The sequence below is a fragment of the Vidua chalybeata genome, chromosome 3 (assembly GCF_026979565.1).
Source record: "Vidua chalybeata isolate OUT-0048 chromosome 3, bVidCha1 merged haplotype, whole genome shotgun sequence".
Taxonomy (NCBI): domain Eukaryota; kingdom Metazoa; phylum Chordata; class Aves; order Passeriformes; family Viduidae; genus Vidua; species Vidua chalybeata.
In genome coordinates, this window is record NC_071532.1 from 45,754,860 (window position 1) to 46,043,217 (window position 288,358).

Sequence of the window (288,358 nt, forward strand, 5' to 3'; positions counted from 1 at the left end):
TATCTTATAATTTATTTTTTTTTTAAATAGCAATTTGAATTTGCGGATGAAAAGTGGATGAATTTGAATTTGCGGATGAAAAGTGGATGAATTTGAATTTGCGGATGAAAAGTGGATGAAATGCCAAGCTGCTGCTTGGCATTCTACTTACATATTATCATAGTAGCAAATACATATTAAATAATTTTTGCCTAGCTTTGAACTGCATATTGGTAACTTATGCCATTTGTCTATTACTGTTTAAGTACTAATATTTTGTTAAAATTGTTTTACGTTTCTTCTGCATCATGTAGAATCCTGGGTCATGACAGTCTTGACAGTCACAGATTTTTCAGTATGTATTTAAAATATGTATATACTTCCTGGAGAAGTAGCCCATCACGGAAAGATTTTTTTCATTTATAAATAAACTATTTGATTACATTTGATACTTTTCAGTAGAACTAGTTTTACTCTTAAAATAAGACAGAACAATGCTCTTTCACATGTCCATGAAGGCAAGCTGGTAATATTTGTTTTATCATTTTAATGTATTCTTTTTATAGCATTTCACAGATTTTTAGGAACAAATCATAACAGATATTTTCCCCAGTATATTTCATTAACTCATAAATACACCAATTGATTGTTATCTTTTTCCTCCTTAACTAGTTGAAGTTAAGTCTAAATTTTGTGGAAGAATGGAAAAATCTATCTTTCGTGCAGCATGGATTCTTGCATGACAATTCTGATAAAAAGGGACTTGTTTTTATACATATAACCAGATAGTCACATACCTTTTTAAAAGTGTGTTCTGAGAAATAAGCCTGTTGTGCAATGTAACCTTTCATGTGCTATTTCTGTGAAGCACTTCCGAGTTTTCTTGAGCCTAAAATATTAAATTCCATGTTCTGGCCTTTATCTATCTTTCCAGGATTTTTGATGTTTGAGTATCAATGTATCTTTCCATGCATTTCTTCATTTTCCTTCTTCAGATTTGAACATAGTTTTTTTCTATATCTCTAATTCATGCCATTCCTTCATGCTATTCCATGCCCTCTCATTTCAGTATGGATTTCTGCCAGCTTCTTTTCAGTAGATTTGTTTCAAGGAACTGTGAATAATCAATAAATGAAATTAAATTGCTTTTATAAAACTCTTTTCCATTTCTGAGTGCCTGTCCTCAATTCACATGATGTTCTAAACCAGATACTCTTGCTACATATTAACTATACAGTTCTTATTTGTATTTGGAATTCTAATAACTTTGTCATTGTCCCTTTTGTTGCCTTTTGGAAGTTTTGCTGACAGGGTATGTTCAGGTACTGAATCTTTAAAACCTATGTTAAAGTCCATTGCAAGGTAGACTTAAAATAATTTTGGCAGATTTAGTCAGTTTTTTCCTTGAATTTCTGCCCCCTAATAAAGCATAATTTAGAATAAGTGCCCTTTTCTGCTTCAGTTGGTTTTTGTCAGAGATACTGCAGGTCAAGGCTGAAGTACGTAAAAGCTTGCTCAGCACATCACCACCATTTGTCTTATCACATTAAACTTGTCTTAATATATTTCTTGAGAACATTTAAAGTGAAAAAGAAACATTAGGCTAAACTCTTTGTGTAGAAAAGTACAGTCACAAATCATCATCATTTTTTGCTATCATATATATCCCCAGAACCATGAAAAACAGCATATTCATTGACCTTTTCTTGGTTCCTATGCTTTCCCATTTTTGGACTGGATCCTTAAACTATAATATTAAACTTGGTAGCTCATTTTGGTCCTTACATAGCCTGGTAATGACTGCACTGTTTCACATTGCTCATCTTATTCTGGACTTAAGTATAAAATAAAGATACCTTCTTAGAACATGACATAAAAAACTTAACATTAATTAAGAAATCTGCTTTGGAATGCAGTAGTCTTACTTGGATGCCACTGGCTTGGGTAAATGTGAAATGATTAGTCTGTATTGGCAATTAGTTTAGTTTTGCAGCTTTATTATTCATTACACTTCCATGTAATGAACCGGTTAAGCATGGCTTTTGTTATCTGAACTCACAAAGAAAGCAGATCAATCTTTTTATTTGTTGGTGACTAATCGTCATGCTTTCATACTGTTATACTGTAGTTACTATTTTCTAATGATGTAAAGTATGATTATAGGTACCAGAAAATGCTGAAGCCAGCTGCAGTTGTAAATGTTGAAGTCATCAAAGTCTTGGTAACATTCATATAACAGAGGCAAGTATTTAGTAATTTACAAAGAGAGAAAATAAAGAGCTGAGGGCTAGATGGCATTTTCCAGATCCACTCTGTAAGAGACGTTGATTCCCACTCCCACATATGAGCTGATTACTAAAGGAGGAAGTGTTATAAACAGTGTGACAGAGTAAATTGCATCACTTGTCTTCCCAGTTAAAATACACAGGAAGGAAGTGACACCTGTGCAGAGGACACGCTCCTCTGTTTTATCTCAGGTGGCAGCATCTAGTCAAGGGGTTTATTCTTGCATGTATTTAGCTTCTGAGCCCTGCTTTTTTTCAGCCCACCTCACTTACCCCTCTCACTCAGATGGGCTAGAGTCCTTGACTTTTCATGCCATTCTGTCTTCTGTTTGAAGTGTACATTTGGGATTTTTTTGGTGAAAGGGATTAGATTTTTTTCTCCCTTGTAAATTCCATAAGCTTTGCCCATGTGATTCAGAAATTCCAGCATGCCTAAAGTAAAATACTATTTGATTTTCTTCTGTGATATAAGCAACTAAAGACTTTTGTTACCTCTAGGTCCCAAATTATCCTTTTGTTACACCAAATAGGTGTATTTATACAACTAATAGAAATTAAATATGGATTTTCTCCACAATGAAATCTACTCGGTAACAGATATATTTGTCTGACAAAGGTCCTGCAACATCAGAAGAATGATCTAAATGTATAACTGTAGATGCTCATTATGAGAATATTACTCAAGAAAAGTAGTGTTAAATGGCTTTCTGGTAGTAAATTTTATGTTCTGGATATATTTTTCTCTTACCACTAAATGAGTTATTTGGAACTGTGGCTGGCAACCTTAACCGTTCATTAACAAAACTTTTAACTGTTTGTTTCCTTCCTGATTTTGCTTTTAATTTGAAGGAAAAATATTAATATTAGTAGATAAGTTGGCCACTGTCATTGTTATTTTAACTTGCCTTATCTTAGAACAGGTAACTTGTGCCTAAGTAACTCTTCTCATTTATTTGTAATAAAAGGGCTTTGTGGTCATTCATGTAAGTATAAGGAATATGTTATGACAAAGTAGGTCAGAACAAAACCCACAGATGTGGACTGTATTTTGAATGTGCATTGGTTATCCTAACATGATGCCATGAAGAAGCTGGACCCAGTGTGTGCCATGCGATTGACCCTTTTCCTTTCTCCCATCCACAATCAAGCCCTTGTCTCTTTAAGGAAGACACTGATACTTTAGAAGAGCTTTTATAAAGCTAATGTGAAGAACTTGTTATTTGGTTACAAAAAAAGCAACAGAAAAGGAAGGATATGTTAAGAAAACTACCACAGATTAAGTAATTGTCATCTTTTAATAAAATAATTCTGTAACTTGGGCTTGGTTCCTTCCTCTGCCTGAAAAGTATTTCCTCCCTGGGACAGTGCAGTGATTGCAAGGCTATAGGATATTTAGATGTTTTGAAAGGCTGATTACAGATGGCAGTCCTCTTAATTTCTCTAGGTCATACTGTTTCCTTTTTATACACTTTTTTCAAAGGTTGGAGGGGGAAAAAAAGAGGTTTTCTGGGTATACAATGGGAGGAGCAGTTCCAGGCACGTTTGGGCAGGTGTTTCTTGTCTCCTGTGATGGTGAACGGACACTAGATGTTCAAGCAAAGCCAATTTTTATCCCTCTTTCCTGGTGTCAGCACAGGTGTTACAGCAGAGGTGTTCAGGGGCTTGGCAGGCAGGCAGCCCCTCTCTGGTTCCTTCCACCATATGGCCACACTGCATTCACCCCCCTCCCACATTTTTTTGGAATTATATTTTCCCTTTCAGAGAGTTTCTTAGTTATAATTCTAGCTTGGGTTCATATTTTTGGTTCCTGACAAGCCCTAGTATTGACAGGACTGGCAGCATGCCTGTTCCCTACCCAGTGGGCACACCTGCAGGTGATCTCTGTGTTTGGGGATGAGCCCTGCCCCTGCCTGGAGAAAGCCAGTGCTTTTCAGGTCACAGGAGTCAAACATGGAGTCTACTTTAAAGGTGTTGAACAGCAGGACTTCATTCCAAAGTTTATGTTTTTTAAAGATATTAACTGGATGTCTCAATCTTAAATGCCACTCATTGCAGGGCTGTGATTTGGCAATAAACAACCCCATGAGTGAAACACTGCAGCTCCCTCGTGCTCTGGTGAGGTAGGGACACTGCAAGGTCACTAAATATTGTGAGGTTTGGAGCACCTAAGAGTCCAGTGTTACTTATGAAAGGGATTTGCTGAAAACCGCATAGATTAATTCATCTCGCCTTCAAAGTTGAGAAAATTAGTCCTTGATGGGCATGTACTCTGAATTGTTATTGTTATTATTAGTAGTAATAGTGGTATTGTTATTATATTTAAAGTAGATTATTACACAATCTCAGTTCAGATCTGCAGTTTCAGAAGTGTTGTGGCACTGTCACTGCAATAGATGATGCCTAGGAAAAAATGGCCCAAATTATTCAAGTCAAATGATTGTCAGAAACTTAGGGAGAAGGGATAGAGGAAAAAACGAAAAAAAAAAATGCTACTTAGACTACAATAATATGAATTTGGACTGCGGTGTGTGGATACATTCCTTTAGACAGCTAAGACAGACACAACTTTTAATTCTGAGATACCACAGCCAAAAATAGAATCAGTTACATTTTCTTCTCCCAGAAAATGGGAAATCCATATTTTTTCCATTCTGGTCAAATTGTTTCCTTTTACTTACTTCAAGCTGTATTTTTAATGTACAAATTACGCCAGAATTAATAGAGTATTTATGTATAATGCCAGAATTAATTATGTCATCATTAAGAATTATCAACTCTAAGAGATGTGTGTGATAATCCATGCTGGATTTAAATGCATGCATCTGGACCATTCTGTAAGGGTGAATATGAAATCAGTTGCAGATATGATAATGCATCTAAGCATTTTTGGCTGTTATGATGCTGTACAGACGTGTGAAAATGAAGTTAGGTCAGAAGTATTATTTTGTTAGTAGAAACTGTGAGTTTAAGTCTGAATGTAGACACATTTATCATTTGCGGTTTCTTACCCTGTGCTCGTTGCATGTGAAGAGGCTGGGCTTGATGTAGGGTTTCACCTACACTGTTTGTTAGCATTCTACTCATCAAGGGACTTAATTCAGAAAATGTTAGTTCTTAGATGCGTTTCCAAAGCGAGCATTCTTTGTTTTTCTTTGAGAGTACAAATTGATCAGGAGGCTGTACATAGTGCTTGTTTGCATTTTCCATTAAAAGACAGAAATTTAAACCACCCATAGAAAAAAATAAGTATTAAAAGACTCTGCAGCTCTTATTTAGAGTCTTAGCAGCTACTGTAGTCATCTTTTTGCCTCCCTTGTTAGTTTTTCCTTCTCAGATGTGTGATGTTTTGTTTTGCAGGAAGAGGGCTAATGGCTATTTCATTTCACCATAAGACCATGCAATACTATCTTATCCCTTTTGAACTGGTTTCCACATTATTGTGTCCAAACAACTTTTTCACTTTGAATAGTTGTGGGGTTTTTTTTGTGGTTTTTTTTTTTTTTTTTTTTTTTTTTTTTGTTTTGGTTTTGTTTTGTTTATTTGTTTTGGTCCCTCCTGCCCCTTCTCCTCTCTACTGTCCCCCCTCCTCCAAAAAAAGCCCAACCCACCATCAGATCAAGTGATGCCCAAGCTCATGCCTGGCTCTGCTTTTCTATTGCTTTAGCAGTGATGCTGAGGCTCATGCTTCAGGGGGAGGAGATGGGGAGCATGTATACCCACTGTTAAACTTATGGCAGGTATGACCGTCTTTCATGCTGGCCACCAAGGAGACTGGAGATTGTCAACATTGGAACATTTTTCCTACAAATCCATGCAAAAAATGCATAGTTCTGGTTAGAAAGACTTGAAGTCCCTTATAGTTCTGTCTTGGAGTGCTGTAGAAAGGTGTGGTGCAACACTAAAAGGGGTTGGTTTACCTTCTGTTTCCCTTCTGTGATTACACTCAGTGTCTTAGCACATCAATATAGCAGAATTTCATTTGCAGGATGGGGCATATGTATGAGTAAGAATTAGACTATTGTGTGATGCACTCTGTAAAACATATGATGTAATTTCAGTCTTACTATGCATCAACTTCATAATTTGCAAAAGTTCAAAAGTTTTTTTTTTTCCTAGATGCATTTCTGAAAGAGGCTTTTGATTCAGCTTTATGTATCTCCAAATTTCACTAAGTTATGTAATTTATTCAGATGATATTTAGTTCTGCCTAGTTTCTGTCATTTTCATACAAGTTACCTTTATCTTCATTTTTTAAATTAAATAATAAGGAAAATAAAATCTCTGAACAAGATGATTTCCAATTTTGATTTGGTACTTCTGCTTCAAATTCTTAGTTAAGACTCTGTTTTTTGTTTTAGTGTGTTGCCTTTTTTCTTTACCAAAAAAAATGGCTTACCTCACTGCAATTTGCTAGCACACCTCTACGGACGGTGTAACTGTGAGCTATTTGAAAGAAAATTTGTGAGAAGTGGTACCATGTGCTGAATTATGACCAGCGAGCTCTGTCCTGTCTCCATCTGGAGAGGCAGCAGTCTGCTACCCAGTCAGTGGCCGTCCCTCAGGGAGATGGCCTGAAATCTGTACCTAGTACTCTGCTGGGGAAGTGGGAAGGAGCTGGTAGCCTGGCAGCATTTCCTGCAAGAGTTCAAAACTTTCTGTTCCAGTATGCATAAAATGTAGTTGCCAGCCCTCTCCCATGGAGCACAAATGTGTAAACAGTTATCCTGTTTATATCCTGAAAATAGTACTTCTGCCTCTGCATAGTAGTGTTCTTTCAGTTTGCCTTCAGAAACTTTTTTCCACTACTTTTGTGCTTTTCTGTGTTTCTGTTCACAGTGACATGTCTGCTCCCATCTACTTATTTTATGTGTAGTGCTTCATTAATTCAATTTCCTAGTGAAATTTCTTTCCAAATATGACTTGAAAACACATTTCTTTTTTACCTTTCGTGTTAATACTTCTTCCTGGATTTAATCTACTATTTAATTCTGTGATTTTTTGTAGAACTTCAGATCATGCTGAAGTACAATTTCTGAAGCTCAGTTTATAGATATGCCCACTGTTTAAAGCTGGTCAGAAATTTTCTGAAAGGAAACAAGAAATATATCTTGAAATTGGAAGTTGACTGAGGCTAAATATTTTGTTTTAAATATCTGAGTTGAGAGATCTTGGCCAGTTTTGAAGGCAGGAGTCTGAAAAGAACCTGGCATTATCAGGAGCTGTGTCTTTCTTCAGAATGAAAAAAGTTATGGGAAAAAAAAGAATGGGCGAAAAGGATATAATTTTATTATTGAATACTTAATAATAAAAAAGAGAAAAAAGAAAAGATACTATTTCTAGCTGCTTGCCCCTGGTTTTCCAGAAATACCATAAAACTGATGAGAAATCTACTCACAGTTGTGATTTCCTGGACCTGGGTCCTTCTCAGCAGATAGCAAAAGTAACTCAAAAAGTCTGATTTTGTATATGCAAAGAAACTTCTGCATAAAACAGAAGAGAGACGTGAACAAAATAAAGATTAAATACTGGTAAATAAAGATTAGTACTTGGCTTTGAGCCCATACTCCTGAAAGCACCATTTGCCTGATCCCTCTGGGATTAATTGTTAATACTGTCCTAAAGCAATGGCAAAATATCAATTTAGTCCTAGAATTCTTCAAACCACAGCAAGGTCTCCTTGCAGAAGGAGTTACAGCTGGCTGAATTTCATTCTTACAGTTTCTGTGTATCAGAATAGATCGGTGTTCTTCACAAATGAGTCCTTTGTTTCAGGAAAGTGCCAGCAAATGGCATTTTCCCTATGTATGTATTCATTTGAATATCTGTACACTTGATTGTCTCTTAAACATCAGGACTGAGGAAAAGAGTAATTTACAATACCTGCTTAGAACATAATTATAAGAAGTGGTACCTGGGTTTCTCAAAGGCGGGGAATAAAAAAACACTGTTATGGTACTCCGTGAGAGATGATTTTTCAGCAGCACTCCTGGTACATCTGTGTGCACTGTGTTCTGCCAAGTGAAAATAATTGAGCTAACTTGGAATAAGCAGTGCCTTGTCAGATGTGAGTTCTGCTCAGGTTAAATGCTGCCTCTCAGCAGTGCTAATTGGAGAGTTGTGCTAATATTAACTAAACTGCCTTTCTTCACATCAGTGACCTTGCACTTTTCATTCAGCTCAGCTTCTGTGAGTTTTGACCTTTGGATGTCCATACAATTTAGGATATTTTCTAGTTACTATTCTGTGAGAAAAATTGAGTATTATATCCTCTGAATTTTTTATGTTGTTAAAAGCATGCACATATGCATGGCTTAATTTTTGAAAAATGCAGCAGTATTGCATGCCTGAAAGTAAAACAAACAAATACACCCCCCCCCCTCCCAGGGGATTTCTTATTTTGTATTTCTTTGTATCTTCTTTAAATCCTGATTTTTAACTGTATCTTTTTGACCAGAGTGAGGAACAGCTGAAGGGCTGTGAGTCTAATGAGATTCTTCATATAGTAGAAATAACAAGAGAGAATCAAAATTACGTAATATATCTTCTGGAAAATGTGTTGTTATATATTTGACTGTATAAAGCTACAATTTTTTGGTATTATACTGAATTTTTAATATTTTTTGTTAATTCTGGATTTAGGATCTAGAACCTGAGCCAAGACCAAAGACTAAAACTGTCCTCCTCAAGAAGATCCACAACACCGTGAAAACATAATTTATTTTTTATGTGGATTTGTGCCAACTTCCTTAGAAAAGTAGACTAAAAAGCTGAGGGCTTTTTTCCTTTTCTATTCTATATTTATTTTCATTGTTCAGTAACTTGCTATAGCTGTATTTCTGTACAGATGCGAAATCAATAATTTCAAGATTTTTATTTGTGGTTTAGGTTCGATCAGATTTGCCTTGTAGCCATAACTTCAGAGGAGCCAACCCATTTCTCCTTTCTCAAAATTTGCATTTAGTCTTAGCCCTTAGTGTTAAAAAAAGTCACTGGACATTTCCAACTAGCAGGATTTGATGCAGTGGTGCAGCTGAATATTTACCTATCTGATAATCTGATGTTAAAGTAGTGAAAGATCCCTCCTTAACTAAGCCATGTGTTAATGGCATCCTACACATGGTAATTAGCAGCATATCCCCCAGAAATGGTTTGTGGCTGAGACAATGTAGGTTGTCTAAAAATCCCTTGTCAGCATGGAGGAATTATGATTAGGTCCCATGACGATCTTCATGTGTTGTTAAATTGCAGCGTCAGAGAACTCTTTTCTTCTCAGAATTTACTTGTCTGTCATGGTCCAAAGTTGTTCAGGGACAGGCTTCTTGGAGGAGCAGAAGAAATCTGCTGATATTTTGTATTACAGCATTGTAGTGGGCAAAGCTTCAGAACCACAACTTCTGAATGTGGTGCAAAACCATAGGTTAGGTAAACTGGAGATATTAACAAAAAGATATCTCAGGTGTGTCTTTGATGTACTGAGGAGTGAGAGAGCCATATATTCAGGCTTGACAGCAGCAAGAAGTAAAAGACAGACCTAAAGCAAGATAATTATTTTCCTAAAAGTAGTAGAGAGGTGTGATCACACCTGTGCTCGTAGGAAAGAATCCTTCATCCTAGAGATTGTCTGGGAGAATCAATGATAACTCAGCTGTGCTATGTCGGTAGGGGTGGGAGGGGGGGCAATAACAATACTCAGTGTTCATCCTCTGGGAAGATACATGATGATGACCCTAATATCTTAAGTCAGACCATAAAAGGATGGTAGATCATAAGTTTGTCTTTCCAAAAGCTGTGTTATTGGCATGCTAATTTATGGCGTGTAGCATTATCTAATGGCTCTGCTCATAAATGCAAGTCTTTATTACAGTTTCAGTAGCTTCATCATTTTAGACACTTTGCCTCTCTTTGATGCAGCCAGATAATCTGAATTATATCATTAGCAGGAGAAAATGTTTTCATGCCAAAACCTTTTGCTGAGCAGCATCTCTTATATCACCCTTCTACTTTACTGCTGTTCTGGGTGACATTTCTGTATGTATTTCTGCTGAATCTCACTGGCTTTTTACCTTTGTAATGGCTTACCATTCAATTAAGCTAGTTGGCTGAGTATAAAAAGAATGAGCAATGATTTGGGTTCTATCTGTACATAAGTTAAAAATATTTTTATCTTTATTCACTAAAGCAGATATTTAGGTTAATATTAAGAGTGAGGGCAGTGTGGATGGGAAGGGCTGTGGAAACCAGTTTGGCTTACACTAGGGAATGAAATTATTATCCCTCTTCATAGGAGAACAGTTCCTGTAAAGACTACCATTTGGACAACTTATGGATTTTTTTTTGTAATTTATTTCTTTTGGAGGATGAGGGGAAAATTCTTGAAATACTTTATTTACTGAAGATGCAAGTATATAGTATTAAAAGGTCTAAAGCTGCTGAAATGCTCAACTTACGAGTAGAAAGTGATATTTAAAATCAGGCTTGGCATTGCTCAGTGGATGTACTTTTGCAGGCTTCACCTTCTTGAGTTCAGGCCTAGTGAAGTTTAGATTTAGTGCTGCCTTTGTCACATAATGTTTCCCTTAATCAGCATAGCAAGGACTGGGCCAGTGTGGAAATGCCTGTTCAAAATAAAATTTTCATAGAGATAGTAGATCTCTAAAGCTATTCCGTGTCAAAAAGTTCTGGCTGGCTTTTTTTTATTTTTTGTTTTGTTTCATTTTGGTTTAATAAATGTTAACTAATATTTATCAGAGGAATGACAACAAAGTTCTCTTGTGAAAGATTCTTCAGTTACTGTGCCATGGTAGATAGCAGGATCTGTGTTATATGCACACCTGGGAGACAATTGAAGAGTCATAAGATGGTGGTAAAATTATTTTAATGAAAGGAGAAGAAAAAACAGGAAAAAATATTGCTTGTAATGTTTATATCAATTTTTCCAATGAAGCAGTACTTTTTATTCCTACATAACTACTTTTAAGAGGCTCTTCTGTGTTTAAAATAACATTTATTTTTAAAAGAATGATAAGTATTAGCCTTTGTTAACATGTGCAATGTTTTCCATCTTTTTGAAATAGTAAAATATTGTAGTAATACTTTTTAATGCTTAGCATTTACTTTCTTGAATTAATATAGCTACTTTGAAAGGCTTGGTAATTACCCTTTCTTGCAAATGGGTTCAGACAAAGAGGGTTCATAAATCTTAATGTATGCTTAGAAGAACTGAAATTCTTCATGTGCCAGGAAAACTAAGAATAATTTATTTTCCAAGAATCTATCCTATGCATTCAGTTAAGCCCATTCTATATGAAATTTAAACTAGAAAGGTTCTAGAAGACCTGTATACCAAGATAAGACAATCTTTTAATTGTTGAAGGAATAAAGATCATTGAATCACAGAGGTTAAGTGTTGTGAAGATTTACAGGGGAGTGCTTTGCTGTGGTTAATAAAGTGAAAGTTGAGCACTAGGCATAATGTTATCAATTTCGTGAAAGAGCAATTGCAGTAGGTTGACAAAGCTAAAGGACTTATTAAAGTTAAAGGAAAACAACTTGGAAGGATGGGGGAAACTCATCAACTTTGATGTTGAATATTATTTCCCAGTGGGAGTGTTCAAAGCCAACAGCCTTGGGACTAAATTGCTTAAGCCTCATTCTGTGTCAACTCTGCTTTTATTTTTTTTTTTTTCCCTCAAGGAACAATATCTGGGCTTTGCATAATAAGTTGACTTAAAATAAATGGTTATGTTAGAAAGCATATTTAGAATCAAGACAGCTCTAAGGAGCCCAGGTATCTTAGAAATCTGGCTGCTTAGGTGGATTGACCAATAGCATTTTTAGATTCTGTGCTTTAGTTATAGCAGGAAGATTCCTTGTTCATATAATTCTACATTGATGAAATCTAGTAACAGGTAAAAAGTTAAAAACTGTCTTTTCCAGGTTTTATATATATATATATATATATATATATATGACATTATATCTTTTTATTTGAATAAAATAAAAATTGAATTGCTAATGATACCTGGATTTTTTTTGTGTGTCATTGAGAGATCTGCTTTTGGGTCCATACCTTTTCCTCTTCCACAAATATAGTCATGCAGCAGGATTTTTTTAATGGTATTTTCAGTTTTCTCCACTGCACAAAGAAGTGGTCCATGGTTTGAAAGCAGAGGACTCTAGCTCCTCTTCAAATGTAACTAAAACAAAAATAAAAATGAAGCTTATTTAAATCTGGGTAAACTAATTTCTTTAAGGAACAAAAGTATAACCATGGCTGCTTCCATGGCTTCAGCTTTTGTCTTTTAAAGAAAAAATATTTTTTTTTGTGCTCCAATATTTGATCCTTCACTGGTTGCATATACATTAGTGTTTTTCTCATCAGTGGTGTGCTTACAACACAAAACCCCTGTGGGTCCCTACTTACTGCATGTTGCTTTGTTACATGGTTTTGACAACCATGACCTGGCTTCTCAGAGGAAATTATACCAGAAATCCCATTTCAGATCCATACCAGTGGAGTTCATCCTGATCTCTTTTCTACACAGGGAGATTACATTATTTTGATTATAAAATTGTTTGAAATTTTAGCTCAAGCTTAATACTGTTTTTAAGGCAGATAAAACAGAAAACATAGAGCCTTGTGTTTCATTATTTTCTGTTCCCCCCTCTTGGTAGTTTACTTTTAAATGCATATTTAAATTAATTACCTTTTTCCTGCTTTGCAATTTTGGTTTTTTTTTTTATTTTTAACATTTTCCTACGGCTGAATTTTGAGGCAGTGCCTCTTTGTGGGAAGTACTTGAAAAGAGTTTCAAAGTTTCCTCTAAAATTCACAGTGGTAAAGGCAAATTTTGATTTTTAAACTTTTTGATCTTTAAAAAGTGTCCATAAATAGTTAGTGTGTTGTTTAAAACTATTCTAAAGGAAAAATAATGTTTTTTTCTGCCTGTGTATTTTGAGAATTGGAAGCTAAGGTTTCAATTTATCCTGTTTCAGAAACAACACTTTTTTAAAATTATTTTTTGATTAGTTAAAATGTGTACATGCACTTGAAAATTAATTGGTAGGGTAATTGTAGAAGTAAAATGATAATACAGGCATAAAATAAATACTTTAAGAAAATATTACAAGCATCTTTCATTTGATTTATTAAAGGAATTGAAATATGCTGCAGTATTATTCTCAACACTGATTATATCTAATGGCCAATTAATTTAAACTTATTTAAGAAAGTGCAGTGAAGAAACAAAAGGGTTGGGCTGTCATTAAGAGAGGATGTACATATCAACCATGGTGGATCAGAAATGACTCAGCAATGGAGTTGACACTTGATGTAATAGATTATTGCTAGTGCTTGTTGAAAACCAAAATACTGCTTTTTAGAAAGCACTTTAAAATTTGTGGGTTTGTTCCAATGAGGAAACAAAAATTGAGGAGTCTCCATTTCGTCTTAATAGAAGAGTAGATGGATGTACATACTTTCTCCTTTCTCCTTCTCCCTTACATCTGTGCAGGGGGATGCAGGGTGCTGGTGGGCACATCCAGCTTTAGCTAAATCGTTTTTCTGGGTTTTGTGTGGTGGCTTTCTCTCTTTCCTGCTTTACAAACCTATGTGCTTCATCTTTTGAGAAACATTTTTCGTGAAAATATGAGCATGAGGAGGCTTTCCAGTGAAGAATGTAAGAGTTCAAAAATTTCCTCTTAGCCGTAGTGTCATGTTATTAAGTCATGTGCTTCCTATTTTGGTCTGTGTTATATTGGTGTAGTTTGTGGCTTATGTGAATTACAAATTACAGAGCCTTCTTCAAGTTCCTAGCAGACAAATATCTATGTCAAGACAAGAAAATGTCATTATAAACAGGGTTCTGCTGGGAATTACTGGAGGTGGGTATGGTGTTTGTTTGTTGTTGCTTTTAGGTTTTTTTTTTTTTGGGGGGGGGGGGTTGTTTGTTTTTGTTTTGGGGTTTTCTTTTGGACTTACACCTGTCTTTGTCTTCTCTTCTATCCCTTGCTGCACTTTGGGCAGAAGAAGTAGTTAGAAGCCTTCCCCAGTTACCAAAGCAGGAGGGGGCATGACTTTCACACATTGGACAGACTGAGCTGGTCTGGTAGTATAAAACAAGCCAATTCAAGTGCATTTGGGGATATTATGCACATCTAAACAAAATCAATCAAAATAAAACTAGGTCTTCCAAATAGATTGCAACTGTGTGTTTGACAGGTGATGTTGTTTATAAACAAATAAATAAGTTTGTTTTGGGGAGGAGATGGAGAACATCCATAGTGTTTTTTCAGAAAGGACATCTAATGTAAGGACCACCTTGTCACCAGAGGACATGGGCAGCCTCTCTGCAGCAGTGCTCTGTGCATCTGTTACGCTTCAGCTGCTGTAAACTGATGGTGAAATGTCACTGTCAAGGGGACTGGTCATTCCAGTTCCAACCAGTCTGTTTTCTGTTGAGTGGTGGCATTTTCTGCACGTGAATAAGTCTTTGGGCAATGGCTGATTTAATAGCTTATGCTTTTAGGGCTCTTACCTGTTGTGGCTTATGCCAGAAGGGAAGCATCCTTTCTTTCAATAAGGATCACATGCTTATCTCTCTTTCCTTCACAAATGTCTTTGCTTATGTCTCTCAGACATCTCCTCAAGTGATTTCTGACTGGCTCCTTTTTGTCTACAGCTTGCTGGTTCTCTTTTTCCCATTATAGTCATGATGTATCAACGTGCTTTACTAAATGTATTTTGTGACAATATCCCCTCTGTATGGCCACCTGGCCTTTCCTGTGTCATAGAGGCACCACATGACTATTGTTAAAGCAGTCCCTTACTCAGGCTTCTTGTGTGGCTTCTTCTGCTCTTCTTGTCAGAGGCTTCTCCAGTTTTCTTTCAAAGTAGACCTAGTGTATTTGCTAATAGCACAGACATAGCCTTGCACTGTACAACCTGGGAGAGGTTGTTAGCTTTATGGTCCATGTGTTACCCTAGTTATGTCGTCTCTCTTCATGCACTTCTCCTTCTCTTCCCTCTAAGTGATCAGGCCTAAAGACAAAGTTTTCTGAGCAGTCCCTTGGCTGGGCAATGAGGTGCCATGGTGGCCAGGTATGAGGATGTTGATGCCCTGCAGATCTGGGATGACTAAGGCTGGCAGGCCTTCCTGTGTGGCTGTGGGCAGTTCATCATCCTGGGGAAGACACTACAAAACAAATGATCCCTCTTTGGAAGTTTTTTAGTGCTGAGTGACTTGCTGTTGCCTGCAGAAGAATCTCACCCCACAATCTGCTGCTGCCATGCCATGGTCTATGTTTCCAAAGGCCAAATTAAGCCTGGAATGAATTGCATTTTGGAAGTCCAAGGTAGGCTCTTACCCACAGAGAGAGCATGCACCTAGAGCCCTTGTCTGAAGACTTGGTTTGGCCAGGAGTGACTTAGAGGGCTTTTCCCTTCTATCAATTCCTCCACTAAAAACAGTCCTATTATACTCTTCCCACATGCCACTCTCCTTCTGAATTAAAAACTAAATGTACCAGTTCTGAGTGGTACAGTAACAGTTAATTGTAGTAATCCTGAGGGTTCTGTTTGATGTGTAAGCTGCACAGTGTGTTGTGACAATGTCCTTTATTTAGTCTTGTGGTTACTCCATGCCTCAGTAGCATCTGCTTTGACAAGAAAATACAAAGTGTGGAAGAATTTCAAAAACAGATTACTGTAGTCTACCTGATAAGCACCATTATGAGAGAAAAAATTCTTTGTGTACCTCTGCCACAAGCTGGTAAGGTGATTTCAAGGAAATTAATTGGAAGTTCCTCATTCTCTGCCTGAGATCACTTACTCACTCCTGAAGATTTTCAGGAAATACAATGTAATTTACAGATTTCTTCTAAAGGGAAATCCTGCTTTATGACTTCTGACTATAACTTCTAGGGAACAAGTAATTTGTCTTGTATATGATATTGATGCTGTCCCATTACTGAATGATTAGAGATTTAAAAACAAGTTTTGGTGATTGTGGTGTAATTTGATTTATGCCTGTCACTAATTATAAAAATTCTGACAAGTTTAGATTCTTTTCCTATTACTACCATTCTTTGCAGCATGGAGACAAGTCTGCTGTGCAGAAAGAGTCATACTATTTTGCATGTAATAAAAAAGGGAAGGGGGAAATTGACAGGAATAAAAGAAAAGTTTTCTACAAAGCAAGATGATTAAAAATGAAGTAAGTATGAAATGCAGCTTTAAACCGTAAAAATACAGAAAGCTTCAAAGCTTCATCTGTTATCCCATTATTGTAAGGCAGAACCCCCTGGGTTGTATACTGCCAATAACTGTATATCAAACGTTGTCGCTTCTGGATGTTTTCAAGAATGAGTGAAAATTTGTTCACAATGTCTGTTTGCTACTTTACAAATAACCAAGTACAAAGCAATAGTAAAAATGTTCATCTGATAATGTAACACTGACTATGGTATGTGGGATTTGTTGCAAATGTTTCTAATCTTTAGGTTTTTATTTTCCTTCAATAGTTGAAAACCATTCTTCTTTTTTATAAGCATTTAAAAAAAAAATCATCCACAAATCATTAGGAATATACAAACCTTGGAGCACCTCTCTGCCTTGGTAGACAGGCACACAGATTCACTGAAAAATCTTTTTTGCAAAAATTGCTTTTTATTGCAAAGTAAGTACTTTACTCTCAGTTTTACTCTCTGAATTCTTGACTGTGACTTCAGCTCTTCCCATAGAAATCACCATAGTTGTGAAAAGCCACCTGGAGGCACCATAAGTTAATGCACTGGAACAGAGTGGGGAAGTTTTATGTTTTCTTGACTTTCTGTTCCTGTAGTTGAGGCCTCCTCCCTGTGAATTTCTGACAAAAACATGCAAAGTTAATGATGATTCGATATGTAAAGCCTTCCTGTAACTCTAACAGACATATGCATTTCTGAGATAAAATTATTGGGTACCTTGACTCCCTTCATTTGGCCATCCTTTTTGGTTTATTTCCTTCATTTTTTTCTGCTATCCTAAACCAAATTTACTCCGGTTGGACATCAAAGTAATTAAGCAGAATTGAATCATCCATGCATCTGATGAGATAAAGAGATCTTAATTGAAGTTTTGTTTTAATTGCCTTTTATGGAGCACAAGAAGATTGTAAATAGCCAAATGAGCTTTCTGTGATTAGTAAAACTGGCCATTCCCGGAAGATGACAAACCCGAGAAAACTTGTATTTTGGCAATAGAAAAAGGAAAATTATGGAAATTAATTTTCATTTTTCATATTATTTGACTAGATGCCAAAGCATTTTAAGTGTTTCAGAATTGCTCAACACATTTAAAACAGGAAGCAATTAAAAATATGTATTTAAATTTTCAACTTTTTCAGAAACAAATATACACATTTAAGAAATGGGAATCCCTTTTAGGGAGATTTGATTAATTTGAATCCAGGTATATCCTGATTAACCTGGGTTCTTGATGTAATTTCTATAACCTGACTCATTTTTTAAGATAGCGTGTTTAACTGGTTAAGAGACTTTCTCAAGGCCTTGCAGGAATGGTATTTTGAAGCAAGGAATGGATCCTCTTACTGATGAAAGTCAGTCTGGCACCCTAATTACAATAGCATCTGCTGACACTGCTGTCTTTGAAAGCACATCTCTTCCTGACACTCTCCCAGTATAAACGGGTGACTCCAAGGACGTGATGTGTCCAAATTTAATTTAGGTATCTCTAGCCAAGCAATGAACTGAAAAATTAGTAAGTTACCGGTGAGATATTAACAGATTTCATAAAAATATATTACAGCTCTCTACTTGGCACAAGCTGTAAGGGAAATTTTGCTTTTTACTTCTTCATAGGGAAAAAAATAGTCCTTTAAAATACTTATTTTCTCACATGACATTGAAGGTCGCTTTGTATGTGGTAGGTCCTTTCCATGCCTTAAAATGAAAGTGTAAAGGATTTTACAGATTTTCTGATTCTTTGCCTTTAGGAAGCACAGATTACATTTTTTTTTTAATTCGTTGATATATGGGTATGTACAACTGTAGTTTTGTCCAGTCATAACTTAATAAAACTGTTTACTATATGCAGGGTTATTTAAATATCTTTATATGGAAACCCAGAATAGTTTTGGTAATTGAAGAAAGACATCCTAGACTTAAGAGAGTACATACTTAGAGTGGGTCCAGAGAAGGGCCATGAGGATGGTGATGAGGCTGAAGCACCTCTCCTATGTGGAAGAACTGAGAGAAATGGGGTTGTTCAGCCTGGATACAAGGAAGACCTTACTGTGGCCTTTTAGTACTCAAAGGGGGGCTAAAAGAAAATTGGGGAGGGACATTTTAGCTGGGCCTGCAGTAATACGAGAAGGGGTAGTGGTTTTAAACTGAAAGGGGTTCAATTTAGATTAGATATAAGACTTTTTTTACAATGAAGGTGTTGAAAGTTTGGAACAGGTTGCCCAGAGAGGTGGTGGATGCCCTGTCCTCAGAAACATTCAAGGTCAGGTTAGACAAGACTGAACAACCTGGGCTTGTTGAAGGTGTCCCTTCTAATTGTAGGGGGATTGGACTACATGACCTCTAAAGGTCCCTTCCAGCCCAAACTATTTTATGATTGTCTTTTAGGAAAGAAAGATTTTTAAATCTCTACAATGGAGAAGATATGACATTGTTCCTTCAGGCCCAAAACTGTTAAGCATTGTTTATGCTGATAATATGTCTGTGAATCAGACTCTCTTAAGAAGACATTAACTTTTTTGTCTGGAACCATGTCTTACATCTTCTTCTCTCGGTCTTTTCTTTACCATTTTTCATGTGTGATAGCCTTGAACAACTGCTGCTGCTTTCTCTTCACCTGTGTCCTCTTCAGAGCCAGCATTTCAGAGAAAAGAAATACACAAACCATTTATTCATTTGTTCATTCATCCCTTTACGGTCTCTTCCTCATTTGAAAAGTGAGCAGGAAGCTGTGACAGTGACTCACCACCAGATTTTTTTGAGAGGATTATGCTGAACCTCACCGATTCACACACTCAAGGCTTTGTTGGAGGTCAATGTCTTGGCAGCATTTCCCTGTAAATACTATACAAGTACCAAGCTATTGATACTGAGAGTGTTAAGTTGTTTCTGCCTTCATTCTGCTGTGCTTCTTGTTCTCAAAAGTTGCCAACAGGGGGGCAAGGTGACAAATTTTGTCCCTGTATCGAGTATAGAAATTGGACATTCAGTTGGTGTGCAGGTACCTGCTCAGCAGCAGCTGCTTCCCTGGAATGTGCACTGATATTTACTCTCCTTAATTTACAGAGCTGTTGTGATGAGCCCCTGAAATATGATTACTGTTCATGACTTTTCACTTTGTTAGCTTTCCTCCTCTCTTACCACAATAATGCTTCCTGGCCCTTTATTCTTGCTTTGTATCTCAGGATACATTCTTCTGGTTGCTTTAAGGTGTCTTTAAGATCCTTTAGCTTAGGGAGGTGTCAGGTCTTTGAGATCAGGGATGTTTCCTTGGATTTCAGAGTTATGCAACAGAATCCCAGGTGGGGATTTGGTATTTACCTCTTTGTATTTCTCTAACACTTCCTGCATATTTATGGGCACACATAGGGAGCATCTGTAGTAAGCAGTATCATTTGAGGAGGTCCAGCAAGCAGTCCCAGTAACACAACTGCCTCATTAACTCTGTTTTCCTGAACCCTGCCAATGGCATATTACTTAATTTCTGGCACAATTGGCCACTATACAGGTTGCACACAAGATTTTGAAAAGGTCATTTGAAGGCTTACCAACAGTGCAAGAAAACAACAAATGTCCCATAGAGTCAAGTTTAAGGTGTTCTTCTTTGTCTTGTCATAATTCTGATTTTTAAAAAGTTAGCTTGCTCTGAGAACCTTGGAATGTTAAGGTAGAAGAAAGGTGAAAGAAACCTACCAGGTATGAATACAGGCTTTTGCTATCTGACACTGCCAATGAGTCTTACTCATTCCACCGTGTTTCTCTGCTCCTGCAGGACATTTCCTTGGAGCCTTTCTGTCTTTGCTGGAAATAAAGACCTCCTCCAGATCTCACTTGGCAGGTGCAAAAGTTCACTGGGCTTGGAAAGTCTTTTGTATAGAAAAGCTCCTCTGTCACCAGGCATGCCACTGGATGCTTTAACTTGGTGATGGGGACTGACAAGATTCCTGTGATGGATAAGATGAAGGGCATTTTCCAAGTTATCCATCCAACCCCAGGCACACTTAATTTTGGGCAGACCTCAGTGTAGACTTGCATATTTGTCTCTCTCAGTATCTGACATCTAGTCAAAAGTCTCTGTCTATAGGAAAATAATAACTGACCATTTTTCACAGCAATGGAACTTTCCCTTTATGACATGTTTTCTTATAGAAGAAAAGAAAATGTGTTTTCTAAGCTCTATTGCTTTCTCTTTTCCTTTTCCATGCACAGGAAATCGAACCATTACCAGAATATGGCTCTTACTATTTTCTGCTAAAACAGCATCTATTTCCAGCCCCACCCCCTCCCCTGCCCCAATATAGGGATGTTAATTTGGATCTGGAATTTGCAAAAGTTGGTTCTGTAAGCAAAGAAAATAACTAAGCTTTATTAGTTGTTAATTTTTTCTGTCTTATCTACATTTTCCTATCATACTCTCTCTGGACAGACCTAATTTGGAAAGGACAGATCTGCAGATGCTTCTGGTGCCAGCAGATGGAATGGATGCAAGGCAAAGCAGATTAATACTTAGTGTTTCTTGCCCATTTTTAATAGCCTTATTTCATTACTGCTGTCTGTTTCCACTAACTATTCATCCTGAAACTTGTAGAAACCTCACAAGTTAGATACTAGACTCATATATACATTCCATTTTTTGTGAGTTTTTTTTCTGAGAACTCAGAAAAAAAATAACAGATGCCCTTGTAATGAGGATGTTTATTCATCTTGTACTGTCATGATTTTATTGTATCTGATATTACAAATATCAATTAACTTGACCTTAAAAATGCTCATGCAGGTGAACATATATTTAATTGGAGAGCAGCTGAATGGCAAGGTTTATTGATGGTGTAAACTTATTTGGGATAGTGAAGGAAACTGAAAGAATTGTAGAGGGATTTTAGGAGATGGAGATAATGCCATACACAGAAGACCCCACCATCTGTGGCTCAGTGATTCTGTCAAGTGTCTGGAAGCTGGGGAATAGATGGGTTTTCTTGTGGATAACTTGTATTACTGCCTGAGCATTTGCTTTTGGCCAGTGTTGGAAGTGACAGTCTGAGCTCATTGGACTCCTTTCAGAGGCAGTACAATTCATTTATGTTCCTACATGTTTCTGAAATAAACGTGTTTAAAAAGCCAGTAAAGCTGTTTCAAGCATGATAAAGAGCTAAGCAAAGAAAAAAGATGAAAGCAAATAAAAACAAGCCAGAGACTCAAGCATAAGTTTTATTTGGGAAGAAACAACTATAATATTGACAATTTATGGATCTCTTTCTTATTAGGAAGTCTTCAGCTGTCTTACTTTGGTAGCTTACACTCTGATTTATAAAGAAAAATGTTAGCATCTTTGTGAGAATCGAATGTTTTCAGTTCACAGGGCACGAAAATCTTTCATTTGGCTGGATGTACAAAGTGAACTTCAGCACAAATTCCTCAAGATGAGATTAAAATCATACATTTACAAATAATATCTGTTAGAAACCTTTGGAGAAATAAACTCCGTTACAAAAATGGTTTGTTTTGCCTGGAAAGAGAAGGTCATTAGTGTTTGGCTTATCATAGTCACTATCTAAAATATAAACACAGTTCCCTGTCACCAGAGTGTTTGAGGAATTGCTGGTTAATTCTACTTGGAGGGAAAAGACATTGTGTTTTAGATCTCACCCTGTCATAATTGTCATGTACTGTTGCAGATAAAGGTGTAGATAGTATTGATTTTTATTGATTTTATTTCAAAATGAATGGATACCAAGTTCAGCACATTTTCTGTGAAGAATGTCTAGAAATAGCATCGTTTTATTAAAAATAACAGCAGTAGGAATACTGATGTGAATGAAACACTTAAAACAAGTATAGTTATTCAGATTTTTTTTAACAAGACCTCAACTCTTTGTTAAAGACAAAACTAACCAAACACTAATCTAAATTTAAAAAATTCCCCCCCCATCCACCCCTATAACTTATTCTTTGGAAACAAACACAGCAATTTTTTTGAGTGTGTTCAAAACTTAGACTAGTTTTTCAGAATGCTTTATTATTTTAAAAATGTATTTGAATTGATAAAACAATATGGTTAATTATCTTCCACACATAAAGGATGTCTCTTAAGGGAAAAAAGAAAAAAAAAAAAAACCAACAAAATACAATTTTGAGGTTTTCTTAAAGTTGTAGTTCCAGAATACCACATGCTCTGGAACATGCCTGAATGAAATTCAAAAGAGATTCAAATCTCTTTTTACATGTAATCTGATTAAAAAAAAATAAAAGAAAGAGAGACAATAAACAGATTATAATTATTAACTGGAATTAATTATAGGTTTCTAGTATTCTATCAGTCATAGCTGGTGTTTGTTTCCTCCCCTTACCCTTTTGATAGCAGTGGCAAAAGTGTTTTTTGCTCTCGTAGGATCACAGTTTTGTACTCTTGTAGGGTTTGTTAAGTACACAATTATCCTGTTATTCTGTATAAAGCAGTTAAAAGGTTGTATGGTTCTGTGGGTAGTATGAATGATTATGGATAATAACGGATAAACTGTGACCAAAGAAGAACATTGTGCTTTAATGGAAGCATTTTTCTTTGATGATGTTTTGTTGAATTATTCTGGAGTTTGTTTGTTTGTTTGTTTTTGATTGTTTTGTTGTTTTTTTCATGAGTTTTGAAATAGAATGTAGAAAAAAACCAATAGGCTGTCTTTTAAGCCTCTTCCAGCCTTGAAATCATTCTCCTCTCTGACAAGTTAGCTTTAAAGTGATAGCAAGTGTTGCATTTTCATGCTCTCTCTCTTCAGCAGTTTCCTTTTTCAGACATCTGCCTAAAATTTATGAAGTGATTATCTTTCCAAATATAGCATGTTCTTCTTTGCCTTTTGGAAGTTTTTTAATATCTGAAGGTTAACCTTTAGGTCATAGCTTTTATAAGTTTAGCATAAGCCTTTAATCTCTCTTGAATGATTTTTGTGTGTAACTTAGTCTCATAATTATTACTAATAAAGCTACCCCATAGGAGGGAACAGTACATCCTTGTAGTATCTGAATTATTTATCTTATTTGTTTAGATCATATTAGCAGAAAAACTGTTCTTTGTCCCTTCTTATTTCCTGAAAAAAGGACCTTCCTAGACAATGTAACAGAGCAATAGTAATGCAGAAACAGAATATTAAGATTTGGCTAACAACATCTTGTTTAGGAAAGCACTAGAATTTTGAGGGAAAAGGTTGCTTATTCTCTCTCTCTCTCTCTCTCTCTTTCTCTGTGCTTGGGGTTAAGTTAAAATAAGAATTATGCTAAAACAGTAATAAAAATAGGTTTTTAAACATTGTGTTTTATCACCCATATAGAAATCAGTAATATAACTTAGTTATCTAGAATTGTACAATATGTACTTATGCCTTAGTAACAGAAGACATCTTCTGAATTAATTTGCTAATTTGTATTGTGAACTGATGAATATTCTCTGCTACCTCAAATTCTTTTGAATATTATATGTCTTATTAATTATAAAAAAATTACTTGGTCCTTAGTGATTTTGAAATATAGTATTTTCAAAAAAAAAAAAAAAGTCATGAAACTTTATAGCTCACTTTCTTTCCATCTTTTATGATTTTACTCCTACTTTCAGGATGCTGCTTCCAATACAGTGTTCTAGAAATGACAGAATTTGATGACCCTGTCTCAGGTATTCCATTATGTCTTTGGTCCCTGTAAGGAAAAAGTTCTGCCAAATGGGTGACTGCCTCCACTACCCAGGAGACAAAGAGTAATTTTCTTGGTTCCTGTATTCCATGGTTTGAGGTTCTTACCTTCTCTCTCCCCAAAACTTGCACTCTGAACAGGTAGCCTGTGAATTAGAACATCACAGGCATGCTTCAGGGTAAATCAACATGTCAAGTGTTCAGTAAGTCATCCACAAACAAAGTAGGTGAAGTGCTGTACCAATTTTTAACTGCCTCCCAAACAGTTTTTATTTTTTTTTCCTCTCCAGTGCTGCCTGCTGCATCCTTTGAGAAACACCCCTATGTTTCTAGTCTGAACCTCTATCTGTAAGATCCTTGGGGGTTTTTGACTACTTGCTTTTACCCCACATCTTTAATTTTACCTTTGCTTCAAAGAAACCAGGATTGTTTCCAGATTTTATAATCCCAAAACGTGTATATAGTGGGTATTTGCTGCACCAGTTTGGGTTTTTTTCATACTACTGTAGAGGAAGAATGAAAGACTTCTGAAGAGGTTAAAACCAATCTTATCCACTCACCTCTGAGTCCAAATCCATGGTGCTGGTGTTGATGTGCATTAAGGAGGAGCTGCCATGAAGCTGTTACAACCTGATTTCTCCTAGAGAAGTTTTATTACAATATAATTAATATATCATAGGGAGTATTTCAAGGTTGGTTTTTTTTTTTTTTGTTTGTTTGGTTTTTTTTCTTTTTTCTTTTTTTTTTTTTTTTTTAAACAAGTGATTATATGGCTGGTCTACGTAGAGGTTTATTGTTTATTGTTCACTACCACCAGTTCCCTAAAGGATTGGTTTTGGGGGCATGTGCTAAGCACAATCTCATTGCTGTTTTGTGGGAGCAAGATAATTCTGCTTTCAAACTCCATCCACAATCAGTCTTGGATAAGGATTATTTCCTGGTTAAGGAGTAATTTTTTTTTCTCTTTTTTCATTTTATTGAACTGTTATTGCTAGATGCTAGAATATATGTTCAAGCCATTGCTTCTGACTTTATACTTTGTTTTTCTACTTTATTCATATCTCACACAGGCAAAAGGAGCTAATTTTTGTACAGAAAAACTGGTCATTTAATTGTTACATAGCACAACAGGTTGCATGGGAATTTTTCCTGTTCCTGAAAATATTATTTAGTTAATATAATATGAGGATACAAATATTTGCTTTCCAAAACAATTTGTTACTAGAATTTTTTAATAAATTACAATATAATCATGAATAATTTTATATATCTCACAGTATTGAAGAGTTGAGGCAAATAGCCTTAACGTCATTACAAACATTGAATGAGAATGTAGAAAGGTGGGGGATCTCTACAAGAAAAAAGCAAAGAAAGATGCAAGAGAAATTAAATTATGTTTCATAGTTTCACTTGCTCTGCTACAAGCGGAATTCACTGTTCAGAAGTCACAGGTAAATAGTCCTTTCTTCCTTTGAGTGAAAATCCGTTGTTTGGAAAGTTGATACCGGCCAATTCTTTGTGAAAATTACTGATTTGTATTCCTTCTGGATACTTGTATAGCTGCATAGGACACTCAGGAAATTGCCAATTTTTAGAAAGGTCTTTGTGGCAATGACAGTAAGACACAGGTACAATCTAAAACTGTGTACACAGTGAAGTGCATCCAGGACAAAATTTTTACTTCATCCTCTGATGCCATCTGAGTCTTTTTGCATTCAGCTTAGAACCTCTGCCCTCGGAGCAGGCTGCCCTTTATTATGGAGGTGGATACTGGTGCTAATAACCAGAATTTTGATTTTTTTTAAAATGCATGCTGCCAGATGTGTTTTTAATTAACTATGCTTCAAATGCAGCTTTGTTCAACTTTTTCCTGCATTTTTTCTTTTTGGAAAATAGTATTTTAATGGAAGATCATATTCTTTTTCTTCTTAGTAGTAGATTTTTTTTCTTATAAGTGCAAGCTGAATTGGTTAAACTTTGAATATAGGTCAGTGGCTAATACAGTTTGCTTAAAGACCAAAGGATTCATTATTGTTATAATTTATCAGGACTCATTAGATGTTGTGGTTATGAGGTCTCACTCTAAAAACAAACTTGGGAGTTTCAAGCAATAATGTGCTATTCCACAGTTTAAAATGTTTCATATTCATAACATAAAACAAAATTTGATTAAAACAAGTTGTATTAGTTGTTAGGGACAGAATTCTTGGTCATTTGAATACAATCCAGTTTTGCTTATTTTAAGGGGACAAATGCATCCTTTTTTTTTTGTAAATAATTAATATGTAGTTATTTTTCAGTGTAATAGAATAATCAACTGTCATTTAGCATGTTGTTGATGCGAATTTTAGTAGAACTAAACCTGATGAGAAGTTTTCATTTAAATAAAGGAAACTGTATAAATAGCAATCAGTTTGAATATAGTCCATGATTGAAAACCACGTGTAGCTTATTTGTTTTTGTCATGAAAGTTCTTTAGCACCTGTGTGCATTTACACAGTGTATCCATCCTGCTTTGCACAGTGTGTAGCTGGCAGCACTGTTGGGTTTTTGTGTTTTCTTTTTGTCATGTTATACCAGGTAGTAACCACTGGTTTGACTGATTTAAAGAAAATAAGGAGTCAAGAATTATACTTACAATTGGAGGTGCAGGTACAAAAAAAATGTTCTCCTCAGTGTTACACTTTTAAGGACTGGAAATTCATGTATCCAGCATCCAAGCATGTCTCCAGCATGCATGGTGGCCTGGTGGGGTGCCTGCAGAGCAACAGAGGCAGGCTGTGGGAATGACCACATTCCGCCCTGCCCGTTCAGATGAGCAGCACTGGGACAGCCTTGTGTAAGCTGACAATAAAGGGTGTTCAAGTGACTTGTTAATTTTATCTGTACAAGCTGAGCCATTTGCAATTGGCTATTTGAGATTAACCTTTCACTGAGTGTGAATTACAGCTATGTACCTATGGCTTCTAATTAGTTTCCAGTGCAGGCTGCTTGTTAGCAAAAAAACCCTTTGCCTTTGTTGAAATGACAGTTTGGATTTCATTAGAGAACAATGATTGCAAACTGCTTCTGTCAGTAATGTTCAGTTCCTTCAAAGCAACTTTTCTAATTAATGAAATCAATTGGTAGTTTGCGTTCCATCTGGGTGCTTGTGTAGCTGCGTAAGACACTCAGGAAATTGCTGTTTTTTAGAAAGGCTTTTGTGGCAATGACAGCGAGACGTGCACAGCCTGAAACTCTTTCCACATTTCTGAGATGTCAGTCTAGGAGAGAAGTTTTACTTCATTCTCAGATTCATTCTTTTTGTATTTTACAGACTGTGGAGGCTCTGCTCTCGAAGCAGGCTGCCCTTGGTGCTGAGGTGGGTGGGTACTAGTGTTAGTGCCTGGAGCTGTGCTGGAGCACTGCTGATCTTGCAGGAACTGGCTGAGGGGATGAGTGGCCCCAATATAATGCTGGTGCACAGAGACTGCTGTTTTTTATGTAATTCTGAGACTGTAATTCCACTTACTGTCTTGTGTCCAGCAGAGAAGTCACAAATAAATTCTTACTGTCCACCTGAGACACTTGAATTCTGGGAACTGATTAAGACTCTGGCTGCAGTGAGCAGATTTTTAGTTGTTTGTATTTCAGGTGCTTTCTCGCTTTTGTTAATATTTAGTAGCTTTCTTAAAAAGCCTCTTTGTAGGGAATAATACCTTATTTGGTTTTGTGCATACTCAAAACATACAATGATGTTAGTCCTTGCAAAGTTTATTTTTTTCCTTCATGTTCTTGAAGTATTTGAAAACATCAAAGTCTTTTTATGGCTTTTTATTTTATGGGCAGTCAGAAAGGCCAAAACTTGTATTGTTTTGGCTCTGCAGACATCTTCTTGACAGATTAATGCTGTCAGCAGAATGTGTAAACACCATTTCCAGCTTTTTACATTGGTCATTAAAGCATCCTTAAGTGCAACTCAGAAATCTAGTCCTGCAAGACAAACCCTTCAGTCATATGACTGAATGATGCTCAGGGGTTTCTGTTAAAATGTTTTAATAACTTTGCATTTCACAGCAGTAAGTCGATTCCCTTGTATTTGAGTCACAGTGCTTGATCATCTCTAGGTAGCTAGTCCACTGACATGTGAGTGCACTCACTTTAAATAGCATCTACCTCCAAGTTAAGACAAGAGTTAAACGAAAGTGTTGTTCTTCAGAAATTATAATGCAACTGCAGCAGTTACCTTACCAGGCCCTGTTCATTGTACATATTTATGGCTTTCTACATTTTATAGCTTCTCACACTGCGAAGAAGAATCTGGCAGGTTCCTGAAAATTTTGTGGAATGTACTGCTTTATAGTAAAGGAAAGATATGCTAATATAAAACAAACAGACTGATTTCTCACATTAATTTTCTATTTTTTAATGGAAATAGCTAGGAAGAGTAGGAAATTGTCTCCTCACAGTTTTCTTAAATGCTGGACTTTACAGATTTTTGCCTAGTTTTAATGTTGTTTAGGGCTTTTTGTTTTGTTCTGTTTTTTTAGTTCTTTCATCACTTGAAAGGAAGTCCTTCAGTGAATTCTAAGTCTGTTCAAGGTAAAACTAATTGTCTGATTGCCCACCTTACTGTCTTGGCAGGGCTAGGCCGGTGCCTTATCATAGGTGCACAGCTGAAAATGATGAATGAAATAACAAATAGATCACTTTATCTAAATAAGTTATGGAAAGACCTTATGATAAAGATATGGCTCTTGCAGGCTTTGAGAAAGATAATATCCTTTAAAAGACCCCAAATAACTGATTCTGTTACATATTTTTTACATTTTATATGAATTTCATTTTGTCTTTAGAAAGCCTAAAATTTTAAAAGCTTGTACTGCATAATGCATTGACATAGCAAAACTGTGAACATTAAATACTGGTTTGAAATACTAATATATTCATATAAATACTGTCTTTACCAATAAAATACTTTTTCAAAACAAGGGTCTGTTTTGACCTGGGTTTCAGTAGTAACAGTGGCAGGTGAGGCACTTTATCTTCTCTCTGTGCCTACCCCTGTGCACTTCATCCATTACAATATTCATTTGGGTTCAGTAGTATTCTAAGGGGAGAAAACAGACCTGTCTTTAAAAAAAAGAACAAGTTTTTCACATATTTTTCTTGTATTGGACCAATTCCTCACTCCTGTTCATTTGTACTGAAAAGATAGCAGAGATGTGAGATGTAGCAGCAATAAGTAGCCTGTTGCAGGACCTGCTAAAAGTTGCTATGGTTTGAAAAAAGCCTTACTATACTTGAAAATATGTTATTTTGTCCTGTGAAAGAGAATTAGAAAGTGAGTACAGAAAAATATTTAGAACACATACAACAAAAACTATTGCATGTGAGTAAAATGCCTTTTCCCATGCATATTTGTTTTGACTTTTATGCTGGTCACCACCATGATAAAATACTCTCATGGTTAGGAAAATTAGGAATTTAATTCCCTTGTATAAAAAAAATCTGAATAGGAGTTGCTTATTCTATTTGGGTGATGGTGTTTTCTACTCATGTACACTCAATTGAGCCCATCATTCAGCATTTTTAGTGGGTTTTTAGAGGAGAAGAGCAGAGTACGAGGGTTAAATGTTTGGAAGGGTCATGTTACTGTCCTTAAATTATCAACAGAATTTAGACGTAAAATTGCAGAAGAGGGAGTCAAAAGAAAAGTGTGATTGATGCAGACAAAAATAGTCCGTGGAAAAATGTCAGAAAATTATATTCATTTTACCTAAGTTGTTCTCGTAAACGGTGAAAAGAGAATCAATTTCTTAGCTTTTAAGTTCTTTGCAGTTCTATGAAAAATGTAAAACCTCACTTCAGAGAGATCCCTGAAATCTCATGAAATCTCATTCTTTATCTGATGAGAAGTGTGTTTTGGAACATCTGACTTTGATAAAAGAGTTCCATAAGAGAGGAACTGCTGTGCTGGGGTCACATTTTCACTTTTATCCTAACTTTATTTTAACAGAAGATTTGACATTAATTATAATTAAAATTGAAAGCCTCTTTTGAGAGGAAATATTTAAATCTAATTGAACTCAATCTATTGAAATGGGATACTGTCGCTGTCGAGCAGGACGGGAACAGAGAACTCCAGATCAGAAGGCAAAGAAAATGAGCTCTCCCTTTATTTCAAATGTACCGCTCTACATATAGAGAATATCAAGAAGACTAATTTCATTGGTCTTAGAGCAAAAACATGTCACACCATTGGTGTGCAGTGAATGACGCACAGTAACAGGACATATCTATAAACAATATGAATAACAAGATTAGAGAATTATTTACATTCTTTCCCAACTGTTTCCCAGGCTCTTGTCTGGTTAGAAAACCTTTCTCTTTCTCTCTGACTGAGCTGAGAATACCCACAGGATACATCTTGAGTGGTGGAAGCCTCCCATCCCTTTTTGCTTTGAGGAAACAAAATCCAAAAAAAACACCAACCAGACAAGAACAATAACAGATAACCAACACACAAACCCCTCCTCCCCCCACTCCCCGCCAAACAAACAAACACTAACCACAAAACTCAAGGACCCCAAATTTGCCAGGTTTTCTGATTTGAGCCAGTGTTTCACTTTAAATTGTAGCACTTTCTGGGAACTTTGAGGAACCATGAAAAAATGGTTCTGTATAGAAATTCTTTCAGACATGCCTATTAAAGATTAATTGGGAGAAAACAAGATTCCTGAAAATTGCTGATATAATTTTTTTCTGTGAAGCTCCATTGGCTTTTGCTTCATTTGGAAGCTCCATTTGGCTTTATGCTATACAGCCACTTGGCCTAGAATCCATCTCTCTTATCATTCTGCCCATCACCAATGTTTAAAAATGCAACTCTGGGATCAGATCCTCAGGCAAGCTTTGTAGCACTCTGGCCTTTGTGTTTAGCAAAAGAGAAACAAGGAATTAATAGTTGCTGTTGATGGGGTGGTGGGTGTCCCTTGTTCTGCATGTGCTGTTAACACAAGTTGAATAGTGTATCTTGTATTAGAGGTGTTGGCTTTGTCAGCTGCCTGCTCTTGTGCAGTCATCCCCATCATCCACCTTTGTAGATAATTTTGGCATGTGGATTTTGTGTTTTGGTAGAAATTGTGTGGTAGAGCCTTGCCTAAATGAAACAAGAAGGAAACCAGCACTTGAAAAATACTGTTTTGAGAACATGCTAATGCATACAACTGTCCTTGTTAAACAACATTGAAAAAAAAAAAGTTGTGAATCCTAAAGTCAGCTGGAAGTCAAAAAATCTGTAAAATAATTGCAAATGAAGTATCTGACCAAATACCATTGCAGTGGTTGTACGAGAATGTGTGTCCACCTCTTGCTGGATGGTAATGATGTGGAACAGGCTCTTTTGTTACTGTTGTTTTAAAAGGATGCTTTAAACAGCAGTGAAACTGTATTTTAAATAAGGAGCATTCAGTTTTCACTTCTTCAGTGTGTGATTATCTCTTGACTTCTCTCTTTTTTTTTTTTTTAAGATCTTTATGGTTATGGAAAAATCTTTCATCAGCCGATGGTATAATGGACTGCCAGTTGGATGATATACAGTCATCTCAAACATGCTATATACTTCTCCTCTTCCATGTCTGTGGTGAGTTTTGATTCTGTACATTTATATTAAATGCTTCAGAGAAGGAACTTTAACCTAAGTTCAGAAATAACCGTATAGAACTGAAACCGAAGTTCAGAAACAACTGTATAGAACTTTTCTCTTTTTGGATTATTTTAGAGCTGTGCAAAAATTCTGATACACAACTTGAAATGTTATCTTTCCTGTCAACTTGAAAGCGTCTTCACCTTCATTTAGTGTGTTTAGTTCAAATTAGATTCCAATCAAATGTTCTTTTGGGTCAGATATGTACCACAATGTATTTAAGATAACTGTAACTGTGTTACAAATAGACATGGGTAAAAAAATTAATTGGAGAAAATATTTGGAAATAATTTTTCAGTTTTATTTTTTGTGCTGCTTCTCTGTTTTGTGCCTACAATTAATCTGATTATAGTATCTGTGAGCACTGTTAAGTATTGTATAATCAATAATATTGAAAGCAAGGCTCTTCATATTATAACTGAATTATTGCTTCTGTGTCTAGACATACAATAATGAGATCCAAAGCACTCATTTTTCATTTGGCTAAACACGTTGACAAACCAAATTTGGGTGTCAGAACATTCCACTGACTACTCCTTAACACAGCAGAAATTGCAGCCCAGCCTCCTCTCCAAAAATCAGGTTAAGAAATTGAGGTTTAAATTTTCACTCTCTCACTCTCCTCCTTTTTGAGGGTTTAGATATGGTTCTTATGCCAGTGTTTGGTTATAAATGGTACTGAAATATCTGGAACAGTTGCTTAGCCACTGTTAAAATTTGCGTGTTAATGTTTGTTACCTTAAGTTTGCATCTAGTGTTTGTGTTAGAAAAGATATATGAAAGGTATCTTTCCCTTTCTTCTTCAGATTCCAGAGTTCTTAGAAGGATGCAGAAGTAGTGAAAAAAGTAAAGAGAATAGAAGAGACAAATATGAATTTGCCTACTGCCATAAGGCATTTAGTCAAGGCTGTTCTTACTACATGCTTAAGTGCTGTAATGAACTAAGATAGAAGCAGTGCAATTTCTAGAAGTGCACTTGGTAATAGAAGGATGTGTTTAAATATCTCATAAAGTGGATAGAGATGTTCACCAGCAAAACTGGTTGCTATTATTATGGGTGTTTACATTGAGAAAGGGACAGCCCTGTAGCACATTTTCTTATCCTGTCATTGTCTGCCTGCTTCTCTGTTACCAGTTTCAGCTGGCTTTGCATTTCAAATTTTCCACCTCCCAGGTAGTAACCATACAACTCTGAAACCAGGGGGCCAGATAAATAGCAAAAAAAGCATCACCTTGCTTGTTTCCACCTGCAACTTTTGAGGGGACAAACCTGATATTGTTTGATGGGTTATCCAGCACCTGTTGGTTCTGCAAAGCATTGCCCTGGGTATTTATTGAGTTCTGCATTGCTCTCTAACCAAGCTTTCTATTTGCCAAATTAGCAGATTTGCTTCAAAGACTTGACCTTTTTATTTTTCCTTATTAGCAATGTGCCATACATTTCTTAGCCTGTTTATACATCCTGGGTGTGCACTGATTCATCATGAAATCAGGGCTTTGTGACAAGTCTCATGGAAGAACTAACTTGTTTAAAAAGAAAAAACTGTCTATCCCATATGTGTAAATACTGCAGGATTATGTTTCCTTTTGCAGCTGTCTTCTCCACTACATTTTCCTGCCATTTTACTGCATTTTTTTCCTGTGTCCACCAGCAAGAGAACAAAATCCATTCTAATCCACAGTGTTTCCCTTGAGGCCAGACTTTAAAAAAAAAAAAAAAAAGGTTTGATGACATCTTCAATTGTTTAAGAAGTGTCATTATACATTGTCTTGACAACTTAACACTGTTTTGGCATTCTTGCTAGAACTGTTCCTCTTTGCAATCCAAATCTTCAAGCAAAGAGAATGTACCTCGTGTAAGGGCATCCATCCTCATCCTCCTCTCACTACTGTATCCACTCAAGGCTCACACAGGCCCTCAAATGGCCAGCAAGTTACTCCACTAATTCTTTCTAACCAGAAGAAAGCTAAGGTGGGCATCAGGAAGTAAACTGAATGCCATCACACAGGATGTGAAACCTAGAGGATTTTCTACCCTTACCACAGTACCTTGCAGAATGATATCTAGAGGAGAAGTAAGCTTTTCTCACCAAATCCAAACCCTGCAAGAGAGAAAACAATATTCAAGCAGTAGCATATATTTAAAATCTGTAATATAATAATGATAACAATATTTCTAGTTTGTTCCCAAATCCTATACCCCATTAAATAGACCAGGGAAACCTATTACAGGTGTCCTATTACAATCAAGTCAGGCTTTTAGAGGGCACAGTGGGATTTGAGAACTTGTGTGAAAAGGAAATACAATCTCTTTCAAAGGAAGAAGTACTTTAAATATAAAATTGTGTATCAGCCTGTAGTTGAGTGCCTTCTGATCTTCATTCTGCTTTAGACCAACTGATCAACTTTGATAGGATTTTTTTGGTTGCTGGAAAACACTGAGATTTAAAAAAATCCTAATGAACCAAACCCCAGACAACAATATCCAAACCAAAGCCAAACAACAATAAAAGTGTAAATCTTAATTTTCTGCTATATATTGAGGAAATTCATATAGTATTTTAATTTTGAAAGGATTTTTTTTCAGATGTTCAATATGCAGAGTCAGCACAGGATGAAAAAGAAGCCATAGAGAACAGGAGCCAGGTGCTATTTGGGAGATGTTTATGGTAATTGAAAAGATAATGTATAAAACATTAAAGGTCAGGACATCTACAAAAAGTGTTTCAGGCCATATGTTAAGTTATAAGAATAACAAAGGAATTTTTAATATAGAATTACCTTCATTTACTTGGAAGACTGAATAATTCTAGAAAGCTCAATTAAAAAAAACATAGCAGGTATTCCTAATATTTACCACCTGTATTTTCAGAGTGTTATATTATATAGATAACCACTTAAAGAAGCAATGGCAGCTGCTGCTAAGTAAGATTACCATTCTATTATGTAACAAAACAAAACAAAACAAAACAAAAAAAGGCAATGAGAAGAAAACATGAAAAAAGTCTAGCCCTGTATCTCATTTCTCAACCCAAAACAATCTGTCAAAAATCATGTAGTGAAACCTCCTGTATCATTACTGAGCAATGGAAGCTTGCATTTTATCTGGTTCTGCTTCGGAACTCTTGTTTCAGCTTCTCTGTGCTGGAGGCTCCTCAGAGTTTACAAATTGTGTTGTAACTAAAGTACTCAATTTTAACTGTAAAGCATAATTAATACGTATTAAAACCAGTTTTTATTATTTCTATTGCTTTCTGCCTATTGTGGCAATATTCAGGGTTCTCTAGACTGCCATTGATTTTGCTTAGAACATTGCTTCATCAGAATTCACACAGTGAATTCAGTGAACCTGGGTCCATCAGTGCCACCTGCTAGTCTGGCTGTCCAAACCACATCACGGGCTTTGTTTGGGTGACAGACTAAATGGCATGTCAGGTACACATAAAATCAGTGTAAGCATTTATTAAAGTAATCCTGATCCTGCTGAGATATATCCTGAACTGAGGTAATAGAAACAAAGAAATATTGCTAACATTTATCTTGAAAACTTCTGGATTGGGTGAATTTAAACTCATGTTGCTTCAGTGCCTTCAAAGTAAGAACTCCCCTTTGTCCTTGTTTACCTACACCTTTATGTACTTAATTTTTAAGCTGATATTTTGATACTGAAGGACTGCACTATGTCAAGAGTCTTGAATAAATTATGTCATAGGAACTCTGAAAGCTACTGAGAAACTGGCCTCAAGGTTAGGTATTGGTTACAGAAAGGCCTGATAACTGAAGAGGCATTGCTGCTGATGTGCTTTGTTCTAATTATTTTCTATTAGTAGGGAGTCTTGATTGATGATTCTCTATCACGATGTCCTGCAAACGTGCTAGTCAATGAATCAGTCTGTCATTTTATTTTCTCTTAAAGAACATCCTTCTAATGTTAGTGTGACAGGAATTGGTTTTAAATGAACTGCTGCAAGCAATTTCTTTATCTGAATGGAGAAAATATTTTCACTTTTTAAAGTTTTGAATTCCTGCATAATTTTCTTTTGAATTCATGAATTATTTGTACTAATAATGTTACTACTTCTGTGACATTTTTGCATTTAAAAACATAGTAAGTTTTTAAAACTGCTTGGAATCAGAAGAGGTTCTGTGGTAATCTTACTGTTGTGTTTAAATTCTATACTCTTTAACTGCTGCAGGCTCTTAAAGAAAAAGTTGGGTCTAAAGCTTGAGCAAGCTTGCTTGAAAATATATTCAATGTATTAATATTTAATTTTTAGCTTTTCTACTGTGCTACTGTGAAAAAGCAACAGCAGCTATTTTCTGCAGAAAACTAAGAGCTTGCCAGTTTTGTTAGGGTAAAAAAAAAAAACAAGCAAACACTAGTAAGCTGATTATTTTTTTTTAATTAGAATATTAATCTAGTTTGTTATGGGTTTTTTTCTCATTAAAAATAATACAAGAATATAATGAGTGCTTAAGATCTATTTGGGTTTGTATTTTGTTTTTTTTTTAATAGTCTTGCTATGAAGGTAAAGTTTCCAACAGATAACCAGAACTATCCAACACATTGTAAGTTTGATAGGGGAGGGAGGAGCCTGGAAAGCTGGAAGTGTTTAAATGGTGTGTGAACAAGCAGAGCTGTATCAGGGATGAACTGCTTGTGGTGCCCAAGCTGCACTGCCTCCTCTCCTCAAAATTAAACCTTGTGGAACAGCATGAAATTGGTGCAGCTAACTCAGTCAGATACCATTTGGAAAGGAGAGGTGGCTTATTTTAGACAATCAGTAACTGAGTTCACTGGTTTGTGGTCTCACACTGGCATGCTCACAGCACTGAAATACATGTTCAGGTGATTTACCAACATCACTTTTGTCCATGTCTGGAGGACAGGAGATGCCAGCAGCTGCATCCTCACCACTTCTTTTGGGTTCTTCTTGGTGGCAACAGATGAGTTCTAGGGATTCACCAAAGAATTTTGCTTACTTCAGCCTCTGTAAGTGCTAGGCAAATCCGCTGCCAGATGTTCTTTCCTGTTTGTCAGGGTGGCTGGTCTGGCAGGAGGAGACACATGGCATGTTGTGTCACCTCTTCTTCCTGCTTGCGCTCCTGACTTGCACAGCAGCCAGGTTTGCAGTGTAATCAATTACACAGTTTTAATTCTGGATATCTGTCTGGAGAAGATATGGTAAATGCTTACTAGAAGAGTTAAGGACTTAACAATTTCCTAGGATTAATCACCCAAAAATATGCCTAGAAAGTGGAACTTTATTTCTTCTAAAGATAAACTAAATATACATATCTCCTATATGCTGTACACTGACTGCTGGAATTGGGTAGTTCTTCCAATATCCCTGAGAAACCTGAGTTTGATGACTCCGAGGTTTGTCACAGAAGTGATTCAATAGGGACTTCTAGGGGAAAAAAAGAAGTATGCTGCTTAAAGAAATCAGTATTTTTTTTCTTTGTTTTTTCATATATAGCAGCTAGAGTTCCTTTCTGAAGGTTTATTATTTTGAAGCTTTGTGTTATATACATATAGATGTTGGGAATAGTTTTTTATTATAGGCATAATTCTGAAATAAATAATATGATAATGAAGTATTTAAACACTATTTGTCCAGGACCATTGCCCACCTGGATGAGGGCAAATGTGGCTTCTGCCCTTGCCAGGGCTCCTGCCCATCCCTTCCACACCTGGTCCCTACTCTCGCTGGGAGTTATTCTGTGACATGAACCCACCTTGGCACCTGGGATAGGACATGAGGTTTTTGTTGGCTTAAACCTCAAGAATGCAAACATCTTCCCAGCTAGAGACACTGCCATCATTTATGCCAGCACTCCCCCTAATTTACTATCAGTTGTTGCCTCTTGTGCAATCAGCAGGTCAACAATGAAGTTATTGAAAAATATAGGCTGCTAAAATTTGCCTTTACAGTGAGGTAAGATTTGATTTTTTGTTTTATTTTAATTATTGTCAATATATCAATGTTGTTGTATAGTTTACCTAATATCAGAGAATAGTTATAAGTACGTGTACCCAAATTAAGCATAATGTCTTAAAACTTTTGTGAAAAGTGCCTTTGCAAAGCACATTGTGGAAAATAGGTAAGAATCATTGCATTTTTCTGATTTTCCAACTGAACAAAGGCATATGGTGTCTAAATCTCCTCTAACTGATTATTCCTATAGCCTGCATCAGCAACAGCAAAAAATGGTGGAATGAGGAAACTGGTAGAGAAGATAGAGCTTCTGATAAGCAATTTATATTTCTCATCTTAGGGAAACAAAATCTAGGCATTCAAAAACTAATTAAGTTCTTGAGAAGGGGACGAATAAGATTAATAAGTTTGATTCATGTTGTTACAACAGGCATCCACAGTTCAATTTTGCATTCATTGCTTTGAGATGAGGTTTGTATTAAATCTGAGCAAATTTATTCAGAAATTTATGTAAGGGTTGGTGTTTTTTTCTTTTTTCTTTTATTGTTGTCAAATAATTTTCACCATCTAGATACTGGCATTTTTTTAGCTTGGATAGAACTATCTAAATGAGATCAAAACTGTATCAGTGCAGATTTTCACAAATATATGCTTTCTGATGGAATTACTAATGGTTTTAGATAATCACCTTTTCAGACTCACTGGTCTCAGTTAAATACCCTTTGATATCCTTTTTTACCAGAAAAATTAAAGTTGGAGTAAACCAGCTCAAATCCTGATAACTTTAATGTGTATCTTTCGTAGTATTGCTTTTGGCAAAAGCATTTTAGTACCCTTCTCTGCTTTTATTAAAACTATGTAATACTTTCTCTTATTAGCTTTCCTCTCATTTTATTTCCCTTTGTATTATCCAGCCTTCTTGAGCTTTATAAAAACATGTCTTCTAACTGTATTTTATGTGAATTGAGTGCATTTTACAGCAGTTTTTAGCTACTAATTTGGGCTATACATTTCTGTGTATAAGCATTTCTCTTGGGAAAGTTTAATTTTTCTGCTACATCATTTGCTTAAATGAGGCAGTAAATAGATTTAGTATCAAAAGTCATTCTTTTCCATGCTAATATGGAAACAATTTAGATACTACAGTATACTGATTTTGAATACTTGGTACCAATGTCTTGGTGAGACATGATATTCCTTATTCTAAGAATTAACATATGCTGTTATATCTTAATTTCATTTCCTCTATATATTTTTTGGTATGCTGTATGTGTATATATATAAATGTGCACATACATAAGAAGAGGAAATAATAGTTTAAATTATACAGAGGCACTTTAAAAAAAAGTTGTTTTGGTGAGGGGGAAAAAAAGGAGAAGAGTAAACTTGGAAAATAACCTTTCTTTTAAAATTATGTTCACTTTTTTATAAATTGCTCACTTTATCTGAAATCTGAAGCCATTACTGTGTATCTCTTATTACTCAGTTCTTTATAATAAAGATAGGATTCACCTAGTATTTCTAAGTTGTCCATGGGGAGAGGCAGGAAACTTCAGAATGCAATTCTTGTCTTACATCTGTCTTAGATACTTATCATAGAAAGGGATATATTACCCTCTGGGTAATTGTCTGTGCATGCAATATTGTTATTTCCTATTTTAAAATGCAAGGCCAAGATAAGCCTCAAGAGCCCAGTGCTTCCTATAGTTCATTTTGTTTTGTTGGAATTGCAGTAATTGCATCTTTGGAGCAACCACACTTTTTCAAATGGATTGTACATTTTAGGTACACAAGCGGTGTCTCAAAATGATAGGAACTCAATGGTTTGACATTCACAGAAATTACACACTTTCCCTTTTGCATGCTACCTGATGCATTCTTTTTATATATAAACAGAATGTTAACTTTATTAAACCAAGGAGTTGTTTTTTTTTTTAATAAATAAAAAAAAAGACATGAGAAGCAAGACGTTTTGAACCATTTTCTACTTGTTACTACTTGTTCTTCATTTTCTACTTGTTCTACTTGTTACTGGAAAACGTTTACTCATTTGTAGTAGACAGTCTTTATTTCCTCTGCTCAGTGAAATTGATGTTTTGGTGCTCTGTTAAATAGTCTCTGTTTCAGCAGAGCAATGTGGGCATTTTAGTGGTGTGGAAATTATTTCCCATTGGAGAATATATATAGCTCTTTTCAAGACTTAAAACTTACAGCCCAAGTTTCACATTCAGCCAAGTGAAGTTAATGGCCTGACTCCATTATACAAGACTTTCTTGTGTAGTTCTAATTAATCAATGCCATGCTTTAAAGCTGAAACATTTTGAGTAAGTGATAACACTATGGTTTGGTTTAACTATTTGTATTAATAAAATAAACTGTGTCAATTTGGTTTATCAACTGGATTTCAGCTTACATCTGGTGTTATAACCTTTTTATAATAATTTCAGTTATATAGTCTCTCATTCTGTTAATTCTTCCTCTAAGCTGTTCTGTTGCTTGGTTCTGGTGAGCAGCTGCTGTGTCCCCTCCTCCTGGTGGCTTTGCTTCAAATGCTTGGAAAAAATTATTCCACTTAGAAATAGGTAATACCATAAGTATTTAAAATATCTCGTGGTTCACTTTTTCCTGACTGAAAGATTGTTGATACTTTGTCTTTGCAACATTAGAAAAAGAAGAAATTATTTTTTATGTTAGCAAAATAATTTTATTTCTTTGTGTGCTGCCCAGCTACATCACTATGAAAGAGTGGCTGAAGGCTTTTGAGAAGAGAGGATTTGTGGGTGTGTTATTGTACTCAGGAGAGAGGAAGCGAAGGCCCTGCCTCAAAGTGATAAATCCTGTGAGAATTGAGGCATCAAACTTTCCAACAGCCCAAAGCAGCACATTAGCATCTACAGCAGGTGATGGCAATGATTCTGAAAAGCTCAGATTAAATGAATTCAGGTGTTGGTGTTAAAACATCTGGTCTCTAAAGAATAGTTCTCCTTACTATGGAAAGTTGTTCTTGCCAAAGGAGATTTGAAAGTAATTTAAGTACAAGTCAGCTTTATGTTGACTCCAAGCAAGGCCATAAAATAATAGTGTGTAGGATTTAGTTCTGAATGTGAGTCAGCTGTGGAGCAGGAATACTCACAGGATTTCTTTTGTTTGGCAAATGCACATACTTGAGCAGATTCAAGCACAATTTCACCATATTTGTTAAAGTCCTAATACAAATTTTTAAAACCAGAAGAACTTGAGCCTGGGGAGACATGATTCAAAAGGGGTGACTTAATTTCTGTGCTTAGGTTGGACGGGGGACTGCACATGGGGTGACATCATCCAGTGCTCCCAGGCTTTTGTGGGTGACACAGGTGGAAGAAAGAAGGTGCATGTAACTGTAGGGCTGTGTGCATCCTCTGTTATTACATATATGTCTGTGATCCTGAGCTGTTTATAAGATAACAGCTAATTCAATTGTTCACAGAGAGTCATTGTTATTTCAGAGGATAAATAATGCTGTCATATTACCATCACCTCAGTGAGTATTATGAGACTGCTAACATTGACTTCCCCCTCTATTTGGTTAAAGAAAGCTATGAACCTTGCTTGTAAACTGTTTTATGCAGTTCCTTTTATATCACATTTCTGTGAGCCATATAATTGTTTACAGAGTTTACTTATGTTTCACTTTTCATTTTTGCTCCTAGTGTTCATTTTGGACTGAATTCATTATTATACAGTGTGTGATTACTTATAAGCGTCTAACTGTTTGAAGTACTGAAATAAACTACTTTTATTTTTCCTCTCCTTTTTCTTTCCCTTTACTTAAAGTTGTCCTTTAGGAGAAGAAAGTCAAAGCAAGACACCAATGTTCATGTGCAAGCTTGTCATTATCTGCTGCAAAGAATGCTTTAGTTTGAATGTGTTGATACAACACACTTTAAAAGCTGCTTGTACTTGGTCTGGACTAAATCTTTGGAAGAATTTATCATTTCTCAGACTTGATGAACTATAGAGCTATAGTATTTTTTTCAAATTCTCTAATTTACACTTAAGGTTTCATTTTCCTGATAGGTGAAAACTGAACTAAGAGAAAAAATGTTTTTGTGATTGACCATTCCAGCCAGGAGCAATATTGGATCCTCAGGCTTGAGAAGAGCTCATTCCACGCTGCAGCTGAATGTGCTCCCCGTTTCCCTCTTCCCCTGTGTCTGAGCCCCAGACAGCAGAGAGATCACTTATCTTCCAGCAACATTTTGCCTATCTCAACTCACTTTTAGGAGCTGTGAGTTTCCAGGAAGTTTTTGAAAACTGAGGTTCTTCTAAGTTTCCCATGTCCATGTTACTTTTTTGCAATATCCCAAAATAATGTTAAATTCTGTGAATGCTTTTTTCGCCACAGTAACTAATCCACTGTACTTTTCAATTAAATCAACTGTAAAACTATGTTGTTTTCCCCAGAGAGGGTTGTTGTGTTATGTCAGTTAAAAACCAATGAACCATCACTTTTACCCCCACCCATTTAGTATTGGTGGGGATTCCAGTGTAATGAACCCATTCTCCATGATTAACTGATACAGTGTGAATCTTTATGTGCCACCCAGATTGTGTGAGGAATTGTTCTAAGCGTAAGAAGTAAGAACTTCAAAGTGCCTCTATTTTGGTAAAGGAATGTTGCTTCCAAATATGTGAGCACCTCTCTGTTGGCTGTAACCCACTTCATTTCAGAGATCATACTCCCCTGACCACTGAGAGGATAGTAGTTCCTGTGCCCTGGCACATGCTTTATAGGAAAAGACTGTCGTTGTTCCAGAGAGTCTCAAGGTGCAGCAAAATTGAAGAAAGAGGCATCTGAGGAAACAAAAAGCAAAGATAAAACAAGGCTAGCCGTTGGAAAATGATAGCTGTCCAGCAGAAGCTGACAGTGAGGTTCCAAAGGCAAGCCCCATGGCATAGCATCATTTTATTACTTCAGAACTTGTAGCTGTCCATAGATGAAAAAAAATGAAGTCAAGAAAATTATTTAAAAGATAAAGAGGATGATTTTTTCAAGAGGTTATTTCACTTCTGTGATATTCTCAGAAAGTTTATCAGAGCTCTTTTGTAAGTGTCTTAAAAGTTTGGCAGATCCCTGAGATCTGGGGAAAACGAGTCTCACTGGGATGAGTGATAAACTAGCATTATGTCTACATGTCTGTGTATGTTTTCACTACAGCTGTGGGGCTTGCTTTCTACTTATGGAATATATGGATACTTTAAAATACATAATCCAGGAAAAGAATAGGTGAGATTAATTCCACTGTGATACAGTGGAAAAAACATGCAAATCAGTTTAGTAGCTAGTTTGTGTGCTCTTGTGCATACTAGAGATAGGAGGGGGGTGTGCTTCTTTGGAAATCTCTTTCTTAAAAAGTAGGTCAAGCAGCTTTTGTCACTGTGATGTTTTGTTTATGAAGGAAAGGACAAAGTGAAAATAATTTACTAGCAATGCTTGAGAACTGTCACCATCTACTCCTTGATGGAGTGCAGATAACAATAAGTGAGTGGTGTGTTAGGGTACAAGTTAAATTAGCAGTATTAATTAGCTGTCTGAGCTCTCTAGTTTTTTTTCTTGCTGTATTTTCTAGACACATCTTGTGGGTCATACAAAATATAAACAAAGGAGTTGACTACTGTCAGCTTTATCTTTGGTTTATAACTACTTGCTCAAATGTGCAAACTGCTCTAATTAACTCTGCTTGGTTAATCTGGTGTAGAGTGGTGATAGTTGTCTCAAATTCTTTGTCTTCACCATGGAGATTTTATAATTTATTTTAATTTGAAAAGGAAAAGTTAAAGTATGTGGACTAATAACAGCTAGTGAAGAGGATGTACAGAGGGGATGTTGTCCAGACTTAGCGCTGCTCCTGTGCCCCTGTTTGCCAGTAAGGCCTGATTCCTTGTGTCCCTTGCTCCTGAGTCATTCAGCGCTAAGAGCAGAGTAGTTACGTGAAGTACTTTTTGTAAGTCTGATTTGGCTTGGGTTTGTCTGGGCTTCTGTTTGTATTTAGTGATTTGACAAAATAAAGAGTAAATTGATGAACAAATGAGGTTTATAGTGGGCTTCAATATGAATAGAAAGTCACCCTTTTTTTGGTTATTTTAATGGATCTCTTCAGTATTTATTTAGTTCTGACTTGCTTTATCTCTGCCTCTGCTTTTATACAGAAAGAGATAGCAGGCTGTGTTTTTTCCCTTACTTATTTATGTATCTAAACTGCTTATTGCTTTGTTTCCACTAGTGGTTTTTCAAATTGTTTTGGCTTTTTTTGTGGTCTTGATTTAGAGTGGGTTTTTTGGTTTGGCTTTTTTTTTTTTTTTCCTTGATGAAGACCAACACTCATTAAATGAAAGAATAATTTTATAAATTATGTATAAATGTAGCTTAGGACTTAGAAGATAGTCTCTTCATCATTAGTGCAATTAAAGTATGTAGCCACCTCTGCATATAGGTTATGTTCAATATAAATAATGAATTTATTAAATGAGTCATATGACCCTTTGCTGCTGAGCACCTCAGTATCTGAAGCTTACCTTGCTAGATCCATATATGTGCCATCAGTGGTTCACAGGTGGCTTTTAGGAGTGTACCTGCTTCTGTAATTTGTCAGAGCCCAGTGAGACATGATGACACAGCAATGTAACAGGACAGATTCATTGTCAGCCAAGTCAAATCATGTCATAAGAACAGCATTGTTTATCCATATGGGATCTCCCTTAAAACAAGCAGATACAGAACTTCCCAGCTCTCCTACAGAAGGCATCAGGAAAAGCAGAATGGATAGTGTGCTGTCCCAAACTAAGTATTTTTCTACAGGCTGTCAGGACTTGGAAATCTAACCTGTTGTGTCGATGAGAACTGATAGAGTTAAGCACTACAGGGTAGGGCCAAGAAAAGAGTTAGAAACAGAGGTCTCACAGGACTGGGCAAGTCTATTGAAATCATTCTTCTGAACAGTGTTCATCACAGCTGCCACAGTGGCAGAAATGGCTGGCAATGTTTCAGCACCTGAAGGGTGTTTTAAATGTCTTAGCACCAGAAAAAATAGAACAGATATAGATGTTAAAAAGGAAGATGTTAAGATGTTAAAATATATATTAAAAATTTCTTACAGATTTTAAGTGGTTTTTATCTGACAACAACCTTTACTGAAACGTTGTTAAATATTGGAACAGGCTGCCCAGGGAAGTGATGGAGTCACCACCCTTGGAGGTATTGAAAAGACATGTAGATATGACACTTAGGGACCTGGTTTATTGATGGACTTGGCAGTGCTGGGTTAATGGCTGGGCTTAATGACCACAGAGGTCTTTTCCAAACTGAGCAACTCTTTAGAATCAGCGGTGGTGGGTCTCTGTCCCTGGGCCCAGGTAGGTAGCTGAGAGACATCCTGTGTCCTAAGGGCTGGCATGAACTGTTACCTGAAGCCTGCTTCTCAAAATCCTGTCCCAGCTTTTCCTTTCAGCTGCAAGATTTTGTACAGATACCAGAGGTCTGTACAACCTGTGGCTCAAATGCATGTTGTTTGATCCTTTCATCAGGAAGCCCAAAGTCTTGAACCAAGTTTCTCAATCACTGTTTCCCATCATACCTGGTAAAACAAGTGAGGATTTCACTGAGGGAAAAGGTGGGGATATTGTATATACCAGCAGTTACTCAAAATTTAAAGCTTTTGTAATTAGACTTTTCCTTTCTTTTTAATTTTTTTTTTTTTAATACAGTAGTATTGAAGAAACTAAGGCGCTCTCAGCTGCAGTGGTGGAAGCATTACACTTTTATGTGCTGCAAAATCAAGCACAGAATGTTTTTGATCTCTTAGCTTAAAATGCCTAGTCTCTAGTTTTAAAATGTCATTGATACAACAATTTGCTAAGATGTTCTAGCGCTGCTTTACAGAGCTCTGACATTTTGCATTATGAAATACTGCTTGAAGCAGGGGGTTATTATCTCATCCCTCTAAGATGATAACCAGTGCAGAGGTTGTCACTCAAAGTGCAGATTACAATATGTAACAAAAATTATTTAAATTGTTTCCAATGTATTTGAGCAAGAGTTATAAAATATGCTAACAAGATTAAAACCAGATTTGTTTTCAAATAAAATTTATGCATTATGTAACATTCACATTTCAGAAAATATGATCATAGTAGTGACAATAATACTTCTTTTCATCTGAAAGATATGTAAAGATTTAGGTACACAGATAAAAGTGATCTTGATGTCTTTTTTTTTTTTTTTTTTTATTCCTATCCTCAAAGCACTAAGTCTACAGAAATTTTCTGTAGTCTGTACATTCAACTTATTCAACTTTTTTCCTTTTGTCTGCAACTTGATATAGGGTAATTTTAACACTGGAATGTTAAAAGCATTTTCAGGGAATAATTAATGCAGTTTTATTGCTTATGTCAGTGGTGAAAAGGAAATAAATTTTCCAGACCTGGGTAGTTGTTAAAAGGTAGTGTAAACTTGAATAATTTTGTGAAGGGTGCGCATACCCTTCGTGGTTCAGAAGCCTGCAAGCTGGACAATAATTGAGGATATCCTTCAGGTTTCAGTTTCTGCCTTTCTTTCTGGTTTTGGTGGCAGTGAATGATAGTGCTGAACTTTGAATGCTCACAGTATTTTCTGCAAAACAATTTTATCATGCTTGTCAAATTTGGGAGTATACCTGAGCCATGAGTGGGGCTGAGAGGCCTCTCTGACCCTATTAATATGTTGTAGAACATCTTGTCTACCCGGATTTACATGATTCAGGGAAATAATTGTGTTAGTTTTTAATAGCTTTGCTCATTTTTAAAATAGCTTTACATTTGCAAGGCATAATCTGGCCATACTGTGACTTTCTCTCTGAATTTCACCAGAACTACTCATGTGTTTAAAGTAGAACATGTGCCTAAGTGCTCTCATGGCCAGGGGCCAGAGCACTCAACATGCTACAAGGCTCAGCCCTCAATGCATGCTGCTTTAATGTATAGTCTTCTCTAGCACAGGAAAAATCAGGATTAACTCTGTAGGAAGTATCACAGAAGTATGAGGAAAATATCTCGCTACGTGAAGGTCAGCTCAGGCTCCTGGCAAATACAGGCAACAGAAGCAATGCCAACACTTTTTTAAAGTTGTATTCAAATGAGGTGCATTTTGTGACTAATGAATTGGTCAGTTAATTTCTCATCACTGTGTTTGAGCTTGTTCCTGTCACTGAACAGTCTCTTATTTTTTCACACATTGTTGAAGATGGCATTCATTTAGCCTTCTTTCCTGTTATAAGGCTTTAAATGCCTTCACATTAATGTCTAATAAATGTTATATGTGGTTTAATCTGCGCATTATTGCTGCTGAAGAATCAGAGGGAGGAGGTGGGAGATCTCCATTCTCTGTGTTTTCTTCTCATTTACACCACAGAGACATTCCAGGATCCTTATTACTAAAGCAGTTTGTGTGGGTTTTTTTCCCATGGTAATAGTGACACAAAGTGGGAAATACTTCAAGCATGCATTTTGGCAAGTATTCTTTGGTAGCTAAGTCTTCAGTTTTTAATTTCATGCATATTCTGTTTTTCTGTCAATATCTGTGAGGGAACTTTTCTTGTTTGGGGGATAGTTGAAAGATAACATTTTAAATTATTGTTAATACCTTTCACTAAAATAAAATTTTGTTGTTTTGCTTTGGATGAGATACTGAGAGACAGAAGGGTGGTGTTTAGTAGACTGTAGTTAATTTTTTTTACTGATGACTGAACTCTTGGTGTCTGATTCTGTTTCTTAGTTGTCCAGTTCACTCTTGGTCAGCTTTTATTTTTCTTCTTTTCAGTCAGCTAGTTTTACATAAATTGTTACACAGCATACTGAAGAGGCTCTTTTGAACTGTTGCTTTCCAGAGGATATCTCTTTCATCATGCTTGTCAGTGCTGGCATGTTGAAACAGGGGTTTCAGCAATCCAACTGGGCTGAACAATTTAGCGCCAGAGCTCAGGAATCTCCAGGGGCACATTTAAAACGCTACACAAGCAAGATTCAGGAATTGTGTTTACTGTCAGTAAAGCATGGGAAAGGAGCAAGTGGCTTTCCAGTCTCTTCAGGGGAATCATTTGGCTTGTTGACAGAAGATGATATTATGGGCATAGGACAAAAATTAAATGGAGTGTATGGAACTAGTAAACCTTAAAAATATGAAAGCCAGAATGTATAAACAAAGGACTGGTAGTGTGGCACACTTGGGACTGGAAGTTGCAGAATGCAACATGGGAGGGGGCCACAGTTTAATGTCTATAGAGTTTGGGGTATTTTCTCAGAAAAACTCAGAAATACACCCCAACCAACCAGAAATACTGCAGTCTCAAATTGTGGCAATGAAGAGTTATAAATAATGCTAAAAAGACACTAGCAATCCAGGGTGATTTGCAGAGTTCCCGCTGTAGAGGATGTGCAGCTGGTTTCTGTTCTATGTAGAGGCCTATTTCACCCCCACTCAACAATTACTGTTCAGTCCTCAGTTGAACTTCCATACAATCAAATATTCTGGTTTCCTTAAGTTCTGTTGGCTACTGTGGCTGATAGATTGTCCTTGTGCTTTCCAGCTAGTGTCAAGTGGCCCAACATGTCTTTATTCCTCCACCTATTGGTTATTTCCAAGCGAGTTTAATTGTGTGTTTCTAGTGGAAACACATGCTGGCATCTGCTAAGTTCAGAGTGCTTATGGTGAATGAAAATAAACAGAGCATACAGTTTGCCTCTTCAGATATTGTAGCTAGGAAAATAACAACTCTTAAGGCAGGTTTTGTGTGGTGTTTAGTGCTCTCAGCAACCTTTTGTACTTTCCAAACATGCCTATTTCTCCACAGTAATTCTCAAGCCTACTGATTACTTTTTTCTTCACCTGCTCCCTTTTTAAGCAGACATCAAGTCCCTTCTTTCTACAGATTTTTACTTATTCATTTATTTTTCACTGAAAGAATGGGAAAAGAAGGTAATGTATGTGAGCTCCAGGGATCTTGTGAGAAATTTTTTTTTATCTTAGATTGCAAATAAAAATATTGGATGAAGAAAAGTTGTCAAAATGAAAAAGAGGAAAAAGGTTCAAAAAGTTATTTATTAAACATTAAGCTGCTTTATGGATATATGTGACTTGTGCTTGCTAAAATCTACAGGTTAGGAGGTAAGTAATAAACACTTTCTTGTCTCTAGGGAGATATTCCTGTATGTTGTTCAAGTAGTCCTTAGCAGATATTACTCTCAGCATGAATAGAAGTTGGCACATAGGTATGCAGAAAACAGTAAGAGCTAATATTGCTATGCTGAAGCCTTTGTACTTCTCAGGAGTAAAGAAAAAGGGAGCAAAGGCTGCTTTATGATGGGTGCAAAGGACCTCTGGAGGTACCTTCTTCAGTCCACTGGTCTAGGTAGGGTTAACTTCATAATTTGACTGGGCTGTATGCCAAGTCTTGGCCACCCATGTGGAAAACATCCAAGGGTGGGGCCTCTCGATCTCCCTGGTGTCTGGCATTGTCTCTGCTTATCCTTCTGGTCCCAGCCTGGTGTTGCATCTCCAGGAGGAAGACAGACAAATCAGCTTCTGCCTGTGGAGGACCATGTCAAACCTGTGAGATGGAGCTGACAGAACAAAAATGTTACTTTAAGATTTGAAAGCAAAATAGTAGGTGAAATAAGCAGGTTTATTCCAAACAGGTGCTGTTTGCTTTGATTTAAATCTGGAATGAGTACGCTGATACCTTACTAGAAAGAAATGCTTGCATCTTTCAAAGGGGAAAAAAGTTTCATCTTCTATAATTATGATGAAGATCAAGAGCTTTCTAACCAGTGAAATTTTAGGAGAATACCATAAATTGTGATAAGGGCTGTTATTCAAGATTGCAGTAAAACATGCCTATGTAGAGCATAGCTCAATCTTTACTAGTTGTATGTCTCTGTTAAGTGGGTTATCACTGCCATTAGTCAAAAACTGGTCTCTGTCACAAGCCTTGGTAACTTGCTGTGGTATGGTGGTTCTAAAATATATTTATTTCTCTCTAAAATACCCTCTGAAATATTTCTCTCTCAAACACCCTACCCTACAAGATATTTCCAGATAGATGATACTGCAGTAATGGTTTTATATAAGAAAGTAACAGGCTTTTTCGTGGTTTATTGATATTTATTATTTGAATGCTCAAGATTTCTTACCATTAAATATATGTTATTAGGAAAGAATAAGGTGATGCTTGTGGTGTAAGTAATCCTACATAAGAATGATTAGGTACATTGCCAATTGCCTTCTTTTTATGGAGCATAATGATGGAGTTCAAATGTGTTTTTACTGAGCTCCCTCTGAAGAAGCTCAGCATCCACAGAATAATGATATAAGAAAGCAGTTTGTGTTTCCACTTGATTAGCTCATGTCACTTTTTTCTCTTTTCTGAGTTTGCTGTTAAGTCCTGCTAAATCCTTGCATAGTTCCATATATGCTTCAACCTGTTCTGTCAAATCAGTTATGAAAGCATCTTGCTGAATTATCTGGAGCATTTCTGGGGTTTTCCTGGTTATAGCATGGAAGCATGCTGATCCGAGGGAAGGATGGGGTTGATGACAAGGAAAGGCCTGTCTCTTGGAGGGAAGGGGGCTGGCTAGTTGATATCCCTCCTTGGTGGTCACTGGGCAAAGCCTCTAGTTGTGTAGGAGGAGATTATGATGCTGTGTGGCCATCTAAGTGTGTGCTCATAGCTGTGGTCCCCTTTTGCCTGTCCTGGAAAGATTACTCCGAGGCTGCTCATGACTGGGTGCTCTGGGAAGGCCATTTGGTTTCCTCTTTTCAGCGAATTGCACAATGAACTTTCTACTTCACTTAGAACAATTGATTCTGAAATGGTACGAGCAAATGTTCTTCTGATAGCCACCCATCTATCAGTGCTGGCAGAAAACAGCTGTAGTAACCTAACTTGGCAATAAAAGTTACAGAAATTTATAAAAGGGCCTCGTCATGGTTGCTTTGTCTCAGAGCACTTCAGTCAGTTACAGTCATTGTACATCCAGCAACAGCTATAGGCCTGTTGCTTTTTCTTTAAGTGACAGAAAAGAAATATCTTGTTTGTTTTGGAGTGATACTAGAAATGCAATTGTGAGGTGATATTTCCATGAAGTTTGGGAGTCTGACTGAATGCTAACCTTTGAGCAAGAGACTTTTTAATTGGTCAAATCCTTGTGCTGCAGTTATTTAACAGAGATTTATTTTTTTCCTTTTGTTCAGTGAAACTAAAAATATAAATCAAAAATAATCTCTGTCCCAGCCACCCATAAATAAATAAATTTAGCATTTATAATATTGTTACAGCAGCACAAAAGGGACAGATAACATTAAGCAGTGGTATTCAAAATTTCCTGTGTTTTTTGCAGGTTTCTGTGTTTTTATATCTTTGATTGCTACTCCTCTCTGAAAATAACATGCATAAATGTTTTCTAACAATGTATCAACAGATTATTCTAATTTCTGAATTCTTGGGGTGTGTCCTCTAGCAAGTGTTTGTGGGGGGGGGAGAAGTAATTTTAATAATCTATGTAATATTTCTCATAATATATCACTTCTAAGAGAGGCAAAATCTCTATTACAGAGATAGCTCTAATACCAGTTAGAGTTTAATAACACCTAGAATGAAACTCTCTCACCCTTTGAAAAATTACCTGTAAATGTTCTGTATCCTAATTTGTCATTTTCTGCCACAGAAGTGTTGATGAAATGGTGAATCTTTTTAAAGCCTTTTCATGGCATGCTATCTTTAATGAGAACCTTACAGTCTGTAGCTGAGCTCGGGATGATGTATTGTCCATGACTAAGCATTATGGAAACTTCAGATTTGCTCAAGATCTTTGAATTCAGAGCTTTTACCTCTGTGTGTGATTTGTTACCTTAGTTGATTATAGACATGTGTGCAAATCCCCATTCCACAGAGTTGAGTTCATACGTCACGCTTAAAATAGGTAGAGCAGAACTTGGGCATCCAGCACAAAAAATGTCCCAAATCCTTGATGAATGATAGCTGAGAAATGGAGAGCTGAGGCAGTCCAAGTCTGCAAGGAGGCATGGCAGGACTCCAGCCTCCTGCCTGAACTTTCCATTTGTGACAAGCAATGAAGAAAATAGCTCAGGCCTTTTACAGCTCGGAGTGTAACAGCAGAGAGGCTGCATAAGAAGCACCGGGAATCTGGGAACTAATTACAGGACCACTTCTGTAGTCTGTTCTGGGAAAATAAGTGGAGGAGGAGAGGTGCCACTATGCTTAGGTACAAGTGAAAAGAAGAAGGGAGGATGGAATGTTCAGCTCGTTGAAACTGCTACAGATGAAAGTCCCTGTCCTTGCAAACTGATTTGGGTATTAAAAAAAAAAAACTCCATAATAATTCTCAAAAGAAAATTTGGAGAAATTTAATAGACCGCTTCTATATAAAGCAAGAAAAAAACTATCAGGGAGAAAATTGCAAAAATTGTCATCCCAGAACAGAGAGGAAATCTGGATACAAACTCTGGCTTAAAATCCACTGTACTCTGAGACACACTGGGCCTGCCATGGTTTGCTGCCCATACATGGGTCCCTTCACCTCCTGAGGCTCTGCAGCCATGTACATCAGGCAGCCCGGCACTGGCCTGGGCTGCCTGCTGCCTCTTCTGCCCAAAGCCCTGGGGGTGCCCTCACTCAGGATCAGCTCAGCACAGCTGCTTGGTGTGATGTGCTGAAGGTATCCAGGAGAGGTCAAGGGAGCTACAAACAATAAAGGGAACCCAAGAGCCTGCTCTTCATATGTTCACAGCAGAAAACAATAGCTTCTTGCCTTTCTTACCTCTGAAGAGTTGATCTGATGGGTACAAATGGTGCTCTCTCTCATCTTTTTCCCATTCCTCACCTCTGCTTCAGTCCTTTTCATCAGTCAAAATCTTGCAACCATGCACTTAAAATAAACAGCAAAAAAATTTGTCATTTAACTCCTGTTCAGTCTCCCTGCTCCATATTTTTTAGATTATATTAGAAACAAATAGTCTCTTCCACGCCATATTTTCCTTTCCTTTTTTTCTGTATGTATATGTGTGTAACTTTGCTTCCAAGCCTACCTGTGATCCTCAGCAGGCACTCTCTGGAATCCCAGAGATGAAAAGCCTATGCCAGGCATCCAAAGCCCATATCTGTCTTTCAGAACAACTGCCCTTGAAAAGGGGCAGTGTCTTTTTCCTGTACTTACACCCCTTCCTCCTTGGGGCCTTTGCTTTTTGTGTCATTGAGATCATTAATTGATTTCTGGTGTCTATTCAATTAATCCATGAACCTTGTTACTGTTGCTGTGCTGCCCAGGCACTTTTCTACAGACTGTGGCATCCAAGTTGACTTTCAGCTGGATGCTGCCCCTGACTTTCATTTTTCTCTCCATGTAGTTGTAGACCTGTGCCAGACAGCTCAAATATTTTTATTGTCATGTAAGTGTAGAAGGGAGTATACTGATAGAATAGATCTAGAACAATCTTTGTGACAATTTATTCAGACATCCAGACACATTGGTCCTAGATATTTCTTTAAATATTTTTTACATAGTTCTTAAAATAAAAAAAAATCATTTAGGACATCGACTATTTTATTATTGTGGATTTTTAAAACTGCTTTCTAGGCAGGTAAATATTAGACTTTGTGCTGACTTTGTCTTCCATCAAAGCAGTATTTTACTGGGTTTATTGTGGTGTCACTAATTACATATGCAATTAGGTTTGTTAGTGTAAAAAGCTTTGACAGTAGTATACAAAAGATAATTGGTAAGATTTCCCCTTACAATTACTATATTAACTTGACTGTGATTATAAATATTGTGTTCATGTAATAGCAAGGAACCCCACTCAGCAACTCAGGAGGTACTTTCTGACCCTGCAAAGTTAATGACTGAAACTCAGTAATATTTTCTGCCTTGTACTGATAATATGCACTAGGATTCTTTTTAATAAAAGAAAAATGTGTGGACTTGTTCTGTGCCAAAGGGAATCTCAGAAATATCTGAACATACTCATCTTTTTTCCTAAGGTTTCTCCCCATCATCCTAGGTGTGGATGTCATAAAAAATAATTCACCAAAATTTTCTCTTTAGGTAATGACAATGTATTACAGCACTGTACTGTTCAAAGTATTACATCTCCTGGCCTGAAATGAGTGTGCAGATGAGTCAGTAAAATGCTGGATCATATTAATAATTTATCATGGGGATAATTATACAGGAAATAAAAGGGACAGAGAGGGCCATAGTCTACTTGCATCGTTTCTGAACATTAAGAGATGTATTACATGTCTGATGTGGGTTCTTAATGCAGCTTAGAGACATTGGTTTGTAACTGTGCAGAACACCTTAGAGTATTATTAACACAGCCCATAAAACACCGAGACCAGTTACTTATTAAAGGTCTGAGCATCAGGGAGAAATAGTGCAGCTTTTAAAGTTTTACCCGGGCTGAACAGTGAAGTTTTAATTAAAAAAACCTAGTAATTGTTAAAGACATTTAATGTTAGCAATCAGCCTTGTCAATAGCTTGTGTACTTTTTCACCAATACATTTCTCATTCCCAAAAATCACTTTTGGAACATTAGAATGATGAGTACAGAATAATATTCTTTTATCTAGTGAGGTGGAACAGGCTTTCTGCTAACTTCCACAGATCCAGATTTCATTCTGGCATCTTCTTACAGACTAAAAAAACATGTATTAATCAATAAAAAGTTCGGTTGTGTATATAAAATATCCTTACTTGCATTTGAAGTGAGCATGAGGATCACTCATAAATTGAAGCCAACAGGGAAGGTTAAAGTGATACAAATCCTCTGGCTGTAGTGATATCATCAGCTGATTCCAGCTGAATGAGAGATCTTTTCCCTACCCCCACCAGAAAACATTTTAGACTCCCCTTACACCCCGTTGTAACTAATTGATTTTTGAACTTGGTGGTGGTGAATTTTAGTGTAAATTCTAGTGAAGCATCATATTGTCCAACATGTTTCAAAGCAAAGCACTTCGCACATCATATCTATGCTAAATGCTGTCTCTGAGATGACAGGACTGTTTTGGTGGTGGTGGTGGTTTTGTTTCTGTTTTTTTAGAAGGAGAAACTTAACAAACCAACCACTTAATCTTTTTTTTTTTTTTTAATTGAACGTAGAAGAGTAGGTTGACCGATGCAGTTGATGATATCTTGCTAGCTGTTTAATTTTAGATGCTTGTTCTTTTTTGAGTGCCTATATATTAAAAATACTTTATCTAGGGAGATTACTCACAATGATCTTAGTGGCAAGTCCCAGTGACTGAGTCTCACCTCTCTCATTTCAGGTCAAAAAGCAGGTGGGTTAGTATCACTCATTTTTTCATTTTCATTATAGCTCTTGTTTTCCAGTGTTCTGTGTCATGTTTTAAAATCAGTCACTGGAAGCAATGTGCCCTAATTTCTTCAAGCCTTGCTGAAGCCTTGAGACTGAACTTACGTTTTTCTTGGATGGAATTGAACTTGATACAACATTAAGAGACAACAGGCTCTCTAGGCACATTTTCCTTACAAGATCTCACTAGAGACCTGGTAAGGAATTACTGGGGCAACTCTCCATTCTGCATGCAAAGGAGAGCAAGGTTTCAGCTTGCTCTCTTTATTCAGCTCTTTCCCATACACACCCTTCCACCTTCCTTTTGTCTCAGCTGCCTTACCCTCTCCTGGATACTTCACACCAAGCAGTAGTGCTGAGCTGCTCCAGAGGCTGCTAGCTGCAGAGCATCAGGAAGGGAAGTACTGATGGCTGTGCTTTAAATCATGACCGGTCCTATGCATCTCAAGAATGAAGGATGAATTTTAAGCCCAGGTTTGTATCCAGACATTTTCTCTCTCCTGGACTGTGATTTTTAATATGCCTTGTAATTTTCCTAACACCATAATAGAAATTCTCTATTGGTTTTCTCAGAATCTGCTTGTGGGAATTGATGCTTATGGTATGTTGTTAAATTTGCAAAGTAGTACGAGAAAAAGCTTTCTGGTACTTCCATTGCATACCATCACTAGCCTTTTAATAGGTAATATAAACTGTTTTCATTTGAATGGTTTTTGTTTGTTTGAAAAGAAAGTTTACTGTAATTCCCTGAAACTCCCTGAAGAGGTTAGGAAATTAGGGTAATTGTCTCCAACTTTTTTTTTTTAATTTTCAGCTTAAAGGATAAAAGCTTTATCTGATAAGATATACTGTAAAGCAGATAAGGGGACTTTTGAAGTATAATTGACATTTAAACTGAGATTTAAAAATTGTTTATCATTACAAAGAGCTATGATGGAATCATGGAACTATGGGGTGGGGGAATCCCTTCTCTTTCTTATAATATCCCTAGATGGAGTTTTTGCAAGGAATAATTGATTTTGTCACTGTAGAGAATGTTCCCTTAGACATATAACAAAGCAGTCTCTTTGAAGAACAGGAATCAAAACAATTGGTTTGAAGCATAGGAATCTTTGTGCTCAGGGTCATAAATGCTGACTTATGCATTGTTAGGCATATGGTTAGGTTGCATGTCCTTTTCTTAGCCAGTCAGCATGATGTGTGGTGGCTAGGGAAGAGTCTGTTTTCCTTTTAAAATTCCTTAAACCCAAACTTTTCTCCTAAGTGGACATCCCTTACTGTCCATGTTCACGGCTGAGTTTTTATTTATAACTAACAGGGTTCATCCCCATTCAGAGGCCTAAAAAATTTTTCTTTTAGGCCTTGAAACATGTAATGTTTTCAAAGAACTGTTCCCTCTTAGGATCTATTTCAGAGTTCTTTGTCAGGACAGCCCGTAGCATGTGCTTTTCTGAATGGGAGTGTAGGCTTCTGGACAGTGTTGCAGAAAAGGAATAGAAGGCTGGTAATATTCTACCTGTTCTAAAAGGGAGAATATTAAAGCTGTGTAAAGAAAACCTTGAAACTGTAAGATTTAGGAAAGGTAAATGTTCATGCCTCAGGAGAGAGATTATAGGTTGCTGAAAAGAAGTGGAAAAATCATAGTTCTGTGGTTTGATGTTTTGATCTGCATATCATAGAATGTCTGTGGTTGGAAAGGATCTTAAAAGATCACCTGGTTCCACCCCCTGCTGTGAGCATGGTCACCACCTGCAGGTTGTTCAGAGCTCCACCCAGCCTGGCCTTGAACACTTCCAGGGATGGGGCATCCACCACTTTTCTGGGCAACCTGTTCCAGTGCCTCATCACTCCCACAGTGAAGAATACCTTCCTAATAGCTAATTTAACCTACTCTCTTTCTGTCGAAAGCCATTTCCCCTTGTTCTGTCACTCTATGCTCCTGTAAAATGTCCCTCTTCAGCTCTCTTGTAGGCTCCCTTTAGGTACTGGAAAGCTAAGGTCTTGATGGAGCCTTCACTTCTTCAAGCTGAACAATCCCAACTCTCTCAGCCTTTTCTCATAGGAGAAAAGCCCTCTGATCATCTTTGTGACCTTCCTTTGGACTTGCTCCAGCAGGTCAAAATCTCTCTTGTGTTAGGAATCCCAGAGCTGGACACGGTACTCAAGGTGAGGTCTCACGAGAGCAGAGGAGTAGGATCTGCTCTGTTGACCTACTGGTCACTTTCTTTTGATGCAGCCCAGAATGCAGTTGGCTTTCTGGGCTGCAAATGTGTATTACGTTGAAGGTCACATTGACCTTCTCATGTACCAATACCTCCAAGTCATTTTACCTTTTGTCCTAATTCATTCAAGGACATGTGGTCTTCAGGTTTCCAGGAAGGTTTCAATTAGAAATGTGTTCAACTGAGTAAGAGTAGCTGGAAATACTTGAAAACTAATTTTTTGTAACAATTTGTAAAGAAAACAGGATATTTACTGCTGTGATCCCTTTCCATCTTCCCTGCCCTTTGCAACTGGTGTTTTGAATGCTGAAAAGCTAATTTCTGACAGATAGTATTTCAAATCTAGTTGTGTGCACTTCATCGCAACATTTTGCAGTCCTTAGGAAACATTTTAATAGATAATTTCATAGTGGATAATTTAGGAAAAACTGAGTTGACCAGAGGTGATGATTTCATCTCAGGTCTGCTTGTTTCAAGCTGTGTTGCCAGGAAAAGAAATACTATGGTTCCTGCTTTGATACCAAAACGATACCATTTTCACTTTTTCCATTTATGTAAAGTATCATAGGTGATTTCTATCACTTTAGCTGCTAAGAGGAAGAACTCTTATTAAAGAATGATCTTTGGTAAATTGATTTTTTATTGCTTTCTCTTCTTTTAAGAAGCCCCCACTTTATGTATGTCAAGATCATTAATACTTTTGTCATTTCAGGAAAAGTGACCTGCTCTTCACTAGAAGGGCTGAGGAAATGGCTTCAAATATTTCAGGAGCAGCAGCTTTTCCAGACCTCTCAGTCTGACGGTCCTGATACATGTGCATTCCAAGTGAAATGCTCTTTTCAACAGTGATAGCATAAGGCATGCAAGCCACAGAAGTCCCATTAAACTATCAAAATGAGTCTTGCGACTCAGATGTTTCTGCTGCCTTAATGAGAAAGAAAGAATTTTCATCTTAGATCAACTACCAGTAGCTCTGTAAAAGAAATACATGGTGACAAGGCTAGCTGAGTGGTGAAGATAACCATCTTTGACCCTACTCTGTTTAACATGGTCTCATTTCACTGAGGTCCTACCAGTGCAGTTCTGGGGTGGTAGAGAATCTGTTCACAAGTACATTTGGTTGTCAAGCAGTTCTCTGCCTTCTCTTTTGTTACAGTTGTATTATAACATCTACTTGATGACAATGCTAATTAGAGAGTTTATTTGCTCTGTTCATGGGCTCTGTGAATTCTTCTGCCATATGAAAGGCCAGATCTTTGTAAGCACGGGCAACATATGGGTATAGGTAGGATTTACTTGCAACCTGCCTCAGAATTTCTCACAGATCATGGAACCAGAGAGTGCTTTGGATTGTAGTGAATCCTCAAAGACCAGCTAGGCCAACCCCCTGCATGTGCAGGGTCATCTTTCAAGAGATCAGATCGTTCAGGGCTCCATCAAACCTGACTGAACATTTCCAGTGACATCCGATTTAAGAGTCTTGCAGGACAGCAGGAGATGGAAGGATGCACTTGCCCTATGGACTTTTTTGGGGTGGGCAGAAAAGAGAAAGGTAAATGTGAAAGAAAGGATGTACTGAAATCAAAACACCTCACTGTCGTACTACTGTTATTCATCAGGCTACTGTCTATTCTGAGGTGCCTCCCTATTGTTCTGACTTGTAATTTGATTTGGGAGAATGTCTGATTAAGAACTTTGTACTGATCCAGGAGCTGCCTTCATTCATTGTAATAGTACCCACGAGATGCTGCTGAGTCACCAACCTGGGTTATTTTTTCTAACGTACATCTGTATTTTATTTAATTATAAAGTCCAGATCCTCCTGCTTTCTGTTACAAGCTTTTTATCCTACTCTGGTCATGTCAAAATCAATTTGTAATTCTGTGGTGTACACATGAAATTAGTTTTAATTTGCTATGTGTTTCCAGGGGTGGCTGACATTTAATATTTTTTTTTTTCTGAGGGTCTCATTAGCACTGTGTGCCCATAATCTATTCTATGGGTGTAATGACAGAGAGGGTAAGTGAGCTATTGAACAGCATCCATCTGTCCCCGTAGCAAATGGCCAGAGGGAAATACAGGAGAAAAATAAATGGATGATTGTCAGCATCTCTGTATTTTGCAGCTTAGAAAAGTCAAATACAGGACTTTGAGTTTGCTGTGAGCTTCAAGGATTTTGGCCCTCCATGACCAGAAGATGCTTCTTAGTAGTAATTTGTATGTACCAAGGGAAGGGCTGCCACCTTCATTATGTGTATTTATATTGCAGTGTACAGGGATAACACCACTAGCACATTGTGTTAAATTGAGAGAATATTCACTTGACTAAAATGTCATGAGATGTGACTATACACTTATTATTTTTCAGTGCTTCTTGTTAATTTGTTATTAATAAGATGTAGTGAGTAAACTGCTTTATATTTTTAGTGTCTGAAAATTACTTCATTTAGGTATTTTGAAAGTCTGCTTCTTACTGTTATTTTTCCCTGGAAGGAAATTATCCTATATTTTTATTAAAAATAGACTATTTTGATTGTTTTTATTTGGAAAATAAATGTTTGTTCACTAGAAGAACAGTGATTTCTATTAAATACAAATATACAATTGATGAGAAAAAGCCTTTCATTGTGTCACCATAAACATTTACTTTAAAATACATTGGGATTATTTTCAATAATGGATCTTTCCGCTGTGGAGTAATCAGTATAATCAGCATAAATACTGAAAAAGAAATAGGTACTGGAAAAGAAGCAAAGAAAAATGCAATTAAATTACTGTGAGATAACAGAAACCTGTCTGAAAGTAGGTAAAGAGAATGACTTATTTATACAGCAAAGTATTTCAAACTTCATTATCCTGGAGAATTCTTGAGGTTATTTTTTTCCAGATATTCACTTTTATCGTTATTGGGGCATAATTCACATGAATTGTCTTGGTGATTTTGGTTGTGTGTTTCTTTAGAGAAAAAGCAAACAAACAATGTGCGGGGTTTCTTTCCTCTAACAGTTCATTAAATTACTTCTAAAAATCTGTTTTGCTTTTTATATGGTTCTTCATGTCTGTCTGATAAAGTTTCCCTACCTCACTGATTATTGCTGAGGTGCCTATCATAGTGATGTAAGAGCAGGACAGATGGTAAGGGCAGGAAAAAGAGCAGATTGTACTGTTCAATTGCAAAGTTATTTATGCCAGGGCAAAGGACAAGCAGAATTGCTTTCCCAAAACAACTGCTTTTATCTAGACATTTCCCAGTGGTTTTGAAGTAGCATCTGCTGCTTGTCATGAGTGTTGTCACAGAGCCTTTAGCTTCCATCAGTCGGTGTGACCTGCAGTATTACATTTTCTCATTTGCAGAAATGCTGTTCTGCACTGCAGACAGGTTGCTTCAGTTATCCTTACATTTGATCCTGATATGAATTCTTGATTTTATAGTGAGCATTTCCACATCCTTTTTACAGAGAACTTTTTAGGTGTTTTTTAAAATTTTTTCCAATGAATTCATGTAGAGCTTGAACTTAAAGAAGTTGTAACATTATATTAGAATTTATATTTAGATATATGTATTCACTTACATATTCTATAGGAAATATATTTAGATATGTAGTAAATAACTAGTAATTGTTACATGCACTATTTACCCCCAAATCTTTTTATAACATTATATTAATTATGCAGTGGTAACCATTACTTGTATCCATATAAATCTTAAAACAAACAAACTCAAAACACCTCCCCATATTTTCATCTAAAATTTTTTAGCAAGCACTTGAAACTGCAAGAATTTACCATAAATACATGCATGTTACTATTAACTTACTCCAATATGCATTTAATTTTTACTTAATTTGTGCAGATATTGGTTTTACCAATACTATATATAAATAGAAGATTTATATTTTTAAAATATGGATATATATTATAGCTTTATAATTTTAATCAATATTATTTACATTGTTATACATATATACTTTGTAACCTTTATATTAAGAAATGACTTTGTGACAGAAGATTATTAAAAAGAGGGTGAAAGAAAAATTAAAGTAGATGTCTTGCCTTTGGGTTTGAGTTGCCTGTAAAAGAAAAGTAAGGACTTAGGTTTCTTATCTTAGGTCAAAAAGCCTAGCCTATTCTTTATCTCATTTGCTAATCAGTCACAGTGAGCTCCTCTCATTGCCCATAGAAGAAAATTGTATGGAGCTAGAAGGTTCTTTCTATATGAGAAATCACATCACTGTTTATCATGAAGGTGGTTTGAGTGCATATGGGAATTTTCCATCTTTATATGCAGCTACCCCTATTTATCTTAATGACATATGAGAATAGAAAAGAAAAACCATAGAAATATATTCTTGACATTCAGAAGTTAAAATTTTCCTTTCCTTATTGGTCTGTGGTAGTTTTATTAGAATGCATTGTCTCTCAAAGAGAGACAATGTTCATATCAGCTTATTATCCTTTTAGTGTCTGTAACAGCTCTTCTAAATTATTCTTCTAAATGTCATAATCATTTGGAAGAACATGTGAAGGGATGAGAGGATGGAATGGAGTGGTCTGACTTCAAGGTTTGCTTTTCTAACAGATGAGTGAAATGTGGTGAGCAGTATTACAGTAACTGGTCTTCCTGGCCTGAAGCAAGGCTGCTGACTGCATTTTGGCCTATCACAGCAATTACATCACTTCAGGGTTCTGTTAAGCTTGTCAAGCTTGTCTACACAATTTAAGTAGAAGACAAAAAAGACAGGAGAGAAAAATATGGGAATAGGGATACTGCATGAACAGTAAAAAATACCCCAGAGATTTAAGACTGTTTAAAAATATGTTTAACATGTTCAACCTGTTTTTCTATATGGAACATGTTAAGCATTGGCATCCTGACTGGGGTATTGGCCTGTTTTTACAGCCACTTTCTTTGGACTCCAGAGAAGACTTGTTTGTTCTTACAAATTCAGTGGGTCTGGCCTCTTGTAAACTTGGTGCTGCTGATGGACATAAGTCAGCAATGTGTGCTTGCATCCCAGAGAGCTAGCCATATCCTTGGCTGCCTCGAAAGAAGCATGGCCAGCATGGAAAGAGAGGTGATCATCTCCCTCTACTCCACTGTGGAGAGATCCCACCTGGAGTGCTCTGTCCACCTCTGGGGCCCCAGCATAGGAAGGACATCAGCCTGTTGGAGTGAGTCCACAGGAAGGCCACTAAACTGATGAGGTTTAGAGGTGAAGCACCTCTCCTATGAGGAAAGTCTGAGAGAACTGGAATTATTCAGCCTGGAAGAGAGACGGCTTTGGGGTGTCCTATTTATAATTTCCAGTACTGGGGGGGAGCCTACAAGAGAGTTGGAGAGAGACTTTTAACAAGGGGGTGTAATGACAATATGAAAGGGAATGGCTTCAAACTGAAAAAGGTAGGTTTAGACAAGATTTAAGACAGAAGCTCTTTACCATGAGCATGATGAGGTTTTGGAACAGGTTGCCCAGAGAAGCTGTGGACACATCATCCTTGGAAGTGCTCAAGGCTGGGTTAGATAGAACTTTTTAGCACCCTGGTCTTGTGGAAAATGTCCCTGCCTAGGTGCATGACCATTTTTTGATCCAAGAATGTACACCACTAAAAGAAAGACATGGAGATGCTGGCTTTTTAGCTTAAACTACTTTCTTCACATTTGATTCCAAGTTTTAGAAATAAGTGAAGAAGACTTAGAATGTTAATTGTTGTCATGTCAAAAAAGAAATCCTATTTCAGTTGAACTGTCTTCTGTTGAAGTGAGTATTGGTTCTTTTCTCATTGTTTCTAAGGTAGATTTCAGTGGTCATTTGTACAGATATAAACTGTATATTTATACAAATATAAACTGTATTATTGCCACATTAACAGTAAAAATTTTGACTCTGCAGTTCAGCAGAGTTGAAAGCAAATATTAAATGTCACAGTCTATTACAGTAACTGCCTAATGTGACTATACATACAAATATCTTGTTTACATTTTCATACAGAATAATTGTAGGAGTAAGGTGGTTGACAGAAACAATCTGCGACCTTTCACTGGCAGTTGAACTACTGAGAGTTTTAGTTTAGTTCAGTAGTGCACCTTTGGAGCAAATCTCCTCATCTGCAATTGTCTTGATGTTGCGAAGCCAATTTGTTGTATGCAGAGTAGAAATATGTTATGAAGCTAAATTGCAAGAAAAGTGCAGTTTAGAAGGCAAAATTATAAGTGCTTTGTAGATTCTGTATATTTCATGTGTTTTAATTCACTGTAACTTCTTTCTCAAAATGTTTCACTTGTGACTTTGAATTTTTCCACTTTGAAGGAGAAAACACTTGCATCTGCATTCTTTAATTTTGGCCTGTAATATGTGTAATGTCATATGCAGCACATATGCAGTGTTTCTGGGTGGTTATCAGCATATGAAATAAAGATTAAAAAAAACAAAACAGACAAAAGAAAAATCTGAACCCAACAAACATTAGTATTAATATAGGCTTCCTTTTCTTTCGTTTCTGAGGATTTTTTCTTTAATAATGGTCCACAATATTTTCTTTTATGCCCATGTACCAGAAAGGAGAATTACCTTTTTTTCTGTCTCCAACCCTTCTAGTCATCCATTAATGACTTCAGAATTGATTTTGATATGAAAAAAAAAAAAGGACTCTTAGTAATTTTTTTATTGATTAATTAATTTCATGTTAATATTAAGAATGTCCCAAAATGAAACCTTTCCCTTTGGAAGTATTCTGAAACTATAAAAAGTTGTAAGATTCTCAGTCTTTATTTCTGGGGCTTCATTGTAGTGTTTTCTAGAAACCAACCAAAAAAAAAAAAAACAAGAGACAATTTGAAATCTTAAATGATCTGTTTTTCTCTTTATTCATTATCATTGGCTTGAAGTTTTAGATTTAGTTAATCTGAAAACCAATCATGGGAGCAGTTGTTTCAGTCCTTTTTGTAAGAGAAATAAAAATTGTAATCAGTCTTGAAGCATCTATGTCTACTTGGAAACAAAAAACCCTTTTAGGTAAGTTTTGATATATTCAGGATTAAAAACTATAAAATCTCTTATTGGAGTTTTGATATATGTAGGATTAGAAATATTTGTTGCCATGTTTTGTGGCCTGTTTATCAGCATTTCCTAAGGATGTGTTATTGGGATACAACTCCACACTAGGCTTATTTTTGGGCTCTAGATTTAAAATGTAAAAAGGTAAATCTTGAAGTGTTTAAACATATTAAATGTAAATAAAATGACTTGACATGGCAGATGAAATTCAGCAAATCATTTGCTCCTATGATCAGGCTATGATTTGGCTTTATTTGAAAAAAAATGCCATGTATTTAGAAAAGAAAGAAAGTAAAATATTTAAAGGGAGGATCTATGTAAAAGCTGTGGCAACATTTTTATTTTATTTCTCTTTCCTAATGAGATGGTTACTGAGTAAGTAGGAGACATAATACTCGGACTTGCATTTAAACTCGGTACTTTTTACTTTTCAGAAATTTAGTTGGCATAATGTGTGTCTTGCCACTAAGGACTCTCTGGAACACACGTGTGTGTTAAACATTGTCTCAGGGTTGTCTTATTTACATTAGTTACCAAAGACAAAATTCTCTGTCAGGTATTTTTCAGAGTAACTCTAAACAGGGAATTAAGAGAGAATATTCTGAGAGAATGTATGTACTTCTGCTTATCAGTTCTGACCTTTCTGAAATTTTAAGACTAATGTAATTTCAGAAAAAGCATTTATATGAACTAATTAGGTGACATTTATATGAACTAAAGGTGACATTTAGATATGACATGATAAATGATGATATGTACAAAACCCCTTAATTTATGTTGCAAACGTGTTAGTATTTTCATTTGTGTCTCTATAGGCAGTGTGAGAAGATCCTGAAATAGCTTGTGTTAGGTTGATATATATATATATATGTATATATATATTTATTCAGTGGGCTTCCGCAGAATTTACATTTGTCTGACATTAGCCAGAGCAAATTTCAGTTTCAAAAAGATCCCAGGCAGGACTCCATACTCTTTGAACTCTTGAGGTGATGTAAACTTACTGACTTCCCTGAAGTTGATACAAATTTGTATTCTATTTTTTTTGCCTTCTGAGTGAAGATTTTTTAATATGTAAATGTTATATCTAGCTGTTAGGAGTTAAGTATACAATATATACTACAGGGCCTTTCATGTTAATTCAGTGTAACCAGCAGTAGGTGTGGTAATGAATTGTTACTCATGTAAAGAGATCAAAAAATGAACTGTACCAAGTCACCCTGTGATTTATTTGCTCTGGTGTGGCAGCAGTGGAAATGGGGACTGGTCTGGCTTCTTGGCGCTTCTAATTTGCTGTTTCTTACCCAGCTCCCTCTTTACCCCACTGGCTCACTGCAGGGGTTCCTACAGTGCTAAAAGTTTGACTGAACATGAAACACAGGTTGGCTAAGTTTTGTTAGAGTGCACTTTCTAGCCAACAGTAATAAAACTAGAGTGAAACTGGGGAAAAAAGAGGAGGGGACAAAGTATGTGCAACTCATACCATAACAGAAAACACCTGTCGTTCCCCAGAAGTTTATTCTGTTTTGGAAAAACAATGTCAATATTAAAGATGACAGATGATGACAACTGATTTATACTGCAACTTTTATGGTATCTTATATCCTATGTGTGTACTTTTAAGAAGAGATATGAAATATATGACTGCTTTGGTTTGTCTAAAGTTCAAAAAGATAGAAAAAACTGTCATTTCAAATAAATACTTCAGTCCAGAGATGTGCTGAGAGCACAGTGTATATCCTATCAAAAAGGTAATCTCACATGCTATTGTCTGTGTATCTCAAGTGTTTTCAAATATATCATTGACTTTTGCAGCCATTCCCAAAACTCAGCTCTTCTAATCTTCTCTGGTTTTCCTGTTGTGCAACCAAACCAGAGCACGGGGGGAACACAGAGGGACTTCTGACAGCTCAGGGGTAATTAATCAGGTATCTTCTTTAGGAATTTGGGGAAGGATGGCAAAACAACATCAAGGTGGAGAATGATGTTTTTGTCTTGTTTTTACAGCTTCAGGATTTTCCCAGCTGTAACAAAATGGAAAATTGATCCTTGAGACCCTTTTGAGTAGAAATGATTTTTCTTTTGCTGACTTTGTTGAGATGACTGATGAGAAATTCTTCATATTTTATAGTGGTCTCATCACAAATAGGAATTTGCACATTGTCAGAGATATGTACTCTTGAAGTACAATTACACATGGAGAAATATAGGAGCGGCAGTGACAGCTTGAAATATAACCATCACTACATGGAAAGTCAGACATAAGTGTGAAGAATAGTGTTGGTAAATTCTTTACCCATAGAGGGATGTCTAAATAATGAGGTGTTTTCAAACTAAGCCTTCAGGTTCCATTAAATATGAGAATTCCATTGTCTGTCTAGATTTAAGGAACTCTTTTCTGTCATCTCTTCCTCAGAGCCCTCTGTTCCCACACCCTCCTGCTAACAAACTGAAACTGGACTTGAGTTTGTTTTTTTCCTTATAGAGAATCCTATTAACCACTGTTGGTAGAGCAAGCAAATAAACAGTCAAGATTGCAAAGACAAGTAAAAAAAACAAAAAGAAGGTTTAGCTATTCTCCAAAACTTTATCTAGTTGAAATGATGCATGGCACAATTTAAAGTTCACTAATGTAGCTGCAGTCAAAAATTTTTTGCTAAGCGTGGCTGACACACATATGTTTAATGGAGTAGATTTTGTCTTGTTTGTCAGAATTGTCTGTCTTGCTCCAACAAAAGACTCAAAGGATTTTGCCAGGATGTAGCCATGTGACTGAATGTTGTTCTCTGTCTAATACCCAAGTGGTTCTCAGTGCCTTTTTTGTTTTGTTTTCAATCCACTTTCAGCTTATGTATTTTTGCCAACACAGAAGTTGCCAGCAACTCTGAATGCCCAAATTTTAATTTAGTTCAAGTGCAAAAGAGCTGTTAATAATGACTTTTGTATTTGAGGAATTTAGCAGATAGTTTTAATGATCTGTGCTAATTTACTGAGTGCAAATTAATATGTTTCATTTTGCAAAACCTTAAAGAAGGCAGTAAAGTTAGGCATGTTAGATTTTCATGTATAACCTTTTTTTTTAAATGCATTGGAAATTGGAAATGAGAATAGATTTCTTGTTACAAAATATTTCTATGATCTGACATTCTCCTTACCAGCACATGATTATTAAGTATACAATTATGTGTGAGTTATATCTGTTATAAATATTGCATTTCACAGCTTGAACAAGAAGGGGTTAGAATGATAACTGAATGCAACAATAATCAGTGAAATAATCAATTAGGTTTTCATATAAAAAAACTTCAGTAGAACAAGAGAAATCACTGAACTCCAATTTTCTTGTAACTGTTACAAGCTGTTAAAAATAGGTATTGAAAATGAATTCTCTTTATTAGATAATGTATGCTAATAAATTTGCTATTCTCAAGGTAATTAGTAAGTACTTGTATCTAGTACAATTCAATAAATTCAGTTTGCTATAACAATTATGTTGTATGCATAAGTATTGTCCAACCCAGGTAGTCGATGTTTTTAAAAGCCTGTTTCAGAGGCATATAGAAGATTTGTTGGAACGCTGAGGGGAGATATATAAGTACTTTCCATGCACATTGACTTTTCCATCAGTGCTCAGAAGCAGCCAAGAACCATCAGATCTTAAACCAAGTTTCTGACTTGCTCTGATTTATGCTGGCTTATGTAACAGTTATGCTATTTTCAAATATGGACTTGAGTCCCTTTATGGAGGGAGCTGGGGTTGTTTAGCCTGGAGAAAAGGAGTCTCAGGGTGACCTTACCACTCTCAACATCTATCTGTAAAGAGAGTGGAGCCAGGTGGGGGTTGGACTTTTCTCCCAGGCAATGAGTGACAAGCTGAGATGACACAGCCTCAAGCTGTGCCAGGGGAGGGTCAGGCTGGACAGCAGAAGGGATTTCATAATGGAAGAGGCTGTTAAACATTGAAACAGACTGCCCATAGAGTCACTATCCCAGAGGCAGTCTAGGAATGACTGTATGTTCCATAGTGTGGTTGACAAAGATGGTGGTGGGTGAAAGGTTGGACTCAATGTCCTTAGAGGTCTTTTCCAACCTAAATGATTCTGTGATTCTGTGACTAGAAGTTTCTCAACCAGCCATTAAAGCACATCTTGGGAGATTCCTGCTGGTGAGTGGGGAAGAAGTTTATAGTATGGTATTACAACTGTAGTAACTTTGTTACCTTCCCATCTTTTTAAGATGATGAGAATCAAAGACAATGGCAATGGAATTTAAAGTGATGTAAAGATTTTAATGTACCTTTTAATGTGATTCCTAGCATTTTTGCAATGTTTTTCCACATGCAAATGATGCATGCAATCCAATCTTTCGGCAATAACAAGACACAACAATTTATCTTTTAACACAGCAATCTAACATAATTATTGGTGTTTATAATATGTTATTTTCAAATAAGATTACTCTGTTAGATTAGTTTCAAACAGAGTAGGTATGCTTTTGTCCGCTTTTCACTATCAAGCCTATTTGTCATCCATATAAATGAAACTCAAAGATAAGCTTTCAAAACTTCTCAAAATGGCAGTTTCTTTTCTTTGTGCATGCATATGGCATTAATATTTTCATCAGCTGTTACAAGTCACTGGGCCCCAGACTGACACTTAGCAACAACTAAAACTTGAGTGTTCAGCTGAAGACATGAAAAAACAGATTCACTAGTTATGTGATAAGTATTCCATGTAAATTTTCAGAATAAATGTTCATGTTGACCTTCACACAAAGTCTTTCTAAATTTCAGAATGGCTCTGTATCAAATGCAGTGCTTCACAATTTGATTCAAAATTGTTTAGCCGCATGGCAAAGTCATAGAGTTGTTGTTATTTGTTGATGTAAAGAAGAAAATTGACTTTTTCCTTCTTGTTTGAAAGGAAAAGTTGATTTACATTAGACTGGTCTAAAAATCGTCATTCATAAATTATTTTTCCATTTATAAAATTTTACATTTTACTTCTTGTAGAATTTTTCCTGGTGAAGCCCACATAAGGTCAGGTGTTTAATAATCCTGGTGAAATATATCTAGAGTTTATGAACATAGAGTTCTCTTCTAACTGGTGTTGCTTCTAGCTCAACCTGTGACTCTTAAATGGATTCTCTTCTGTATTTAATCATGAACAATAATTAGGTAATTGTTATCTATTTCCTAGATCCATCTTATGAGGATATGATGATTCAGTAGTGTCAATATGAGTTATTAACAACAGTTAATAATATTAACAATAGTTAATAACTGTGTCAATATTAAAGTTGCTTCTGCAGTAAAAAAGGAGTAGATCTTCTGAATGAGCAGATCCTGCTTTATTTCCCTATTGTGCAGTCTCAGTTCCTTGAGAGGTGAATTTTAAGAACGCTAAATAATTAATTTTTCTCCAGTAACATCATGTAAAGGCAAAGATACTCTGTGGTCTCAGCAGCACCGACACCTTCAAAGCAGTATTGGTCTTGAGTTTCACAGTACAGGTATGCAGCCATGCTGAAGTCTGGTATTTTGTGCCTGTCACCTTTCCTGTGTTACCCCAAAGCTGTTTGGGCAGCTGAGTGCTGAAACAGATTGGAAAAGTGATTCATCTTCTTTTCTTGTGAGGTAGGAAAAGGAGGAAAGGAAATTACCAAGAGATGGTCTAATGTTTTATATCATAAACCATAGTTCAAATTTTTCTGTAGGCATCCAGAGAGATTGCTTGCTGGTTATAACTTCTACTTGACAAAAGTGATGTAAGTTACAATTTTTAAAGCATCATTCTGAAGCATTTTGCAATTAGGTCTAGAATTCAGGGTGTGAAGTTAAAAACTGGTTAAATGCTGTGAACCTATTTCTCCAGATACAAAACTGTAATTGTGAGTAACTGTTGCAGCCATTTATTACTAAAGCTGCTGTTAACCAAAACTGACAGAAAACTGTTTTCAAGCATGGAACAGTACTAGCAAAAGTAAAAGTCAATTAAACCTTTTGAAGCTTTGTAATGCTGATAAAAAATGTTAATACTTTATGTACTCCCAATTAGCACTTTTATAAGGTGAAAAAAAAATCCATTATTACATAAAGATCTTTTTAAGTTCAGTATTTTAACTGATCTGTACCCTACAGGATTACCCATAAATACAAATATATGCCAAGAAGAGGCAAAACCCTTTTGTTTAGTTCTGTTCAAATTTTTCAACATTTGTTACAAGGAGTTTCTACCACCTTTTATCACTGCATACATCACAACAGTACAGCCAACATGCAGGAGAATAGAGAAACCCATGGAAGTGAAAGCAGGAGGTTAAAAATACTAGCCTAAGGCATTTCTAGCCCAGAAATGAGCATCTCACAGTTTGCAGAGTCAAATGCTTACCAAAAGTCAACATCAAACAGGGAGCTGTGATAGTGCTGTATAAAATGTAAGAGAGAAAAGCAGTGCATAGCTGCTGCTGTGGAGTACAGGCTGGGTGTGAAGGCAAGCTCTGTCCGTGCTTGCCCATGTATTTCTCAGGCATTCCAATAGTTTGCCGTGACCTGTTGTATATATTTGCCTGTCGATCCCACTTAAGAAAGCAAGTTGCAGTCATGCCTTTTTCCTGCAAAAGTCCACTGATACTGATATTCTGTGAAAAATGGAGAAGCTGCTACCTGTAGTCATTTTCACCATCCTGGACAACCGAAATAAAAGACCAAATGGACCAATAAAAGACATAATGGACCAAATTCTGTAAGTGTCTGTAACAGAGAAGATATTTCAGGTCTACAGAATCTCTAGAAAATGAAGATAGTATTTTTCTAACCTGCTCTTTGATATGCACGGTGCTGTGGAACAAAAAACAGGTTTAATATGAGGCATTCAGGCACAGGGGGAATAATTTTTTTTTTTTCTGCAATACTCGAAATGGATTGAAAATATGATGCAATGAATTAAAAATCAATTAATTTATATAAAATCAATCACAGCAATAGTATCGACTGATGTGGATATTCTCAGCTCAGTCAGAGAGAAAGAGAAAGGTTTTCTAACCAGGCAAGAGCCTGGGAAACAGTTGGGAAAGAATGTAAATAATTCTCTAATCTATCTTGTTATTCACATTGTTTATAGATATGCTCTGCCACTGTGCGTCATTCACTGCACACCAATGGTGTGACATGTTTTTACTGCACACCAATGGTGTGACATGTCTTTACTCGAAGACCAATAAAATTAGTCTTCTCGATGTTCTCTATATATAGAGCGGTATATTTGAAATAAATCAGAGCTCATTTTCTTTGCCTTCTGATCTGGAGTTCTCTGTTCCCGTCCTGCTTGACAGCGACATCCTGACACTATCAAATTATCAATAACAGTATACCAGTTTTCAGTTTATACTAGTAACTTTTTACTTTGTTAGTATGTTTTTGTTAAGTGCTTTAATCTGCTTTAGATGTAAGACCTTCATTGATATCAGAAGTGAATTTGCTTAGATCAAAACTAAATTTCTTACAAAATTTCTTCCTGTATTCTTGAAGTGTAGTAATTTAAAATTACTTAGAAATATCAGTGTTTGGTTGTCGATTTTTCCCTGAAATTAGTATTGGAGATAAACATGAACAGCAAGCCTTTTTTCCACAGGATTTGCCTTGCTGCTTACACTAGATGTTGTTGGGAAGAGTTGTTTTTATTTCTTATAAGAGATTCAATTGCATGCAATGGATGAAATGGACTGAAAGAGGAAGAGAAATGTGAGAAGGCTCTCAAAAAGAAAAAAAAACGTTGGCTATGTGATTGGCTTTTTCACAGCTTTCTACTGTTTTCTGATTCTTCAGCAAGTTCTTTTGCCAGACTGACTCGTGATTTTTATAACTTATTTAGAAGTCTCCTCAACTATTTTAATGACACTTAGTAGTTCTTTCTAATCCACTATGGTGTTTTGCTTTTATTCAAGAGCCCTTCCTTGGCAAGGTATACTAACTCCTACATCTCAATTTTTCTGTGAATATATGAGAACTTGTGCAAACTTAAATATCTTGCCAAGATTTATCATATTATCATCTGAGGAAGCAGATGTATTCTCTATAACTCAAACTATATCTTCTTGCCTTTATTACTAATTTTCTGAGGAGGGTTGGTTTTGGTTTGTTTTTTTCTTTCTTAATTTTTTTAAACAGGTCTGTAAAAGCAAATAGCATATCTAGTTCTCTGTTCAACAGTTTTAAAATATTATTAATCTGTAAATATCCCTGAATAAATTTATTAATTCTTGGGCTTGCTTTTCTCTTTCCTATGCTCATATCAACACTGATTCCCAGGGTTTTTCTCTACAGGTTTCACACTCACATTTCACAGTGTGCCTCATCACCAGGTTTATGTTCTCCTTGTCGTATTTTATAAGGGACATTTGCAGAAGTACATAGCTGGCATATATACTGAAAAGGTAAATTATAGCAGAGGTAATGCATTAGCTCATTTCTCTCTCCATGGTAGTTAGGGCAACTTCATGAAATATGTCCAAATCCTGTGTCCTTTCTACTCCCTACTTGAAGGCAAAGGAAGGCTTAGCTCTGCTCTTGTTCTGTTAGGAGCAATGGGGGTGGATCTTCATGACATGGCTGAGTTACGAGGCACTTCTTGGCCTTCTAAGGGCACCTGACAGTGAAAACTGTCTGGGGATAAAAGCAATATGTTTAGTTTTTCCTTGTTTTGAGGTTGCTGTTTGCAAACCGTCTCCAGCAATTTTATGATGTTTACGTGCCTCGGCTTCCATCTTTGCTTTCTTTCAAAATCCCTGTAAAAAATCCCAGTCAAATACAAAAGTTAAAAGTATAAATAATAAAATGGTCTGTGACAGAAGAGTTTCTAACATCTCTTTTAAACATGTTTAGTTTCAAAACTGCTGTGGCACTGATGCAGTAGTTCAGGTGCTCCTTGTTGCTGAAAAAAAGATCATTGAAAGGGCTATCAAGAAATTGCTAAAGGAGAGAAATGGCTCAGAGAACTGAGATCTAGTGAAAGGAAGGAGGAGGAACAGAGGAAACAGTAACAGGGAAAGACAGAGGGGAAGGACATGAAATAAACAAAAATTATTTAGAGGCTTAAGGGGAAACATCCAGAAAAAAAATAATGCTGCAGATCAAGAAGAAGTAAGTTAAGAGAGTGAAATTTTGTTTACAGAGGTGGAAGGGAAAGTAAGTCAAAGACTGAAAGAAGGATGAAAGAACACGCAGACTTCATTATTGCGAGTATTTTTATAAATGATAATCTAGTTTGTCCTTTTCAAATGTGGCATGAAATTTATGTAGTCAGGTTCAGACCAAAAGCTGCTGGCTTTTCTCTTTAAAGTGTTCTTTGAAAATATATCCTACTTAATTTTGTGAGGGAAAAAGGAGTGTTGTTGCTACCTTGCCTTACAATGGTGGCCTAGGCAGCAACCAGGTTGGTCATGGGTTTACTTTGAGCATCCTCATGGGAGAAACACAGTTGATCAAGTGTGCTAAGAAACATAACCAGAGGGGAGAAAAAACTGAGACTTGAACAAAGAAAATGTTGATTCTGAAATTAAGTTACATCATTTACAATGTATGTAGAAATACCTATGTTTTGCATTGACTCTTGTACAAAAATTAGAGAGCTTTTTTTTCTTTTTCCTCCTCCCATGCATTTTATAATACTCCTTTATATGGCTACTGGACTACTTCAGCTATCTCTTTAGAAAATTCTGTTCTTTTCCATTTACTTATGTTGTTTTTTTAACTTCTTATCCTACTTCAGGGAAAAAAAACCAAAACAAAAACCCAAACAACTGACCAAAAAAACCCACTCAAAATTCTATTTCAGAAAAATCCTATCATCGTGCAAAGTGCTCTGCATTTTATACTGCCTTAACTCTTGACCCTGGCTAGTACAACTATTCTTTCATCTTATCTTGATAGAGCTGGAGTAAGATTTGTTAAATCCATTGAGGTAATCTTTAAACTGCCAGTGTTTAACGATGATCCCAGGGGCGCTTGGAACAAGAAAGATTCCAAAGAAATTGTCATCCTTTGTAGGAAAATACTTTATAAATAATCCTGTACAGTACTTTTTATTAGATTAAGTATGTAATCAGAAAACTTTTTCAGATCCAAAACTGTGAGTGCTTTGAAGTCACAATTCAAAGGGAAAGTTATCTGCTTGTTTTAGAAATGACTAGTAAAATATTGATGGAAATGCTGGTTCAAGGACAAAGCATGGGTTATGGACTGTCTTCATCTGAGCTCTATGTATATCTCTAGGAACTTGTAACAAGCTAAATTCCCCAAGACAACATTCTTACTCTGTTAGTGAATTTAAAGTAAGGTTACACAAACTGCATTTTTTGGATCTGTGAACGGTAGAATTCAGTTGCAGTTCCCTAGAAAGAATACATACTTTAATTAGGTTTCAACAAATCTTATGAAGTATGCAAAAGCTAAAGACAGTATAGTTTAAGAAGTCTCTTTTTAAATATATCTACACATTTATAGGTGCTATTTCTGATAGTTGAACAAACATTTATCTAGAACTTTCAAAATATGTTGTTAATCTGTCCATTTCACTGTTTGTTTATTACCCGCTTCTAAACCCAATACTGATCTGGTTCACAGTATAGGTTCCCAGGCTCAAGTGAAAGGAAAAAAAAACCTCGTTAATTTTGTACATTCAAACATCAAACTAATGCAAAGAATAAATAAAGCACTCCCATCATATTTACCATTCCAGGTATTCATAATGCCCCAGAATTTAGCTGTGTCAATAAGTTAGGTTTACGTTATTGTTAAAATATGTAACTAATTGTCAAGATTAAAAAAAATAATAAAACAAAACAAACATATTTTTCTTGCTAATAAATGTTTAGGTTTATGTGCAAATATGCACCTAAATAGGTCCATCATCAGTTATTCATTAATTTTAATCTCTTATTTCAGTCTTGTAAATCTTCTGATCAGGATACTACTCTGCAGGGATTGCCTGCCATCCGGTCCCATCAGATACTTTGTCCACCTTTTTTTCCTTCGTGGATGGCAATCACAGCATGCAAATGGCAAGTTCTTGAAAGATGTTTTCTAACATCTGGCTCTTGATGGGCTCCTTGGGCAGCTGGGCTTGTCATGCTGGAAGAACTTCTGAGCTATTCTCATAACAAAGTGACTTCCTGGCCTTTTAAATGTGTTCTCTCCAAGTGCCTTTTGGAAGTGAAATTATCTGCATGCTGTATATATTGCCAGAGAGCCCAAAGATGCAGATTGTTATACAGCTGGGAGCTGGAAATGTTTGGTGTAATTTGAATATGCTGCACATCCACAAGGCATGTGGACAGCTGGGTCACTGTTGTGATGGCTGCTGTGTTTCACATCAGCATGTGAAAACCTCAGATACGTGAGTTGTATCTGAGAGTGTAGCTACAGAGAGTGTAGCAAATAATTTCACAAATTATTGGAATAACATGGCTCAAAGTAGAAGCAAAGGAAGAGAAGGCTTAGACATATTTATTTTAAGTTGGATATGAATATTTGCTTTTTATGTGAGTTTTGTCTGTATGTTAATTTTTCTTTTTTTGCTGTGCATTCTTGGTCTGTAGTTCTGTATTACAAGTACATGACTAGGGGTGCTTTATAGCCTAGTAGGATTTCAGGCAGGCTGAATGGGAATGTTAATCTGTAAGTACAACTCAACTACTTTTTTTTTTCTTGGCATGCAGATTCAGCTTCAAGTAAATGTCATGCTTACTATTCAGGGCTGCAAAACATGTGCCAGCCTAGTATTAAATCACAGGTCACAGAATATTTTGTGTTCAAAGAGACCCACAAGAATCATTGAGTCCAATTTTGAAGTGAATGGTCCAAATGAGAATTGAACCCACAACCTTTTTGTTATTAGCATTGGACTCTAACCAAGTGAGCCAGTCTCAGGGGCTGTTGTGTTAACTTGGGTAACAGGAAACATAAACATAGAAAGCATCTCTTTTTGTCAATAAAATTAAATTGTTATTGCCTACCCATGAGTGGACTTGACAGTTACTTGTAAATAATTGCTTTCTGTTTTTTGTCACTGATCATTGTATTAGATAATCAAGATTGTTGTCTTGATAAGTATTTGACAAAAAAAAGAAAAGAAAAAATAAATATAAGACTTGAAGAAGTTTAGCAACCACATTTAAAGCAAAACATTGAAAAAATATAGGGATAAACCCCAAACCACATCTCAGCTGAACAACTATTTTCTAAGATTATTTTCATTTTTTTTCAAAATGAAACATTTTTGTGTGTAAATCAAACCTGATTACAGCTAAAAACTGTAAAGCTCAAAAAAAATCACTTTCAATAACCATATAAAATTGGAATATTTTTATATCTGCTTGACCTCTATTTGAAGAAATAACCTTAATTGAAAAGACTGCATATGGCTGGATTCGTTGAATTCCTTTAGCAATAAAAAGAACTTTAATCTTCCAAACAGTAACAGTACAATGATGTTAGAATGTTTTCTTGTAAAGAGGAACTTGTTTTTTATTGATGCAAGTGAAAAAAATGAAATCCCATAATGCATTAGGAGGAATGAGACAATTTTCTAATTGTCCTTTTTCCTTTTCTTGCTATAATGTTAGCATTTAAAGATATGTAAACCTGAGGTAGTAATTTGCTTTTTTTGTCACTTCTGAACAAGTAGAAGGACTTCTGTTTAATAACGAAAAAGGCTTTTCATCATTAAAACCCTTGAAAGATTTCAGTTGGATATTTCTCTAGTCAAATAGACAAAACACTCCTCAGAATCAGCTGAGATATTATGTAGAGATTAAATTTCTTCCCTTCTTTGTTTTGATTTATTACTTTATTTGTATCTATATGTTATATATGTGCTTAAAGGCATTTTTTTGGCTTTTGACTTGTATCTTTACAGATACAGAATTCCCAAGTAGCTGATCTTCTCATCCCATGTCTGGAAAATTCAAGTTAGTAGATACAATTAATCTGGACATAAGAAACTTTAGTGGTTCCTTGACAGAAGAAAAAAAATACAAGAACAATTAATTTCCTTGTAATGAATGAGTTACAGTTCAACATATTCTCAGATATGACTTGCAGGGCAATGTTCTGGAATATGCCACTGCAAAACATGTAGCAATCTTGCCATCTTCCCAATTCTTTTAGGAGAACTCAGCAAAATGCTTTCTTTAACCAAGAGATAGAGGTGAATTGAAGAGTGTGTAGATCATCCACTGTAAGCTAAGGGGAAACGGTTCTGTGTTGAAGAAAGGCAAAGAAACAAAAATAAAGAAAAGTGTAGCTGGACATTTCTCTGTGAGGCTTTGTTTTGGAGCACATGTGTGTGTTTACTCTTTACTCTGTTAACTCTGGAGCTAATCCTGGCTTGAGACTCGATTGTCTGTGAAGAGCCCACTGGAACTGCTGTGATGTACAAACAGGTTGGCATTAAGGCTTGCAGGGTGTGCAGTGCAGCAGAAATATTGTAGCAAAACCTAAAAATTCCTTTCAACATTACAATACAAATCACCTAAGCTTTCTGCTTCTGCAGTATTTGGTTGGGGTTCGGGTGAATTGTTTGGATTTTTTTTTTCTTTCACAAAAAGCTTTTGTCTAGGAGTGAATAAGCATAAATTTCATCAAAATAATCTTTTAAGAAATAGTGACCTTCATCTTGAGCACAGTGCATTTAGAAGTGGAAAAGAGAGACTCCTTTCACTGTGCCTCTTCCGTTTGAGGTGAGCTTTGTCTTGGGTAGAATATTTAGGCTGCAGCAGTGTAGTAACTGGGATTTTGGACAAAAACCAACCACTTCAGAGCAGCAGACTATGTGGATGGTGAGCTTTTTTCCTGTGAACTAATGTGGGTTATGAGATTTTTAATAATTTCAGACTTATGAGAAGAAAACTACAGTAAAGCCCAGCAAGTTTGCTCCATCATTTGTTAAGTACTGTTGCACTGTTAAAACAACCAGAAACAAGCTGTGGAAGATATGTGCTGAGTGGAGTTTTCCGCCTTCCCCCAAACAAGGTGCATGCTTCTTCACTGACGTATAAAATACTAGGGAATAGGTCATGTCTAAAGTAAATAGGTACAGATTGGTTGCACATCAATATTCTGGAGAGAATATCGTGAGTTTACCAAGTCATTTGAATGCTAGGCTGCTGTAAAAAAAGCTTCTTTTAACAAAAAGTAATTGTCAAAGTCAAGTCCACTATAAAATTCTGTTCTCTGCATAAGTGAAAATCTCTGTCTCAACTAACTTTGTTTTGAAATTCACCTCAGCTATATTTGCAACTAAACAACCAACAGCTACTCTCTCTCTTCCTGAAGTAAGATTATTCCACCTGGTTGAAAGTTTATAAGCCCCACCTGGGAACCTGGACTACTAGACCCTTACTATTATCCCTCACCTGTTTCCTTACACTTCTTTCTTTTCTTTCAAAGTGGTAAGCTTTTAAATAAATGTCATTTTAACATCTAATGCATATATGACCTTTTATGATTTCATACTGCATTTTGGATTTACAGTCTTACTAAAAATTTGCCAGTTGTTCCTTTCATTTGCTGGGCTGAGAAAGAGCTATTTTCTTACAAATAGCAGAACCTTGAAAAGTTGATTAGCTTGAAGTTATATGGTAGGGAAAGAAAGTTTTGTAGATGGAATTTGTTTATTTGCTGCAAGGTCTAAAGGTTGTCCTTGAAAATTACTAGCTATTAAAGAACCACCCTATGGTTTTAACTGATATTCCTATTATATTAGCTCCCCATAAGAAAACTGTGCTATTTAAAGGAGTAGATGACACCAGAAACAGTTTGCAGCAGTGCTTTGCCAAACAGTCTTCCATAATAATACCGATATTGAGCAATTAGGAATGCTTGCTTCTCTTTTTACATTGTTTTTTCTTCATGGGTGTTGACACTGGATTTCTTTCATTGACTTAATGTCGAAGAAGATTATGACCTTATTCCTGGACTGTAAAAAAGGGTATACAGAAAATTTATTTTCTTAAAAAAAAAGAAAGAATATAATAACATTCAGAGAAAAAGCAGCTGCTGAGCTGCTGTTCTTGTCTGTAACAAATATATTTGCTTGGCTGGCAGCACTGTTTAAAATTAAAAAATAGGAGGGCATGAAGTACTGCCTTAAAGCTGGTTGAAGCTACCTACATTTACCAGGGTTTACAGATGAAGATATCTGCCGGTCAGAAAACCTGTGCTGAAAGAAAGGTGGCATGAGTGGTGCCTAAAGGGTGATATTGTAGCCTCGAGTTCTCAGAATAATCCAGTCAATACAAGGACAGTCTCTTTCCTGTGGTTAAGGGTGGTTAAGGCATATATTATATTTGGAACAGATGTACAGAGTAATACCTGGCTCTCCTCCCTGCTTCAGGGCTCAGTCCAACAACATGCCATCTTTGGCAGAGTTCTTAACAAAAACCAAAGTTTAGCTATGCATCCTGAAGCCATCAGATTTCTCCATTGACATATGTTTACAAAGACTGATGGCATGATTTTCTCTCTATCTAACATTACCTGCTACATAGTTATATACCTCTGACTCATTCCTCATTACACATTCTAAATGCTTAGATTTCTGTTCATGAATGCTGCTAAGTAAACAACAGCAAAACAAATCAGGTAGAAATACAGGAATTAATGAGTGAGTTTGCTTACTTTGGTGACTTAGAAATTTAGTTTAGCAATCAGTGGATTTCAGACCATTTTCAGATGGTGAGGAAGAAGGTGATACTTTCTGGCTTGAAATATCTTCAGACCCTGAGTGTGTCACTGCTTTTTAAGAAAGAAAGGGGTAGATTTTTATTCAGACTCTTGGCTTAGTTTTGGGTAGAATCCAACTTGCCTGAAGTTACCTGTCTAGGTATTGGATGTTTAATCTAAATTAATCAGTGGTCTTTTTCCTATGATCCTGGAGAGAAACACCTGCAAAGAATGATTCACATCAGAATAAAATAAATAGTTAAGTTATCAACAGCCCTCTTCAGAGCATTACTTACATCTCTGGGAAGTTAAGCCATAGGGATATTTCTAATGGAAAAAAAAATAAGTGTTTTTTAGAATTGATGCAGTTATCCTTTTTGTATCATTGGAGTAGTATTATTCCTCCTGAATGCAGTTAATTCAAAAGTTACCCATGCTGACACATTTTTGGCAAGGAAAACACAAGGCACAATGAGTTCTGTTGGTTATTCTGCATTGGTATTTTCTTATACTAATGTAAGACTGAGCTCAGCCTTGAGAGTTTTCACTCTCTCTTTATAGCTGAGCTTTCTGTCTCATTTTCTGTAATGTCAGCAGGATGCCTAATTTCTGTAATTACATTGTTAGCTTGCAATAAATCAAGACCTTACTTGACTTATGAACTTCATGAAGATGATCACAGAAGTTTTGTCTGTTAAAGTCTTTATTAAGTAATTTAAAATCTTATCCCAGTGAGAGCCTTTGTTTGGGCTGATGGTGTACTAGTATTACGTTGCCTTCCAGAGGCAGAAAATATCATAATATAATGCTGCTAAAGATCTTAATTGTCTCAATACATCCTGGTGTTCTTTAATGCCTCTAAATTAATTATGCAATTTAATATTGTTATTAAGTCTTGAATTGCATTACTTCAGCAGAAACATAAAGCTAATGCGATTGTGTACCATAGGAATGGAAGTACCTGTGGTTTTAAGGATTGTTCCCCAACATTGCAATTATTCAGTAAATTTCTAGATCAGAAGGTTCATAAAACATTTTACTCGTATGTTCCTGGTGGCTGCTGAATATGTAACATAAAAGGTCAAAAGCCACAATTACAGGATACTTCAGAAAGAGAGTGTAAGAAATGAGGGCCATTGCCAATAGCTTACGTACCTGTAGAAATGGAAAAGAAGTTACATAAAATATTATTTGTGGGAAAAGCACTGCTTTTCATAGTCCAGGGAAAGGCAATAATAAAACCAAACACAGCAGTCTCTGCCAATCTAACCAGACTATTTTTCATCTTGCTTTCAGATTTGGCTATTGGCTTAACGGTAGTTTAGTTTAGTTTTTTACAGAATCTAGCTAGGTACCTGAAAATTTTAGGATTGCTGGTAGGTAGCATTGGTTCATATCACTTTGAAATTAGTTAGGTATGGTTAAGTTTTCCTTGAAGATGAAAATGGTTTTCCACTTCCATACTTCAGCCTGCAACAGAAAGAAAACAGATATGAGTCCTCTCCCCAGTTTTTAAGGCATCTAATTTTTCTGAAGTATTTAAAAGACTTAAGTCACCTCCAGTCATATAATCTATCAGAAAAAGGCCATCATTTGCTTTCCAAAGCAACTCTGTGAAAACAGAATAATTATGCTTTAGGGAACATCACTTCTACTGTGAATGTATAGAAACAACACTTTCTCTTTGATTAATTAATTAAAATATAGAAGGAAACATGTATAGGCAAGACCCATGTTAATTCCAGCTAGAAAATATGGCTGGGGTTGCCATCAGTTCTCAAGAGAAATGTGTACTTTCTCATTTTGTCTAGGTGACAGCACTTCCATTACTATAATGAGATGTGAAATCACAGGATAGCAAAGCAGTGCTGCATGGCAGGAGTGATTACAGTGAATCAGTCAGAAGTGCCTGCTCTTATGACACTGCTCGTGGAAGTCAAAGCCTGCATACAGCACACAGAGCACATGGTCTGCCCTGATCCTCAGTCCTGGTTAGGGTATAGGTCATTCCCCTGCTTTCATAGATACATCCCATTAGAGCCTCACCTCCTGTATCACTGAGTTCATATACTATGGAGTTGTTTACACTGTTTTACTCATATTAACTCATCTGAATAAATGTATATCAACAACAGATATTGTTTACTACTGCCCTTGGTAGTAATCGGTTCCAAGCTTTTCCTAATACTCAGAATTAAATAAATCCTGAGCAAAGCCAAACCTGTATTGTCTGAGCAGAAGAGCCCAGCATCCCTGGGCTGTCTAGTTTTAGTAAAGCATTGGGATGATACAGTATATTTTGTAATTTTGGGGATCTGATTTGTTGTTTAAGTTGTGAATTTAATGACAGAATGTGGCATTACACAAAAGCCTCGTGTCAGGGAATTTATCTTTCCACATATAATTCCTTTCTTTTTGTTTTCCTTTCTCATCCCTTCATCTCATCAGCAAAAAATGTTTAGCTTTTTATTTTGTATAAACAAAAAAAAAAAAAAAAAAACCCAAAAAAAATCAAGATATTGATAGGGAAAGAAATGATTGAGCTGCTTTTTCCAATATTGAAGTTCTGTATAATAATTCAATAAAAAATTAATAACAGATCTTTAGCTTCAGCTGCACAGAGGACCATTCTGCAAGTGATCTTAAGAGGTTAACAGGTTTTCAGACATGAGCAAAAGCATGTTACAGTCCCAAACCATGCTTACAATATTCTCTCATAGGGAGTCAGGACTGTTTTCCCATGGTGAAGCTTTCTCTTGGTTTTTGATCCTTCAGGTGACACAGGGGGACAGGGGTTGTGGTCAGTTGATGGAGGCTCCTCTCTGCCACTCCTTTCTCATGGTGCTTCGTGTTCCAGCCTGAGGCATCCACAGGCTGCTGTCCTTCAGGATGAGCCTGCTCCAGCCTGGGCTCTCCATGGGCCATACATCCCACAGGGCACTGCCAGTGCAGCTGCAGGGCTCATCCATACCCTGCGGTGGTTACCTTGGAGTCAGCTGGAACAGGTTGTGCCTGGCATGAGGCATCCCCTGCCTCTCTTGGCAGAGGGCCCTGCAGCATGGACAAGGATGCCCAGAGCAGAGTTGAATCCAAGGCTTCTTAGCTGATTTTATTTTATTGTTTCAAATGACATTCCCCCTGGAGGTTGTGTCAGTGCTGCCATGTCCCTGGGGCATGCAGGGCTGTCTTCTTTACCTTCCCAGGGATCCTGTGGATGCTTGGGAATAGCCCCAGGAGATGGTGTGGGCATCTCCATCACAGTGTCCCAGGGTCTCACCCCCAGGTAGGGGAAGGCACCTGCTCCACAAGAGCTCTAACTGAGGCTGTAGGAAGGCAGGTGACCCCATGCCAGGATATGGATGTAAAAGAGGGGATTTTGGTAGGTAAGTAGCCAAGATTATTGCACCTCTTGCCAACAGTCTGTCTTTTCCTTTTGCTTATAAACATCATTAATCCCATAATTTCTCATCAGATGTTTCATTGAGGGATTTTTGGGTAGTTTTGTGTATCCTTGATATAAAATATAGTTTTTAAAAGAAATTAATGATTTCTTGGATTTTCCTGTACTGCCTGGAAGGTGTAGTTAGGAAAGGCCAAATTATGGGACATTTCCTACCTGGGTATTCCAGTGAACAAGCTGCACATTTCCATTAACAGACTTACAATCCCTTTTCAGGAAAGTCCATCTGCTTCCAACTGATAAAGCAGCATATTACTCACTGCACATTCAGCTGCCTCATGATAATTCAAAATTTTACTTATGCTTTCCCACTTTCTCAGATTTAACACATCAGACATATCTTGTGTACATAAGTCACACCCAAATATTTCCTCAAATGTTGAAAAGTCTACTGTTTCATGAGACTTCTTTTTTCTGTGTTTAGAGTAATCAGTTACAGTAAAAACCACATTGGGGGGTTATTGCAGAGAAAAGGCTGGAGGTGGAGAAAAGGCTATCAATACAGGAGTCAGGAATATCTTGAAACTTTTAAGTAATTGTTAAAGTAACACTGTGTGAAAGAAATGGAGCCATATGTTTGCTTGGGATATCTTTTTCAGATAAGGCTGTCTTCCTCAAGAAGGGGTATGGTTTTTTTTCCACTCATATAGTGTAGTCTAATCTCACTCTAAGTAGCTGGATGGATCAGAATATTTATAGACTAAACAGTGGGTGGAAGGGATTGGTAAAAACAATTAAGGATAGGATACCAATATGTGATCATGAGAAATGAACACTCAGGATGGGATTAATCAAAACAAATTTAGATGTGCTACATAACGGATGATGAACATGAGATCCTCCTAAAGCTTACTTCATCTCATCCTAGGGGCAACAGCTAAAACAGTCAGCTCTGTTGAATGGTTCTTTGGTGTGGTAGCTTTTCTTGTGTTGACTGTACAGCCTGTACAGCTCAGGGGTAGATGCCTGTAACTGCAAAGATATCTAAAGTTAAGTGGAACCACTTACTAAATTATTAATGCTGATAATGGTATACTAAACAGTAAGCTTCCTGTTTTGGTCTGTTTAACCTTTACCATCTCTTAGTGTCATATAAAATAGTACATGACATTTAAAATATTTCAGTGTAAAATAATAATCTTTGTCAGAGACACTAGTAGTCAGGTATCACTAAGCACCTGAAGGAACAACAATCAAAGAAAGAAAGATTAGAAAATCACTCTGCAAATTTTAAAAAGCTTTTGGGGTTATATGCCAGCTTTGTAGAAAAGATAAGTAATAGAGCAATTAGATTAAAGTATTCTTCTAGTGGCTTTTTCCTGATGTTGTTCTTTTTCCTAGCTGCTTCCTCTACTGACTATTCAGACACTGTAGTGCACTTCTGAGATGTTTTGTATGTGAACTGAACTGAGTTGAGCATCTTTATGATGAGCAGTCCTAACTGAGTATTTCCATAATAGGCACTCAGCTTTATCAATAAAACAGTGAAGTCACTATTCTAGAGTGAAACAAATGTGATATGTCTAGATTGAACAATTTTTGAGCTATGAGACTATCGAACTAGAATCATATCTGAAATGTTTGGATTTTGTTTTACCGTGCTCCTCAGAACTTCAAACGAAAATAAAGGCTTCTAGTCCTTCAGCAACTGAAAGAGTTGGCTAAGACAGTACTGTGAATTGACATGTCTTAATCAAGAACATTGTCCTAAATCATGATGTTAATCATTAGTTTTTTCCTCTGTTAAACTGAATGAAAGGACGATAAAATGATTGGTTTTAGCCATCCTGAATAAATAAAAATATAACAAGTTGGATGAATTTGTGATATTGAATTTGTCCCTGCGAAGAAATTCTGTTTTGACCTACATGTTGCATGTTTTTCTGTCTTATCACTGGGGAGGCACTTTTCAAGTGTACAAGTATTGCAAGGATGTTGAGACGCTTTAGTGTGTCCAGAGAAGGGCTGGACAAGGTTGGTGAGGGTCTTGGAACACAAGCCCTATGAGGAACGGCTGAGGGAGCTGGGGTTGTTTAGCCTGGAGAAAAGGAGACTCAGAGGTGACCTTACTGCTCTCTACAACTTCCTGAAGGGTGGTTGTAGTCAGGTGGGGTTTGGTCTCTTTCACCAGGCAGCAACTGACAGAACAAGAGGTCACAATCTCAAGCTGAGTCAAGGGAAATATAGGTTGGATATTAGGAAAAGGTTTTTCACGCAAAGGGTGGTAAAGTACTGGAATTGTCTGCCCGGGGAGGTGGTGGATTCACCATCCCTGGATGTGTTTAAAAAAAGACTGGATGTGGCACTCGGTGCCATGGTTTAGTTGAGGTGTCAGGGAACAGGTTGGACTCAATGATCTTGAAAGTCTCTTCCAACCTTGTGATTCTATGATTCTGTTGCCATCTTTTACCATCCGTCTTTGATATTGTCTTGGTCCAGAAAGATCCTAACCTCTGTCTAATGAGATCCACTGAAAGAAGCACAAGGCAGAGATGCTTCTTCCATCTTGCAGACTTTTTTATGTTTGAAGATTAAGAACCAAAATATTTTCTGCTCTTTATAGTCTATTGGAAATAGAAACTGTCTTTTTTCTGACTTCTTTTTTTGACATCAGGATCATATTCATTATTATTCATATCCATATGAATAGTTTGGGTACCTCTGTAGGCATTTTTGAGGTTGAAAAAAATGTGATGTGTAAAAGTGTTGATTTTTAATAGGTTATTTCAGAAAGAAAATAAAAATATGTAACTAGATCAAGTTTTTGAGACCTTGTCCTCACAACAAGGCAAAAATTGAACATAATTCATGAGATCACCTTTATCTCTCTTGATACACACTCATATGAAATACTTACCGTATTATGTATAAAGTTTTACTTGTCTGTGAATTTTGTTTTTCATAGAGAGGAACCTACTTGGTGAAACATGGGAACTAATTTTCTCACTGAAGAGTCAATGCATGCAAATTTGTCTTCTCAAGTAAACAGGGTAGAAATTACTGTGTCCATGGTTTTGCTTTCAACAAAACTACTTATCTTATTTAGAGGCCTTTCTGACATTCTAGTCTCAAGTGCGATTTTATGAAAAATAAATTAAAAGGTAAAGGCAGCACACAGAGTCTCTTCTTGTTTTAAGGAGGGATACTCATGAATATAGGAAAGGGATTTTACAAGTCATAATATGTGATTTTCAGTTCTGTACCTGGAACACCAGGTGTCTGCCTGTCCTGACTGCAGTTTGGGGTTTTTTTTTGGTATTGAAATCACAGCTGTATTTGTGGTGCCACAAATTTCAGTCCTCTCCTCTTCACAGTGTGCCCATGTGTGTAGAGAATAACTCAAATTCCTTGGCTGTGCTGCCTCCCAGACCACAGTCAAGCTAAAATACTGCTAGGACCAGTCTCACAGTTTTATGGCAGAGTTTGGGTGCCAATACCTAGAAGCACCCCTCAAATTAAATTTTCTAACACAGACATAGTAAATGAGGTGAGAGGTGGCTGATGATGGCTTAAATAAATCCGGGGTTCATGCTGATAGCTGGCATGGGGCTTTGGGGGTTTGTTGACAGGATTGTTTAACTGGAGCTTGATGTTCTGCACAAGCTGGATTGTCAACGGGCCTTGGTCACTGTTCATAAACAGTAGAGCGTATTAGCTTTGTAGCTGAACATAAAAACAACACAAGCTTATTTGAGGAGACTTAGTTTATTGTAAGTTAAGGCAATGAATTCCAAAGCTCTGAGTCACAACCTGCTAGGAGGGTAAAAATGGAATCTTGGTAGTAATGGCATAAAACTAAAATATTGTAGAAAATTATTGGGAAGATTTTTTTTTTCATTAAAAATAGATTGAAAAGCTAATTTAATAATAAATTTGGTTTCTGCTAACTAAAAGCATAATAACTTGATAAGAGGGAAGTTATCAAAATTCAAATTTTAATTGCCAGAAACTTCATTTACTCAACTTAAAAGGATGCTCAGCTAACTAAAAATAGGCTTCTCTTTTCAATTGTTTTGCAGTCTTAAAAGTTTGCAAGTTATTTAAAACTGACTTTCATCACATAACAGTTTTTAAAATTATTTTTCTGCATTGATAGTGTAAATTAGAAGTCTTTTTCAACCTTTATACTTTCAGAATAAAAAAATGGATCAATTAGTTTTTAAACATTAAAGTTTTTTAAGAGCAATTCGCATTGTTCTTTCACATTGTCAACACTGTAAACACTCCACTAAGGACCTCTAGGGACCTCAATTAAACAAAATTTGGTACATGCTGTGCAAATTGTAGTTTTACTATGTGAGAGAATTATTACTTCTGCATTGCTGGAATGAAGTACTAAAATCAGAACTGCTGTCTTGAGAAATCTGGAACCATCCTTCCTGAGCCAAAAGATTGAGCTCTAGCACCAAAGACTCCATGAGATTCTTTCAGAGCTTTACAGAGTGAAAACCCATTTCAGATGGGAGGGGGTTGATGATGCACATGATCTCCCTGGCTGTTCTTTGCCTCTGTCTGAGAATTTTGCCTTCTTTGCCACGTGACCCTCAGTGCAGACAGGCTTCCTTATGCTGTGCTCCCTGTGGATGGTCAGCCTGGGAGCAGTGGTGGGAACAGAGCATTATAGTGGTGTAATGGCTAGGCCAAGAAATGCTTAGGAAAAGAAAAGTTTCAGGAAGTGAGTTTGGAGTGATAGTCTCATCTAAACACAGATCCCGAGCTGAGAGGGTCCTTCTCAAAGCCTGCTCTTATGAAAGGGTCACCACAATGACATGTCCAGCTAAGAACTGCTTTGCAGTCCTTGTAAGACAAATTATGCAAATTCTGGCCATATTTAATCTGATTTGTTTCCTTTCTGTTCATTCATTCAAATACAGCCCCTCTTGTGCTCATTTGGTTTAAGGGGGTGTTCAGATTGGCTTCTACTTCAACTCATTGTACTTCTTGACAGTACAGGGTCAGTGGAGGGAACAGCTCTCTTTCAGGAGAGTGTTTTTCCAGAGGAGGGGGAGACCTTCATGGTTAAAGGCATATCAGAGCTGTGTTACAAGTGCTGGGTTGGCATGCAGCAATGTACATGGGTAGTAAATGGTGTATTGTCTTCCCTGCAGAAAATTAACTGGAATATAGTCTCGACTTTGTTAGCAACCTCATCCTTGTTGTTGCTGTTGAATTTTGGTGGTGTTTTTGGTTCTTTTCCTGAGAAACTGAACATGCAGCATAGCATAGCATATTCCCTCTCTGGTCTTTGCCTCCTTTTTATAACACCTGGGAGTAAAAATTCCTTGGCGTTCTGGTAAAGGCTGAGACACTAAGAAAAACTGTGAAACATCTTGATTAGATTCACTCTTTTGTGTTCAAGTTATTCAAAGGTGTTTTAAGTTATTCAAATTCCCACAGAAGGGAAGCCTTAGGCTGCAATGGCATGCAATAAATGGGATAATAATGGCACATAGTTCTACTTGGCCCTAATTGTACGTAATGAAATGGAACATGGTGGTCGGTCATTAATCTTTCCCCTATGCTTCTGAATTCAGATATTTACAACCTCTGCAGAGGAAAGTGTTTTGTTTAGGTTTTAATTATTAATATTTTTGCTTCCTCTGTCATATTTTTTACATGAAAAATGATATTTCAGACCAACTCTCTAAAGTGATTAGCTTGAAAGACTGGATCATTTGGGGAAGGAGACCCCAGTTCTTAATTCTACCTTTGGGGCAACCTGCTCCTTGGTCTGAATCGGCTCATCATTTCTCTGTGCTGGAGATGCCCATTTTCAGACACAAGCAACACAAGTTTGCTTGCTGACACAGCTGCAACCTTAAAATAATAAGCTCCCCAGGAAAGTGGTGGATCCCCCAGCACTGACCACTTTTAAGATTCAGGTGGACAGTTTGCTGCGTTATCTTGTCACGATTGTGCTTTTGCCAGGAAAGGTCCAACTTTGTATTCTATGATTCTATGACTGTTTGTACTGTATTGGAGAAACTCTTATCTTCACTCCAGTTTAGTCACCAGGTTTGAAAAAAAAATCTGAAAGTACTGTGATCATACATAACCCTTTGGAGGTAGGTGTGAGGAGCCCAAAGGCTTGTCAGTACCATGTTATTACCACTGCTCCAGATCTCTGTGTGATAAATGCATGCTTGATTTGTTCTGTGTCCAGCTAGGTCTCTCAGATTGAAAAAGAAAACCCAGTATTATTTGGCAATAAAAAGTATTAAAAGCTTTTGTCTTGTCTTGCCCCAAATTAGGCCTTTTGGCTTATATGTTTGTGTTTTCCCCATGTTTCTATAATCTATTTTAATAATTGTTCTATCTTTTGCTTTGTTCACAGCCTACATGCTGACACAGTATCAGTTTTGTTTCCAAAAGAGTTTACAGAATTACAGTGTCTGATCCAACTAGCTGCTCTGATGATCCTCACTGGACCATGTAGGTAAAATTCAATAAACCTTATTTATATCCACACTATATCTGTAAAAGTATTTGAAACCTATTGGAAAACATCTGGGTTTTGGCAACAGTGCTCATTTTGTGGAGTCAAAATCTTTTGGAATTTATGGACTACAATATCATTAAGACCCTGCTTAATGTTAAAGAGTTTTATTGTCAACTGAAGCACAAAAGTAGACTGTCATATGTTATAATGTGCTTGGTCTTCTTGCTACATCTGTTTTAAGTACTTGCAGGTGCTGGCAACAGGTGATGCCCATCATTCCTGTAGGCTAACTTTAGTAGCAGCTGCAGTGGTGAAAATTTCAGCTTAGGCACAAAACCCAGCGCAGAAATTGAATCAGTTCTGGAGCAGCTCTAGCTTGGTTTGCATTTCTAATTTTATGGAAATTAGCTGTAAACCTGGGTGTGCAGCAGTGATTTAGATAGCCTGTATGTACACATGGTGGCACAGTCTCTGCACATAACAAACAGCTCTCCTCACATTCTCTTTAGGAGCTGTGACACTAAAAGTTTATTGTGATTGTTTCTGGAGCATCTTGAGATTTCAGTCACACAGTTCTGTCTGGAAAAGGTTTCTAAGTAAGTCATGTCAGTAAAGCATCTTCAGTAAAGCATCTTCACTGGCTGAATTTTTTATGACTTCAGTTTTAACAACAGGTGCCTCAGATGAATCCTGTAACAATGTTTATACCTGATTTTTTCTCCTGAAATTATGACAAGGTATATCATATGCTGTTACATACACAGCTGCCTTTCATGTTGTGTTGAGCACATTCCAGATTTAATTAGATGTTTTTCAGGTATTTTACAAAAAGTGAAAGGTTGTGGTTTGGGATTCTTACTTTATTTCCTTTTATTTTCCTAGGATGGCAGTATTTCTATTAATAAATACTGAAAACATATTTTTGCTGGTTTGGTGGTTAAAATTAAATTTATCATCATTCCTAAATGGCTTTCTGTCTCCAGAATGGAAAAGAGATTCAAATTTTTGAATATCCAAAGTCTTTCCCACTTGTAACTGATGGGTAGAGAGCAATCTCAAAAGACCTATATTATGTTGGAGAGGATATCGAGTATGAGGAGAATGGGAGAATGTCTTTTTTGTAGGTGTCAGTGGCACAACTGTTCTGTTGCAGAAAATTTGATAATTGATGCAAAATTTCAGGATACCTGAAATAAACTGGAACTGTGCTCGGTTTTAGTCTGAAAGTAATAAACAAAGTATCTAAATTCATATAGTGAACTTCTGTACATTTTGTTACTGTCCACATCTCTCTTCCTATATAGACATGAATTATTTGTCACTTAGACTCTGATGTGACCGTGTGGAAACAGTGAGCCAAAAAAGAAGGGTTAAAGCACCAAGCCATATAATCCATTTTCAGAAAAGCCAGGGATTGATATCTGTTGTTTGGGTTTTTCCTTGATAATAAATTAACGGCAACAAAGCCATTAATGCAAATAAATCTAATGGCTTGCTTTAGATTTACACTGTGCTGTCATGCTACCTCTTAAGGGATCATATCTAGAAAGAAATAATAAAATAATGGTCTTTATTACCCACAAGTGTGCAGAGCAGTAAACAGAATTTGGCAGTTGTGCTGAACATGTTACATTCAAGAGGAGCAACATTATCTTGCTTAGCACAGATACATTAGCTGGACTGGGCTGCCAGAATCTTAAAATCTCGCCTCAAATGTGAGGATAATGGTCACTATGATGTGCATTTGTCATGTAATGCAAGTAGTACTTGTGCTTGAGTAGTTTTTAGCAGAGCACAGATGTTTGCAAAGGTTGTGGTACATCTTGGATCTCTAAAACCAAGTGGAATTTCTAACACAATTGGTGCAGTTTTCAAGATTGAACTGGATTATGTCTGATCTAAGAAAAGCAGGGTCTGGGAAAGTGGGACCAACCACCAAACTGCACAATTCTCATCCAGGGGCATTTCCAAAGGCGTCTTTCCTCAGGTGATGCAGCCTGATCCAGCAGGATGTCCCACTGCCTGCGCAAGGCTGATCCAACTAAAAGGCCAGGTCTTCTTCAGACAAAGATGGAAATATTAATTCTGTTTGGTGTGGTTTTTATTTTAGATTGAGAAGCTACACAAAGAGAGAACAAATATATATTTCCATGAGAGAAGGGAAAGAGAGTGTTACCCTCCTAATACAACAAACCATCCTGACCTGAGCCACGGACTGGTTGCTCTCGTCTTTATGTTTTTCTTAAAAGGTTTGTACAGTAGTATATGAAGAAAGATTGTTTTGAAAAACCTAATTTGTAAAATGTTACCAATAGGTAAGGCTTTATAAAGGGAAGGCCTTGAACCATGGCTCTAAGCTGTTACTTAAGCTAAGTAGAGGGGAGCTATGAGAGAGTGTCTCAGCTGGAGTAGGAGGAGAGACTCAGCTGGAATAGGAGGAGTGAGAGATGTGCTGTGTGACTGCTGCATGTCCACATCGTGCTGTATGGTGGCTGGCTCACTTGGGCTTGTTGTGCCTTCAAATTATGTAAATTGATAACCTGCTAACTGCTTCAAAAGGCTGGATTTTTGGCAATAAAAAGCACTCCTTTGCACCTGCCTGGGGTCTCTGAGTCACTCATTACAACAGCAAAAATTAATTCATATTTGTTCATAAATGTGATCTTAAATATTTTAATGGTTTTAAATATCTGCCTGAAACTTTGTGATATTGATAAAATCTACCAACTCAATCAAAAATTAACACCAGAGCACTGATGTCTGTTTTATAGAGTAGTTACAAAGAAACATTTGCTCCCATATGTTGCCCCTTGAAAAATTATTCAAGCTCTTAATCCAAGATTAATGAAAACTTGTGTTTTAATTTATTTCTCTATTTATTTATCCACTTTGGTAGTAAGTTAGAGCAGAAGAGTAGGTTTGACAAAAGGAAGGGTCATTTCAAAGCACATGCAATCTGTGACTGTGGCTGTCTTGCGATCATGATGTAAGCAGTTGCAGTGTTTAATTGTCTATTCCCTTTGAAGTGACTTGGAGTGATGTTATTTCAGGAGAAGCATCACAGCTTAGACTGTTGTATGTCTGTGCTGGTGTGTTAAGCTAGCAGTTCATCCATGAGGGTAAGGTACTATTGTGCTTTATAAAGATGAATAATGGCCAAAATTAATTTTCTAGAAACAATTTCCTCTTTGCGTCTAGCTATTTCACCAACTCAATGCAGTAGCTATTGATGGTGAGGAGAGCACATAGACTGGGTTCCATTTATTCACTCATAGCTGCTTATTTATGTGTAAATAGATAACTTTAATTTCTTGGAGGATAAAAGGTGACACAAACTAGGCATTTGTAATTTTCCTCCTGAAAGAAAGTCTACTCTTTGTACTAGAATTAAATTTATAAGGATTTTTTATTTAAATGAAAGATGGAAATATTTATGTGTTTAAACTTAAGTATACAGAATATATTTTTTCCCAGCTGAATCTCTCTCTAGGGTATGGTATAAACAATTATTCTTCCATTACGTGCATTAAAAACTCAAGTGAAGTGACTATGGCTGAGTTCCATTCCCTCTGAAAAAAACATAACTTTTATCAACAAAGATCCTTCAATAACTTTTTTTGAAAGGAAGACCATTAGTTGGCAGAATTACAAATTTTTATTTCCGCTGGCATTTAAGAAAAATCTCAGGTTTTCTTGTAATGCACTTCACTAGACAGATCATATTTAACTTGTGAGGACTGACTAGCTTGCAGCTGTAGGTGGTATGTGTAATACAGACTTCAGGAAGAGCATGATTTCCATAACCACTTCAAAGGAAATACATTATAAATAAAGTACATTTCTCTGGGGCCTTACAAAACCATTCTGTTTATAATTTAAATTACATTAAGCTAAATAAAATACTACAGCAAAACCCCCAAGAGAAAAATACTTCATTTAAGTTTGAACATTACATTACTTCCATTAATTGGAAGTATTTTATTCTCTCCCTAATAGTTTATTTTTCATTGACTATATATAATTAAAAGTATTGTCATTGCAACAGGAGCAATTCTTTCCCATCTTCTGTTCCAAGCCCTTGCGTTCAGTAGATCACTATAGCTTTTTGCTTGCCTTCCTTCATTTCTCAGTGCTTTATTACGGGTGACTAACGCTCTGAGCATCAGGCTGTGATAGAAGATTACCGTTACTTTGTCACGCATGTTCAGCTTTATCAAACTCCTACTGGAACTGAGTCTCTCAGCTCAGCCTGGAGTTTTGTATCAAAACAAAGGAGGGGGTGAAGCTTTCTTCTGTAGGAATATTTTAGAGTCTGCTCATCCAAACTATGCTGCTTGCTCTTTCCAGGGTGCTTACGGGGGTAACTGTTGAGCAGGGACTGCAACACAAGCAACAGAATCCATTAGTCTCCCTACTCCATAAAGACAATTTTGAGGCAAGGGGTCCTGATAGTATATGAAGATAATATGTCTTCTAGGAGAGGAAACTATTGGAAAACCTTAATGAACTATCTAATTGTAAGAGTGATTTATTCTGCCTTCCTTTTCCATCCTTTGTGAAGACTTTACAGGCAGAACCAAATCAGGCTGTCATTCCTAAGAGCAAGGAGGGCAGTAAATCTGTACTGCCAAGCTCCTCTAATATTGACAGCTTTGCAGTATGGGTTTCTGTAGAGATAGTCTAAGCACATATAAGCTTACAGATGCTGAAACAGGTTGTATAATAAAAGCAGGCCAATCCCATATACAACACTTATTTCCACTTTAGAGTCAACTTTAAAAAAGCCATTAATTTCAAATTAATCCATATTTAAGTCTAAAATGTGTTTTTCGTTTCATATCACTTAATTTCAAGTGATATGAACATTTTTACACAAGAAAATAAATTTTTGCAGCTACATAATAACACTATTGAAATCTATAAAAAGATGCTAGGCACATATTTTTCCCTAAATTATATATTTTTTTTTAAGTGCTTTCAAGAAGCAATATTAATTGAAACTAATGCTGAATTGACTAAAAACTTTGTTGACCTGAGAGTTTCAAGTAGACTAGCTAAACCTCAAGGGAAAAAGGTAGTACAAAATATCAAAACTTAGACATGTTTTCTGTTGATGCAGAATTTAAAAGTTTTATGAAAAAAAGTAAAGAGACTTAGTCACAAAAATCTAAACAAAAAAATTCTTCAGTAAAATTTCGAAGGTTTTTCATTAACATTTAAATGAGGTTATAGTTTTGTTGAATATTCTAAAGAAATATTTCTTTTTCCTTTCTGCTTTATAGGATTTTTTTCCCTCCAATGCTATTTGTTTGCAATTCAAAACTAGGTTTTCTTCCTCCTGTAAATGATTGCCAGGTAGTTAAACAATACAGGTAATGAAGTCAAATGAAATACCAAAGTTACTGTACTAGGGCAAATAGGAGTTTTTCTGTATTATTTTTTAACTTTCTCCAAAATTGGGCATATTGGTGGATGAAAAGCTGGATATGGCCCAGCAATGTGCTCTTGCATCCCAGGGAGCCAACCATATCCTGGGGGTCATTCAAAGCAGCGTGGCCAGCAGGGCAGTGGAGGGGATTTTGCTGTTCTCCTCCACTCTGGTGAAACCCCTCCTGGAGTGTTATGTCCAGCTGTGCAGACCTCATATAGGGAAGACAGAAACTGAAAATAATCAGGGCTGGAGTTTCTTTTCCCTGTGGAAAAGCTGAGAGAGTTGGTTTTGCTCAGCCTGGAGAAAACTCCAGGGAGACTTTATTGCAGCCTTTCATTACTTATAAGGGACCTACAAGAAAGATGGGGATAGACTTTTTTTCAGGGCTTTGAGACAGGACAAGGGTAAATTGTTTTAAACGGAAAGTGGGTAGATTCAGACTAGATATAAGAAAGAATGTTTTTTTTTACAATGAGGGTAGTGAAGCACTAGAACACATTGCCCTGAGAAGCTGTGCATGGCACATCCCTAGAAGTCAGTCATCAAGACCAGACAGGATGAGACTCTCAGCAGCCTGATCAACTCAAAGATGTCTATGCTGATTTCAGAGGCTGTTGGATTAGATGACTTTCAGAGGTCCCTTCCAACACATTATTCTATGATTCTATGAAAGAGATCAAAAAATAATTTTCATTAGGCAATTAAACCTCATCATATTTTTTTTCCTTTTCTTGTCTCCTATCCTTTTTGACCAATTTTACAGTAAATAGATAATAATTTTATTTTTTAACAAATGTATATTTTTATTATTTTATTAAATTTAAGATGCACATATCGCCACATATTTAGTTTAGCTCTCTGGTTGGGATGGTTTGTGGTAGGCTGACTAAAAAGGTAGTTCTTCATTAAAAATTGGAAACTTTTTTGCAATGGGTTCCATATTTCTATAGGTATAGGTATGTTTGAATCTCCAATTAACTCAGCAGACTAAGATGGTTCAGGTCCTACTCTAAGGGCTGATTGCTTGATTATAACAAAGAAGCAAAAGTCTTTGGAGAAATTCAGGTTGATAGCAAACACTGGAGACATGGTGTGGGAGGGCAGCAGTCCCTTTGTCCCTTTTCCCAGCTCTCATTTCAGCTGTGTTCACCTTGCATTGCCTGCCCCTCTCCAGACCCATGGTGCACAAGGTGACAGTCAAGTTCTCCTTGTAAACTTTCATGTGCAAGGACTTAGGGAGGAATTTACAGTTGTTATCATAGTGATATAACCTTAGGATTTCACTGAAATATTTATATTGTTGTTATAGAGGTGCATAGCCAAAACAGTAAGGAGCTGTGGAATTCCTCAAATGAGGAACTTTGAAGTTTGCAATTTGTTCACTTGACTAGTTGTGCACTTAATCATGCACTCTGCGTCATATGCACTGCCACCCAACCACCAATCCATGCTCTGAATGATAGCAAGGCAGTAGATGGACTGTTACAAAATTTATTCAGAATACAAGTCATTGGCAAACAAAGTTGTAAGTACACTAAATCTGTTGTTTCACTGTAATTTAAAGTCATCTTTCAAATGGACAATTAATGTGGAAAGAAAATATTTTAATTCCAAAATGTTCAAAAGTTTCATAACAAAATATTTTCAATCTTCTGTATGTATGACAACACCTTGCCAGTCTGTTTTTCTAGTTATATTTTTCTGAATGACTGCTCTCATCTCATATTGGTGCTTTTCATATTGCCTTTCATGATTTTATAGCACTGTCTTGAAATATCCCCTCAAATCATACTCCTTTTCTTATCATTTTGAACCATATGGTGACTAATTGAAGATGAAATACTGCAGCATTAAAGTCAGAAATAGTTCAGGGTGTGCAAAGATGCAATGTAAAACATACTACATTTATATAGACACTAGCCATCTCTCTGTTGTTTTCTTTTTTATCCCATGAGTCTTGTGGGGAATAGATTGTGTGTGATGTGTTAGTGGCTACTATCAAAATATAAATATTAGCAGATATCACATTGGAGGTGTCAGTCCAGCTGCAGTCAATAATCAATGTTGCTTTGAAGGAAATGGTCCAGACAGAGGCTGCATTTGTACTGTTTCTCTGGGATTTTTCAAGCTTTTTTCCATTGTAGACACCATTTAAAAACTGAGATCTGTACTCCATTCTTGGGCACAGTACATCATTTCTGCATGAAAGCTAGCGAGGTTCACAGTTGACTCTAGCAAGATGGTCATTGGTGATTTGCCTGGCGCTGGGGGAATAACAAAGCTTATGCTTTCATACCAGTGCGCATCTCCTGAAAAAACACCTGAATGTCATTGGGACCCTCTTGCAGAAATGATCATACCCTAAGGTATAGTCACTCTCAACATCTGTCCCTATACTGATTTAAAGCTAACTGAATACAATTGCTTTCATAGGGAAAAAAACCAAACAAACCAAAAAGGTTTCTACATGCTCAAAATGTTATATCTTTTTAGTGAGGATTTTGAATAGGTGACTGTGACTGAAGCTCATTGTTTGAGAACAAATTAGGCAGGTACACTTAGACATGCTCTGGTATACTGTGCATGAGTGAAGATTTAGACTCACATTCACTGTAACTACTTCATTGGAGAGCTTTGCAAGACTTAGCATAGTGATTGATACAAAAAAAGAAATTAATAGCATGCCTCTACATTTTTTTTTCAGTTGTGGATATTCCATACCTTGTAGTAATTTATATTAACATGTTGCCTGTGTTGACAGACTGGCACTAAGGAGCAGAACTTAGGAATGATTATGTTCTAGGTTTAAAATAGTTGATGTGTGATGATTCGTGAATTTGAAACATTTCTCAAAATTATTCAAATGATTAATTTAATTAATTAAAAGAATTGTTGTTGTTACTTTGATGCTTATCTTATTTGATTTATCTAAAGTGAAGTGAAAAGTATTTTCAAGAACACAACAAATTTGTGTTGTCACACAGTGGCCCAGAATATGCCCAAGACAAGATTTTGCAGCACTTGGAAAAGATCAGTAGGAATTTGTTCAATGGAGAGCAGGGCATTCTGCGGCAAGGTGGCAAGAACTCAGACTTGGTAATCCAAATACCCTCTGCTTCTATTTGTAAATGGCAGCCTGCCAAAGCATTTTCAAGATTTGTTTCAGTTTTTCTCTGTGCTCATTTTTTAGTATTTGCCTCATAGTTCGAGCTCCTTTACACTGAGGGTGGCAGAGCACAGAACTTCCCAGGGAAGTTGTGGAGTGTCCCCTCTGGAGACATTCAAAACCAGCCTGGATGCATTCCTATGTAACCTCCTCTAGATGACCCTGCCATGGTAGTGGCATGGAACTAGATGATCTCCAGAGATGCCTTCCAACCCTAACACTTCTGTGGTTCTGTGATTTGTCCACTGCTCTGTGACTTCTACATCATTCTTCTTCTGTCCAGGGTCTCAAAGTCTTGTATGTAATTGTGGACCATTCCCTTTGCAATCTCTGGGTGACAGAGCTGCAGGCAGCACGGCTTGCAGGAGAGAACTTCTCAGCCTGCTGTCTGATTTTGAGGTGTACTTTAGGCACCACTGCTGTACCACTTAATCTAAGATTCTTGCAGCCCTAGTGGGATTGTGCAAAGGGATTTGAACAGCTGGAGGCTTGAGAGGGCTGACAAACATGTACTGGGATGCACATTGGCTGGCATTTACCAGCTTGAACAACTTGTTAAACAAAGCTTGAGAAGCAACTTTTTAGCACAAAATTTGTCAGCAACACTTGTAATAATGTGCATCTTCAAAAGCATTGAGCCAGATCTTCAGGCTGCGTTGCTCTGAATAATTTAAAAACTGTATATTCCTTCCTTCTGAAATATTAGCAGACATCGCATGGTTAATAAGAGCTAGGTGTACTGAAAGGACCCTGAGGAAAGAAACAAAAGGTATTTCATGTGGGAACAACCAAGACTGTGATATACTATATTGTTTTATTTCTCTTTCTGCACAAAATATGTTGCATTGTATACCAAAGTATTCCCTACGGTGTCTTGGGGAGAGGATACAGACTCTCAAGTTTCTGATTTTATTTGTGTAAACTCTTTGATGAACTGCAGTTTTATTTTCCTCCCATGCGTCCACTCCTAGGATTCCTTTTTTCCAAAGAGCAGCCAAAGTCGTCCACTCATTATTATCTCTTTTCTTTAGGCATCTTTTTTGGGGGGACTATTTGCATTATATGCCTAAACCCCAGTCAGGATTAAGAAAGATTTAAAGAACTGATAATTTAATTTTCGTGATACTCTTTTTATTTAATTGGGAAAAAATCAAAAACCTAAGGATTAAGAATCCACAAATCCCACTTTCTCTCTTTCCAAGATATTTTGCATATTCACAGGTTCTATTAGCAATTTTTCAGTTCTTTGTAATTGCTGAAGAAGCTTGTGGGACAAACTGTACCAAGTATCTACGAAAATTTATGAGGTTGTATAATGCACTAGTTGTTATTAAATGCTTAAATTAGGTCCCTCGTGCACATATGTACAATCACTGATTCTTGTAATATGTAAAACTTTAGCTATAAAAATTTCAGCTTCAGCTGTAGTAGCCACTGTCATTAATTTCCTCAGACTGTTTCTCAGTGCACATAGGGATTTGTAGGTGATGGTCAATAATTATTTTGATATTTGCTGAGATTTCTTCCTCTTTATAAAGATAGTTTTGAATTTTCTTTTAATGTTTTCAGTGTGTCTGATGAGTTTTTTTGCAATTTAAAGAAATTAAAAAAGCACATCTTAACCTGGGAAGAAATCCTTGCATTCCTTTGGGCCCTGATTCCACTAATGCTGTCCATGGAATAGAACAATTCTATGGAAGAGGGTCTGTTATACTAAAATAAAGAATCAAAGAAATAAACCTGCAGACCTTCAAAACAAGGAGGTATGGAGCCATCTATAAAAGAGAAATGTATTTAGAAAAATGATTTCAAGTTGCTAAGATTCATTTCTAAGGGGAAAAAAAAGAGAAAATACGTTAAATTTAACAAGACTTAGAGGCGATAGGACCTCATCTTTTTAAAGTCCTGTGGAGGACCCCTATATGCTAAGCTACATAGAATTTAATTTACCTTTGAAAGATGAAAGTTTGAGATGAGCCAGCCAGAATTTGAGCCTCAGCTTCCAGGGAGACCAGGTTTTGCTACATTAGTGATTAGATCTCAAAGCTACTTTCTGTGGCTAAAAATCCCTCTAAATCATTGCTTTGAAGACTTGTATGCAAACTGAATGTATCTCCATGAGGTAGTGAGGAGCTTCCATTGTTTCAGTGAAGGGAACTAGAAAATCAAGAGTCAGGTGTTTTAGAAAAACACAAACTAATCTTGGTTGGTTTCTTCTTTCTCAGTCATTTTTCATTTAGAAAAATTTTTACATGAACAAATAATACATTTATTTGGGTTTATTTTCTAGATCAGTTTGTGGTATCAAGATCCCAAAATGTCAGGAAATATATTTCTTTTATATCAGATGTAAAAAGTTCCCTGAAGATTAATCAAAATGGATTCCATTCTTTACCTATTTATGTAAACATGCACTGTGGCTTTGCGTTGTTTTTCCCCAGTCACGGGCAGCTCTGGAGAGCCCAGCTAAGGCGCTGCTTCTTGGCGGGACCAGGGCTGCCACTAGTCCCGGGTGCTCTGCTTTCCACGCACCAGGGTGGGGCTGACCGCTTCTGCTGCCATGCGTGAGGGGCGAGACAAAGAGGCAAAGGAATTGTCCACTTAGTCCGCGTGGTTAGCTGGAAAGCTTTAATGGCCGCGGGGAGCCGTGGTGGAGAACCGCGGCTCGCTCCCGGTGCCATGTGGACAAAAATGGCCTCGAACAAAGGAACACACGGGGTTTTATAGGGGGCGGGCCGAGGGAGGCGGAAGCCCCCTCACCCAGTGGGGGCAGGCTACAGGGGTGTGATGTGGACCGGGGTAACCAACAGGGATACGACAGGGGCGGACACGGGGCTCTGGGGTGAATGGGGTTGCAGGAGCAGGATAACAGACACCAAACTCTCCGGAGTGGACGGGGGGATGGTTACAGGACTGGCATGGTGAGCTCCAATGGTAAGAGACTGGGAGCAGACCACCGTGGGAGGGGGAACATGGGGGGTGCACAGGGGTACACAGAACCGGCTAACTAACACATATCAGAGCCCCTAATCTGAACCCAAACCCGGGATGCAACAATGCATTTGGTTTTTTTTACGTTTGCTCTCATAACTAAAAACTGTGGTATTCTGTTGTTCCATTTTTTATGAGGCTTGAATAAGCATATGACAATGGAAATACAGAAAAGCAAGTGACTGTTCTTGGTCTGTTATTAACTTAATGATTTAAAAAGGCTGGACTTTGTATTCAAATTTTTAGTAATAGTAGCATATAAACTTAACATGAATGAAAACATCTTTTTTCTTGAAATGTATGGTTCAATGCAATAGCACATATTTTAATATTCCGTTTTCATAATCAAAACTGATTTTTAAAATTGAAGCTAATCAGATATCAAATGTTTTCCATCAGTATTTTTTGTTTTAAAATTCTATATATTTTTTTATTCTGAAAGCATGTAAGGGAAGTTAAATTTTCAACAAGATTTTTTTTTTGAGAGAAACTATATGTTTTTGACAGTTTCCTGACCCAGGAATATCAAATCAATTGTGAGTGAGGATTGGGTCAGTGAGGAGAAGTACATGATTTCTTAGCTTTGTGCTAGTGGGAGGGACATGAACCCAGGATTTTTCTGCCCCATTTACAGGGAGCTGTAAAGCAGCAGCACTGGGAAAAGCTGTGCATTATTTCATTTCCCACCCCTGTGCAGACATACGAAAAGTGGGGTGGTGGGGATAGTCCACTGTATGTATTTTTCATCAGAAAGAAAACCCAAGCCCATTCAGTCTTTGTGTACATGCAAACACATCTCTTGGGAAAGCACACGCATCTTGGCCAGCAGTGGCTGAATGGGCTTATATGTTTCAAATGTACTAGATCAAGGAAGCAGAACATTTCTATGATACTGCCAATCTCAAAACAGCACAGGAGACTTTAATCTGCAACTTCTGATAGTGGCTGGATAGGAAGCATGGATAGACTGTTGGAGGCTGCCAGCTCAATGGGATCTTGGTAGCAAGGACTTGAGAACATCATTGTCTGTCAGCAAGCACAGCACTCTTGTATTTATTCACAGGTCTGTATCTGTTGCTATGCTTAGCCCTCCACAGAGGGCTGTAACAAGTGGGCTGGAGAGAGTATGATCTAAGCTTCAGTATGATTTTAGAGGAGGTTAAATAATTAACATAGATCAGCATTGCAAGGAAAAAAATTCTACAAAATCAACATGCTGTATGCGTATTCTGTTCAAAGCGTGACATAGAGCAAGCTGACACATAACACAAGGGATAAGGTTGCTGTAGCACAAAACTTGCACAAAAGTACAGCTGTTTAATGTCACTATGATTTCATTATTCTGTTTTAATAGTTGAAAAGTGAATTCTAGCGTAATGGTCTTCAAAGGCCACTAGAAAAAAATCTGCAGTAACAATACTGTATTCAGGGTCCTTCCCAATGTATACAGTCAGGATTGGTCATTCTAAAAGTATGATTTTTTTTTTTTATAAACTATTTTCTGTAATAAAGACTGAAACTGTAAAACAGTAGAACATAACTCAAGCCTCTTAATCTGGGGTTTTTTATAAACTTTTTAAAATTTGGACTAAAATACAAACTCTTATCTAATAAGCAACAGAGTTTGGAAACACAAACCACTTTTTGCTTTATACAAGACATAGTGACTGTTTTCTAGATGCTGTTCTCTATCTCTTTTAATGCTGTCCTCCCCACAGCAATATTGTAATATCTTTTGGATGCAGATTGATTAGTTATCACATATGCAAAGAAACACACATGGTATTGAGTTCCATTGTGGAGAGTGTTACCTGAAGCAGTCACACAGATAAGTACAATAAAAAGTGTTGAGGCAAGACTGTGCTTGTCCTTTGTTTCTGTGGGAATTCATTCCTCATGTTCTGGCTAATTTCTAGGAGAATTTACTCTAATTCCCATGTATTCAGTATCTCCATAGAAATTTCTATTTTGCCAACAAAGTAAAGTCACGTGTTTGTAAAAAGTCCAAGTACTTAGAGGACAACTTGAAATATTACTCCCAGATGGATCAGCCTGAACAATGCATTGCCAAAATGTAATCACATTTAGGGACCTGCCCATTAAGTGATACTGCCATTAGTGTTTGTGACATTTTTGTTGTGCAGGTGAAAATATAAATCAATATTCTTGTCGCAGTCACATGCCATGTAACAGTGAAGTCCTATTATTATTTTGCATGATGTTTCCCCAGTAAATTGTTTTCCTTCAAAAACAAAGCTTGTGACATGCTCTTTGTCACCTCCGAGTCAGTCTGAGCAGGGACAAGTAAATTTGTCACAGTGGAAGCTTTGGAAGAGCTTCAGGAAAATGGTAAACAAATAGATATCTCTCACTGAGGTCATTTGCTGTTCATAAACATTCAGGAGGGACAAACTTTGAATGAAGGAGAAAATTGGTTGATTTTCGTGCATGGAGAAGGATCAGAAAGCTCCACCATCCTCAAGATTTCTTATATGTCTAGGAAAAATCTCTGATATGCTATAAATGATATTGCCACTCACTCAGCCATTAGGAGCCCATCTTCCACTAGATTTTAACCTTTGATGAGATGAAGATACATAATATTTGTAGAAAACAAAGTATTAAACGAGGGATATTTTCCATGTATATCAGTTCTATTCTTGCTGTTTCTGTTGGAGCAAGGTCACCTTTTAAATAAGAAAAATACTAATTCTGGCTTCACATCCCTTAAGAATGAAACAGTATCTAAAAAGTGCCTATGTGAGCCATTTTCAGACTTTGCTCATAGACCAAAGTTATTGCACATATGTAATGTGGCAAATCCTCCTAATTGGCAAGGTTTTGAGACCACGACCTTCATTTTTCTCCAGAAAATTTCTGATAAGGGCAGAAGATAAAGTTTTAAGACTATATTGTTATTTCCATATAAAGCACAGCTCTTCCTGTTATGCTAGAGAAAAACACTGTCTGCATTTCAAGTTTTAGCATTTCTTAACTTTTCTATTCCTATTCCTACTTTTTTTCTTTTATCACATTAATGCAGACATGCTTAATGAATTATCATGTGCTCACTACAAATCAAAACCCTCTCAAATGAGACACTGTATCTGTGTACTGCTATAAGTAATCTTGATATCCTGGCATGGTCTATATTTTCAGCCTTATTTTTCATTTTTCAGTTCTGTCAGACACAGAGAAATACAGTTAATTAAATCATTGCTCTCTTATTCCCAAGCAAGGACCCAGCTTTATTTTTTTAAATCTTATATACAGTAATGTATCCTAATTTGTATTGTCTGTGTGAGATGGGGTCAAAAAAAGTAAAAATAGCAGATGGGTTTTAGAAAAATCTGAAAGACATTTTTTTTCATTAGGTTGGGATACCTGTAATACTCTAAACATTGTTTTTCTAATGTTCTAATCCATGTGACTGTGAAGATGTGTGCCTCTGACTCTTTTTCTTGCAGATTTTTTTTTCTTTATAACACACATAGAGCTATTTGAAAAGTCAGATTCTGTATCTTTCTATGCATGAAGAACTATTCCAGGAACAAGGGGACACTTTCCAAAAAAACATATCTCTATTTAACCACAGTTTAAACTAGTTACATCAGTGTATAGATTAACTTATCTCACATACTTTTCTTTCCAGATTAATGTTCTGCGTGATTTAAATCCAGTTTAGATAACAGTTAAACGATGTTTGTAGACCTTTTGATTCATGAGTAGGACTTTTTGGTTTTTTTTTTTTTCCCCTAAATAATATATTATGCCAGCATGGAATCAAAGTAGCTGAGCCAAGAGGTGGACTGACTTCGGATGAGTATGGAAGAAGGTGGGGAACTGTCTTGATTTCTCCTTATGTGGCATAAGCAGGTGCTGAAAGCATCTATGATCTCATAATATGGACAATGTAATCTCTTCCTGGTTTTGCAGAAATTAAGAAAACTGGATCATAAATTCTAGGTTTGATACATCTTTTATGCCAGGAAAAAAAAAAAAAAAAAACCAAAAAAAAACCAAGCCTCACAGGGAGCTGGTTTCCCTCCTCAAACTCAGCACCTGCTATCACATCCACTTTTTGTCTCTTAGCAATGAGCATTTACATTTCTTCTTGGCCCACATGAACATGATTGCCTTGGGTTCCCCTTTCTGTCACCAACCTCTTCAGGAATTTTCTGCTTTAATACCTTTGAGGGTCTATACTGAAATATATGCAGTGAGGAAAACTTTAGTGTGAACTAGGTCTCCATGTGGTGGGCAGCTGGGACAGTTAGAATAAACAGGCAAGTATAAATAAGTCCATAATTTATTAAAAAAAAAAAACACTTCTCTTCCATATCCTTTTGATTTCTTGGACTATCTCTTTGGTTTGCTGCCAGTCACTATTTAATTTTTCCTTATGCCCGTGTTCCACTGCTTCTATTGTAATTTGTTAGTCAATGGCATTTTCAAGTTTGAATGGCAATAGCCATCAGTGAGAAAGAATGGGAAGAAATAATATGGGACAGCATAGATATCTCTTGGTAGCAGGAATAGATTTATTTTATAGGCCAAATTCCAAGACAAAACTTGTTTTGTGATTCTTCTGTTTGGGATTTCAGATCAAAGTGTAATTACTCTGGTTAGATCTGTTGTGAGATTTTTGGAGTAATTGTATCTTATATGTGAAACTCAAAAGATGTCTTAAGATCTAAACTCTACAAAGCCATTGAGGAAAATAAATGACACCTTGCTGCAAACTGGAGTAGCATAGTTTGCAGATATCTAGGGGGTTTTTACTAGAGTGAAAAAGGCCCAGTTTGATGCCTACTAGTCTGAACCAGCACAGTGTATTTTGTTCTCTTTATTAATAGTTCTTTTCTGCAGGTGACTGTCCAGTTCTCTATAGTAAAGTTCTATTTCCTGTTGAATTATTAATTATTTAGAGAAAGAAAGAGTTATAAATTTTGTGGGTTTTTTCCCTTAAAATTAATAAAATAGATAAAAGTTGCACTAATCTGTAACATTTCATAATTTTTATCTGTAAAGAAATTGGCAAAACTGACTGCTATTATAATTTTGCTGCAGTTCTGCCTCTGAATACTTTTTTTGGCGTGTCTTTCATTGAGGTAAAAGTAATTCTCCCCTTTTGCCACATGCAAACACATCTCAAGAGGGACATTAAGTCTTTCAGCATTGTAAAGTTCGGAAGGAAAAGAGTAAGGGGCAGCATCTACTGGTACTGCAGAGCTACAAAGTGCCTAAAGCCAGCTTGCATTTTCAAGGGCTTCTTTGAGTCTCTGGTACTTCGTATTGGTTTTAGCCTTGTTTCCTGGCATAGTTCATTTAATCAGTAATTCCTTGTGGTGCTCTGTGTATGAAACTCCTTGGAGGAATGAAAGCAATTGTGAGATCCTTGGTGGCAGCACTGGAAACAAGTGGCTGCCCCTCTCAGAAAATAGTAGATATTATTTTTTGATTATTACAGTCAGTATTGTTCAGTGAATAAACTGAAATAATTGTAGGAATGAATGCAACTTGTTTATTGACATGACCATACACCTAAAAAAATCAGCTACAGGTGTTCCTGACTTTTAGAGACATCATAATGAGGACTATGGAATAACTGAAGCTGGTACGGTTTTTCTTTTAAAAGAAAGTAAGTCTCTATACTTGTAATATTGGACTGCAGTGCTGTCTTAGAGATAAATATTTTCAAAGGGATAATAACAAGACTGGGCTGTCAGTCTAGCAAAGAGCAAAAAAAAAAAAAATTTTAATCAGATAAAAATTCTGGTCTCTTATATAGGCTAAAAAATCAGAATCAAATTTTGCCCATATCATCAACATTTCTCAGTTTTACAGCTCATAAATACCTTTATTGCTTTCTGCACTGTATATTGCAGAAGAATCTTTAGCATGCATCTCTGTCTACAGTGATAGTGTGGAAGTACCGCGTACAAAAGGTGTGAGTAGAAGATAATTTGCTAAAACCAAACAGCAGGAAATCCTCAGGTCTCATCATTGTTTAGAGATTAGTTGGTTCCATTTTGCTAAACTTCTTGGTCTACACCACTGGTACTTAAGGTAAGGAGAGCCAGAGCATTTAAAAAATAATTATATAGGATCACAGAATTGTTTATGTTGGAAAAGGCTTTTAAGATCATCAAGTCCGATCATTAGCCTGGTATTTTCAAGTCCATGACATTATAAACCAACATATTAAATGCAAAAGCTATTTTAAAAAAATGTGCAAATTAAGTTCTGATAAAATGAAACTGCTATGCAACACCAGCAGTATAGGGATATTTTGTCTTACGTATATCTCATCTCAACAGTAAATTTAAATTTTTAATTACCAATTTTTCCTTCTTAGCTTTCAATTAGCAAGGTGAAAAGAACACAGTGGCATTGTGAAAGGTCCTGCAAAATGTATATTAGTCTCTTTTCAAAATAGGCCATGGAGTATTTTTCCACCAGACTGTGATAAACTGATGGCTATAGCTACAGTGTAATCACTCGAGATAATGTGCCTCATATAAACACCTCACAGCTCGCTTAGAATTGCTGGATCTGGGATAATTAGTGTTCAGTTCAAGTTAGCAGCCTACATCCATATTTACCAAACTTCTCAGACAGGCTGTGCAGTCAGTGTGTTAACTGACCTTGGGCCTCACATCACTGCAGGCGTCATTAACCTTCAGCTCATCACACTAAACTCTCTATGCCTATGGAAATATTAAAGCTTCCAGAGTTCTAGTTGAACGGGGAATGTGAAATGGACCATCAACAATAGTCTTAACATTGATTTTAGGTGGCTTGTGCGCTCACCATCACACCAGTGGATTTTTAACCAAATGGAATCAGACAGTTTAGACATTGGAATTGAAAATTATTATAAAATACTTCTGCATTTCTTCCTTAATATCAAACTTTATAGCTATGCTTAAAGGTAAGTGCAAGATGAATAAACATCCCTTAAGAGTCTTTAGTATGGTAATACACTGGATTTCTTTGAATTTAAATCAGTGTGCTCTGCAAACCCTACTAACATTGGCCACATTTGATTTTGAATTATGCTGATTACTTTGCGATGCCTCAATGCATGGGAATAATTTTCAGGCATCTCTTAGGCTGTCTTTGGCACTGAAAAGCCAAGATCAGGGAATGTACTAAAACCTCATGTTTATTTTTCATACAATACATCTACATTCTGAGCACATCCAGAATACATTTTTATTTAGGGTCTTCAACCTTGAACTACAAAAGGTGAGCTACGTTGTCGTCTCTGTACAGAAAGCCTGTCTGAGTTGTTTCAGCAGGAAGCCCAGGCTGAAAAAAATAGAGCTCTTCTGGAGTTTTCAAGCTTCAGAGGTTAGATTTTTCCAGCTAATCAACTAAGTAGCAATGGCAGAAACGCTTTGGCCAGTGACACAGTTCAGAATTGTGTTGCAGCAGGAAGTTGCTCTGTGGTCTTACACACTTCCAGAGACATTTCTTTTCCTGCTTTTTGATCTATATGTGCATGCTGGTTGCTTTTCTCTCTGGCTCATGAGGACTGCAGTTTGGTACCTGATTGGTGTACACAAGTTGCAACTGTATGTCCTCATTTAGTGCCCTTTGGAAGCAGCTCTGCCTTTGTGATAAATACAGTTCTTTACAACAGTCAAATGGGCAAATTCTTTGTGAATTCCCCTCATAATCTTATGATACAATATAAGCAGAATTTAGTAATAAAATATGTGCTGAACTTGGCTTCAGCATAAAGGAGAACTCCTGCATAGGCCTTCTCAAATTAGAAGAGAATTTATATTGTATTTATTTGGCCTTTTGTTTTTATTCTTTGAGATTTTTGAGGGTTTTTAAAGAATTCTCAAACACACTTACCTCTAGATTCACATTTTTCATATGTGTCATCAAGACAGCCTATCTTCTGCCTTTGTTGATACCAAATAACCTCTTGCTTTACAAATTCCATTTCAGAGGAACATATTACTCCTTTTACTCTCATTAAATGGGAATAAAACACTTGTTTATTTCTCCCTGGGTGCAAATAAGGGAAAACTGTGGTCTCAAAACAAAACTGATATGTAAAATAATCTTCTTTCTACTGATCTTCCTGCTCTTCCATCTCAAATTACAAATTAAAAATTCAATAGCCCATATGTATTCACATAAAATTACAACATTTTTAAAACTTTAAAAACCCAAAAACTAAACCATTGTTTTGCTGAACTTTGATGAAAGTTACGCTTGGCCTAAATATTGCTTTTGGAGTACATTTTTTTATTTTTGGTTGTTTGATTTTGTTTGTTAGGGCTTACTGTGTGTTGATATTATATATGCACATCTAAGTTATTCTATTATTTTAGCTAGAGAGCATCAGGAATCAAGAGGCAGCAAACAACTTTGGGATAAGAAAGACCACCAAGCAGACTCAGATGTCAGTAGTGAGTGTCAGCAAAGCACTGGGCATGAGCACAGTGTTCAAAACATACTTCTGCAGGATGGTGCTGGTACATCATTATTTTGCTGGATCCATACTTGTGCAAGAATCCAGCATGTTTCTGTTCCTTAGATATTACTCAAAATAATCTGCTCTTGATTAAAAACATAGAAATATTAAAAAGAAAGTAGACTTTACAAAACTGTGTAATGTGCCTGGAGAACTCACCATCAGAAAGTGTTTCAAGACACAAAGTTATATTTTCCTAGATTTTGCATGGCATGGCAAACACGTTGAAAATACTTTATAGGATGTTCCATGAGCTGTTTACAATAGGTCTTCTTTATTTTTTTTTGTTTTATTTGGTTTTGTAATCATTGCAGAGCTTACAAATAGTATTAGCTCTTAATACTCTTATTTATGATCATATATTGTTACCATTTTTTTTTTTGGTGGGGGGAAGGGTCCTTAAACAAAGTGCAGAGGGCAAGGAATTAACATTGTAATTAGCAATCCCAAATTTTCTATTTTTTTAAATAATTCATCTTACCTAGCATGGGAAATTCATCTTTTTCTTTGCCCAGAACATTCAGGACATGATTATATAAGTGAGTATATGCAATATACTACTCTATGGTAGGTTTCTCAAGTAAAACTTATGTTTATAATGAAAGCTTATTTCATTGAAACTGAAATGTATTTCTTTATATGGAAAAAAGAGAAAGCCAAAACTTAGTTCATTACATTATCTGTAATAAGAAAGTTTAAAATTCCCTAATCTCTGGATTTATCAAATTATATTTAATATGTTCCAAATGCTACAATTAATCTTAAAACCCTCAAAACTGTATCTACTGGTGTTCTTTCAGTTACAGCTGAACTGATTTGGATCCATATATATATTTTCAAATACATATTTTTGATGGTAACTTATTTATGGATCATTCCTAGTTAATTCTGTATTTTTAGTTTCAATCACAGGGGTGGAAAAGATTTAATTATCAGGACCAAATTATTGTCTGACCAACTATTTTATAATCATTGAATAATTTTAAAGGTCATAATAATCAAATAATGTTGCATGTTTTATTATTCCACTAAATACAATATATCAAATATATGTATACAAAATATTTCCTACCTTAAAGTTAAAATTATATAAACTAGTTGCTTTTGAGTTTTAATTCAGGCTCTTTTATAATCTTTTGGCAAGACCATAAGCCCTAAATATGTCAAGACTTAACCAGCTATTCTCTACAGGACACTGACTATTGAAAAACTGCATTTTTGGCTGCTGTACTTTCTTAGGAGAGCTTAAGCTGTAAACCTAGAACCTTCTACAGTGTATGGGAAATGGCACCTAAAAAGTCATCACAGTGTGTGAGACTCTTCCTAAAAGAACCACCAGAACATGCTGAGGTGGGATCTGTAGCACATCTCTCATGCAAGATAAAGGGAGGGAAACATCATAAAGGGAAACATCATCCTCACTTACGAGTTTTCTGCTATGTTCAGTCTGCAGCCTTTGGCACTCACTGTAGTTGGAGGAAAAAACTGTCTTTTCAATACAGGTTTGAGGGAAATCTTTTGCTTGAAGAGAACACATTCTTCCTGCTCCCAAAGAGTGTCCCAGCACAGGTCTGAAGCACAACTGTGGATTTTCCCCAGCAGTGCTGCCAGCAGAGCCCTACATTGCCTAAAGCACCTACGCTCAGCAGTGCTTGCAGATCTAAAGCGTCATGCAGAGAGCAAGGGGCTCCCCTCCCTCCTGGCTAACTTGAATATTTTTATGTAAATGAAAAGATCTGCAGTTTGTATCATCTGTTTTATTCTGCATCTGTCTTGGTGACTCCTCTGAAATCTTGACGCCAGGGAAAGGTGTCAGAGAAAGCCAAAGAAAGGGCTCTGTGCTTCTCCCTCTTTACATGTCTTGGAAGGCTAGGATTTTCAGGGGGCAATTTTATGTGTTTTTGAGGAGTTTGGGTTGTCCTTTCTTTTAGGGCATCATTTTTAAGTAGCACATAATCAAGCAAAGTTATTGAACCCTGTGTACTGTCTTTCTACTCAGTGTTATTTTAGTAGTCAAGCGTGATTTTAATAACTGCAAACTGATGCCAAAATATTAATGGATTTAAAGGATTTTGTCCTCTGAGATCTTCAGGGGAATAATTTAAAAGGTTTATTTTTCCTTGAGGATATTTTTTTTCCTTTTTGAAAGCTTTTAATTTTCAATTATCAGTGTTTTCTACTTTTTTTATACACTTGAAGGGGTTTTGTCAGCTCTCAGTGAAAATTAAGGTCTTTTCAAATTACCTGATTATCCCTCTACAATGTTGTTGATCTAGAGAAGGAAGAGGAGTGGGAGTGACAGCAGCATAACATATGAGACAGGGCTGAAAGATGTAGACTCAAATCCTGTGACTAAGGCTTCACAATAAATGAGTTTGAATTCCTTCAATAAATTATATGTAAACCTCACTTGAAATCTCAGTAAATAGGATGGAAGTTTTGTTTAGGGGATTGTCAATATTTCACTTATTTGGCTTCCCAAAAAAAAGTCTGCTGTTTCTGCAGACTTTTAAGATTGATGATACTTTAGCCTGTCAAATCCCCAAGGAGCATTTCAGAAATTAATTCTGCCTGTGGCAGAAGGGCTTTAGTTCACACCTGAGAGAGATTTCTTTATATACTGGGACTTGACCTTTTCAGTTGTTTAAACTCATGGCTTAGTTAGAGATGCAAGTTGCAAGGGTTTTGTCCTGCACACTCTTTATGAGAAATACTTCCTTCTTGAGGAATAATGTGCCTCCCACCTCTCAGGTTATACTGAATTGAGACTGCTCTCAGCAAGTTTCACCAATCTGTAGAAAATCAAAGGTTCCTTCTTACTTGACATAGATAGCATGTGAATGTGGTGAGGGCATCCCCAGCCCAGAGCTGCTGTGCCCTGGCAGCTGTCCTGGAAGGAGCAGTCTCAGCAGTGCCTTTGCTCCTGCCCCAGCTTAGCCCTGTGCTGTGTCCCTGATCATAACTTCTTAAAACAAAAACCAAAAATATATTTTTGTCCTGTGGTTACTTTTTGCTGACTTGTAGACAATGTAGTTAATATAATACAAAAAAGTAACAATTGTCCCCGTTGCTGATTGCAGCAGCAGGATATGAAAGTCATTTTTGCTATCTTTTTTCTACGCAAGCAGTATTAATGGATCCTAAAATGAAAACATTTTCCAAATGAAATAGCAGATGCAAAATGCTGCAGCTCAAAATGGGAACTGTCCAAAAGGCCAAATCAGGCATGGCTACATCCAAGCCTCATGGTTTTGAAGGAAGGTGCAGAAAATAGGGCTCACTGACTTGCTTGATAAGATATGTACTTCTGTATGTGCAAAACCTTATTGAGATTTTTCTGGATTATTCACTATTCTGAAAAATTTCACTGTTTATTCCTTTGGCATGCTGTGTTTTTCATTGATCCACAGGCTGTATTATGGAGACATTTATTAGAATTCTTTTTTCTTGGATGATGTTTTCATTATTTTAGCAAATTTAATAGGTTGTAAAAAAGGAAATAATAAATAGAATCTTTTTTTCATATTAAGAACCTAAAGCTCATTTGGGAGATTGCTTTCTGGAGAGAGTGTTTTGGAAGTTATGCCAATCCTTTCAAAATAATTATAATAGTATTTGCATAAATATTATGCAGAATTGCTGAAAGGAGAACTCTGGATATGATAAATTTTACAGTACTCAGGAACAGTAACACTGCATTTCTATACTAGTCAAGTTATACTAGGCATAGCTGTCTAAGTTCATGGTTTGTTCCTCAGTCATCCTTTTGGACCTGTCATATTTGCCATTTCTCCAGCACATGCCTATCAGTACACAGTCTTTAGATTAGACCTGAAGCAAGCTTATTTTTATCAAGCCACTGGCTAATTCTGACTGCTCTGTCTGACATTTTTAGTATTGTGCCATGGCAGCTGACCTATGTAAGTCAGGGATTCCTCTATCACCAGCATCCTGAAAGATATCTTGGAGCATCCTTTCAGCACATGCCTGTCAAAGGCAAGAGAGGGAAATGCTTTCTGCATATTAAAAATGTAATAACTGTTATGTGGAATTAGAGGATAAGCTCTGTTTTCATTCTCAGTTTGTGAAGGCTTTGAAAGAGCAGCTGTGTGGACCCGTCATGGCATCACAGTCGTTTTGTGTAGATAACATGCTATTCTCATTGCACTCTTCTTAAATCCAGAAAGAGATTTGTGACCGGTTCTTCTTGAAATCTAGTACAGTACTAGGAATGTAATAATCTAATGTGACAAAACTTTTAGTCCTTGTATCAAGGGTTTTTTTCTTGTACAAAGTACTTAGCAGCAGCAGTATGTTCTTAGTGCTTTTATTTTAGCTCAAAGAGAAGCATTTTCTCTTACTGCAAATCCTGAAACAGACAGTATGTTTCCCTTTATCATATTTAGTGTTGCACGAGGAGTAGATAATCCTCAATTCAAACTGATAAGCCTGAAAGGGATTTCAGCTGCTTGTTTCAGCAAAAAATATTTTCTCCACCTGCTTTAGTTTATCTTGCTCATGAGTTCTGTTAATGAACAGTTGTCAGTATAACAGGAGGGTATATTTTTTTCCTAGCATGACAGACATTCTGTCTAGCTGACCATCAGTCTGGTGTGAGATACATCAAGAAAAATAATAAATTCTGATCGGCAAAAATATGGTTATGAATCATTCTCATACTGTGAAAAAAAAAATCTGTCCTCAGTAAGAAACATCATTTCATAAGCAAAATCGACTTGTAGAAAACAGTATAAACATATGCTCCTAAAGAGACTTTGAATCATCCAGGAAATTCACAAAGCAATCCTTTACAATTAGAGACTAAGGCAGTCAGTTAATGAACTGGATTTTGCATTAAAGATCTTCTTATCATATACCTTGACATATATTTATGTCAAGAATGGGTTTCAAAACTTAGAATGCAGTTTGCATAAATGACTACTGTTCTGGTGATAGCCTCTCTCAGAACAAAGGGCACTAGATTATACTACAAGACTGAGAACAGTTCCTCTTACAGATCCTAGTTTTTTTGTCTTCTCTGAAACATGGGAAATGTAGAATGTATTGTGAATACTTGGTAGTTTCCACAGTAATCCTTGATTATAAATAAAAAATATATGTTTTCTTCTACCCGAAAGCAAAGTTGGTTGTACAGTTCAGCAAGGAGAAAGCCTAAGTGATGCTGAAATTGCCAGCTACTACCCCAACCATTTCCACGTCTGTCTTCACTGCCTGATGGTTTTCATAACAATGGCTGGCAGGCTTTGGGTCTGCTTTAAAACTTGTACTTCAGGCAAAGCATTCTTGTTGTACTCACTTCCTAAAAATGTATATTAGCTTTTCCCTGTTATGAAGATATGACATATTAAGCTTGTTACAAATATTTTCAAATGCTCCAGATTTTTCTTTCATTTACATATGTTAAAGCATAGACAGAAATCTCTGGAGAAAGTAGACTAAGACAGGCTTTTACATTAGGAGCATTATAAGGTACATTGCATAATGCCATTTGTGCTGATACAATTTTGTTAGATGAGAAAAACAGAGAGAGGAAGAAAGCCAAATTCGTATCAAGTCAGAAGCACTAATACTTAATGGAATTGTTCTGAGCACTACATATTAAAAGAATAAATTATTTTTCATATAAAGAGCAACCACACTCTAGAATTTTTAGAACTACCACTTATATGAGTAGTGCTTTTCTATTTGTTATAAAGAAAGATAATGTTTTAAATAGTATTATTGGAAAAAAAAAGATTTATAAAGATCCTTCTGTAAGGTATTTCATTTGAGGAAGGTGGAAGGAAAGGAAAAGTATTTGGTGGTTCACTGGTTTGGTTTGTTTTTTTTTTTTTTCTCTTCATTAGTTGTTTACTAGAGTAAACTATTTCAAAAACAGAATGTAAGTTCAATTCCTTTTCTGCCCAATCCACCAAGGGGTGATCTGGGATTTTTTCCCTCCAGAAACTGAGTAGCATACTTACTGTCAGGACCAAATCACCTGAATGGTACCTGCATCCACCTACCTTGTTCCAAAACCAGCACCTACACTCCCCCCTGAGTAGCATATGATGTATATGCTCATGCAATAACCTTGTCAGGAAATGCAAAGTCTAATAAAATTTTTTCATCCTAGACTAAAATGATTTATGATGTACATTCTCTAATGTTAAAAAACCGTGTTCACAATGAAGTGCCTCAGAGCATCTTTATCATATTGCCTATGAATTATGTTATTACAGCCAAAATTGTGATCATAGGAATTCTTGCAAGGACCCCATCCATTTCAACAAAAGAAACTGCAATTGTGTCAATAGCCTGGCTGCCCTGTCCACCAAATCCTCTTGATATTTCTGTATCTGAGCCAAGATTTAGAAGGGAGATGTAATAGGGAAAAAAATAGAGGTCAAGATGGCAAAACATGTTCCTGTCTCTGCAGCCTGGTAAAATATGGCTAAAATAATCTTTCAGATAATGTAACATTTTTAAAATATATAGACAAGAAAATCACCTAAGTCCTCAGCTTGTGTGCTGTGGAGCAGCACAGTGCTGTAACACAACATCTAGCTATATCTCTGCTGGTTCTTGTTCTCAGAGTGAGGACCTGTGTAATTTTACAGGAATTATTTAATGTCCTCATTACTTGAACTGGAAGACAAGTCAGAATTTCCCAGACCCCATCTCAGTTCCTCTTTAGTGGTGCTGAACTTGGCTCTGAATTAATGTGTGCTTGGCACTGTTTGTTTTCTCATTCCTTTCTGAAATTTCTGTGAGCTGCTTACAGTTTACTAATCCAGCTAATTAGATGACAATCTAATAATTGATTTGTAGGTGCTTGCTAATTAAAGTTAATCATGTATGTGCAGTTGTGATTTTTTCTCATTTCCAAGGAGTGTGATCACAGCCAATGAAAAGATGTCAGGAGGGAATGACTCAGTGTGTGTGCATAATTTTCTTGAAAACCAAATAAATGCTTTTCAGATTTCTAAATGCTGTAGATTTATCTACCAGTTGAGCTGAAAATGCTGCCAGTGACTGAACAGATCAGTGTCTTAGGGTATACCTTAGTTATACCAATATTAAACTATCATTGAATCTAATGGAAACCTTGCCTTAGTGGGTAAAACCTGGGACTGAGAACCCTCAGACAAATTCCCAGCAGCATCAAGCACATGTAATGCAAGCTTTGGTGATGTGAAAACTGGAATTGTTTTTCAAAAATTTTTCAACCTCCTTATTTACATTCCTGTACCTGTCTTCATTCTTCATTCTCCAGCCTGTAGTTCATCCTGTAGGTGTAAAGCATTGCAGAGTTGTAGTCTAATATTAGATAGTAAATGTCAAGGGTTGTCATCTCCTAAGTGTTAGCTGGTAAATATATCCAACCTGGTTTTGAGAGTCATTCCCTGAGAGATCATTGTGGATATCTTGCTTGTCTGTATGCCAGCAGATTTAAACTCTTTATGTGGGGTTCTAGACCATCATATTTGCATCTAAATCTTGCTGTGTATTATTCCTGCAGCAGTTGTAGGTGGACTTTGTTTAACTACATATTTTTCCATGGCTTTTAATCTCCCCTGGACTTTGATACGAATGGAACTTTACTGCTGATTTTTTTTTTTTTTTGAAATAAAGGGGATAAAGGATATACAAAGCACTTTTTTTCTGTTCTCTGCATGTCAGGAAAATATGATTTTTCGTTCAACTGGTGACATGGATTTAATTGGTTCTGAACTTTAAAAAAAATCATCCCAGTGTAAGGAAATGTGGGCTTTTTGTTTCTGCTGTGGATATGGCCATGGATAGCAATGCCAAAGTAGAGAGCCACAATGAGGCTGAGAATGTAAAGGTGAGAGTGGTGAGAGTTCAGAGTTGCAGCTGGGGAGGTTACCTTGTTGCCTCCTGGCCTGAACAACAGGTGATAAGTTCTTTCACTGTTCTAAAGAAAATAAATGGTAAGGAGGTTCACTTTCACTTCCTAACTCAGAAATGGGCTGGCAGTCAGCCAGACAAGTATATAAAGGGAAACTGCATCCCTGCAACTGAGGAGCTTTGGATCAGGTTCTTTCACACAACACAGTCCTAAAATGCATTTAGTACCTTTGCAATGTCCCTTCCACCTTTGCTGCATGTTCTGCTTTCCTCATCTCCTGGGTGATTAGTGCAGAAGTGGATGCCCCTTTCTCACCACCTAGGAATTGTCATTGTTCATAAAAGTTTTCATCTGAAAGTGAAGTGTGCTGAAGTGCTTTAGGAAGCTCAACTTCAGCCATGGCAGTGTAAGTGCTTTGCTGAGTAGTGTCTTACAAATTGCAGATGTGCATCATGGGCACATTCATTTTCCAGAGGTTTTGTCTTTCAGTTTTATGTTTTGTGGCTTTTCCCCTGCTGTTTTAGTTACAGCTCTTAGTAACACATTGTTAGAATTGTTCATCTGTTTGTACAGCTTATATTCAGTGATCCCAGTCCTGCCCTGGCTCTGTGCTGGGCTGCAGCCAGGCACAGTTGTAGAACAGGAGTCAGGGTTAGCCATCATCTGCAGTGCTCACCAGCTTTGTGTTGAGGAGAAGCTCTAGGGGTGAGTAGCAACATGGAAGTAATTCTATATGGCTTTAAGTACAGAAGGGATCAAAGGAGCAGGAGGGCAACTAGTTTTCTTAGTCTTGTGCAATTGCTAGGGAAAGCGAGAGAGGACAGAGATAGGAAGAATAAGAAAGGGTTTTTCAAATTGTTTTGTGCTACTTGTCTGTGATAAGTTGCTCTGTGCCACTTTGGTGATGCAGAACAGCCATAAAGTTGTTCTAACAATGTGTATTTTCTGCATTTACTGCTTCACCAGAGCACTACAAAACAACTGGAGTGTAATGATGAATCAGTCCTGTTTATTTAATTTTGTTTTGCATACTTGAGTTTTACAGCAACAATATTAATGACAAAACCATGAGAAACACTCATCTTTGTTTATGCCAGAAACTGAAATAATTGGAAAAAAATGTTTTCCCCTGTTTTTCAACTTTTTCAATTAAACTGCATTTGAATTTTCAATCTGTGGGGACTCATTCTTCATTATCTTTTCTCAGGGTTGTATGTGTGTGTGTCGTTTCTCCAAAACTGAACTCCCTAGGGCTGAGTCACTTTACATATTGCTTAAAAACGAGACAATGAAGAAGAAATACACAAACAATCAGAAAGAACAATGCTATAAAAGTACTCATCACCTTATGCAGTTATAATTATTACATATTGTACTCTTCTGTATCTCTGTTTTACCTTGGATATCCTCTTACATATATTACTGTGCATATATTGTACTTAACTGTAACTTAACTACATATTGGACCAGTTTTTCAGCAAATAGACTCTGGTGATGATGGAGAAATTGAAGGTTAACAATGTACATGTTGTGGGTCCTACCAAAGACTTCAGACTGTTTCCATTGATTTCAAAGGTGATTTTAGCAATTTAAACTATGGAAATAAAGCCTTGAAGTGTGGAGAAAATTATCAGCTGAATTCTTTAGTAGCCCCATAGAGGGTTTTGTTTTAGTTCAGATCTTCTTTTGGACTAATAATTTGGCTTTTTCATTTGTATTATATTTATTGCTCCACTGCTTCTTATATAGCAACAAATTACCACCAAGTTTGGTCAATTCTCTATTTGATTGCATTTGATTATTGTTTTCTAAGACAGTAACTTTACAAGCCAAAAGTTAAAAGGTGGGCTTCCCATATTTCTGTTCAAATTGAAAGAATTTGTCTCTACACTCTTTCTTTATGGTGGTTGTGTTTATTCATTCTCATCCAGCTCTAAAGGAAAAACTGAGGATCATAAATATCTAAAACTGAAATGCAATGAAGTTTATTAAAATATAATACCTTATAATGCATCAAGTACTTTCCCCTTTGATTGGCTTCACCATCATGATGAAATTTTAGGAAGGGTCTATATTTGTCACTTTTCTTAAAACTTACAGACAGAGTCTATTTTGCTTTATTGCAAAAGTCGAGTCCACAGAGATTATCCTGCATTATTGTGAACCATGCTCCCATCCACCAGCAAGAACTCGATAAACATCTAACTCCCAAGATCTGTCAGCAAAACACAGCTGCCAGCTTAGGGGTTCTTGTACACAGATGCTTTACTCCAGTGCATCATGCTCCAGAATGTGTAGAATGATGGATACACAGTGCTTGCAGGGGAAAACACAAGTCACATAGATCAAAAAAAGCATTATATTCTTTGCCAGAAATATATCACAATGATTTCTCAAAACTAAGATAAACACTTTATTTACCTGTGGATTTTCACAGCATATTCACATGCAAAGCATACTTAACTTAAATTGAAATTTGGATTTCATGGCTTTCGGTGGCTGCCATTATCCACTTCATTATTAAGAGCAAGTTCTAGTGAGAAATAAGCCCATTGTTACATTTAGACACTGAAAACAGAAATTCTATTACTTCATTAAGCAGGTACCATCTGAAATACTTTCCATAAGTCAGATTACTGTAAATGTCTGAAATAAATCCACATAGGAAATCTGATTTTTCTTAAAACTGCCAGAGAATAAACATACCTGGAGAGACAACCTACTACTAGTCCTTTTTTATCAGGTTCTACCACTTAGAAGTCATTAAAGTTAGTTTTAAAGAATGCATCATTTTTACTCAATAGAGAAAATACACTATCCACTTCTTTGGAAGAATCCATGCAAATTTAAGAATCTGTGTCTGTATATATATATATATATATATATATATATATATATATATATATAATATATATACAAATGTATATAATATATAGCTGTCTTGTAATTTCCTGTTGCCTTCTGCAAAGTTAGTGGTAGTTATTTTATAATAAAGTTTATCAGTATGTGCCTACCCACGGACACAAAAAGTTCACTTTTTTGATAGTACAAAAGTTTAGCTCAATTTAATTTGCTTTTAAGCAACACGTCTCTTGTTTTTTGGAAGTAAGGAGAACTTTAGAGATATTCATGATGTGTTTTGCCACTTATTCTTGGAAGCTAGGATGTCACCCTTCGCTTCACTTTCAGTTAACTTGCTGTGCTCCCAGGTCTTAGCATCAGCCTTTTCTGAATTCTGCATCCCGATGAGTGACTGCTTTCAGGCTTGCCAGAAGCAGGGCTGCCCACATTCCTCCTGGCCCTGTGCCCAGGGGACATCGATGTCCATGCTTCACTGGATGTCACCAGCATGTTTTAGGGAATGCTGTGAGGGTATTGCACTGCCCAGCCATCTGGCAGGGAAGGAGGTGTCTTGTGACTGCTTCCAGGCTGAGTGTGTGCAACTGAGTTTTAAGCGAAAGCCTGTCAGCCTGAGGATCAGTGGCACAAAGTCTTCCAGGTTTGCGTTAGAGCCAGGTTCATGTGGGTGGAATTTTAAAGCATATTAATTGGATAAAGGCTGCAGTCTCCAGGTACGGAAAGCAACCGTTCATTGATGGCTCCTGCTTTCCTTTGCTGAAAGCAGCTGGGCTGCTTGGAAAAGCTGTGCTGGCAGGTGGCTGCAGAAGCACTGCCCTGTGCCCCTGCTTTCACCCAGACACTGTCAAGACACACTGGAACTGGGTGTTCACTTAACAGCTCCAGGGCTGGAGTGTGGCATTGGCACACAGCTGCCCTGCTATTTCTTTCTCTGCCTGAGATGAAGCACTCAGTGCAGCAAAGGGAGGTCCGAGATCTGTGTTAGTGAAGGATGGTGCTCCGATCTGCTGCACCGCTGCAGAGCAGCCTGATTTGCACTGAGAAGAGATACTATGGCAGCAACAACTTGTTTACTGTACTTATTTTTATTTCAGTTTTCAATTCTAGATTTCTAGGGGCCTGTTTGAAATTTGGTGAAACCCCTTTGGAGATTCTGTGCTTTTAGACTGAAATAAAATAAGCAAAATCTTGCTTTTCTGTTCCACAGGAGGCACTGACAAAATACAGCTTTTTTAAAAAGATAACTTTTGAAGTTGAAAAGTTGCCTACTTTCTAAGTAATGACTCTTTAACTCACTCTGGTACTGTGAATAACATGTTTATATTTCCTCTGGCAAATTTGAAGATTTTTTTTTTTTGCTTTTTTTTTTCCTTGATGCTTATTGGAGGATTAGTATGTAAAACTGGAAATATAACTTGGTAGTTAATTAGGTTTGTGGCTCTGCAGCAACAGGATCACAATTAATTTAATTCTTACTTGGAATCCAAGTTGTCATGGGTGTTACCAGACTTCAGTTCTCTAGAAGTGCAGAAGATGTCATAAATTTGCTGTACAACTTAATGAATTTCATGAATAGAGTTGAAACACCCTGGTAAGGTGAACATGTGCTATTTTCTCTGAAAATGTGGTTTCTTTTTTTTTTTTTTTTTTTTTCCTTGGTAATGGTTTTATTCAAGAGCTTAAGTCCAAGAATATTCTATGAACACAGCTATAATTGCTTATGAATATTCCAATTATTGAGAAGGCAGTGGTAAATCATCTTGTCTTCACAGAGAAAGAGGAGTGTCATTCTGTGATGGAGACTGTGGGTGGATAATCAGGACTTTAGAATTCTAAATACTCTTTTTTGCAATTCATTCTGACTTTCAGCAGTCACTGGTACTTTTCTTGCTTCAATTCTTCTAAATATGTCAATAATAGAAAGAGTCACCTTAGAGGGATACTTAATATTTGCAAAATGCTTTTCAGCTTTTAGCAGAAAAAAGCAAAGACAGATAAAAATTATTTCGTAACATATTAATTATTAATTTTCTCCTTTTACTTGTGAAATGCTAAAATAAAAATGAAGTTACTTCTCAGTGGTTTCTTTATGTAAAATTGCTAATAATAAAGATACTTTAATGATCTTATAAGTATGGAAATACTAACACACCAAAAAGTAATATAGTTTTGTTTTATTTATTAAGTTCTGGATTCATCATTATTTTCTAATAGACCATTTTGATTCCTATGGAAGTAAAAGTAAACTCAGTTCAGTTATCCTTTGCCTTCAGTTGAGAATTCAATAACATCAAAATTAGAACAGCAACAATTATGAGGACTTTCAGTCAATTATTAAGAAAAAATTAGTAGTTTGTGGCCAAAGGAGTTCTCAGAAGGATTTTCAGTTATTGGCAATTGCTTCATAGTTTTCCTCATTTCAATATGATTGGAAGTACCTTACATTTCAGTAGGTTTAACTGTTATTTGTGCTTCTTTTAATTATTTGTGAAACTTCAAATGAAAACATGGTGTCTAGGCAGAGTTAAGAAAAAAATTACACATAATAGCTACAGTTAACATGTTAGAAGTACAGAGATGTATATGTAATATGGGAGAAAACTGATATTTTTTTTTGTTTTTTATGTAAGCTTCCTCTGATCTGGTGACAGTCACAGGATCAGAGAAAGAATGACTAAACAGCACAGATTGCTAATTATATCATTCTTATTAGGGATATTCTGGTCTCCTACCATGAGAAAGAGAAGAAAAAGTAAAATCCCACACAGCTCATAACCCTCTCCGTTTAACCTCTTTCCAAGGATGTAAAAGTTTTTGAAATTTGGGTTCTTCAATTCCTTCTGTCTTCTTTTTAAATCTCTTCAGAATTGTTAGGTTGATCAATATTTATTCTACATATTTTCTAAGATAAACATGTTTTAAATTAGTGTCATATAGATCAATTCAGGAGCTTCCAGCCCTGAGACCATTATCTATTAAAATGTGAGACTCACATTCAGAAGAGGACAGGGTGGAATTTGTACTAGATACTCCTCTCTGACTCACATAGTCAGTGAGGATATTTTGCCTTATTTTTTTTAATCTAGTTACAGTATACTTTTTGCTTAGTGTGTGGGTGTTTTGTGTGGGTTATCTCCCCCTTTTCAACTCCTACTGCCTGAAGTTCACTGTCAATGTCTTAAGTGAATTAAGTTTGTCTACTGCTGTGTGACTTTATTTCTTGTTTTATCAAACACCCTGCATAAAACTGATGAGGTAATTCCAGGTAAAGCAGACCAAACACCCTCCCAAAATATTGTCTCAGTTATTAAAAGAAATGCTTATATGGCAGTTTAGTCCTTCTTTAGAGTGATAAAAACACTTAGGACAATATCTGCAATATACTTCCTATATGGAAGTAATTTTAGAATGCTTCCAAAATATATGTGACATTTTGAGAAGTATGTATCTCTTCTGTGGGGAGTGTTATGGATAGTATCAGTTATGGTGCAGCATGCAATATCATTTAGAGCTTCAGAAAGTAAAATGCCCTAGTTCCATTAGTCTGAGAGAGGGAAAAAAAAAAAAACATTCATCATCTAGGAGCTTCCTTAAGATACAGAAGCACACTATATTAGAAGAGTGAAATAGATGTCAATTAACCATATTTACTGTGGTTTTATGATGGATTGTTACTCACTGAATTGCATTGAAGCAGTAATAAAACATGAAAATGGTGAGATCAATTCCAAAACCCTTTTTACACTTTTCTTTGGTTGTAGTCATGCGTTTCAGCTGACATCTACTTGATAAAATGAGCTGCTGTTTTCCTATGTGCCCCAGCCTGTGAGCTCAGCACCACTTTGTGAAACACATTTTGTGAGACTAATGCAGTTTTACTGTGTGAGAATTACTGATGTATCTCTGAAAGAAGGATTGGTGTCTTTGGGCTCTGTCGGGAAAGAGGATGAGACACATCCTTAGCACTTTTACCCAGGAACAGAAGGCACTCATTAGACCAGCAGATACATCTGAAATATGGAAAGCAAGTGCCAGAGAGCAAAGCCTGCAGTGATGGCATTTTAACACTTACTATGCACATGATGGCAAAAGAAATCAGTAAACATGTGCAAATCTTAATGACATCCCTGAGAGGTGATGGCCATCATACCTAACTGTGTAGTGAAATGCCTGTGATAGATGTGTGGCACCCTTAGTCCTCTCAGGAGTCTGGGATGTTGGTATGAGGAAAGCATCACTGGTCCGGCATGGACTGGTATGCCAGATGTGCATGCAGTACTCTTGGTAGAGGGAGAGGCAATTATTTTGTGCTCATAGTCTCTAATAAAAGCAATCAGTTAATGTGAAAACTCTTTTTGTGCGTCTGTATAGAAAAATAACAAGGTTAATTCTGAGTGTTGGCTTTGTGTTAACCTGTATTATGTAAAGATACATTGCCAAAATATATGGATTTGGAGCCAAAAAAGACAATTCCTATACATAAGAATTTATGAAAAAAATAAAACATAGGTTTTTATCATACAGTGGACATACAACTTTATGAAGATTCATTTATTGCATCTTTTATGCATTTCTTTTTTGATCATTGTTGATTAATGAAATATCAAACTATGGATACTGTTGTATTCTCAATTGGTGATTTGAGATAATCATGTTAAATTATGTAGCTTTAGAATTTGTTTTGAAAAAGGGAATTAAATATTTTTGTGTGCAGTAAAGAGATCATATTTAATATATCTTTAGTTATACTTTTAATAAAAAGATTTTTAATAACCCAAGAGAGTCTCTTCTTTTATCCTTTACTCCTGTTTTAGATCCTGCTTATTCTTGCTAAGCCTGTACATTTAGGTCACAAAAAGATTCTTAGCAAGGTTGTGCTACTGGTTGATATTGGGGTAACAATTAAGTATAAATAGGCAGATTAGTCAATTTCTGTGTTGTGTGTGCATTCATATATACAAACATATATATGTGTATGTACACATACGTATATATAAATATTTACATGCATGCACTTCTAGTATTTGGCTAAGATAAAATGCTGTTTCTATTAAAGTTTGGAATCCAGACTTGACAATTACATTGAAATTTACCTTTTTGTTTGTGTCACTGGAGAAAAGTTAGTGATATTTGATTCCGCTGACACTATTGAAGTACCTAAAATTTACTGACCAAAAAACCAAAATTGGGAAAATGCTTCCACATTGTGATCTATTGAAAAAATGCTTTGAATTAGTACCTGCAGGGCAATGAAAATTACTCTGACTCTGTTTTTAAGAACATTTTTTTGGAAGTAAGTTTCAAATAAACTTATTTAGAGTAATTGAGTCAACAACAAAAATTTAGATTTCAATAGGAAAATAGAAGCTATGGGAACAACAAACAATAATGATGCTGCCACCCTAATTACTGTGGACAGGAAAAGTGCTTTGAGGGAAGCATCCTTCATGTTAGCATAATACATATTTCATTTTCCTTATTTGATGTGAAGCAAATGCAATAAATTGATGCAATCTGTAAATCCAAAATTAAAATCACATGTGTGAAATAAATTCATACAATTTGTAAGTTGGGCTAAGTGTGTCTTTCTCTAAAAAAAGTATACATAAACTCATCATATAACCTTTTTTATACATGGCAGATGTTTTGCTCAAACTATACTCATAGAGTTTGTTTCACAGTTAACTACATCACCTATTTGTCCTTTTTCATATGTCACAAGTTCATGTTGTTTAGGTCTATCAAATCAAATGTGAAATTGTAGATTTTTCCTAAAGCCCACTGCAGAGTGACTTGCTTCTCAAACTACCCAGTAGATATCCAGGTGACATTCAGCACATGGAAAAATAAGGGAAAGTGAGTTCAGCATAAGAACTGCAAGGAGAGCAAAATATCTGCAGCTTCAATGAGTTGCTGTTCAGACAAAGCTTCATAACTACAAGTTTTCATGATACTGAGCAAGACTGTTAGTAAAGATAAGTAAATATACATATAGTTACATGAGTTTGCAGAAGTGTTGTTCCTTTCCTAACTCACCTCAATTTGTGTTTCAAAATTCTTTCACATAGACAGAACTAATACAGGGAGGAAATCAGGCATGTTTTAAGCTTAAGTTCTCTCCCAGGACTTTTCGTCCTGCATGTTACAGAAATGCAGACTGTTGATTTTTTTTCCCTAGATGAAGCTCATGCTTTGTGCCTATTTTTGCTCACCTGCAGCGAAGAGCAGAGTGCTTCTTGGCCCACTGGTGTGATGTAAAGCTCATCAGTGGAGTGGCTGCAGGGTTGTCCTGAGTCTCCTCTAAAACCTGGCCAAAAGAGCACTCCTTCCAATAGGTGTAAGCACCTTCTAGCAGAACATCAGTGCATTCTGCTTGTCTGTGGCATAAGCAATGTATCTCAGTGCAATGGAGGGGCAAATGGCATGTGTTTTCAATTAAATGAAAATTCAGGTGATTACTGCAAAAAAAGGGTAGTGGACATCATCAGAGCTGTAATAGGGAACCCGATATAGGAGCTAGGGATACAGGAGAACTGTTGGGGTTGGAAAAATTAATAGGAAGAGAACAGAGTGGATAGAAGCAATATTTTACATTGATAACATCTTTCTCTTTTATCTGGCTTAGGAATGCTTATCCTAGTTCCTTGATCTTGAAGAGGAAATTTTTTTAGTGGTATTTCCTTTAGCCTTACACCATTGTACAAAGCAGTCCATCATCTCTGAAGTGTTGATTTTGGAGATAAGCACTGCAGAATTACAAAACCTGTGAACAGTGATGTTGAGTACCATTCCTGTGTAGCCAGCCTGAGACATTGCTAAGCCTACACAGACTTACACACTGCTGGCACATGGGGATCTGCCTCTGTTCAGTACTCCCTGCATGTATTCTTAGCAAGCTCCCTTTTTTGAAGGCTCTGCAAGAAAACAGGAACAGAGTTTCTCCGTCTTCATACTTAAGAACTTACTTTTTAGTTTGGAGGTTGAAATTATATCTAATCCCCTTTTCCCACAGAATAAGACAGTTCCTAGACATAAGACAGTTCCTAGAAATAAACCTGGCTTCCTCCACCTCTCTGTTAAGAGTTTTATGTAGAGCCTTTATCCATCTATCTTTTCTTCACATTCTTTGAACAGAATGATGCTGTTTTCACTGCAAGCTCTGTCTTTCTGAAACACTGCTATCAGCAAGTCAATCCCAGCCACTCTGAAAAAGATCATTACTTATTCATTAATTATGAATTATTCATAATTCATTACTTATTACTTAACCTTCAAAAGCAAGCAGAAAGTCACACGACAGTAGGACTTTGTGCGTGTGACTTATTCATAAAAGCTGGTAAGAAAAAAATAAACTTTTCCCCCACATTTGTCAGTTCCATATCTGATAAGAGGAAAGACCTTTCCTGCTTTCAGGTTCCTTGTATTATCCCTGGTCAAGCTGACAGCTTTTGTGATCATTGCCCTGGAAGCTCTGAACTGTTCACTATGCTTCTGTTTCCACCCCTTTCCCAAAGACCTCAAAGGTTTGATATTCCCTCATATCTCTGTACTCTGCCTTGGCAGTTGTGTCATGGACTGGCCAGGACCAGGGAGTTTTTTATGGATGGGCTGCTTGATTGCATTTATTATTTGCTTGGGTGCTCCTAAGTAGCTTCATTGCTTTTCTTTCTCTATCTGAAAACCTGTAACATTTAGTTTGATAGCAGTTTGCTGTGATTGCAAACACACAGAAGCTGGCACTGAATTCAGAAAATACAATGTATTTTCATAACTCTACAGTGTTTCTTTGTTCAGCTTGGCTTTGCACTCTGCCTCAATAGAAAAAGGTACATTTGAAGATGGTCATGAAGCTATTGGCAACAAAGAATAAAGAAGTAGAGAAACTCTCTTGCTATCTACCTAGGAGAAATGTCTTCTACCAAAACAGTCAAGTGAATGGCAGAAATCACAATCGGAAAAGACTCCTCAGCTTCAGCTACAGTTTGCTGAGATTGTTAAGTAGTTGTATGCCAGTCATATGTATGCCAGAAGAATCCTCTTTAAAGGAGTTAAAAGAAAAAAGATTGTAGAGGATGAACTGAAAGGCAAGGTCAGTGAAAAGCTGGGAAGTATCAGGGAAATTCCTGCAAGAAAGCCGAAATTTCCTCAGCTGTGGGAGAAGTAATTCCTGATGTACATCCATCTCTTTTTTGTTTTGTTTTGTTTTGTTTTGTTTTGTTTTGTACCTAGTATAGATATTTTTGTTCAGAAAACATTCAGAACATACATGAATCATTAAATTTCACCAAGTTATTCGTGTGTTGATCTAAAATGCTTTAAATTAAAGAGTGACCTTCTGAATCATGAATAAGACATCAAGTGACAGACGATCTGTTGCTTATTTTGATGGATTTTGTAGTGGATGACCATTCCGTGTCACTGTTCCGTGACAGTGTATGCATTTTGCTTGTTTCCAGACATTTATTTCAGCTCCAGGTCACTAACTGCAGTGCTGACAGAATGAAGATTGTTCTAGTATTTTCTCTTTTTGATAGAATGTATATACTAAATAGATTATAGATCTGTTTTCTTTTGAGTAAGGTAGAGAAAGTTCTGAGTTTTTTTGGTGGTGGTTTTTTTGTTTTTTTTTTTTTTTTTTTATTTTTTTTTTTTTTTTTTGTTTGTTTGTTTTTTTAATCTGTATTCTGCATCTACTCTTAATTTTCTGTTTCTTTTACAACATTGCCACCAGAATGGAATGCATTTTTTTCTTATGTTTTCTCAATTTTAGCCACAGAGATTAATTCCTCCGTATACCACATCCCTTATTCATATGCTTTATTGATCTTATATTCCTTTATGAAGGGATTGCTCTAGGAACATCTCTTAGTCTGCTTGAACCAAGAGGTCTTTATATTCACTATTTCTAGGTTGGGTCCCTGCTCAGTAGATAAAGAACATCTTTAGAATAATTTTTCATGGAGGTCATGAAAACAGAACCTTCCAGACAATGCCCCACCAGAGGAATTCCACAGACTTCTGTGGAATCAGATAGTTCACTTCATGGAGCTGATCACAGGAAGAGGCTTTTTCCTAGGAAATTGTATCCATGTGTGCTTTACCATGAATTTGCATGCAGTATTATATTCAATATACCCTTTTGCTTCTCTGCTGTATAACTCATCTGGTGACACCAAAGAGAGAAAAAAAAAAACAACCCACACTATCTCCAATGTTCTTGTTAATTTTGCACTGTCAGTTGTAATTCCTGTTTGCTGAAAAGATTTTATGTTCAGTCTGATTTTCACTGTCTCCTCACTCTGTGCTTAGGGCAGAGAAAATATATCAGTAAATATTGAGGAGCAAAACTGTATTATGACTGACAGTTATCCTAATCCTTTGAGATACACTGGTAATATCTGTTCAAGCATAAAGTCCCTAATTTCACTTTGTTTTGATTACAAAGCTGATTTGTTTCAATCAAAGAGTGACAGCTAGTATAATTTTTAAGGCAGGTGTCATATGTGCTTTATTTTTATAGTTTCATGGTCCAAAACGGCAAATAAATGATTTTCTGTGGTGTGGTAATATATAAACACAATTATGTAAGAGCATATACAAGAACAAATCAGTGCATCATCTGTCTCAGATACATCCAGTTTCTAAACACCCCTTGACCTACTGAGGAGCTTTCAGCAGCTCTAGGGCAATTGTGTGAGAAAATAAGAGAGTCCAGAGAGTGCACCCAGCTGTTGTTGCAGGCTACCTACACTCTTCAGCTATCTCTGCACTTCTGACAGGCTTGCCTCTGCCCATCTACTTATTGAATGTCTGCTCTGAATCTCTGCCAACACCCTTCACCTCAGTTTTACTTCACTTCTGTCCCAAGTCTGTCCATCCTTATCCTGCTCACCCAAGTTTCTTTGTCTTTTCTGCTTGAGCTTCTTAGTGCCCCCTTGTTCCCCCTCATCCCTTCTCAGCACCATGTGTGCTCGTTCCCATTGCAAACCTAACATTTTCTGTGATTGCATTGTTCACACTGCTAATTTTTTGCATCACTTTCTCCTCAGGTACCTATATTGTTTGCCTGGTCTATAAATTCTTCAGGATAACTGTGGTCTTTTGCTGTGTATCTGCATACTACAAAATCCTATGAGGCTCATCTGTTGCATGGTTTTAGGTACTACTGTAGTAAAAATGATTAATGATCTAACAACAACTGTAATGTACTTGCTTTATAACTGTACCATAAAGGGAAACTGCTTCTTCACCCAGCTTTGTATTTTGTCAACTGTAGCAAAATTGTTTTAATATCCTAATATTTTTCAGGGCTGAAATTTTAATGCTGATCTATATCCTAGCTATTTTAAGCCAAGTGAATCCAACTAGTTTTACCTCACTCAATTTCATTAGATTGCCCCTGAATCAGGTGGAATATGTTGTCTGGCCATTAGAATATTATTTAATTATTAGTATTCCTACAATGTGTGCTGGATTGACCTTGGCTGAATGCCAAGTATCCCCCAAGCTGCTCTACCAGTCCCCCTTCTCAGCTGGAAATGGGGAATTACAAAGAGGAGAGAAAATAAGAAGGAAGACAACTCGTAAGTTGAGACAAGGCAGTTTGCTAAAGCAAAAGCACAGGGTTTTGCATGCACAAGCAAAGAGAAAAAAAAAATACTCATTTATTTCCCCATCATCAGACAATAGTTGTCCACTACCTGGGAAGAGGAAACATGTGTAGGGGTTTCTTGGGAAGGCAAACATTGTAAGTAATGAATGCCCTCCTATGGAATATCCCCTTGGCCAGTTTGGGTCAGCAAGGTGTATCCCCTCCCAGGACTTTCCCATATCTGGCCTACTGATGGGAGGTGGAATGTTGGATAGACAGTTCTGATGCTTTGCCAGCACTGCTCACTGTAGGCAGAACACTGGATGAAATCAGCATCCACCCCTCCAACACAAGCACATCTGTATATGTGTTGCATCTCTTTCTAGATGTCCTGATGTTTCACGGAGCCATCAGGCTAGAAGCTCGTACTTCCGCTCCCAGTCTAAGTCTGTCTGAGATATTTCAGTTTTGACAACTTTATCTACCTGTTGTTTGTTTCAGAGTTCTTCAGTGGCGTGACTTTCGGGCATCTGTGTCATGTCCCTTCAGAGTCATGTTTTCCACCCATGCAGTGGTGTCTGGCCGCAGTGCCGCAGCCAAGGTGGGTTTACCCCTGCCTTGCCAATTCTTCCATTGCTGCAGCCACCTGCACTGGGCATTAACCACCATCCAGGAGTCAGTACAGGCCAGAGCACAGGCCACTTCTCTTGTTTTGGTTGGATGGCTTTCACTTCTGCACATTCACTTCACTTGCCTTCTCTTTTGGCAGTCTCAACAGCTTGTGAAGGAGCTTTCTTGTGAAAACACAATAAAAATACTGAAAATATAAAGAAGATGAGCTGTCCCATGGGCTTAGAATTGAGTTTAGGGAAACAATAAAAAACTACTCACTATGCCTACACCAGATGCATGATCTGTGTACATTGTCTGGGTTTTTTTTGGAAGTTGTCATTGTGGTGGAATACTAAAGGGAGACATTTTTAGGAGCCTAAGCAGGGATGTTTTTATCATTTCTTTATTCTACCCCAAGTATTTGAGGACCTCATCTATTAGGGTACTAAAGTGACTCCAGGAACCTTAAGAATTGTTAATGCTATCTAGAAAAAAAAAGTTCAATGTTCCTTTGCAAAAAGCACTGAAGAGCTGTGGGCTCACAGAGACCGCATTCCAATGTGGCATATCTTTGTACTCTAAATTATGTTGAAATTAGCTCTGGCTAATTCCAACTGAACTATAAAGGAGCTCTCTGTGGAGATACCTCAGTAACTGCATGTGCTGCTTATTGAACAAAGAAGCAGAATTTATGCACTACATCATTGCCATATTACCCACACCTGTCTACTTCTCAGAATTCTGCAGAGTGCCCTGAGTCTTGGTAACCTTTTATGTGCTCTATTCTAGTCCTAGTCATAGCTGTTCCCTGTGTGAGTACTCTTGCATCAAGGTAGTCTCACGTGATCATTTTTTGTATTTTTGATCTTCTGTTGTTAAAACATGGTTGTAGTTTCTTACTGCAAGCCATTACAGAACTCACTTCTCATATTAGTTTGCTGGGTTTTTTTAGAGAAGAGTAGAGAAATTATTAATTCCCTTTAAGTTATGCTACCATGTTGTTCTAATGAAAATACTGAAATTAATATTTACCAAAAATCCCATCCTTATTCAACTCTTTAAGCATACAAAACAAATGTCTTACCAAATTTATTTTCAAGCTTGAAAGTTTGAAAATAAATTTCTGTCCTGAATATAGAGCTGTATATGTTGTGTGCATTACATGTGCAAGTCTACTCAGAATACTGGTACAAATGGTTGTGGTGTTGTTGGGTCCAGTTGAAATCATGACTTCACTAAGAAAAAAACAATTCTTATCTAAAAAGAAAATCGTGTGGACTACAGCACAATTGTCATGTCTAAAATGCTTGAGAATTCATGCAGTTTTCCTGCTGATGTTCAGCCAACCAACCAGACTGGTTATGAAGATCTTACTGGTGGATATTATGCCCACTCCTGAAGCAGAAATCACAGATTTGCTTTTCCAAATGGAATTAAAAATCTAGACTTTTGAAGTCTTCCATAAATGACAAAAATAAGATGATACAGTGATTTTCAGACTGACAGCATAGTGTACAGTGTATGCAGGTAAATAAAGACAGTTTAAGAACATCAGGTGCACAGGAGCTAAAATACAGACAACATTGAATGGAAACCATTTGCTCTTAAATTAATTAATAAGTACAGAAATGAACCCAAAGATATGAGTTCTTTTATTTTTAGAAATGTGTTTCAAACATTTTGCCCCTTCCAAATGCTTTTCCCCTCCCAAATATTTAATCTTGGCTATTTTTAATAGGGTTCTTATAATTAAAATAAAACTTTAAAACTATGAGTTAGCATTATAGCTTCTCTAGGATTCTAGCATTATTCCTTATTTAATTTATTTAAAATGTAGGGAGAAAAGTTAAAATCTGGTTTCAGGTTATGTGGGAGAAGGAATATTCATAAAATGTCATCTAGAACTCCTTTAAAATTGCCTTAAAGAGTTCAGTTGTCTTCTGTGGCTAATCCACATGAGACGATAAATGTAGGTGGCCTGAAAAATGGTAGGTATATGCAAGATATTTGTATCATGATTGTTCTGACAAACATTTAGTCTAGAATTTATGTTCCTCGTGTTTTCCCATGTAAAAGGTCGCATCTTGTCCCAGCCAGGGGACATCCTAGAGAGAGGCGCTTGTGGAACAGGTGGCATACAACAAGGGATGGTAATGAAGTCATGTGGGGTGAATAACTTTCCAAAGGAAGGTTTTGTCTCTGAGCCATTTCCTCCTAGGGCTGAAAGCCAGACACAAGCAGTCTCACTGGATTCCCACTGATGAGCATTTATGTATGTTCTATTATCCTAGTCTATTTGTAGTTGCTTAAATATATTCTCCACATAAGTTTAGTTAGGAAAAAATATCTTTTTACTCTGAAGTTGTTATTGAAGCTTGTTTGTCTTGTACAAATAAATTAACAAAATATTTATATCTGTGGTTTTAATTATTGTATATCAGTTTGCAAAGCTGAAGAATGTTCTTGGCTCTAATGTCATTGATAAGGCACCTGAAGAGTAAATGCAAATATTTTCCCCATGTAATGCAGATGGCTGCTGACTTACAAAAAGCAACCTGTGGATCTTCAGTCTTGGTCTAATGCTTTAAGTGTTAGAAAAAAATATGCTTTGTAATGTTCAATAGTCTAAACACCTTATCCTGTAAGTTTTTAAATACTCCCTATGCTTAACTTTGACACATAAAATTAATAACTCCAATTTAAAGGCTATGAAATTTACAGGCATTTGCAGGCTTACAACCTGTTATTATTTGCATTTGTATTTAAGTGTTGCAGATCATTCAGGGTTTTTGGGGGGGGGATTTTTTGACAGTGATTGCCTTTATTGATTGCAGAAGACATTAAGTAAACCATCAGATTGTATTCTAGCCTTTATAAAATACACACAGTGTGAAGCACAGTGAAAAAGTACAAAACTTGTGCTATGGATTTCTTTGACAGCAGGGAATTGTGTCTCTGCTTTTCCAAGAATAAATCCACTAAAAGGTAGAAGATAAAGAATGTGTGAGGAAAGACCAAGAAAGGAGATAACTTTGTTGCCCCTTTCAAAACAGGTAGCCAGAACTTTGCTCTCAGAGCTGTGATGGAACCAAGGTAGAAGACCCCCTCCCAGTTACAACAGTGCAATAAAAAGTACATTTTTTGATACCTTGTGAAAGTGTTTTGAAATGGGAAATGTAGTGAGCTGAAATGCAAGAGGCCCATAGCCTCGTCACTCCTGCCTTTGGATATCATAACAGATTTGCAAACATGCCATCAATCATACCAAAGACAGGTGTAGGAAAACAAGATTATGGAGCATCAGAGACACAGCTGCAGAGTTCAGTTTACTTAATTGGTCCCACCCATGACAAGCACATTATAGAATTTGAGGGATTAAAATTCTGTAGGCAACACTGGAACATAATAATTATTCTAGTAAAAGGAACCTCTCTTTGATTATTCAGTAGTTTTGGTGTGATATTTTGTGTTAACAAGGGGATAAAATTAGCATTAAATAGTTCACAGGCATTTTACAGTTACATAAGATAACTGAACTGGTCAGGATAGACATCCCTTATATTCTTATATAAGAAAGCAAATTGGCAGTTAAGCTCTCCTAATGATGTTCTATCATATTCCTCTCCAGTTGACATGCTTGCTGTTACATTTTCTATGTTTTCTCAATAACGTTATTGAACCTTTCTGCCAGGTAACTCTGTTGGCTGGTCAGTTTTGAACTAAATATGCTTCCTTTAACTAATGCATCATAGCTATCTTGCTGATTAGACCATGGGTCCATTACTTGATATCCTTTTCTGCTCTGTTTTTTGCTCATTAGGAAGACAACATTCTCTTACTCTCATAGATGTCTATCATATTGTGGGGTAATAGAAATTTCCCTACCTTCTGTCTGGTGGGAAACAACTTTTTCTAGTCTGGAATATCTATCCAGCATTCTGCTACTTTCCATCTATCCAGACATCCTGACAGTCAGGTCATCTGAAAAAAGATCTGCCTGTGATGCTTTTGAGAGCCTGCGACTGGCTGCTCACAGAACAGCTTAAGGCATCTCTTGCTTCCTGCAGCAGCAGCAACATGGTTATGAGAAATGTTCTAAACTTCTGCAAGTTAGAATAAAGGCATTTCAGGAAATTTAAATTTTAAAAGCTTTAATTTGGCTTCACAGCTTCCGCAGGGTGATTTGACTTTATTTATGGAAGAGGAGTGCAAGATCACACTCTGAATGCAAAATTATAATGAAGTTTCGGCATGCTAGAATAAATCACTGCCACCAATGCTTAAGAACCCTCACTCTGTTTAGTTTGGTTTAGACAGACTTGGAAACTGTTCTCCTTGGTAGATATTAGATAGTGTTTCAGTATGACATGCTATCTGAAATTGCATATTAATTAGCATTTACTTTCTAACATGTGTTTTCTGAAAGAACTTTAAGACCAAATTTTGTCCCACACAGTTATTCTGATTTTAAAGGTTATTAGAATCTGCATGAACATCTCCTTCTGCTGTTATTCTTTCAGGCCTGAAAAAGGCTAAGAGACATTTGTTGGCACAGTGAGGCAGATGACTCATAACTTCTGGATGTAAGAGGGGGAAGTAGCTGCCTAAGAAGATAGAATCTAGGGTGTGGGCTCAGAAGTCCCAAAGTTGTCATCTTAGCAACAGGCCCAATGAAATGAAACAGCATCAACAGAATTTTTGAGCTGAAGTTTACCTTATTTTTATTGTTACTGAAGACAAATCCCAGAAAGGCACTGAAATAGGATTTTGTTTAAGTTATGCATTCTATGGAGAGCAAGTGACTAAGGTACCTGTTGATAGAAGGGACTACCAAAGACTAATGCAAGAGGTTTATGCCAGATGAGCAGAGCAAGATCATAATACTAATCTAAGTGATTACACCAGAAAACTCGTCTAACCCAGTTTATACCCTTCTCTTAAGTGTTGTGGGCTTTCTTGCAAATATTTTGTCAAAAATTCTATTTTCCTCTATGCTATTTTATGCCTGTGTTCTACCTTGACCTCACTGAAGCAGGCACACAGCATGCAACAGAAATATACCTTTTTATTGTTTTGGTTTTTTGTATTTTTGTTCCTGTGTGGTATACAAAAGAAATGTATTCAAAGTGAATATAGGAGTAAAATAAGAGAAAAGTAAACTGAAATAATTTAGCTGTATTTTCCCTCTAACATTCTAGTTTCCCACATGAAAAAAAAGTCTTGATTTATATTATAAAAATAGTCTCTTACATGATTATCTCCATGCGACTGAAATTCAATTTGCCCTTCTTTAAAGCATCTTGCTGCTGAGCAGTCTTTTCTTTGTTTCTGAGCTCAAATCGTCTCTTCTGTCTGCAATCCACATCAAGTCCAATTTTCCTTCTGTTCTATCATAACACTTTTGATGAGATTCTTATTCTCATTATCTTCAGAGGACCAAGCCTAACTGTACCTCCTTTTATAAAGTTCATATGTTCCTGCAGTTTCATCTCCTGAAGAGACACTGTTTTCTGTTATGTTCAACTGATTATATTTTTCCTGACCGCAGCTGAAATTCATAACAGTTTTGGCAATTTCTGTCTTTGCTATAGATTTTTTTTTCTGACAGGATATGTTCTTTGAAGTAAGAGGAATTGATTCTAATCTCTTTATTTTTTTAGTTTATCACTTCTAATAGTTGTTTGAAATTGAAGGATATGTAAATCCTTTACAAGAATCACCATCAGTAACATTACCATTATGTCCTAGGATTGACAGGTTAAAGTATAGTGCAAGAATTCATAACAGAACACACAAAGCTATTTCTGATCCTGTGCTGTGCAGTTTGGGGAACAGAGGCGACAGGACATTGGTTTGCAAGCTGTTTCACTTTCCAGCAGTTCAAAGCCAAATCAGTATGGATACAGGATCTCTGGGCTTCTTATCAATTGAAATATTTGTAAGAAGATAATAGCACTGGATGTGCAGCCAGAACTTGTTGTATTACACTAATCCCTGTTTGCTACAGCACTTATGGATCATTGGAATGGGAATATATCCTAAGGAACTAACAAATCAGACTATATTCTAAGAATGGAACAAATCTTGCCTTGCATTCACCTTGAATTTAGCAGGAAGTCTTGTACTCTTAATTTGAAATAAAGCTCAAGTTCAGTCTATCATCATCCTAAGTTAACTTTATTCTCTCTGCTTTTACAGCCCCTATAAACTATTTATTTCTTTGGGCATTCTAGAGCATCTCTTTCTATTACCATGTGCAGTCAATAGTCATGTATATATGGTTTTAGAAATGCAACCTGTTTTGCAACAGGTTTCTGTTCTTTAATTCAATGAGATTTTACAGTATTTTTTTTATGTAACTCCTGATGTCTTAAGAGTTTACATTCACAGCTTCCAACTGCTTAACCCAAGAGTACCATTCCTTCAGTAATTTTTTTTTTCAAAATTGATTCAGTTTTTCTTCTTCAAATTGCTCTCAGTTGAGTAGTTCTAATTAAGAAATATGAACTACATTTCATAGAACCATTTCTTTGGCAAAAAGGATGGAAATTTACACCTAAGCAGTTAATTGCATAATTCTTGCTTATTGTTCCCCTTGCAAGTGTTATAAACAAGACAATGGCAAACAGATGCAGTCACTAAAGAGAATGGCTCATAAAGTAATCTCAGTACAGCACAGAATTCCTTTTCTAACATTTTCTGAGTGCTGCAAAAGTTGAAGTCAGAAAGAGTTAATTGGTTTTATAAAGCCTAAGCACAGAAAACTGAGTTACCCAGATCCCATCTGAGGCCATTTTTCATTAATCGTGTCACAATTAGCTTAACATAAGCCATTTTAGATTTACATTAAAGTGAGAATGGAATCTGTCTGCATAACACACTGCTGGCATTCAGAACTATAAATCTTCTATTTCTCTACAGTGAGGTCACTCCCAGGCCTCACTCAGGTACCTCCTCCCTCTAATTACCAGCACAGTCTACTCAGCAGCTCAGCCTTGTTTGTGCACCATTCATTCAAAATATCACATTTTGGTACCCTCACAAATAACCTGACTGCAACAGTCAGGTGATGCCCGTTTAGGAGGGAAAGCTGGATTGACGGTTTTGCTAAGTTGTGCATGCTAAAAGGTAAGGTAACATTCATTTGAGATTAAAACCATGATTTTTCAACATTTTTTTCTTATATAACCTAGATGTAGATACTCTTTGTAAGAGTTAGTGACCTGGACAAGCTCAAGAAATAGGCCCATGGGAATGGTTTAACAAGGCAAGTTTAAACAAGTGCATGGTGCTGCACCTGGGTCACAGCAACCCCCAGAACTGGGAGATGAACAGAGAGAGCTGCCCTGCTGAGAAGGACTTGGGGGATGCTGGTGGATGGGAGGCTGGACATGACCCACCAGTGTGTGTTTGCAGCCCAGAAAGCCAAACATGTCCTGGGCTGCAGCCAAAGCAGCATGGGCAGCAGGGCCAGGGATGGGATTCTGCCCCTCTGCTCTGACCCCACCTGCAGTGCTGCATCCAGCTCTGTGGTGTCCAGCACAGGAAGCACATGCTGGGGTCCAGAGGAGGGTTACAAAGTTTATTAGAGGGATGGAGCACCTCTCCAATGAGGAAAGTTTGAGAGAATTGAGATTGTTCAGCCTGGAAAAGAGAAGACTTTAGGATGACCTAATTGCAGCCTTCCCAGGGAACCTACAATGAAGATGAAAAGGACTTCTTACAAGGGCATGTAGTGACACAAGAAGGGGGAAGAGATTCAAATGGAAAGAGGCTAGGTTAGAAATAAGAAAGAAATTCTTTATTGATAGGTGGTGAGACACTGGAAAAGTTTGCCCAGAGAAGTTGTGGATGCCCTATCCCTGGAAGTTGTCAAGGCCAGAGTGGATGGGGCTTTGAGCCAGCTGGTCTAGTGGAAGATGTCCCTGCCCATGGCAGGGGGGTTGGAACTAGATAATCTTTAAGGTCTCTTGCAGTCCAGGACGTTCTATGTTTCTCTGAATGTTAGATAACTCTAGTTGTCCTGCTAGTTTGTATATGAGACACTAACAGTCAATGGTATCTATACTGTATATACTGTACTATACTATACTATACTATACTATACTATACTATACTATACTATACTGTACTATATACTATACTATATCTATAAAGCTGCTTCTCAGCTCCAGGATAGTTGGTAGTAAAAAAATGAAAGTTTCCCATCACTGGAATATTTTATGTGATGTTTCAAACATAGACAGAGAGAAATCACAGATAAAAAATTGTATCCTACGTTAAGCAGTAGCACAGGAACTCTTAAAATCTGAAAGAAGAAATATATAATATAGTATATTAATTCTCCCCTTTTCTCTTATAACACTGTCTCTTTCATGATTCAATGCTGGACACACAAATGTCATCATTTCACTTTATTAGATGAAGAAACTTGCCTTATGTTTCCTGTTGTTTTCTGCTTCATACCTGTTTTTTTATGATAGGCACCTCTGATTGGAAGGCCACATCTTTCCTTGGTTACAGTATCTGGCATATACTGACAGGTAGATAATGTTACTCCTCTTGGTGTCCCAGATCCAAGTGTTCAGTCAGTTTAAGCAAGTGACTTGCTCTGGCAAATGCTCTCAATTCAGGTAGCTTTGAGGTGATCTGTAGACATTTCCCCAGATCCTTTTAAAATTTAGTTCACCTAAGTCCAGAAGGAAGACTTCAGAACATAGGAGGTAACCATGTCCTTGGCAAGTTGAACCTTGTACAGTTTTTCATGTATATAAGAGAGAGAAAACAACCCTTAAGAGCACCACAGATTCTGGGGCCTACAGGTATCTGGAGTTAGGCACAAAGAGGGGGGCAGAGAAACATAGCTTCTAGATCTTTTATTAAGTACTTTGCTATTTCCTGGATATTCTGATCAATATTACGCAGTGTGGAAGGAGGATGCTTTGGAAAAACTGAGTTTCCAGTTACTGAGAGTAGTCAAACCATGCAAGTCAAGCTGTTATTTCCATTTGGGCACAAAAGAAGGTTATAATACCTACCAGCCTTCAAGAAAAGCAATATCTGCTGGGTGATTTATCTAGAAATATATTGGCTAGAGTGACATTGAAATGTGGTATCTTTACTATGTTCTCCTCCATCAGGAGAGACATCAAATCTGAGTGTGTATTTTGGAGAACTTAGTAGTATTAGGTAGAGCTGCTGACCTTAAAAAAAAACATTATTCACACCAGTGGTTGCAGTAGAACTAGTGGTGTATATATTAAAAGGTTTGAATCGTGAAAAAGCTATGTGAGTTCTTTTTCTGCATTATTTCTGTCAGTGTGGTTCAAACTGGGAAAGTACCCACATAGCAGCAGTGACTTGAACATAGGCACTGAGCTGGCCTGACTGAATTCTTGCAGATCTTAGGAAAGAAACTTGTCAAACAGAAGACTTTGAAGTAGGGCAGCATTTATGTCTACTAGTGTCAAGGCTGCATCATACTGCATTTCAGACTTATTTGTTTTCTAGTACAGCCTGTTTTGACTTGTTTGTTATACTGAAGGTGAACACAATAAAACAATTATTATATAAATGATATAAATAGTATTATTTATATAATAAGAAATCAAGGAAGGAAACCTGCTGAAAGACTGTTGCTGAGTGACTGTATGGTCACCCTTTAGGGAAGGAAAAACACCAGTCTAAACTTGCCATACCATCCTGGAAAATCTGAGCTTTGCAGTAGCTGCCGACAGTCACTCACTGAAGAAGTAGTGAAAAAGTGTGTGATTTCTGTCATCCAGCCCTCAAATAATGTCTGGAGTCTGTGTGTCTCATCTGTATCAGCTACTCATCATCTCAGCTACCTGGACACAGGTATCAAAGTGCTACCTTCTAGTGCTGAAAAATGGGCTTAGAAATGCACAGTAGAAATAACTCCACTTCTACAGGAGATGTTATTGAATACATTTTCCTAATCAATTGTCATTAGAACATTTCCTCAGTCGATAGGAATGAAACTCTTCTGAGAGCTCTAATGAGATTGGCTAAAGATGCCCTGAAAATGACACCAGGAGGGATTGCAAGGGATAGACATTGCAGTTACTCAGACGATTTTTCTTCTTTTTATTCATCACTGTTCCTTCTCAGAATCAATTCAGAAAAATGAGAAAAAGTCCACACAGGTTTGGACTAGCATCTAAAAATTTTCCTGCTTGCATCTGAGCATTGTGGAAAAGTGACATGCTGTGACACAGCTCAGTTACGTGCAGACCTATGAACCCAACAGCTTGAAAGAGCAAGCCGGATCCAGCATGCTTTTCTTGTGCTGCTATATGTTGCAGATTTGCTGCTGCCCAGCCTGTGGACAGCTGGACTGCCATCACTGTACTTTGGTTAAAGTTTTGTCCATTTGGGGAGGATATCCAGCTGCTAGTGGAATTGTCTACTAAAATGCTACTTAATTTTTCTGTACTTAAAAGGAGTTAGAAGCTATAGTCATGAACCAGTGAAATGTTCCAAGCAGTCGTGGCAACAGCACTACCAAAACCCAATATCTTACTGTTCCATATTTGTAGCTGCTATAGGTTGTCTTGCTTCAACACAATGACCTGGAATACTCTGGATGTTTTATACTCCTCATTCATATGAATCAGGACACACAGCCTCGTTTACCATCACAGAAGGAATGTGTTTGAGATTGCTGTTTGTACAATTGAGATTGTACTGCAACTCCTCATAGAGCTGTCAAAGTCCAGACTTCCATAATGGTTCCTTTTCCACTTCTGTGATGTCAGAAGTGTTGCCCCTGTGAGTGCCTGTTTTGGTAACCAGCACAGCAGTGGAGCTCAGAACTTCTTAAAGAGTTCAATTCTGTATGGGATCCTGTGCTGATGGGCAAGCAGTATGCAATTCATCTGTGGAGAGTACATCTGATGGCAATGTGCACATTCGTGTTCATATTTAAGCAGTGTTTTGCTTTCAAGGATGTGAAAGCCATCTAGAGTGTAGATCACAGTCTCCTGCCAGTAAACCAGAGCAGTTAGAAGACAGAAAGCAATGGGGACTAAATAGGGGAAGCAGCACTGCTGGGTTTTGCCACAGCTCACGTGAGGGGTTCTGCTGGCACGCAGGCTTGGTCCATTCTCCCCTTCACTCACATGATACAAAGGCCATGTAGAGCAGTAGTTTGGGCAAAGCCCAGCCTGAACATCACAATTGCTGACAGTGTCTTCATATTTCCTTCATCTCTTATGATAGGGCTTGTATTTTGTCCTAATATTCTGTGCATTTGCAACTAAAATATTTTTGTCTCCTCTGCCTGTTGGATGCTTTCCCAAGATGAAATGTACTTGATTTTAAACAAACTCTCTTTTGGAACTATAGTGAGAATCAAATGAAAATTAATTACCACTAATCTACATCAGATCAAGAAAAAGGGGCTGAACCTGATGTTAAAACTCCAGCAAGGTGTAGGGATTGTTAATAAAATATTACTTTAATTCTCTTAAAAACCCAAACCTCCCATTCAGTAAATATGAGTAGAAGTCTCCCTTGAGGATCAAAATCAGTGTATAATTTTATAAAGATATTATGCTTGAAAAAAATGTATTTGTTAGGACCAGATTTATGTGGCAAAATACAATTAGGTGTGAAGAAAGAAAATCATGTTAAAAAATCACCCTCAGGATCTCTACTCAGCATTGTAGATACTGTCTCTGATCTGAGACTCCAACATTCCATGCAGAGCTTTGCTTTCAAAAGATTTTTGTACTGAAACTGTGAGTGGCTGAGGATTGGGACAGTTCATGTATTGCACTGTACAGACAGGATGAAAATATTCTGGTCAGGAATCCTTTTTAGTTACTTTAAATTATTCCTTACTCTCCACTTGAAAAGGAGTGGTGCATCTTACTGTTGATTTACACATAAGTCTTGCTGCAAAAAAGAGTTCCTTCCTCCTTTGCATTGTGTGTTCAATAAAGCAGTCACTTCCTATCTCAGGTACTTGGAGACCTTTCTTGCACTACCTCACAAATTAAACCCCTTTCTTTTTTTTAAAACATTTTTAATGTGTTTTTCTGGTTAAAAGCACATATAGTAGCATATGAAAAAATAGAAGGTTTTTTTCTAAGTTGGGAATCCTTATGCAAGGGCAGCTATTGTTTTATGGAAATATTAAAGTAAGGTATTTCTGAAGCAGGAATTTTACAAGTGATTATATGTATGTTACACCTATTTTCTATGCCTTGAAAGGGCTGAAATCTCAGCCTAAAGAGTATTCATTGAAAGTAGGTAATAGCAGGGGCAATGCTGTACATTGTGGTAGATGTGTGAAATATCCTAGAAATCTTCCTTGCTGGGTCAAAGAATTAGTATGGACAAGAGAAAACTTACTGAACCTTGGTTTGGCAGATAAATGACCTGTCTGAAGTTTGAGTTCCTACCTGCACATTCCAGAGGAGACACAAAGTATCACTCTGAATACCTAAAATGTTCCAGTACATAATCATTGGATGGGTTAAGATAACAAAAATGAAAAAACAAGCATTCAAGCAATAATTTGAAGAAAACTTTTCTGTAGTCCAGGTAGTGTTCTGAATAAATAACTAACTAATGTTTGTATCGTTTAGGTTCTTAATTGTATTATTTTGGTTTTCCATATGGTATTTGCATGCTCTACTTTCAAAATATTTGTTTAAATTTAGCATACAGTTGGTGATTCAGTGTCAAAAATTAGTTCCTTTCCTTTGAACTCTGTCTGTGTTTAATTTGTATTCATCCCATGAATATGCTCGTTTAGTGTGTAGTGTGGTAAAACAAGAAGGCTCAAAGCTAAGCTGCTTCTAAGAAAGTCCTGGAGAGCTGGTAATATTCTAGGAAAAAAAGAGGAAAATATTTAGAAAAACACAAGTTTAAAGAACTTAGGCAGATTTAAAGGACCCCCCCCCCCTTTACTGTAGGGACTGGTTAGTCTTCCAGTAAATGTGACCAGGGAAGTTGCCTCTAAATAAATGCATGTTTATATTTTTACTGTATATAATGTTAATCCTACTTGGAAAATAAGGATGCTCATGTGTTTAAGCTAATTGTGGAAAACAACTGATGTGAAGCATTGTGCTTCAGAGCCTTGCTTGAGAGTGGGATATTTAAAACCTTCACCTCACAGTAGACAAGGAATACAGATATATTTGGCCCTTTTGCAATTTTGAATTACTCTGGGGTGAAGGACATGCTCATTTTTATTTGGGATGAATAAATATGTTAATTCTGTGGGTATTCAATTCAGTACAAAGTTTAGTTAGTAACCATATAATAGTGGAATGATGGTCATATTTTAGAAAACAGTAAATTTGAGAGGAAGTAGGTTGTTCCCTGGAAATTGTGAATGTTCAGGGAGAGAAAAACAAACATGTAACATTACATTAAATATTATGTATCTTAGAGAAATGAAGGCTAATGAAATAACAAATGCTTAATTAGAAGAAAAATATATGAAATATACAGTATTTTTGAAAAATTAAAATTATTAGTGACCCAATAATTTAGCTCCTGGAGTGCTTTTGGTACTTCACAATAAAAAAAAATCATTATTATATATCCTTAGGGAGAGGAGGAAGTAGGATCACCTCTCTTAATTGGAAAGCCACAGACATTAGACTGATCTGAAGGTGAAAGCCTTATCAATAACTTTAAAGAATATTCTCTTTTTATAGATAAATTTAATTAAAAATATGCCTGTGAAGTCCCTGCAATTTTTTTTTATCTTTAAATATTTGTGTCTTGTTTGCATATTCTCCACAGAAGATACATGTTATAGACTACAACGTTTTTCATGAGCTATCTGGCCAGTTTGGCTCACTTCAGATTCTTTAGCAGTACATTTTTTTCTATTTTTCCTTTATGAGAGGAAAAATATTAATCACATAGAGAAGAATGGGAGTGATTCATTGCCCCAGAAAAAAATCTGCCATAAACTATGGTAGATTTTTTAATTCTGTATTATTTCAACAGCTTTCAAGTGAGTAATTTTATAGAATTACTTAATGGTTTGTTTTTATCTCTACCAGTATTAAGTTTTTAGCATGCCTGAGTTTAGTAAAGCCTCTGTTACTGTTTTGTGAAGGGAAAAAAAAAACAAAAATTAAAACTGTTTGGTCTCAAGATGTCTAAAAAATTGGTGCACAGTCGAACAAAAACAGTTACTGTAAGAAAAGTGGAATTATCCTTTTAGTGAAATGCTCAGTTTGTCTTCATGGAGGAAGCTGTGACAGCCAGGAGCTTTTCATATTAGTCGTGAGGTTTTCTAAATGTGACAACTGAGTAATGAGCAGGAATTTCAAGGGGAAACTGTTCTTGTTAAGTTCAAATGAAGTTTACTTAACCTTAAGATTAGTAAAATTGAACCTTGTATTATTTTTATAACATATTTACAAAGCAACTTGCTTTGCGCCTACAAGACAGTGCTGTCCATGGTACATTGGTTTCACTTTCGTCTTGCTTGGGCCATCTTAACTATTTTTACTGCCCACAGCACCTTGGGAATGGAATGCAATAGCATGGGAAGCAGAGCCTTCTTCTCTTAGCATTAGCAGTCATTTTCTTTTCTTTTTTTAAATTAAAATTAATTATAGATTCAAAGTGAACCAAATTTATTTGTGTGGTTCCTTCATCTTCCAGAGTGTTCACTAGTCTGTGGGTGATGTTGCCATAGTCCTCCTGCAGAGGAGAACAGCCCAGCAGGAGCTGCTTCAGGAAGGGATTGTACATGTGAGGGATTTCCAGGGTGCTGGAACTAGACTGGAAGACCATTGAGAGACACCAAAGCTTCAGTGTACCCTTCCTTTTGAAGGGGGAAAGGAGGGAGAAATTATATTATTTGATTTCTTAACATTACCTTTGTGATCTAGAAGATGCATTCTTGTTCTGTTTTCCTAACATAAAGTTGCATTATGTCTAGAAATTAGAACAGCTGTAATGGGGAACTACTAGCAAATAAATACTGTAAGAAGAAAGAGAAATCATACTTCAGAAGATAAAATAGAAACTCCACAAATACATTTATAACCCACCTTCAAATTTCCTTGTTCTGTCCTTTAGAGAGGCCACTAAAATGTGAGAGTGAAGGTCACATGCAAGAGTATTTGCAATTCTTAATCTCTCTCCTAATTCACAGAAAGCCCAAATAGCAAATCAAGAAGCTAATTAAAGACACCATTCCAATTGCAATGAGATTTTGTGCTGCAAGTAACTCAGAAATTGTATAATGACCCTCCATTATCTCTCAGTGATTTCAGAACAAAAGTTCTGAAAACACTGAGAACAAAAGATGACTCAAAAGAAAAACTTCCTCTTGTAAAGTCTCACTCTGCAGTGCAAGTCTATGTTTCAAAAATGAGCTTTTAAAGCTTATATATACTTTGGTTTTTTTGCTAGTTCTTCCCAGATAGCTATACACCATACCAATTAAACAGGCATGAGAGTTGAGCAAAATCTTTGTTTCTCACCCATCTTCCCACTCCAGGGTTTTTGTCCTGCTGGATACATCCCTGCAAACGTGTGCAGATCTGCCTTGGTAGTCTGTGGTCTCTCCTCCACTGCCTGGTGCTCTGATAGTGTCTCAGAAGTTCAGTGTCAGATCTGGTAGGCTCCACTTGTGTGGTCCTTCTTCAAGAGCTATGTCTATTTATGCTTTAAGAAGCAATTTAAAATTATAAGAAAAAGCATGCTACATGTGCAAGTAATGAGAGTAGGACAACATAACTTTAGGTGGGTGGTTGACTTCTTGCGAATGAAGCAGGTAATCTTCTACTATGGCCAATGTTGGTCTTCGTAGTCAGTGAAACCTAAAGAAAGATTTATTTTAACTGCTTTAATTGTTTATGTAGTGAATTAAACCACCAGAGCCATAACCCAAAATATATGAACATGTGTTCCCTATAAAAGAATGTTTAAAATCCACGAATCCTGCATATGCTCAACCCAAAGTTATTATGTTATGTCTTGCATATTCAATGCCCTCTTGGAAATTTTAGAAAACCATCAACTATGACTACTTCAACAGACAATTGACATAAAAAGAATAAAAATACTTTGCTACTGTTGGAGGATGATTCCCCCCAAATCCCCCCATAACCTTCCATTGAGGTTAAACCCAGTCATCATCACTATGAGATGCATATAAATGTTTTTTAGTAGATGAGTCTGGGAAGCGAAATTCAAGCCTTCCCAAGTTACCAAAAAATAATGGATTCAGTACAGACCTTGGGTTTATATCTACTTACAGACTTTCTGCTGCCACATCTCTTAATCTCTGTTTCCAAAAAAAATCTCTTTCTCCGTCACAAAGTCTCTTAGCCTATCAGTTCTTCTGGCCTTTAATTGTGCCGCCTGCCTGTTTTACCCAAGTAACTGAAGAATGTTTTAATTTAAGTAAAGGACTCTTTGCCTGACCTGTTCTAACCTGGGATTTTGCTTCATCTAACTATTTTGTATGAGGTTACCACAACATCTTAACCCTATCAGTGAATCAGTTAAGACAACCAAAACAAACAACCAAAAAAAAAAAACCCAAAAAACCAACCCAAAAAAACCAAAAAACAACCCCAAAAAAAACCCCAAACACACACAAAAAAAAACCCCAAAAACCCCAAAGAATTAACAAACAAGAAACCACCTCTCTGTAACAGGCTATTTTTTTTAACCTGGATTACATAAATTATAAAATGCATTTTGTGGCCCATATGCAGTTCAGTGATGAGTTTGAGGGGTTGCAGTAAAGGCTTAGACTATTTTTCACATAGCTTCCCTAACAAAGAAAATGTCTCATGCAAGCCTGAATCTGAAAGCTACCTGCTTTTCCTAATTATCTCAACTTGTCAAATAGAAGATTAGAAAACAAAGAGATTACCTGTTCCTTCAGGCTGTTTCTTGTCTATGCCTACACCATCACCGCTGCAGAAAAGTGATGTTAACAACAATTTTAACTTTTTTCAAATTTATTTTAATAGCAAAAGACCCATACTTGTTGAAGAAAAAGATGGATATTTCATATGTTTTTTTTATTTAATAGCAGGTATAGTCACTATTTCATTTTTGCAGGTGGTTTAAAATTCACAGATCCAAAATTGTTGTGCTTCCCTTCAGTAGTACCTTTCCCACTATTGAAATGCATGTAAAAATGTATGCAAGTTTACTAAACATCTCCTGCAAGCTGTTTCAAAACACGTTGTGCTTGCTCATAATCCATACTTGTATTTCTCATCTCAAATAGAATCATAGGAGGCTGGAACTCTAATCCCATATTATGAACATCTCACTTAGTAATGGGTACATCATGTGCAGCTTACTTCATTTTAGCATTGAATCAATTCTTAGTGTAAGTTTAGTAATATGAAATTAGTTTTCCTGTCAGTAGTCACTAATCCAGTTCTGCTGTTGATGAATTTTTGTGTGTCTGCCCTATGGTTTTTAGGCTCTTTTTTTTTTCTTCTTCTTCTTTTAGAAAGAGAAGCACAGCAAGTACAGCATGGCTGATTTTACTGGAGAGAGGGCAAAGGTTTGGTGGTAGCTGGGCAGTCTGCAGCATCCAGGTGGTGAGGAGGAGAGCATCTGGGGCTCTTTACTGGGGCTCCCGTGTGGAGGCTGTTTCCCCTTTCCCCCCTCATGCTGCAGCTGTCCCTGTCTGGCAGATTATCTGGTATGCAGATATGTATAAACTGAATCTGATTTCCAAGTGCACCACCCTCTCTTAAAAGACTATGCAAAGGTAAATTTAATTATTTTCCTATCAAAGAAACAGTGAAAATTAGGTTGTGTTTATTTTAATTGCTGTTTTTAGTTGCAAAATTAGCTTAGATACTGAGTTATTCCACATTAGGCTTGTACTTTTAGCAATGAACAATTTTGAAAACCCCAATAAAATTTACTTTTGGTTTGGGTGTTTTCTACTTTGTCCTCATTGATTTCCAGCAGTGCTCTTACTCTAAGTAATTTTCCACTTTTTTTCTTTCCTGTTTCATAATCCTTTCTTTTGAATATATTCAAATATATTTGAAAATAATGTTTGTTTGGTAAGACAGTTCATATTAAAATATACTACAATATCTAAAATTTTATGTGATTGAACACCAGACCAAAGACAGTGAAATTAACAGGTACTATATAAAAGGCAGAAAAATCTGTTCTGAAGAATACTGAGGGCTTTGAATTGTAGTTTAGTTTTCTATCAGAATTGACTGTCTAAATTCTTCATAGTAAAGTTACTTCCCAGTAAATAAAATCTTCTTTGCAATTATCAGCATTATCATCTGACATTTTGATAGTTTCTCTAATGTTTATAATTTAACACGTAATGCAAATATCAAAAACAGATATAATGCCAAACTGAGAATCACTGCATTTTATTTGGGATATGTTATAACTGAATATATTAAGACTGTCAATGCATCTTTTTTAAAAAATATATTTGAAATGTTGGTAACATTGAAATGGATTTTTAAAAATTGGCAGTTCATTTAGATTTCATAGATTTCTATTATATCATATGACAGAATTTTTTTAGTTCATGAACATAATTTCTTTAGCTTTTCTGTTGCTTTTGCTTGAAACTTTATAACCTTTTGTATCTTCATTTACTGTGCCACATGGCACATTTACACAGTGCCACATTTACTCTGTACATGTGTGTCTTATGTATCAATCAATTTAGATTCAGGATACTGCCTTCTCTTACTCTGCATAACTGCTTTTCAAACCACATCTGACAGATATGCAAAATTAGTAAGGTTACCTTTCACACAAGTGTATGGATTACCTCTACTGTATGCAGGGATTGTACAGAAAATATCAAACTTCAGGAGGAAGAATGAGAAAAAAAAACAGTTTAACTTTCTCAAAGTTGTGGTCTTATTGGGGACTTTTTAAGTGTTGTAAAATGTGAACTCATATTTTTGTTTTATTATTGTGTCTTTCATGAGACCTATATGCCAAAGGACTCACTAAATCAAATGACTGGAACAGGACCTTTTCTGTTTTGGTACTTTCCTGTGGTAGATTTGCTTTATGCTTTACAAACAGCAGAGAGAAGTCATTCTTTATTAAAAGAGTTGTTTGTGTGTTACTGCATGATGGAGAAGTCCACAGTAAGGAGAGAAGCTAAGCCAAACAGGTTGCTTGGGTGTGTGTGGTGATGAGGGACATGCGTCATCCATTAAGTAAAGGAGGAAGGGAGTTCCCAATGCAGGAGCTGTCCCTCAGTTGGCTGCAGTGGCACAGCAGCCAAAGACCAAAGGAGCAGAGGAAAATGCTTCCTGAAGCATGCATGCTCAAAGGGAAGTCAGATGTTTTTTGAGTGCCCTCTTTCTTCAACCCTGTAGGGAAAAGAGGCCAATGAGTCAGTCCTTGATAGAAAAATATATTGTGAGCTGTGTGAGAGAGAAAAAAGGGGACAGATCTGACTCAAAACCAAGTACAGAAACGTGTACTGAAACAGTATGAAATCTTGGAATAGCATCCTTAGATCCACAGTTAAAGGAGAATTGGGGATCTATTAACTTTAGCTTTGTCTAACTTTCTCTTTGGCAGATTGCAGACCAGCCCTGACCATATAAGGGCTTAAAAATAAAAATAGGTCACAACTGGTTTAATGTCCAAAGTCTTTCTTTCTGAAAATGCAAAAAATAATCAAATCCTTGAAACATTCCTGTGATAACTAGGTATATGTATAAATTAATATCTGTGTTTTCATGCATTTCTTTATCATTTTATGATTGTCATTCAGTGATAGTATATTCAGAGAATTAATAGAACCTTAATAGAAGTTTTTTAGCAATGGGATCTTCAAGGTGTTTAACTGTCTACGTATACAAATAATAGAAGCTTTATCATAAAAGTTTTAAATAATAGTAGAGGATGTGAGAGGATTAATTTTATATAGCCAGAGGAGGAATGAGATGATTTTCTGATAATATTATATCTCTGATTAGATGACTCCTAAGTAATCAGGATATGATTTTCCTTATGAGAGTTCATGACCTGTGTCTAGAAGTACTAGAGAAGCCCTGTGAGTTTTGAGAAGTCAGATTAAAGGAGGTACAGATCTAAATCATGTAGGCATGAGAACGATTCAGAACCCAGTTCCTCCTGTCCTTGAATCAGCACCAGGACACTGTGCAAAATCAAGCTGAATAGCTGTTACTTTGATTCACCTAATAAAGCCTGGATCTTCATGTTATATAAGGAGAGATACAGGCACTCATTATCCATAGAAATATATTAACTGGGTCTACATACAAGTTTGAAGTTAAAATCCAGGAGAACTCTGAGAGAGGGCAGTTGTATATCCATTCAAGGCTGGACAGAAATTGAGATTGAGAGAGCTGATTCATGGGCTAATAACCTCTTGTTCATTATCTAGACCTAAAGCATTTTAATTTCTTGAGATTGTTATATTACATCCTCACTTACTGTGATACAAAGTAATGAAGAGTTGGACAATTTTCTGTTTTCTAAGAAAAAATGAGGTAATAATTACAGATTACATTGTTCGTTAGAAGTAGGCACTTCTAATATATTTAATATCCACCTTGTATTAACTCTGGGAACTTGCTCTTATTGGCAAAGCATGCCTTCCTACATCATATTAAGCTACTGAGACAGCTTTTCCACTGCAGCAGATTTCTGAGATTTTTCAGGTCTTTGTATGAAAATTTATTCTGACAGCTCCATGTTTGGTCCATCACATTTGCTATCTGTTCTCGAGTTGCTAAGCATTTTTTTGCATTACCTCCCCCATTTTTAAAATTAACACTTTTGATTCTTCAAGACTTCAGTGTTTTAATGCATTTTGATGACTTTTCACACTATCTCTGCACAAAGAAATATTAAATATGCAAAGCAAAGTTTTATGCTTGACTGTTGTCTTCCTTGAAGTTATGCTCAGCATAGCAGTAAATAATACCAAATTGAAATGAGCCACGCTATTGTATATGGGTCTGATTTTAAATTTCTGGAGAATTTGGATCTGGTGCCACATGGTAAATGCATGCTTCATTTGTAGTTGTATGCTATCCAAGTTAACAAAGAATGAATATGGTATACATATTAGCAGGAAAAAGAAAAAATATATAGGAAGTGAAGTGAATGAAGCTTTTATCCCATTGATATATGGGTTCAGATGAGATTCTCTAAGACAGAGATTCTGATGTTTTCCCTATAGTTGATACATTTTAAACAGTTCTTTGCAATCAGAGTTTAGGATCTTATTTTTCCTGCTTACCATGTAGCAGGGTCTCTTTTTAATAGACAATAATTTTTCATTAAATGTGTAGGCACATTTCATGAAATCTGAGATCTTCTCTTCCATATCATATGTGAACTAAATTAGCATTTAGTTGGACAGAAAGTAAAAGGAGGACAGGAAAAGCACATATACATACACATAAATACAATTTTATGCTTAAGCCATGTCTGTCAAGGAAGCAAGGCTATAAACTGCACTTAAAAAACAAACCAAAACAAAACAAAAAAACAGTTCTTAAATGCCTTTGGTCCTTGCAAATCCAGGTATGTCCTTAATGTATTTATTCTTCCTGTATTCTAGAGAAGACCAATGAAGAGACTAAGAAAACTAAGAATCCTACTTAACAAAAATTGATTGTGACATCAGTTAATAACTGAGGCCAAAGCATCTTGAGAATCTAGAGACAGCACCTAAATGATGCAGGCATTATTGTGCCATGACTGCAGAGTTGCAGTTGCCTTTATTTGTCTAGTCAATTAAAGCAATGTTTCACACAGGCTTTGGTCTCAGACCTGCAACCATTACTTGGTGTGGTGTAGCTGCAATGCAGAGCAGAGGTGCAGTAAGCCGCCTCCTTCAGCTGGAAATTCAAGGGCGTTTATGTCCACTGATCCCTGTTATTAGTTCTTCTCCATTCTACCAAATATATTTGTCACGTATGTTCCTCACAGTTCTGTACACATATCTCTGCTACAGTGCAGAGGAGGGCTGGTAGTGAGGTTTTTTGAAGTCAAATCTTCTATTGGCTTTCTCTAGTTACTCATAAGACAAAAAAAAAAAGAAAACAAAAAGAAAAAAAAAAAGGAGCTTAGGAATTAGGCAAATGCGCAACTCAATTTTAACCAAAGTTATATTGAGGGAGACTTGTTCCCTCAATTTAATGCCAGCTTTCTACCACAAAAATTCAGAGTTTGTATAATTAAGACAATCATTTCGAGTAAAGACAGCCTGATGTTTCACATAAGACTTGGCAGTCCTATGCAGAAGTCATGTTGCTATCTCCTAACATGAATGCGTGTTGGTGGATACAGATGATGTTCCCAACTGTCTCTGAGAAGTCCTGTGTTAGTCTAATCTACAGTTTCCCAGAGATACAAACAACAGTACCTCTGAACATGTAGTTTTTTCCAGGACAGACTCCACCTGGAAAGTTTTATTTTTAACTGCTTTACCTGGGTTTGAGGAGGATCATCAGGACCTTAGAAAGTCTTTCTGCCCCATTGGTGCCCCACTTCTTACATGGCCGAAGTTTCTTGCAGTGCAGGGGTGCAGGATACACACTGGTCAAGAGCTCCCAAGGGCTGCTGGGGTGTGAGTTTCAGCTATTAAACCTTACAGATTTCACAACTTAAAGTAACAATCATAGAATCATAGAATCACAGAATCATATAATGGCTTGAGTTGGAAGGGACCTTGATCATCTAGTTCCAATCCCCTGCTGTGGACAGGGACACCTTTCACTAGACCAGGTTGTTCAGAATTCTATTCAACTTGAACTTAAATACTTCCAAGGGTGAGACATTCACAAGTTCTCTGGGTAGTCAGTTCCAGTGCCTCAACATCTTTACACTAAAGAATTTATTTATAACATGTCACCTAGACCTACTCTCTTTCAGTTTGAAGCCATTCCCCCTTTGTCCTCTCATTACATTTCTTGTAAAAAGTCTCTCTCCATCTTCTGTGTAGGGCCCCTTCTGTTACTGAAACACCACAATTAGGTCACCCCAAAGCTGCCTCTTTCCCAGGCTGAACAATCCCAGTTCTCTCAGGCTTTCCTCATAGGAGAAGTGCTCCATGTTCCACACCTACCTCCTTTTTCTTTCCCCTCCTCTTCTTTGGAAATTCAAGCTCTCTGACAGGGGCCATCAAAGGTCCCATGAGTCCTCTTGTTTTCTCAAAGGAACTGGTAGACAAATTTTATTTCTGGGAAAGTGATATTTTGATATTTGGCTTCCACAAATAAAATACAATCTTGTATTGAATTCTTTTTTGCTTGGTATTAATGTGGCTGTACTGTAGCATAGAATTTTAATGACCAATATAATATATAGGATTATTGATATTAAGTAGAGGTTTAATATATCATATACACTTTATCACATACACTACTTTAGCTGAATGCAAGTTTGATCAAAATTAAAAACTGTATATTGGAACCAAATTGTTTTGAAATGTTCCCAAAGATGTAATCAAAGGAAAATATTCCAGCAAAATATTTCAAGTCTGACATAACATTTTCTGATGAAAAATCGTCCATCAATTATTTTTTCTCTAACAGTCTCTGTCTATTAAATATTGTTTCTCATAGGAAGAGCATGACATTTGTTTCATATAATTCATACTGATTTCCAGGAGATACAATACTGGGAGATAACTTCAATTAATGTGATCAATCCACTGTGATCTGGATAATGTAATGTTGCCTCTGTCACTGCAATGCCTTGCAATAATTGTACCTGCAAAAAAAGGCAAGGCAGGAGCTCTTTAGCTAATACAAAAGGAACATGATGGTAGAAAAGTTCTCTGAGAAGAAGTAGCCATTTTCTCTTGTTCACCAAACCCAAGCTTCAGGCCATCAACTATGCTTATCATTTGGGGCTTTTTCTCTTGCTGAGGATTGAATGAAAATAGGGGGTGCAGGGCTTTTCTGTGATAGAATTTCAGCTTTGAATATCAATTTTTCAGACTCTTGCACACGGTTTTGTATGCAGACCAATAGTCTTTATTGGCTATATTTTAAATATATATAAGTTGCTATGCTGAAGAGGAATGGAAAAAGTTAAAGGGTCGGGTTACCCAACAGACTTGTTGCTATTTCCATTGCCAGTTTCTAGCAAAGTCTGGTGGGCATTTTTGCCAAGAGCTGTTCTGCATGAAGCAGAGTGCTGGCCCTGACTCTATGGAGCAAACCAGGCAGAGCAAACCACTTTTATAGCTGGCAGGTCTGATGGCAAGCCATAGTTGGTTTTAGACAGACTGGGAAAATGGCAGCATCTTCTGCAGAAATGCAGAAGCATCACAAATGTGTGAACTTGGCCGCATCAAAGTTTACTTGTGGTCTGGATACAAGTCAGAGTCCTCCATCTCAGTAATTCTGGGTTAAGAGAGGATTCAGGGATTCTTCCCTTGATTGCTAGCTTTCATACCAAACAATTTCAAAGGAAAACTAATTTACAACTCTCCTTTTCATAAAAGGCACTCTTTAAAAGGAAGTTCAGCATTTATAAAAAGGCAGTCCTAGAGGCTATTGACTGTTCAACTGAACAATGGGATTTCTCTTTCTCAGTTGGTTCTCTTCACTACCTTATAATTTAGTGTCACTATTTGCAACATTTTTCGCATTTTCCCCTTTTTTTCTCTGAACTCCTTTACGCACAAGCTTGCACAAATCGCTGTGTGACTAGTATCCTGTCCTGACGTTGTATGCTTGATGCTGCATTGAAACAAGATGATAGAGGTTATGCTTATGTCCCCAGAATGTAGCCAAAGGTATCTAATTTTTTTTGTATTTCTGTCATTTTAGTTTGGTTGGGGGGGGGGGGTTGGGTTTTTTTTTCTGGTTGGTTGTTTGTTTTTTAGTTTACTGTCATTGTCAACCCTGAATGGAAATTGCCCAATATCTCAAATGGTTAAATACCCTCAAAAGTATTTACAGCTTTAAATGAAGTGAAACCTCTTTCCTTGTGGCTGTGGAATTGAGTTCCAAGCTATTAAGGTTTCAAAACTTTTTAAAGTATGAGACGATAGTGCTTCAAGCCTCACTAGACCTTTCTCATTTCACTAGATGATGACATTTTACAAATTGTCAGATTCATCTTTGTTTACTAGCAGAGGACAAAGTTATAACCACTTTGGTTTGACTCATCAGTTTTATAGCCCCTTTATATGTCTGAAATTCTGGAGATTAAGGAAAGGGGTCTGAGAAAGGACTGGTTTACAACATTCTTTTCAATAGTTATTTAATTGGTTGTCTCAGAGGGGAAATAGTCAGCTGGTTATATAAGAAGAAGAAATATCCATGTATATCTGTGCTTCTATCCTACCCTTGTATGTTTTCCTATGAATTCATACACATTAAGCCATGTTTTTGTAAGCTGCAGTATTATGCATGCAAAATAGAATGAAAGGTGCAGCTTCTGGTCATCCTTGTATTTAGCAAGAGAGACAGCTACAGTGAAACCCCTGTTAGGAAATGTTAAATGCAATATTGTATTTCTTCCTGCATTTTATCCTTGGTTATTGAAGAGAACCATTGCATGTCATTAAACAGCTGATGTGTTCCACCTCAGAAACATGCTTCATTTCACTGAACAGAAATTCAAGGTAGCAGAGACCTTGTCACAGAGAGCACATGGCTGTGCCTGCATCTGCGCTGTGCATGGAGAAGGTTCCCCCATATGCTTACATGCTGTGGACATGGCTGCCTGTACAAGCATCACCAGACAAAAATTTGACTGAATATCAGCTCTTTTTCCTATTACACTAACAGAACTTTTTCACTCTCTGACTTTCTGGGAACAAAAATCCTATTTTTATTCCCCTCCATTGCTCTATTATTTGTAAACAGAACAGTAATTTTAACAGATGGCCTAGCTAGTTTTTGTTTTTTTTTCTTTCAACTCCAGGGCATTTAATGCATCTTTTAATCTTGAAAGAGCACATCATTGCACAAATTCATGGTAGGCAGTTGATACTTCTTCATTCTGAAGAAGTTATGACTCTTTTAACTAAGAGTAGAAATCTAGTGAAATGTATATCAAGAGACTCAAGTGAAATGTACTGTGCAAAAAGGTTAGCAACATATTAAGTCACATTTTCAATCGGTCTTGGGATGTATAATGGAGAGGAAATTTCAGCATATTTTGACTTTTGTATGGTTATATTCAAATACTACTGTAACTCCATTTACATGTTTTTTGTAACATTTTACTATGCATTTTCCCTTTTAGGGGAGGGGTAATAAGATACCTGCTATGTTCGTGGGCAGAAATCCTTACCTAATAGTCCTTAGTCATAGTGCTGGGCTGATGGTTGGATTTCCTGATGTTTAAGGTCCCTTCTAACTTTGATGTTTCTATGATTCTAGGTCACACTCTGTAGTCTCCACCACGACTCCACTCCTAGGATGAATCCACTTTGTTCTCCTCACAGGTTGTCTGTGCTGCTGCTGTGTTTTGTGGTTCATCCTCCTAGAAAACCGGAGGCCAGAACCACATGAGATATTCCAAATAATTTTTGCTGAATTCATAGAATCGCAGAATATTTGGGGTTACAAAACACCTTTAAGATTGAGTCTAATAGTAAACCTAACACTGCAGAGTACACCACTAAACCGTGTTCCTAAGTGCCACATCTACACATTATTTAAATACCCCTGGGGATGGTGACTCAACCACTTATCTGGGTAACCTGTTCCAGTGCTTAATAGCCATTTCCATGAAGATATTTTCCTATTATCCAGTCTAAACCTCCCCTGGTACAACTTGAGGACATTTCCCCTTGTGCTTCCTTGCAGCTTGTTGCCTGTGAGAAGAGACCGACTCCCACCTGGCTACAGCCTCCTTTCAGGCAGTTTTAGAGTGCAATAAGGTCCCCCCTGAGCCTCCTTTTCACCAGGCTAAACACCCCCAGCTCCCTCAACCACTCCTCACAGGACTTGTTGTCCAGACCCTTCATCAGTTCTGTTGCCCTTCTCTAAACTCACTCCAGCACCTCAATGCCCTTCTTGTGTGCCAGAACTGGACACAGGACTCAAGATGTGGCCTCATGGCAAATGTTTTGTTCAGCAAAATTTGCAGCTACTTTTTCTGTGGGATAAGTATAATCCTACTTCAGTTTAAAACATATTTCCTGTCTTTAATATCACATCTTTTCTTGATCATCCTCTCAATTTCTTTTTCACTTTATTTCTACTTTGGAAATGATATTTTGCCATTTGACTTTTTTTCTAATCTCTGGTACACAGTGTGTACTTAATCGGCTTCCGCACATCATCATGTAGCTGCAGCACACTGTCATTTCCCCTCCTTCCCAACCACACTTCTGCAACTGTGCCAATACTGATCTTTGGGCAAAGCAGCACCCTTTATAACATCAAATGCAAATATTCTGTCTAGTCTTTTCTGAAGGAAAAGTTTCGCAGTTTTAAAATCCCTGGTATGCCTGACATCTTACAGAATAAAGTGAATGGACAAGCAATGGTTAATGACATTTAGTTTTGACTATGTAGTATCTATGTTCTTTGTAAATTAAGATACTAGCTGCACAAATTGGAGCAATTTAGGAAATTCCTCATTTCCTTAGCACATAAATATCTTAATGGTGTTTTTTCTCCATTGGTTTGCATTGGTTTTCACCTTTTCCAAAAAACAAGACATTACAATGTATTCTACTGCTATTTGGACAATGTTGGCTCAGAAGGGTTATTTTCCCACCTGAATAAAGCCAGTGATGTCTCTGTTCTGTTACGTTATGTGGTCAGCTCAGCATTTCTTATGAAAGATGTTGCTAGCCACATTCTCTCAGTTTGCTTAAGAGAAAATAGTATATATGGATAGAAAAATTCATGATGCTGCAACTTAAACTCTATCATATCTTTATGAGGAAGCTGTACACAGCCAATTTTGAAAAACTGTTAGGCTCCAAGCTCATAGCAATTCCTTTCCAGTTGGGCCCAAGTTTCTCTCAGAAGGTCATTAAATTAAGCACTGATAGCCAAACCCCAAGGATGAATCTGTGCCGTAGTCAGAAGTGCAGAACTGTGCCCTTGCTGGTACACTGCCATAGGAGGCCTTAAACACATAACTCCCTATTCTGTTACGAAATTGTCTATATAACCATCACCAAGGGTTTAATCCACCCCTCTTAGCTACCTGGAAGCATTAATATTTCTCTGTCTTAAAAGATACTGTGTCTGGAAGCTGTCCAGAGGCTATGGTCATAGTTGCCATATAAACATGTAAAAAAGAGGGATTGCTACCTGAAAATATTTTAATCCGAAAACTGGAGAAATATTTTGATTTCATGCCCTGAAGGGCCATGAATTTACCAACTTTCCTAATTCTAACATTCAAATATTAAATTCCTTTAGAGGGGGATTGCTATGGAGTCTTCTGCATGGTGGTGTAGTGCCTTGTAGATCTACCATCTCATTCTTGGACTTTCCATAGGGTTTTTTTTTTTTAATCATGAAAGTTTCTCTTTATATCAGAATAAGAATAACATTTACTGCTTGGGAATTCTTAGGGTGGCTACTGAATAGTGCACTAGATCCCTGTTTTGTTTATCAAATTAGTTTCTAATTGGTTGCAGTTCTAAAAAAATATGGTGGTCCTGTGAAACTCATCATCTACAGGGGATGAGGGAACATGTTATCAAAAGTCTATAGCTCCTAGCAAAGTCAGCTAGTGTTTGAAGATTTTTCTTTTTAAATAGACCATGCCTTTAGGTGACTTGTTGCTCAGTTTTGTCCAGCTCAACTGCTCTCAAAGTTAAGAAAACAAATTGATTTTTTTTTAATCAGTAGACTATGAATCAGGAATACATCCCTACAGAGCAATAAGCATATATCGTTTACATTTATTGTTTGAATTGCATATTGCAGGTCTAGAAAACTAACCTCCATAGTCAAAAAAGAGAACTGACAGAGAGGATCTCTTCCAGGACTGCCTGGAGCCTTTGATCTGGTTCCACAGTAGAGGAAATATTTTGTGCTGGATATTTGCTGCCCTGTGTTGATTTTTGCCTCTGCTATAGGAGACCAAGGATGAAACTTTGTGGCATTTCTCAGTGCATTCGTAGATCAGCTCTTCTTTGTGCTGTGACTTGCAGGTGGTTAAAAACAAAGCCAAGATTCAACCCCAGATTATATAATTGGTTAATAAATAAGAACACAGAAGAGGGAAAAGCAGTCGTAAACAAACATATGGGGCTTTGTTTCAGAGTCTGTAATTCATGTTTCTATTGCTAGGATCAATGTAGTGCAAGGAAATTCACATTTATTTTCTCTGTACATGAGTGGTTTTGACACTTCATCTTGCAAATGTGCATATAACAGCACCTTTATTTAGTGTTAATGCCAAAACCTAGAGTCTCACAGCCTCTGTGGAATGCCCCTAGAGTGCTTAGAAGTAAGGCTTAAAGGAAAAATTATTCTAAATTCTTCTGTTTCTTTCAAGTAGAGCATGGAGCAATCAGACTTGTATGAATTAGATTTATATAGTACCAGGCAGGAGGAATATTGTGTTTTCACCAAATACTCCACTAATATATGGTATAAGAAACAACATAATTAACAAATCTGAGTTGAAACTTTACTTTTAAAAAGAACGCAGAGGCTTTCTGTTTGCATGGTTTTAGAAGTATTAGTATTGTTAGCCAGTACAGAGACCATTTATGATGTCTGCCAAAGTCAGAAGATGCAATTTTCAGTGCATGCAGCTTCTTAAAGAGGTACAGAAGGCAGCCAGCCTTCTGATCTTGGATAATGGCAGTTGAGAAGCTTCCTCTAAAATAAAATAAATAAAAGATAAAGTGATATGCTGAACTATTTTTTTCATAGAGAATTTCATCCTCCCCTGTTAACTTTTCAAATGCAAAATATGAATAGGGAAATTTTAATTTATAAATGAATAATTTTTCAGCTTCATCAGGGTTTTTAAATGTTTAGAACAATTTAGAACAATCCTTAAATATTTTCTGATACTTTTTTTTAACCTCCGTTGTCAAAGCAGTACTTTCAGCACTTAACTACTTTTTTAACTAGCAGAAGACATACAGCATTCAGAAAATTGTAGGAAATCTCATTTCTGAATACTTCTAACTTTTTCAGCACACAGTATAAAAACAACAAGAACTATAAAAATTATTTTATTCATACCAAAAAAGAAAAAACAAAAGAACTAGAATAAAAGCAAGAGAAATCTGTTAAGTTCATGTCTTAAATTAATTGTTTGCTATTTAAATGAACGCTCACTGACTTCTTTCAACTCAAATTCCCATTTTTTTTTAACTAGTCTGGTTGTGAAGTTGTAAACAAATTCCTTTAGACATCTGTCTAACCTGCAGTTAGGATTAGATAATTGCTTAATGCTATGGCATTTATTTATGGGATTCCCATTACTGCAGTGAAGACCATGGGAGAAGTTCTGGCTGAATTCCCTTCAGGGCTGAAGTGAAAAGCAGACAGGAGTGGCAGCTGTGCTGTCTTTTGGAGAGACAATCCTTTCTTCATCTGTTACACTCCCAGCCAACTCCACTTGGCCAGGTCCCTATTGTTACTGGGCAGGGAGCACAGATGGCAACCTGTGGATTTTCTCCAATTTAGCTGGAACTAGGTACCCAGATTTCCCGGGACAGGACTTATTTTCCCACATATTTTTGTGTCTTTCATATTTTTTACATAGATTTTCTTATAACTGAAAATTTTGGAAACTCCAAGAAAAGCAGTGAATATTTCAGCAGACTCAGAACTTTATTCTCCCATTTTTGGTTCAATACTCTTACCCTGCTTTCATCCTAGAAATGATCTTGTACAGGAGATACCCAAGAAAGACACTGATATGCACTGAACAATAAGGAGTGCCTACTGTGAGAGTTGTCATCTTATATCCAAAAGATCCATAAATTTTTTAAATTCTCTCCTTATAGGTCATAACACTTTATTTATTAATATAAATCATTCTAGGGAAAGTGCAGCCTCAGCAGTAACCAGTAGTGAACTGAGCTGACTGGAGCAGCTGGAAATCATCCAGGTTCCTCTCCAGCTGTGGGAGCTGCTTCTGGTGGAAAACCTTCTCATATTCACTCCTGCCACAGGGTCACATCCTGTTAGTTCTGAGAAGGAACTTAAAGGTTATTTGGAGAGAAAAGAATCTGGGTGCCTTTGGAAAAAGTTCTCGAGGCATGTATAGGGAAATAAAAGAAGGAGAAACAAGACCAAATTGTAAAGTTCCATTAAGAAATTTATCATAAGGACATTGACAGTCTTATAGCCTGATGGAAAATCAGAAAAAAAAAATTCTCAAAAAATCAATAAAGCCCATAGATGATTCCAAAAGGAAAAAGTAGTAGTCAAAAAGCTGAAATACAGGACTGTTTAAGCTCTTGGATACAAGGGAACAAGCTGTTAAAAATCAAATGGTCTCAGCTCAGTTTTCTATATTACACTATTTTATGAATCTATCCTATTAAACTTTCATAAGATGAAACACTGACAAGTTTTGGAAGGGAAATGTGAGACTAAAATAAAATTTTCTGTAATGCTTCCTCATCGATATTTCTAGAAAGTGTTTTAATTAGGTGGGGGAATAGGCAATTAATGAATCCCTGACTAACCTGAGCACCAATCAAAGTGGTTTCTTGGAGGATTTCTTTAACTTTTCCTGAAGTTAATTTGACACATTCTTCTTGTATTATCAGATTTTAAGTCCATTTAATTATTAAGGAAGAGCTGGGAATATATTTGGTTGCAAAAAGGTGTTTTTAAAGCAGTGAGCTGTAAGCACTTCCTAAGGAACACAAAGGCCTTGGGATTTACTGAAAAAGTTTTGGAAAAGCATCTGAAACAGCTCAGGCCTTCTGTGGGAGCAATGCAGACAACTAAAAAAGATTAATCAGGTTATCAAAAAGTTAGAGAAACTCTTCTATAGATTATACCATATTTTAAGATTATAGGCTGAATTGTTTAGAAACTAAAAAAAAAAAAACCACCAAAAAAATCAAAGTTAATGGATTGTGATGCAGGGGTAGCATTATTAAAATGAAGCAACGGCACACTAAAGAACTGGATAAAGCCCTTAAAGCACCTGACAAGAACTAGATAGAGGGAAAAAAAAAAAAAAAACTAAACCAAACTCAGCAAATTTTAGGTTTCTCTTTCCATATCTCAAGTTCATTGCTGTATCTTCAGAGCTGGAGAAACATACACCTAATTAGGTTAAAAATACAATCATTAATTTTGTGCAGCATGGAGAGCCTACTTAAGGGGAGACAGAGCATGACCCAGACTTGCAAACCAGATTGGCAAAGGAGATAGATTTTCATTGTCCTTTAGTGGCCTGCAGTCCTGCACAGTGTAGTTTCTCACACTTCCACTTTTTTCTACAAAAGCACTTGAAAAGCTTTTCTGCTTACAATAACATAGGGTGAAATCAAACACAAAACATTGCAAATCCTTCAGAGGACATAAATATCTTATTTGTGCAGTTGGTAACTACTGTACAATTATGCTTCTTATGTGCCTCTTACAGTATGGCTTTTGCCTTGTTGTTGTCATTGGTTGTCATATGACTTTGCTTCAGAAGAATCTTCTGATCCTCCCACTGTACATTCCTTGCTGAAGTCCCTCTGTGGTTGTATTGTGGGTAATGGGTTAGGGAAGAGGCTGATACACCTTTGTGGCTGCATCCAGCCCTTACTTAGCCGTTGCAAGATAAATATAGGTAAGAAGCCAAAGTCAGTGTAATTCGTAACTTCACTGCTTGATGACTTAGCTTCAAGTGTGCTATTTTTCTCCTGTATTACTTCAGAACTGTGCTATCATTTTAGCTGACTCTGAAGATCCCAGCACCTAGCTTTTAAAATTCTGTGATTATGAAGTCCACAGAACTCGCGTAGAGAGTGTTATAATAGAATTCATCTCTTTTAGATGTTTCTGACTGAAATTTCAAGTGCTGTCTCATTAACCAATCATTAATCATATAATGATTATGCTACAAGTTTTCATCTATCAGGAGCCTGGAAGTCTGCTAATATCGCTGAATTTTGAAATATTGCTGTAGCATATCTAACATCTCTAAAATTTGAAAAGAAATATTCATCATTCTTATTTTACAGAGTGTATTTGTTTAGTTAATATTCAGCTTGTAAAAGGATGGATGATTTTAGGTTATTTACCAAGCCTCTGCTCTGGATATTTCTTGGGGGCAGTTTGTTTTAAAGCAGATGTCATGCACATAAGGTTTGAGGTAGATCACATTAATGATTGATCCACTGAAAGCCTTGAGCTTTTACTGTTCAGGCACAGTATTCCCTGCTATGTTCTACAATATTCTTTCAAGCACTGCTTGCACTGTTATTAGTCCCTGATGATGGGTAGCACTCCTATCAGTGACACAACACACGATGATCCCTGGGACACAAAAAACTGATCAGCAGCTTGGAGCAGCCTGTAGTCTCCAGTCTTTCTGAGAGTTGGTGCATTCAAGGTTCACAGAGTCAGGTGGAGCTGCAAGGGGCAGTACTGCTCTGCTAGCCCTGGCTGTCCCTTCCTCTCCTTCCCTGGGGCTCCACCAGTGGCTCTGCGACCTGATCCAACCACAAATTCATCTCACAGGTAGATAGATGGAATTTATCTACAACAGCTGACACAAGGTGGAGGTCAGAAGGCTGGAAGTGAAGAGGAAGTTTTCCAGCAGCTTGTTCTTTTACTAATGGAACCAAGACATCTCAGCTTCAGAATGAGATGTACTCAAGTGAAGGGGCTTGTTCTATAGCTGCACAACTGAGGACAAGCTGGTTGCAGCCACCTGGCTGGCAGCCAGCTTTCTCACCTCTGCAGGACATTTCCTTGTGCAGGGGCAAATCCTTAGAGCCTCAGCATGCAGCCTATTCTCCAGAATGACATGCCAGGCCCCTGTTTATTTGGTGCTTATCAACCACAAGAGAAGTATACTATGGTTTTCCAGACTAGTTTTGCCCAGCTAGTTGTTGGCTGAGATAAATGGAGAGGTTCGTCAAATTTCATCCACAGAGTAATTCTAAAAGGGGAGGGAGGAGGATGGAGGAGAGACAGAAAAACGAAAAAGAAAACTGCAATCATCAGGTTTTCTCATAAGTCTGATATATCAAGCTGAAGGAAAAAAAGAATTTGCTTCTCTTACAGCTTTGGGAATTGCAGTGAGACTTAATCAATTTCTTTATAGGCACTGCAGGATGCTAATCAGCATTTGACAGGATCTCAGAACCACTTCTGTGCTGCTCTACTATGGATTTGTTTCAGCTCTGACTGTGAAGGCTTGTTCTTTCAAGTGCCTCTGTTCCACATTCCCTCTCCAGAGTCCAGAAAATCGACAATATGCAGCCACATCTGAAGGGTGCCACACCAGGGCATGGCCAAATATGTTTATGAATGAGACTGTAATTCTTCCCTTGGTGAGCTGAAGTTTGACTGAGTTTTGTTTACATAGGTTGTGCTGTTCTAATTCAAGACAGAGGTTGTTAACTTTTGAGTGTACCACTGGAGTTTAAAAGCAGCAACTTTCCAGACACACATGCATAAAATTGAGGTGAGGTTGCAACTGAGAATATAAAACAGCAACTTAAACCGCAGGGTAATAAGTGAAAGAAAGTTTCAAGCCCGTGATAAATGTAAGAAAGCCAAACATGTTAAGATACAGGTAATAGCAGTTAGGTCTTCCAGAAACCTTACCATTCTAATAAAAGATGAAGTGCTAAAAGTAAAATGTTAATGGACTTTAATAAGCAATTTAATGAGATTATAAATACTACATTAGTTTAATCATTAACAATATACATTAGCATGATCTCAGGTAAAGTTTATATTTTATATTTTTAAAGGGTTTTTTTTTTTTTTTTTTTTTTTTTTTATTCTGATCTTTGCAATGCTTGCATTATTGAGCAAAGTATTGCCTACCTCAGTAAAAACCACAAGGGTGGTAAAATACAAGAGGTTAAGGCCGGCAATACTTTCTGGGTAACATTTGGTAAAACAGTTTTAAATTTTAGAGTGAACTTTTTCATGCAGTTTCAGTACCTATGAATGCAAAATGAGAAGACATGCACAACAGAGACTGAAATGATGCCTGACAAATAAGGAGAGCCCCTTGCTGTCCTACCTAGTGTCTTGGACAACCCATCCATTAAGAAAGGCTAACTCTAATCATACAGATTTATAATTTTGTGGTGTAGAGATGAGTATGTTGTTCAGAGTCTCTTTTTATTTTCAGTGTGTCATGGTGTTCCAAGGGTAAATCACCAGGTCACCACTCTGGAGCTACTGGGCAGTCCCCAGACTAGTTTATTCTTGGATGCAGAGGCTGAAAGAGTGGGCCCAGGAGCAAGTGATGCTGAGACACACAGCTGCCCTGTGAGATTAAATATGTCATGAGATGTCTCAAGTTTGATGTCAAAGGAGCAATATGTGGTATAAAGTAAGCAGATATGAAGCAAATCACATTGAAAAATCAAGAAATTATAAAAGAATATGCAAGAATGTTTGAAACTAAAGTATATCAACTTGACTGTCTTCTTTTCCTTGAATGACTTTTTTCTATGCAGTTTTCAGATACAAACCTTTCTGAACCCTTTTCCTGCCTCCAACCTTTCAGTTCTCGTTTTCTGTAGGACAGCTAGGACATAACCTTCCAGATAACCTTTTGTCATTTTATTGTAATGACACTTGTCCTTCTTTTCTGTTTATTCAATCCCCTTTTCACTATATGAGTATGCTTCTAATGTCACACTTCATCATGACTGTCTGCCCTTTTGGGCAGCAGCTGTATCTTAATTTGGTAGTGGGTGACCACTTGTTGAGGCTTAAGTGATACAAAACTCGCTCTAAAGTTAGAATGGGTGATGCTTGAGTAAAATTGTATTAACATTAGATCATAGAGGCATTGAAGTCTCCAAGGAAAGGTTTGAAAATAAACCAATTCATGCTGGGTCTGCTTCCCTTTTTAACTAGCTTGCAATGCAAGTTACCTTAAGTGTCATGTTCTGTGATATCCATTTATTTATTTCTAAGCAAATATATTCTGAGAGGCAGTTTCCTTCTGGAGATGGATGTCTTTGTGTTACCGTTTCCTGTTTATTTTTCCCACATTTCATTTTCTTGTAAATCTGAAGTTTATAGTTCATGCTATGAGATAAGAACTGTTTACAGTACTTAAACAGCATAGTCAGAATAGGTGAAAGTCAAAGTGCACTGACATTAGATCACTTTAGCAAATCCTTGATATTCAATGAAATCCCATTTCATAACTGTTATCTTTTTATAAAGTAATTTATTTTTTTTAATCAGCTTCTCTGACTTATTTACTGAGATACCTGCAAAAATGAGGCCTTTATTTTTCTGACCAACCCTCTGCTATTTAAAAAAAAATGCTAAACTAGTTTTTGAGAAGACAATAATGATTATATGGATAGTGAAATATGTTTATATTGAATATTCATATTATGTTAACATATGAATATTTTCTTTTTAATGGATCTCAGGGTTTTTTTTAAGTACTTTAGTTGTGGACAGGTAAGTGCCCTTTCAATTAAATGTCAAAAGCCCCTCAGTGCCTTTCATGGATAGTGGTAGAATTTTACCAGAATTTGGTGTTGTGTCTATTGATCAAGCCACCATTATTTTTCTAACTGTTGATGGAAGAAAGGTGAGTAAGGTCTGATTAGTTTGAAGATAGGAGAGTTAGTGAAGCTGAATAGCTGCCTGAACCAAAAAGAAATACTGGAAGTGAATGATTCTTTGGAAATCGTTTTGAAATGTTCAACCAAAATTCACATCCTAATTGTATTTATCATTTATTTACGCTAGCACTAGAAAAAATGGCAGAAAGGAATGAAATATGGCAGTATGATTTGTACTTTAAAGGGGGAAAAAATCACAGTTTCACAGCAAAATAAGCAAAACAGATTCTAATAGGCATGTTAGATTATCAAAATTGCCTGTTATGAGCGGCTTATAAGTCTAGCAGACACATATTTTTACACAGTTTTTGCACAGATTTTTAATGTAAAAGTGAAACTCTTTTAGTTCAGGAGAATATTTTGGAACTCATAATTTTCAGGTGATTGCATGATGTTCTAAGTTATAACCCTTTATGCCATTCCCTCCATAGTAGCTTCAGAGATCAAATGGCACTTGGGGCAACTTTTGCTATGATGTGCCCTACTCACATGTGTTTATTGAGGCATTACAAAGAACAGCCATAGCAGCCACTGTACAATGCAGCACACATTGGTTATCATTTCTGAATCCTTGTGGGTGCAGGGACGAGAATTACAAGTGTCTTTAGTACTGTACCATTCTTAAGGTGGTTTCTTTCTTGTTATACTGTTCTTGTTTCTTAATAAAGATAATTTTTAAGCAGCAATTCATATAACAAGTTCTTAACTGGCAGGATCCCTGAGCCCTGGGATTTCTGGCAGGAAAGCTGGTGACATTGTTTATTGCACCAAACAATCCAGATCACATCCAAGATAATGTGTAAGAAGAATACTGAGAGGGTTCTTGGAAACTCATTTCTATTTACTCTTCCTCTTGTCTTTGTCGGCTGCCAGGTTTTCTGTCATTTAATGTATGGAATGATAGGGCTAGCTTGTCTGTTCCAAGTTAGACCATTCAATTATTTTACTTTATGAAGTTCCCAGCCTGTCAATAGCTGCATACTAGGAAAAAAAGTTTAGCCAATAGTTTGTGAATTTGAAAAAGGGGGCATTTGAATGAAAATGGAATTGATGATTCATCTATGCAAGTGGTACAGAGATTATTTTGAGGTAATACTACATTTGGGCATAAAATACTTCAGTATTTGTTTGTACCAAGTATATATCATCCAAGCTCTGGAGTTCTGCCACAGCTTCTCCTTTTGTTTTGCACACTGTGCCAGGCAAGCAGAAGGAGCCCATAAACTTTTCAGCACACAGTATTGCTGTGAACAATGACTGCTTTTATAAAAGTCACCTTTTGTTTGAGGTAGATAGAAACAAAGCCAGTTGCAAGGTAATTATAACCTGAAAGGAAAACATTCTGGATTGTGATTCTAGGGTATTAAATGACTGTCACAAGGTTGGAAGTAGATATACTGGCAAAGGAGCCCCAGGAATTCCTTTGAGGTTTCCGAGGAATTCATGGGGAGGTTCATTGTTATCATGATGTATTCTCCTGCTACATGAAATGTAGCAGCCAGCCCTCTGTTTCCCTACAGGCAGAAGATGAGCCCAGAGTAGTCTGGGCACCCAGATAAGGCAGCAGAATTTTCTGGTTTGGTTGGATGAAGAATTCAGGTCTACATGCTGTCTGTGTGCTCTGGGAGGTCCAGCAATTACAGAGTGACTCAGAGTTTCTGAATCAGCCGCTTGAGTTTGTGCTCATGCACGTAAGTTTGTCATGCAGTTTTGGCACAGAGTTTTCTTTCCTCAGGAAACAGGAGTTCATCAGCAGCAGGTCTGCTGGTTTGTGTATCATATTTACATAAGTGGAGGTTCACGTTTAGGACAAGAGGACACAGTCTTTAGCTGTGCCAGGGAAGGTTTAGATTGGACATAAGAAAAAGCTCTTTACAGAAAGGGTGATTGGGTATTGGAATGGACTCCCCAGGGAGTTGGTGGAGGTGTTTAAGGAAAGGCTGGACATGGCACTGAGTGCTATGGTCTAGTTGACAAGTCGGTGTTTGGTCATAGGTTGGACTTGGATGATCTCAAAGGTCTTTTCCAACCTAGTGATTTCTGTTATCCTGAAATGACTGCCTTGAATTCATAGGACTGCCTTACATTAAACAGTAGGTAACAATCAAGGGTAAGGACAGAAAAGGAGCAAACTTGAATAAATAGGAATGAGATAAATTAATTGGAAAAGCAGCAAGAAATTATGTGCCTTGGGAAAATTACTAAAATGATCTATTGAGAGTGATATTGTTGAAGAGCTACTGTAATTATGTAAAGTAGTCAGCAAATCCAGGGAGCTGTCACATGTTTTATCAAACTGGCTAATTTGCTCTGTCATTTTTAACAACATCTTCATTCTGCATGGTCCATTCAGGCATGCAATAATGCATGTTTCCTTCATATGGTAAAGATTTTTTCCTTTGCATTTAGACCAACCATTATAATCCATCACCTTTGTTGTCAAAAGACTGCTGATAATTTAGAAATAATTAAAATCTTGTACAAAAATCATTCATCTTTCATTTACTGAAAAGATTAAATTCCTATTAGAGGTTTTAATTTTCTTTTTGATTAGAACTGCCTGTCCCAGCAAGGGCTTGTGAAATCATTTCAGTATGATCAACATTCAACTTTCAGCCAAATGTCAGACTGAGAAATACTTGAATGCTATAACTGTTTATCAGAAATCAGAATTCTGAGCATTGGTTTCTCTCAGGCTTTTTGATCCTTGACCTTCATTTCTCATTTATTTATATATTGATTTGCTGTCAGTTAAGTAAATTAAAATCACAATGTCTTTTGTCTAGCAAGGATGGAATATATACTGAAACTAGCACTACACAGAAAACACAATGTATAATTGTAAATATACTTTCACATGTACAAATCAGGAAAGAATCCTTAATGAAAAAATTCTTCAAACAACTCAGACTTTTGATGTTTAAAGAGCTGGAAATCAGAATTATGTACTGAACTCCATATTAAAAGGTCTATTATTAGTGTTCCAGTATCAAAAGCTCTGCAAAAATAGGAAGTGTCAAAACTGAGATGACTTGTGCATGTTGATATATAGCCTTGATGCTTGACAACCTCAGTGCAAAGAGCATCTTGAGGAAAGGAGACAAGAATAATTCATTTGAACTATTAAAGCCTTTCTCACGTCTACTGCTCTCATTCCCTTTTTCTGCCCCTAGCCTCATCATCCACTGTGCCCCCTCCACATTGTTTCTTGTTCTGCTTTAATTTTTCAATTTGTTTTGAAAGACAACAAAAATTTCCTGTCAAGGTAATCTTTCAAGAGCTGGAGAGGAGCAGCCAGCTCTGACTGGCAGAGCTCTTGCAATCTGCTGTGCAGTCTGCCAGGGTCATGCTGTAGCACACCCACTTTCAAACTTCAGGATCCTTCCATTTTCCTACACAGTGCTCCAGCTAAGCAGAGAAAGTAACTCTCTCTTCTTTCATATGCTTCTCCTCCTTTGCCACGTTAGGAAGGACAATTCAGAAAATAAACATTACATCTTACAGGAGCTTTGCAACAATTGCATGTGAACCACATAATCTAAGCATTGAAGCAAAACTAGCACTGTGTGGATACAATTTGTGTGGAAGCAAAATCTGGCTGCTGTTTAGGTATTTTAAAAGCAGCTGAGCTCTGCCCAAGCTCAGAACTTATTCTGACTGTGCCAATCATGAAAACCTGGCAACATAGTTAAAACTGAGATCAGTGCATCAGAGATAGCAGATAATAATCTGCCTCCAGAGTCACCAGACTGTGACCCAATATCACAGATCTGGGTTTCATCTGCTATCATCAGATAGTGCAGTGCTTCCAAGGTGCTCATCAACTTCCCAATCCCTTAGGAGGCTCTGGGGAAAAGGAGGGCAGGAAAAGAAGCAAGGCAGCAGCAGTGAAGGAGTGGTGCCTGCAGATCCTTCAGCTGATCTCCTCCTGATTCATTGCAAAGAAAATATTTACACATCTAACCTACAAGTGTGAATTCTTAGACATCATATGGGAATCTGATAAATAAGGGTTAGGAGGCAGGAATCTTTGAATCATAGTGAAATACTTCAGAGTCATCCAAAAGGGTGATTTTGGATATCTTCGAAGCACAGAACGCATATTTGCACTAGAAAGTGAAAGTCTCTTGCTTCCAGGAGCAGTGTTTATACCGAAGATTCCAGTGCCATTTCCAGCAGAGACAAGAGTTCTGTATGTCATGCCAGGAAAATTCTTTGGTAATTTAATGGCCATTAATATATATCAGTTCAACTTTTAAGTATGTTGTAATGTCTCTTTTTGTGACCAGAAGCTCTATTGCCTAGGGTTTAGAAAATGAAATTAGTATTTTCTGTGTGGCAGACTCTTTGTGTGTAGCTTTTCCATTTAATGAAAGGAAATTATATAAAAGTCTGGGCTGTCATTCTCAATATTGTACATGATCCTTATGAAAATAAGGAAAAAAACCACCAATTTTTCTATTGTGTTTCCAAGGAGAATTCATAATTAAAAGGAAAAAAAAAAACCAAAAAAACTTATTCCTGGAATAAGTCAGTGCAAATAACCATAGGACCTTTCTTTATTTGAACAACACTCCACCAAGTTTCTTTACAAACCCCAATTACAGTTGCTATAACCAATCGTGTTTGCTCTGCCAACCTGTAGAAACAGCAGTCAGAGTTTATGTTACGAATGCTGCACTATGGCAGAGTAGTGTATATCCACAGAAATATCCAGCATACACTGCCTAGTTCTCTTTGCGGACAGAAAAGGGAAATAAGTGTTAATGCCAATCAGTTCTTCCTTATCACCAGAGCTGGGAGTGCATAGTTTTAGAAATGAGAGGAAGGTGCAGTCCAAGTCCTTATTCCTGCTTGTAGTCTATAGTCAGCAGTCACATGCTTGTTTTATGTTACTCTATGGTGATTGGATGAATTAGTGAAATTAGAAAACAAATGCTGTATTGTTTCAAAATATATGTTTTTAAAAATGTTTGCATAAGTATATGACAAAAATATATTCACCTCCAAATGGAGCTTTAAAATTTTGTCTCCCCAAGACATTTGATATAACTGTGTGAGAGAAGGAAGAAAGGAAGCAAAGAGTACATGCAGAAGGCAGTAGGTTTTATATGAGTGTCCTTCCTTCCAAATCAGTTAAATGAAAACTGCACAATCAAATACATAGCAATTAGGAGTATGACTCCTAGTCTGGAAAGCAAATTTTAGCATAATGTCTGGCAGGATAGGGTTTAGGATGTGGTTAGAAGGGTGGATCTGTAGGCAGAAGTTGTACCTTGGTAAATTACTGATGAATAATTCTGATAATGAAACAAAACTAATTATCGGTTTCTGATGACAACTGTAAAATATGGTTTTTGCTTGATGATGCAAAGAAGGCTTGACATTGATGAAAATTAATTTAGACTAGAGGGAGCAATGAAAATTCAAATTAAATCAGAGCTAGTTTAAGTTGCAGTATTTGTAAGGGAGATACAAACAGGTGTCTTACCAACATGAGCATCAAACCAGGTGATGCTAAAATGGATTACAGTATTTTGGCCCATCTTCCAAAGTCACATATTAGAGGATATAACAACAGCTGTATGTTTACTCGGATGTCTTGAGTTGTGATTATTCATGCTCATCTTGGGATTTCAAGGGCTGATCATAGGAGAATGATTATTCTTCAGCTCCCAGCACCCATCTTCCAAATTACCTCTAAGCAAGGCAGAAAATTAATGGCAGCTCATTTTTCTTTTGAAAATTACATATTTATGGAGCTCTGTGGAAATAAAATACACTGAATAACTTTGATTCCATCTAGTCTTTGCTGCTTTTTATGGGACAAATCAGGGAAAGGAGAGATTAATGGAACTAGATTTTACTTTAGGTCACATCAACTTAAGCTTGGAGTGACTCCTGACTTCCTAGTAAGATTGCTCTAAATTTACAATGATGCAATTCAGAAAATAAATTGACTCATAAGATTGCATATCCTAATTTATTTTCAATATCCCAGAGCTTGTCTTGCCACTATCCTGAAATTTACAATGCAGTTCAGAGCAATTAATATGAATGTTAAAATAAAGGCATCTCACCTTTCCTTGAAGGTGATTTAATCTCAGTTTAGAAAATAATTATTTTTCATTTAGTTTTGTATTGCTACTTTGTTTTTAGAGTCATCATTTCAGCCCATGTTATTTCAATTTCAGTGATCAGGTAATTAGAAATACTGCTTATCAGACTTCACAGGAAACTAACCAGAGGTTTTGTCAGCCTGATTCCTAAATCCCTCTGAAAGCAGGCAATCAGCTCAACAGATAGTGGTAAAAAACAGAAAATTTTGAAACATTTTGGTGGGGTTTTCCCATCAGGCACAACTTAAATTGGAAACACTGTATTCCTTGCGTACTTATAGTTGATATATAGAAAACAAAATGTTTCTATCTGACAACAAACTGTTCCTTTCTTTTAATGAAAAATGTCTTTGTGTCATGAGTGAGGACTGGTTATTTTGATTGTGGCAAATAAAGTTAAGTGGTGTTTTAAATGAGCTGGTGTATTATAGAATTAGTTTGTGTTTGCAAAGTGAATTTTGACGTTTAGTAATACTAAAAGAACTTATTTAGCACTTACTGCTAATAACTAGATGAAAAATAACAACAGGAGAGCTGTTAGAACAAAATGTGGACTTCCTATTTCTGATTTGGAGCAAGACTTAAGTTCAGTCTTAGTTAATAATTATAATCATGGGAAAGGAAGCCCGTACATAAGCATTTTGAAAGTTTGTTAGAAAACTGATTGGGTTTTCTTAATGTTCTGTTGCTTCTGTAGAGGCATGGGAATCTCCAAGGGAGAAGGGGAAGGGAGGATATGGGCAGCAAGAGGTGAAATATTTGTTTCTCAGGAGGTTAAACTGATGAATCAGTTTTAACCACAGCTCAGAATACTTTTCATTCTACATCTGAAAACTGAACTCTGAAATGTGTAACTATGCCTTCTCTTCATTTGAGACAAAAGCAGAGATGACAGATTTTACCACCTTCCACATGTTAGAGAAGCACCATGAAGATTCAGGAAGCTTTTTTCCTTTGGCTGGAAGCATTAGGTCAGTTGTAGACTGAAGGCACAACTGTGCCTGGAGTTATTGCAAAGACAGTCACAGGGTGGGCCATCACTGCAGGGAGCTGCTGTAGACACAGGGAATGAAGGAATGGTCTCTCACTACGACCCAGTTTGCTGTCAGAAAGCCTAATATAACAGCACTATCAGTCACAACTGTTCCTAGTGTTTCTAAGATTTTCATTGCACAGTTTTGCCTATATTTTTACGTAAATAAAGAAAATCCTACAGAAAAATTCAAGACAATTCAAATGAAGCTCTGATGTTCCAAGCAAGCCTGGCTGAATATGCCAGCCTTCTCACTTAAAGGAAACTATAACTACATTTTCAAGAAAGAAAATTTAGAACTTGTGGATGCATTCATGTTGTAACTTAAATGAATTTAAAATTATAATTCATTATAATTATAATTAATTTTAGCTATCGCAGTTCTGTTTATCTAATTTTATTTATACATTTCCAATTTTCTTTCATTAGTGTATGATAAAATATTTTAAAGCTGAGCAGGCTTGGTGATTTTTTTTTTAATTTATTTCATTTTTGACGAGGTGATAATTATATGTAGTTTGAATATCTTTGAAAAATACAATAAATGAAAAAAAGTACTTTTATCATCCCATTTATGTAACAACCCTAATGCAGATGTTATACTCTTATCTGGATGCTTTTATCTTAGAAACTTTATATCCTTCACAGATATACGTAAGCTGCTTAAATAGTGTATAAGATGAAAGAAGTTTATAGAGGTAAAATCTATTCTTGTAAAAACCACTACTGTTTTGGTACTCTTTTGGTATTCTTGTAGAGAAATTGCATTTTTGTTTGCACACATTTGGGTAGTTAATTAATGGAAGCATTCATTTAGGATTAAATAAAGCTCTATGGAGAAGACTAATACAACTTTAGGGAAAAAAATTGAATTGAAGTCTTACTGGGACCTTATCAGGACCTGGCTGCTACATAAACTTTATGCTAGCTTTTGGCATGAGTGCATTTTCCACTTTGAAAACATAGCATATTGATCTTGAGTTTTGAAATTGATTTTGAAATTGAAGGGGGTTTAAAATTAATATTATATGTCTCTATTTCTGTTTTTAGTTTGTGTTTTAAAGTCAAGAAGTGGAAAAATCCCTGAGGTGTGGAAAAACTGTGTATAAAAAACCTAAGGACAACCTTAGATGTATCAAGTACAGCTTTTTTAATACCTGAGCTATTGTTAAAATTTCCTTAACCAGTTATTGTTTTATGATCAGATTTACTCTGTTAGGACCTGCATTGAGACTTAAGGAATGTAATTTGGCTGCTATCCATTTGGAAATGGGTAGCGATCCTCTTTGCAAAAAAATATGTTCTGGGTCTGCTGAAGGTCTATTGTTCCTTATTGTTTCAGGCTCTAGAACCTCCTAAGGAGGCACTATGCAGAAGGAGCACCACAGACATTGGGTTTCCTTAAACTGAGATACTCCCTTCCCCAGCTCTGCTCTCCACAGGTCATGAATCTCTCTCACTTGCTGCCGGGGTATTTTAGATGTATCTACAAGTCTCCTTGACTGTCCTTTCCTCCTTGACCTCTCCTCAATATACAGATCTAGATTTAAAAGTGGTTTGATGCAGAAGTGTCTTCCCTCCTAATCTTCTCAAATGCCCTCCACTTCATAATAGCCCTTTGTGCAGGGGGATGCCCACCTGCACACTGACTGTGGGAGCAGTTCCTGGTAAGTCCCCACTATGGTGCTTATGTTACCTATTTGTGAAAGTAGGGGAGAGTTTAAGCCAGCCCATACCTTGTGGTCAAGTCTCAGCCTTGTTTAAAATTAATATCGGCTGCTCAAATCTATAGGAGAAACCCCTGGGTCCCTGCAGGGATGAAATTATCTTGAAGGGAGAAAGGTAGAGAAATCTTGCACAACACATCAAAACAGAATTCTTTCTGGCTCTTATCCCCAGCAGCATTCTCCTCATAAATTCATTTTGCTTACACAAATAAAAAGCCTTTAGCCCAGTTTTGAATATAGATCTTAGTACAATGTTCAGAACTGACTACCCTGAATATATTTATGAACCAAATATATCCTATTTCATTAGGACTAGAGCAACTTTTCACTTGGCTTGCTTTCACTCACAAATCTCTCTCTCAATCTTTCTTATATTTCTTCTCTTCCTGAAAAAGACTGATAAAACATGTCTCTACTGATATTTAAGATTTTTCATTAAATTCTGTCATGGAATCTGGTAATTCCACACTTCCTGTGCTTTTGACAACTTTTGTATATAAGATGCTAATGACACTCAAAGAGGCGCCTCTGTTATGCTGTTTGTGTTCTGATATTATAGATTTATATATGCCCAAGTCAATATGAGTCAGTGCAGGACCTGCGTGTGTGAGACTGGCTGGATACTTGGTAAATGGCCATAATTCCTGCAGCTGATTAAAGAGACATCTCTTTTCTTTATTTTTTGTTGCTTTTTAGTAGGCACAATGTAGTGCTGGGTCTGGATGCGAGGCTGATTGCTGCTTTATCAACTCCATTCACAGATGGAAAATTGCCATTTGCTCTGTGCAGTGTGGTAAAATCTGTGCAGATGCCACATCCGTTTGAAAGATAATTGAGTATCTGTTGGATACATGGATTTGTCTTATTCTGAGGTGTTGTGGACTTCTAAAACACAGTATCCATCCTTGGCTCACAGTAGCAGACTAGGCGTAGGGAGAGCAGTTAGCCCTGAGGAAAAAGCAGACACCTTTCTTCAAGTGCTTTTAGCTGATGTTCAGGCCTGTCTTTCCCACACTCTACATGGTTTGTTGAGTGGAGAGGACTGCAAGACAAAATGGGAGACAATTGTTCATGAATGTCCAAAGCTATATTAATCATGCAGTATGTTTACATGAGATGATGAGATGCAGTGAAATAGACCCTCCAGCTCAGGTTGTGAGCTGTTTCCTAATGTATTTCATATCCTGAAGGGCTCTTCTTGCCATTCTGAAACCTTCCTGAGAGGAGTCACACACTTAAAATCTTCTAATGACTGTGTCAGCAATAAGTAGTATTTTACAGTAAATATTTTACCCTTTGTAATCAGTGAAACTGGTTGTTACGTGTAGCAGTCACAGGAAAGAGAGCCGCTCCTGATGTGAATAATCACTGGTTTTCAACTTTTTTTTCAAAAAATCCAGTAAAGGTGTTGACCATGCTTAAGGAAATGTCGCAGATCCAAATCTTATGGATTGCATTTGAACTCGCATATAATCAGCCACATTACTTAGCTAGAGGTCAGTCAGTGTTCACATCAAGTTTACATCACATCTCATCTCCTAGTAAATCTCTGGAAATAAATGTCCTCTAGTCAGGCTACTCATCATCTGCTCCAGGTTAGGATACCATATGACAATGTCAATTGATATCTTAAAAGTAATAGACTGCCACTTTTTTCACTTTTGCCATTTAAAAAAATATGGACATAACTAATCTGCACACAGTTTTACACCCTACGGTGTTGGTAGCAAATTAACTACATTCCCTTTTTTGTTTCACAAATAAATATAAAATATTATTGATATAGTTCCTTTAACAGAGAGGATTACAAATATAACTTCTTTAGACATATTGTGACTATTCTGCTGTTCTCAGCCATTATTATTTGCAGCAGGGTCTTTCAGTTTTTATTTTTCTTCTGTTTGGGAATAGCTTGTTCTTGTAATTGATCCCTGCAGGGATTTTGTACCTCAAGCTTCCTTTTTAAAGGATATTTCCAATTAGGCCAGCAGTCTGTTTATATGCTGGCATAAAAGAAGGATGCTACTTTCAGTAGAATCAATTTTTAGATTGTGAAGAAAATGTGTTAAGGATGTCTAAGATCAAAGTTTTTAACAAAACTAACAAGAAACCTTGTCACAAATGAAAAAAAAATCTTTCTGCAGTGAAGAAAATCTTTATAAGAATTTGGTCATAAATCTAAAGCCCTAAGTACACAGACTATAAAGATATGTTCATAATTTTTGGTTTAAATATATTGAGAAGAAATGCAGTGCCAAAACTAGGATGAAATGGTTTTGTTAGTGATATCTGTTATTTTTCTATAAAGAACCACAGTTAAAAATGCAATTCTATGCTGTGATGACACGTTTCTAGTACTGGGGTAAGGCAAGTAGGTGTGAAGGAGTAGCAAAACTTACCAGATACTGAGCATTTTGTCTGTGGGCATGCTAATAAAGGAAAACTCTTACTCATAATATTTTTTAAAGATGAATATATTTTCCTTAAAATGATCTATTACTGCATTATTAAACTTCCTTTAAGTTTCACATATAAAGCGCAATAGAGGCTTCACCTGGACACCCAGTACATTTCCTACTTAGTTTCCAAATATAGCTGTGCTAGTGTTTAGAAACAAGAGTACTATCAGCAGTTAGAGATAATTCCTATAAACTGTTTTCTTTTTTGAAATCAGTATGAGCTCAGTAAAACTTTGTATTGACTTGCTGCACTAAGAGCTGTATTCCAAAGTGATTTACAACACATATTTTATAAGGTTTTCATTAATGCAGTAATCTTATTGATGAAAGTGTGTTTTACTAGTTGTCTTCAGTATTGCTTTGCTTTAGGTTTAAAGATAAGCTGTATGAAATAGTACTGATACGACTGGACTTTCAGAATTGCCTTTTACTTACTTTTATGGATAATCCTTTACTTATTTCATTAACTTGGCAAAGGTCATTTAAATAACTCCTCTCAAAACATGAACCCTCAAGATTTAGTAATTAAAATTAGTCTGTGGTGTACACCTTTGTCTTGACAGACTAATTGAAGTATAACTCAGGGTAAGAACACCTGGCATTATTGGATTGTTCCACCAGCTTGTTTCCAGACCCTGAATCATATCTCTGATGTAGGTCCTATCCATGTAATCTGGATTTCTCGTATTCCCAGGAGACAAGGGAGCTGCATTTCCCAGGATTACTGCTGTTTATGTGTGCCTCTGATGCATGAGGGCTGTTGTTTAACTGGGCTGATGCAAAAGCAGAGCTCTCTGGTATCTCCTGCTGACTGGTCAGCTGACATGTGGCCCTAACAGCAGGAGAGCCGTGACACACCCCCCGCAGTACTGTGACACTTCCATTCACACTCTTTCACTTCACCTAAGTAAGAAGAAAAGTATCTCTGCCTTTCTGAGCTGACATCTTCACCTCTCACTCTCTCCTTGTTATTAAGCTGTGACAGAGACAGGTTTTCAATAACTCCTCACTTCCACCAGTCAAATAAAATTATATATCTTTTCTGATTGCCCTCCTGAGGTTTTCACAGCAATTTCAACTCCAGTTGAGAGAAAAGAACAGACTCAGAATTTAAAATTTGAAGAAGTGTGGGATTAAGAAATTATTAAGCACTGATCTTCATCAGTGGATATAGTCCAAAATGATAGTCCCTAAGTGTCCCTACTCCCAGTACAGAAGTGGTTTAGCTCTCATTATTATCATTGTTCAGCTCTTATTTCAGTAGATCTTCATGTCTCAGCCTGGCTATCCTGTCGCACAGGCTGCATCTGTATATTTCAAAGCAACAGGATTTTTTTTTATGCTGGATGTAGTCTAAGTGTTCATTGCTGGGAACAATTATTCAAATTACTGTTATTAGTACTTTTTGCATGAATGCAAGCAAACCATAATTGACTAAAAAAAGCCCCAAAGGAATAAAAGTATTTTTCATCGGAAATGAAAACTGACAAGCTCCTACAAGCACAAAAGGGCACAAAAGTGTGATTCCTCTCAGAAGTTGTTGTAAACCTTTTTTATTGTAGGTAAGAGACCTTCAGAAGATGAAAACTTTAAAACCTATGATCACATTTTTATTAAATTTCAGGTGTGAGTATTGTGAAGTAAGCCTTTTTCATTACAGTTGTTCCTGATACAAATAACATTTAATCTGGCAAGTTAAATATGTGCTTAGAGTCTATAATAGCACAAGAGAACAAGACTTTAATTTCTCTAGTATTGGATTCTTCCATTGCAAAACATTTAGGTGACTAATATATCTTTCTCTCAGAATAAATTTTAAAACTATACATTTTTCTACACTTGAAAAGACTTTACACAGCTACAACTCATTGGACCCTCTAGTCCACCTCTTTGCTAATAATTTCTTTCTTATAGTACTTCTCATTTGCCAGTTTAGTCTGTTTAGCTTGTTTGCCATTTTGGCATTTTAAGAACTTTCTCTAGAACTTCAAATGTATCCTAAAAACTAATAGTTCGTGGTGACAGATGTCATAGCATAACCCTCAGCTGAATCCAGGACACCAGGAAATAATCTTCACTTTGGTCAGATATAATTGAGTACTCTCCTTATAACACTAAATAAAGTCCTCCCTTTCTTGGAGCTGCACTGTTGGGGGTTTTGCCCCTGCTGTCAGCCTCTTCATTATTTTTGAGACACTTGTGCTTCATTGCTGTGAATAATTTATTTGAAGATGTTGACATAACCTGTGAGAATAATAATGTTTCTCTTATTCTGTTACAATTTCCAAAATTAGTTGGTGCCCTTCTACACTTTAAATATTTCTCCCGTTCGTCCCATTTTGTTTAAACAATGTTTCATCACTTTCTTCCCATAACTCAAGGACTTCTACTCCTCAAAGTTTTCTATTTTTTTGTATTTAATCTTTAGCTATTTTTTAAATATCTTGTACAGATTAAGTTGGCTGGAACAAAACTCTCTATTACACTGTGGTAAGACCAGATGTATCTTTCAATGTTTCAGTCTTCTCCATATGAAGTATCATAGAAATTCACATAAGGCTGTGGGTCATGAAGATGTCTAAGGTAAACTGAAATTAATGTATAACTAAAAGACAAAATCTTGTTTCAATTAAAAAAAAAATCATGTGATTTTTTTTCTTTTGTTCATATGTCAAAACTTCAGAACCTCGAAAGAACTTTCCCCCTTAACTGCAATGTATTTTATTACTACTGATGAAGTAGAGTGAAGCAAATAGCTCCCATGTAGGCTTGAGGTGTTAAGGATATCAGGTTCTGCAGAATAATTTGGAATTCTTACCTTGAAATCTATTCCTTCTTGAATGTTTTGAGTTCACCTGTAAAAAAATTACTAAAATAAGATTTATTTAAATAAAAAGAAACACATCAAAAGTTGATATTTTTCCAAAGTAATTTTTTTTAAATCCCTCCAAGTTTCAGAGTTGTTATGAATTACCAAGTCAATTTGGATAGTTAATATTTTAAATTAATATGACTATGAAGTATAGAAAAAATTGTAAAAAATAATTTCTCAGAAGGATGATGTTTTTAATTCTTTCTCATTTCCCACTAATTTTCTTTTTGTATATACTCTGATTCTGTAGTCTCAGATTTGTAACTGATATTCTATTATGGAAGTCAAAATCAATAGCATAGGCAATTTTTTTTTCACATTGCAATTGCACAGATATTTGCATAGTATTTTTTTCTGATCAGGACCAGTGGGTTTTCCAAAAGATGCTGCTGGGAAGTATTTTGGTAGTGTAGAGGGACTATCCATTGTTCCTGCACTGATATAGTAAAGAAGTTAATGCAGTATCCATTAGCAATGACTGAGTATTTATTTTCTTTCCATTATTTTAGCCCTTGCCCACAATTTACTTACTGCCTGGCATTTAAAATTCTCATTCATTAACAAATGGGAGAAAAGAAGTTTAATATTTCTAGTCAAATTGGTTTTTAAATGAAATTCAGTTCAAAGCATCTGTCAAAGTCGTTTTGTTACAAGTGTGTGTGTTTCATATATAAAATATGCAGAAATACTTTTATGATATGAAGAGTTTTCTAACTCAAATACTTAACATCTGGGGTCATATTCTGACTTGCTGGAAACCTAGAAGACAATTTTTTTTTCCCTTGTAAAAGTACAGTTTCCATGAAGTACAAATATTTATTTGCATTAAAACTTTCTGTAGAAGCATTGTCTTGGTAAAAATCAATATGAAGTTTTCAGGTAGCTTTTTCTCTACAGGTGGTAACTTGATTTCATTTTCATCTGGACTCAGTATGCCCTGGAATTTTCTTGCCTCTGAATATTGAGGCAGCTGTACTAGCCAGAAAACAAGAACAGAACTGAGTAACACTGCATGGCTTTATTGTCTGTGATACAGATGCAAAGTGCTGTAAGTGCTGTACATTGCAGTCCACTAAAGGTGGGCCAAAATTAAATATCACAGCATGTCAGAAATTCCTTCAGGAAGAGAGAGTTCACTGATGTCTGGTTGTTTAATTGATACTGTTTGCTACAAGAGGAATTTTCAGGCAAAAATAAGTAATATATGCTGCTGTAACAGAAATATAAAGTATGTGTTGACTGAAATTTTTCCTAGAATTTTGTAAAGCTTCAGTAATCATTTTTAATCCCAACCAACCATTGCACATACCTGTAGATTGTAGTCTGACAATTGTTATCAGGAAAAAAGCAGCCAAACTTGCTACTTATGGCTGGTTCCATTTTGTGCCAGGGAATCCTGTGTGCAGCCCTGCATGGCTGGAAAAGATCTAAGAAGCTTCAGGGATTCTGCTGAAGTGCCCTTGGGGATCTGAGATGGGAGATACAGAAGCAGAGGAAAAAGTAAACGAGAAATTGGCAGTAAACCAAAAGGAGTGTTCAAACTAAGGGGACTGACCACCCTCAGGACTTCTGTTTAAGCTTGGTTTATTTGTTCATTTCCAGTTAACGTCCTTATCATTTGGCACTCTGTAAAAGGAACAGAAAGTTCCTAGCCTTTATGTACAGGATCTCCATTACCACCCAGAAAATCCTCAGTTAGCATCGGTGAAAGAAATCTATCCCAGCCTAATTCCTAAATTTATTCAAAATAGTAGGTATTTGGGGATTACAGGTTCTGCTTAGTATGCTACAGCTGATGCAATAAAATGAGGCACCTTGGGCAACTGCAAGCCTCGTGTGAAGGACCAATTTGGGGATGCAAATTGCTTCTTCCCCAGAGTTGCTGAAATCTTGCTCAAGGTTGTGTTATTGCTAATCTTGTACAGGCATTCAACGCAGGAAGGACAGAAACTGCAAAAAGCTGCTGTCTCCTTGTTTGTGCAGAGATAGAGTTCCAGCTGCTGCTCTCCCTGACTGAGATGTGTGTGATGCCAGTGCAGAGAGAGGTACCAGTCTCCTGGAAAGTAGCAAGCTGAGCAAAGCCTGTTGTTTCTCAGCAGGCAGTGTACTTCTTGTGCCAGAGAGCCAGTAAGAAATCTCAGTGCAGCCTGTCTCCTCAGGAGGAGAGAAAGCTAACTGTGTGCTACAGGCAAGCACTCATGTTATAGAGAATTTATTCCTGTCATTTAGGCACACAGAAAATGAAGAAATGTTGTAGTAGAAGGTCACTGAAAGATACAGATAGATTATATAGATGATGATATAGATTAGATATAGATATAGATGATATAGATATAGACTAGATATAGATAAGGATAGTGTTGCTCACTGCATGGTTGCAGTTGTACATACTACTACATGTAGTGGATCTTCAGATTCTTTGATTTGTCTTCTTAGTTCTTTCCTATTTCTCTTGTGTCTTATGTAATATGGCTGTGAAAAAAAGCAAAATTTGGTGTGTATAAATAGTACAGGAAAACTGGGGGAGCCATTAGAAAAGTTGATAACCATTCTGTTACTGTTTCATGAATATTCCATAATCCCTGAGAAAACATTCTAATAGAAAGGTATATGTGAGTTTGCACATGAATACATGTATTCTCACATGCATGTCTTCATTCATAACTGCACTTCACAGTTGATAAGCATGTCTCTGATAATAAGCTGTTGTTAGAAGGAGTTAAAGATGTGTTCTGAGAGAAAAAAGACAATCTTGCCAGTAGTCTCTGTAAATACACATATGTAGTGACATTGGTAATAATAACTCCTCTAATCAATATATGAAACTGTCCTCTCTTCCCTCCTATTATGATGTGCTTTTAATGTTCCAAAACCTCATCATTTAAGTAAGCTAGACTGTATGTGTTTGTATAAATGCAAAAATGCACAATATATTGCTTCCTGGCAAGAATCAAAGTACATGGACACTGCCAGACTGGAAAAGTGAAAGATAATGTTTGGCCAGATACCAGTGCAGTGGTGGGGTAACAGGAACATGTCACTCTGAGGAAAAGGTTTCCTCCTGGATGTAAAGCAGAGCTCTAATACCATGAGGTATAGAGCTGACAAGGTTGCCAAGTACGGATGATCTGATAATTCAGGGATCTGGGCAATTGCCCTTGATAGGAAATGTGTTCTGTCAAAAAAAAAAAAAAAAAAAAAAAAAAAAAAGCCCTGCTGCAATATTTGCAGCATTAACTTACTTTAAAAGGTTAGCCATCTAATGCTTTGCTTTATTGAAAACATGATCCATGACTTCTGTTGTGGTACATGTTATAACTCTGCTGGATTTTATATTAAGATTTTCAATCCATATGAAACTATATTTTATATTTGCTTGGACAGAGTAGTTTGAGATGTTTAGAGATAATAAAAAATTCAAGACAAATTAGCAATTCTTTGAGAGTTGAGGAAATGAAAAATTAATTATATAGACTTAGTGGTTTTGTAAATAACTAGCTGTAGTCTTGACAATTAAATACATTTGGGTTTTTTTAATACTTGAATAGAGCAACTGAGGCACAAAGCAGTTAAAAGCCAAGATTATATGATCAAGTTTATATGAGTCTGCATTTTGACATTCACCTTGAACCATCTTTAATTTTCTGGACTTTCCATACACACAAGTCAATAGCTTAGGGTGAAAAGCTTTGCTAGCACCATTGGAAGTTATATCATGAGGAACTTAGTTTCAAAGTCATATAGTCATGTAAGAATTAGAAAAAATATGTTGACTACTAAATGATTGACCTGACTCTCATTAGTGCTAGTGATGTCAGATGGAAGCTCTCCATTCTCAAAGGGCTGTGTGTCAGAATCCCTTTGTTGGGGAATTTGGTTGTTTAGGCCTAAAATTATCACCTAACTTCTTTTTCCTTAGAAGTTGATTAAATGATCCTCCAAAACCCCGGGACTTTGGAAAACCTCAGTTCCATCTAGTTTTCTGAAGTTTGAAAGTTTTGGTTTTAATTATAGTCCAAATGAGAATAATATGAGTGAGTATGAGATGCAGTTATGGGACAATACTTGAATGCCATATACCACATGTTAATGATTTCTAAAAACACACCGGTGTAATTAACATAACCTTATATCTGATTCTGCCACTGGACAGTATTCCCATATTGTCTCTAATGGTTTACTTCTGTGCATCAAGACAGATTTCTGTTACATCTTTGGAGCATTGATGCTTTAATTCCTTTGGTGGCAGTTTCTCTGATCCTTCAGGTGGATCAAAAATGAGTGCTGTTGGATCAATTTTTCACTTTGGGCATGGTTACCATTTAGAGGAAACACAAGGGAAACACGCTCTCTTGTAATTCAATTTGTTCTCCTGAATCTCCTATGGGCCTTTTAGGTCAGTACTGCAGTACTGCTTGATGGAAACAAAATCTGATGCTTGATACAAGCCTTTTAAAAAAATAGATATAGAAAAACTCTACTTAGAACGACTTCTAATAAGATTGTGCCTGCACCTCACCAGAGGAACAGATAACTTCACATTTATAAGCCTTACAGAGAAAGCTAGCCAGAAAGCTTCAGGCAAGGAAATTTCCTCTGCTAAATGCATTATTCAGGAAATGGAAGACTTTCTCTGGAATCCAGCAATTCTATTTACATCTTTTGTATGTAAAAGGGTGTAAATGCATTATGTACACTAATTATTAATTAACTACTGATATTTTTTAAATTTAAATATTTAAAACATGTAATGACATTATGAAAGTAAAGTCTTTTGACACTAAAATAGTTTTACTACATTATCAATACAAAAACCTGCTTGGATTCCAAATAAAATAAAATAGAAAAAAGCCCCAAACCTGTGTGAATTTGAACTATTGCCTTTTCATTCCAAGAAAAAAAAAAAAGAAAAAAAAGAAAAAAAAGAAAAAAAAGAAAAACATGTCTTCTGAGAAAAAAGGGATTTTCACATGCCCAGTTTTATTCATGGCTTGTCCTGTGCTGCTCCAAACATTCTATTGAATTAGTATTTTTAAAGGTTTCTCTGCTCAAAGTCACAAGGTTTTTTACCATTTTTCACACTGATAAGTCCATATGGTTTTTGCAGTTTCATTAAGAATGCCAGGAAAAACTCTGCATTTGGAAAGCTGTTTCTCAAACTATAGTTTTAGAAGTCCAGGTGCACTTTACCTTCCCTTTGCCTGAAGACATGCATTAATTATGGCCTCAGGGATACCTGGAAACCAAATTTAGTTTCACTGAGCTAAGAAAATTACATCTTTAGATGTAGCCAGTATTTTTCCATAGTTCATAGAGCGCTATTTTGAAGCTCTGCCATCAATCACAAAATTATATTTAAATTAGATTGTAGATTTCAAAAGCTTCAGTAGAAATAGGTAGTACACAGTCAGAGAGAAAAATATTTTCCATGCTGAGATCTGGAAGCAGCTGGACTTCCTGTAAGTTTAAGGCATTTATTTCATTGGAGACATCAATTGCATTAGAGATGTAGGACCCATACCTTTCAGAGAAACTACTAAAATTATGAGGAGAGGTTTTCACAGAATTTGGGAAAGCAGTTATTGATTTGATGCAATTTGTTGAATACTCTGTATAGAATTAGTATATCTGGTCAGCCATGCAATGCACAAGGAGATCAAGGAACCTCCACCAGGATTTGTGCACTGTTTGTGTAAGAAGCAGCTGTGTTTGGTTCAGGAGATCTCCTTACTGTTTTAAGGAAAGTGCCATCACATTGTCATGAGAGGATGTGGCACAGAGGAACACCTCCTTAACATGTAAATGTTGGCTGGACATTCACAGAGGCTGATGCTGAAAGGGCAAAGTGATCCACAGACCATATTTGTTGTCAGGGCTGGTAAATGGTCAAAGTTTGGTCCTCAGCAAGAAGAATTAGCTTTTTCAAGTCTTTTCTTAACAATTATGTTTTCCTTGTAGGATACTTCTCTAGTCCTTAATGAACTACAGGAGATTAAGGGATTAAAGCCCCAAAATAATAGCAGGAAAAACCTACCACACACAATCCTAAAAAAAAAAAAAAATAAGCATCTGTTGAATGTGATTAGTATCAGTTATGCCGCAGGCTGGTGGAAATAGGTTATGAATGGTTTCATCATGGTTTTTTTACCATTTGGGTATGTGGGATAGAGTGTTCATTTAGTCAAAGAAATAATCAATATGTTACACCTTACTGTTGGGAGCTTTATATGATTTGCAACATTTACAAAATTTGCAACATTTTACAAAACACTCAAATGAATGCCAGTTGTAGAAAATAGTTTCAGCAGATTTTATTTCCTTGGAATCTTAAAAGCATGTGAATAAAAACAACATGTGAATCAGATTAATTTTTGTTTTGTTTTAAAATTACATAGCATTATATTCAGGTTGCTTTATTTTTCAGGTTTATCAGTCATGACTAGGTGTGTGGTCTCTGCAGGTAACATGCTCTCTCCTGATAAAGTAAGTAGACTTAGGCACATTAAATCCAAAGTAGATTTAACCAGATTTAAGAACATGCATGCATGAAGAACACAGGGCAGCACAGGAGGTTTTTGTAGAGCTGAGCTGCACAGCACTGAGGAGCTAAAGGTTTCCCAATGGTCAGTTTAGTAATTAATTTTTTAGAATCCGTTCTATAAGCTGCAGGTCTAAACTTGTAGGGAAACAAAGACTTCTTTACAGACATACATATTTGGAAATTGCTTCTTCCTGTTGAGACCATTTTGAGTGAAAACATAACTGCTGTCCATAATTTACTATCATCCAGACTTAATACTGTTTTTTCAGAAAACAAATACTTGAAAAATAATCCTTCTTTTATGTTTTCTGAACTTACTTGCCTCTGTGAGTTATTAGAATACATCATAAATAAGAACATCATAAATAAGACCATTTTGCATAGATGGAAGTGAACTGAATGAAAAATAAGAGGTCAATAGGTCAATAAAAAATTTAGAAAAGTCGTATTAGCACAGATATAAAGAAACTCTGACATTTGGGTATATTTAGAACAAGTTCAGGTGAAGATCTTACATCAAACAGAATAATAAAATAATGAAAAAGAAATCAGAACTGTTTGTTATTTAAAAGTCTACATCAAAGTCTATTAAGGGCATGATAGCAGCCTGGACGTGAGGAATGTGAGTGGTCTAACAGAAGCCTCATAAGGACAGAGAAGTCACTCCGAGAAGCTTTTGAGCTCATGGAACAGGCTGCTCCCAGAACCACTGGGAGTCTTCCATGCAACTCCCTTGGAGGTTAAATTTCAGGCTTTATTGGTTAGCAGGAGACAAATACACAAAGGGAAACCTGCTACGTCCAATTTAAAAAGTGCAGATTTATTAATCCAGTTGATGGCAATCCTCTGCAATGCTGAATGATCTGAATTTCCCCTCTAGGTTTACTTGCACTATCTATGTCCACTCCTGAAGATAAGCGAAGGAAGCAGAGTCAGGGTCCTTTTGGGTGACTGTTCTAATTAGGTGCAATAGCAAGACACGGGAAAAGTATCATTATTCCACTTGGGTTTCTCAAATCACATTCCATTTAGACATGCAAACTAGGGTTTGATATTTACCTGGCTTTAAGGAAAAGGTCAGATTAAATAGCTATTAGTTGTTTCCTCTTAGCTTTAAGGACTTTTATTCCAAAGGCATGAATATGTCTTGCAGAATAATTCAGTTGGGACTTGGACATAGTGATTAGGTAAATAAATGGATTTTAGTACCCATTTATAAAAATAAGGGATTACAGAATGGCACACCAGTGACTCCTTTTGAGAATAGAGCTGAGTGTAACCTGTTGACTTCTCTAACCATGTGATAATTCATGCACAAGGACTCTGTGCTTAAGTATATACAGGGGAAGATTTTTGAATGGGTCTTTTTACTATAAAGTATTGATTTATGAGCTGGTTTTTACAACAACAAGGAAACAAAAATGTTTGCTGTTTGTAAAATTCTTTACATGTTAGAAGAAAAAAAAGTATCTTCCTAAAGAAAGAAAAACCTCATTGCCATCCCCTTTTAATATACAGCTCTTAGAGAATTAAGTTGTCTGAATTTGCTTGCATTTCACTTCTATCAATTCAAGTATACACTCCAGTGAAATTATTTAATGGAAAAATCTGCCTTGACGTAACCTTCTAATAGAGAAATTACTTTTCTATAACTTTCTGGTTTTGCAAAAAGACATTCCTATTTAATACTGATATAGATTTTTTGAAAAACAGTTATGAGTTAGGTTATATTGATGTGTATCAGACTGTGGAAAGAAAAAGTACTTGATGCAGCCATCCAAATGAATGAGAAATATATATAAATGTGTATATATATATTAAAGTGAAAGCCCCATTAGTTCCTTCCTGAATAGCTACTAAATGAGGCATCCCAAACTCCTACCCAATGTTCCTGTGTATCAGCTATCCCCAAATATTTTGTTAGCAATCTTGTTTTCCTCTCCACTTATGCATTTAGGTTATGACTGGTGCTCTCTGCCTTTGACTAGGCCAGAGGAAGGCACTGTAAGTGTAATCTGTGATTTATTTACTCAGGTACACCGCTTCCAGATTTGATTTCTTGTTCTTCTGATTAGCTTGACTTCTGGACATCAGTTTCAATGAATAAATGAAAAAAACTAGCAAATACTGGCAGTCTTAAATGAGCTCTGACCTGCTGTGTTGTGGGGGCTGTTAGTGGTAAGTTACATTGTGATATTTCCTGCACAGGATCCCAACCCAGCAGTGCACCTGGAAAAACTGCAGCCAGTGGAAAGCACAGTGAAGTTAGCACTTGGGAGCCAGGCACTCAGGTCACAAAACTGAGACCCTGCTGCACTTGCTTCCCATACCTGGGGTTTTTTTGGCACACACAGAGTAAAATCCCAGCCTTTCATCTCCTTGGGGTAACGAGGGCTTGCAAATGAGGCAATAGCTTTAGAGATTTTGTGTGCTGTCTCTGACCATGCGCTCCCTGTAAGCCACATCCCCATCACTCCCTAACTCCCCTGTACTAGAGATTGAAGTATGACTGGAACTGTAAATGTCTTCCATTTCCCTCTTCTGATACAAGTATTTCTCTTTCTTCTTCCGTTTCTTCTTGTGCCCCCCATTTCCAGATGACCTTCTCATTGTCCATGCCAGCAAATCTGCATATTCATGGCTCCAGTTCACCTTCTTCTAATGGCCAAATTTTTTGGTCCTAAGTAATAGTAAGACTTCATTTATACTGGTTTCCTTTCCTGTCTTTTTTCTCTCTTTTCTTTTCTTTTCTTTTCTTTTCTTTTCTTTTCTTTTCTTTTCTTTCTTTTCTTTTCTTTTCTTTTCAACTAAGAGAAATGAGAAGCTTTGCAAATGTGCTTAAATTACTCAAATAGACAAGAAGTTTAAATTGCAAACAGTGTGTTGAAATAAACTCAGTGTGAAATCTTGCAGCATTGGAATTAGGGACAATATTTCAAATTACACTGGCATTTCTTATTTCCTAACTCTCAGATTTTTACAAGTAAAGCACACATTTTTATTTCACCTTCTCAGAAAAGCTTTCCCTCATTTTCGTGAAAGAAAAAAGTATTGATAAGTAGAGAGACTCTAGTAAAACATTGATTCATCTAGATACTATCATTTGAAAATTATTTCTAGTAGTAAAAAATAGGTGGTACATTTCCTCCTGTAAGTAAATAAGTGATAGAGAACAGAAGAAAGGGCAGAAATGTGCAAGTGTCATCAAAACCCTCATTTTTGATTTTTAATATGCTGCAGCTGTTGGTGTGGAGTGTTTCTCCTGCAGTTGAAAGCACAGCCAGCATGGGAATATTGATAGGTTTACATGAATCCTAAAGAATCAGAGCTTATTTGTATTCACTAATAATGTAGAACTTGGAGGTTACTGCCTGCATGGATACATTTTCAGCTAGAAAAATGGTGAAGCAGCAGTAAGGATTAGTGAAAGGGATTGATGTGGACACAGAGACATTTGGAAAAGCAAGCTCAGGTCAAAAGAGGCTACAGTGAGATTTAAGTGTTAGTCTCTATTTCAAAAGCTCAGGCAAACATTAATACCTATCCAAGCGACTGTGATTCCACGCAGTCCCTCATGGATACATTTTGCCTTTTGAAAGTCTTACCAGTATTCTGGCAGCAATTAATATTCTGAAGTGTTAGTAGTTAAGTTAATATTACTTCTTTCAAAATCTTTGAATGCTTTTATTAATTTATAATTTATCAGTAACTTCAGCAGAAATGCAGATAATCTCTCAAACTGGGCCACATTTGCTGAGGTAGGATTTTTGGATTTTTGAAAAAGCTGGAAATACTGGATGCTAAATGCCAGTTCAAAGTCAACAGGTATTTTTCAGTGATGGATAAATATACCAATGCTTTACTTTTCAATAATTATTTAGTTAGAAAATTTAGAAAATTTGGCATGCAGTATTGAGAATGGCAGGGAAATACTGCCATTTTGATGATAAATCCACAGTACAGCAAAAAATCTAGAAAATCCTGCTGTGTGCTGTACTGATGATGTGCATAAATATAACAGCTCAGGTGCATTCCTACACTGCTCAAAGTTGCCTGTCTAGTGCTACCAGTACTACATTGCAAGTGTTTGACCTCCTGAAGATCAAGGTTTTCCAAATGTTAACACATTAACATGTTCACTTTCCTAATAACATTGCTATGTCCCTTGCCTTTACTTCTCAATAAAATATGAATATCACTTCCAAGAAAAAAATATAAAAAAGCCATCTGGGATGTGGACTCCAGGTCTTTTGTGTTATTTCAGCATGGAGCCACTTGAGCAGCCAGCTTGTTTCCTTCCAGATGCCTTCTGCCCCTGTATTTCAGGTGACACAGATAAATTCAGTGTCTTTTCCTTGTGCCCACGGGTTTGCTGAAATACCATAAACTCCTCCTCCTTCAGCAATCACTGCCTCCCTGTTAGCAAGGAGATGTTGCAGTTCCCAGCTACCACCATTGACTGATGTGAGGTTAAGCCTGGAAATGCATTCTTTTTCTCATCTGTGACTTTTAATGTCTAACTACGTTATTGAAATTCAGTTCTCCCTGCCTCCTTTCTCTCATAAAATGGTACTGAATCAGAGATGTCCCATGCAATGACTTCTTCAGGAGCAAGTATGGTGGATTTGCTTCATCTGCAGCAGCTGGGGTGGCAGAAAGCAGGACTTGACTCAGAAGCCCACGTGTTTATCTGCCATCACCTGGCATTGGCTCACAGCTTCACTGGCTTTGACATAATTCCTGGTCTCTTTGGAAACTTGATTCTCTTTTTAGCTCTGTTCTTCATACTACCATACCAAGCATCTGCAATCAGATCTCAAGTCTCAGCTGAAATGGTATGAGATTGATGTAAGTGGGTGAGGGATTTATGTATTTATTTAACAAAAAGTGTGAGTTTCCTGAAAGCCTGGGCGCCAGTATGGCTTCTTCCTTCTCTTCACTAAGATCATCACTGGCACTTTTGTTGTCAGACATAGGATAAATAAGACATTGATTTGTTTATAATATATGCCAAAACAACTCAGTGCACTTGTCTTGTTCTGATATAAAATTCTGATATTAACAAAACCTTTGGTCTTCTCTTCCTACTCTTTGAATCTGTATTTCTGCCATGACAAAGAAAAAATTCAGTTCTTAGGAAAGTGGCATTTTTCCAGCCATTTTCAACCAATTCTTTCTCTTGAGTAATTCATTGTTGAAGATGCTTTCTTCTGTAGAAGAGGGTTACAAGCCCCAGCTGTTCTTAACCTGTTCAGTCCATTATACTTGTACTCCTCTCCAGACCACGTGTGGTTGTAGTAGCTTTTCTCGTAGCAATAAGAGCACCATAGGAAGAGGGAGAACTGATGACAGGAAATTGCTGCTCCAAGTAATGGAAATGCCTTTTCCCTTCAAGTGATTCTGTTGCTACTTTCCGTTACAAGAATCGTTATCCCAAAAGGAAGGATTGCCTTCACACCCTCCCTGCTTTACCTGCTGACTTCAGGTTCCCATAAGGAGTTACAACATTGTACCATCATACATCTTTGTATTGTATTTTATAATTTGTGTTCCTTTTTTCTTTATCTAGATTGGTTTTGTTTGTGCAGTGAAATTTCATGCAGGTGCTTTTAGTACCCAAACATTCACAAGCATGTGCAGTTTATGCTGACCATTCCACTCTTCTCCTGGTACACCTGCCCTAGATGCAAACCCGAGCCACACCTCATTCTCTCCAAAGGACACGCCCTGGCCTACAGGACAGTGTCTTAAGAACACAGTGATACTGCAGTACACTTACATTCTGGCTGAATACAAGGATCCAGCTCACAAGTCCTGCAAACTGGGAACGCTGAGTTTGAAACACCTCTGAGAGTTGTTGCTCAAGTCATGCAGGAGAGCAAAAGACAAAGCCTGCACTGACCTTTTCATAGCAAGCCTTTAATCCTGCAAGAAATGGGGCAAGAAGGTACCAATAGCAGCAACTGAGGTTTAAATTTGTCCTCTTCTCTGATGTCCACCAGTAGAAATCCAAAATTGTTTTATCTTCTCTGGAGTCTGTCCATGGATTGCTGCAGATACTTACCTAATTAAGACTACTTAGTCCTAGGAGCTTTTACCCACATGTATCCCTGTAGGACTGACAAGAAAGATTAAAAGAGCAACAAACAAAATACCATCCTGAGTGGCAACCAAATACAGAATTCTTTTCTGATTCTAAAAAATAATTGATCAGATAGAACCACAGAAGTACAGCTCCGTGGCAAATCAAAGCATTAAAGTGGGGCAGCTGGAAGACTCAGATGAATGGAAAGAAATAATGCAGCATTATTTCTTCTTTTTTGAAGCAATGGGACTTTGTGCAAAAATGTGCATGTATCCCTACTCTTAGTTCAAGCATTAAAATACTTCTGACCTTTTAGAGCAGGAGATTTTTTTTTCCAGGTACAGATTCTCTTTCTTCTAGCTTTCTATTTCCTTTCTGAAAATAGCATATTATATTTGCCAATCCTATGAGCAATCAAAGCTAGGAGAAATATTTTCCTTCTAATTTTTGTAGGACTCCTGATTTTAAGTCTTTTGTTGCTTATCCTAGACTGTAATGGGTTTACAAAATGCAGGCTTTATAGGCTTGAAAAGGAAAATGCAAACAGTTCATGAGTCCACTCTACCTTCTTATTTTAGAAGCAAAATCGTGTTACTTAGATAGCAACCTTTACAGCTAATGTAATTATATTTCCATGTCTTTCTACTTGCCATGCAGAGAATGCCCAGATCCTCAGAAACAGAAACACAAAGGGACTGCAAAGTACCATGACTATATTAGCTAGATAATGAATAGACAACTTGTAGTGTAATACATGAAAATATAGTTGCTGAATTTAAAAATGGTCTTTTTTGTTGATGGAATCATCCTAAAATTTTAGAATCGTGTAGACAAAACCCTTCAAAGATATAGTTCAAGATCCTTCATTTTACAAAGTTGTGTATATGAAAGTTAGGGAGTGCCTGTGATTTACTAAATTCAGCCTTGCACTACCCTTTCAATGGAAGGTGATATTATTTTAAAGATCTGCATACATCACTCCTCCTGTAGTGTTGCATCCTGGAGTTTGGGTTTAGATTAGGGTTTTTAATTTATGTTAAAATAAGTCAAGTTCTGTAATCCCGCGGACCCCCCGTGTTGTTCCCCCCCGCGGTTTCTGGCCCCACGCTGCCTGCTGCCGGATCTTCCCCCTCTGCCGCTCCTGTAATCACCCTGCCGTCCGGCCCTGGGAAACTCCGTGCCGGCCACCCCAATCCACATGATCTCGCTCAGCCCAAGGCTCGGTGCCCGCCCCTGCGGAGTTCTCTGGTTGGTCGCTGTTGTGGCGTCACCGCCACGGCAGCCGCCCCTATTGGCCGGCAGGCCGTGGATCCTCTTGCCCCGCCCCTCCATGGCACCCAGGCGCCATTTTGTCCCATGCGAGTGCTGGGAGTGGTCGCGTCTTTCCATCGAACCGCGCCACATGACCAATAAACTGTTCCTGCCAAGCACAGAGTAAATGGACAAATTCCTTACCTCTTTACTGGATCCCTAGCGCACAGTAACAGAGGCTGGCCAGCCCACGTGCCCGAGACACGGAGCCGTGTCCGGGAACCCGCGGCAGCAAACCCCGGCAGCACATGGAAGCTACGCCACAGCTGGGCTCCCAAGAGCCACGTGCAGCCAGGGAGAGCGAAAACCCACGCCGCACTGTAGTGTGTAGAGATACTGAGACAGAATTAGGAATACATTGACTTCCACAATTAACTTCCTTAAGCTTGAGTACTTCATTTTCCCTCCTCAGCCTTATGCCTCTTTTACTACAAAACTCCTAAAACCATCATAGAAGAAGGTCTTAAAGAAGTCAATACTCTGTGGTGTAACTGCAGTGAATTGCTGGAGCAGATCCATTTTGCACACAGAATAAAATCACTGCCTTGTGAATGCGTATTCTCTATACTGGCATTGATTTTTTAAAACTGTAGTTCAAAACCTTCAAATTATAGGGATGCATCTAAAATGGGAAGAAAAGGAGATAGTAAAGCAAACCTAGTTAAATCTTAGTAGGAAGAGAACCCTGTCATGAGGGCTACCAACAGGCATTTATGTAGAATAGCTAAAAATTATTTTTTCCTTAGTGCCTCCTCCCTCTCTATCAAGTCTGTTTTCATTGGAGATGTCTCCATTTAGTGACATGCCCACTTGGGCACATCTTTGAACAAACAGCCGAAAGAAACCCACAAGCCCTGCAAACAAAGCCTAAAAAAGGAGCATAGCATTGGAGCATTATTTGATTACTTGTCTGTATCTCACTAAAGAACAATTGCTTGCATGTATTAAAATCCACAGCGCCTGCCACCATCAATTTCCCAGAGACTTTACAAATTCCTGGCAGCATGCATAAAGAGGGTTGAAGTTTGGAGTGGGCCATTTTGATTCATTTACAGAATTCTACTAGGGCTTGCAGACATGTCTATTCCAACGGGGAAGAAAAAAAAAAGAATTTAATTTAAACTACATCAGGGAACACAGTTTTCTGCAATTTGGCTGCTAGTTTGAGACCAGTACTTGAATGACATGCATTTACTTTATCTGTCCCTATCAAGGAATAGATATAATTTGGTTTGTAATTTCTATGTATAAAACAAAGGCCTTATGAGAGACTGGTTAAGATTTTGTTGCCAAGTCCAAACTTTTGCTTCTGAATAACTATTGTGCCACCTAGTGAGTATTAAACTGCACTTTTAAATAGATGGAAAGATTGACTTTAAGCATCCTGGTGACTAAAGAAACAAGTATCTTCCCTTTTTTCTTGATTATTTACCAAGATATTTCACTGAGGTAAAAAATATTCAGTTTCAACCATAAAATAGCATTTTGTTTGCAAATGTATTAAAGAAATATAATACATAAAAAGGATGGACACAGAACTCTACCTCCCCAGCAATAAATCCATTCCAATAAATTACTAGCACAGTTCATAAGCTTATCAGTGTGAAAAGATATCCCCAAGTCTCAGATTATAAGAATTTTCATTCTGTAAAACAAATAAATAAATACATTGAAAATGTTATTTTCTGAAGTAACTGTGATAACTTGGCACCAAGAAAAAATGCTTTAACACATTATTACAATTGCATGCTTTAAGGCATTATTTAGACAAAATAATAAGCAGTGTTTTATATTAATATCATAACATTCTGACACAAAGTTTCTTATAAAATTTCCTTTTCTATATAAATAGTTTGTGTCCAAAAAGCTATGTAGATTTCATGAGCCAGTAGATTGTTCTTAGTGATTTCTCTTCTCTAGCTGAAACCTCTGAACAGGGTTGTGAGGTTTTTTTCTTTCACTTTTTAAGTAAACCATCTGTCCTGTGTGGGAGTATTGGGTTTGCCACAGTAGATAGCAGTAATATTTCAATCACCAAAGCCAATAACAGTAAATTTCCCTTAATAGAGAATTTCCTAGCATTTTTCAAGTCACTTTACTTCGTCTTATGTTAAGTTGCCACACTATCCATCATCAACAAATGCCAAAGTAGATAATCTGCTCTTTTAGTACTTGCATGCAGTGCCATAGTTAGAGTAGAAAACACAGTGGTTAGCAATAGTTCAATCTAGAAACCTTCAGATTCTGACACTCCAAGGAAGTTCAAGTTCATGTTGTTTAACACATTTAAATTATGTATGTTAGAGATCTTTCATATAACAGGACCTGACTCCAGGTAAACATGACATCATATCCAGACTTGGATAGTTCTATGCCAGACCTTGATGGAAACACAAATATTTTTTAATTTTCCCTTAATGAACAATGGAATGGAGTTCATCTTCTTTCAGCACTTTTTGTTACAAAATATCTGAGATTCAGCTCTAAGCTGAGAGAAAATGAAATAAGTTTCTGAAAGTAAAAAACATATTGTTTTGAAAAGCAGAAAATCTGTGGTTTGAGGAGGCTTTCCTACAATTTTGTTGTTGTTGTTGGTGTTGTTGTTGTTGTTTGGGCTATTTCTTTTCCCACCATGGAAAAGATTTCCAGAAAATACTATTTTCAATTTTCTGTTTTCAAGGCTTGACAGACATTTTGTCATTTCATTTTCTTCTTGCAGATAAATGAAATTGAAAAGATTGTGTCAGGTGTCAGGTGAGCTTCTTTAGAGCTCAGTTTCCAGGCTCTCTGAATTCTTTGATACTTGAAAAGTGTTTGTATGGTGTTCTGGTTTTCTCTGGAGGTGTATTGTGTAGTAAGCAAACAGAAAAAGCAAAAGTTTATTTCTTTTTAAGGCATAATCTATTGATTGCTTCATTTTAAAGCAGTACCATTTAAGATAGTAAAGAGATCTGCCTATGAGGTTTGTTGTTCACTGTGAAGGTTCTTAATGGCTAATATTGACATTAAATGTGGAATTTAAATGCATGCAAGTATTACTAAAAGTTAGGCAGGATTAGAAATATAACTTTTTTTTGCTTTATCTAGAATTGATAACAAGCTCTTCTCAATATTGATATGCTCAAACATGATTATTTTTAAAGTGGACGATGCCATTTCAGTAAAAGAGGAGAAATCACTGACAAGACTTGATTTTTTTTTCTCTTTAGACACTATTTTTCCATGTTGATTCGAGGTATTCTATCATTTAACAACATCTGTGACAATGATATAATTAAGCTTAAGAGTTCCCGTTACTTTATTTCACATAGTGAACATTTTAATGTGACTTTAAATATCTCACTGGGAGGATTATCTGTGGAGTCAATGGACAGTGTTTCATAAAGAGAGCTGAAAATCTAGATCACAACTCTGATCCAACATTATACTATTTAACAAAATATTAATAAATCCTGGGTTAAAAAGTGCATACATAATAAAATAGTGAAACGAAGTCTCTAAGATGAACAGGTTTCATTCAAAGGAAAATATATGCACTTCTCACAAATAGAGGAGATAATTGAAAGGCATGTATTCTTCTTTCATTTAAATCTAATACTGTATTTATATTCAGTGTAGTAATAAACCCTTTTTCCAAACTTTCCTGTCCCCAAAGTCAGAGTCAAAGTTTGCAAAGTCAGTTAGTTCACAGTGGTTTGCTCAAAGTGAGTAAAACCCTCAGTATTTGAAATTCTTAGGAACTTCAGGCTGCATGTCTGTTTCCTCCAATATCAGATAGGGTGTAATTTTAATAAAGCTCACTGAAACTGCATGGAATTTAAATTATTTCATCTCTTTAAAGAATTGTACCTCAGATTTAACTGAGCTGATAGTCAATATTTACTGCAATCTTAATTAGGCAAGACTTGATTTGCTCTGGTTTTCAAGCATTTGAAAACTCTAGACATGTCCAAGCTCAGGCTTTTGAAGACTTCACTTTGTTGTGTATTAATTGTTTCGACAATAACCACTAAGTGCACTTGTCAAGAAAGATTAGTGATCTTCCTTTGGCAAGTCAGCTGCCACTGCATGTGAGAAACCTGCACTGCCCTGAGGCCTGTCACAGGTGAGATTAGTAGCTCATTTCTGAAACTTCTGATATTTTAGAGGATTTCAAGATAGGATTATTTTGAAACTGAAATTCTTGGTGTGAATGAGTATTGGGTCATGGAGTAAATAAATAATAAATAGTACAGAAACACCAGTAAATCTGTGAAAATCACTGTCCTTTAACTATGCGGACTAGGATGTATCTTTGTTATAGAGGGCATATTTGTAAAAAAAAATATGCAAGAGAATTATACAGGTTGTATAATAAATTTAGTCTTTGATGGAAGTCTTAAGTGAAAGAGATCAGAAATGCATATCTGGATTTTTTGCCCAGACGCAACGTCTGAGATTTTTCTTGTCTGGTCTTAATGGCAACACAGTATTTATTCTTATTTTTGAGGCCATATAAATTAGCAGATGTTTCCACTGAAGTCACTGGTCATTGAAACACTTTCAAAGTTGCATTTCTAGCATAATATAAAAACGCTCAGTGAAGGGTTCATACTACAAGAAGTAAGGTGTTTGGAAGAGCAAATTCTGTAAAAGCAAACACAGTTTAAGCAATCACATCCCCAGAGGATGTGGCAGGTACAGCTGCCAATGGGATATGGCAGGGCAATATGAACATAAGTCTCTCAGTCCTAGTGAAGGAGATGGTAGATGTTTGGCAAAAGCTAATTGGCAAGTTAAGGCACAGAAGAGGCTTTTGTCATGGCCCAGCTTTAGAGTGCATTTCCTGGCTGTGCCAGGTGCACAGACTCAGGTACTCCCAGTCTGCCATCCTTAGGTGTCCCAGCAAGAACACTTGAAGTAGCATCCCCTTGCCTCTGTCCCCCAGGAGGGATGCTCCTTTCCTCTGGCTGCAGGGCTGCAAGGGAGATGAATCAGGTAGCTCTGTGCTATGAATTAGGTTCTCTGTACACTCTTCAAAGTAATGAAAAGGATCCATATGGCTAGAGAAATGAGTTCCTCAATTGCTCATGCTAAACTTCACACTAGCAGCACAAATAGAGTAAGCAAATAATGAGCAAATATAATTCATTAATCACAAAGGTGATTTTAAAGCACTGGCATTTAATTTAGGTGAATTTAGAAAACAAAATATATTTAAGAATTCAAAGTCAAAGAGTTTGGGTTGAAGTGTTACTAGGATATGTTTGACTGAACATTATCTATATCAAGTTGATAACTAATTAGTGAAAGATATAGTCTTCCGTTATAACAATATTTGGAAAAATGTGACAAAATTATGTGTATATGTAGCTGCAGTTTTATGTATGTATATAGATGTGTATATATATATATATAATATATATATATATATATACATATACTTTCATCTGCTGTTCTATATACATATACTCATAACACTATATGTGATATACATTTGTATGTAGATATACTTACATGTATATGCAGATATATATATATAAGCATATGGCAATCAGTCATTTGTTTTTATCTACTGTGAATGTGCAAGACAGTGGCCAGGATTTTTGCTGGTGTGCTTGGTATTCTCATTCTTTAAAGAAGCTAAAATATATTTAGTGTAATATATTTAATATAAGTGTAATATAGTCATGGTAAATCTGAAGTCATGTTCACTGATAATTACACTGTGCTTCCTGTTGCCACATAAACATTCATATGGAATCCTGTACTTTGTGCTACACTAACTTCAATTGGTATGAGCTACTATAAATATAGAACTGTGAATGCTTTCATTTTCTATTACAAGCTTTTAAAATTCTTTATTGTATTTTGAAAAAATACACTGTATTTTGAGAAAAAAAACCAACAAAAAAACCTCTGTGTGTTTTGAAAAATTGTTATTCATGATCTTGCTAATAATCTTAGGAAAACCTTGTAATTCAAATGTATATTTTTATTTTACCAAATAATAGTTTTGGAACAAAGTATATGTGCTAGTTTAGGTAACTGTATTAAACATTCTGAAGGCTTCCTTTCTCTGTGTTAGAAAAGACTTTTATAAATCACTGCATGGATCTCTCTGCTGTTTAGGCTAATATGTATATAAGAGCAGTGCAGAAGAAAATGGAAAAATAAGGTAAGCAATTTTCTTCTCTGTGTAAACAGATGCAATGTGAAATACTTCAGCCATAAAGGCTTGCTAGTTTTGAGCTCACAGATAGCCAAGCCCATAGATTGCCCTCTCACTTCCCAGAAAATCCTTCTTAGAGCCCTTTAAAGACAACAAGAAAAATAGACTTCTTGAATAGGAAGGTTTAAGGAAAAGAAAAATTTTGGTAAAATATGGAGTATTCACAAAAGCATTTAAATCTGAAATAAGTAGAGAGAAATTAAATGCACTGAAAATGTGTGACAGAACTGTTACTACTGTTTATTCTATTTTACTTTCTATTTACAGCAATGTGCAATAAATTAGACTAGTCAAAATTTCAGGGTTTTAAATCTGGGTTATACCCATTTATTGAAATCATTGACCATTTTTGTAGATGCTTTCTCCTACCCTTCCATCAGTCTTAGTGGGCTATCAAATACCTCACTCCCTCTGGCTGGGCAGAGAGCAGGGGTGTGCTGGATGGATGTTTATGAAAGTCTATATAGCCATTGCCTGTACTGGGCCTACGCTTTTCCTGAATAATCCTGGGAAGTATACACTGTGTCTGATGATCTCTGGCCTGTACTTTTCATAAGATCCTATTAAAAAGCAAAAACAAGAACAAAAAAGACTCAAACCCACAAGGTATACCATGACTATGATCTCAGGTAAGTAATTATATATTCTTAGGCTAAAAGAAGTTTCCTTTGATACTCCCTGCCTTGAAATTGTAATGTAGTGTATCATACCAATGATTTGTAAATTCTTATCATGGTATGTAAACCTATAATCATTTCACAGTTTGGTATGTTTGCCTCAGTCAGGCAGTGCTGCACTGTTTGTTTTACTGAAGTATGTGTGGCTGCTTTCCCACTTGGTCACACATCATTCTGTCAGAGCTTGGCTTGCTGGGCAGGTGATGGTGGCTGCACTGCAAATCCCACTGTCATCTTGTCAAACCCAGGACACTCTTTCCCTGCAGCACTTATACAGAAAGCAGAAACTGCATGGCAGCTTTGGAAAATGATGGATAATGTAGCTTGCCTTGGTTTTCTAAAGGCAAGAAAATCCAGTTGTGCTGATCTGGTATGTTGTAGTGGTGGTGGTAGCGGTAGTGATATTTTCTTTTTTCTGTGCACATGAGCATATGGTTAATACATTTTTTTATTTAATTAAATGGTTCAATTACAGGAGCTTGTAGAAGAGGCAGAATAACAAAAGGTGTACTAATCATCCCACTGGCACTTCCATTTTATCAAATAGTGCAGTCAATGTGAGTTTAGGGTTCCTGCTAATCCCTGCGGAGTTTAAAAAATTGGATTGCACTGGAAAGTAGGAGACAGATGGTGGGTTGTTCTCAGTTTCTCCTTTTCCTCAGTTACTGGACTGCTAAGGACTGTTCAGGTTTTCATTGAAACAATAGCTTAGAGAAACTACTTTGAAGTCCAGACATGAATGAACTGACCTGAGAAAGAAAGGTTTGGTTCCAAAACTTCTTCAGTGTCTGAAAGACTACAGCTGAATTATGATGATCCCAGGACTCCTCATCATGAGTCTTTTGAATCATGGCATTTCTGAAAGGATTTATCATTACATTTCCGTTGGAACTCCATTTCAAAGTCTACAGTTAAATAGAATTCACAATTAGTTTGTGGACTTAGTGATAGATAGTGTGGCATTTACATATTAATTTTGCAAGATTATTTGTATCTCTTATCTCTTATGGTATTTGTTTTGGATTTCCAAGGCTAACACTCAGATTAGCTCATGGTTGTGTTATACAATGAAAATAGGAACTACTACCTAACTGTTAACTATTTTTATTTCTTAGTAATACTGTTATTTTTACCATCACTTCTAAGTGATTTTTTTTTAATTCTATCCATTTTAGTGGAAGTTTGATCTCCTTTATCAATATATTCTTCCTGATCTTTTCTTGTGTGTTAGAAGATGCCAGCTTATCTTTTTTTTATGAAAAAGAAGTATAATGATATCATTGCCATCTAAATGTACCTGTCAGACTTCTCAACCAATACTTGACTGGATTGGCTGTTGCCCTACAGAGGTTTTAGAAACTTACGGCTGCAGAGCGGATGCATTCTGGCTTTCATCCTCTGCTCTCTGTCCCTAGTGTGAGTGAAGAAAGGTCTGCACCCTATAACATTAATAATTTCTGGCATATATTTAGCAAATATCATTATTTGAGAATTCTCTCATACTATTCTGGTTTTGACCTCATCCTGTCTGACAGCTCTGGAAAAAATGCCTGCTTCTGAAATAAAATATTGCAACAAGGATGGTTTCCAGCAGTCCTGTCTTACCATTTTTCTTTTTAGAAGTTGAGCTGCTCTGAGTTTTCAGTCATTCTATCAGGAAAAGACTTAACATTTAACTGTGTGATTTACCAGAGCAATATTTATTCATTATTATTGTGTTCATATTCTGAATTATACAATGATGAATGTGTTAAAAGTGGACTGAATTAGATTATAATAGATTATAATATGTCATCTTCATTGTAACCTTCTGTTCCTATTAATAAAAAGAAACAATAAAACCTTCTTTACACTAGATATTGAAATAGGGGAGAAGTTTGTGTTAGTTGTCCTGCATGAGCAAAGGAAAGGCATTGCTGATCTATTTACTGCATACGTCAAAGAAACTGCACCATTTAAAATCCCAAAGTGTCTTATGCCTTCATAATAAAAGCAAGTACAGTTCAAGGGAAAGCAGAATTTAGAAATTTATTAGAAAAACAGAACCAAACCCTCCTCTTTTGGGTAAATATTTTTATGTAAAATCAGTGTAATTTGATACTCATTATTATCTCGTGCCATTATTGACTCTGGAAGGACTCACAATTATTGACATATTGACTCTGGAAGGACTCACATTTAGAAAACAAAAAAATATTGACAGCATATTTTGCTCAATGTTTACAGTCAATGATGGACTTTTTCAGCTGATTTTTTTCTTCTTGATGATATAATTCATTTCTTGCTAGGGATCTAGTCGGCTGACTAGAGAAGCTGAGAAATAAGAGAATTGCAAGTTCCTATTCTGAGCATGTTTTCATTTTATGTTAGTACTTGGGGAAAAGGATTAAAGCTTAATTATGAATCCCTTTCATGCTTTTTTCTGCTATTTTCCTAAAGTGTTTAGTGATTGCTTTGACATACATTTGCCAAAGGTTATTTTCCTGACTCTAGAGACCATAATTTAAAAGGAACTTTTACCATGCGTTGCCCCCAAAGAAATTTTGAAGTCATTAGATATGCAAAATCCTAAGTATAAAAATATGCATGAAAAAAATTAATAGTGGCATCTGCAAAAGGTGCTAATGAGAACTTTTACTACTTTTATCAGATAGCAGAAAGGAAGAGTTTTGCAGCCTCACAGGTTAGAGTAGCTTGAAATTATGCTGGCTTGTATCTCCATAATTTAAGGAAAGGCAGAACAATATTTTTGTTTGTCATCAACTATAGCTGGAGGCAGCAGAGAAGCTGTGGCTCTATTTTGCTAGAGCCAGGATAGCAGTGGGGACCAGTGTAGATTGGAACTTGGAAGATTTGTGGCTTCATATGATTGGAACTTAATTTTTAAAGGCTCCAGGATTTTTGAGATTTTGAGTTCAGGACAGATCTTGCAGGGCGTGTTTTAATTCAGAGTTAGAGTTCGGGGGCATTTTAATACTACTGTGCATTCAAATTCTCCTGGGATTGTGGTTCTTCTGTAATTGAATGTTTATAAGGAAACACAAATTGATCACTACAAAGAGCTCAAAGTAATCACAGTCTGGAAACTTAGTGCTATCATATACAGGTTTGACTTGAAATGTGTCTCAGGCAGCTTGGCATTTTAAAGACATCTTTCAAAGTGCTAAAGTGATTTTATGTACAAGTATGAGGACAATTATTTGACATCTTCACCTGTTCACTTGATTTTTGTTTGGTTTTTCTCTGCTACAGACTGTGTCAGAGAGCCACAATGATCCTGCATAAAAACAGTTCATCCTCGCCCCTTTTACCTAATGTGAGCTCCTTCTGGAAGAGAGATTCACATGGACTGGGACTCCTTGATGAAGCAGCATCACTCATTGGCAGCTATGATTTCCCTCAGACCACAGAGAGTTTTACTTTCTCCACTGTGGAATCAACAAACATGACCCTGAATGCCACAAGCAAAGACCCTCTGGGTGGACACACTGTCTGGCAAGTAGTTTTGATTGCTTTCCTCACTGGGATCCTTGCACTGGTGACCATCATAGGAAACATCTTAGTGATTGTTGCATTTAAGGTTAACAAACAGCTGAAAACAGTCAACAACTACTTCTTGTTGAGCCTTGCTTGTGCAGATTTGATCATCGGTGTTCTTTCCATGAATCTTTATACCACATACATCATCATGGATCACTGGGCTTTGGGAAGCTTGGCCTGTGATCTTTGGCTCTCCATTGACTATGTCGCCAGTAATGCCTCTGTCATGAATCTCCTTGTGATAAGTTTTGACAGGTATTTTTCCATCACTAGGCCACTGACATACAGAGCCAAACGAACAACCAAAAGGGCTGGGGTAATGATTGGTTTAGCATGGATCGTCTCTTTTGTTCTTTGGGCCCCTGCCATTTTGTTTTGGCAGTATTTTGTTGGGGAGAGGACTGTGCCTCCTGATGAATGTTTCATCCAGTTTCTAAGTGAGCCTATCATCACTTTTGGCACTGCCATAGCTGCCTTTTATTTGCCGGTCACCATTATGAGTATTTTGTATTGGAGGATCTACAAGGAGACGGAGAAACGCACCAAAGAGTTAGCAGGGCTACAGGCTTCGGGCAGTGAAGCAGAGGCAGCACGCTTTGTGCACCAGACAGGCAGCTCCCGGAGCTGCAGCAGCTACGAGCTGCAACGTCAGAACATGAAACGCTCTGCCCGAAAGAAATACAGACGCTGCCACTTCTGGCTCACAATGAAGAGCTGGGAACCCAGCACAGATCAGGGGGACCAAGAGCATAGCAGCAGTGACAGCTGGAACAACAATGATGCTGCTGCCTCCCTTGAAAATTCAGCCTCCTCTGATGAAGAAGACATTGCTGCAGAGACCAGAGCCATCTATTCAATTGTGCTGAAGCTTCCTGGTCACAGTGCTATCCTCAATTCCACAAAATTACCCTCCTCGGAAGATTTGCATGAGTCAGGGGATGAACTGCAGAAATCCGACACAGAATTGAAGGAAAAGAAACCTAAAAAATTGCACCCTCCCAAAGGTGTTCAGGATGGTGGAAATTTCCAAAAGAGCTTTACTAAGCTTCCAGTTGAACCAGAATCAGAAGAGACAACCACAGCTTCTGATGGCATCTCATCAGTCACCAAGACATCGACAGTCCTGCCCTTGTCCTTTAAGGAAGCAACCCTGGCAAAAAAGTTTGCCTTGAAGACCAGAAGTCAGATCACAAAACGAAAACGAATGTCACTTATTAAAGAAAAGAAAGCAGCACAGACACTCAGTGCCATTTTGTTTGCCTTCATCATTACCTGGACCCCATATAACATCATGGTCCTGGTGAACACTTTTTGCAGCTGTATCCCCAAAACTTTCTGGCACCTGGGGTATTGGCTTTGCTACATCAATAGCACAGTGAACCCCATGTGCTATGCACTGTGTAACAAAACATTCAGAAACACTTTCAAGATGCTGCTGCTGTGCCAGTGTGACAAACGAAAACGACGCAAACAGCAGTATCAGCAAAGGCAGTCCATCATTTTTCATAAGCGGATCCCTAGGGAGGCTTCATAGAATAGTATTTTTTAAACAAATAAAAACATAATGAAGCAGGGATGTGATGGGATGGGACAGGATGGGATGGGATAGGACAGAACAGGATGGCACAGGACAGGGCAGGATGGGCAAGATAGTAGGGGATGAGGCAGGATGGGTTGGGGTGGGAAGGTGGTTCCAGGGTGCTGATTCTATGATTTAAACATCAAGACATGAAAGCAGCTGCCAGGATTATTTATCCTTTCAATAAATCCAGTTTAATATAAAAGTCAATCCACATTCAGCCAAAACTAAGAAACTTCAACATTTTTACTAAGGAGTGAAAGATTTAATAAAGTTTTCCTATGAATTTGCCAGAAGCTGTATAGCAATTATAAACCCATTACTGATCTGCCCAGCTCTTTGATTATAATCAACTCTGGGATCTCAGGTAAGCACATCTAGCTAGCCCAACTTTTCTTTTTCCAAGGAATCCAACAACTTTCAATTCAATTTACATACAGATGTAGAAAGATAGTGAAACAGGCTTATGAAATTATTTGAGACACCGTATAAGTTGAAAAATTGCCTCTTGTTGTCCTGGTAGTGCTTCCTGTTTACTTCTCTTCTGATATATTGTTAATTGTATCCCTGATTCCTGATTTCTGAGTATCTATGGTGCAGCTGATGTTATATATGTGTGTGTGAGTGTGTATGTATGCATAGCATACATTCACACCTCTGAAATACACACATGCCAGGAAAGAGGTGACCTCTTTGTTCTAGGTTTTACAGGGCCCCCCATCATGATTACATGTGATTGAAACTTTTTAAAAGTCCGAAAATCATGTTATAAGTATATAGCTCATTATTTGCCACCTGAAATTCAAGTTTATGCCTAGAACCAAAACATGGTGTCCACATTTCAAACTGAGAAAATGAAAACATAGCCTGTGAGTTTACAGAGCTTTATAATTGGGTACTTGCCCACAAAACCTTAATCTTGAGCACAGAGTCTCCTCAAGTGATCATGCCTCTTTAAAAGATACAAAGGGGAAAGGAATTGAAGGCTACATTCAGGGAAGAGCGTAAAACTATCTTGGCAGGGCATAGGATGATGAGAACCCAGATCTGGGCTGCACAGTACCAATGTTGAAAGGGAGCTGCTCAGGAGCCAGGTAGGTGCAACCATAAGCAGCAGCTCCATGTCCTGCTGGGGAGGCTGTGCTGCTGTTGAAGCACACATGGCTCCTGCAACACCTTGTCTTGACTTGCACTGTGGGGATGCACCACCCTTCTCAGAGCCAGCTCAGATCCTGTGTGCAGTATCTCTATGGCTTCCGATGAAAGTTCAAGTTGGTGGAGCCCTGCTGCTTCCACTGTCTGCCCAGGTGATCTTCAGATGCAAGTGATTTGTCTCAAAGAAATGCTTTATTTTTGCATGTGAAGGATGCTCACTAAAAAGTGTTTGTTTTCCACAACCTGTTTTAAAAATCATCAGGAGAAGTGCACCTAAATCCGTTTGACACTAGGTTATTCGGTGGTGTGAAAAATGTGATATTGCCAATTTGTAACCTGGCAAATTTTGATAAAGACAATTTTAAAAGGGCTTTAATATTTATAGTTTAGACATGACCAGTATTTCCTGGTATTTGTGAGGTAGTCTGCACCAAACATGATTTATAAAAGTCAGAGGTCCCCTGGGGAAAGGATTGTACTTTAAACTGTTGCTCTAAATCTGATTTAGTTACATGTTGAAAGATTATTTTGTATTCTCCTTTGAACTGACCAAAACTTTTTTTTATTGCTTAGACTCTTATTTTGCTGAAAATAAAACAAGTATCTTATTTTACAAAGGGGCATCAGTGTTGTGAACACAGAACTGATGTTAAAGCTGCTTTTGTATTCAGTGTGAGATGGTGTTTACAGATGATTTTGACAACAGTGGAAATATATTAAATGGTGTCTGTGTATCTGAACTATTTAATTTTGTGTTATGTTCATATAAAGAAATATTTATACATATTTCACCAAATGTTTTATTTAATGTTGATAAATATTGCTCTTCAGTCTTCAGCTGTAGTGTCCTTTTAAAGTGATTCATAAAGGTCTGCTTGAGAAATGAATAGATTATACCTAGCTTTCTTGTCATTTAAACAAATTCTCTTTTGTATGAGTTGTTTAAAATGTCTACCCTAAAGTAATCTCATAAATTATATTAAACTCTACTGCAAGTACAGTTTTAGTACAAAAAAGAAAAATGTTAAAGCTTCATCTATGTCACAATTGCATTTTGAACTAAAGATACCAGAATTGCTTTGCTGGTTTGCTAGCCACACACAAAGACACCCATGTTGCAAAGAAAATTAATTACCTTTATTTATAGAAAGATGCATATATTTGAAATATATTCATTACTCAAGTTGACCTAAAAATGTTTTACCATTTAAATATATATCTATATCTATATATATTGCCATATTATTATATTCTGATATCTAGAGTAGTGCTGTGCCCCTAATACACAAAACGTGAGAGCATGTAAGGAAGCTGGAGTTCATCAGGGGATTTATGGTATATTAGTATTGATTTTAAAATGGGAAGCTATTATTTTTATTGAAGTTAAGCTTCCTTGAAAGCGTCTGTCACCATTGTTTACGTAATAGGAAGAGTTAAATCCTTGCATTGTTCTAACAGAGAAATAAATATCCTGTCTTTTGATGTGTGAACAGGCTTTAAAATGTTATTTACAGGCATCATAAAATGTGTATGTATACACATATTGTAGCATAGATCAATTTAGTTGTTATTTATTTACTGGAATATGCACTATAAAATATTAATAATTTGGCTGTGTTACAAGTACAGTGGGCATCAATTTAATTTGTATTTTATGTTGCTGTATTTGCTTTAAACCCATGCACACACAAGAATTTTAGCTGTATGCACTAGTGGATATATTATTTATGATCACAGGCACACATAATAGGTTGCAGAAGAAGAACAATGCAAGACCAATAACACAGAGTTACTTTTAGGAAGTACAGTGGTGTAATATTTCATCTGTTTTGAGGAAAATTAAGTCAGAAACACAGTAGAAAGCATAATTCTCATGGCAGACAAACAGCTCAGTCCCATTAACTCTCCTCACAGCTCTGAAAGCTGGCTTTCCAGAGACCAGTCTCTGTTAATTGCAATAATACAGGATTAGACTCCATATGAAAAGAACCAAAAAGTCAGAAGCGATAGCCAGACAGGAGCCATTGGGTAGTCTGGAGAAAGCTTCATAAAATAGACCCCAATCACTATCAGCCTCTGAACAGGCAACAAAATACATTATAGTATATGTTTGGCTTTTTCAGTGTAAAATTGTGATAGAAATTTATTACTTCTGTACTGGTATAGGCAGTGAGAGATGTCTGATCTGAACATCGGAGGGCAGGGGCCATGGTGCATGAAGCACTTTTTAGTACTCCTGCATAACACACTTTCAACAAAAGCAAATCAATCTAGCACTGTTTAAAGCTAAACAAATACAGGAAAGGCCTGAGTACTTCCCAGGATCTAAACTTGTGGATCTGTGTACCCTAAACAATAAATAGCCTATAGGGTTCTGGCTGTAGGAATATGCACACAGATATTCTGAGAGAGTTGGTGACCTTTCTCAATTATGTACAGCTTCATTTTCTTACTTTGCTGTCTTTATTGTTATATTTCTTCATGTATTCTGCAAGAATATTCTAAAAAGTCTTGGTTCATTATCAACCTTATATATCTAAAAGTGAGTAGAGATCCCAAAGTACACTTGGTTTTCCTCTACAGAATGCAAACATCAAAGCAAAAGGAAGTTTTAAACTTTTTTCCCTAATCAGCAATATCAATAATTTTAAAAATAGTTATCATCATGCTACCCTATATACAGTAGGGATGGTCAAGCAGTGTCATACTATTTATAAACTGCTTTTCACTCACCCCTTACCCATCTGACTATGCATCACTATTCAAATTTATATTCAAGATTCTAAACCCTCATTTTCCTCCAGGTGGCTCCTAGATTCTTGTGCTAAAATATGCTCTACAAGCCTGTCTTGTTATCAGGCATTTTTTCTTTTCCTTTCACAATCCCTCTATGCAAAGCTATCTGATCTTACCTTATCAAAAGACACTTTACTAATTTCAGGAGTTGTAAAGTGTTGATGTCTGATACTTTCTTTTCTAAAAATATATAAAATATATCAAGAACAACTGGAGAAGGCTTCACATTTGCTAGCTCCTTATTGGCAAAAATGGTCTATGCCATAAGTGGTCTGTTCACCAAGCCTGACCAGGGGGATAACCTGTCCCTAGGGATGTTCTCCCAAACCCCCACTAACTTGAACTTCACACAGCTCATGAATCATCAAGTATTTTAATGCATTTGAAAATTAAAAAAAACCCCATACATATTCATTGTGGTAGTTCTGAATATTTTTTGATCCATGCAAATCTACTGTCCCTATTCACAACCTGCTTCCACACTCTGTGATTTTCTATTTTATATATTCTTTTTATCTTTTATGTATTTACCCATTCAAATACTACTGCACTGGCTTCTGGGAGCAGGTCAAACTGATACATATTTGTAGGTTGCTTCTTGTTAGCCCGAAGGGTATGCAGAGATGTCTGGTGATGCCGAGGTGTTCATAGTGATGGCTGCCTTTTCTGACTCATGCACTGCACTCCCATGATACCCAAACACTTCTGTTTGGAAGCTTAGCTAAAGCATGCATGACATTCAGGTTTTCATGGAATTAAAAACTTCATTTAATTAGGATGTTCTTCCTTGTAGCAGGCATAGATCATTTATAGCATCTGCACTTCTCTACTTCTACATTTTTGAACTGCCAGAAGGGTATTGGGGAAAATGCTAATTTGTAATGTCTGATACATTTTTGGGCATTTTTGTACTTCAGCTTTTAAAGTAAGGCAGAGATAATGCAGTTGTGCTATTTGTTGAAAACAAATTGTGTATGAATGGGAATTCTACACTATGTTTATTTCATTTCATACACCATGACACTGCAACTTGGCTGAGATTGAGCATCACAGCATTTGATGTCACTGACAGTTCTTCACAATCTTAACTGGCAAACTCATTACCTATGCTGTAAGTCCCCATCTGGGACTTTGACTGCTCTTCACCACTCTCACTACGCATTCAAAATATAACATAGATTGTATTTCTTGAGAAATATCATTGTAGTTATTTCCAGATGCATTCCTAGATGTGTCTGAGGATGCTTTGCTTAACTTTAGATATCAAGATGGCTCAAGAGAGCCAATCCCTGTCAGGCGTTGCTTAATGGAAGGAGCACAGGTAACATGGGAAAACATTAAGTGCTGCTTATTTCATGGCCTATTCCAACATGTGCTGTATGGTGTGTATATTGTGTCAATACATCTCCATGCACTGTGTATATCTCAGAAGGATATGTGTGACTCTACTGTGCATGCACATACAGAGAGATGTACTACATTCAGAGCAATGTTTACAGATGTATGTACAAACTTATGCTGAAATTGTCAGCCATGGTAAACATTGCCTTTGATGCCTCATCATTTGTAACTGGACAGTGAAACTGTGCTTAAGTCTCCTCTGCTTATCTGCAAGAAAAGTTTCCACATCTTTCCTTAGTGCATATTATTTACAAATGCATTGTTCTTATTTCTGGATATGGTGTTTTCAGTGTATTGAGCTGGCTTTTTAGACATTAGCCAAAATTTAGAAATGCATGAACATATTTCACTTACTGAGCTATTGCATCAAGGCTGCACTAGATTTAACTCCATTACATTACCCAAACTCACACTGCCTTTTTTCAAATAAGAAAAAAATGCTTCTTAGACGAGATTCTATCTAGGTTCGTGTATGAGGAACTCCTATGTCCATGTGAACATCACTGCCAGTTTCTCAAAGTTGAAAGAGAAATCCAGTCACTATGAAAACAGTTGGAGGCAAATGTTACAAACACAGCAAGTCACCACTGCAAAGTCTTTGAGGTAAGAACAGCACTCCTTCCATTAGAAATGAGAAGGAAAAAAAATTACCACCCTCCCTTATCCCATCCTATTGCTCTACCCTTTATTTTGCATAGTATAATGATTTTCATTTACCAGTCCCATGGGTGGAATTTTGCAGGATTTAAAAACCTCATTTGCCTGGTAAGACTAAGAAATACCCACTATATCTAGATCATTCACCCCCTTCTGTGTTTTCAAACAATAAATCCTTTACTTTGTGATGCTGGCTTAAGGGAATGTCTTATGAAAATGACAATAAAACCATTCAATCTAATGGTGGTTAGGAGAGGTAAATTTTTTCCCAGCTAGTGAAGCTATAAAATTTATGTAACTTGGCAGAAAGTGTGGAAAAAACCCAAGACATTTAAAGGCTTTATAGATGTGCACATCCTCCTTGCATAAGGGTGAATAAACACATGTAAACAGTGCCCAAAAAAGTTCAGTGTATGAATGACTCTGTGAGCCAACAGCACACATCACCATCAGCTACACTGTTGGCAGAGCACCCTGACACCCCACTCAGGCCTCTGTGAAGAGATCCTTTTTATAGCATTCTAGGACTAAATAATGAGGCCTTAATATGTAAGCAGGGCTTGTTTGTCTGGGTGCATATGCATTTTCCAGGAATTTGGTGGGAGATTCTTTCTTGCTTCTGGACCAAAGTTATTTAGTGGACTTTCTGGAATGAAAGCACTCTTAAAATGATCTGGTAATCATTACTCAACCATGCCTAACAATCAGAGAAGCACAGGATATTATTGTGCCAAGAGAACTTAAATTTATTTTTCAATTAATTCATACAGTCATAGTTAATTTACTGAAAATACTCAAAAGATACGAAAATTTTTACACTATCATGGAAATAAAGTCTCTGGACAAGAATCTGATTCCTTACGTAGTTTCAAAACATCCAGTCTTCTTGAGCCTATTTTTCTTCTGTATTGAAATCTTTGGGTAACAAAGCAACTGGAGTCACTTCTGAAATACTACCTACTCTATAGAGATGCCAAAGGGATGAGGAAATGGCCAAATGGCCTTCCTTAATTTGTGGTTAATGTGTCCACATGAAGAATTATAATTACCATTGTGGCACTGACTAATTAACACCATGGAGCAAAACAAATAAGCCAGTTTACTTTGAACTCTACACAGTGCTGCACTCTGCTTATGCAGATTCATCACAAGAAATAGGCCTGTGCTGTATTCCCTGATGCTCAGTACTTTTCTCCCCTCATTACTTTTATTCTTCACATAGATCATTCTCCTCCTATTGAACATACCTATCACATATATTTATTGAATACCCTCTGCCATCAATACATAAATATGTAATTTCTTTGCATCTGCAAAGCTATATGAAACAGATATAGCTGGAGTTAAGCAGCTTTTTTCCTTGATTGGCATGAATTTTTCTGATTCAGAAATACATTCCATTTGCTTGCCTCATATGTCCATTAATGATGTTTCTTTTACAAGTGATATTAGGACCAAAACTCCCCACTTTTCAGGATGTAGAAGTACATCTGAGTAAATGTTTCATTCCTTTATTCAAAATGAATGTGATTTCTTGGCCATAGGGTAATCTGAACAAAATCTTCTGTGGAAAGGATAGAACACCATTTATCTCCTGCTCTGCCCCTGCACTTCACTGAATATGATGGAAGGTCCTTTCAGGTCCTTTCACTTGTTTTCAAAACAGTACAACTACATGACATAGTTGCATATTTCTCCTGCTGTGAGACAGGATCATCATGAAAAATGCCAAGAGACTTAAACTAATGTGCACAGGTGCCACTTTTGGTTTTGTTTGATTTTGGTTTTTAGTCTTTGCAGTGCATATTGACTGACACAGAATCCATCATTAGAGGTGAAGTGAAAAGACTAAGGATGGACAGCTGCTCTCAAAAGCAAGCTGCATTGGGATGGATCATTGAAGTTCATGTATTAAGTGCACACAAGAGCTCTTAGTTTAAGCTTTGAAAAGCCTGAAATACAATTCATTGCTTTCCAAAAGAAGTAAGAAAATGATAAATATAATGTGAAGTTTTGTGGTTGTAAGCTGTAGATGTTAGATGTCAGTGAAGATGTCATTTTTTTTATATTAATTATCCCTGGGTTTCTAGAGGTGTCCCATCACCCAGTTGACTCTTAACCCAATTCCTCCTGCCTCAAGGCTGACCAGCAGTCATGGGACTTCTGCCTCAGAGGAAGCTGGAACTGAACTCCTGCCCCTGCCACCCCACAACAGGAAGGGTGTGGGCCACACCAGTCAAGCTGTTACAAGAAAGAGCCATAAGCTTCCTGCTTCTATTTGGAGATAGCGAGTATTTTTGTGATAGAAATAGAGATAACATTGCAGGAATCTGATGAACATATTTTAGGTGTTCCCTGCTATGTTCCTATTACTTGAAAGCTTTCTGTTCTGCTGGTTATGGAGCGAAACAAGTCCCAGAGACAATATCTTACATACTTTTGAGGCTTGAAACCGTTCTACAACATACTTTTAAGGCTTGAAAATTTTAAATAAATTGACTTTTGCCTGTGGCTTTCTGATTTTGAAATATATGAAGAAATTGCTTGCAGTAATTAAGCATCTCAGAAACTGATGTCATGAAAAGGAATTTGGAATTTAACACCTTATAAAACTGATTTTCTTTATCAAAACCAGTGGAGATGAATCTCATAAAATAACAGTAAACTCATAAAATAACAGGAAACAGTAAGAAAGAGCCCCTCAACTTCTGCTGTGTACAAAGACAGTGCTTGAGCATTTACTCAAAATCTGGTGTCTATTGATCTAGGCATAGCTACCCATCCAGGTACTAGACAGAATATTAGCATTTTTTAAATTATTGGCCAAGTTGATCTTTTTTTGCTAACACCTACCTTACTCTGCAGCAATTTTTCTGCCATGTAATTAAATTCTATGTCTTGTTAAACTCTCAGAAAGAATAATTGGCCCTAGCTCATATTGACAGCAGTTTGCAAAACACTAGCACAGTAATTGGAAGAGTAGAGGCAGATAATGATGAAGAGCAATCGTTTTCCTTGGCTTCAGGATTTTAGAGGAACCTTCCCTTTTGCAGCTGAGAGTAAGAGAAGATGTACTGAGAGAGGTTCAAATGCTTTACTCTCCCCTCTGGCATGACTGCCACCATTGCAATCCTGAGGGCAGGAAGTGGATGGCTGTGTGTTGGTAGAAAAATCAATACATCGGTGCAGGTCAAGTGTCCCACAAGAGCTCACATTTCTCCTTTCACCGCATGGGTATCAGCCAAAAATGTGCTGTCAAAACTTGGCTCTCACTGAACTATCACAGTGGAACATTGTGCTCTCAAGAGATTTTTCTCCTGCCAAGATGCTTTAATACCTTTTTTTTCTTTTTTTTTTTTCTTTTTTCTTTTTTTTTTTTTTTTTAACTCTCTACAGAAACTAATCAGGTGGCACCTTCCCGTGTGGAAATTTCCTTGCAGATATATTACTCTAATCTACAAATTATTTTTACCCTGTATGCCCCTGATAACAATTGCATTAATATAAGGAGATAAACTCATTTCTTTAGTTGCTGCTCATAGAGCGGCTTGCTAGTTAAGATAAAAACAAATTCTGGGATATAAAAGACATATCTGATTGTACAGTAATACACTGTGTGCCAAGCAGTAGGTGAGGTAAGGTTTACATAACTGCTACATGTTGCTTGAACTTTTGAGATATATTTCCATGTTATTTTTTCCTCTCAGGAGCTAAAACAGGGGCAGAATACAGAACAAGCAATTAAGAGAAATGTAATTGTTTTGATTGAAGTAATTTGAGATTACAAGTTGCAAGAGGGGTAAACAATCTAGAAAGTGTTTTGAAGTCTTCGTCATGTAGATGCTTTCCTTTGAGGAAACTGTCCTTCCCTTCAGTGTGGGAGGACTCCCCTTAGGTGCAGATTTGTAAAAGAAAATTTTTACTCCAGTCATATGCTACAATATTCTTTGACTGCTATTAATTCACTTAATGACCCAGTCTGTTGTTCAGTGAAGTTGCTCTGTGCTCTCCTAGCGACAGTGAAAAACAGCCTTTTCTGGGGGCTGATCCAAGCCCAGCTCCAGCTGGCTTTTCCAGAGGGAAAGGTTCCCTCTGTGCTTCTGAAATGAACATTTTTCCCCCGAAAAGCAGGAGGCAGCCAGGCCCCCACACCATCATGTGTGGCTGGACTGTGTGGCCTCCCATCATCATAACAATAACTTACCTCCACTTGTGTGCCCCCCACCTTGCACTCCCTGGGCATGAGCCTGCAAAGAAATTCTCTTGGAAAACACAGAGCAAACAGAGCAAACCAGCCCCAGCCATTTTCATACCTATATATATATATATATATATATATATATATATATATATATGTGTGTGTGTGTGTGTGTGTGTGTGTGTGTGTGTGTGTATGTATGTATGTATGTATGTATAGCTCCTTCCAGTTCCCTTCCTCCTTCCTGCTGCTGCCCAGCATATTCACACAACAAAAACACTGGCTTCTAAAATAATTTCCAGCTGAATTGTAGTCTGCAGTGGTCTTCATTACCAGTAACATTAGAGAAAAATGGAAATGAGGAATTGCACAGCTCTGGCCTGTTTATGACTCCTTTTCTTCCTTTCTCATTTAAATGATGTACACAGAACATTTATTTGTTTGGAGGAAAGATTGTAGATTACTGGTGCAGCATTCTGGTAGATATTTTAACATACTCAAAGAAGAGAAAATTCAGTCTCACAAATAGACGTCTTGGATTTATTTTTTATTTCTTACCAAATTAATCACAGGCAGTTTAAAATCCACCTCTACACAAGTGTCTTCCTGTATTTTTGACAATTGTGCAATTTTCTCACATGTGCCAGTTTGTTCAAATTTCTTTCTTTATCTGTTTTCTTACAAATGGTTTCTGAATTGACAAGCCTTTGCCTTTTTGCTGGTGCACAGAGTCTGTTTGTACCAGCCTTAGTTTAAGTTATCAGGAGTGATCCAGCCACTGTATGAATTTCCTCCACTTACCTTATTTTACAGCTTGAATTAGACCCTTGGAATTCTCAATTATCACATGCTCAACAGCCAAGGAGTTCTGGGAAATGCTTTTAATCTTCATAATATTTAATAAAGTAATCATGCGCATATCATTGAGGTGTTAAAAATGCCAATCCATAATCCATCCCATTACTTCAAAGTACCATATCAAATATATTTTCCTATTAGTTGTGGAAGCAAATATGCCAGTGCATAGCCAGGACTAGCTATGTAGTCTATAATGACATATAATACTAAACAGATATTCTTCAAATACTTCATTAAATAATTTGACCTAATTCATCCTGGCGAAACAGACTTAGTTTAGTTCAATCCTTCTGTTAAGCTCTCTTCAAAATTCTCATTAGAATCAATGGAAGTTCTAGAAAGAGCAGATAAATCAGTCTCTCATTATAGGACAGATAAATAACACTTTGTGTTTATATTTCTAGCTAATATATATAATCAAATTATTTAAAATATAAACACTCAAAGCCTGTTCTATGCCCTCAGGGAACCCCTTTATCCCACTTCAGCAAAGCTGCATATAGCAGGATATATTCCACTAATACAGTCAAAAATATATGGGTGTATAAGAATAAACAGCTTAAAAAAATCATACTGTAAATGATGTGATTGAGTGAAACTGTATGTATATTTTTAAGTCTTCAGAATAGTTGAAGTTTTAACTTATTTCAAATTTTTAAGTTGAAATCTATTCATATTTGGGAATTTTGTAAAACCTTGTAAAGTTAAATACTATGTCACTGTAATTTATTTTTGTTGTCATATATTGACACATGCTCATTTATATATGAAGTGTACTGTTTATCAATTGCTTCTAAGGCAGCAATAAAAACATGAAAGTTGTTCTCATTTTCCTGTCACAGCTGTCATTTATATCCAGTACATTATTTTAATACTTTTAATTCTATTCCTTACTAAAACAAAGTGTGTACTGAGTTCTTAACTATATGTCTTCCAGTTCTTGGTGAATACATGGGCTATTCTTGCCCATGTGAGAACTTGGGGATACACTTTGCAGAAGTCCTGTAAAGGGATTGCCACTTCAGTGCATCTTACCAAGAGGACATCAGAAAGTGAAGGGGGACAAAAAGTCAGAACTCCTCCTCTTTTCCTACAAAGTTACATTTTACTTTTTAATTGATGGTTTCCACATCATACCACGTGTCATTTCAGGCTCTCTGAAGTTGGGGCATTCAGACCTCTTACAACAATGAACATGGGTCAAATTTGCAGAGCACCTTAAAATATCAGCCCCACTGTTGAGATTTCATTCAGTAAAATAATACTTCTCCAGTTTCCTTTCATGTTGAAGGAAAGGCTTTAGAACTTTCCTCCACAAGCACAGCCTGTAGAAGTCTTAAGTACTTTCCTCACCTTGTACACTATGGAATGTACCTGCAAATTCACAGCCATTTGGAATGGCTTTTTCCTTGGTCCAGTCCAAAGGCCAGGTGTGTAACAGGGTGCCAAATGTATGTTCCGCACATCAAGGACCACTAGTTACTCTGAAATGCAGTCGTCTATAGACATTTAAGTTTCATATCAACAGCCACTACAAAAGAAAGGGCATGGGAGGAATGAACTTAACTGGAGGAGTTTCCTTCAGTTCAATTTCTTTTTCTCCTTGCTGATCAGAGGAATATAAGAGCAAAGGAAGCTAGAAACAATAAATGTCACTTTATATGATGTTCTCTGCAATAAAGTGCTAAAGGAAATATCTAAAATATAAAAAGAAAAAGGCAAGGCCCTGGACATTGACCACACATAATAGAAAAGGGAAATTAATTGTCACTAGAGGACACAAGGAAAAACGACACACCACAGCTATGGTCACAATGAAGAGACTAACTTTATTTCCTCTGACTCCAACATTTATAGCTTTCCAAAGGTGCCAGTGAATTGGAGGGTGAATGTACCACCTCTCCAATGACACTGGACAAACTACCAGTCCATCAAATTTCTCCACCTCTATGAAGGAATGCAAAACAATAGGTTATTTACAGAAAGTTTTGTGAGAAAGTTTTCTACAAGAATGTAAACTCAGAAGGCTTTAGAAAATCTTAAAAAATCAGGGCGACAATTAATGTTGTGAAATTGATGTGTTTGCTTTTTATAGTTACTGCAAAAGAGGATTATTTTATTGTTATATGTCATTTGGCATCTGCTTGTGTCATGAGCCTTTCTTTTTCATTACTATCAAATTTCACCTGTCCATTTTCCTTCCTTTTGTTACAGGATGTAGTAGATTTATTGTCATCCTTTCAGGAATTGTGTGAACTGTGATCACAGAATAACTCAAGCAGCTGGAGCACAGCTGGATGCAGTGAGGAGCTGAGGTTGCCACTCCTCCAGCCCCAGCCAGCTGATCTACAGCGAGCTGCTTGTGCCAGGCTCAGGAGGGAGCTGAGCAGCAACACACGCTCCGAGTTACAGCTGAAAGTGGTAACACTCCACCCAGAATAGGAGTGACTTCACAGCTGATACAAACTGACCTATTTATGCTGTAAGAGATAGAAATAAATAAAGAGGAGGGAGAAGGAAAAGGAGGCTTGGGGTTTTCTTGCAGTACCTTGTGTGGCTGAAATGGGCTTGTAAGTTTGCTTGGCACAGCCTAAGAGAAGGTCTGGCTATTTGGATGCTAGGGAAAGACCTGTCTTGGAAAGTCTTGTTGCTGCATTCAAAGGTCAGTTGCTTCAAGTAAGGCTAAAGCAGTTATAGATTAAAATCCTGGATTAAAGTTTGAAAGGTGCTATTAAGCATTTCTAAAGAACCTCTGGGTTGGGACTAAAGCAAGCTCCTGATGCATGTACCTTGAAGTTGTAAAGTCCATCTCCTTTTCAGAAACCCAGATAATAGACCTTATGAAGCTATTCATTCCTAACTCTCTGAACATCCTCAATCTTCTCCTTAATGCAAGGGTCTCTGTGCTTCCCTCATTCTAAATATCATTCAGGCTTCTTTGGCAAATAAAACAATAAGCCATGTCCTGTAACCAGTTATAGCTGCTACTATGGCAGCTAAATACATCTGGTTGCTGCAATAAGAAAATGTAAAATCACATTTTACTTTCCTTTAGCCAGCAAGCTGTTTCCTGATGATGCTTTCAAAATGGAAATTTACTTCTGCTTCATTGGGCAAATATCCGTATGCTGTGGTTTTTTTCAGTACTTAAGTCAGACAGCTGATGCAACTCTTCACAGCTTTTTGGCTGTGCTACTTAATGCAACTAGATGTGAATTCTAGTGAATTGTTTGTACCTTCTCCGAAGCTGTTTATTCTGCCATGAAGTAGTAAGTCAGCAGGGAAGCATGGGAAGTTGATTTATTGAAAAGGTTGAACAGCAATATTTTGTTACTTCCATCCAGCTGAGGTCAAAGGAAAAGTAATACAGTTGCTAATGCTGCTCAAACAGAACCTGAGTATATTAGTCTGTTTCCCAAAGTTACTTTACAGTTCCTTCAGCAAGGATTTGCATTATTATTTATTAAATAGACTTGTTACTCTGAAATACAGTGGATAGGTATCTTTTTGTAGCTATGAATTATGGCTACTTAGTGAATTTTTACATGTTAAATTAAAATGTGCTTAATTTGGAGAAAGAAAAGATGGGATTCTTTCACCTCCCCCCCCCCCCCAGTCTACTGAGGATACAAAGGAAGAGCAGCACAAAAATATCCAGTTAATATTATGCAAATTAAAAAATCCTGAATTTTATTTTCAGTGCTTTTTTTGCAGTTTTAAAGATTTGTCGTCTTGATTGTAGCCAGTCTGAAAGATAATTACCTTAATGGCAGTTCTACACAAAACAAGCTAGGAGGGATTTTGGACAGTATGAATGTGCCTTGCTTTTGGATTATTTGAACAGAATATGAGAACAATTGTAAGAGTCCCTTGGATTTATTAATTATGTGATCAAAAGATTTTTAAAATTGGGAAATAATTGCCTCTTGCTTCTCCTGTCTATAACAATAAAAGTCTACAGATGCTGTGGAGACAGCATTTTTTTTCTTCACTACATGTGCCAAGCTGTGAGGTTTGTGAAGATTTTGCCAAATATCTTTTCCTCTTGATATGTGCAAGGACTGAGGGCAGGACAGGAGTCCCCAAACCCAGATCCAATCCATACAGGCAAAAAGTCTGTGTGTTTGCTTTGGCCATAGCAGTGTTCCCTGTGGAAATGTAGTGGAAAAATGAGAAGTGGATATAACTGTTAACAAGAGAGATCTACTTAGTGCAGAGAGAAGGATGATATGGAGCAACTACAGCTGTATGCATACTTATGGTTTATTATGTTTTTTATTATTCAGAATTATTGTAGCTGTGTAGTACTAAAATAAGTCTAAGCCCACTGCCTTGCTTTTGAAGCTCTGCACTCTTTGCCAGCATTTTTCATTGTGAGAATAAAAACCAGTATTTTGTTGAACTGAAGGGAAGGGGGAAAAGAAGGAAGGACAGTGCATAGAAGAAAATAATCTGGGACTTTCATGGGTTTCATTTTAAGAAATAGTGTCAGATTCAGCAGCTATTTTTTTACTTAGAAGGTAATGAAATTAATTTTTCCTAATTTTCAAGCCTAAGTCTGATCCCTCCTGAATAGGAATATATTTTGCTTGAGTGATTTCCAACAGTAATAGAACATATAAAAATCCCAGCCTTTCATGTCTAGTTTGTTTAGGAAAATAAGGAGAATGACTAGATATCAGATGGTTAGTTGAGATGGAATATCTCCAATGGTAAGAACTTTTTAATTGTAATAAAAATTAACTGCAAAGATATAGGAAGTGTACATGGAGACCAAGTCTATTACGCTACAGACTGGTTCTGTTACAGACAGCACACCTTGTCTTCAGTCTTCTGATCATTCTCATAATTTTTTGAGTGGTTTGAATTCTTGTCTGTCAATACGGGGTGTTGTTAACCTTGTTTTGAATGCCTTTTTCAGAGGAGACCAAAAAGGAAAGGAGCTGCAAAAGCATCAGACAGATAAACCTTCCCTGCTGTGAACAACAGGCCTTCATCCACAGGTCAATCTCTCAGCTGCTGCAGAGTAGTGCATGGAACACCCATGAGGCTCAGTGAGTGGTCTAACAACAGCTGATTTCCAGTTGCTGGTAGTTTCTTCTCAGAGGACTTATTTAGAGCTACCTGACTAGCAGATCTTCTAATCTACATGTGATCACTTTCTTCAAGAATTCCTTCATATTGCAGACATTCATCATTTTAATGACATAATATTGAATTTTAAATAATTTTAAAACCAGGCTTCCAGCTACTGTTGTCTATTAACAACAGCCCAGTACTACACCATAGAATGGTTAAAGCAATGGATTACACAAATTTGGTAAGTTAAATTTTCTATCAGTTCATCTACTATTTTTGTGAAGGTCCAGAAGCAGAGCAAAAGTCTTTTGTAAACTTGGGATATTTTGAGCTAACTGAGCTGAAGACAGGACAGCCAAACCATAAGGGAAGGTGAGGGAAAATAAACTTAACTGGAATGGTTTAATCCTGAAAAGTTTGTCTTCTTTCCTGCTATATGAGGGAGGTTCTTGATGAATTAGATTCTGAAGCTGCTTGCAAGCTAGGACAGTGACTCCAAATGGGCAAGGTAAAATTAAAACCCAAGAATCAGAAGCTGTGATGCTTTGCTACACAGGGAATGCCTGCCAGCTCAGGTGTCACATGAAGCACCAAGAGGTCTGGTTCTTTTGCTGAGCCCATTATCTTACAAGCAGGGGACTGGGTTACGTTGGCACTTTTTGTCATCAGCCACAAGTGTATCGAGTGGGAGGAGGATTATATGCCAACATGGGCATCATCTCTGATTATGTATGAAGACAGTCATAAGGAGCAACACAGATAACGTTCCAACTCCTGGTGATAGAGCACACTCAGCACCTCCTTACTCGGAGAGCACAGCCGTTGCAACTCTTCTTACATGCTTTTGAATGACTATCACTGCTAAGAAATTTGCTGCTTGTGGTTTAGCTTTTGTGGAGCATGTAATACTGGAGTCAACAATTATCCAAACAGAGGAGGTAAGTGATAAATCATTCCAGATAATCACGGAGCAAAAGTTGTGAAGCTCCAGACAGTGTTGAAGGGAATATCATTAGGAATGGGAATTAGAAGCATTGACTTCTCCAGCTCATCCATAAGCTCTGCTGGTGGTATACTTGCTTTCAAATCAGACCTTGCTCACATCTAGCCAGCTTGCTTTGGTGAAGTGAAGATAGGTCATTCAGCAGTGGGTTGTGTGCTCCCCTGTTGTAGTGCTTCACACAGGTTTCTCTGGAAACTCCTATGCACTTTCAGCATCTCTGTGTTTCGTAAATCCCTTATATTCAAGCCTAAATTACCATTTTAACGTGTCTTGTATGTGTTCAAGTAGAACATACAGAGTTATACGAAATTACAAACTCTCTTTTCAATTACACCTGTGGGATACGGTTTTGATCACTCCCAAAGTTTGGCCCATGTTAAGCTCTGAGGCTTTGGTGTGACACTAATGGTAAGAAGAGGCTAAAGCTAATTACAGCAGAGTAAACTGACCTAGTAAGAGAAAGCAGATCCTTTAATCCTGTAAACATACAGATCAGTTAATTGCTAACACGTTGTTCTTGTGGAGGGAGTGGTAGATGACTATGAAGTCTCAAAGGATGTTCCAGTTTCACAGATAACAGCTCACAGAAGTGAAGCAGCTTGTCCAGGGTCCTAAACCAAGCTGGTGGCTGTAGCCCTGCATGCCATCTCAGGGAGAGCCCAGTGAGGCACATGCTGTGGCTATTGGGGTTTTCTACAATAGGTGTTTTGTGAAGAAGGGAATAAGAGACCCTAGCCCTAGGTGGACAGAATTGTGTGGGGATGGAGTATTTTTTCCCAGGAAGAAATATTTTGTCCAAAACTATGTTGGACTTCCTACTGTTAAAATCACTGAGTGGGGCTGTAGCTTTCTGTACCAAGCAGCCTGTGGTCAATAGCTGTAGAAAAGCCCAGAACAAAATAGGAAATCAGAGGATGTGGTTCTGGAGAAACGCAGAGCTGTTAGCCATGCAACTGGAGAAGGCAGTGCTCAGTATTATGGGCTCTTGGACTTGGGGGACTGTGCGGTCCCAACAGCAGCTTTAGCTTGCAGAAATGTTGTGCAGCAAAGGTGGAGAGTCAGTGGTGTAGCCTTCTAAGAAAAAAGAAAACAAAGGAAAATGTATATTTAATATCAGAGAGAAGGTGAAAGACTGCCTTTAAAAGCATTTTAGGTATTAGACTTTTGCTTATAGCAGGAGGCAAGAACTTGTAGTTCTCTCAGAACATACAAAATCAGAAGTCTATCAGAATTGCTGTCTGCAGTATTGAGCTGAAAAAGGCTATTGGCCAGATAAGCATGGTCTTCCCCCTAAACTTATACATTTTGTTAAACTATTTCTTCCTCTCTGTAAATGTTTACTTTTAGCTTTACAATGTTTACAATGTTTAGTTATAATACATTCTTTGGGCATAGGTGTTGTAGATTTCTTTGTGTTAATATTATTACAACAGCAAGAGACTGCAATTTCTGTTTTGTTTTCATATGATTAACAGAGAGTAACAAAAAAATTTAAATGAAAATATTCAAATTTTAATCATACTTGGAAATTTATTTTTGTACACAAATACATATGTAAGGGTTTTGTTTGTTTGTTTGTTTTTCAGGATAACTCCAAAGCCTATGATATCATTTAGTGCATGTCAGTATTTATTAAGGCTGGGCACTCCTACTGACAAAGCATTAGCCACCTCATTACACTTGCATTAAGAGAATAGGTTTTGGTAAGAGACAGCATCACATGCCTTCCTTGATAAATGGCATGTGCTTTGGGAAAAGTCCTGTCAGATATGGGAAATGTATGGCGGATGTCTGGGAGCTGCTCTGTGAGCAGCCTGGTGCTGCTGATTAAAACTCCACTAAATTGTATTAGCAAGTAGGTTTGCTATTGCCAACAAGAAATGAAATCTTTCAGAATCAGACACCTATGACAATATCCAGGGCAGAATTGTTTATATGTGAGAGGCCAGAGGAGCCATTCCATTTCAATAAGGAAGAAATCTACACAAGCATCATGGCAGCCAGGGTCTGACCTTACAGAAACACTCTGACATCCAGTAATGTAAGCAGGCTTCCTCTGAACATTTTGGGAAAAGTGGTACCAAGTGAGGCCAAGCTGTGTAATTTGCACACCCTATTTGCAGTTAATCTTATGCACCACAGTGAAGGCATTTGCTTATTAACAGCAAAACTGAGGTAATAATTTGGCTATGAGACTCAAGTGGAGACCTCTGCAAGCAGCAACAGGGAAAGGATGGCATGACAAGGAGAGCGTGCTGAATTTCACAAAAGCCTCCCAACAGCCATGAGTGAGAGAGGCAGGGGACTGTATGCCTTGTCTGATAAGCCACAATGCCTTATGTAAACTTAGATCAAAATAATGCTCTTGTCAATGCTAGTAGTGCTAACTTTGCAAAACTCAATAGTGAGACAATTAAATCTCTGTGACATTTCCTTTCAATCCCTGAGGCTAGAAGATTTGGCTCAAAGCACAGTCATCTACTGGTTAGCAGAATTATTCTGAGGTTACATTTGGAAACATGTTATTTTAATTGTGCTCCTGAAGTGACGCTGAATCCCTCCATTTTAATGGAGTTACACCACAGACTCTGTCCCCACTTCCCATGTTACTTACATTGAAGAAGTGTTTTGCTGCCTGCATCTTGAAATATTTGATCTTCATGATTAAGGGATCTTGGCCCCTTCTGCATAAAAAAAACCCTACCAAATTTCTGGGGGAGATTTCTCTTCATGGGATAATGCAAACAGATGTTGTTCATTATCTATTTCAAGGTTCAGTGTTTCTTGTTATTCCAGCAGTGCCCAGCTGTGAGCTCGGTGCATCCGATGCATCCATGTATATTCCAGCTTCACATCTGGAGGCATAAAACTGAATTCACAACACAATTCTGATAATTTGAAATTGTAATCTTAAAATAAGTCTAGTGCAGAAAACTGTTTTTCATGTACTCAGAAAAAAAATATTCTTTTCCTCTACTCTGATCAAGGGGATTTTATTTATTTATTATTTTTCAGAGTATGGATACTGTAGCCATGACAATCGTAGGTGCCTAGATGAAAAGCGTGGAGATGCAACAGACACGCCAGAAATGTGTTATCTGACATGATAAAAGACTCCTTCAAGACCTTTGAGTCACAAAACAAAAGTCCCTTAGAAGGTGTTTTAACTCATATTATTTTCAATGTAAGAGAGGCAGGTTAAGCTCCACAGCAAGTGAATGGAAAATAATCCCCAAAACTTTACTCAATCCCTGTCTGCATTCTGCTTTCTAGGGCCTTGACTGGTACATTAGAGTTACAACACTCACTTTAAAAAATAAAAGTGTGATTTTTCTTTCCATCTTAAAATAACAAATAGTTTTAAAATTTTAGTTTCCATAAAATGCAACAACACAAATACCTTTGCAAAACTCCTAATAAGAAGGAGGGAAGGAAGGTCTGTTCCCTCTGCCCCTAGCTAGATATCCATCCAGCTGGAATTTAGGTCCGAGGACAAAGGTACCCCTTTAATTTCAGTGGGAATCTTTTTCTTGTGTTCAGTGCTTACTGTTTCTGGCCCTTAAGCTGTATTCCCCTATAGCTGGAATCATCATGCAGGCATTCTAAAATGTTCCAAGCTTCTGGGAGCCTTAGCAGGTTTCCTGATTTAGCTCCGTGTAGCCTCATGTGATCTTAGGTTAGGACCCTTGCAGGTAACTACCACACCGCCAGAAAAATGAGGTAAGTTTTGGGGTACTTACAAACTTTTGGTGCCATTGCTACATTATGTGTGGGCTCATCCAGGAAGGGAACCCTTGGCTAACTTGATTGCAAATCCTGCTGTAAAGCCAAAGCATAGACACAACACACCTAATTTTCCTGGTCCATCCGCTACACAGAGATGAGCATTTTTATCTCTCCCCTGTGAGCAAGCTCTCAAAAGGAATGTACAATACTGTATCCATGGTGTAGGTTCAAGCTAAGGCTGACACTGAGGCTGCAGTTTGGTTTGCCTTCAAAGCCAAGGTACAACCTTCAGGTATGCTTATTTTCAGTCGAATTAATTCCATTGTGAGTGATGGAAGCCTCAGCCTCTCTATCCATGGCAGAGGAGCCTGGCAGTTCCTTTTCCCTTCACCTACCCATATGATCCACAGCAGAAAGATTTGCAGACTTCCCCCTCCCTATGACATGAAACGCTTGAGCTGCAGCACAGAATAAATGCTGCCAAGCATCAAATTATCTCAGAGCCCTGTGTTCTGGGGAAGGCAATTGCTTTGTCACCGGGTTTGTTTCCTCTCCACACTGACCATGTGATGCTTTTCCAGCAACATCATTTTCTCTCTCTTACCTTGTTTCAAAGAGTGCTCGAGGGCTCTAAGGGAACTTGTGATCAGTGAAAAAGAAGTGATCGGAGCCTGAATGAGTAAGTTCCTAAGGTACTCTATAGGTCAGAAAAAGTGGGGTTTTGTACAAGATTTCAATAAACTAAATTTTCATGCTTTGTGCTTACTAAAGAGGTACTAAAGAGGTAAAATCAGTCCTTTTTTCAGTGTTGCAAGACCTAGTATGTTCCTTGCAGTGATTGTAAGGGGTGATTATTCAGTCCAATACTTAGTCCAAACACTTTCTGTTTAAAGTGAGCCACAAAAATTCAGAATTAAATAACGTTTAATTTTGGAGGCTTTAGCATGACAATAAACTTTAAAAAAATTACTTTGTTCAAATACAGCAAAATCTGTAAAGTACTAGGCAAACACAATATATGTGTTATATATGCAGCTAACTTTAAAATCTTTATATATTTTATAATTTAGGAGATGATTCTCTACATGTAAGCCAACAGTGCCATCCACTGATTTTTTGTATGTTTTCACACAGATATCCTTCAAGATGTTCTAAACCAACAGGTGATACTAAAAGCACTTTTAAGGACATTTGCTTAAAAGAACAGCATCCTCTTGAGCAGATCAACAAATGATAAAGAAAAAAGCCTATTTTGTGCTCTGGTTAGGTTTTTAATGGATTAGTTTCTTATATCTGCATGGAGTTTCTCAGCTTTTGCAGGAAGCTGTCCTGTGTTAGTTAAACACTTCCTTATAATCACCTTTCAAAAATTCCAATATCAAGAAAAAGTCTAAAAGTCAGATGGAATGGACAATACTGGTTATGAAATATTAGCCCTTACTAATTTATCAAAGGACCTGAATTTAAACTAGTATCATGCATTACTCTTTCAGTCTGTTACATAATCTAGAGGGCACCCAAAAACCTGTACAAAAAGACTCCTCTGCAAAAATCTGTTAATTCACCATCTCTCTGAGGGGAAAATATTTTGATCCAGGATATACAATCAGTTTCCACAGTACAAATGGAAAAGTCATGCATTGGTACTCCCAGAATTAGGGACTTTATTTAAAAATAGTTATGTATATTTAACAGAACCAAAAATAATTTATTTTACACTTCAGTTTTAAGCCTTTGATGTCTGTATTTCCAAATTGTGTTCTGTAGCTGTTACATTCTGGAACTCTACTTATTTTTGTTTGGTTTGCCTTTTGATTGCTTACATGAAGATGCTGATTGCCACATAAGTATTTGAGATGCAGATCCACAGAAAACCAGAAAAGTTTTCAGACAACTGTGACAAGACACATCCTAATTTCAAGACCTGAAAAGCAACCATTCAAGCTCCTCTTATGACTGCATTATACCTGCATATTTAAGTTGAGGCTGACCATATGGCTGCTGTTGTTTGGGCTGAGGGGTGTCCTTCTATTAACTGCAGGATCAACCCCAAGGAGTAGCTGTGTTACTGCCACGTGTTCATGCTAACACTCACATTTTCCTGTGGCTGCAACAGCTCCAGAAGAATTGCTTCTACCTCCAGATATAACATGTAGAAGGAAATTATTATTCTATGTTCATTCATATTTGTTGTGACTGCTCGTCTCAAGCATCACTTCTCAATTGTCTTTTGGAAGTTTGGTAACTTTGTATGTTGTTCAGATTAACATGTTTTGTATGCCATAGCAGTAAATGTGAGCATTCTAAAATTAAAAAATTACATAAAAATAAAATTTTAAAATATTCTATAAACAAATGATGTTAGAATAATATTGAGGGAGGGTAGGAGGGAACAACATAACCACCCTTCCTCCCAAGAGTCAAAGAAAATCCCTTCTTTAATAACCCTTTAGAGAAGTAGTTGTTTTCAGTTAAGTGCTGCAAACCTCAGCAGCAACAACTAGGTGGCATTGCATGATCATTTGAGAGAAAAAAAATATATAAGAAAGGAAAGAAAGCATGAAAAGATATCAAGATAGTTAATATTTGAATTTTTAAAAAATTTTACTTGTTAAAAATTGCTTAAATATATTCTATTGATATATATTCCATTGATTAAATATATTCTATTAAATTCACTTGAAGTCTCTAACATTAAAGATCTATCTATATGAGTATCTGTATCTATATAACTATACATACCTACACCATATACACTCTTCAAATAAAAGAGTATGCGATGTTAAATGTATTTATTCCTAAATTCTACCTTCTGGGCAAATAAAAACCTAGAAGGTATCTCTCTGGTAAAACAGTCCTTGATTGTGGTTCTTGATGTGAAAGTGAATGTTACATGTCACAAGGGAAAAGAAAACTTGTAACAGAACTACTTAATGTTGTTCCTGCGGTGGTTTCTTCAAAGGCAGAACAACCAGGAGTTAATCATAAGGGGTCAGTGTCATCTTTTCACTCTAAGCAAAATACATTAATCTTACTATAGCATCCTACACCTTTTTGCCAGCTCTCCAGGTGCCCATGAAGGAGAGTAGCTGAGACATGGACCTGAGGAGGGTGATCTGAACACCTATTCCAAGAATGTCTCTCTTTCTAAAGCCCATGTAAACCAATGCATAGACATGCTCCTGGAAGGACTGGAAAGAGAGGTTCATCTTTTACCATGCTGGAGCAAGTCAGAGTCCTCTGTGCTGGATTTCCTTCCCTCCCAGGTCAGACTGTCTGTGCCCCAGGCTCAGCAAGTGGGCAGGAGCTGCCTCCTACTTCTCCCAGCTCCTACCCTTCTCTAGCTGGTGGCCAATGAGTTCACCTGGTCATATTGACTGGGAGCTTTACCATGTTTCCTACATGTTTAGCCAATTCCTGCTCTGCAAAAGCACTGTACCACTGCTAACTCTTGTCTGTACACAAGGGTTGGTTCCACTTTGGTTAGAAAGCTGTTCTTTGTGGGGGGACATGAAATTCTGAACCCCATGGATATGGAGACACCTATCTCAGAAATTGAAAACTATTGAGCTATTATCCCAGGCTTTGGGTTTTCTGCTTGTTTGGTTTAGGCAGCTTTTTTTTTTAATATTACAAGATTACAGTTATTACATTAATAAGAGCAATATAACCTTTCATAAGTGCTGTGCTGCTGACATCACTGGCAATACTAACAGGGAGATTGATTCCCAATATCAGCATTAGATTTTTAATTTGGTAGCTAAGCCTAGCTCCACTTAATTAGTTTGCTGTATCAATAAATGTGAAAGACAACACATGCCTATGTTTATTTTTCCATTATGCTCTTCTGCTAATCAAACTATGCAGAAAAGCCTAACAAATGCATATGAAAGCAAATGAAACAGGCATGCTTAGCATCATCCAAAATGCACAAACATGCACAAAGTTTTTCCCAGCTAAACTATAATGACTTCCTGATGAAAGTGTAGCTGGTGGAATCATAATCAGAGATATGAACCTACATCTTTTTTCTATTCAACCATCCACATGCCTGCCTTTATGCCAATATATAGACATTATTTGATTAAAAGGTAAGTATAAGAGCTGATATGTATATATATTCTCATATTGGGGCCATCATCTTTACTTTCATGGCTTAGTTAGTTTGTAATGTTTTTGGTTAAGTGATAGAAAGTCAGCTCTATGCAGGTGTAAATTTCTGCTATGTGTGTGCTCATTTATACCATGTTTTAGAATGAATATATGAAATTATTAAATCAGTAGTACAGTAAAACCTTTGCAGAAATTAATTTGGGAATAATTTGATAATCTGTAGGACTACTTTTAATTAGTGTTAGAAATAAAGTATTTGTCAGGACTCAAATAAAAATATTTTCATGGAGATTAATCTTGATTTATATTCTAATTACTGTGTTGTACCACAGCTATCTCCTCTTTTCATTACTCTACCTGCATCTAGCCCCCTGTGTGGGCAGCACCTTCCCTGTTTGATAGCTGTGAGTTTACTGAACCTCACCAAGCAGAACTCTAGTGCTTCAGAACTCACACCAGATGTTACTGTGCAGAAAACAAATTTTTCTTGATTTTTTCAGACTGGCTCAAATTTGCAGGGATGATTTAAAAGAGTTTTTATGCATGGGAAAAGCTGGTGTTGCTCATTGATGCTAATGCCAAAAGACTGGGAATCATACAGCTACCATTCCAGTTGCCTTGCCAGCCTAGAGAAATGGCTCTGCACTGTAAAAATGTGCTACAACTGTTCTGCCTAAAACAGCTCCAGAAGAATTCAGTGCCAGCCCTCACATATTTGCATTTCACAATGCAGGCAGAGCAGAGAGGATCTACCACCAGTGAGGAGGCAAAAAACCCTCCTGCTCTGCCAGCAGGACTGCCAATCTTATGGAAAGGCATTAAAAATCTCCCCCCTGCTTGAAAGAGTGTGTTTGTTCCTGCAGCCCATAGCACTTCATATAGCAATATGCTGAGTCTCCTGCCACACAGCCTTGTGTGCCTGGCTAAGCCCTGATCCCCCAGCAGTCACAGTGGGCACACAGCTGATCCTGGGCTGGGGAGACCCTCCTGCTGCCATTGCCTAAAGCATCCTGCTGGGACCCTCCTCTCAAGGCAGCCAGGCTGATGGTCAAGCTCTTAAGGAATGCCTACCACTCCAGGCCTTTCCTGACATGTGCTGTGATCCAAGAAGCAAAGGGAATAGAAAAAAGGTTGTGCCATATTTTTTTCTACCCAAACTCTTTTTGTGTCCTATTCTAGTTTCTTTCTTTCCTGCTTTATTTTTATGTTTTATTTCCTGCTCTATTCTCTGCCACAATATTAATCCATCTTCATCCAAATGTATGCCTGGTTTAAGCTGCTCACTTCAGAGTAATAATAATAATAATAATAATAATAATAATAATAATAATAATAATAATAATAATAGATATTATTATGATGTTATCTACCATATACATTGTAATGCTAATGGCCTTTTAGTAGGAAAGGGTCCTTCAACTTATGCTTTTTGGGGAGCTCTTCTTTTCCCCTTTGCCCATATTTTTCAGCTTTTATTGTTTTCTGGTCCCTCCCTGTAGGATCGTAATACAGCCCACAGAGAAAGTTACTTGAATATCCTTTGTTGACAGTAGTAATGCAGCCCTAACACAAGCACTGTGACACCTGTGACAGAGTCAGGAGAGGTAGTAAAGAGTCACAGGTGCAATTTCACAGCCCTGAAGAAATGGAATTTCTACTCATTATTTATCAAAAGAGGGAAAAGTAGGTCTGACTTTCAGTGCTTAAACAAGGCACATAGGCAAAGCACCTTAAAACTGAAAGTTTATCAGCTGGGCTCTTCATCCTGGAATCCATAGGAAAATATAAGTGCCCCACTCTATATTTGCTATTACATTTTTTTTAAAGAAAAAACTAAATTATGTCACTTTTTTTTCCCCTCTGATATTTACCAGTCAGTCCTTAATTGTTATCTGCCTGACATTGTACATGCATCTCTCTGGAAATGAAAAATCTTCCTTTCTCCTCTTGTAAAGAAGCATCATCTAAATGCTTCTTGGCAGCTGATGATAAGTACACAGCCTGTAATACATTTCTCCAATTAATTTCAGGCAGAAGGCCAGATGTTACTCCCATTCAGTTTGACAAACCTTTAGGAGAGCTTAGATTCTGGCTATCTGTTCTTTGACCACTAGAGAGGTGGAAGGAGTCAGCATTAAGTCTTGCCATAAGCATTTGATTGAATATGAGGTAAGAGAAAAACTAGAGCCTCTGCTGATTCTTCTTAAGGTAAGATATGCTGTCATTTTAGTGAATTCCTTGGATTTCTGCTGGGTCTTAAGATACTGTCTCAAGAAATGTATCTTTATATATTTATTAAAATCAGATTTTTTTTTTATGTTTGCAGGAGGTATTTTTAATTTTTTTTATAATTTTTAGGCAATATAATGTCTGTAAAAGTTATATTTACAGCATAAAGATGTCTTGTAAGAAGCCTTTTGCAAACAGAAATAATTATGTTTTTTTTTAAACAAGTATACACCTAATGTTTTACATCTTAAGTGTAGGAACATTTATCTAGTTAAAATGTAGCAAAATGTAACTTGCTTTATTTCAAACTAAAATACAGGAAGGTCATCAAGTTCAAGAACCGGAATATTATGGAAAACTTCATTGATGCACATATCTTAAAATATTCAGAGCTTGCTGTGGAGGGAGGAAAATCTTTATAAGCAAATTTGGTTGTGCTTTTTTAAACAAGGAACTGACCACTAAGTGAAGAAAAAATAATTGAAGAGTGAGGAAGTGGCATATAAGGTATACGACCTGTACATCAAAACAATGTGCTTTTGTCAGTAGAAAACTTCAGGCTGGTGGGTGAGTTTGGAAAGCAATGTGAGAAAATCAGTCACAGCACTTGTAGCCTCAGTTTCAGGAAGGATATATTTTTGTAACAAACTTTAGAGAACATAACTCTGTGTGGCTGCTGGCACATGGCATCTCCAACTCTTTCCTGAGAAACACTTAAAAGGTGATGCATCTACAGCCCAATCTTCCTCTGTCCCTAAACAGTATCTGTCTTGTTTGGTGCAACTGGAGGTACCATGCAGGTAGAGCTTCAGACCTTTCTCATGAGTGGAGTCTGAGGGCCAGCTGGGAGCCCAAAACAGGGATACAGCTTTAGTTAAGGCAATGGGCTTTTTGTAAGGATTGTGGTCTTCAGTGACTTGGACATGGGCCTTGAGCTCAAGGTAGTTCTGTTGCTTAATTGATCGACAGGTTTTGGCAAGGTACATTGTCTGTCCATGCTTCCATGCTTGTAAAAGGGACAAAACAATACTGAGATGTCGGTGAGATTGCTGTTGCTGGACCCCTCCTGATTTGTGCGTTTGCCATCTGTGTAGAGCATTACATACAAGTTCAGCTCTGTGAATTACCCAGGATCTGCCCAGAAAACAATGACAAACACTAGAATTAAGTTTCAGTTTGAACTGTTTAACATTTTCCCAATCTTTGCAATTGTCAGAAAGAAACTCTATGGTTTCCTATGAACAACGTCAACAGCTTTGTTTTCTTAATTATCAGCTTTCATCTTCTCTTTATCTTCTCGGTATCTTTCTCTCCCATCACACAAATTCTTCTTTAGAAGGTACATGAAAGACCCAGTAGGCACAGTGTTAAAATTTGGAGTATATTCACTGGCATGCACCTATTTCTGAGGTAATAGGGTATTATCCCATATAGTGGGATTATGATTCTCCTCAGAATCCCCTACCTGGTGCTTTGCCCTGCAGCTGACTGCAGCTAGTAGAGCAATGAAGTTGCTGTTTCTGGCTGACAGCAAGAATTACATGTTTTCCAATAGTACAGTTATTGTAGACATATTCTGTACTATTTCTGGCCATTTGTGCTGTCTGATGGGACTTTACTGGGAATTCTGCCTCTGCCTTCAAAATGCAGAATATAACCTAAACACCGAGCTGATACTCTAATTGATTTATGACTCTTTCTGTCTCCATAAAATGAGTGTTATCTCTGTATGGTCTATCATAAAATTTAATAATATCCATCTGGTGTTCTGAGGATGTTTTATATCACATGAAAAACTGCTTATTCGAAATAACTGCCTTAAGTTGCTCTGAAGGAGCTCTGACCAAATGGTATATTCAGCAGTATTTACATAAATGGGTTTAAAATAATGACTAGAAAGTAAAATAAAAACTGAAAATTAAAGACAAATTTATAGAGATTTATCACTTAATCTTTTATGGGCTTCTGTGCTAAAGAAACTATTCTATTTGGTGGCAAAATAGCCACCAAAAAAAAAAGGATATGAGGAGTTTTTTTCTTTCTTTCCCTGTATGTGTAAAGATATACTTATGGGCAGTTATAATGACAGTGCAGACTTTTATGTTTCTCTATAATCTGTTTTTTTCTTGTGTCCTTGGAGTGCCTTCACTGAGGTGTGATCCTCTGATCCTCTTCTATCTTGATCAACAACTCAATTTAAAATGCTCAGCATTTCTGTTTGCAAGAATTTCAGTGCCTAGACTATCACAAGTAGTGATGCATCACACATCTAACAGAACCAAGAAATCAAATCAAATATGGTATCACAGGATTTGAGAGCAGTGAAAGGGCTTTCCCAGTGCTGAACTTTCAAACAAAGGAAAGTGTTCTTACTGAACGTATTTCCTTATATTAAAACTCATCTGTTTGCTGTTTTGCACTTCTAGAACATCAAAATGATGTGTTCCAAGGTACAGTTTTTAAGCCACATGTGTGGCTTTCAGTCTTAAAGCTCCATTTTGGTAATGGCTGTAGGATTAGAACTTGTCACAGCTAAGTCCCCTGTGATCCTTCAAAATATAATGTAACATTTCATTTTCCAGCACATGGGATCTTCTCCTCTGGGAAGATTGTATTACATATAGAAATCCGAGTTCTGATTACTTAATACTGAGAACCTCTGCAAGATTCTTCATCAAAAAAGCTATGGTGCCTAGTGACTCAATTTCCAAGAAATAACATTTATAGCTTGCCTTCAACAGCCTATGGTGGAAAAAGGTAACTGTTCTCATTTCATCTCACTCTAGATCCTGCTTTTGGCAGTGGAAAATCATTCCAGTATTGTTACCCTAGACATGACTTTTGGCAGGGCAACAATATTAATGCATACTGCCTTCTACTTATATTTCACCAAGGTTACATAAAAAACCCCAAACAAACAAACAAACAAAAGCACCAAAAAAAACCCCAACAAAAACCCGTAACCAACCAACCAACCAAGAAAAAAACAAAATCAAAAAACCAAACTCCTATATCTTATGTTCTCTGTAACCCACTGGTGTGATTTTCTAGACAATGTTACTAAATATGGCAACTTTACTATATTAATTTTTCCTGATAGATAGGAAAAACCAAAATCCACTTTCTTCTCTTGACTGTAACACTGGGAGACAAAGCACAGCACCTCCATGCAGGTGCTTTTCTTGTAGGGCATTAGTTCTCATCGTATTTGTCTAAAAATTAAGATAGAATTGTTTCATAATTGGAAGAAAATAGGTTCAGGAGCAATTTCTTTGACTTGCACCTGAAGTAAAATTAGCTCATGTAGTGCTAAAGATACAAAATCCACTCACATGTGGCTCAGTAAATGATCAGTGCACAGCCCTCCGTGGAGGGTTGAAACCAGGATTGTAAGTTCAGGGGATCCCACGCAAAGTCTTGCAATTTAAGTGGAGGGAGCTTTGTAGGCCGGTGAGATGGAGCGTATTCAGTATCTGCTTAATTTGCTGTGGTGACAGCTCTAGAGACAAAATGAAGTCAAAAGGAAATGTTCCCATTCAATTTCTAAAGCAATCTTGCCAGATTTATGGGTGTCATTTTGTTGTTTTGATTTGGAGTTTTTTGTTGGAGTGAAAGGCGTTCAGTTTTTTTTTTTTTTTTAAAATATATATTTTATTATTTTTATGACTGTCCTGTGGCTTCTTATATTGCTTATGCTATCTTCCTTCTTCTCAATATCTTTGCTTCATAGGCTATCTTCATGAAATAGTCTCAAATGATGTCTTGATGATAATCTTTCTAACTTAACCCATAACCCACTCTGGCAGGATAATTCCCCCTGTTTTGAATTGTGGAGTTTTCAGATGGTCATTATGTCTTATTGGTCTAATTCTGTGTCTTAATAATGATGATGCAGTCAATGTGAGCACGGAGAAAATAGTGAGGTCATTAATATCCTTTAGATCTAGTCCTTTAAATCTTAGACTGTGGAAGAAATCTCATGAAGCAGGAATACTGTGATGTTCACAGAAATCTCATGAAGCAGGATGTTTGAAGGTTGCTGGAATTCTTTATTCTAGAGTATGGAATTTTCCCACTTTTTGGCTAAAAGTATATATTGTTTTAAAGAAACACTTTAGCTCTAATCTAGACTGAAAATATGGCAAATAAATAGTAACATTTCATGCTGTCAAACTAAATGAAACAACTGTTTTACTCACTGCCTCATTACATTTAACTTTTGGGAGGTACATGCAGGGTCATTGCCAAGAATTGTATATCTTTCAGGAGAATTAAAAAAAAAATTGCATGATCATATCTATCATAGCAGGAGTCCCTTCCAGGTGATAATTAGCATTGACTCTATGATTGTAGAAGGCTGATCAATCACTTTATTGTATTATCTTATATTATACTACACTATCCTCTACTATTAAGAAACACTCTTCATTCTTGCACACAGTCTGATACAGTCCTTGAAAATACAAACACAATTACTAGTGTCTAATTAAGAAATCACTCTTTGGTAAACAAATCTTTATAACACATTTCACATGTGTACAACAACAGGTACAATAAGTGAAGATAAGAATTGTTTCTCATTCTTTTCTCTGAGCTTTCTCACATCTCAGAGAAATCCTAGGAGAGCTATATCTCTGTTCAGAGGATATGTGATTACCACACATATCTACTCTCAATTTACTTGCAAGCATCAAACTGATTTTCCAATGTGAGTGCTACATCAGAAGGATAGTAGCTCTTACTGAAACATCACACCCCAGACATGTCTGTGGAACACCAGCACTGGCTCATTGTTATTTAGTCCAACAGGCTGCTAGTGTCCCAAACTCTTGTGGAAGAGGCAGTTTCCTCTCAGTACTTCAATGTTTGAGGGATGTGATCATTAATTTAGATTACTATTAGCTTCTGAACAACAAAAAAAAAAGTAATTTACAAATGGATACTCTTTGCTTCTGTCCTTTGCTCATGCAAACACAAAAAACTGACAAAAAAAAATCTCTTTTCTGGCAAATTTTGGATGGACTCAATGTCCATCCAAGTATAATTCAGGTGATCTGTGCCTAGTTAGGAAGTCTGACGGCCACAAAATATGTATAAGCTTTTCCTGCAAAACTTGCACTGCACAGCAGGAGTTTACCAGCTGTGTTAGAACAATTTGTCACTGCACACTTACCAATTTATTTTTTCTCCTGTACATAGCACAGGATCTTGGTTTGCCAATCATTTGGTTATCTCTTTAATGAAGGTGCAAGAACTGTGGAAGTCATTGGGAAAGAAGAAATATATTGCTTCCTTTCCTCTGTTTCTTCTTAGAAAAATACCAATACTCTGCTCCCAGAACTATGTGGAAGTTGTAAAGGGAACAAGGTGCATGTATTGCTTTTATCTACATGTAGCTGCCTTGGAGTTATTTCTTCCTCTCTCCCTGACCTTAAAAGGGAAAAGGTTTCAAAACTTCTGACTATTCCTTGTAGGCTTCATGAGGTTCTTTAATTTTTTTTTGTTCACATTAAAAAGCCAGAGAGTGCAGAAAGAAAGTATCTCAGGTAGGAGTAAGGCTTAAAATAATCCGTGTAACTTCCATTTACTCTGAGAGGAATGAGAGTCTGTCAGCTAAGACTTATCCTGTAAGACAGTGATTCAGGGACAGAGCAATGCCCCTTGAAGGTCACTTTCTGAGCATGAGACTTCTCAGAGCATGAAATGAATTGGAACAGAGAGCTGTATTCTGAGTGTCTCCATTACCACAGTCTTATGCAATGTAAACCACAAATCTGTCATCTTCCCCCTCCCCCTGATGCAGAGCTCCTTCAATTTAAGACTATAAAAATAAATTACTTTACAGAATTAAAAACTGTGCTTTAAATAAAGAGAGGGAAGGGAGCTTACTGGAAGCTTAGGCACCAATCACAGATTTATTCAAACCCACTACTTCTGTCAGTTTGTTAATTTCTCAAACTCCAATATTAGTTTAAATGTCAGATTCTTCCCTGATTTGCACACAAGTTCTACTTCAGTGAAACTCTAAAGGCATAAAAGTTGGGAAGAAAACTTTATTCAATATGCTTTGCTCCATAACATAACAGACAGTTATGTGACATATTACTATGAACTCCTATGTTCCTCCAAAAAAAACACATACCACATTTTCAATAACTTTTGTGCTAAGTCTTTTAAGCAGTGAAATTTCTTAAGGCATTTATGATTTATTTTTTTAACATTCCTGCAAATGTCAGTGGCTGTTAAGATCTGAATCAAACTGTTCCCAGTCCATGTGACTGGAAATGGTGCCCAGAGCAAAAAAGCCAGACGTTCTGACTCTTGTATAAGTATAGTCTGTGTGGAAATGTTTCTCTGAGCAGAAGTAGAAGTTGCTGAGTTCACATCAGAATACATTTTGGCAGGAAACAAGGTAAGGCTGCATTATGACCCCTTTATTATCATTATTACCTTTAATTAAGGTATGTTGGGGAAATAAATGGTCTTAGAGCTGAAGAAAAACACAACAATCTAAATAAGGATTCTGGCTGGACACAAGGCTAAGTGGCTCACATGTTGCCGGCAGTATCTAAAACTCTTCTGGGATTATATTGGAATTATCTCACAGAATAGACGGCTGAATTTGGGGTTTTAGCTTATAGCCACTTCAGGGAGCAGTTCTGAACAGCCTTAGGCTCTTAAGAGGTTTTCCACCTTTTAAGTAGAAGGAATGCCACACAGCAACCACCTGTGCATAAGGGTAAAGGGCATCTTTAGACACGAAGACTGAAAGAGATAAACTGAACTCTGTGCACATGTGAATGAGTTTTATTTGGAGTGTCACATGAGTGGTATCAAAGACAGAAAACTGTGCCAGGCAGAGATGGCCGGACTAGGAGCAGCTGCAGACTTGCACTTGCAATTGCCTCCAAAGGTGTTAGTGCAGCTAAATATATTTAAGACATAGGACCTGACATATGCGCATACTTTCAGAGAAATTGGAAGGTTTAGAAGCAAAGCAGAAGATCTGTAACTGAGTTCCTAACTCCCTATGAAGCTCACAGTCCAAAAGAAAAAAAAGATTTTTGTTGTTTTAAAAAGGTTGATAATAATTACAGACTCAGATGAGTTCTCTAAACTTTAACTGTCATTTAGAAATAAGCCATTTTAAGACTAAACACTGGATGGCCAGTGCAGATAGTTAGGGTGTATGTTAAGATACTACTTTACGAAAGGAGAAACAGGGAAGAGTAATTAATTCTTTCTCCCCCGTCTCCACCTACCTTCTCTTGTTGTTACCCAATCCTGTTTGCATGTACCTGGCTACATGGAGGCAAGCAGTAGCTTCACACCGTGACAACTGTAGTCCTTTGTGCTTTGTTTCTCCTCTCTGCTCTGCATCCTGCTTGCAGCATGTGCACAAGTAGGAGAAGAACAGTATAGAGAAGCAGCTGCACCGCACAGGAGGTCTGCTGCTTTGGCGGGACAGCACTTTTTTTTCCTGTGTAGCTCTATGACAGTGTCTTCAGGCTGCCCACATAACACTGCACTAACTTATATTTATGTGACCCAGGCTACCTGACTGAATGGATGGATTACTTGGGTTTTTTTTATCATTTTCTTTCATCAAAATGTTCTTTCCTACATGCCTCCAAGAGAAGGTATGGTAGGGGTAAACTAGGAAAAATACGTGTCAATTAATTTGACAAAGGAGACTAATATTTCCAAAATATCCTCGGAGTAGTGTCAGACTGTTTCTGCTCATCCTTCATCCTATCTATGCTGGATGTGGATTTTGATTTAAAAACAAATCCTCAAAGAAAAACATGATGAGTGTGGTAAAGAAATAAATAGCAGATAATGATGCTTTAGAGCAGCTCATATTCAATATTCCAAGATCTGCAAGTGTTTTCCCTAAGCTGGATTGTCATCATTATTTTACCATTTTTAACTGATGAAAAGTTATGACTTGTCTAGAGATGTTGAGGGAGAAGCAGGGGGATATCTTACCACAGACAAAAAGCTATACCCCAAGTGTTTAAAAATAACCAACCAAGTAGGTGGCTTAGTACATCAGACCCGTTTTATCTGGTTTGAGATGATAAATGAGGTGACAATATAAACCCAGTTTCTGTGGATATTTCTTTAGCAGAAGAAACAGTGTAATATATTTGCAAAAAGCCACAAACTGTTGGCTACCACATAATCAAAGTTTCATCTGTGTGCCTGTAGAAACCAGTTGCACTCAAGAGTACAGAAGGATTCAAAGCATCTTGTTTTGAGGTTTTATTAAGAAATTTTTTTAACAGAAAAAAAGTGAGATTTAATGTTCTTTCATGAAGTCTTTATGCAAATGGTTCTATAACAGAAAAATGTAGATGTGCCAGGTAAAAGAACATTTAAGTAGTGAGACCTTACTTTAGATAGATCTGAAATAGTCTTGTAATCAATTCCAGCTACTGAAATTCTTGGTGTTTACAAAATATCTGTAATATTTCTCTTCATCAGTCTGACTCATCATATGACAACAACTCAAAATCTCCCAAAACCCAGAAGTTTTCAAAGTTTATCATCATACTGAAAGTACACTATGATTTTTGTGATTTATATGTACACACATCCCTGACCTGGATCAAACTTCCGATTTTTTTTTTTTTAATTAAATTCATTTTGCAGCATAAGAAATTAATTCTTTGTTCCGTGTGAAGATCTGAAGTAAAAATATATTTACATACTCAAAATTCTAATCCTTACCTATGCTAAGTTCCTTATGATGTTTTCACACTTGTACATAAGAAAACTCCGTTTCTTTCCAATGCTTTAATCATTAAATTCCAGTCTGGAGGTTTCTCTGCTTCATGCAATAGCCTGAGCCTTTAGTATCTTTTCTGTCAGAACTTTATGACTGTCTTGAATGTTATACTCTGTAACACAGAAGTTTATATACAGGCTATATTTCAATGGAGAATTTAAATTTGCATTCTCTAAAGCTGCCTTTACATATACACATGATAAATATTTCAAGGCTCTCTTCTCTGCACTAATTTTCAGGACAGAATCAGAAGAGAATGTGGAATGAAACATAATCAAAATAGAATAACAGCAGCCACTATTATTCTTAATTCTTAAGTAACATGACATTCTAATCTCTTTGAAATATAAGATGTACTACATGTTAATATTTGAGTAAGAAATGCTTTTCTAGGTCATGAACAAGGTATTTCTGTCTTTTGTCTGAATGCCTTCCCCAGAAAACAGTGGGCAGGATCTATTCATTCCAAGCTACAACAGGAGTATCGAGAGTTCTAGGACACAGCTGGAGCAGACCCTAAATGAGGGATCAAAACAGCTGTGTCAAGATACATGTATATTTATAAATAAGGATGGCTTTGGTGTGGGTTTGCCTTAAGGTCTCCCTGAAATCTTCCATGCAGTTAGGCCTTTATTTGGCAAGCATAAGCAGTCTTTTTAATACATGATTTGGGCTAATGCCCGTTTAAGGAACTGTAACTGTGGTGAGAAGTATAGGAGTTGAATTAAAAATATATATATATTTTATGCTTTTTATGTCTTGAAAAGGAATTATTATATATATATATGGAAATTTTTCAGCTTCTATTATCAGAAAAATTGTATATCCAGCATACTGCTAAACAGATGTTTATTCAAAGCTATTTCCAATTGACTTATTCCTGCCTGTGCAGACAATCTTGAGAGCTGTGGTTTAATAGAAAGCCATCTGATTTTCTCTCTGGGACACAGCTGGATTTCCACATCAGAGGGAGAAATGTCAGATTGTTACTATAAAATTTCACACAGAAACTTTGGACTGCTTAGAAGCCTGTAATGGCACTCAATATATTTTTCATTAGTACTAAATTAAAAGGAACAGAAGAAGCTTATTTGTGTCTAATCAGATATTGACATGATGGCAGAAGAAAAACAATTGTGTCATGAATAGTCTCTAATGGGAGTGAATAACAGTAAGGTCAGTGGAGTGGAACAGAAAGAAAGCAGGATCTGTAAATATCCTGTCAAATTCTTTTCTCCTTGTTTTTCAGACTCGTATAAGATATTTATCGGACAAGATTAAAATAAGGTGTATTTTTTAATATTACATATTTCTGCTTCATCGGTAATTGTCTTGTGCCCCAAATTAAATTAAAAAAATATATATAAATAAAAGAAACCAAACCCACAACCAATGAAAATCACCAAGCAGGCTCTCCAAAACTCCAAACCTAGTCTTCTGCTCTGCTTACAGGATACTTAGTGCACAGTGAGCCCTTGGTCTATGCTAGAGCCTAATGTCAATATTAGTCCAGTCATGAGTTTCCTTCTCTTTTGTATACTCACATTGAGCTACAGTATCTTACCACAAAAGTAGCACTGGTAACAGTAATGGTTGAAAATAATGCTTAGTACATTCACATGAGTAATTATATGTTCCTGCAATTGTGCATGAGAAGTCCAGGACTTTGGTATCTGTGAGACAGCAAAGGTCATCTTTGCTTTTTCAGAGCTTGAGGATTCATGTATTTGGATGAAATGGAAATATGAGGTTAATGTCTATACCCACAGTTAAACCACCCAGGAATCAGAGAGTTCAAGGCAGCTCAAGGCAATATTTTCTCATGATGTATTACAAAAAAGACATGTCTTCCATGTGTCTTCAGTTTTCCTTTTCCAATTCTTCCTTTACTTTCCTTCACTTCCTTTTAACGCTGTATTGTGATTGAGCATTTCATGTCATAGTCGTCCCATGTCAGTGACACCTATGACCTGTACTGCCTGAACCCTTCTGTAGCTTATTGTCCTTTGATTTGAAAGTACTGACAGATTTAGCACTCTCTTTTCCCACTTTATACATATTTGCTATAAACATGAAGCAAACACTTAATTTTACTAGGCCAGGATGTCTATCCTTTCTACATTAAGAATCTATTTCTAGCTCATGTTTTCTGGAAGGCTACTGATATTTGTCCATTAAATACCTCTTCACTGCACTGTGGTGTGAAAGCAGTGAAAGGCAGGGGGAAGAGAATAAATGTAATTGAGTTAATGAGGTTATCCACGTGAGGCTGCTTAGATTATCAGCTCTCTGGTGTAGCAACAGGGCGCTTCTAGCACTTTGCTTAGTGTTTGGTGCAGCTCGTCCCACCTTTGACTGACATGTCCATGGGCACAAAACACAGCTAACATGATAGCACAACCCTGAACAAGGTGTTCAGCACAAGACTGTTTGGAGTTGTGAGACTCAATTAAAACAATCAAACCAACCCCCTTATCTAAGGACATCCATTTACCTGAATGACAGACTTGGGGAATTAAATTTCCCATTGCTTACACTTAGAGTGTTTCCTACATCATTGTCTGCAGTCTGTCAGACTGACAACTGCTAGAAGCTTGATGTTGAGTCCAGATCCTGGTTTTTTTTTATTTTTCAGGTAGTATATCCTAAAATATTTCAGTATCTGTGGATACTGGGAATATTTCTGGCACAGAAGTAACTAAAGTGCCAGATGATAATGGGAATACCCTATTTAAAAGTTTTGAGTTACCTTATGACTTTTTTTTTTCTCTTTCTTTACACTATACTAAGGTAGCCTGACATAACTTTAGTAAAGCAAACAGCTCCTGTAATATCACCCCAGGTGAGCTGGCTCAGAGAAGCCCATCAGAATTTTGTTAATTGAACATTTACATTTAATTTCTCCAAGTGGTGTATATTATTTTTAAAAATTTAAAAGATCTCTTAGGGCATAATTTCTCTTTCTTATTGTAAACACATACAAAAAGATGAGCTGGCCTGTGGACAGCTCACACAAAGTTTAATATAGGACTTTTAATTTTAATATAGGACTGTTTCTGAGTGTTTAAATTTTGTTATTTGAACATCTTTCCTGAACAGAAATGAAATGGAAATGTCATGTTATTTAATGTGTGAAACTGACCAGCTTGGATGTTGGGAAGAACCCTACTTTCTAAATAATTTTACGTAAACTCTTAATATAAGGATATTGGCAAAGTTGTATCATGGTAAAACATTTGCTTGAAATTTTCCTTGCTAATTCTTGCATAAATTAATGCTTGCGTAGTGCTTTGGGTTCTATAACCAACTTCCCAAAGCACTCTAGGCTGCATCACTTTCATAGAATCATAGAATTTGCTTAGTTGGGAGGGACCCATCAGGATCATTGAGTCCAACTCTTGGCCTAAGCAGAATACCCCAAGAATCACACCATGTGCCTGAGAGCACTGTTCAAACACTTCCTGAACTCTGAGAGGCTTGGTGTTGTGACCACTTCACTGGGGACCATGTTACAGTTTTAGGAGAAATTAAGACCTTGAGCTAGCAAGCATTCTCTGACTTAAAACTCCCTACACTCTTTACAATTCTCTCTCAGAACTTAAGTTTTTAGTAATTAAATAAAATTTTCCTTAACCTCTTTTCTACATGTTTTCATAGCGCAAACTCTCTTTAAAAAGATGGGGAGGCAAACACTTAATTCTTTGCTTCCTCTTTCTGACCAGTTCTGTTTGTACTGTGACACTGTAGAAGACTGGAATCCAACTCAGGGTTTTCACAAAGGGGAAATGAATCTGCTGCATAAAGCTAAAGTAAATTGTATAAAAATTATAGATAAAATAGATGATGAATACAGAACATCCTTTATATTGTCAGTCATGTCTTGACAATATTTGAAAGACATGGGCATTAACATTTACTAATGTTATCCTAGAACCAAGATATGGAAGGCAAAAGTAATAGCAATTAAAATGCCTGAACTGTAAACTGGGGAGATAATTTTATTATATTCCTTACGCACAGTAATAGGTGAAAGAAAGTGATGTTTGGTCATGCTTCCATTCATTACTGGCTATCTATCAAGAGTTAGAAGTGACTCCTTCCATCATAGCACAGATGTGCCTCTAGGTACAGTTAACGAGATTTTGAATGAAAAGATAAAAAATGAGTGATGACATGCCATTTAAGGATAGGACAGTTATCACGTATAGAAGAGAACAGGGTTACTTAGCAAAAGGGAGAAATGGCACTGCAAGGGGAGGTGCAGTAGAAACTGGCAAATGAATGTAAGCCTTTGAAATGATCAACAACTTCAGAAAAATGAATTAGTGAAGATAAACCAATATAGAAAAAGAGGTGCCATTTTGTATCTAGGGGCAGGTCACCCATCATATTGAGTTAATGAGGTTAATGAGGTTATTCTTGGATAAATCATTAAATGATTTATCTCTTATAAGCCTACCTGTGTCAATGTTTTAATGACCTTGGATAGATCATGAAATAAGAGACATCAAAAAAAAATTCTCGTATACAGCAGTGGTGGAGGCTAAGTCAAAGGAAAGTTGCTCAGGACAAAAAAATTCAATAAGACAGTTGATATTAGATACTTGATCAGATAAAGACATTGAAGTTGAGGAAGAAGGCATAAGACTATGAAAGATTGGAAATGGGTAGAGCGAGCAGAACAGCGGTCTGGAAAAATTTAGGTTTATATTGATCATGGAATGAACATCCAGTCTCCTAACTGGATCACACTAGTTGCTCTACCTATTTAGCCTTACAAAAGCTATAGTTCAGTGGTAGCTTCTATGTATATCATAGTAGTTTTGATATAAAAACATCATCATCCTAATTGAATTTCATTACCTTTATCTAGGCATCTGGGTCATTTATCTGGACTATGTTTCTTCTGTCTTACTGTAGTTAAATGGTTTGCAACCTGTTCAATCATTATTGACAATCAGGACCATGGCTTATTATGATAACCATTCAGCTGACAAAAGGAAAGCCATATTAACTACAAAACCAGTACGAAATCACTGTACTAACTAGGCTTTAGGTCCCTCATGCTAAGGTCTAGCTGAGGACATAAAACATAAATTATGGATTGAGCCCACTTTGCATAGTTGCAGCTGTCTCAGTGCAGGTAATTCCTATCACAGCTCACTGACAGGAATGAGGCAGCCAGGACTGCTTGGGTGTTAGCAAGTACTAGAGTAGATAGATAGACTTATAGACCAGCTGATGTCCATTGTCCTGCTTTCTAATTGCCAAAAGTATTTGAATCAATGCAACAAATTAGTACAAAATAAAAATTATCACATTCTGGAAACTTGTCCAAGTGTTTTACAGAGTTTGCCCCAGAGTTGTTCACTCTATGAAGAACATACGACAATTGACAGGAGAACATTTGGTGTTTCAACAAGAAATGAAAGCTGATCAAATGCTCTCTCTTTTTTATTTAACCCAAATTTTACACATCCACATATGTATATGCAACAGAACAATGACTGATGCCTAAAACAAGAGGGTAAAAAATTAATATTATTTCTTCTCTTTATGTATTTTTAAAAACAATCAATGTAATCAGTTGAGATTTTTAAAAACTTTAAAAGGAGTCTCAGGAAAAACTGATCCTTGTCAATTTTTCCTTCTGACTAGTAGATAATTTCTACAGTAGAAAAGATAAAATTAGAGTATTAGGTACTTTAGTTAATCCCTTGTCTCCTGCAGAAAAGGAGTAGGCTCAAAAATACGCCATTGTTCACTGATATGATCAAAGTCTACATTTTTCAAACCTGTCATTAAGTACTCTGGGAGTTGTCCAAGAAAACCAACAAGACAATATGTAGTTTTCCACTCAATTTAACAGAATATGTTCTTTTCTGAGGAATGAAAATGAGGAGGCCCAGTTTCCTACAGTTTTGTGTTCTTTGTTCCTTTCTCTATCCTCTAGTACAATAAATCTTGTCCACTCTCATTTTTTCCTATGAAATGCTTGCTTGTGGTGGGTAGTTCTAAAATATGTTAATCCTGTTTGATTGACTGACACAGTCAGTTCTGCTTATCTTTCCTCCCTCTATGAAAATAGTGATTCTGCACATTTGTGAATTTTGCAGGGGTTTAATTATTTCCATCTTAAAAGTTTATTTGATGTTCCTACTCTGTTCAAAAGCTATTATGAGGTCTGCAGAAATAACTTTATTGCTTAAATTTCATTTCTTTAGAAAACAAAATTATAACTTAGACTGTTACTCCAATTTTTTGATAGTATTTTACAGTGGCTTAAATGGTAGAAACTGTTTTTTCTTTACATTAACAGTCAGGTCATCTGATATTTTGCTAATTATTCTTTTCTTGGTGTAGCCTAAACTGAGTTGCATTGAATTCATTCAGCATATACCAGCAAACTAGTACTGGCAATCTGCATTCAACATACAATTTGTCTGAAATAAACTTTGTGCAAGGAATAGGGGAAGCTATGACACAAGATACTGCACTTTTCAGTCTGTAATAGGGAATAAACCAGACTTTCAGACTTCCTCATTGCTTGGGTTTAGATACAGTAGCAGTGTAGTACACTGTGCTCCAAATCCAGGAGTCTCGGGCTGTAGTATTTGCAGAGGCCTGGACTTTTGGAGCTTGTTTCTGTGACCTAACTCTGAAAAGCAATGCATAAATCTCAGGAATGCTGGCAAGGGTTTGAGTGCAGCTGTTCAGCCAACCCCTCCCATATAAGTAACTGTGATATGTTCTGCATAGCTTTTATGATGAAAAGTATATTTTACAATAAAGAAGCAATAATATGGAAATGCAAAGGGAAAACAATAAAGCAACTTACTGGAATGTGTATGAGTTTTGCTATGTCAAGCTGATTGTATTTTTAAACAAAAACTGCTCTATTTCACAATGCATAAATGTATTATTGCATTTAGGTGAAAAAATCAGGTTAAATGCTTCATAGAGATTTTGGCTCCTAACCAGTGCCCTTCTGCAGCATGTAGCTGGCAAACATTGCTTTGCTGGAGATACTGCTTCTTCAAGCACATTAATTTTAAATTATAGTTCTCACTAGATAGAAATTATGAGAAAGTGCAACACTATATAGTAGGCATTTGAAAATCCTAGTCAATAGTTTTTTATGCACTAAATAAAAGTTCCTAAGCAAGTCAAATCTCACCTAGGATCATTGCTTGCTAGGTTCAAGCTCCTTGAACCTTCCCAAAGGAATCCTTTTAGCAGGCAAACCAGGTTTCCCAGTAGCTGGGTCACCTCTACGTAATATAAATACAATGCATAAGGCATGGTTTCATACTGCTTAAACAAGTAGTAAAAGAAAGAGCAGAACCTCATATCCAGTAGGAGCTAAATGAAGCAAGGGCAGGATTGGCTTTAATCCCAGCCACTATGGTCTCAATTCACTTTATATTTTCTGATCTCCTGATTTATCCCTTGCCAGTCACACCTAGAGCTTGTGAAGTTCTAAAAGGCAATTCTCCCTATAGCTGAAAGAGATGGGAATGTAGGGGCAGGAAGAAATTTTCAACTGCTTGGAGCATGACTTTGGTAATGTAAGGGAATATTTAATGGTAGCTGATGCCTTCTGGGAAGATAAATTTTACATCATTGAGCCACTCACTAAAATTAATCTCTGCGGGGTGTGTATGGCATATATGAAGATCCCCTGCAGCCATGTCTTCTCTGGGAGCAGTGTGAGAAGAGGCTGGAGAGCACACAGTGCTGGGGGAGCAGAGCCCAGATCCCAGGGCCTGCAGTACAGTGGCTCTCACACTGCTGCTGCCCCAGCCTCAGCCCGCTTCTGTGTGGAGCCTGAGTCCTTGGAGACTGAGATTCAGCCCCCTCTAGTCAGCCTCTACCCTGGCCTGCCGTGTTGTGTCTTACGCCCAGGCTTCAGCAGCTTCATCTCCCCCTGAGTCTCCCAGCAGGGCAGTGGCAGGGCACAGAGCCTATGTACACACACATATGTAGCCTGACCACCCACTGTGGGCTGCTGGAAGGGCTGGCTGTGAGTACAGAGCCTGTCCCTCAGTCACTCTGCAGGGTGCTATGGGGCCACTTGGCACAGGTCATTCTTTGCCCTCCACATCTTTGCTGCAGCGGTACTGATGCAGCATCACTGCTGGGATGCTGCTTTGTGTCCTTTATATTTTGCCACCACTCCTGTGCATTAAACCCTTTCCTGGGGTCCTGTGGGTGAAGCCTAACCCTGCCAAAGGCTTGGACTCCAACAGGCACAGCCTGAGGCAGTAACAGGGTGTTGTCTTCACTTTACTGGGATTTATTTAACAACTACTGTTGAGAGCAGAATGAAATACCACAGTCAGTAAAGCATGGTGAAAACTCGTCCACCCCAAGAAAGTTGTGTCTCCATTGAGCAAGCTCCCCTAGGCACCCCTCTTTTCCTCCAGGCAGCCCATGTTTGCCACAGGTCCAAACGAGCAGGATGCCAACTGCTCACCCAGCCTTCTGTAAGGAATTGGAGGGAGAACTCCTGACCTGACAGGAGGACAGCACTCTGCCTTGGCTGTGCTCCAGGAGGCTGAGTCCTGAACCCAGGTGTGGGCAGTCAGGGCTGCCCTTCCCCTCCCAGCTGATCAAGGGCTAGGCAGGCACTGCTGGGGGAGCTGCTCACCTTTCCAGCGAGGCTGCAGGGATTGGTAACTATCTTGAAAATAATTGCAGTCCTGTGACAGGGTTTTGTGTTTTTAACAGGAGAGTGTTAACGTGGAGATTTCTGGGAGCACAAGGACAACCCGTCTCGAGTTGTAAGTTTTGACTTTCCTCTGTGTGTTGCCATTTGCGTCTCCTGAGCTTAGGAGGAGAGTGAGAGATGAAGAGGATCTCAGGTCTATGCTTGTAGTGTCACCCCTCAGTATTTTTGGTTGAGCACTGGCAAATGTTGAATAAGCCAGGGAAACAGGTTCCCTGACTAGCCTCAGCAGTTTGTTGACAATTTATAGCAAGCTATGGATAAATTATGGTAACTCAGAATGAGTTATTATCACTCTTTAAAATGAAATAGCTTTCTTGAACACCTAAATTCTTTTCTTTTCTTCATTTAGTGTCTGTTGAAAGTCTCTCTTTTTTAGGTGTAAAATATTAAATGCCATGTCAGCTTTTAAAATGTAGCTTATACGATGCCAAAATGGTTTCTTGCTGACTTTTGATAACATGTTTTTCTCTAGAAGCTAAAAGACTGACTGAGAATAAACATATCCCAAAATATTAACATTTGTTTTTTTATTTTAATATATTTAAATTTTGAAAATATCTATGGCTATACATTATGTGGGCAGTTTTTTAATGACTGACTCATCATGATATGCTGTATGAAAACTTCTAGGAAATGCAAATACTTACATGATTAAACCTATTACAAGCTTCTAGTATCTAATTAAGAAATGAAGATTGGTCTTTACTTGACTCCCTTATAAGCCTTATAACCTGTGTCAATGACTTGCTTTTGCTACACAATTTACAGAGTAATCACTGCTGGTGATTTGTCATTAGTTGTAGTGGAAGTGTATAGGATCTGACAGGCGAGTTTACAGAGAAGGAAGGAAAGGGAGTGGTTCAGAACATTCCACTAATTCTACCAGTTCCCTTACACATTTGGTCCATAGTAGCTTTATACCACTCCTGCACTATGTTGTTTTCTGGCAGATTTTAACAGGAAAACAGTTTTTAAGTCAAGTTGGAAGATACAAGTACTCCAGTTGTAATCAAAGCTTAGGTTTGTCAGTTCTAGTCAATTAAAATACCCATCAAGGTATTATTCTACTACAATGGTTCTCTCAAACTGTGCCTTAATTCTTACTGTGTATCTTCAGTTGGAGTGAAATTATTTGTGCTTTCAAAAGCCTTTTGCAAATACCTAGTAATGATGTAAGAGGTAAAATACTGCAACAAAGTAGAAACTAAGTATCTTAACAGAAAATAAAAGCAGGAATGGAGTAAAAAAAGAAAAATAATTTAACATGCTCTTGCAGGTTTTGCTATACTAGTTCTTGTTTGTATATTTATAGTTGTTAAGTGTTAAAAGTGGAAAAAAAATAGATGTTTGACTTGGTTAGATAAGGAAAAATAATTTAAAAAACCAAAAACAACCAAATCATCCCACTGAGTATACAAAGTCATCTGATCCACATAAAATACTCAAGTTTTTGAAGACAAGAGGTTTCTTTCTCATGCCTGAACCACAGGCCCCTCAAGACAGGGCTTACATCAGAGCAGTAAGTGACCAAGAAACACAAGGAAGAAATGATGATAGTTCAAAATATTATTTTGCATGGGTTGTTACCAGTGTTATTGTTTCCAAACCAAATAAAAAGCATTTATTTGCTGTTTATAAAAAGAGAGCCTAGATTTGTCAAGGTATTTAGAAATTTTTGAGAAAAAAATAGTGTGTGTCTTGGAGGAAGTAGGGGGTGGGGGAGGAGAGGATGCCTGTATAGTTTTTAAAATGTGAATGGTACTCCTTCTTCTTCTTTAATGTCTATTAAGGCTGAGGAAAGAAGTGAAATCTCTGGTAGGAATTACACCAAAAGTAAAAGTTAGATGTTAGAATGTTAGATGTTAGAATGTGTTTCCCTGGAATGATGTGTTGGTTTAAGCAATCCCTGATGAAAGGGAAATTGCAAGTGAGGAAGTGCATAGCCGTGAGGAATACATATAAACAGAAAATCTATTTAATTACTACCTGTTTGGTGTTGAACCAAGGTATTGGACAGCTGAATTGATCCAATATGGCAACTTGACATTCTCAAGTCCTTTGATTTCTATTCCAGTTATATTAACTCTAAATTTTAAAGGTGGAAGGAAATATCTGTCTAAAAGTTCAGGAAATGTATTTATGAAATATTGACGCTTATGCAGCTAAAGCAAAAATGAAGTAGAAGCAGGAACTGATTAAAACTTTTGCACAAGCTTCCAAAGTAGTTAGGAAGTATTTCCATCTAAATCAATTATTAAATATGCTGGGTGAAATAGAGGAATACTTTACTGTTTCTTTTTCTTTAGTAGCATTTGAATACTACTATTTTTCTTTTTTGTTTTATCTTGTTTCATGCCAGATGTTCTTATCAGGGAAAACAATGGTGATGTGTTTTAATATTGATGAGCTGATTCTCCTGGGAATAACAGTATATCTACCTTCTCAGAATACAAATTGTGTGAGGCTTTTTATAGCATAATTACCACAATGCATTGAATTTTAAGTGCAACTCTTTAAAACTGTGGAAAGAACTTTCTGTCTATTATCTTTATTTTAGCTACTTTAAAAGGTGAATGACTCTACTTTTAAAATTATCTATTGTTTTGGTGGCCTTTAAAAAGCAAGCATATAAATCACCAGAGGTATTGTGTAATCTGTCAAAGCAGCATATGCTTAAGCACCTCATAAACTATTAAATAATCATAATATTTCTCTTTCTAAGTTTGTTAGCTTATTTATTGAGCAGTTACAGAGCAGTTGCAGAGTAATTAAAATACCTTGCTTTAATTTATTCTTTCTCCTTTTCCCCTTCAGGAGCTTGAAGTACTGAAATCATAAATGATTTGGTGACAAGCTGAGCTTGCAATGCAGGCAATAAAAACAGTGGAAAAAGAAGTGACTTTTATAAAGGAAACACTTTTCACAGAATCCTTCCTAAATCAACAAGAGTGCAGCAGAAGCCTGACGAGCAGGCAGCTCCAAGAGCAGCAGCCATTGGAAGGAGCTGTCTGCAGCTCTCAGTGCTGTACTGAGCATGTCCCAGCAGAGCCCAGTGCAAGCAGCACATTATGCAAAAAGGCAGCTCTAGCAGATGGGAGAGAGGCACAGCAAGCATTTGCTTCACTTGCATCACCGCCGCCTGCAAACAAACCTGGATCACTAGAGGGGATCTCGCCAGCAGGCCAAAGGAATGAAATCCGGGAGGATGGCTTGATTGCCAAAGGCGTTGCACTGCGAAAAATCATGGGGAATCAAGATGGGAAGCTAAAGAAAAATACAGGTGATGTGCAAGAAGGAGGAGAAGATGCCTCTGGGCCCAAGGATACGGACGGCACAAAGAAGGTATCGGGAGGCAGAAGGGGACTGGGGAAGCATGCAAAAGGAAGCGAATCGGGTAAGAAGAAGGGTAAGTCGGACTCCAGGCCCTCTGTGTTTTCAAATCTGAGGATCAGAAAAAATCTGTCCAAGGCTAAAGATGGGAATAGCAGTTCACGGGAGGATGTTTTGGAAAGCCAGGCCTTGCAGCCTGGGGAGCTGGACAGTACTCATTCAATTGTAACCAAAACTCCTGATATAAGCATCTCTGCAGATGAAGGGGGTCTCTCAGACACAGAGGCTGAACATTTTGAAATCAGAAATGAAACTGTTCCAGCTGCTGCAGAGACACAGGATGGACAAAGGACCAGCTCTGGCTCTGATACGGATATATACAGTTTCCATTCAGCCGCAGAACAAGAGGATTTGCTTTCTGATATCCAGCAAGCTATTAGACTGCAGCAGCAGCAGCAGCAGGGGGCAATTAACATTGGAACTGAGGACCTTGTCACCAAAACAATGGGCCGACACATGGCTAATTCTCAAGCAACCCCCTTAGATTTTGAACGGTTTTTTTCAGTAACTACCACTGACAAAGAGAGGAGCCCAGACACTGATGGGGCTTTTCCAGAGGTATCAGAAATTGTGGAAAACATTCCTGTCTCCTGTGCAATTGAACGTGAACCGAAAGAAGCGGTAAATGGCACAGGCTCTCCTGGTAACAGATTATTTGAAACACAAGAACGTCAGCTACTGATTGAGGAGCAGCCCGTTGCTGGAGTGGATGCTGTAGCCAGTGAACTACAAGATGGTTTGAATAGAACTGCAGCAGAAAATGGGTCTTGGGCACACAGCTCCACAGAAGCTTTTCCATCTCCAGTGGCAGATACTGAGGCTAAAATTGCTGAAGTGCAGGCTGTTGATTTTCAGGGCTCGGTAGCAGAGGGTGGTATTTCAGATGCAGGCCGTGATCATGCTGCTCAGACTCAGGAAGGGAAACACACTCTGTCAACCAGTCAAGAGGAGCTGCGTAATGGTTTATACACAGAAATGAAAAATGGCAGTTTGTCCTCTGAAGGAACAGCAGACAGTCCGATACTTGGCTCCCGATGCTTTAAGCCCTATCTAATTAACCCCTGTTACATCAAAACCACAACTAGGCAACTAAGTTCTCCCAACCATTCACCTTCTCCCTCCCCATCCCAGAGCCCACTTTTCACAAGGAGGCAGGAGTCCTTCCACAAAAAGGAAAAAGTCTCAATCAGGAAGAAGCGGTCTGCTAGTTTGGCAGGTTTGTTCAGTCGTTCTGCAGACTGGACAGAAGAGGTGTCTAATCACAAAAGCGAGATAACGGAGAAGGTGAGCTCTGCAGACTATTTGGAGCACAAGGGGTTTAGAGAGAAATTTCAAACGGAAAGAGTGCCTTTGACTCATTCAAGAAAGTCCTCAGGGGTCCAGGCTTCTACAGAGACATTTCCCAATGTCTTTTCAGGTGAGTGATATGTATCAAGAGTTGTTTTGGTTTTTTTTCCCACAACAACTTTGAAAATATTTTAAAAATAATACTTTAATTCATTGCATGCAGTAGTTTGGCCTTGCAATCCAAGGCCTGATCTTGCAAACACAGTCACATTTCATCAGTCTGGCAGTACTGCCAGTAAAGGAAGTGTATAACTCTTTGAAGTTCTTCTTTCTACTTGTCTCCTTTGTCTACATCCTGTAGGAAAAGGCTGAATGCCTTAAATTATTCTTGTTGAAAAATGCTAAAAGCTGCACTGTTGTAGGCAGATCAGCTCTCTGCATAAATAGATCTTTCAAATGCAAAGCTTTCTGTATCCAGGATCCTGTTTGGGTTTTCTTGTGCTAGGTGCTGTTCTAGTGTAATATAAATACATGAGAGCTGCACCTGGTGTTAGACTGAGGCAATGATGAGGATTTGCTTAGTACAAAAAGGAAAAAGCCATGCTAGTACAGATGGACAGCACTTCAGAAATGAACCAATTTCCTCTTCAGAAGGGGGAAGGAGGAGAAGAAAAAAGTCAGTGTATTGAAAGGCAGCAAAAACAGGGGAGGAGAAGGGGGTTGTACAATTTGGTAGCTGACAGGCTGCTGCTCAGGCTACATAAGGTGACTCATTCATTAAACTTTTACTTTGCCTGTTATGCAGCTTGCATCCTGTCCCAAAGATATGGGACTAGAAAGTTCACAAATGAAGTTGTGTGAGTAGATGGTTATATTTTCCTTCACTCTGAGGTTTATTTTCTCTTTCTCTTCCCCTCATCTGCAGTTTCTTTCTAAAGGTAATATATTCATAATTAGAAACACTTCTGCCACATAGGAGGTATGTATAAAGAGGAAACTCAGCAACATATTCCATATATTTTTCACTTGAGAAACCTGTAGAACTAAGAGAATATACCCTAAGAGCATCTGCTATTAGATAAAATCAGATTTTTTTTAATGAAGTCAGTTCTAGATGCATAAGCACAGCAACCATACATGTACACCAGGTCTTTGCAAAAAATGGAGTGAGCTTTTTCTGTGGTTTTATGAAAAGCAAACAAAAAAGTATGATTTAGGAAGTAAATAGCTAAAATTATTTTCTAGATTCAAATCACAATGCTTTCATTCTTCAGTAGCCTTGAACTAAAATCCCCAATTTCAGTCTAGAAAATTAGAATTCAAAAATTTTAACACAGAAAAAGCCAGTCCCCTCTGAGACTAGCCCTCAGTGAAGTGAGCTGAATCTTTTTGTTTGTTTGATTTAATCCCTTTCACCTGTTTCTTAGAGAATTTTGGACATGTTTCCTAAACTTTTCCAGTTTGAGGTGTTCACAACTTTCAGATTTATAGCATATAAAAAGCACACTGTGGGTGGTTTTTTTTTTTTTTTTTTTTAGTTATCAACACTTGACAGCTTATAAACAACTCAGAAAATTTTTAATTGCCACACCTATAATTAGACTTTATGGTGGTGCTATGATGGAACTAAATTGAATGTGGCAAACTTCAAGAATATGGTACTTCTTTTAGATATCTGTTTTCTGGGAGATAGATGTTTCCACATTTCCTCACAAGGTGTTGATTTATTTAAAAATAATTTTTGTTTTGGTTTGGGTTTTTTTCCCACCAGTGCTTTAGACTGTTATTGTGAAGGGACCAGTGTCCAATGCAACAGTAGTTCTATCTCTTATGGAAATTACAGTGACCCTCATTTGCATGTACATACCAGCTGTCTTTACGAGCAGAGGACAATTATATCTTTCAGTTCATGCAGAAAAGCTTAAAGTGAGGGAACTGGAAATGACTCATCTCTGGCCATTCATAATTTTAAAAAATGTATTTACAAGCTAAAACTCATTGAGAATTTAAAAATAACAACTAGTGTATATAAAAAAGGGAAATTAAACTTCACATTACTATATCCATAAACTACTATTGCTGTAAGAGCAGAAAAGTCTCTTTAAATAAACCATTCTGCACAACAATGATTACAGAAATAATTTTCTTATAATTTGATATGACTTGTGAAAAATGTTGTATTTTACTTACATGCATGAGATACATTGATTTGGGGATTAGCATCAGGCTTTTAGAAATAAGATTCTTTATACTGGGATATTTCTAGCCTAAAACCAAAAAAAAAACCCAAAACAAAAACAAAAAAAAAAAAACCAAAAAAAAAAAAAAAAGGAAAAAAAAAAAAAGCAAAGCCAATCAAAAACAGCTTCTTGCCTACAGCATGAAATCCCATTTTGCCGTACAGTGACTGCAGTGTTGCTTTGCATTTCGACCTGGAATCAAGTAAAATATTCCACAACACTTTATCATTGGTTTCAATGACAGCAGGTTCTATGCTGATGATTGACCTACTTTTGCACCATGTTGTGGTTTGGCTGTGTACCATTTGGTTTTCACAGAGAGCCATATGAATTCTTTAAGACTGCTTTAATGTCAAATGTAGATGGAAGCAATGTATTTGAATGGCAGAGACTTAGCGTATTTTAATTTTGCTTTATATAAGAAGAAAAGTACAGTATTTTGAATTCTATGCATTTCTTAGGAAAGTGGTATGGACAAGTTTAAGGGCATTTTGTAATTTAGGCATTGGATCTATTTCACATTTTATGTGGACAACTGTATTTGAATTTGTAGTGACAATGATTACAGGTTCTAGATTACCCAATACACAGGGGAGCCATGGTATCGTGGTCCCAGGAGAACAAGAGCTCAACAAGAGTTGGTTCTCTCACTTTGGTATATGGCAGTGAATAATTTGCACTAATGTAAAGAGAGTATCTTGGTGGGAAAATGAAACTGATGTTTCCAAACATGAACATAACTGAAATGAAAGAGCCAATAGATAGCTTTAGTAAAAAGGATTTCATTCTTGCATTAATTTGAGGTGCAGTGATTGCAGAGGAGCTAATAAGGGTATCTTTTACCTAAATTGAATGAGTCTCATCAGCTGCCCCAGATGGTAATTAAACTTGACCAAGACAAACCCATGCCCTTTCTAATCACTGTTGGCCGGTTGTAATACACTTGCTGCATGAAGCTCTTTCAAACAGATAATTTGTCTTTTAATTTTTCTTCAGAAATTTATATTTTTTCTGCTCTATCTGTAAAGAGGAGACAAACATAAAGCCCTGGTTACCATAAAACAAAACCTGAAGCCAGTGTTGCGCTTGTGTACTCATGTCTGCTGATTTCTGCCACTTATTTTCACTTTTGTACTGTGTTAATGCTGTCTTCCCACTTGCAATTGCAGTGCAGTGTCTGCAGGCATATGCATAGGTTTAGTATAGATAAGTATGGGAAAACTTGAAAAAGTTGGATGAAGGTTTGTTTCTGAGACAAAAGAGTAGATTTTTTAAATGCTTTTTTTAAGGCTTTGAAAAAAAAAAAAGCTCTCTGATTCATGTGATGCTGCACACAATATGGATTTGTATCTGTTGGCATCCTGAGTAGACTGTTTATTGTGCAGCTGTTATTTAAAATTACTTATGGTTTGCTGTTTCATTGCTGATGTTTGTTAGAAGTAATACAGATGATTCTTTTATCAGATGGGGTGTAGCCTCCTCTGGCTAAGGGAGCTGCCCAGCAGCCACCCTCTATGTGGTATGTGATCACATGCTACGCTGAGTGTTGCTAGCAAGCATCTGAAGGGAAAGGTCCTCCTCTTTTTGCCTAGTACACACAAAACTTGGGAAGAGGGGATCACTCCAATACTGCACTTCAACTGTACTAAAATGTGTTTGAAAGTGGGCTGCAATATGTTATTGAAAGACTGTTGCGTGCTGATAAGGTACTTTAATGTTACTGTGCCAGCACTGCAATATGGGATTTGGAGCAACATGAGTAATTTCACTGGAACTCAGTGTTGCCACAGGCTTGTTTTGATGGCATCTCATGATTAATACTTTGATCTTTATCTAGAACTTCATTAGGAGTAACAGGTTTTGCTCATGAGATTGAGTGGCTCTATCTATTGGGCAACCACATTATGAGCAGCACATTCTGAGGTATGACTGGCAGCCCGACATGTCTGGAGTAAGAATGTGTGGTCTTGGTTGTCTGATGGTCTTTTTTGGGGTGCAAAGGGGGAGAGGAAAAGGGACAATTTATAGCTGAAGTCTGTGCATCTCTACTTGGTTTTGAGACACAATACCTCTAGAATTTCTGTCACACAAGGCATGTGTCTCGAACTGGCCATTCAAGGATGTTGTGTGCTTCAGTGACTTCATTTCAGTGAAATGAGCAGTGGATTATTCCAGTGGGAATAATTATGTGGAGATTAAGTTTGATTATATTTCTTGTATCTAATGTACTTTATTTTTTTTTAAATATGCATGTATTTTTAATAGCTTGGAGCATGATTGGTCTATTTAAAAAAAACCAAAGCCAACTGTGTGTAGGACTTATTTGCAGAAAAAAAAAAAAAAAAAGCCAAACTATTTCTTGAAACAGGCCCTTTTTTCCCCTGTACTGTTCTAAGGAAAAAAACCTTGGATTTCAAAAGCAACTCTAGGGATATTTTAAGCTGACTGTATATGAAGGATTAAGTTTTAATGTGAATAATAGTGATAAAAAACTATCAAAATACTAATTACCCAAGATATTTTGTTTGTTTAGTGCTTTAATCAAGCTCAGAATATGGCCAAGTGTATTCCTTATGAACCACCTCTGCCAAAATTTCAGCTTACATAAGGAGTAGCGGTCATGAACCATATATGTGTAGGTGTGGGTGACTGCAGCTCTGGTTATTTTAGGTACATTCAGAACATCATTCTGTAGCACTTAGCTGGACTGCAAGTTTCCAGAATCTTACTTTTATGCAGGCAGTTGATCTTTTTTGGGAATGGGGTGAGTTGGTACAAAGGGAACAGGGCAAAAGCAAAACAAAGCTGTGACAGGAAAGTGATGGACAGATGTTAGGGCTTTACATTGTGCCACTTCATCCCTGCCTCTTGAAATGATAATAGAAGCCTAGTTGCATTTCATTAAATGCTTTAGAAAAGGCAGCAAAGTGGGTTCAGGAGCTACTATTTTCTCTAAGCAACAGCAGCTTCCTGCATTCCTACACTAAAGTTCATGTAAAGAAAATTAGGGACAACAAGGTGGGCTTTTTAACTTTGAGTGAAAAAAGGACTGTTCCTCCTTTTATTTCCATGTTGCTGCTGTCCAGAATTTTTTCTTCACACTGATGGAAATAGCTAGGCTTTCTGACCAGGAAGTGAGTTATGTTTTCTGATGCTAAACCTTGTTTTAATCTCAGATAAACACGGACCATGACTTCTTTCATCTGTAGTTGCACAGCAGTAGAACCATTAAGTTAGCAGTTTTGCAACAGTAAGAAGTAGTGGTTATGAGACTGTGTGTGTAAACATCACAGGTTGTAAAAGTAAACCCTAATATGTATAAAGCTAAATGTAAACACTAAATATAGAAGAAGTAGATAAAAATTGACAATTTTATCTTTTTGATGTCTTTTTGACATATATAGCTAAGTAGTGGCAGGAAAGCCTAGTCACAGATGAGATTTATTGAGACATTCTTATTTGTCAGTATAAGTATGAATTTTTTGGTCTTGGGATCTATATAAAATTATAAGCAATGCCAAAGCTCTGAACCTGGTGTGAATTTGAATCAGGAGAAAGCACCGATAACTTTACTGTGGAACTAATTATAGAAAGCACCTTTCATTCTAGAGTTCATTTGATGTTGAGAAGATCCGTCTCAGATGTCCCTTGAAGATGCAGAGATAGTATGCACCAGGGAAAAAGAAACACCTATCCTTTCTTCTTCCTTGCACCGATAAAGGAAAAAAATCACTGTAAAAAAGAAATCTATGCTGTAGTATCACAATAACTGTCTACATTAACACGACTTAAAAGTCATGGTAGAAAAGGGAGTATTCATAAAGAAAAAAAAATTGCCTTCATAAAAGCAGCTGTGTATCTGAGTGCTATTTTGTCATGAAAAGAGTCAAGAAATAGTTTATGCAGAGAAATTGAGGGAAATATTTGATTACATCTCTGAAAGAACATGAAGCCCCAGTTATAGCAAGAGAGTTGTGTTTCTAGGTTTCCTTCAAATGAAGTATAGACAAACATATCTGCACAAATAGATAGATGTGCATGTCTAGTTTTTTGGTTTTGTGGAATGTAGTTCTAACTTTCTGCTTTCTTTTTTTTTTCTTCATCTAACTGTTGTTTGTTTATGGATACAAAGAAAAGCTTTTGTACATCTTGATAAATATTAAAAAGCAGTTATTAAAGTGTGAGATTAGTAGGCCTTGGGAACACAGGTCATGGAGGGGAAAGAAAGCTGGGCATGCTTGGGAGCTAATGAGTAGATTGAAAGAGATGTGTTATTTGCATCCCACTTTAAAGACCACCTAGTTTGATTGAGTTCAGTTGTGTCTTGTGACTTTTGGCTGCTTGAGCACACAAGCTTGAGCTTGAGAATTTACTTCTAAGGTAGAGATGGGCTAGACTCTATTGAATGTGGAATAAAATGTCAAATCATTGGGAATAAAGTTTTACAAAATAGGGTTGTAAAGAATATTGTGTATCAGGTTGGACTGAAAAAAGATGCTGTTAGTAATAGATGCCCAAAAAGATATCAGAGGAACTTCTTACTTTAAAAGAGCTAGACAGAAAGAATTGTGGCTTTCCAGCAGTCTGTGAGAACCGGGCACAGAATACTGCCTTCACATCACAAATCACCACAGAAACTAAAAGGGTAAAGAGACAGAATTAAATACTTGCTGAGAGGAAGCTAAGTACCTGGAAAACACAATGTGAAATTTGCCAAAGATGCATATGGTGCCTAAAAGATTTTGTAGACAGACACATATAGATTCTCCTTCAAAATAAATTGGTATAATTAGGGAAGCTTCATAAATGTACCTCTGTAAGGTGCAATGATACTGCATTAGAACCTGAAGATAAATCATGTGGAAGGAGATATGTCATTTAATGTTGGGGTGGGGGGACATCTTGTTGATATTTTTAGAAAGATATTTTGTACTCTGTGCCACTGCTATATCATAATTGAGGAATTGTCTGGTATTTAAAAATAATTTTAAAATCTTCAGCTTCTGAAAGTTACTATACAAAACTATAGTAACGAAAGTTACTATATGAAAACTTCTGAAAGATGTGTTCTTATTTTTTCCTATATATGTCACTAAATGACATGAATAAATGACATACAGCAAAAGGTAGGGATAAAAGAATAGCTTAATATTCTGTCTCAGCTCATCCTGTTTTACATATATCATATGTAAGAAAATTCACTGTGGGGGAAAGGTGTAAAATGTTAGTCACCATGGAAGCAAAATTTCAAAGAGCTTATGTTCATGTTAGGGAGACAGAGTTGCTAATCTGGAAGAATGCTGAAAGCACTGTGACAGTCTATCACAAATATTTCAATATATTTTGAAGCTCTGGTGACGGCAAAGCTATGATACCTGCTTTTTATAAAAAGTAAAATATTGTTATTGCAAATAATCAAGCCAATTTTATCTTGTTTTTGACTGCAGCAGCACACAAGTCTTTAGAACAAATCTTGAAGGAGGAAATGATAAGATATAATTAACTGTTGAGTATATGACAAAAGGGTAAAGAAAAACAACAAAATGCAACATGGTTTTAGCAAAGATCAGTAAGACTACATTGATAACATTTTATTTACAGCTGCTTTCTAGACAACACAAGAGTAGTAAGAAGGCATTTGTCTGCATTTCCGTACATAATGGTAGCACTGCAAATCATTTATCCAAAGAAAAGTCCTGGTGGTTTTAGAGAAGGGACTCTGTCATGTTACTTCACTGCCACCAGAGGAACTGTGTCATTTTGGCCTGCTCCCCCCTAATGTTGTGATTGATGGGCTCAGTCAGGCTGTGAAAAGTTTATAACATAATTAACACAAGAGTAGACCTGTGTCCTGACCTTTGTCCTCACCATAGCACTGGTAGGACTTGATATTTTCACTACTAAGTAAAATTTTCATTCCACTTCTGTCTTTCTATATTTTGACACAAATTTCAAGATTAGGAACTGAGCTGACCTTAGGTTTTCATTCATCATGATGAAGGTCTGCATTAATTAGATTTTCACATGCTTTCTAGCATGATTTGTGGAAATATGGCATCTCTTTAAGAAATCTTATAACAGACCACTGGGTTATATGCTGAAATTGGTGGTGTTGTCATGTCTCATAGTCAGCACAAATGAACAGGTTGTTTTAAAATACAGGTGCTTGGTTCAGTCAAGGAAAACTATAGATCAAGCAGAAGATGCAGTTTTTTAGAAAACTGTTTGTAACATCCTTTCTGGGGTGAATTTTTACTTCCTTAATTCAGTGACCTCTCTTTTTCACCTTTAGTTTTGGAGAATCCCTTTTTCAAACTTTGTCAGACCTCTGCTTTTTCCATTAGGGCATTTCTGGAAGAATTTCAGGGCCATTTTGCTGAGGTGATACTTTTGCCCTGCATGCATCTGGGAGTAGCGGCAGGATTCTCTTCCAGTAACAGCTAATGCCCTTGCTTCCATAAGGGATCATGCAGACTTGTTCCTTAGCTCTCTTTGGAGTATCTCCAGCACTTGAAGCTGCTAGCATTATGTGATACTCTTTCTTTTTCTGTGTAATATGTTGCTTGTTCTTAGCTGAGTTGAAATCTCAGTTTATACACTTATTAAAGCTGTCTTGCACAACCCAGAATCTGTTTAAATTTTTAGTGATAAATGTAAGGCTAAAATAAAGGAAAAAAAAATACTTGCTTGAGTTGCACAGGGGTTGATGTACTCTGGTCCAATCCTTAGAGCTAGTGAAGAGTTACACAGAAAATTTTTAATACTAAACAAAAATACTATTAGAGATAGGACGTTGTAAAAGGAGCAAGATTGAGATGCCAAGAAATTCAGACAATTTGGCAAAAGTAAAGCATAGTGTTTATTATGACAATCAAGTACAGGACTGAGAAATGTAAAACTAATAATTGATAGTTTTATTCTAGTTTGAATAGTCTATGAATCTATTAAATCAATGTATTTTTCTCTGTAATTTAATAAATAGATATTTCTGACTTTGAAACTGTGTTTAGGCAGCCACAGAAAACTGTGGGAATGAGGGAGATAATGTTAATAAATGTCTTTTTCTTAATTCTCAGGCTTAGACAGGCTTTCTACTTTGACTTCTGAATTTAAGATGATGTGTAGGTTTAGTTCATACCATCCATGTGAACATAGCCAGGAAATCTGGAGGCAGAACATCAGAGAAGGAAGGACAATCTTCTTTAGTATTTCCACATATCTCTAGCTTTATTAATGTTCTAAATACTAAAATATAAGATAGAAATATGAAAAAAATATTTTATGTATAATATGATAATATACCGTATAAATATATAAAGATATCAATATATAACATCTGTGGGTTTCCCCCCCTTAGAAACATAGGCTTTTATACAATCAGTGAAAGCAGAGATCAATTATTACATGGATAACAAGAACAAAAGGAAATATATTTGACAGTACTGTAGCAATGTGTGCCCTAACCCTAGACCTTGATCAATTTTGTTATATTTAAGGTTTATGTTGCCTAGAAATGATAGACTTAAAATGTATTTTATTTTGTGTTTATTCAAAGCAGAAGGCACTTTTAATTTTTTTTTTTTTTTTTGTTATGAAACAATATTGTGTGGAGGCCTGTTACTTACTAGGTTTTTCATGTTTTATGTAACCAGGCTGTCAGAAATATGTCACATGATTTTAGGAAAGTATCTGTCAATAAAAATTCAGTCGTTAAAAAAAAATTAAAAAAAAAAAACAAAACAGCTAAAGCAACCTCCCAGGATGAGAAATGTAGAACAGTTTACCAGTCTAAATCAGAAGAGGATTAGAAATTCCACAGTGAAAAAAAGAACAATAAATGAAGTTTCTAATACTGTAATTTTGGACATAATCTCCTAGGTCAGTCTTCAGGCAAACAACAGATGAAGTTAAATTGCTTCTTTTATACTGCAAATGCATATTTAATATGCACTTATGCAGTACTTGGGCTTATTATTTGAAGAAAAGTTGGTGAGAATACCAATTTCTGTTTCATTCCCTAGGTTACATGTGCATCTTGGAAAACCTCTTCTTTCTCAGCAGTTCATGTGTTGCACATTATATTTAGGCTGAGTGGTACAGGTTAGGTGAAAAACTGGAAATTTGAAAAGACTGTCAAATGAAATAAAAATATTGAAGAACTTTAATACTTTTTTATCATTGAGGTAATAATTTTATATGTAAAATATTAGTGTGCTTGAAATATTTGAGACCTGGTAAAGTATGCTGAACATCAAAAAGGTGAAAATGATTTGCCCTGAAAAATTATTCATTAAACTTTTGCTGTATAGTTTGAACAAATACTATGAATGGGTGAATATGTACTGAAAATTACGAAATTACATGTAGTTGCAATTGCTATCTCAGCTAAAAATATGAACATCTTTGCAGTATTTTTGTCTCTCTGACATGGTTGTCCTCTTCTGGCGTTCTGGGGCATGTTTGGTGCTGCACTGTTCAGGTGCTTTGCCAGACCACTGAGGCCTGAGTTAGCTGCCACCTTGTTGCCAGCATACGTAGAAAAGGAGATAAAAAAAGAATTGGAATTAGACTAATATGGAACAGCAGATAGCTGAAATACAGCATTTCCTAACTTTTGAATGCAGCTCCTTTTTTTCCCCTCCTATTTTCTCTCTGTTTTTTTTAATTTGGGGTTTTTTGTTTGTTGTTATTCTTTGTTTACAAAACTATTTTCATCACTGAAATCCTTTCTGAATGAAAAACCATAAGAAGGCTACAACTGTTTTTTCACATTTTGCAAGACTAAAAGAAAATATTGTAAATGGAATTTAACCATTTTGTCTATTCCTTCTTCCTTTCCCTTTATTTCCTGTACTGTCTCCCAAAAATAGAGCAAAGCCAATGTAATATTTGGCTTCAAAGCTTATGAAATCACTTTGCTGTGTGAGCATTTTTGATCTTACTAAAATGGACAAAATAAGGAGTAAAGTGGGGAAAAGGAAGCAAGCAGATTTCAGTTTTTGAAGATGCGAGCAGTATGTGCATAAGTCATGTTAGATCTTGAGGTGACTGAATAGGGTGTTCAGAACTGGTGTTATACTGAAAACATTCACTCTGCATTAGGAAGAATAAAAATGGAAAGTCTGTCTCCAGTGTGTGTGTAGGTTAAGAAGTACTGATGCAGCTGCTGTGTTAATGGTGAAAGTGTGGTGTAGTGGTTTTTTGGAGAGACAATCACTGAGACTGGCAGAAGGGGGAGCTTTTGGAGTATAACTCGTTTTGATCATTAGTCTCAGCTGGTGCTCACTGACAGCCGTGCTTCTGCGTTTTTGCAAATCCAGCATAAGGAGGATAGGAGAACATCTTTAAAGATAAATGTGAGGTTATAACAGCAAGATCCTCAGGGAAGCATTTTTGCAAACTCTGTGGCAGCACAGTGCCTTCAGTGTATGTGTGTGTTTTCAGTATGACTATGAGTACAACTACTCCAGTTTTCTTTCTACTTTCACTTCCATTCGTGTCTCTTCTTCCCCTTGATAATTTAGCAAGTTCAAAGCTAACAACATTTTTATGATTTTGCTGCTTCTTAAGGATTTTCTTTCTCACCTTGTAGCTCTTTGAAAGGCTTGTCTTCTGAGCATATGAAAGATCTATAAGGTGAATTAATTGAGTCAGGATTTGCTTGTATTTTTCTGTGGACAATACTGAACACTCTTTTACCCACATTTTTCATATAGGAAGACAGTATGAATGGAAACCATACTGGAACATGTGAATTTTCATTCAGTAGTGAATAGATTGCATATTCTACAGAGATGGTTTTCATGAACAGTGGTGTTCAATTCTTGATCATAGGGATTGGATGAGGACCTCTTGTGTCATAGTGAAGGAGACAAGATCAATAGTGCTTCATCTGCATGGGATTGGGAGAAAGAGGCAGGTCATATAAAGGTGGAGAACAAGGAACTTGGAAGCTGAGCCAGAAAATTCTGCCTGAGTCACAGTAGCAAAATTATAACAAAATATACACAGAAGGCCAGAATACCTGATACTTCCAAACTTAATCTCTTTTAGTTGATTCATTGTGTAATCCTTTGCAATAGAAGAAAAATAAAAGTATTTTTATCCCTCACTGGGGTTTAATAAGTTATTCTAAGCTCCTAAAAAAATACCTTCTGAGTTTATAGTCATCTTGCTGAAGATTTTTGGCAGGGTCCTCAGAATACTTATTTGATCTAAAGCTGAAGTTCTTGTCTAATTCTAAATTTAGGATGCTTTCCATGCCTTGCGAAAATAATTAGGGGAAAGGTAAGAATTGGGCTCAAGAACTTCATGACCTGGGATTTCTAGGAAGAAATGTTTTAAAGGTGAACATAATGTTTTAAAGGGGGTAATTTAACCTCTTAAGGGAAAAAAGAGATCTCAGAGACCTTGGTTTTAATTTTTACTGTTTTCATGGCAGGTAAAGGCAGTCAAGAGAAATTTTTTGCCATTCCATTTAAACCCATAGCAGAAATCAGCTGATCATCTAATAATTATCAAATTATTCACCATTTAATTATTCCAAATTATTTGCAAACATCATCACCACCAGAAGGTATTACTTCATGTAATTACCTCATGAATGATTAAGGTGTCTGAGGCCAAAAGCTGTTACTGCTGCCTTTTATTTATAAACTAACAGTGTAAAATTGTAGTTCAAAATTTTGTAGTTGACTGAAATTTAGCCTGAAATCCATTCAAATCAAATTGTTGATTCTTCTAGGTTAAGAAGTACTTGCTAATATAATTAAATAAATTTTAATATCTTATTTATTCCAACACTACTTCATGCTAGGATGGACAAAATTATATAATTCTCTTACCATAATCTGAATTAATTAAATTCGTTGATGACTTTTTTTACACATATACTTATTTTCTGTTGTTTGAATAATAAAGTTTTTTAGAAAATAGTTAAAAACTACTATGAAAATTAAACTCCAACTGAATAGCAATTAAGATGCTGAACAATGTATTTGAACTTGAGCAAGACAGTTAAATGCTATAAAAATTAGCAAATGACTGGGTGAATTAAGGTGGGGGAAGCTTCATATCCTGCTTTGTATTTTACAGATATTTTTGCTGCTAATTAGGTCAAAGCAAAAGGAAGGGGTTATTCTGGTTCTGAATATGCACGAGAAGACTCTCAAAACATGACAAGATTATTTAAATGTTGAAATGTCAAGGGAGGAAAAAAAAAGTAAATCTATCAACTCTGACATTCAGTAGTCGGATAACATTTCACTATATAACATAGCATGCAGAAATGTGTCAGTTTCTTGTATAATTCTTTCTTTTTGTGTATGAGCAAAGTGATCCTCTGTGGTCAGCAAGAAAGGTGCCTTGAACTAATAAATTGTTTTAAAGAATTAACAGCTGAACTCTGATAGAGGAATATGTTGAATAAGGAGTTTTGTTGGCATTGCATTTTAGATGGTGTAACCAAGGAACAGAGGCAAACTAGCTGGCAAACATAACAAAATTTATGTCCTGTACGAGTTTATCTCATAGCTTATCTCCCTTTTTATTCCCTTGAATGTATTGTGTTTTGTCTAATAAAAGGCTAGCAAACTTGGACTAATAATCAGATAATTAACAGATCTTTAGATGCGGAGATGAAAATCTTAGAAACAGCTTCCAACATTTTAATGCATTGTTTATTTTAGAGTGTATTGCCACATTAAATTAAAATATTGCAGAAACTTCTAGCCAAATGTGACTTAGAGCATCCTTTTTAAATTGCTTCCAGATGTTGAAAAGAAAAACCTTTTTCATATGTTCAGAAAGCCTGGGAAATTTTACATTTTGAATAAAGTCAATGTTCAATCAGAAATCTTATATATAAAAACCAGTAGAATTATAATTATCAATGTTATTGTAATTATGCTAAATTACACTAAAATGCTTTCTTAACACAGTTTTGGGTTTTGTTTTTTTAAAATACCTTTGGCTTTGAATGAGTGGGTGGAAAAAACAGGCTATTGAAACTTACTTAGGTACAAGCTGTATTCCCAGCTAGTTTATATTCAAACATGCAATTAACTTTATTACTCCATTTGTCTTTTCTCTTTCAGTAGATCTATTTAATCTCTCTATCCATATCATGTGAATCTAAACTTTGGCATCTTAATACACCTGACATTTTAGAGATTAAGCAACTTAATATTCTTACAATGTACATTTTACTGCAACCTGCGTATGTAACTAATTTTTACAGTCTATTTGTGGCTAAACTCACAAAGCATTGTCATATCTCAAACCACTAAGATTTTCTCCTTTTATATAACATATGCTTTCCTTTCATTTTCTGGTTGGATAACAAAAGAAAACACTTTGATCATGAAATCTGGCCCTATAAGAGGAATAAGTATCTTCTTGCTCGTTATAAGCTTTACTTCTCTGAATTGCTGCTTGTGACACTGCACATTAGTTTGGAGCACTCCACCACTCTGGAGCTGTATACAATACAATTTTACACAGAATAGTTATGAGAGTTTTCTGTTACTATTCTTTTATTGAGAGCTTCTCCAAAGAAACACAGCAAAATTTCTCAAATACTATAACAATTTTATGTTTCAAAAAACAAAGACTCATTCCAGGAGTTGACAGGTTAGACTCTGTACTAACTTTGTACAAAATCTTTGGAAAAGCTTGTTTCATCTCTTGCTAATATCTTGCTTTTCCCTTCAGACAATTGTATAGGAAATTGATGCTACAATAACAACTCATGGTTTTTGTTCCTACTTCATAGCGGAGCTGCCGCATATAATATATACATATATTTTCTTGAAAATTTTCTTGATCCTAATTAATCAGGCTCTAGATTGCTTACAATCATTATGTAGAAATATTTATATCAAAGACTTACTATCAGATACATTTTAAAGAATTTTTTATTTAATATTTTTTACTTGTATTATTTCAGATTTTCAATACACATTGTAATACCTAAACACTTGTGTCCTGCATATAGCTACAAATTCTTATTGCTCTCTCATCACCTTGGCAGGACGAACTCTGCTGGAAAAGCTCTTCAGCCAGCAGGAAAATGCACCACAAGAAGAAGCAGAAAAACTCTGTTCTCGCATTATTGCAATGGGTCTTTTGCTTCCATTCACTGACTGCTTCAGAGAGCCATGTAACCAGAGTGCCAAGCAAAGCACACCCACGTTTGATGTAAGTACTGAAAAATTTGTCTTTTGCCTCTTTTGTGAAACAGGACATGATTTTCTAATAGTTTATCCCTCCTGAAAGAATTTGGTTTGTCATTTTAATGAAAATTGCCCTTAGGAGAGTAACCAGTTATTTTTCTCTGCTAAGGTATGTACGCTTTTGTATCCACATAAGTATGTTCTTCTATAACTTGATTTCATAACTTTTTAAGTTATAGCTCAGTCTTAGTCTGTTCCTCATTTTCAGTTTTCATTGTTTTCTTTGAATCAAAGCACTCTGTATGACTACCAAGATTTCTATCAATAGCTGCTTCACCTAAAAAATATATAAATCAAAGGAAAAACAGAAAACAGCATGTTAGAAAATTTTACAGAACACAAACTAGATGTCTATACTAAGTTTTTTGTTTGTTTGTTTTGTTTGTTTGTTTGTTTGCTTGTTTTCCCTGAAAATACTTTTGATACAAAGTAGTGCAAGGGGGTTAATGAAAATATGCTGGCATTCCAGCTATAGTGTTATCTGTACCTGTGGGCTCTCTGGCCAGTTGTTTGCCTACTGTTACAAACCTGGTTGTAGACATAACCTTACATACTTTTTCTTTCTCTTGGATAATGAATTCAACATTAGGATCTTATTGTTGTAACCTATGGCACTTTTGTACTGTTTTATGTGGCTAAAGATAATTAGGGTTTTTCTCTCTACCAATTAGTTTCAAAATAGTATACAAATATTAACTAATCTACTTAATGTCTTGCTGATACAGTTAAGATCATCCCTACTCTACACATTAAGCTGAAGTTTGGTTACAGACACTCAAAAAAGGATTGGCATAGATATGAGAGAACATGATTACTTCTTAACTCTTTAAATCTTTCTCATCTTTCCTGAAGAATAGTTTAACACAACTGGAAAAGGGAAAACTGCAAGAATAATTTTTCTCCAATGAATTCTTATACAAGCTTTCCTAAATAACCCAGTTGATCTACAAAGATCTCTAACAATATTATATGCTTATGTTTTGACTTTAGTGTTACTGTTTGTTTTTCTTTAAGATGCAACATTTGAAACACTTTTTAACTAGTTTTTGAAATTAATTGAAAAATGCAGTTTAAATATAAAACTGAGGCTACTCAGGCAACCTAAAATCACACAGCATTTGAAAGTGCTTGTGGTTAAATATTCTCATAAAAGTTACTGGAAAAGACAAGCTTCTTATTTTTCAGGTTGTTTAAAAGAGTCGGGTAGTATTTTCCCCTCTCCTGCTGTTACCATATATTCAGCAATCTCCTTTAGATTATTGAATACCATATTTTTAAAAGCTTCTCCTGCATTCTAAATAGAATTTTTTATCAAATTCAAAGTTTGCAGAGAAACAGAAAAGACTCTTTTTTGTATGGATATACCATGCTTTTTCTGAGAAACAGATATTTTGCTTATCTTTTGTTTAACATATCCAAAAGGAGGGACATAGTAGTAACCTAGTGCTCCATCAACCATCTGTCAAGGTCAGGAATTTAAGATGTTGCTGGATTAGCAGTGATCTTAATTTGACTCAGTCTTTCAGTAAGCCACAAATATCACAGCTTCTGTGACTATTTTTCTGTATCAATCCCCTAAATAGATCACACTCCTGGTAAAACAATATCAGAAGTAGTGTACGGCCCTGTTATGTAACCAGTACTTCATCGTACTTCAAAGGAGCATACAGCTGTCTTGAACACCAGACCTCCATAATTGAATTCCATGTGATGCAGAGCTGAGAGCTGCTGATGCTGAGTTTTGGAATTTGTTTCTACTCCAACCTCGTTGACCAAAGACAGTACAGGAACACCTATCAGTTTATTCATTACGTGTTCTCAGAAAAAAAAAAAAATCTAGAACTTGCAGTATAAATTGTAATGGCTGAAAACTTGAAAACTGTGCATCTCCTTGTTTCTTAGAGTAAATTTAAAATATTTTACAGGAATAAATGCCAATTGTTATGTTTAACATAACAGTTAAACATTTAAAACATTAAATGTTCAAAAATTAGCATGAAAAACATTATGATGATGCTGAATATTACTTTTAAAAGAACATGTAAGGTTGGTTAGTCGTGTCCTCTCTTGCATCTCTCTCCATGTGTGTACTTTGGGGTTTTTTTCCTAGTCACAATTTCCTTGTTTCTTTGTTTGCATTTTTAAAATTCATTAGAGCAAAACTTTAGTGTTGACCTAACAGCTTATTTTAAACACATAGGAATCAGGACTTGATTAAGGACTAGTCTTAATACCTAAATTTCACCCATCTAGAATTAAGAGGCACATCTTCTCTGGCCGTACTCCAAAATAAGGAGCAGAGCCAGACCCATACTCTTAGTTCATCTCTGAGCTCATCAGACCCCTGGTTCAATTTTGGATTGCCTCCAGTTTGGCTGATATCCTTTTCACTTAGCTGAAAATGCCATCAGCAAAGCTCCTGTAGGCCTGTCCTGGCCCCTGCCACCTTGTTGGCCTTCCTCCCTTCTTCACGAAGGTGCTTGCCTGTTCCTTAGTGTTACTTCTTTGACTGTCTTGATTTTCATCTTAGTCTGGTGCTTGTAAAGTTTCTTAGGTCACTCTTTCAGATTTTTTTTTTTTGGTAGAATTTCTAACACTTTTTCCACTGAAACCTTTCTTTGAATCCTTTTCTCCTTTTCTGACTTATCCCTTGTCTTTCTGAACTTTAAAGTACTGTTTTTTAAAATTGAATAAAATCCATTATTCCTGTCTTGCTTAAGTGTGGTCCCACAAACTTTATTTTTTGAAGATGTTAGGTTACAGTGTATGAAAACAATTCAGTAAGTTTTGTTCACTCTATGATCTATTGCTCATGGCTTGAGATGAATATAAACAGATTATTTAAAAGTCCTATTCTCTCACTCTGATTCCCTTTTCTGGATGGCCTCTAGTGAATTTAATTTAGCATGGCTAATGCTGAAATCTCTTGAAATGTTTGCAGTTGTACATTTTGATTATATTCTCATTTTCTTTATTATTCATGCCTGCTGGTCACCTCTACGTCTCCCTGTCTTAGAAATGTTTGTCTAAATCTTTTGTCTGTTTTCTCAGTAATGCAAGAGATCTGGTTTGCTTTTTTTTCTCCCAAGATATTCCAGGCTTCAGTTTAGGTCATTAAAAAATAGTTCATGCCCTCTTTTTGATTTCTTTTTGGTTCCTATTTCTTTCTCTTCCCCTTTGTCTGGCTGAAATTAAGCAGTGTAGTAAAAGACAACTTTCACAGCTCTTAGTTTCTTGGGCTAGTTTTATAATGGATCCTAGAATTCAGTTTCATTTAAATTCTTGGCACTTGTGTCTCTGGTGTACACTGTGGTTTGTGGATGTGATGCTTACTCCTTTTCTCATATATGGCAAACATGATGGATCAATAAATGCCAAATTAGAGCACAAATCTTCAGAGGACTAACAGCATTAGTCCACATTTATGCTGAGGATAGTGTCCAGTTCACAAAGGCTTATATATTACTCATGTCTTTGGATAGATTTTAATGATGATTGGAGGTTCTTCATGTTCATGAAGTATCTCTGAACTTTTTGTCAAATTAGCCCAAAGCACAGAAATTTTAGAAGTGTTTTAAGAACTTATGAGAAAAGTTGCATGTTCAACTTTGGCCTGTTTTATCAATTATTTCTTTTGAAACAGCTGATGCCAGTTGCCCAGAATAAAAGATTAGTCTGAAAAATGCAAGTTGAACGAAGTTTAGAAGTAACATAAATAGACAAGGGTTGCTGTTTTTAAGATTTGGCTATTGAGAAGCAGTGGAATCTTTTGTTATAGCTCTTCCTACCTACTCTGACAATGTAAAGAGCATCTTAAAAAGTAAATGTTCAGTGGCAGGTTCTCTGTCTAGACATACATTGCCCTTACTGCTAGTTTCCCATTTGCAAGGAAGGCTGCTAATTATTGCTTCATTTATGTCATGGCAACTTACTCATCAGACTATCTTTAGTCTTTCATGCCTCTCCTAGTATTTTATAAAATAAAAACAGAGAGTTTAACTAAAAAATAAAGTTGAACAAGTAAATGGGCAACTTAGATTAGTAAAAGCCTACGGAAAGCGTGTTCTCTGAAAAAATTGCTTGCCTTTTGAATAGCTGCCTTTTAAATTTTTCCCTTTTTAGCAGCTGTGAGTTATTCAAGAGGGTTTCTAAAGATTCAAATTTAAAAAAAAATCTTTTGAGTGAATGATATTGAGACATAAATGTCATGTGAAAAAATGTTGCATTCATAAACCATAGAATCATAGAATTGTTACGGTTGGCAAAGACCTCTAAGATCATCAAGTCCAACTTTTAACACAGCACCACCATATTCACTGTTAAAGCATATTCCCAAGTTCTATATCTACATTCCTTTTGAACACTTCCAGATATGGTAATTCCTAGTTCAATGCCTGACTACCCTTTCAATGAAGAAATCTTACCTTATACCCAATCTAAACCTCCCCTGGTGCAGCTTGAGGCCTTTGCCCCTTGTCTTCTCACTCATCACTGTGAGAGCTACCTACCTTCCTACATGTAGTGCAGCTGTAGTCTTAAGCTTTTTAGCATGATACCTCATTATATTATCTTAGTAGAGTAAAATAATCCTGAAATTGACATGTCTAAAGGGTGAATCTTTGGCAAGAATGTAGCAACAGGCAAGTTTTTCCTTCCTGTTGCAGGATTACAGTTTTTAATAAGTAGAGATCTCATCTGCTTAACTCCTCTCTTAATAATCACCAAAGGTATATGATAACTGTCTTCAGAGAGCCATCAGTAATGTGTATAAATTATAAATATTTGCATTAGGATTTACACTGTTCATAACAAGGAAAAATCTGTCATTTTCCTATCAATATGAGGCAACTTTCTTTAACGTCTAAAGAAATAGTTCTTTAGTGCTAAGAAATACTGACAGTACTTGCTGTTTGAATTTTATCCAGTAGTTGCAATTAACACACACTGTAAATATGTAGTCCGTAATTATGACTTCCTGTTTCAGATTTTCCAGTTCACATTGTATAGTCTTAAGCTACGGGCAGTTTTTTCTTTCATATCAAGTTCCTTCTTTTCTTTTTCCACTTTTCTTCTGACAAGCTTTGTGTTGTTTCTGAGCATTAGGTTTAAAACATCTAAATTCTGAATGAAAAATTATTTTGTGATAGGGACTTTCTTTAGTAATTTTGTAAGGGCTTTTTTGAAGAAAACAGAGCATACCTTAATATTCATACTGAATTCCTTGTTTGAAGAACTTAATCTCTCTTTCACACTGAAGGGTCCAGTAATGACTACTCTTCACGTGGCACTAAAAAAATATCATCTTCTCTCATCTTTGTTTGTGATTTGATTTTGACTTAGGTATATCTCTACATCTCTTTTCAGTGCTTCTATTTACTGTGTCAAGTACAGCTGTTAATGCCTTCTTGATTCATCAACAGTTTCAGCACATTCTATAATGAAAAGGCTAAATAAAGTCTTCTGGATATCTATTTTTTCTGTGTTATGATGTGATTTCATACAGTCATGTTTGACAGTTTGGGATAGGCACTTCCCCTTGTGCCATTTGCAGTTATGATGCCTGACTAGGCTGTCATCTGTTTCTGAAATAATGCTTCCCCAAGGAAGCAAAGAGACAGACAGCATGAATGGAAAATGCTGCAAAAAATGGCTGTTTTCCTATTATCTCCTGGCCACCTGTGGTGATGCAAGTGCTTTCTAAGGAAATAAAGATGCTGCTTTCTTTCTGCTGAGTAGGAGCAGATGGTGGGACTTTGCAAGTCAGAAGGAAGAGAAATTAGTGACATGAAGGCTTGACTTAATTTTAACTTATTTGCACTGCTGATATCAGTCTGAAAATTAGTAGGAAAACAGATTGCAAATAGACTCCTTTCTCAGAAGACAGAGACCCAGTTTGCAAAGTGATCAGTTGCAAAGTGATCAGTTTGCAAGGAACTTTCCCAAGTACTGACATCAGCTGGGAGAACTCTAATTCCAAACTGCAGCACATAGCTGGCAACGATGCATGCAGAATTTTTTCAAGCATACTTTCAATGCTTGGACATATAATTTGTAAGACTGAATGCAAGCCCATCTCAGAGCAGTATTTATCAGAGGAGTACATTGGAGTACTCGATTTTGTCATAGTACATTGGAGTCAATAGTGAATAACACTTTAAAAGTGAACAAGTGAAAATTGTGGACTAGAGAAAACAGATGGTTAATCTGCTCTCTTAATCTTTGTCTGTAGTGTAGGTTACCATAGGAGTTCATTTTGGCCAAATCAGAGCACCCATGTCTCCTCTTCCATTGCCAGTCACACTTAGTGACACTTTGTCTTTTGTGGTGAGCAATTCTGAATGTTTTTGAGTGTAGTATAATGCAAACAGTTGGTAGATCATTGTGCCAAAGTATTGTTCTTATGCTACTTCCCTGCTTCCAATCTTAAAAAATGAAATTATTTTACTGTTGTTAGCTCAGGCCCAGAGGTCTTCTATTCCTTTTACTCTTTTCTTCTTTCTCTTTCTTTGTTCTGCTTTCTTGTGGTGATGCTACCATATGCACTTTCAACTTAGATGTTTTATGTGTAGGATGTTGCTAGGTTTTCAGGGGATTTTTTTACAATTAACATTAATAACTTGCTTGCTGTTCTGAAGAATTGCCTCAAGAGCCATAAACTGAATGTTAAGTTTACACCACTTGTTTAAATTTTTTGGTATCATTGTGCATATGACGAAGGTGGTGGTCAGCCTGTCACCTCAAGAGGTATTTCTATTTTATGACTTTCTGTAGGTTAGTTCTCTTTCTTCAGAATGTCAGTCAAAAAAAGATGTCTTTTCTCACTTGGAATTGCAAATAAATTGAGGGTTGAATTTGCATATATATTGCATATCTCTTTCAAAGAGAGTTTTTATAATAGTAAAAATTACATTGTCAAATCGCATAGAGAAATTTTCTAAGGAAGCAGTTTGATTTGCATGATTCAATTTTTTCAGAGTCCAAACTTATGGAAGAACCATGTCAGTGTAAATGAAAACAATTCCTGATGAGGAAGCTTCTTGTCTCATCTTACATTTTCTGATGAGTCAATGAAAAGACAAACCCTCAGGTCATGTCAGTAGTAGCTGATAACCTGGTGGTCTTGGAATGTGGCCTTCTAGTTGTGGTGTTCTAGTTGGATGTGCAAAGAGGCTAGATCTTGACCTGTTTTCTTGAAGGCTAGCCACTGTTCCTTTTTCCAAGGAACGCTTACTCTAAGCTCACCAGTTGAATCTATTCAACTCACTGTAACAGAATAAGAATAGATGTAAAAATATGAAATTTATTTTCCTGATTTCCTTTCCCAGTGAGAGCTCTTACTGCAGAGCTATCAGCTTTTTTGCCTCTCCTGGGATATAGTGTTGAATCCTAAGTGAAATTTGATGGGATCAAACATGTTTTTTTCTCTTTGGTTGAGGAGGCTGAAGTCATTTAATGGGAAATAAATCTTTCATGATTTTTGACAATTGAAATGTTTTTAAATTCATTGTTGAGGCACATTGGTTCCCTGAAAAGAAAAAAACCCTTTGACTCAAGTAAAATGCTTTTGTAACAAATTTAGTTCATGAGGATAAAGTGCCGCTTCAGCTATACATTATAGTATTATGAAGGACTTGCTGGTTTTCAACCTTGGAAAGCATCTGTGCTCACTAGTGCAGCCAAAGGTAGCACAAGTCAAGGGCCATGTTTAATCACTGCTCTGGTTCTGTCAGTGGCAAGACAGAGCTTTGTTACTGAACCTGTCCTCAAAATGTAAACCACTTTCCTCATTCTTAAAAGTATTGATTTCTTTATTTTAAAAGCTGCTTAAAATAAAGTCTGGCTCTAGTTTCTCAAACTAAAACCTTGCTCCTACAATTAACTTTTTGTGTGCAGTAGAGAACATGCAGTTGACTTTCTTTCATTTTAGAGGTTGTATGCTTAGTGTACTAGAATGATTAAACCTCCTGAATGGAAAAAAATTAATTCCTTCCACACACCTGAAACTGACTAAATGCCAATAAATTCTATACAAATTTGGACATACTCTTTGGAGCTCTTAGCCTGGAAAACACCTCTGAGATGTGGAGTCTGGTCCCTTCTTATCCCAAGTAACATAAAATGGAATTCCTCTATGAGTTTATCTCATTACCTCTTAAATGCAGTTTTACATTTTTCTCTCCTCATTCTTCAATGTCTTCCCACTGAAAGAATGTCATCCAGAATGACTTGATGAGTAGAAACCTTCTCATGCCTACTGCTCTGTGTTTACTCCTGGCTCATTTATACTTGCCAACACACCAACACTTCTGTTCTTCCCTTTTCAGGATAACTTCAAATGTTTATAGTTCTAGTGAAAAAATGTTCAAGTTTACTATCAAAAAATAAAGTTATGCAAAATAGAGCCCTATTACATCACAGCTCAATACAGGAACCATCAGGCATATTAGTACCAATGCACTCTCATGCAAGAAAGTTTAGAGGTACTGCTAAAGTCCTTCCTCCCTCTATTGCTACCCCATATTAGAGCATTGTACTGCTCTTCTGCCTCACCTTTCCCACCTGACTGTGCTTTGGCTTTTTTCCTTGAGAATTTTCGAAATATTTCTGGTAAGTTTTTCCCCCCTTGATCCTCACATTGCTAATGCATGCTTTTGCAGCCATTTGGGGAAAAGATGCATATACCTATTGCTATGTCAGCTCCATCTCCTATACCTCCTTTAAGCCTTTCTCACAATGGCTGTTTTTGTTCTTTGAACTGGAAGCAGATAAACAGCTGATTGAAAAGTGAAAAGACATTGAGCAGATGGTTGTACTACCTGTATATCTCCAGGAGCAATGTAGCCCACATTCAAGGTTGCATGTTATATTCCTGCAGTGAGGGATATCTGTAATTCAGTCTGTGGCCCAGGAAACAAAACTGGTCTCTCTGTGTGAAAATATGTGACCCTTTTTCTGAAAGGTCCAGGCCTGTTAGAATGACTTCTGATGTTTGCTGCAGGTCTAACTCATGGCCCTACTTTTGGGCTCACCAACAACATGGCAGTTGCTAGGGGCCTTTCTTTGAGCAGCTTCCAACATTCATTTCAATTTTTAAAGATGAGCTGGAAAGAATCTCCAGCTTGAGCAGTGAAGTGAGTATTTGATATTTCATTTATTAGGTATTTGAAGTGTAACACTGTGGTACTAGAGAATGAAAGGTTGTAGCAAAAAGCATGCTCTGTGCATTCTCAGGGCTGTCTGGGAAGAGAGTGAGTTAAACTACAGACCTGACTCTGTGATTCTAAATGCTAGCATCTATAAGTGGTAAAATGTATATTGATTAGGTACCATCAGATTCTGTAGGCAGTTTGCCTCGCCCATGTGCAGATGCTCTGCACTTTTAAGAACCAGTGGAAAGTGCTGCGTAAGGATGTGTGGAAACAAGAACTCTTCTTGACATCATGTTTAGTGCACTGGACTCAGACAGCTTGAAGCTTCCAGCGTCTGAAATAAATAAGACTGGGATCAGTCATTACTAGAACATATATGTGATTTTATTCCCTCAAAAGAGATGCTTTAAAGACTAAATAGTGGAGTTTGAGCAAGATGAAGGGGAAATTCCAGATGTATCCAAAACTTGATCACGGTAAGCATATTCACTGACTGTATGTACAATGATATTTAGTAAAAATTGCCTCTGAAATGAAAAGATTAAAAGAGAAAAATTTGAATGTGGAAATCAATGTTCATGGATGATTGTTTTGTAGTTATTAATACTAAAAACAAATCTGATTTTTGTACATTTGAATTATTTTGTTTCTTTTGCTTGGAACTTCGGCATCACAGAATTGCATATTTCTTTCTTCAAACACTTCTAAAAATCATGCACATTTATGACATTATCAGATTTGGAAAAGGAGAAATGAGGTGGGTTAGTATATTAACTGACAAGGAGCTAAAGACAAAACATAAAGAGGATTAGGTGTTGGACCATAGCTTCAGTACATAGGAATAAGGATATTCAAATGATTTGTATCTTTTGAAGGGCATGAAAGTAGAGACGGGGTTAATCTTTTCCCTTTTCAAGTGTAATTTATGGACTATGAGCTTGCCATCCAGAACTTCAGACTACCTTTCTGTCATGAGGGCATGAGGGTTTTTCATATTTCAAATAGCATTTATAAGCTTGCAAATAATCTGAAAGTAGTTATTGTTAAATACCTTATTTCTATGGATAGGCTTTCATTATAGTGCAAGTCCCTTGGAGGCATTTTTGAAAATCTACATTTACGTCTGTAAATTTCCATTACATGAGGCGTCTGTTCTATTGTCCTTCTCTGTATTAAATAGAAAACAAAGAAATTCCCCCCCCAAATGCAATGCAAACAAAAAATACTGTCTTTTGTACTCACAATGCTGGGTTAAGAATTTTTTATCAAGTTGTGTGATGTTTTAATTTATAACTGCTTATATTTTATATGCCATAAATTATATCAGCAAGAACATAGGTACTTCATATTTTCTTACCTTCATAATGTACACCATCTGTACAATAATTCTGAGGGTTTTTTTTTTTTGTTTGTTTTCATTGTTTTTAAAATACATCTTGGTTCATGTACACTAATCTTATTTCAAGAATCTGTTGCTAAATTGTTGTATTATATCTTTCAAGAACTGGCATGGTGAAATGTCATGTCCAGGAACAGTTTAACGGTTTGTCTTTCTTATTTATGCTGTGTCAACATTACCTACAGTCAGTTGTCTTTTGTTTTACTGCCCTATAACCCTACATGTAATCCTATTGAATGTCATCTGTGCTTAGCCAGTTAACCCTGTGCAGAGCATGTTCTTCCCTGTGTTCCCTGGACTCTAAAAGATGGTAGAGTGGGCAAGGAAAAAATTAGTTCTGGTTTGTCTCAATGACTTTTTCAAGTCTTATTTTCCTCTGTGTTTTTGAGATTTAAATGGTGCAGAAACATGACTAATAGCAAAATCCAGGACTTTTTCTTCACACAGCACGTACAGGTACAACTACCTCTCCTTCTTACTCAAACAGTATTGGAAGTTGGGCAGAAGCTCAGAAATACATATCCTCTAAAAAACTGGAAATAGACAAAGGGAAAGAATTAAGTGACTCAAAGGACTGAATTAATCAAGCCTTTTCAGATGTTCAAATAGAGTAGCATGGTAATACTACTCTAAGGGACAGGCTTTTTGAGGATCATGGAGTTCAGGGCTATGTAAAGAACCTGATGTTATTTTTTTTATTAAGCTTTTTATCCATTTATTTTTACCTTTAATTAAAGTCAATGTACGTGTCTGGATTTTTGCCATGTTTTTCGTACTGGGAGGGTCTAATGAGCTTCCTTTGACCCTGACTGAGGCAACCTTTATAAAACAAAGGTTTTTACTTTATTACCAGCATTTGCCTGTTCCAAGTAAGTTGCTCCCAATAGAACATTTTTACTCTTACAACAATTTATTTCTAGGCAAGTAGAAACTTAGTCACATAGAATAGTGATTATCCCAAAAACAAGCAGCATTTTCTTCTTACTCCTGCATATCTCTTCAAACTTTATTATCTGTCAAATTTTTTAAAAAAGAGTCTTAATCTAAAAATGAAATATGTACCAGCTTTTATGCAGGCAGTAGAATGGATTAAGTCTAGAACATCATTTTTGTAAGAAGGTATTACTGTGATATGACTCTAATTTCATCCCATGACTTTATTTTTTTCTGATTTTGTGTTACAATATTTGCGTCTTTCCAGATCATTTGCCAGGAAATTTATTTCTGCAATTGCTGTGAATGTTCTCTATAGAATTTACAGTATTATAAATGTTTAATGACAAGGTGTGCATGTTGATGCAGACTAGGAGAAGAATATTTACAAGAATAACTACTTGAATTGTGGTCATCTAAAATCTTGCTGTTAGCTTAAAGCATAAGTCTGCCCTTGTTTTCATCAGAAACTCTCTCTGTGTCCTATTTTTAATCATAGACTCAAACTCAAAGTTGTTGAGCTGATTTGAACCCAGAGGGCTGAGAATACCTTTAGCTGTTGTTTTGGTTTTTTTTTTTTCATTTTACCTCAAAAGAGAATCCACCATTTTTACCTGCTTTTCTAAAAATATTAAAATGGAAATGATAAAATGGGGCTGCAAAGAGTGAATATATCAGTTTCATTTCTGCTGAAATAATTCTGTTCATTTTCCTTGCTTGTGTGTTTGGTGTAAAATGATTATGTATGGTGTGGAGAGAAATATTTCCCTCCAAGCCATAAAACTGGACATATATAGCGAAGTGCACTCATGATGGACAGAATGCGTTATCACTGTAAGAAAAGAAATGGCAAAGAGTTTCTTACTCAAAGAAGTGCTGAACTGTATCTTAATGTGTTGTTGGGTTGTAGAAAAGGAAAAGCTTAATTTTCTGTTGTTAAGGAGCAAAACTATTTTAATATAGATTTATCTTAAGTCTTTATCAGAAGTCTGTCTTGATATAGGGGATGTTGAGTTATTTGTACTGGAAACAAAAACTTAGATATTTTGACCTTGTCTTTCTATATGAACTTTTCTACTGGTTTTTTTTTTTTTTTTTTTTTTTTTTTTTTTTTTTTTTTTGTGTTTGTTTTTTAAATCACAGCAAGACCAGCTTTATACTTGGGCTGCAGTTAGCCAACCCACACATTCAAGAGATTACATTGAAGGAAGCTTTCCAAGGAGAATTCCATCTGCATGGCCTCCAGCCAGAGCTCCAGATGAAGAACAAAGGCTCAAAAGTTCAGAAGAAGGTACAGTTCTTGGATACAGAGAAGATAAATGTATAGGATATAGGAAGCTGCTGTATGCTTATCTGAAATATAAACTTAGTATCTTAGCTACTAATAAACACCTGGTTTTGAGAATCTTGGAGTAGCCTCAGAAATAATGTCAGCTAGTATGAATCTAATAAAAAATGTTCACCAAAAATGCATTCTTTTTGTTAGCAACCAAGATGTGTACCTGGCATCTGTTAAATAATGGATTTTGCCAGGTGCTGTGATCTTTATTCTTTTCCAGTATACATACCTTCAGAGCTAGGAGATATGAGTTTTTTTCTTTTCTTAAAAATATGAAAACTTCAGAAGATGACTGGTGCTATACTGAAAGTTATTAGAGTGGTGTAAGGTATTCCTTTGTAGATTCAGCAGTCCTGTGCTGATAGAGGGGTAGGAAAAATGTATCTGAAAAAATAAAATGAAGACTTATTTACAAGTCAGTTTACCTTAAAATTTGTGAGGTTATGCTACCAGATGAATTTCTGCAGTCTTCATGATGCTCTTTAAGAGCTTTGTTGACACTGACAATTAAAACCAAGCAAGAAGAAAACCTCCCTTGTAGTTGACAAAGAAATTTAGAGGATGACTTCAAGCCTGTTTTCTGTTAGTAGTGTTGACCCATAAATACCACAGGTTCTTGGGAGCTTTGCTTTCTATTAGTATTCAGCAGCTCTCAAAACTGTAGACTGCATTCATCCCCATGCTGTCCATGGAGAGCCACTGGGTATTCTCAAATTTTTCATTCCTTTCCACTCCTCCTTTTCATTGCTCGGAGTTTAAGAGTTAAGTCATTATTTCAACAGATCTCTTTGTATTACTTGTAGGCTTTGGGTGGAGTTAATTTCAGATTTGCTTCTCTTTGAGACTTCACTGCCACTTCCTCTGGAACATGACCAAAGTAGTTCTTGCACAGACACCTTTTACCATGGTGACATTTTACTTTTACTGGTATCACTTATTTCAGTGTTCACAAGCGAAACAAGTGATGCCAACAAAAATGCAATACTGTTGTATTAGTCCGCTTAATGCTATGCCTTTTACCAAAGGAATTCTATTGGAGATCAAGGAAACGTTTCTGCATCCATCTCACTGATGCAATTCAGAGAGTGGAACTCTGCAGTACTGGATTGTTGAGCTAGTCCAGGTTTTAACCAATGATCTCCTATTTTATGCTGTATGCAATGAAAGTGCTGTCATATGTGGTGGTAGAATGCACTGCTATCTACTCTGAGAGTTGTGTCTCTCAGCTGGGAGACTTACCTAATGGATGCGTGATCACACTACACTATTTATGAATATACTGTGCACTGGAGAAAAAAAAAAGGGTGAATTTCAAATTAAATTGTTTTGAGGTTTTAACCCAGCAGAGGTTAGTGTAAGTCAACAAGAGTTTAGTTTCTCTAAAATCTAGAAGAATGTTGATAACGTAAAATATTTTGAAATTTAAAGATGCACTTAGAAGTATATTTCTATTAAAAGGAGAATACTAATAATTTTTAAATGTATTCATTTTGTATGTGATTTGTTTCCAACCTATGCTTTTCCATTTATTCTACCTACTACTACACAGATGTAATGTGTACAGGACTTGTCTATTCCGTTTCTCATCCACTGCCCTTTCAAAAAAACTGCAAAAATATTAAGAAATAGGGATAGAAACAAAATGAAAAATTGTGTA

The 288,358-nt window shown here is 36.7% G+C and overlaps 2 protein-coding genes across 3 annotated transcripts in view; both read left to right on the forward strand.

The window, feature by feature from the left end:
- The first annotated feature begins 31,730 nt into the window (after nt 1–31,730).
- On the forward strand, nt 31,731–208,950 carry CHRM3 (cholinergic receptor muscarinic 3). Of its 2 annotated transcripts, XR_008430296.1 has the most exons (3): nt 31,731–31,802; nt 90,002–90,099; nt 92,217–92,372. XR_008430296.1 is itself a non-coding variant. In XM_053939699.1 (2 exons), the coding sequence occupies exon 2, from the start codon at nt 207,148–207,150 to the stop codon at nt 208,948–208,950; it is 1,803 nt and encodes a 600-aa protein (XP_053795674.1). In that variant the 5' UTR covers nt 90,075–90,099; nt 207,129–207,147. The 2 variants fall into 2 exon arrangements, 1 of the variants encoding a protein (XP_053795674.1); XM_053939699.1 differs by lacking the exons at nt 31,731–31,802; nt 92,217–92,372 and adding an exon at nt 207,129–208,950 and having other exon boundaries at nt 90,075–90,099.
- Nucleotides 208,951–256,975: 48,025 nt separating this feature from the next.
- Nucleotides 256,976–288,358, forward strand: part of FMN2 (formin 2) — a 154,472-nt gene continuing 123,089 nt past the window's right edge. The window contains exons 1-3 of the mRNA XM_053938818.1: nt 256,976–258,539; nt 273,680–273,846; nt 286,506–286,653. Coding sequence (XP_053794793.1) covers nt 256,976–258,539; nt 273,680–273,846; nt 286,506–286,653 — 1,879 coding nt within the window. The remainder of the gene's footprint in view (nt 258,540–273,679; nt 273,847–286,505; nt 286,654–288,358) is intronic.

Coding starts and splice junctions, on each gene's coding strand:
- CHRM3 (XM_053939699.1), top strand. CDS start 207,148: ATGATCCTGCATAAAAACAGTTCATCCTCGCCCCTTTTACCTAATGTG.